The 288,358-nt window shown below is 36.6% G+C and overlaps 2 protein-coding genes across 4 annotated transcripts; one reads left to right on the top strand and one right to left on the bottom strand.

Annotated features, from left to right (window-relative positions):
- Positions 1 to 108,996: 108,996 nt before the first annotated feature.
- ITGA4 (integrin subunit alpha 4) lies at positions 108,997 to 173,428 on the top strand. 2 transcript variants are annotated; one of them, XM_073218594.1, is made up of 28 exons: positions 108,997 to 109,907; positions 110,255 to 110,376; positions 122,649 to 122,755; positions 122,850 to 122,979; positions 124,719 to 124,786; positions 126,059 to 126,188; positions 127,453 to 127,538; positions 128,861 to 128,923; positions 129,015 to 129,152; positions 132,492 to 132,603; positions 137,420 to 137,514; positions 138,690 to 138,780; positions 139,367 to 139,412; positions 139,791 to 139,945; positions 142,527 to 142,681; positions 150,688 to 150,837; positions 152,797 to 152,873; positions 161,306 to 161,456; positions 162,869 to 162,964; positions 163,620 to 163,699; positions 164,066 to 164,155; positions 165,832 to 165,922; positions 168,084 to 168,191; positions 168,993 to 169,118; positions 169,862 to 169,981; positions 171,839 to 171,937; positions 172,263 to 172,382; positions 172,780 to 173,428. In XM_073218594.1, the coding sequence occupies exons 1-28, from the start codon at positions 109,369 to 109,371 to the stop codon at positions 172,873 to 172,875; spliced, it is 3,441 nt and encodes a 1,146-aa protein (XP_073074695.1). In that variant the 5' UTR covers positions 108,997 to 109,368; the 3' UTR covers positions 172,876 to 173,428. The 2 variants fall into 2 exon arrangements, with proteins under 2 accessions (XP_073074695.1, XP_073074696.1); XM_073218595.1 differs by lacking the exon at positions 110,255 to 110,376 and having other exon boundaries at positions 109,559 to 109,907.
- A 1,924-nt stretch (positions 173,429 to 175,352) lies between these two features.
- CERKL (CERK like autophagy regulator) lies at positions 175,353 to 266,555 on the bottom strand. 2 transcript variants are annotated; one of them, XM_017679093.3, is made up of 13 exons: positions 266,218 to 266,555; positions 227,299 to 227,541; positions 203,505 to 203,636; positions 195,588 to 195,651; positions 191,468 to 191,610; positions 186,307 to 186,381; positions 185,336 to 185,513; positions 185,199 to 185,258; positions 184,573 to 184,598; positions 184,369 to 184,477; positions 181,598 to 181,694; positions 176,284 to 176,462; positions 175,353 to 175,465 (listed from the first exon to the last, which is right to left on the bottom strand). In XM_017679093.3, exons 1-13 carry the CDS (start codon positions 266,453 to 266,455, stop codon positions 175,384 to 175,386), a joined length of 1,626 nt encoding a protein of 541 aa, XP_017534582.1. In that variant the 5' UTR covers positions 266,456 to 266,555; the 3' UTR covers positions 175,353 to 175,383. The 2 variants fall into 2 exon arrangements, with proteins under 2 accessions (XP_017534582.1, XP_017534583.1); XM_017679094.3 differs by lacking the exons at positions 175,353 to 175,465; positions 181,598 to 181,694 and having other exon boundaries at positions 176,376 to 176,462.
- Positions 266,556 to 288,358: the final 21,803 nt, after the last annotated feature.

The raw sequence follows: 288,358 nt of genomic DNA, 5'->3' as shown, positions 1-288,358 counted from the left end.
ATGGTTTACTTTGATGTGCAGAAGTTTTTTAGTTTGGTGTAGTCCCACTTGTTCATTTTTGCTTTTGTTGCCTTTGCTTTTGCTGTCATATCCAAAAAATAATTGCCAAGACCAGTGTTAAGGAGTTCACTCCATATGTGGGCCTCATGTAAGGAAATTCCATCGGCTATCAGAATGAGGTTGTCTGAGGACCTGTCCTTTGCACAGTAGACATAACAGCTGGGGCCCAGACATGTATGTACAAGCTCCTTCCTGGGAAACACTGGTGACCTGGAGTAGGCCACAGGATCATGGTGGGGGAGATGTCTGAAGGCTTCCCTGTTTTGCAGGGAGAACTGCAGCAATGCCATAGATGTAGGCTGAGTTAGCAGCCTGACTCTCAGGTACCAGCTTTCAGCGTGTGCAGACGGGCCCTTTTCAAGAACTGCCTAGGAGATGGGTGGGTTTGCCTGTTCCCTCTGTGCTGGGCCCTGTGAGAACAGCCATGGTGAGGGCTTGCTCATCCAGCAATTGCTACTTTGTTTGTTGTAGTCTATGGATCTTACTGACTTTCAGAGTTAGGTGTTTTGAGAACCCATCTTCTCACGGAAGTCTTAAGATTTGGAGGCACTAAGTGTGGGCTCCAAACCCTTCACTCTTCAGGGAGGAGCTGCTAGTTGGAAGTTAGTTCTCTACTGTGTGGTACTGTTCCAGGGTTGGGATTGTGCAAGACTGCGTCTCAGTCTTTTTTTCCCATTTCAGTGTGGGTGTTTTCTCATTCACCCAATGTGTAGGAGTTGCTCAGCTGGTTTCTGGATTTCTCTCGGAGGTAATTGTTCTGTATATGCATATACATTTGGTGTGTTCACGGGGAGAAAGGGAGTTCAGGAGCCTCCTGTGTCACCATCCCAGTCAATGCCCATCCATTCCTTCATTCCTTGCCATTTCCTATCTTATAACCCTGTCTAAAGACCCTGCCATTTCTTTTCTTTTCCTGTTTCTATTTTGCCTTTCTTCCTAAAGGTCTAATGCATTACTATATAATTTATATACAGTAAAATTCTCATTCAGTTCTACAGTTTGATAAGTTTTGACAAATGTAGACAGTTGGGTAACCACTACCACAATTAAGAAACAGAACATTTCTATCACCCCAAAAGATTCTCTCATGTCCCTTTGTTATGGGTGCCATCACCCCTCCCAGCCAGGGGCAATATCTGATCTGTTCCCCGTTCCTACAGTTTTGCCCTTTCCAGATTCTCATATAAATGAAATTTTAAAGTATGTAGTCTTTTCTGACTAGCTTTTTAGTAAACATGATTCACGTGTATTGGTGCATATAGCAGTAGTTTGTTCTTGTTAGTGATGAATAATATGTTGTATTGTGAATATACCACAATTGTTTATCACTTAATAGACATCAGGGTTATTTCCAGTTTTTAGCTATTATGAACAAAAGCTATAAATATTCTCACCCTAGTCTTTGAATGGGCAGATGTTTTCTTCTGAGTAAATATCTAGAAGTGGAATTGCTTGATTATGTGTTAAGTGTATATTGAACTCTGTAAGAAACTGCTGAACTGTTTTCCAAAGATACTGCATACCATTTTGCATTTCCACCAGCAATGTATGTATGTTTTAGTTTCTCTGCATCCTTGTCAGCACTTGGCATTTTCAGTTTTTTAAATGTTAGCTAATATAGTAGATATATAGTAATATCTCATTGTAATTTTAACTAGTAATTAATGATATTGTAATGATTTTAACTAGTATGTAATAATATTTACATGTGTTATTGTGTCACCTGTATTTCTTCTTTTGTGAAGTGTCCAAATCTTTTGTCAGATTATTCAAAAACTGTGATGTTTTTCTTCTGTGTACTGAATTGTAAGAATGTAAACATTCTGAATCAATCCCTTTAAGAGGTAGGTGTTTTGCTAGTAGACTTTGGTTCTGTCTTTTCCTGTGTTTTTTGAAGAGTGGTTTTTAATTTTGGTGAAGTCCAATTTGTTGCTGTCCTAAGAAATCTTCGATTAGCCTGAGATCACAAAGGTTTTCCTCCTATGTTTTCCTCTTGAAGTTTTATAATTTTAGGTGTTTTGCATATGGTATGAGGAAATGCTAGAGATTAATTTTTTGCATAAAAGTTTCATTTTTCTTGTAGGTCCTAGCTCTTCCCACTATACTAGAACCTTTATTGTTATGTAAGAGCAGATAAGGTCTTAATACCTATTCCTATTTATATTACACCAAGCTCATGATTATTTGCTTCTATAGCAGGCATAGGGCAAGACTATCTTTCTCCTAGACATTATAAGTAACTGGTTTTGAAGGTCACAGACTAGTCATCATTATGTAGATGCAATGGGGCTGTGTATGGGCATGCTAAGTCATTGTTATATGATCAACAGACACAAAAGCAAGATTGTGCTGGTGGCACAGAAATAAATTAGATCCAGGTGAAGTGGCCTAGTCCCTTCCCTTGAATACTCATGATAAGTAGATTAAAAATGCTTTCACAATCTTCCCTACAGAAGGTGGTATCCATAGTCCTAGTATTATATTATGTGAGGTTACTCTTTCTTTCCATTTTGTAGAATCCACCTTTATCAGAACTATAAGATGTTAAGTAACAAAAGATGCATAATGACCTTTTAAAAAATATATTTGCTATTTTATTTTTTTTAATGCCAGTGTAGATCATTATGGTATATAAGGAATATAGTCTGATTTGTAGAGTTTTCAAAAAACTGAAAGTGTACTTCCCTTCTGGCTAGAAGTCTGGGTTCTTGGTTCCCCCTCCAACAAACTTTCTATTTTCTGCCTTCCTCCACATGGATTCTACAGATTTGTTTTAAATTGCACCAACGTGCCCAGACATATCTACCCTAGAGAAGTTTCACTCTTTTAACATTCTACCCACCACTAATGTTTCTTTTTCATTTGGGCTTTTAATTTGGATGAATTCAAATTACTATTTATTCTGATAGAAACACTACTAATTACACAAAGCATCTTAATAAAGAATGGAAACACGATTCAGAGAATCCTCCTTGTGGCATTCTAATACCAAGTAGCTTTAAAATAACATTAGGGCACTTTTCTTCCACAGCTATTATCCATGCTATTAAAACTCTTGCTACTCAGTGTTTTTCTAATTTGAGCAAACTTGAGATTCAAGGGTTTATGAAGAGTTCTTGATCCTTCAGATAGATCTTAAATTTGACCAACTAGGAATATTTAAGCAGACATATTGACTTGCTGCTGAGGTTTTAAAATAAGCCACTAAAGTTGTACTAAAACAGAATATGGAAATAATGGAATAAACTTGATTTGCTCGATCCTGACACTCCTCAAGGTTTTTTACTGGATCATAAGCTTTTGTTTACCCTGTTTATATTGCTGTAGTAGATTGAATTAATTGTGTTCATTTTTCTTGCCCCACCTTGTTTTCACACCTTTTGCTACATAGTGTCACAGTTTTCCTATCAAGAGGTGAACTGTTTTGCTCGCCTGTTGATTCTGAATTCAGGCATGTGATTGGCCTCGGCCAATGGGATATCAGTAAATGTGAGGCCAGCAGAGACTTGAAGTTCATTTTCTTGTGCTTCAGCCATTGCTATGAAATAGCAGGCCCAGTGGTCCTAGGATGGAGACAAGAGGCACATGGAGTCAAGCAAGCTGGCCCAGCCAAGACCACCCTGGATTACATTCAGTGACATGATACCCAGCATAGATGGAATGAACCTCACAGACACATAGAGACATTTATTCTTGTGTAATCATTGAGGTTTGTCATTTGTTACACAGGTGTTCTTAGGAAAAAAACCTAACACAATCACCTACCAGATTCAAAATTGTTTGAGGACAGGGCCTTCGTTTTATTAATTTTGTCTAGCACACAGTAGGGGCTTAATCAATGTATATTGGATGGCTTCATGAATAAAGATCAACTGAAAATGATTTTTTTAATTAATTTTTTTGTTATTCAGAGATTATGCTAATAACCTCAACTGAGTGCCTCACAATCTAATAGCAGAGGCCCAGTCAGTGAACTAAGCTGTAATTGACAATCACATTTTCCCCCTGAAGATTTTCAGGGGTAATTTCCATGAGCATCTCCCAATCCCCTTACATGGTTGGTGTTTAATAACTCTTCACAATATCAACCTTTGTTGATAAGGATAAGTAGCATCAATAAATGATCTGAAGACCATAAATGAGCACTGAATGGAAAATAGTTTTACACCCCAGCTCGACATGGGCAGTAGTATTTTATCATGTCAGTTTTAGGCAAGCTGAACAGTGAGCCATTTTAAATCTCATGTCTTCCTGTTTCTTTCCCAAAACATATATGCTTATCCTTTATAAATCTCAGCTTATAAATGAATCTAAATGGCTGCTAAATGAGGAACTGCAGGGAGTATTGCCTCTCTTGAGGAGATTTGCATATTAACATTCATTCATTTCTTTCCCACTCATTTCATAATGCTGAGAGCCCACTCTTCCCTGCAGAATAGCAAGCACTGGACGTGCAGTGGTGACCAAGACAAACATGTTTCTTCCTTCGTGGATCTCATGGTTTGGAGGTAGGAGCAAGTGGGAAGAGAAAGACACTGAGCAAGCGTAGTACAGGCTTGCAAAGAAGTAAAGCATATGATGGAATGTGTGGCCAGAGGTGCTGACCCAGTCCACAGAGGCAGGGAATTCTCCTGTGGAAATGATGTTTATACTGGAAGAGGTTGTAATTGGTCCATGAAGTAAGGGAAAATCATTCTTGAAAGGGGAACTGTTTGTGAAAAGTTCCTGAGCAGAGAGAGATCTTAATTTGTCCTAGGAGCTGAAGACAGTGCAGGATGGCTGGAGTCAAAAGAAAGAGGGCATGAACTCTGATGATGATACTCTGAGTAGTGTTCAATGTTACGTTTGTCAAAAGAGTGTCTAAGAGTAGTATTTGGGTTAACTGGGATGCTCGTTCAAAAGACAGATTCCTGAGCTTTCCCCATTAATATATGGTAAGAATCTCCAGTTAGAGCCTCTGATCTGCATTTGAACAAGTTTACCCAGTACTTCTTAGGTCCCCTAAAATTTTGAGAACCACTGACCTAAATACATAAGTTTCCCAAGGTAAAAGACTAATAAGTATCAAGAGTAGGCAAGGAATATATCTGGGCAGAAAGCAGAATATTCCTGGAGTTCTTGAAGTAATACTGCACAGGCCAGGATCTCCTACTTTTTGGCCAGCAGAGTTGCTGATTCTCTTTGTATGCATAGGAGCATTGGGCCATGCTCAGCAGTAGTCTTGAAAGGTTCTGTTTTGAAAACACACTCAATGTGGAAATATCAAATAATTTTAAAGGAAAATTAGTTCTAATTTATATACGTCAATAAGTCTTGAGAAGCACCTAGAAATATAACAATATATTAATACTGTATATCCAACTTGGTGAACTTGCTCACTGTCCAGTCCTTCTGCCTAACAGCACCCAAATTGTGAAAACAGGCTCTTCTCAGGGATAAGCACACAGTTCTTCTGCCCCTCAATGAATTTTACTCTTAACATAAATCATTTGCGTTTATTCTCAAACCTGTTTATTCGTTGTTTCTCATTGTGTAATGATAAAACTTAATTACATATTCAATAAACAAATAAAATGCAATTGTAAGAAGAATTTTTATTTCTGTGAGCACTAAACTTAATCCTTAGGAAAGTTTTGAAAATTTCTTTAACACTGCTTTCAAATTACATGTTGGTGAAAAACAGAAAATATTGGGAAAAATCAGAAAAACCTAGAGAGATTCTGCTTTGAATTGCTCCATGTGTATCTCTAAGTTCTTATTTCACATTTAAGAAATGAAACAAAAGACCAAAATAAGTAATACTTATTGAAGATACCTATGAATCTGTGCCAAAGATGAACTCAGATCCCTAGCCTGAGGCCCCATACCAAAAAATTATTTTGGCTCTCAATTTTAACTTTACCAAATGAATGGGTAAATTTCTGAAGTTAAATCAGTATGCTAAGATACGTATGTATTGCTTTTTATGATCCCCAGCTTTTGATTAAACAATTGTGAGTTTGATTTCAAAGCTCCCTTATTCTGTGAAGAATATGGCTATTAGTGCTCTAACAAGTTGGAAGGTTGTGTACTGCCCAAGGGCAGGGTGGGTGCTTGACAAACTCAAGCACTCTCAGAATAGCACTGAGATATATATGGTAGTGAAAATCCTTATAGTCTGAAAAGCACTATATATATGTGTGTTGTAATTTTTGGTGACAATTAAACAAGTGTTGTAAAACAAGAATATTTTTATTAAGAAGAAGATTATTTGCTCCTTAGGTTAATTTCTCCAACAATGCATAGCCAGAAGCACATTTATTTCTGTCTGAGATCCCCAGGATTATGAGCTTTTTCAAAAATAGCTTTTCTGAGGGAGTTTCTTGGTCCTTTTTTTACTCTCTGATTGTAGTGGCAAGTTTAGCAAGAACAGAGAACTTCCAAAAAATTATTCTTCCTCTACACTCAACAACCAAGAAAGCCTAATTCAGAGAAGAGGAGCTTCGTTTCTGACGAAACCAGCCTCTCATGTAAGCCCGCCAAGATCTAGGGAAGGAATATCAGCCAGAGGGGCTTGGAATTCAAGAACACCAGTAAGATTAATAGATCCAGACCCAGCTTTTTAGCAAATGTAACTTAAGAACCTTGATGTACATATTGTGTAAGAAGCAGAAGTGCCTCCACTTCCAAGGGGTGAGGGAGAGAAGCTCAAAAACTCTTGAGTTTTGTTCTCTAGGATTTAGTTACTTCCGGTGGTGTACCTTTACTAACTCCCCCATTTCTCATTTATTGGGAAAGAACTCACACAATAAAAATTATTTCAAGGATCCTGAGAAATGGAGCATATGAACAAATAGCAAATGGTTGCTCTTGTTGTTATATTTTTTGTGTGGTTGGTTGTGTTTTATAGCTCTGTATTCATTTATAGGATCCACTAGAGTCTCATCAGGATCTCTATTCTTAACCACCACTACCTAATCAATATATTTATTGGCTATTCTAGATGACAGATGGACATGAGCTAAAATGATGTGTAGGCACATCTTATTTTCAAAATATCCCACAGTAAACGAATAAATGGATGTTCAGAGAATATCAGCAATGCTATAGTTAGGGTTCTAGTGCACATTTTGTTTAGCATTACAAATTGACTGTCTAACAGAATTAGGTAGAGAAAATATATTCCAGATCCATGATGCTTTGTGAATAATTGACTAGCCACACAGGTGCATAAGATTCCAGATGAGATTTTCTTGTTTTTGTGGGGAATATGCATTATTATTATAAGATTGTAGGGGGGAAATATCAGGGATTCCTTGTCATCTTTACAATAGCAAAATGTCATGCATAGTTTATCACATGGCCAAAGTTTTCTAAATACATTGCCACTGTTGTGATATCAATTATGCCACTCTACAGTTTATAGTAATTGCTATGCTTTATAGTACAGTTAATAGTAATTGCTATACTTTACACAAAATTAGTTCAGTTTTCCTCTGTGAATAGGTGCAGACACAGCATGGAGCTCTCAAAGTACTCTGCACTATGTAGCATTTGTCACAATTGTAATAACATGATGACTCGTAAAGATTCATTTGGCGTCTGTCATCCTCCCTAAATTATAAACTGTGAGCAATCAAGATTCATGGCAGAGGTTTAACTCATACAATGTCCCCAGCACAAAGTAGGTGACCAGTGCATATTTTTTGAATTAAAGAACGGATGGACAGAGGGACTTGGGAATTTTACTCTTTTCCTTCACTCATCCTTCTCTTGGCTTCTCTAAGGCTGTTGTGCATAGTGGTGGCCCATGAGGAGACAGAGGAGACTAAGTAGTAAGTACTGCCTCCCTTCCCTCCAAACCTCTGCTCAGTCCATGCTCAATCCCTCCCTTTTTGGCTCTGGGTGTCAGGTATCCTACTGTGGATATATACAGGTGGGGACATAATTTATTCTTAGACTAGCAAACAATTTAATGCATTCCAGAAAATCACTGCCTTCACACACGGCCAAGGTTGTCCTCACACAAACACTAATGTAGCACACATTTAGCCCTTTGCATAAAGAAAATATACTATGGAAAATTATACTATTTCAAGCACATCTTTACCCTTTTGAAATTGACCTCAGAAAAACTGGACACTTCATGAAATTCTCTTTAGGTACTACATGAGATGGTCAGAATATAATTCTAGAAGAGTTTTATATTTTAGTGTTGTTTTATTCTTTACATTAACATAATACCTTGCCAGGTACAGTACAACTATAAAATAAATTATTAGAAATATATATATGTAATATCCTAAGTCTGCAAGTGAGGGAAAAAAGTCAGCTGATGCAGGGATGGCAGCAAAGTGAAATAGATGAAAATGAGCATCGACCACTACTTAAGGAAATGCATGTCAAAAAATCAGGTGGTAATAATTAATATTAAATAGTGTGAAGACAGTAATAAAATCAGTTGATGGAATGTGGGTTCAAAGATTTCTAAAGATTCAAAATACTAAGCAAGTCCTGATAGGATGTGAATGCTGAAATGTTAAATAATGAAGAAAATTTCATGATACTTTATGGTTTGGTGACTTATAGCTAAATAATCTATAAAAGATGGTAGAGGAACAAGAATGTATGCATGGCCAATTACAATTTGGAAGTCAATCATCAAGTATCTGAGTCTTTACCTAGACAGCTCTGCCTCGACTGTTGTACTGATCTTGGAAATGATCCTCCCACTTTCTAATCTCTCCCACCTATTCATTGGGCTCCTTTCCTGACTCTTTGCCACTAAGTCTCTTTTTCTTCATGCATCAAAGCCTGTAAGGCCCCACTGAATGCCAACTCTTCCATGAGGCCTTCTCTGATAACCAGGTTTAAGTGACTATCTCCTTCCTCTAAACCTTATCACGACCTCTGAACTTTCTACTGTGTATTATAGTAACTAATGCACATTTTTACAACTTCCTTACTAGTCTATAAGGTTTGAGGGTGGTATTTCACTTTGACTCTACACTCCATAGACAGTATGATAATACCTGGCACACAGCAGGTACTCAGTTGGTACATGTAGACAGTACATGATTTTCAAGAAAAGTTTTTGTACATGAAATTCCAGAAAGTATCCATCTTTCCCTTTCTTCCCCTTCTCTGCTTTTCTATACTTGGCTCAGAGGCCAGTTCAAGACTTAGCTCCTCCTGGAGCTTCCTGTGACCCTGAGACTCAAAGTGTTCTCTTCTCTGGCACATACCCATCTACTCAACATCTCTACTGTTTGAGTCCCCATGTCAGGCATTCTGAGAGTCATGAGCAGCCTCATGTGGTAGGTCACCATTTTGATGTTTATCAACCCGCTTAATTCAAGTTTGTAAGCTCGAGAACTGGGATCACATTTTTTACATGTTAGCACCTATTGTCATTTTGTACTTACTCTATCTTAGTAGTTATTGTTAGTCCCACCACAGTGTTCACAGCTATTGCTTCTGTTTTGTTCCTGAAGTATCCTCAGCATCTAGAACACTATCCGGTATATCGTAGGCACTCAATAAATATTTGTTGAATGTGGTTGAATAAATGATGGATAAAAGTTGATTTCTAACAACTGAGTGAAAGCTTGACTCTTTGGGCAGCAACTTCCGGAGCTGATTTCTTGGCCATGAGGAGTAGAAAGCGGAGTGCACTCCAGCACGCCTATGCAGCAGAGACAGCTTAGTGCGACTTTTTATATAGGCATGTTCTCCCCGTTCTTCATCTCACTTTATCTTTGGCACATTTCCTTTACAAGCCACAGGCTGGGCCAGAATGGCCTCTATTTCAAAATGTTTAGTCACTTATGATGTAGATGATGGTTCTGAGTTCACGCAGCCAGATGCAGGGGTTAGACACATGAAGGGTTGGCTTTGACACTGGCCTGTGCTTCTCTTCATGCTGTTGGAGCCTTTGCCTTTCAAGGTCCTTCCTTCCACTACTTGCTGAAGGTATAATGAGGAACAAGTCGGAAAATGTTTCCTGTCCTAGTGGAAATTATACTTTTAGAGGAGCTCACGCTTAGAGGAGACTGATTTTTACTAATAAATTAAAATTGGTGTAAATGCAGCAAAGAAGTAGAGCGAACTATGGGAGCTTAAAGGAATTTAGCCTGGTTTGGTGGGAGTGGGACAAGGGTGTTTAGCAGTCTGGAAAGGATTATCTGGGGAAGTGGTGTCAAGGTTAAGTCACAAAGAACTAACAGGAATAAGCAAGAGAAGAGAGGGAGAGAAGTCTTCCTGGAGGAAGGAAATAAACTTCTCTTGAGTGACCACTTCTCTTTTCCCTATAACACCGGTTAATAAGAATAAAAATCCTTTGTATCAAATTACTAGGCTGGCTTAAAGGATGCTTGATTCATTAAGTAAGAAACACCACAGCATATTAATATAAAATGGAATATACATTTTTAAAAGCCTGCATTTTCTTCCATGAATTAAAAATAAAGCACAGCATGTTGAATCCTGGCCATATGACTACACAGGACATCTCTCTTTAATCATGCCCTAATTTGGGGTACAAAAGTGGGTTTTAGATTAAATTCTTTTTTTAAATCTTTAAGATTATTTCAAGATCAAATTAAATGGAAAACTAGTCATTTGCTACATTAGTCATTTGCTACATTGTATATTGCTATACAAAATATTTATTAGCTTTTATCCTCAAGAAAATATACACTGTTAGTCATTTTCATATTGGTGGTTTTAAATCAATTTCTAAATGAATGTCATTTAGAGAAGTTTTTCACAATTTCTGGTTTCTGTGTTGATTGAAGTTCCAATAAATAAAACATAGTAACCTAATATAATCCTTGAAAGTCCCATTAAAGAGCATTAAAATATAAAAACTGGTAGGGAAAGAAGTCTTTACTACAAGTTAATGTAATGGATGTAATTTGGTTGAAAAGAAACAGAATGATTGCAAATTAAAGATTACTATATTCTATGGTAATCCTTCTACAGCTGATATTCAATGTGGCTTTCTAAAGGCAGGGTTATTGGATTTTTATTCATATTATGATTTGGCCCCTTTTCGAAAATGAAACTTTTAAGTACCTCTAATACCATGGAATATATTTTGGACACACACACACACATATATATAATTATTATTACTGTATTTACTCCTAGTGAAAAATATCCTTTGGTCAAAGGGAGTGAAAAGCATCTATAACTGTTATATATGCACTCTTTTTGCCCATAAAATTAAGCAAGTCTAATAGATAGAAATGTATCTAAGGCACAACTGTCCGATTAGTGACATTTTTATTGCAGTAAGATCACAAAGGTTATTTTTATCTCTCTCAACTAAGCTGTCAGGGCAACACTCCCGAATAGAAGGCTGCATTGCTCTTTAGTCCTGTCACTTTTAATAGCATTTATTTTTCACTTCATTCTCTGTAAGTAAGCGAGACTAGGCATGTGACTTTTTAGGTGCCAAGGGGAAAATGAAAAAGCTTGAGTCTTCCTTTACTCTGAGAAAGAACAATCAGATCTAATTCCATGATTTCCCCTTTGGGTTTGTAGATAAGAGAATTATCAACTTTCAGGAAACATCATCTAAGTCACTTCTCTGCTTAAAAATGTAGGATGTCTTATTGCTTATATCAGAGGTTCTCAAATTTTATTAAATATCCGAATTTCCTGGAGGGTTTGTGGAATCAAAGATTAGGGGACCTGCCCAGAGTTTCAAAAGGTCTAGGATAGGGAGCATTAATTGAAACTCCTGACCTAAAGATAAAGACTAAAATTATTATAGTCTAAAAGGCTCATGAGAAACTGGAGATAGCAGAAGTCATTGTGAGCTCTGAAATCAAAATCCTTGGGTTCAGTGCCCTGTGACTTACTCATTTTGTGACCATAACCAAATTATTTCATTTGTAAAATTAGGATAATAATAAGAATCTCTCTCTTATGGTTATTATGAATATTATAAGATAGTATATTATAATATGCTAAAAACAATGCATCTTATCATGGTAAGTGCCAGGTGAATATCAGCTGTTTTTGTTTTCGCTTTTATTATCACCACCTCTCCAATCTCTTCTTGGTTGGATTTCTTAGTTCCGCCACAACAGACTTATTCTAAATCTTCATTAAATTGTGTTTTTTCCTTCCTTGATGTGTCTTCAAGTGTCCAGTTTTCTCAATACAGTTTCTACCCTTTTCTTATATCATTCATATCTTCATCTGGCTAACACATACTTATTCTTGAAGTCTCAGCTTTGGTGTCTTTTCCAAGGAAGGACAGTCCAACCAGTTGTGTATACTTCACCCCTGGAGCGTTGCCATCCATGTACTTGTTATTTGTAACTGTCTTCTCTATATGGACTATCAGCTCATCTGTTCATTGGTGCAGCCCACATGCCCAGTAGTTACTTAATAAGTACTGCTGAATGTGGGAATGAATCATCACTCATGCTGTCTTTTGGGGCTACAGCCTGGGCACAAAGAAAACCTCATGGAGAGATCTTGCTACTTCACTAGAAAAGACTTGGAGATACCAATTTTATTTTTAGTTGTTGTTTTTCCACACTGAGAACAGAACCCAGTGACATTTGATAGCTAGCACCTTTGGTGAAGTTCTGAATATCAATAGGCATATGTCAGGTTACATTGTAGTAATATAGGGATTTCGATTTCTTTTATATGTATATGTGCCACTCTACAATTGTGTAAATCCTAAAAATGGCAAGATTAAGGGCCCTGGGAAGCATACACCAGCACAGTCTTGTTCGTAGAACTGTGATGCGGCTATTTTGCATAACCAACATAGTGCAATAACTAAAAACACAAGCTACAGAAACATAGTACTGCTTTGTAACTGACTTGCTGATGACTTCAGCTAAAATCCTTTACCTTTGTGAAATTAGGTTTTTTCTCTGTAAAATGGGCATAATAATAATTATCACATAATTACAATTGAAATAAAATAGGGACCTTTGTACTTAGGACTTATTTTTAAGACCCAAAGGAGATAGATTTTAGCGATGCATTTCTTTATGAAATGACAATTATGGTTTCCTCCTCACAGAAATTGAGTCAAAAGCTAAGAATATGTATATCACTGCATTGAGCTGATTTTGTGAAAAGAGAAATAATTTCAGCATTTAGAAAGAGTTTCAGCATTTAATGAGGGGGCAAGTGAGAAGGATGACCTCAGAGTGAAAACCAAGTCAGGGAGAATGTATGGAAATCTCCATAAAAGTCACACTCAGAATTGTGTGTGGATCTCTAAGTCTGATATGCATAAAATCACTTAAGAGTTGGATAAATGAAGAGTTTTGGCTGAGTTTGTATGTAACATTCTAGTGTAATATTCTGTAATATTGTTTCCAGATTTACCTATGGTGCTGCACAGCAAGCTGTTGCACAGGGCAATCACCCACCTTACGTCAGCTTTCTACCAATATCCTTTCATAGCACTTTCTGGGCCTCTCTGACCGACTTCTCTCCAGAATGTGCTAGTAACCCTTCCACACAGGACCATCACTGAAATCCCTGTGTCAGTGATAATTGTCCTTGGATGTGATCATCTGCTTCCCCAACTGTTCACCATTCTAGTTGATGGGAACAAATTGAAGAAGCTAAAAAACCTGGAAGACTCAGAATATACGGTTCAACTTCCACTGCCAAATTCATTAATGCAGTCTTCATAGTGCATAGTGTAAATCAGTAGAAGTTCTTGACACTGCCCAGTGATTTAAGAAGGCAACAATATTGACAAGATGGGATTCTAAATAATCGCATCTCTAAAATGCCATTGAGGATGAAGTCTTTCTTTTTTTTTTTTTAAATAAGAGTTTTCTAATAGTCTCAGTAGAGAAGCCTTGACAAATTCTTTCAATTCCAAGAATTAGACCTGTCTTCAGAAGGGAACCTGAAATTACTTAACAGTGGTCCAAACATCAATATAACTTTAGAAGCTTTATATTCTCTCCACTGAAACTCAACACAAAGTGGTCTCCCTAACGGCACAAGTCTGTGATCTTAACGAGAGTCACAAGTTCAGCTTCTTGCTCTTTAAGCCTGGCTAAAAACAAGCCTTTTATCCATTTTGGGTTAATAAGGGGAACGTAAAGGGAATTTAGTTTTCTCTATAAGTTGTAGTTATTGTGAATTCCATCCTCTAGATCACAAAGGAGGTATTAGAGACAGACATTTTCTGCCCTTCAAGTTAAAGTGACTTCTCTTTAAATAAATTAAAATTCTACCACTATATACCTAAGTTCCTTTCCTCTTCCAAATACATTCTATACACAAATTCAAATGGATTAATATTTTATATCTAATTAAAAATAACTGCAAAAGAGTATTACAGCATGTTGCAGTGGGCATATATCAACAGTGTATTTCAACTTGAACTCTAGGGAAGAAAGATCTCAAATTATATGTGTGAATATTCAATAAGTCTATGAATCTTTCAGGCACAGTTTCAGAAACCTTCAGAAAGTTAAGTTTCAGAAAGGAGAATAGATACTAGTATAAATAAGATGCTAAGCAAATAAAATGAAATTCTGGGTTACCCTCAAAACCACAGAATGCTTATGATTCTTTCTTTCAAAAGAACGTAAAAATCTAGTTGAAATTATTCAATTATTTCTGTTATTAGAAATAATATAATTTATTTTCTAAAACTGTTTTTGGAGAAAATGACCTATATTATGCCCAGTGATAATACAAAAACAACTCATCACTTGTTTGGGGAGAAATGAAATTTGTAGTTTTTCCAACTTGTAGCTTGAAATATATATTCAGTTTATAAATTTGGAATAGAATCTATTTAATGCCTAGAAATACCATCAGGAAAGGTAAAAGAAAATAATAGGTTTTAGATAAATAGAACAGAAATCATAGAAAACTAACATTATAGACATTGCAGCCACAAGGATGACTTTGACTTATAAAATACTGTTGAACCTGTTTCTCTTTAGTAGACTTTCAGAAATAAAGGATAGGAAGATTGGGTTTTTTGATCTTTGATTTTGATCTGGACAACAAAGCTGCTTGGCAAAGGCTCCAGAAAAAACAATAGGGTCCATCTTTTTGAAGCACCTGGAAAGGCTTCCAAAAGAATTTAAAAGGAAACCCCACTTTATTCTCTAGGTCCAATATATATGACATTGTGTGTAAACTGACATCAGAACTCAGTTAAAAGCCATCATTTTAATAAAGCTTGGATTCTGATCTATTTCCTAGGATAACAATTCTACCCATATTTCTGGAATTTGTATAATGAAATACAGAAATGAATGCAGTCTGAAAAGAGAGTGGCCATGAATGTCCTATCCAGAGTAGACCAGTAACCCACCCAGAGCTTCACAAAAGGTTGGCATTCAATTGACAAAAATTATGTCTTTGTTTATTCTTACTCACATCAATAGAAAATTTGCCTAAAGACTGGAATGTCTACAGTTGCTTTGCATGCTACATTCCATTAAGGAACACAAACTGTAGATCAAATTCTCTCACTTAGAACATTTCTGCTTTAATTCAGTGGGAGCCCTCTCAAAGTAAAGGATATTTACAATGAAAGATCCTACATCTAACTTATGCTTTCAGCATGTGCTTGTTAGTAAAACTTTTAGTCATGAGATTGTCTATGTTAGATGTTTTATTGTCCTGTACTTACAAGCATAATGATATAGAATTCAGAAATAGATGTCAAGTTGAAGCATCTCATAATATTTAAACAAAGGAATATCGAGTAGCATCATAGCTTAGACCATAGTAGTTATATTTGACTTGATCAATATGTTTTAAGTGTTAGAGTAATATCTGTGCCAGAATAGGAAATAGCAAAAGGCCAAATCCATAGTCTGCATGAGCTACTTGGGTGCTTATTCAACCAGGTATGAAGTAGAAGAAATATCACCTCTTCAAAAGGGGTTTAGAAAGGCATAATAAAAAACAGAACCAAATGATTTATTGTTTTACTGAAGAATTATTGTATAACTGGTATCAATTTGCATAGCTGCAATCATGTCAAACAAAGGCCTTATCCATGGATTTACATTCTGTGGTCGAAACTGAAAAAATAGAATATAAACCACAGACAATTGATTTGATTTGGAGGATAGGGAGAAGGAGAGATGCGCAAACAGTGAATGCTATTAAACAACAACAAAAAAAAACTTCTCAAGTGAGTAGGAGTTTTGCTGTTAGGTGTTCTCATACCACTAGGAAGGGACTCATATTATCATATTTTAATGTTTTGGAAAGGTCTTTGCTTGGTAAGGTTGCCAAGCAACCATAGCCAAGAAACCCTTCCTTTCTCCAACCTTTGATATGGAGTTCCTGAAAACTCCATATCAAATCTGTTGTTTTGAAAGTCATTTTAACCAGATTGTTGTTTAGGTCTTCCGGTGTTTCCCATCTAGTTTCCAGGTGTATGGGGCCTCCCTGTGGAGAGGGGAGTAGCTATGGCTTCTGTACAAGATTTCTACAGAGTGAAGGAAGTAGTGTGGAGGCCAAAGGCTTCATCATGTGGAAGAAAGGAATTATATTACTATAGCCATCGGAACAGGTAGAAAGACACCTACGCTATATGTTTTAATCGTTTCAGTGGGAAGCAGTCAAGATTCCAATAAACCTTAAGAGTACTGTTTATACAACAGATTTAAGTGACCTTGAATGTTTTTTAAACTTCAATTTATCATGAACATACTCATAGTTGGTTCATATTCAGTGCATTAATCATCAACCATATAAAATAAGCTACATGATAAAATTAAATTAAATCTCAATTTACCAAAACATTAACATGCTAACAACTTTGTTAAGTCACAGTGCAAAGACAAAATGAATAAAACACTAGAATCACTATACCAAACAATATAATTGAAGTTAAAATGCCATTTTCTGTGGTTCTTTTTAGAGAAAATAACAAGCTGTTTACTTTAATGCGGTGACATTTGATTTTGTGATTAATTTTAAAATAACAGTGTAAAAACTACAAACTCATTTTAATTTGACAAGCATTTGGTAATTAATTTTCAAACAATGCTATGGGAACCCAGAAAGCACTCTTCCTTTGACATGTATTTTATAATTTATTTTAAAACAATGCTGCACAAATCTGCAATGGCATAATTCATTTGGGAGTTCATTAATTATGCAAATGAGTTGCAATTAACAAATCTGTTCCAAGGATGGCATTTGCATAATAATGAACTTCATGTTTGTGACATTATTTAATAAGATACCTTTGTGCATTTTTAAACAAAACACTCCTGTGAATACTATATGATTAGATGGGTTGAAAATGGACATCTAGTCAATGAGATTCAAAACTGTATCCAGAAAAAATGTTGTTAAAATAAACAGAATTATATATAATTCAAATAATTAATATGGATATTCTTTTTAAAGCACAGGGGTTTTGATTAATCTCAGCTTCCCTAAATAGCATAAGACTTTCATTTACATTTATAAAGACCACTATACAATGTAGACTAAAGCAAGACAAAACAAGCAAAACTATAAACTTCAATTTAACATTTCAAGTGAAGGCAGGTCATACACTACACACAGGAATCTCAAGACACGCACCTCTCACTAGGAAGCAAATATAACACCAAACCAAGAAACCCTTCCTTTCTCAAGGGTTGTGGCAGGATGACCTTGGAATTCAGTTGACATTCATTTATTCAATCAATAGTCATATGCTGAGCATCTACAAAGGGCTAAACTACATTCATTTTAAGGCAAAAATATGATGTATGTCTACCTTCAAGTGGCATGAAGCCCAATTAAAGACAGAGACACATAAACACTAAAATTCAGGGAAAGTTGTCTTATGAGGGCGAGAAACACAAAGTGTTACTTACGGGGGTACAGAGAGTAAGAATAACTCAGTTTGGTGGATTTCAGAAATATCTGACAGATAAAAAAGGGATGAAATATTTTAAAGGACAGGAGGAAGTTCACCAGTGGGTAAGAAATTCAGAGTACTTGAGAAAAGGAAATCATACACACAAAGTCACAAAATAGAGAAAGATGGATATGTGTTTAAGGCAATGATAAGAAAGCCACTGTGACTTGAAGCAAATGATATGGCTGGGGGAATCCACACTCTTGGAGCAAGACTTTCAGGAATCTTAGTGATCCAGTTTGAAATTTAGAAAAACAATGAGAACGGTGTTAACAGCAGATAGGTTTGGAAGGGGGAGAGCTACAAGTAATCTTTTCTGCAGCTAATCAGTAGCAGAGTGTCTTGAATGATCAGTGATGTATGTCCTCAGTATATGGTGGGTTCAGATGGGTTTATGAGCCAAGTATTTGCCATTCCAAATTGACAGGACTTTGTGATGATCATAAGATGTTAAGATTCTATCATATGTCTTCTCTGTTTTTTACTTGTGCTTTTAGTCTTTCCTGTTACATTTCAGTTTTGAACTGCTTGGTGTTCCTTGCTGAGTTTTGTTCCAGAACTCATGGTAGAAAGAAACAAAAGGATATGTTCATGACACTAAAACTTAACATCCCTACTCTAAATCAAGGATATGTTTTGTTTTGTTTTTATTTTATTTAGTTGATTTCCTTTTGTTTGTATTTAGTATAAGGTACTGATTTTCTTTAGCTTCAATTTTTTAAATAAGCTTTTTTTCTCCATGGCGTGCTTCTGCTGCATCCCATAAACACAAAAATACAGAGGTGGGCATTTATTACTTCTTACACATCCAGCATCTATCTATTCTCCATTCTTCCCATTCTTCCTTTTGGGGAACTTTAAGCTCTTGTGTGGAACTCCAGTGAGGTGGTCAAGCTAGATCCTTTCTCTTCTATCCTTTTCACTGGTTTTATTAGGTCTTGAACTAAATTCAGTTAAAAACTCTCTCCACCAGGATTCTGAATATTACTCAGAGTGCTGTAAATGCAGAAGAAATGGGGAAGTTTCATTTCTTTTTGTGGCTGCTAGACAAGGGACCTAATTGTTCTAAATCTGGTTCACTAGTAACCTTTCAAATTCCAAGAACTTCCCCCTATCTTTCTATAGAATTCCCTTTTAGTGTCATTACTGAGGAACTGTAACTGAAGCAATATAGAATCACAAAATGGTAATGTTAATCACCACCCCCCCCCCAAATAGGTTTTCTCTTGGGTCAGAAATAACCAGAACTTCTAAAATGATAAAAGAAAACAATCTAAGGCAAATGCTGCTTTGAACATATGAAGTATAAATAAAGGACTCCAGGTGAGGGTTCTACATTGGCAGTGCTAGTTTTTAATAATGGCATTGATCCCTGGTAACTGTAAGCAGAGGTTGAAAGCCCTTTAGAAGGTTACAGAAATACAGGGAATTCAACTCTGGACTCCCTCCAGCTTCATACCATCTTCCAAACCTAGCTTTATCCCCTGCCTTCAAGAGGAATAGACACACTGTTTGTATTGTGGCAACTTGAAAGTATAAATGGATAACTTGGCCAGAAAATAATGATCTTAATATCAAAAACAGGATATACCCTGGTATCAGCCACAAGACCTTAAACATCAAGGCCATTTTATCAGCCCTGGACAATTAGCTAGCTAAAAATGACTTCCAGCTGTCTCTTAAATATACCAGATTTAAAAGTGTAAAAAGAACAAAAATATTTGTAAAAAAATTATAGCAGTGTAATTGGATTTGCTACAGGAATTAAAGTGGCAATTATGTTTGTTTATATTTGATCTTGGTAGAAATTATATCATTTTATATACAATAGATTTCATAACAAAAACTTCAACCAGGCCCCTGGATATTTTGAAATATTTGGGTACTGGGCATTGTGATGAAATATCATATAGAGAATTATTTAGAAAGAAAAAAGAAAATGTGTGGAACAAAGAAAAAATGTTATTAGGACAGACGGTCCTCATAGAGTTTATATTATATAGCATATGTGGACGGCGAAAGAAAACAGTGTACGGCCCATGTATTTGTCTAATGATGCCATACAAGCTTTGATCAGACTTTGAAACTCTTTTTTCTCTGTTTATGTTTCCCAAATGCTCATAAATGCATCCCTAAATAATCAAGATGCTGCTGATGTCACTCTCTCCGCATGCCCAGAAACAGTGAGGCAGTGACCTTCCTTTTCCCAGGCACGGGTATCAGCCGTAATCTATTCTGAAGGATTTCCTTCTCGCGGCGCTTCTCCCTTTTGCAATGCAGCCGCCAGACGTGGTTAGTCTCGGGGTTAAGCCAGATTGCAGTCTGCAGGCATTTTTACGTTCATATCTAAGAGCTTCATGATACATAATCATTTTCTCTGGTTTGACTTTATCTGCATATGAGGCCAAAAGACATTTTGACTTGACTGTTACTAGATGCAAGTTGATTTAAAAAAAATTGTCTAATGTGCAGCGCCTGGTTATTTATATCAGCAGAGCTCATCGTTAACTGGGGCCCCCGAAATTTGTAGATCTTTCTTCTTCTCCTTCCGTTTTTTTTCTGTATGTAGCCTACCATGTCCTGACTGACACAAAGGATTATCCAGTTTTAATGTGCTTTTTAATGTCTGTATATTTTGATGGTGTTCCATGCCAAATAAATAGAGCAACAATAGCCAAAAATAAAAAACTATGGAGAAAAAACTATGGTTTTCCATGGCATTCTTTTCTTTTCTTTTCTTTTCTTTTCCTTTTCTCTTCTCTTCTCTTCTCTTCTCTTCTCTTCTCTTCTCTTCTCTTCTCTTCTCTTCTCTTCTCTTCTTTTCTTTTCTTTTATTATTAAGGTATCACTGATACACACTGTTATGAAGGTTTCACATGAAAAACATTGTGGTTACTACATTCACCTGTATTACCAAGTCCCCCTCATACCCCATTGCAGTCACTGTCCCTCAGTGCAGTAAAATGCCGCAGTCACTACTTGTCTTCTCTGTGCTACCCTGTCTTCCCTGTGATCCCCCAACACCATGTGTACCAATCATAATAGCCCTCAGTCCCCTTCTCCCTTCCCCACCCCTCCCCTTTGGTAACCACTAGTCCCTTCTTGGAGTCTGTGAATGTGCTGCTGTTTTGTTCCTTCAGTTTTGTTCTATTGTTATAATCCACAAATAAGGGAAATTATTTGGTACTTGTCTTTTAACGTTTCCTTGGCATTCTTAATTCTTTCATCTTAAACAAAATAAGAAGAGCATGCCCTCTTACACTTTACAGTTAGGAGACAAACTAGCTTTGAAGAGCTTTTACTTCAGGGATCTTCATACAGCGTTCCCGGGTTGTTTCAGTATCAGTATGTTTTATTACTGACTGACCCACATAGAATTCTGGAAGACGAATGCTTAGTCGTTGGTTGGTTTTATACTGTAATATTACGCTTTGTCTCTCATTAAGCACCCATTTGCGCCATACTCCCTTACCCACCACCCCAATTAAAACTAGTGATGTTAAGCCTGAGGAGCCATCCTGCAGAGCTGGTGGCCCCTAGGGCTCTGGGATTACATCTCGTGAGACAGGACTAGGGATCAACACACATGCGTTTCAGTCTGTGGAATTTCCACCTTATATCAAAAGGGGTATCAATCGCAAAGCAATACAAGTTGAAAAGATATTATTCTCAGAACAGGAAAATGATCAGGAAATGACTAGTTACTTCAACGAGAAGCAATATAACTTCATAATTAAGACCATAACTTTTGGTCCAGGGTTCAATTCCCAACTCTACCATTTAAAAGTGGCTTCCTAATATATTCATGTTAAAAGCCTATGAAAATATGTGTATGTTTTTATGAAAAAAATATATATGTGCAAAATGAACTTTGGACAGTGTGTGACATAAAGGTTTTATTAAGTGGTGATAATGTCTTTACTAGCATAATGTCCTGTCACATGTAATCCTGCATCTAATGAGAAACTGAAGGTCATACAACCCTACCCAAAAGCAGCAGAACTGAAATAACACTCCTTCTCTTATCACCATTGAATAGATCCATGTAACAGAAAATTCACAATAATACTGACTTTAAGAAAACGAAATTTATTTTTCTCTCACATAGAAGAGATCTAGGGTCAGGCAGTCTAGGCTGGTGTGACAGCAACACAGTCATCAGGAATCCATGAACCTTTTATTTTTTGGCTTCCATTTCATCTTCAGCTTTATCTCATAACTCCAGACGGCAACCAGAGCTCCATTCATCACATCTGCAGTCCAAACATTAGGAAGGAAGAACAAAAAGTTAAATATCCCTTCTGAATCAGGACCCTTTTAAGCAGCCTACCCAGAAGTCTTTTTATCTCATGAGCCTGAATTTAGCCACGGGGCCACACCTAACTGTAAGAGAGGAAGAAAATATGATCTTTAGGTTACTTGCATTTCTAGCCCAAGTAAAAATTTGTTCCTGAAAAAGGAGAGAAAAGATTTTAGATAGCATCTCTCAAACTCTAGTCCTTTGTCACTCTTGATGGGAAGGGTGAAAAATTATATATTTGAGCATAGATTCATAACCTTGAACTACTAATGAGCTAATCCTAGGCTCAAATGTAGGCCTCAGGCTTCCTCTATATGCAAACACTTTACTGACTGAGTTGATCCAGGAGTAAAAGCTTATAAAGGAATATCCATGATATAAAGCAGAGAACCAGAAGACTATCCACTTGATAAATCAATGACCCCTTTGTGCTCATCAGCCATCTCACGATAGGTTTTTTTGTCCATATTGCTCAGAGCATTTGGCCTTGTTGACCTTAATAAGTTGTAAAATAGCTCATTCATCCTAAAGAAAAAAAAGAGATATCCACTGTAGTATATTCCATATATATTTAAAATATAATAATTTTTCCAAAGAATGGGTTTACTCACACAATTATATCATCAGCTTATTGAAAGTATCCATAGACATAAGAAAACATATTAACTCCTGTAGTTGCAAAATAACATCCATAATTTTTCTTACATATTCATGTGCTGAAAACTGAGCTTAGGTCTTCTTAGCTAAATAAACATAACCAAAATATTGCTTTGTTTAGATTTAAACATATAATCTGAAAACAGGCACTTTGATTCTAGCTTTTTCCTAAAGGTGTATGGGATCAGGAAGAAATAGTAAATATTTATTCATTTAATTATCAAGAACAACTTTTAAGATTTTATTTTTTGTTTTTGACCTATGTTAATATCTACAAACTATCTTTTAAGGAGGGATTGATTCAATTTTTTAAATGAGTTGATTTTGACTATCTCAAATTAACAATTATTCAAGGATTATGAATTAAATGTGTTATGTTATGAAAGTGATTTATAAGATGAAAAACAATATACATGCTTTTAGACACTCTGGTTATGATAATATTGGAAAGCATTACATTCATTTTATGGCAACACAATTAGAACTGAAACTGTCAATCTGAATGAAATGAAAACATTAAACAAAACAGCCTATTAGGTTCTTTCTACAAAGAACTCGGAGGAATCATTTTGCTGTTTTTATCTGAAGATCTTAAAGATGGGGAGGGGTAAAAAGTCATCACCCTACAGGGAAAATCAGGTTAAGAGGCAAACATGAACAAAAGATCAATTGACACTGAAGAAAATGACATAAAGAATGAAGAGATTGTGGGTTCAGAAGTCACAGGCTTTCACTGAAGACAAGGGTCTCTGCTTCCCAAGGCTCCAGCACCTTGCGCTTCTCCAACAAAGAACTATTCTTTGGCTGGATCACCATGCCTGTGACCCTCACTTCCTTTCCCTGAAACTTAGTCTGACCTTCTTTTCAAAAGGGAAAGTGTTTAGCTCCCCAGAATTCCTCTCAACCTAGATCTATAGGCTAAAGAATTTCCAGAAAATTTGTTTTGACTTAAGAGTTTTCATATTCTGGAAAAACCCAGTGTTTGCTAAGAGAACCAATTAAAGGCTCAAAATTCAATGAAGAATGATATTGTCAGATGCTTGGAGGCAGGAGGAATACTTTCTGAGTTCTGGGACACCTAACTCCTTACCTTTGATCCATGTAATCAATAAAAATTCAATGTTAACTGAAAAAGTGGAGTTTGATGTTTTGAGTAATAGTAATCAGGGCCTTTCAGATGCTGACTGGGCCAAAATGAAACTTCAAATAAGGAAAGCCATATCCTTTATGTAACAAAGGCTGTTTTCAAAAGCCAGCCAACCAGCACGATTAAACAGACCATCTAGGACAGCTGTACAAGTTTAGCAGGGAAATAATTAGAAATTCCACCCTGCTGCCATTTGATATGAGGTGCCCAGACAAAGTCTCTGGGGCAGTGAAACAAGGGTCGTAACACAATGAGGAAAAAAAAATAGTATGAGTGGAATTAAGATTCTACACTTGCTTCACCAAAGATTTATACTGAAGAAAATCCCAAACCTAAATAAAGTATGACCTGGAATGCTGGACAGCTTTCAGAGATGGGAACATGTGCAAGACTGCCAACTGGGTCATTGTTTCTAAAAACGGTGCGTCCTGAGATGACAGCAGACCTGTTTTTCAGACAACTGGCATTCATTTATGTGACTACCCGGTACTTCCTTCTTTCTTGATGGGTCCAGAATATGTTCTGTTCTGACAAGGCTGGAGAGGCATCCACATGTGTTGCCATTTCATTCAGTAGTGAGTTCAGAAACCTCAGAACTCAGACACTATAAATAACTTCCTGTCATGAGCTCTCTCTATTGGTTCAAAGGACTATTTTATTATTTGTATATTTCAGTTATTTTTCCTCCTGATTACTCCTAAAAAGGAAGTCTTTCTAATTGCATTTGCCTTTGATAGCATCTGTTAGATTTGGTTTTGTTCTCGTTAGATTTGTTGGCTTTATCAGTGATAGTTGGAAATGATTTGGTGTAGAGCTACTCCTTGTTTTCCAAAGACTGATTTCCAGAAAATGTGCATGTTGTCTTCCTCTGTGTCCTTGTAGCGCTCTCGCTACCACACTGAACCCAGCCAGCTGCTCCCTGGATCCCTGTCTGAATGAAAGGCTTTGCCACTTACACCAAGCTAGCAGTTATCCTCTATCATATCTATTTTACCCCCACAGACAATCAATCATCCAATCTTGACAGCTGCAGAAACTTCTTTAAAATCTGCTGTTGCTTCTCCTTTCACCATTTCTCTACCAGGCTATTGAAAGAACTTTCTCACTGGGCTTCCCATAGTGGTGCTACACTCCCTCTTTCCACCCCCTCCCACACTTCTCCTGGCCATCACAGGCAACACCCAGAGAGCTGTTTCTCTGATTAAGGGCTTCTGTTTGTCCCCAGTTGCCTGCAGGACAAAATCCTCAGTGGCTAGTCTGGCACCAAGGCCCCCTTCTTCAGTTTATCTTTCCAGCCTCATCTCCTCACCCCTCATCACTGCTCCTAGCTAGTGATCATCTCACCAGTCTCTCAAAGTCTATGCCCATTTCCTACTCTATAACCTACACACAGAGACCTCCAGCCGTGAAAGCTTTTCCTCACTCTCTACCAGGCCTTTTTCGCCAAGCCCCAGCCCAAATGTCTCTCTACCACAGCACCTTTCCCTGCATTAGCAGGCAGGGTGTGCTGCCCCTTGAAGTCTGTTAAAACCTCTGTTACTGCATGTGCCACATTTTCTTAGGATCACCTTTCCACATGGCTGCCTCTGAACATTCCATGAACTCTGTGACAGCAAAAACTGTGTTTTATTCACCATCTGATCCCCTCCTCTAAGCACAGAACCTGGCACAAAGCAGGAGCTTGGAAAGAATGTATTTACCCAGCAATTCTATAAAGCAGGCCTTCAGATTGCTATCACTTTCAGAAGAGCAAGTCTTCTGTCAGCTTTGAGTCTCTGCTCAGTGCCAGGCACTGTGCTAGATGTACTGGCTCTAACAACTGTGGGGAAAGACTGAGTACCTTTGCAAGCATACCTGGAAACTCAACTAGTTCTATCAGCAATATCCTCTCAGAAAATAAGCACTAGATTCCATATATGTGTACATTATACATACACATATATGAGTGATGTTCCAAATGTGTACCGTTGGATATATTTATCTTACCCTGAAGTCTGTACCCACAGAAAGAGTGTACCAGGGTGGCAAGGAAAAAGACGGAAGCAAGAACAATCAGATGACCTCCAGCAAGCCTAGGTGTGGGTGTGAAGAGAGATTTTAAGCCTCTCCATGCTTATTTCTTCCCAGCCTCACAGGGTGAAACCTAAGTAATGAATTGTAATTTGAAGTGTCTTATTTTTTATTGCCCAACAAGGCACACACCATTGGTACCCATTTTCCAGAGACTACCAATCTCTGTGCTGAGGAACATTGCATTGCTTAAAGAAAAAAAAGTGACTTTAGTGAAAAGCAGGGCAATGGCCAACCAAGAGAGATGATAAACCCATCCCTTACCAGCAGACTGATAATGATCAGTCAGTTGCATGCTATTTCACAGCTGATACCTCTTCCAACAACAAAAAAAAAAAAAAAAGGGAAAAAGGAAAAAAAATGATATTAATTGCAAAAGTTTCACAGATGTCTGCAGCAGTTGACCAGAGCTCCTGGGTTATTGCTTGTCAGACTATTAATGGGTTTGGCTAACCATGACAGTCATTACTTTTCCCCCTCCTGTGAGCTACTTTCTGTGTAATTTATGCATAGGTTTTGCCAAGATTTGACAACTTTCAGGATATTAACATAAAATTAGACTGCAGAGCTGAACAATGGGTGGCTTTAAAATTAGCTGTGGTGAAAACCAATCAAACAGAATTGGCTTTTCCTTTGCATTGCTCCTATGTTTATTATCGTTGTCTGTCTTTCCGCGTATAAGAGTTCACGTTGGCAGTTCTGCAGAGATTACAGATAGGAGGAAGGGCTGAGAGAGGGGTGATGTCCTATGACCTTGGAGAAGGGGTTCTTTGCAACCCAGTCAAGCTCCTGCCAAATAGAACCCCTCACAGAGGCTTAAATGATCTTGTGCTGCTAACATTTCTGAAATTTACCAAAGCACACCCACATTTTGAAGCTCAACTGAGAGAATTTTCCTTTGCCATCTCTCAGTTCCACACAGCTTGCTCTTGAATGCCATTACAGAATGCGATGTGCGTGTTAATAAGCCAGGACATCTGGTAACCAGCTTTTTTCTGATTCATTAACTGACTCTGCTTCTGTGGCCAGGGGGGATGAGAGGAGAAGCTGAAGGTTTTACTCTTAGCAAAAACAGGCACTTGACGTGCGCCTTACTTCTCTGGTCTAGCCTCAACTCTAAACGTCACTTCAAGTTTAGCATTTAGAGGCAGTCAACCTTTGGCGAGCAGTGTCTTGTCCCATATAGAAAACAAATAGTACTTAAATCATTCTATACAATCTGAGAATGCAGGAAAGAGGAAAGGAATTTTAGAAATCTTACGGCCTAAATCCTGTTTTAAAGCAGAAGATGAAGGAAGTGAAGAACTTGGTTAGGATCACATAGGCAGAGTGATGAAGTGGGGGCCAGATTCCAGGGCTCTTGACCCTCAATCCAGTCTTTCGGCTTCAGCGCATTGTTTTCACTAACTTCTGTTTTTCATTTGCCTTACTGTTATTTTTAAGTCACCAAACATTGCTTGATTTTTCTTTTTCAACCTCCTGTTTATATGCCTTTAGAAGACCTAAGCAGACTACAAGTGCTGAATAAGTGATTAGGGACCCATTCAAGCATTTACAAAGGTACTTAGGGATAGTTAATTTAAACTTTTGAAGAATGAACAACTTCAATTCAGTTTGTGAACAACCCTAGGGAATAGAATTAACTAACTAGAAAACAATGAGAAAACTCAAATGGAAGATAGAGCAAGGTAATGAAACCACCCAAAGACCAAGATGTTTAAAATTAAACAAAAAAACAAAAAGCTATTAGCCCATCAGAAAGCTTTTTTTTTCTTTTAAACCTTCTCATTGAAGTAAATCAGGTTCAAATGCCCGAGAGAGTGATTTAAGTAAAAGAAGTCTGACTTGATGGTACATGTTGAGAAATGAAACGGACAATGAAGTTTCCATATGTTGTTTTTATGCAGTAATTAGAAACTGTCACACACCGCTTCATTTTTTCATTTCCTTGGGCTTATTTGCATGTTGGAACTTCCTTTGGAGCAGAATGGAGAGCATCAAGCTGGCACCCACTGACATGAAGGGCCGTGCCTTCGGGTGTCCGCCCACCTCAGCCGCAGAACAAAAGCCAGAGGCAGGTAGTCTCCGGGCGCGGTGCACAGCTAAGCTGCAAACAGTGCAGCTGCCCTGGACACTGTTCACATGGCACCTCACCCTGCCTGGGTCGAAATGCTGACCAAGCCCTCCAATTGGTCATTGTGGAGCATTTTGGCTCCCCTAAACTAATCTCCCTTTTAAAGCACTTTCATTCCATCCCAATTATCTTTCCTTTTCTGTTTGCCTGGGCCGACTTGAAGGCAGGTACCCTGTCTTCCCTATTGCTAGACACAATATGGTTCCCACAGGGCTTTAGCAACTCTAAATAAATAACCTTCTCATGTCGGATCTTTATATTTTCTATCTCTTTTAGAAATATTCAGCATTGCAAAAACCAAAAAACAAAACAGAATAGACTAAGCAGTTTCCATTTAATAATTTATTGTGATTAGGAGATGTAAACTCCAGAAATATTTTGAATGTCAATTGTGTTCTAAATCTACTGTTCTCTACTCCTATGCTGTTACTAGTGAACTGAGAAATACCAGGAAGCTGGATGTAGAAAGAAGCTTATTTGTCTAAGGTGGATCATCTATCTGGACAGCTATTCAACTGAATACTGAAATGACCTGGACCTATAAGAGGAATTGAATTACATAGGCATGATTTGACTTAGGACACAGTAAAAGAATTTCAAAATATCCCAATCCTGACAGAAAGATATTTCTTGAGAGTTTTAAAAATGCCATCTTAATTTATTTGTTTGTTTATTTGTTTAAAAATAAAGATAAGCATCAAGAAAAAATAAAAAGAAACTAATTAATGTCACCTCTAGAGGCCAGCATTATTACTATTTTAATATTTGTCCTTTGACTTGTTTGAGTATGAGCATAGATATATTTATATATAAATTTCTCACAAAGAGACTAGTAATAATGATAATGGTTTATAATACTTTTCTGGCATAACAGATATGAAAATTTTTTCATGAAAAATATTTCTACTATATCGTTTTGATGGCTGCATAGTGTTCTAGCATACAGGTATTCTGTATTTTATTTAGATAATCTCCTTCTTTAATCATCTGGACTGTTTTAAATTTTTTCCTGTTACAGCCACTATGATGATCATTGTTGAATATTCATCTTAGGCATGTCTTTGTTTCCCTGGGATATATTTTCAGAAGTAGAAATGCTTAGTGAAAGGCTATGCCCATTTTAAAGGCTTTTCATACATATTGTCATTTGCCTTCCAGAAAAGTTGTATTAATTTAGAATCCCTCCAGCAGAGCATGAGATGCATGTTTCCTCACCCCCCTGCCAACACTCAGCATTATGGTTCTTTTTAATCTTTGCTAATCTGAGGAGTGAAAAATGATGTCTCTTTGTTGTTTTAATTAATTCATTCTTGAAACCAGCATTTCTGAAGACAGAATGGCACCCACTTGTGCCTGTGCGTGATTGCATATGTCAGTAGTTATACCTAGAATTCATTATTACTCGTTATTTTATGTACTGTCATGGTTTTACAGTAGGTAAAACTAATCTGTTCAGACCCTAAGGAAATTTGATCTCCTCAGAAAATACAGATTTATGTAAACAGAGCAGGAGGCTATCTTCTTCCTTGTGTCTGGTAAAATATAAAAGACAATCAAACTTAGAAACCATATTTTGCTTGGTGTTGAGGGAGAAAGGAGTGAGATGTTTAGCAGATAACAATGTTATTGGTCAGCCCAGTGGATGGCATCCATTGGCTACAGCACAACTGCTAGAGGTGACTGCTTTGGTATCTGTAACATGTTGATGTGTGAAGTGAAAAAATGAATCCTATTCCTCAGGAGAGTCGTGCATATGTCAAGTATATTGTCTCATTAAGCCAATCCATTTATCAACCCACTGAATGCCAATTAAATTGCACAGGATGGTGCAGGTATATGGTGGGCTGTTGGTGCCAAACTTTATTACAGCTGAGCTTTCCTGGCACAGTAGGTTCCACCCAGCAAAATGGCAGGCACATCAAAGCCAAATTAAATGTTCTTGAAATAATGCCTTTAAAGAGGATGAAATGCCACAACCTGGCAGAAGAGAATGTGAAATGTAATGTCAATTCTTAGTGTACTTTTAGTTCCAATGAAGATGTCAAGGCTCAGATCCAGCCAGTGCCAAATGTCTTCACAGCGTGCAAATTAGATCAGTGTAATTTCATCAGGAGAATGATCAGACTCGGCTGTAGTTAGGGCTGAATTCACTGCTTCTGCCGAGGGCTGGGCTGGGAACTATGGGGCCCAGCTGAGCTCACAGTGCCAAACTCAGAATGAGAGTGAACCTGACTGAATGTATTGTTTTCTTGTAAGTCAGTCCCACTCTCAGAAAGATTGCCAAATGAGCCTTTAACATAGATTACAATTTTTTTTGGAAGTTTAAGAAAATCCATTTAGTGCAAATCAAATACTAAGAAAGTGAAATACTAAGCCAGGGAAGTATTATAAGCAGAATAATTTTATGTTTTGATGAAACATGAAATTTGTATGCAAACATAGAGATATTGGTATTAAACACTTAAAGTATTCAAATACCAGGTGTGTTTGGAAATATATGTAACCTAATTCATTAATAAAATGATGAATATTCTTGAGGTATTAGAGATAAATTGCTAATGCAAAATAGAGAATACTAAGTATCTCTAACTAAAAAAGCAGAAGCCCAGTAACAGGGCTGTGACCAATTTTCAGTGTTAAGTCGAGGAGAAATGGGACAGGGTAAATATCATGGGAAAGAAACTCTAAGTAGTCTATCATTTGGAATAGATTGAAATAAACCAATTTCATAATAAGAGGTCACTTATCGTTATGAAATTGTTTGTTATTTTGAAATTTCTTCTTAATGCAGCACTGTTAAATATACTCCCAGAATTTGTTTTTTAGTTTAAAATGGATTTTTCTTTTCCTTTACACATAGAGTTTTCTACCAGAGCAATAGTATCAGGACTCCTCTTTGAATTTGTTGTATCCTCAGTAAAGACAAAGCAGAAATCCCAACCTTGGGTGGTATTCCCAAGGGCAGCTAGAGAATTTTTAGTCCTTCATGTTTATAGAAGTTTTAGTTGACTTTCAGCCTTTTCAAACCATATACATTCTTCTAATGTAATAAATCACATAGCTTAAATTCCTATTTGCATAATATCTTTAAATGTTTATTGTGTGCTTTTTATAAAATAAATTAACAATGGCAACTAATAAGAGGAAAATTATCCATATCCACCATCCAGACATAACAATCCTAATCATTTTATATATTTTTCTAGTCCTGAGTCAGTATACACCTGATTTTTTTTCATATTTGGGTCCTATTATTTACATAGTTTTGTCTCCTGCTTTTAATATGTCATGAGCATTTTTCTGTCATTAAACAGTATTAAATGATTTTTTTAATGCTTCTAAATGCTCCATTGTAGTAACATCCCCTATGATTGCATTTTTATATCAGTATTTATTTATCTTCACAATGAAGATTCTTACAAATAAATCTTTGTCCATATCTAATTAATTTCTTTGGACAGATTATTAAAAAGTAAAACTACAGAGCTAAAGGTATAAATTTTCAAGGTTCTTGTTATTATCATGAACTACTCAAATCTACCTATAAGTTTACAATTTGTAGCCCCAAGAACAATGTCTTTACAAAATCAGATGGATAAAACAATTAATTTTTATATTCCATTGGCCATCTTATGACTTCTACACTTCAGACCTTAAATTTCCTAGAAATGGGTTGAACAATAGTTCAAAACACTGTAAAACTCTATGAAATCTGAGAGTGAGACTATGGCTGCCTTCCTTCTGTTGAATTCACTCCTGGAAGATGTACTATGCACTCTCAGATTCTGGAAAATAATTCAGCTGATTGACACAGTTAACACAGAACATGCTTAAAGTCAACCACAATTACCCAAAGCCTTGAAACTATTTTGACATTCTCCCAGTATATTTATTTAATTGGCATAGACCAACTAATACCTTACTAAAAGCTAGTATTACTTTGAGTTACTTTTCATTTCTGTACATACCTCTTCAGAATTATCTAGACTCTCTACTGTGGAACTTTATTTCATTTCCTGTTTTAGCAAAGAGCACAAGACCCCAGGCTATTTCTGGAGCTTGCCAAGACCCAGATGCCAACCCTTGGAACATTCTAGTAGCAACATCTGGCCTTTCGGTGAGCTCCACAGGCACTTGTGCCCTGAGCTCAGAACTGCATCTGGAGATGCCACAGGGTCAAACAATCTACTGATATTTGGGCTGGTGCTCTCTGAGGAAATATCTGTCTTTCTGCTTACTTTGAAAATGTAGCAGATAGCATTAGAGTTATTTGGAAAAATAATGTTTCTACACAAAGTAATTTGCTTTAAAGTTTTACTTCTTTACTTTAATTGGTAGTGTTGCGTTCCAGCCTAGTTTCCAGCTGTTTATGGATTTTTTCAGGAGTCAGGAGAGCCATTGACTATTTCAGGTCTGGATAAGTTTGGGACAACAGCACCAAATTCATACAGAGTGGCCAGATTTGCACTTAGGAGTGGCTTAAATTATTAATAATTGAAAAAAAAATACCTCTAAGACACTTGCTCAAAAATAGCTTTCCTAGTTTATTGTGTTAAGAATATTTCTTAAGTATATGCAATGCTGTGACCGACTTTTGTAATTGGTTTCCTGTCATTAGATGGCTAAAGATCTGTTTTAATGTTTTTTTCAATCAAGAGATTAAAATCCATGTTTAAACAAAACCAGTGATTTAAAGTTATTGATTTTGCGTAAAGAGTAATCCCAACTATTTCCCTTTTTGAGTATGCAAGATTAGTCAGACACAAAAAATAATGCAATTCAATTGATGTATTACCTCGAACACTTTTCTGTTTTTTCAAGTGAAAAGACAAATATGCATGTATGACTATTTTGCCTAACATGTGGAAAATAAGATCTAATACTACATCAAAAACCTGGACCTCTTCAGATTAATCTTTATCGTAGCATTTTTAGAAATTGCTAGAGTTTTTTCTTCTTATTGAACTCTGTTTTAGCATGACATTACTATGTACTTCATCTTCATTGATTATGAAATATTCAAATTTTCACACTTCCTTTAAAGTATAATTCCTTAGAAGTTTAAAAACAGAACTATGTTTCCATTTGAGAATTTGATGTTTTGTATTTTTTTGAAGAAAACATTATTTATATAACCTTTGAAAGTACTGAATATTAGTGTTTTCTATGATAGGTTCAAATTGTGCACAGGTAGGTATTTTTTCTACAATGAAATCAGAGGAATTTCCTGTTAGATATCAATTGAATATCTACCCCCTGTCAAAAGAAGTAGGAAAAATCCCTGCTACAAGGAATACTTAAATGTGGTTCCCTGTGATACCTACTGATTAAGATTGAGGATCACTGTGGTAGAATATATATATTTCCTAAATAAACCCAAAGCAATGGAAATTTTTGATTGGGAGTAAAATTGTAGCAAATGGTCAGCTGAAGACATTCAGGTTTTTATATTTCTGCAATTTAATTGTAAAGGAGATAATTTCTTTTTTTAACTAAGGACTTTGGAAACAACCAAATTAGCCCAAGTGGGTTAATATATCCTGTTTTATAAAACTGCCAGCTGGAACAAAACTAAAACTAATTTACTGTATGAATCCAACAACTAAGAGAAAAATCCTTCGTTGTACTTGATACCAGGCTCAGACTCAACAATGATGCAGAAACTACTGAACCACCTTTAACTTTGCTCCATTCTCTTAAAACATATCCTTTTTTTCAATTCCTAAATTTGCACTGTCTCATTGGCTTCTTGTCCCTATGGGCAGGGTATAAAATCTTCCAGCCAAGACACCTTAGATAAGAGGACCCAACACAGAGTGATATCAGCTCATGACTTTCTCTTGTCCGTGGCTTCACCGGTCACTATGGCATCAGGGCCAGATTAGCCTTGTTCTACTTATCCTTTATGACTTCGATTTTAATGGTTACTCTGGTCTCTATGTAGTCTGAACAAACTGGGAAACTTATTATTCTTTTGTCCCTACAGGAAAAAAAAATCTTTGGGCTAGAAATCAGCAACCTAAATGAGAGCAGGATAATAATATATCCCTTTGACTCTGTCACAGCTGATCCCTCAGGCCCATAGTTTCCTCTTACTGGAGAACAGTGCTGGCACCAGCTTAGTTTGGCAGTCTCCAGCCAGTGCCTTATGATGAAGCAATAAGCTGCAGCATAGGTATGGATGGAAGGTTGAACAGGGAGGTACAGACAGTGGCATGAGGCTCACTTAACTGAAAGGTGGCTACACTCTGAGAAACAGAGCAATGAAGTTGCAAGTTGAACATGGAACAAAATATTTAGGCCTTGAAATTCTGCTTATAAGGTAGAAATTAAGAAGCAATTATATAACTTTTGTACAGAGAATTTACATTCATGCAATTATAAGCTACCTTTCCAGTTTTATCTTCCCTGTAGTTTTCTTTTCCCAGGTCTTTCTTTATCTCTTACCTCCTTTTACTCTTCTCTTAGAATGCTCTCATCAGGTGCATCAGCAAAACTGTCAGAGTAAGAATTTCTGAAAATTCTCTCTGTAAAAGTTTTTTGAAAACTGGTAGAAAGGGTCAGAATCAACTTTTTCAAAACTTTGGATATTCACTAAAAGATTTCAACTCCTGAAGTGTTTATTCAAGAAAAGCACAGTGATAAGGGCAGTGAGTTTTATGGCATTTTAATTTGCCCTATTCTTATCCTCACTCCAAGGCTCAGTGGTAGCCTTGAAAACTAATCACAGTGAAATCACAGCCCATAATCACAGTGAAAACCAGTGGTCTGGCTGCCATTGGAAGGAGTAGAACACAGTTGGAGCTCCCTCAAAGTCCCATTCCCAGGGAACTGTCATTATTTGACTTCTCTAGTGGTTCTTTAGAAGACGCCACTGTAAAGGTTTCATTTATCTATTTGTTTGTTTGTTTGTTTACAATTATTTTTATTAAGGTATCATTGATGTACACTCCTATGAAGGTTTCACATGAAAAACAATGTTGTTACTACATTCACCCATATTAATGAGTCCCCCCACATACCCCATTGCAGTCACTGTCCATCAGTGTAGTAAGATGTCACAGACTCACTACTTGTCTTCTCTGTGCTACACTGTCTTCCCCATGATCTCACCATACCATGTGTACTAATATAATACCGCTCAGCCCCCTTCTCCCGCCCTTCCAACCTGCCCTCCCCCACCCCTCCCCTTTGGTAACCACTAATCCCTTCTTGGAGTCTGTGAGTCTGCTGCTATTTTGTTCCTTCAGTTTTGCTTCATTGTTATACTCCACAAATGAAGGAAATCATTTGGTATTTGTCTTTCTCGGCTTGACTTATTTCATTGAGCATAATACCCTCCAGCTCCATCCATGTTGTTGAAGATGGTAGGATTTGTTTCTTGTGGCTGAATAATATTCCATTGTGCATATGTGCCACCTCTTCTTTATCTATTCATCTACTGATGGACACTTAGATTGCTCCAATATCTTGGCTATTGTAAATACTGCTGCAAAAAACACACGGGTGCAGATGTCTTTGATTCTGAGAACTTGTTTTCTTTGGATAAATTCCTACGAATGGAATTCCCAGGTCAAATGGTATTTCTATTTTTAGTTTTTTGAGGAACCTCCATATTGCTTTCCACAATGGTTGAACTAGTTTACATTCCTGCCAGCAGTGTAGGAGGGTTCCCCTTTCTCCACATCCTCGCCAGCATTTGTTGTTCCTAGTCTTTCTGATGTTGGCCATCCTAACTGGTGTAAAGTGATATCTCATTGTGGTTTTAATTTGCATTTCCCTGATAATTAGCAATGTGAAGCATCTTTTCATGTGCTTGGTGGCCATCTGAATTTCTTCTTTGGAGAAGTGTCTGTTTATATCCTCTGCCCATTTTTTAATCAGGTTATTTGCTTTTTAGTTATTGAGGCATGTGAGTTCTTTATATATTTTGGATGTTAACCGCTTGTTGGATATGTCATTTACGAATATATTCTCCCTACTGTAGGATGCCTTTTTGTTCTGTTGATGGTGTCCTTTGCTGTACAGAAGCTTTTTAGCTTGATGTAGTTCCATTTGTTCATTTTTGCTTTTGTTTCCCTTGCCTGAGGAGATGTTTTCCGGAAAAAGTTGCTCATGTTTATATTCAAGAGATTTTTGCCCATGTTTTCTTTTAAGAGGTTTATGGTTTCATGACTTACATTCAGGTCTTTAATCCATTTCGAGTTTACTTTTGTGTATAGGGTTAGACAATAATACAGTTTCATTCTTTTGCATGTAGCTATCCAGTTTTGCAAGTGCCAGTTATTGAAGAGCCTGTCATTTCCTCATTGTATGTCCATGGCTCCTTTATCGTATTTTAATTGACCATATATGCTTGGTTTTATATCTGGGCTCTCTAGTCTGTTCCATTGATCTATGCGTCTGTTCTTGTGCTAGTACCAAATTGTCCTGATTACTGTGACTTTGTAGTAGAGTTTGAAGTTGGGGAGCATAATCCCCCCAGTTTTATTCTTCCTTCCCAGGATTCCTTTGGCTATTGGGGGTCTTTGGTGGTTACATATGAATTTTAGAATTATTTGCTCTAGTTCGTTGCAGAATTCCACTGGTATTTTGATAGGGATTACATTGAATCTGTAGATTGCTTTAGGCAGGATGGCCATTTTGACAATACTAATTCTTCCTATCCATAAGCATGGGATGTATTTCCATTTATTGGTATCTTCTTTAATTTCTCTGATGAGTGTCTTGTAGTTTTCAGGTTATAGGTCTTTCACTTCCTTGGTTAGGTTTATTCCTAGGTATTTTATTCTTTTTGATGCAATTGTGTGTTGAATTGTTTTCCTGATTTCTCTTTCTGCTAGTTCATCATTAGTGTATAGGAATGCAACAGATTTCTATGTGTGAATTTTGTATCCCACAACTTTGCTGAATTCAGATATGAGATCTAGTAGTTTTGGAATGGATTCTTTAGGGTTTTTTATGTACAATATCATGTCATCTGAAAACAGTAACAGTTTAACTTCTTCCTTAATAATCTGGATGCCTTTTATTTTTTTGTATTTTCTGATTGCCGTGGCTAGGACCTCCAGTACTATATTGAATAGAAGTGGGGAGAGTGGGCATCCTTGTCTTATTTCCAATCTTAAAGGAAAAGCTCTCAGCTGCTGACTGTTAAGTATGATGTTGGCTGTGGGTTTGTCATAGATGGCCTTTATTATGTTGAGGTACTTACCCTCTATACCCATTTTGTTGAGAGTTTTTATCATGAATGGCTGTAGAATTTTGTCAAATGCTTTTTTAGCATCTATGGAGATGATCATGTGGTTTTTGTCCTTTTTGTTGATGTGGTGGATGACGTTGATGGATTTTCGAATATCGTACCATCCTTGCCTGGAATAAATCCTACTTGATCATGATGGATGATCTTTTTGATGTATTTTAAAATTCGGTTTGCTAATATTTTGTTGAGTGTTTTTACATCTATGCTCATCAGGGATATTGGTCTGTAATTTTTTGACATGTCTTTGCCTGGTTTTGTATTAGAGTGATGCTGGCCTCATAGAATGAGTTTAGAAGTATTCCATCTTTTACTTTTTAGAAAACGTTAAGGAGGATGGATATTAGGTCTTCACTAAATGTGTGATAAAATTCAGCAGTAAAGCCGTCTGTCTATGGTTGTTTTTTTTCCTTAGGTAATTTTTTGATTACCAATTAAATTTCCTTGCTGGTAATTGCTCTGTTCAGATTTTCTGTTTCTTCCTAGGTCAGCCTTGGAAGGTTGTATTTTTCTAGAAATTTTCCATTTCTTCTAGGTTATCCAGTTTGTTAGCATACAATTTTTCATAGTATTCTCTAATAATTCTTTGTATTTCTGCCATGTCTGTAGTGATTTTTCCTTCCTCATTTCTGATTCTGTTTATGTGTGTAGACTTTCTTTCTTTCTTCATAAGTCTGGCTTGGGGTTTATCTATTTTGTTTATTTCCTCAAAGAACCAGCTCCTACTTTCATTGATTCTTTCTATTGTGTTGTTCTTCTTGATTTTGTTTATTTCTGCTCCAATCTTTAGTATGTCCCTCCTTCTACTGACTTTGGGCCTAATTTGTTCTTCTTTTTCTAGTTTCATTAATTGTGAGTTTAGACTGTTCATTTGAGATTGTCCTTTCCTGAGGTAGTCATGTATTGCAACATACTTCCCTCTTAGCATGGCCTTCATTGTGTCCCACAAATTTTGCAGTGTTGAATTATTGTTGTCATTTGGTTCCATATATTTCCTGATCTCTGTTTTTATTTGGTCATTGATCATTACTTATTTAAGAGTATGTTGTTAAGTGTCCATGTGTTTGTGTTTTTTTTTTTTTTGTTTTCTTTGCATAATTTATTTCTAGTTTTATACCTTTATGGTCTGAGAAGTTGATTGGTACAATTTCAATCTTTTTGAATTTACTGAGGCTCTTTTTGTGGCCTAGCATATGATCAATTCTTGAAATTGTTCCATGTGTACTTGAGAAGAATGTGTATCCTGCTGCTTTTGAGTAGAGTATTCTGTAGATGTCTATTAGGTCCATCTGTTCTAATGTGTTGTTCAGTGCCTCTGTCTCCTTCTGTCTGGTTGATCTGTGCTTTGGAGTGAGTAATGTGTTGAAGTCTCCTAAAATGAATGCATTTCATTCTATTTCCACCTTTAATTCTGTTAGTATTTGTTTCACATATGTAGGTGCTCCTGTGCTGGATGAATAGATATTTACAATAGTTATATCCTCCTGTTGAACTGACCTCTTTATCATTATGTAATGGCCTTCTTTGTTTCTTGTGACTTTTTTGTTTTGAAGTCCATTTTGTCTGATACAAGTACTGCAATGCCTGCTTTTTTCTCCCTATTAGTTGCATGAGTTATCTTTATCCAACCCTTCCCTTTTAGTCTTTGTATGTCTTTGGGTTTGAAGTGAGTCTCTTCTAGGCAGCATATAGACAGATCTTGTATTTTTATCCATTCAGTGACTATGTCTTTTGATTGCTGCATTCAGACCATTTACATTTAGGGTGCTTATCTTTAGGTATGTACTTACTGCCATTGTAGGCTTTAGATTTGTGGTTACCAAAGGTTCAAGGGTAGCTTCCTTAGTATCTAACAGTCTAATTTAACTCACTTAATATGCTATTACAAACACAATCTAAAGGTTCTTATTTTTTTCTCCTCATTTTTCTTCTCCTCCATTCTTTATATATTAGGTATCATATTCTAGACTCTTCATCTATTCCTTGACTGACTTTGGGGATAATTGATTTGATTTTGCATCTGCTTAGTAATTAATTTTTCTGTTTTCTTTACTGTGGTTTTATTTCCTTTGGTGACAGCTATTTACCCTTAGGAACACTTTCATCTATACCAGTCCCTCCAAAATACATTGTTGAGATGGTTTGTGGGAGGTAAATTCTCTCAGCTTTTGGTTATCTGGAAATTATTTAATCCCTCCTTCAAATTTAAATGATAATCTTTCCAGGTAGAGTATTCTTGGTTTTTGGCCCTTCTGCTTCATGGCATTAAATATATCATGCCACTCCCTTTTGGCCTGTAAGATTTCTGTTGAGAAGTCTGATGATAGTCTGATGGATTTTCCTTTGTATGTGATCTTTTTTCTCTCTCTGTCTGCTTTTAATATTCTGTCCTTATCCTTGATCTTTGCCATTTTAATTATTATATATCTTGGTGTTGTCTTCCTTGGGTCTCTTGTGTTGGGAGTTCTATGCACCTCCATTGCCTGAGAGACTATCTTCTTCCCCAGATTGGGAAAGTTTTCAGCAGTTACCTCCTCAATGACACTTTCTCTCCCTTTTTCTCTCTCTTCTTCTTCTGTTACCCTTATAATGTGAATATTGTTCTGTTGGATTGGTCACACAGTTCTCTCAATATTCTTTCATTCCTAGAGATCCCTTTTTCTCTCTATTCCTCAGCTTCTTTTTATTCCTGTTCTATAATTTCTATTCCACTTACTGTCTCCTCTACTTTATCTAATCTGCTTTGAAATCCTTCCATTGTATGGTTCATTTCAGATACTGAATTCTTCAACATTTGTATTTCATTCCTGAATTCCTCCCTGAGTTCTTGAATATTTTTCTGTAGCTCCATGAGCATGTTTATGATTTTTAATTTGAAATTTCTTTCAGAAAGATTGATGAGTTCAGTTTCTCTCGGCCCTCTTTTTGGTCTTTGTGGGATTCTGGTTTGAACCAGGTTTCTTTGATATTTCATATTTATAAGTGGTGCCCTCTCATGCCCAGAAGCTCTACTCTCTGGAACTGCTCAGCCCCTGGAGCAATATTGGGGGCTGCATGGGAGCAGTGCTGTACCATTTTGTGAGGTCTGTTCTTTTCTTCAGGTGTAGGCAGTCTGGCACAGCCTCCTTTCCTGTTGCTCTTTCAGGATTAGTTGTATTAACTATATTTTTATATTATATGTGGTTTTAGGAGGAGGCCTCTGTCTCACCTCTCACACTACCATCTTTAATGTCCTCAGGGTTATATTTATTTGACCAGACTTGGAACTCCATCAGTGTGAAAGGTCTTGTCTCTGGGCTTTATTTCAAAATCAATTATAGGAAATTGTCAACATTATGGATGTCTGAGTCATGGATACCAGTTGGAGCAAAACAATTGGCTAACCAGAAGGTTGGAAAATGACCCAAAAAGGCCCTAAGTTCTCACTCTTGGCTGATCTTGATGTTCTGCACAACTTGGTAGTGAAAACTAAGGTAGAGTTCTCCACTACCTGGCTCAGTGATTAAGGCATACCCCAACATGTACATAGAGCCTTTTATCAAAGATGAGAGACTTATTAATTCTAGGTATTTGAGGAAATTCCTGCCAAATCAGTAGCTGACCAATAACCTAACTGAGCAGAGATTTCAGTGGCCAAAAAATGACAAAGACTACAAAGACTTTATAGAATTAGGTCGAGAAAAACACCCAACAAATAATAAACATCAGTAGCAATCAGTCTTGAGGGGGAGATTTTATTTCCATAGTTGCTGCATTATATTATTTAAAATGTAAAGTTTTTGACAAAAATTTATGAAACATGCAAAGAAATAAGAAATTTGGCCCATAACTTGAAAAAAAGCAGTCAACAGAAGATGTCACTGAGGAAGCTCAGATATTAGACTGATTAGACAAGGATTTCAAATCATCTAAGTTCAAAAAACTAAAATAAACCATGTTTAAAGAATTAAGGAAACATATGGGAATGATGTCTCATTTTGAAGGATAGTCTTACTGGATATAGGATTCTTGACTGACATTCTTTTCCTTTCAGTGTTTTGCATATGTCACATCTCAGGTTTCTGGGCTTCATGGTTTCTAATAGGAGATCAAATGCTAATCATATTGGGGATTCCTTGTGTGTGATTCCATATTTTGCTGCTTTAAAGAATCCCTCTTTGTTTTTGTCTTTCAAACATGATGTGTTGAGATGCGAATGTCCTTAATTTTATTGTACTTGTAGTTTGTTAAGGAACTTGGATGTATTGCTTAATATTTTTCATTAGATGTAGGTGGACTCCAGTTGCCATTTCTTCCTTCAAATATTGTTTCAGCTTCCTTCTCTCCTCCTCTGCTGGTACTTCCTTTAGGCAATGTTGATACGCTCAATGATATTCCACAGGTCTCTGGGATTATATTCACTTTATTCTTTTTTTTTTTTCTGTTCTTCAGACCAAATAATCTCAACTGACCTATCTTCACATTTACTGATTCTTCTGCCTGTTCAAATCTGCCATTGAGACTTTCTGGTTAATTTTTTATTTCTGTTAATTGTATTTTTTATGGAAAATATATACTTGGCTTTTTAACAATAATTTCTATCTCTATATTGGTATTCTCTATTTGGGAAAAAAGATGATGGGGAAAATATAAATACATTTGCTACAAGTATAGAGATTGAATTAGTATCCAAAAACATCTCACAAAGTAAACCAGGGCCAGATTACTTCACTAGGTGAAAGATATCACAACATTAAAAAAGAATTAACAGCAGTCCATTGAAAATTCTTCCAAAAAAAAAATAAAGAGAATTCATCAAAACTCATTGTATTACACCAGTGTTGCTAGGATACAAAAATCAAAGACAGCACAAGAAAAGATAACTACAAACCAGTATTATTTATAAATATAAGCCAAAAATATCATTAATACAACACTACCAAACTGAATACAGAAACAGAAAAAATATTAAATACCATGTCCATGCACTATGTAAGGTCGGTTTAACACATGAAAGTCAAACAATATAATATACCATAATAACAGAATACAAGGCAAAACTGTATGATCTTCTCATTAGACACAGAAAAAACATTGGCAAAATCCAATATCCTTTCCTGATAAAAACACCCAACAAAATCAACATAGAAGAGAATGTCCTCAACCTGATAAAGCACATATACAAAAAGCCCCACAACTAACATCATACTTAATGGTGAAGGACTGAAAGCTTTTCTCCCAAAATCAAAAACAAGGTAAGTATATCTCTTCTCATTACTTCTATTCAGTGTTGTGCTATAACTTCTAGCCAGGGCAATTAGGCAAGAATAAGAAATAAAAACACCCATATTGAAAATGAAAAAGCAAAACTCTCTCCTTTGCAGATGACATGGTCTTGTATATATAAAACACTAAGAAATCTACTAAAAGAAATTAAAGTTAATAAATAAGTTTAGTAAGGTTACAGGACAAGACCAATATACAAAAACCAATTCTATGTCTATGTACTAACAATAAATAATCTGAAAATGAAATGCAAAAAGCAATTCTATTTATAATAACATCAAAAGTAAAATACTTAGAAATAAATTTAACAAGAGAAGTGAAAGATTTATACATTGAAAACTACGAAACAGCATTAAATAAAGTTAAAGAAGATTTGAAAAAGTGGAAACATTTCCTATGTTCATGGATTGGGAGACTCCCCCAAATTGATTTCAGATTTAATGTAGTCCCTGTTAAAGTCCCAGTTGTCCTTTTTAAAGAACTTGACAAAATAGAACTGAAATTCCTATGGAAATGTAAGGCACCAAGAATAATTGAAACAATCTTTAAAAAGGAGAATAAAAAAGGAGGCCTCATATGCCCCCATCCTAAAATTTATTATAAAATTATATTAATCTAGATTATGTGAGACTGGCATGAATTTATGTATATAAATCAATAGAATGAAATTGAAAGTCCAGAAATAAACAATATATTTATGATCAAATGATTTTTGACAAGAATGCCATAACAATTCAATGTAGAAAGAATAGTCTTTCAATAAATTATGCTGGAACAATTAGATACCCAGTAAAAAAAAAAAATAGAAATCAGGTCCCTTCTTTATATGATATACAAAAATTAATTCAAAATATGTCATAAACCTAAATACAAGCACTAAAACTACAGGACTCCTAAAATAAACTATAGATGTATATCTTTATGATCTTGGATAAACCAATATTTCTTGCACTAGCTACCAAGGAATAAATAGATAAATTGGACTCCAACACTGAAGGATGTTTCTACATTAAAGGACACTATCAAGAAAGTGAAAAGACAAAACAGACATTGGGTATAGCAATGAATTTTTAGGTACAACACCGAAGATACAATCCTTGAAATAAATAATTGAGAAGCGAAACTTTCTTAAAATAAAATGTCAGTTCTGTGAAAGATAATGTTAAGAGAATGAGAAGACAAACCACTGACTGGGAGAAAATTTTTGTAAAACAAAGTATTTGATAACAGACTGCTTTCAAAAAATATACAAATAACTCTTAAAACTCAATAATAAGAAAACAGAGAACTTGTTTTAAAAAATCAAAGACCTTTACAGTGCCTCAAAAAGCAGGTACACAGTTAGCAAATAAGTGTATGTAAAGATGCTCAGCATCATATGTCATCAGGGAAGTGCAAATTAAAACAACAATGAGATGCTGCTACACACCTATTAAAATGTCCCAAATCTGGAACACTGACGATACCAAATATTGGAGAGGATATAGAGCAATAGGAACTCTCATTCACTGCTGCTGGACTTGCAAAATGATATAGCCATTTTGGAAGAGAGTTTGATGGTTTCTTATAAAATTAAACATAATCTTACCATATGATCCATCAATCATGCTCCTTGGTATGAAAGTAGTTGAAAAGTTATGTCCACATAAAAGCCTATACACAGATGTTTATATCAGCTTTTCCCATAATTGCCATAACTTGGAAGCAGCCAAGATGTTCTTCAGTAAATGAATGGATAAACACACTGTGGTACAGATGATGGAATTTTTTTGCTGCTAGAAGAAATTAAAATACATGGAAGAATCTTAAATATATGTTACTAAGTGAAAGAAGTCAATCTTATATGATTCCAACTATACAGCATTCTGGAAAAGGTAAAAATATGAAGATAGTACCAAGATTAGTAGTTCCCAGGGACTTGAGGGAGGTAGAGATGCATAGGCAGTGCATGAGGACTTTTAGGACAATTTTAAGACATATGTATATATGTATCTAATATCCAGAATATATGAGTTATCACTTAAGTATTTTGTAAAAACCACACAACTAATAAAAGGGGAAAGGATTTGAATAGACATTACTCCAAAGATACACAAATGGCAAATAAGCACATGAAAAGATATCCAACATGATTAGGCATCAAGGAAATACAAACCACAATGAAAAGGAGATACTGCTTCATACCCGCTAGCATGGCAGCAATCAATAAATTGGGCAAGAATAAGTAATATCAAGGGTGTGGAGAAATCAGAATCCTCATAACATTGCTGATGGGAATATAAAATGATGCAGTCACTTTGGAAAACAGTTTGGCAGTTAAGTTGAACATAGACATCTCATTTGATACAGCAATTCCATTTCCAGATATGACAGAGAGAACTGAAAATAAATGTCTAAATGAAATCTGGTACACAAATATTCATAGCAACTTTACTCACTATTGTCAGATAGTAGAAACTATCTAAATGTCCACCATGGATGAATTCACAAAACTGACATAGCCACACAATGGAATATTCTTCAGGCATAAAAATGAAGTACTGATACGTGCTGCAACATGAATGAACCTTGAAAACATCATGCTGAGTGAAAGAAACCAAACACACGGGGCCACATATTATATGATCTCATTTACATGAAAGATCTAGAATTGGCAAACCTAGAGAGACAGAAAGTTAATTAGTGGGGCTGGAGTGGGGACATGAGAAGTGACTGCTATTAGGTTTGGGGTTTCTTTTGCACCTGATGAAGATACTCTAGAATTAGATAGTAATGATGAATGCACAATTCTGTGAATATAGGAAAATGTAACTGATTGGTATATTTTAAAATGGTGAATTTTGTTGCATGTAAACTAGATCTTAATAAATAAATTCCTTACCACACCCATACACCTCTCCCACCCTAATAATTATAGTCACACTTAGTAGTAAGGACCTCATACTATCAGATTCACACTCAGAGGGAAGGGGCATTTTAACTTCCTCTTCACCCATATCAAGCCTTTCATCAGCCCATGTGCTGTGATCCTATTGTACCATTTCCCAGTCCTCAACATTTACACAGACCAAAACCATGTTATTATTGCCACAGATAAACTAAAAGTAAAATAAATTTTTAAAAGGCAATAAAATATGTTGTATGTAAAAAAGACTGTTCCTTAAAAACAGACTGATATGTGACTGCTGCTTTGTGACCCCCTCCAGTTCCCTATGACCTTCAAGAAGGAGTCCACATTCTTCATTATGTCTGACCTGCGAGTCTTCTGCAATTCTAGTCCAACTTCCTAGGATCATACATGCACTCTCTAAACCCAAGTCACATTGAAGCTCTCCCTGTTTTCTGACTATATTAAGATTTTTCATGGTTCAGATCTTTAACTTTTTACTTCCTACTGGGAAGTAGGATGTCTTCACTTCATTTGACTTAGATTTTATGGGTTTCTTTTTTTCAAAGTTCAGATTAATGGCTCAGTGCTTACTATGTGTAACTCAGTCAATGAATAGTAGTTCTGTTTCCTTTAATAAATATGATCTTCATATACTCTGCCAGACACATAATGTCATTCTAAATATAAACTCTGTTAAGAAAAATTATCCAAAATGTAGGAATAAGATGAAGTAGGACTGCATGTGCTTTCAGTGTTATACTGGAGCATTGTCTACGGGACCACTCAAAGATTTATTACCTAGGGGAGTGGAGTGCTGCTATTTGACTGTTAGCTACTGTTTAAGGCCCAGAGTCTGTGAAGTTTCATCTTAATTTACAGATTTTTATTTGATAGAGAAACACATTAATTTTTGCTGGTAGAAAGTTAACCACAAATGTTACATTTTTATTGACTATAGAATATTATGTTGTTTTGAATGTAACCCAGCAATCTTTTTTTTAAAAGTATCATTGATACACAGTCTTACATTGGTTTCAAATGTATAACACAGTGGTTCATCAGGTACCCATATTAGTAAATCCTCACCCCCTCTAGTGTGGTTACTATCTGTCAACATAGAAAGATGTTATAGAGTCACTGACTGTATTTTCCATGCTGTACTGCCATCCTGTAACCAGCTTATATTGTGACTGGGAATATTTGGGTCCCTTTATTCCCCTCCCCTCACCCACTCCAGTCTCTCCCCACTGGCAACCACTAGTCACTTCTCAGTGTCTATGAGGCTACTGCTGCTTTTTCTTTCTGCTTTGCTTCATCTTCTACTCTACAAATAAGTGAAATCATGTGGTATTTGTCTTTCTCCACCTGGCTTATTTCACTGAGCCTAATACCCTTTAGCTCCATTCATGTTGTTGCAAATGGTAGGACTTGTTTTCTTCTTATGGCTGAATAATATTCCATTGTGCATATGTACCACATCTTTGTCCATTCACCGGTTGATGGATACTTAGGTTGTTTCCATATCTTACTCTGACTTCATTTCCTCACTTCCTATGAATTCTCGGGTCCTTGAATACTCTATGAACTAGTTTTATCACTCTACTGGTTCCCTCATTAGGGAGTTTAATAAATATTAGCTTTGTGTTTATTCTATGTTAGTATGCATTATGTTATTCTACATTACATTTCACCATTGTATAGTAAATACTAAATTGTCCAGTTTCAGAAATCTTTCCAAGACTTGTGTTAATTAATTTTTTCAACTCCAAAGGATTTTTCAGAAAAAAAAATCCATATTTAAAGAAAAAAAGAGACATACATTTCAAAACAAAAAGGGGCCTAATTTCTTCTGGTTCAGTGCCTTAAGTATGGATGGTGAGCAGAGAGCCTCACAGACATATGCATCTTTCTGCATCTGTTTCTTCTGATTAATGTAAATTCTGTGTCCTGTTTTCACCCACCGGCCAGTTCTTAAAGAGAGATTTTAATGAAATGGAGAAATAAAGGACTCCAATTCAAATGATGTAATAGCAGATCTGATTAATGGAATCCATGTGAAATTCTTGACATTCATTTGCCTTAATTGAATGCCTAATCATGACTCCCAAATGTTAGGTGTTTTTTTGAATGTGGGCACATAATATGTAGTATGTAAACTTTTGGCCTTTCTTCTTTTTTTGAAGATTTAAATCACTATTATTTGGGGATCTTCTTAAATTGCACTATATCCTTAAACTTCTTTTTACCCAACAAATGTTAAGGAGAATGCTTTTAAATGAAATTAAATCACAAATATTGAAAAATACTGAGATCATAGAATAACCCAAAAAATGCAATTTGAATTTCTGATATGCCATTTATAATTATCACCTAGAAAAAAGTATTAAGCGCAAGTTAATGTGTAGCATAAAAGGAAAAAATATGCTTCAAAAATTATGTACACAAAAGATGGCACTGTGTACATGGGCTTTAGGAAAAGGAAAAGATAGGAAAGGGAGGCTGTCATCAGTTTTATTAAAGCATCATGCTTACAGGATAACTATAAAACCAGACAGACTTCAATTCTTGATATTCTACTCCTTGGCTTATTTCCTTTGGTGCAGTAACTATGAACTTATTCCTGATATATACATATATATTTTAAATTATTCTGTTTTATGAATTAAATGGATTTTCAACTTTTTTTTGTATCATAGTCTCTAAACACCAATGTCATACTTTCTGTGTTTTCCTTTGAGTGTTTTAGGTTTCTTTGGGCTTTTTGGGGAGGGGGGTTTGGTATGTTATTTAAAGACAAAAATCTGAACTAAATAAATGCACTTCAAATGGAAGTTTTAAATTCTTCAAGGACAATACTACTGTTTTTATGCCACAATATAAATAAAGAGTCAAAGAACAATTCTATTTTAAGTGAATTGTTATGGTTTTGATAACTTTTTAGGAAATGGATCTTTGGTTTCTGCTTTAATTTAGAAGCAAGTGATTTTATGTATAAAAGATTTGTATAATTTTTTTGTATAAAGATTTGTATAAAGATTTATGTATAAAATGATTTTATGTATAAAAGATTTTCAGTATGCTTAATTGCGACAGTTGAAGTTTCTCTTATTTCCCTAACGAATTGCTTCCCTATTATGAAGAAATGACTCTCTAAAGAACAATCATTTATTACACCTGAGCCTTCCTGGTCCCAATTGTGCCACATGCTGCTTAATAATTTGCAATGATTTAGGAAGATTGCCATAACCACTCAATTAAACAACAGATTTGGATGCAACCTATAGCATGAGGCTCATCTTTAGTGCACATTTAGAACTGTCTTGTTAATTAGACAGAATCCAGCAACCACTGTGTTCTGAGAGTCCTACAGACAGCAGACAACCTACCCTGAAAGACTAAAAGTAGTCACTTGTTTTCTTTAGTCCAGTGAGGTGGGTGCAACATTGCCGCAGGGTAGAAATGGAGTCATGGGGGAAAAGAAGAACACTAAGACTTAGAAGATTGGATTTCTAATCCTGGCTCTATTACCTTTTAGTTTTTGTTCCTTGGGTAACGGTATTCTCTGAGCTTCAGTTTCCTCCTTTTTATAGGATGAGAACAATGGGTGATAACATCTCAGGCATTTTCCCAATCAATGGCACACCTCTATGTAACTCATGGTAAAGGTAGACAATATTTTGCAAAATGTTACCAAGATATTTACAAAAAGTCTCAGTGGCTTATTTCCATGCAGTATCCTGAAACAATATGAGAAAAAAATAAAAATCAGTCAAACACTGTAAGACAGGGTAACTAATTTAAAACTGTAATTGTCAAAATTTTTAATTACTTTGAAGCTAATGACAGAGAATTGCCAGGCAATGTACTTTAACTAACAGTAGTTTTATGACCTGAATTAACCTTCCCGTGGGGAAAATAGATACATGTCCATATGTCTAGGTAATGGAATCTGAAAGATAAAGGAAATATGAATGAGTCTTGAAGAAAAATTTTATAGAATTCACAGTTATGCCTTGGCCCCTTCCTATATTATTAAGATTTGAAATATGCCCCTATTGGTGAATATGTTAGACTGTGGAAGGAAGGAAAAATGTATTCAATAAACGGTATAGATACAGTCCTCTAAATAAACAAATTCTCCTGCTACGTAATTAAAACAGATTTAGAGTGAACCGTAACTTTTAACTTCTTTCCTTTTACTGTATCATCTCAGTAATAATCTATTAGTGAAATTCAATGTGTAATATTCATTATCATTTCTTTACCTCCACAAGTTTGTTTAAATGAAGTAAATAAGGATTAATTTACATAGACTATAATGTCTAGGGTAATATGACTGTATAATTCTCTTGCATAATACCTAGTATAGTGTAATAGAAATTTGAGATGCTTTGCTATGCTTCCTAGTACAGTGCAAAGATCAGAAATTTTGGAGTTGGCACATATAATTTGTTTTCAAATAATTTCTGACTGATAATGGACAAGCCAGCTAGAATTTCTGAGGTATTTTCCTCATTTGTAAAAATAGGCATAATAATATTATCCAGAGCTCTTTTTGATGTGTAATAATATGACATTTATTTTCAGGGTAGTATCTGTATACATTCTTTCACATAAATTATTATTCTCCCTAGACTTTCTCTAAGAATAAGATGGGTGCTTGATGGTTTGATCAGGAATAGGGAAGGAGAAAGAGGAGGTGGAGCAGGCCAAAGGCAGCATTTTGCAATGTTTCAATATATGATCTCTCACAAGAGGTACAGCTCATTAAAAACAAAAGCACTCATCCCTATCTCACAGCATCTATTAATATTAAATGAGATAATGTCATAAGTGCTTTGAGTTTTTTATTTATAATTTCCAAAATAGAAATACCTTGTTTTACTTATAAAAGATACCTATCATTGTAAGTTCAATGTGTATTTTTCAAGACTTTGCTATCCCTAGATGAAGAGAAAAATTTCCCAAAAGAATAGGATTCTATGTGTAAAATATTTTTAATTCTGATTTTTTACAAAATAATATATGTTGAGGAACTCCTAGGTTAAATACACATTTACTATATATTTTGAATGGTTGACCAATATTCAATTGTGTGAATTCATTACAATTTAAGCAGTTTTCAGTTGTTTGACATCATCTTGCTTGTAAGAGTGAAAAATTGGAAGCTGTACTCAACTTCCTTGTACATAAATACTTGTGCATTTGTCTGAGTGCTTCCTCAAGATAAATTAGTCAGCAGATATGACCGATTTTGGGCTTTGACATATGGTGCTGAAAGCCAGTATATTAGTTACCTGTTATTCCATTTAAAAAATCACCCCACAACTTAATGGCTTGAAATAACAATAACCACTTGTTACCTCCTATGGTTTCTGTAAGTGAGAAATTCACTCAAGGAATGGCATGCCTATACTGTATATCTGGATTTCAGATGGAAGACTAGGCATCTAGGGGTTGCAGTTATCAGATGGCATGGTCATTTGCTCATATTTCTAGTTGTCTGGTGGTTGGTGCTAGTCACTAGCTGGCAGCCTAGCTTCTTCACCTGATGGTGGCTGGGTTTCAAGAGAAAGCATCAAAAGAAAGAGAGCTAGGTGAAACCATCTTGCATTTTATGGCCTAACTTTAGAAGTTACTCACATCACTTCTGCCACATTCTATTAGGTGAAGCAGTTACAAAGGTCATCCTGGTTCAAGGTGTGGGGACAGACATAGACCCCATTCTCTCAATGAAGTAGTGTTGATGTTGCATTTGTAAGAAAAACATGTGGCAGGGGTTATATATTTCTGCTGCTGTCTTTGGAAAACACTATCTGCCCTAGCCAGTGATAGGATTTTTTATATAATCACCAAAGTGACCTCCACATATGTTTTGAGTAATATCTTTGCCTATCTGATGATATGAAAAATGTATTTTAATATTGCTTTTTGTTTTTAATACTTAAATATACGAAGCATTGTTTTCCAAGCTATTTACCATTTATATTTTTCATGATATTTGTTGTTGACATAACCTTTGTGTGCCTATGTATATATTCATTTGTTTAATAGTGATTTACAAAACTTCTTCCTATACTATATTTAGAAATAACCTTTTGTTTTATTGAAAATATTTTTCCTTCTGGGTCCTTTTTTACTGTTTTATTGCACTGTTCATCCTTTATAAACTTTAAAATATGTTTTCTGTCTTACATGCATGCCATGCTTAGAAATATAAAGTTTTACTTAGATGCTAATATGTTTATAAATTATATCAAAATTAATTCCATATAGATTAAACATTTTTCCATTTTTCCAGCTAATCAACTTTGTTGAAATAGACAGTCAAAATAGCAAGCTTTAAAAATAGTAATATTCCAAAAAAAAAAATGGAAAAGGAATCCCATGCTGATTCTGGCCTATTGAATAATCTGCCTGCTCTGTAGGTTGGAAATGCTAAATTTATTGGGGATTAACTCCCATATACTTGAGTCTGTTTATCACCGATCTCTATTACAATTCAATGTCACACTGATCTAATTATTACAGTTAAAAATAGGCATCTTAGTGTCTGGAAAGCTCCCTTTATCTCACAGTGCCTGCAATCTGTGAAGAGCCATTCGATCCTCGGTCCCTGGCTCTACGCCCTCCCCGGTGACCTGGGTCTTCCCATAATGCAACCCACCTATACATCTCTCCAGTCCAGTCCTTTCCTGTGAGCTAAACCTTGACTTTTTTTTCTCCCTAGATCTTCTCTTCCCCATCCTAATAAATAGCATTGTACCAGCTGTTTGGGTAATATAATGAAAGGCAGATTTAATATTGTGGTAGCCAGTCTTTACATCAATGTAGAAATGGTTGACTTTTTCTAATATATTGATTAAAAGAGGAAATGTGACTTTTGGGAGCAAGTTAAATCTACACTGAATCCAGAGTGCTAAAATTGATGCCTTATTTGGCATATGTGAACAGGGGGTGATAAAAAAAACCTTTGGTCCTGAGCAGCATTTGAGGGGTTTATTTTTGTGTTTATAGCAGAGGGTATGGTGTTTTCAGCCTCCTTCTCAAGGCAGTTGTGGTTTCTCACTAGTTTTGCAGGGGGCTAAGCAGTGTTAAGTTTGCCCATAAGCACTTCTACGTTTCACATAAAGAGTATTTTTCTTGAAAATACTTCTATAGTTGTAAATACTTGTAAATAATTAAACATGTAGTGGTGGCTTGAAAAACAAAATATAATAGTCCTGAAGAAGAACATACCAAGTGGTGATGAATTACAGACTTCAATAAGAAGTAATGGTTAATATTAAAAATCACATATTAAAACAAGAGTAAGTTCTATTTTTCACTATTGTTAGATTGTTTAAAATATAGCAAGTGAAGTAAGAATATAAAATCAGGAAAAATGTAAGGAGATTTTGAGAAAACCTGAAAGAATGCTATATATGAAACAAATGGTATAATTGCAATTATTTGGTGCCAGATACTTATTTTGCATGTGGTGAGCATCCCTATATTATCTGGTAAAAACAGAGGGTCATATACAGCAAATAAATTGTGCAAATAGTAATATCCAAAGAAAACAGGAAGGAGCCTTATACTGATTATCCTCCATTTGTCCTTCCAGACTTATTCTCTGCTCTTCTGCTGGTGATCGATGCCCAGCAGGCTGACTTCTGTGGATGCGTCACCTGAGCTCTCTTGCACTCTTACTTCCCATTTGGTTTCACTCAGTGGGAGGGACCAGGAAAATACCAGAGAGCAGGAGGGTGGGAGGAGCGGAAAGGAGGAAGGGGTATGGAAAGCCAAAGAGAGAGCCAGATGGAAAAAGAGAATGTACTCTGGTTGTGAGTACATTCCTCTACCCGCGATCATGGCTCTGTTAGCTGGCCCCAATTTCCACTACTTCGCTCTCAACAGATTCAGCGTCACAGCCCTGCTCTGGCCCCTGCAGCTTTGGGGATGGTAATGGTTTTCCGCAGTTGCTGCCCCAGGGTGCTTCACGGTTCCTTGTTCATCCTTAACCCTGCCACACCTCTGTAAATATTCTCTTCATTAAAATCTCTCCAGTCATCTCACTGAGAGAGCCTTGTTTCCTCTGAGGCCCTTGACTGGTATAAATTCCAACTCTGGTTCTTCAGTTGTATTCATAAAAGGAAAAAGTATAGCTTGTGAACTCTACTATGATCATTCTTACAAAGCTATTAATGATCACTTCCTATGCTAAAATTATTTGAGTCCAATTCCAACTTTTTTTGAGTAGTTTTCCATTAGCCACACACTAGGCAATACTAGGATGATAAAAATAAAAATAAGATAGAGTGCCTACCCCTCAGGAACATCGGCTTATTCAACAGACAATTTATAAACACTTGAAAATTTTCAACGTGATGATGTATGACAGATGTGAAAAAGGGACACTCTCAGACAGTAAATATGATTGAAAGCAAAGAAGAAAATGATTTGGGCTAGCAGGAAAGGCTTTGTTGAGGAGGTGGGACTTTAACTGGACTTTGGAGGATATAAGTATTCTCCTATATAATCTGTCACTAAATGTTCCCTGTCTGTTTCATCACACAAAGAGTAATTTTTTATTTGGATTCCTCTCTCAATATCCTAGAGTCATTTATGCACCACCTGAAGTAATGTCTACACATAACTACTAAATTGTTTCTTGCCTGACCTTCCCTGAGCCAGCATATGCTTTGAGTGGCCTAATGATTCCTTTGCTTATCTGTTTGGTGCAACCTCTGCTCACACTGTTAGGCACTCAAGAAGGTTCACCTGAGAGAGATTCTGGGAACTTTTAGATTACCACATAGGAAGGATTTGCCACAAGTGACTTCAAAAACTTCATGGGGCAAACAATGGCCCAGGTCTGAACTCAGACCTGCTTTTAATTCCTAGCTCCTCCATCTGCTAGTCAGATGATATTAAAAGAAATTATTTAAATTGTCATTTCAATTTCTTATCTTAAAGAACTGTGACTTTCATATCTCCTCGAGGGGTTCATATGGAGTTCTAAATGAAATAATACATAAAGCATTTATTATAGTATTCACCCCATCTTAAGTAATTTCTCATAACAGGCATCTATTTGTATTCTACTACCTTGTTCTTAATATTGCTCTCACTATTCCAAATTATTAGATTATCATTATTTTGCATTGGGTAGTATATGCACACTTTGAAAGAGATCTTAAGGTATAATACCAAGAGTATATCCACATTAGAATTCATGGGGTAAAGCAGAAGATTGACACTGTCAATACTGAACTTCTGATGTGGATAAAAAAAATATGAAGGAAATGAGATATGACAAAAATAGAGATTAAGCCTTAGGATCATAGTGTTCCTGAGGCTAAAACATGAACTATTAGAAAATAAGTATCTGAAGATACAACTTTAAAACTTACTTCAGTTTAAAGGAAAAAGAAAAATAAATGACCAGCTACCACATTCTAGGTGGAACCACATTCTAGGCAAAATCATTGAAAGAGATTCACACCTGGACTACACATAACAAAAATTTTAACCATAAGAATAAAAATAAAAGCCCAGAAATTCTAAAAACAAAGATTTATAATGTAGCAAAAATGAAACAGTTCCAAGATTTCTTCTCTGCAATCCATGTTAGAAGAAAATGGGAAAATGAACAATATCTACAGATTTGAGGAGGAAACTGTAATCCCAAATATTTATACATAGCCAAATTGTCTTTCACGTCTGAGGACAACAGAACTACATTCGCAGATGTTCAAACCATTCAAAGTCTTAGAGAATGTATTGCCTACGTATCCATCTTGAAAAAATTGCTAGATGATGTATTCCAACCAAGCTAGAGATTGCTCAAAATTAACACCTCAAGAATGAAAAACATATGATATAAAATCACTTGCCAGTCTTTCTACCCAAGTTTTACCACAAACAACAATTTTGTAGCTTGCTTTTCTTCACTTACACTTTATCATAAGAGATTTTTTAATTATAATTTTTCACTTATTTCATTTCACAGAGATATTTTTTCATTCTTTTTATGGCTATTTTTAATAGGACCATTGTATGCGGTTACATGGGTGTGCCATACATTATTAAACCAGCTTGCCTCTGATAGACATTGAGGTTGTTTTCAATATTTACTATTTCAAAGAATGATGAAGAGAGAACATTTTGTGTGTGGTGTATACACCTATATACATATATACTGTGTACATATATAAACACACACACACACATATATATATATATATATATCTTACATATGGAACTACATTTGTAAGATAAATTCCCTGATTTGGGATTACTGGATGAAGTATATGCATTTGTGATTTTCATGTGCATTATCAAATTGTACTGTATAGTGTTCATTCAGTTTTTTACTTCTGCCAGCAACGTATGGGAGTGCCATTTCCTCAAAGCCTCATCAACACAGTGTATTATTAAATTTGTATTTTTGCTAGTCTTCTAGGTGAAAATGATACTTCAGTGCAGTTTTAATTTGATTTTATCTTATAAATGAATTTGAGTATATGTTGAAGTACCATTGTTATTTGTCTTTATGTGGACTGAGTGTTCATACCCTTTGTCCATTTTTATAATGAATTGTTACTATTAATTTCTAGAGACTGTATATATTTGGAAGGTTGGCCCTTTATGATACAAGTTGCAAAACTTGTTTTCTGGTTTGCTAGTTTTCTTGGGACTTTTCTTAAGTTTTCAGATATTTAGGTGTTTAACATGCAAGTACAGTTAGTATAGTTACATCTATATCTGTATCTAGAGAGAACACTGGATTCTGAGTCATAGTTTAAAAAGTCTTTCCTTCCCTATGATTATAAAAGAATTCTCCCATTTTTATTCTTTACTATTTATTTACATTTATAGCTTTTATTTAACTAAAATTCATCTTAGTGTCCATGGTGAGGTATGAATCCCATGTATTTTTTTTTCTGGTTTATCCAACATTATTTATTAAAAATTCCATCTTTGACCAACTGATTGCATTGACACTTGTATCAATTATTAAATCCCAATATGTATTTGGGTCCAACTAGTGTTCTCTAGGTAATGAGATTCTGGGTAGTTATTTTTTTTCTTTTAATGTTTTTATGCTTAAAATTTACTGTAACATTTGAATTTTATAATTAGAAAAAAAACATAGTTTTTTTCTCAAAGCCAGCACATCAAAATATGTGCATTCTATAGGATCTTAGCGTGTTTTAAAAATATATAAACAACAAAAATAAAATATTCTAGAATATTAGTAGTGATTCTCTCTACACAGTTTCACTATGGCTTTTTTTCCTTGTTACTACGTATGCACTGAGTATGAGTAACCTTTAAAATTTTTTAAATATGGTTTTGTAGTAAATGCACTATGTCTTTTGTCACACATGGATTTGAAGTTGTCTTCAGTATTTAAAATATTGTATGAATGTTAAATGTGTTACTGTCACTGATGTTCATTAATGTTACTTAGATTTTCAGATCACTCCAAATTTCTTTCACACTCATCAAAAAACATGTTGACTGCCCATTGCATTCAACTAAATAAGCATTTAACTTTTTTAAAAAGTATTGGAAGAAGCATTAAAATATTCCTAAACTTCTGCTTGCAGTAATTTTCAAACTAGAATTTTAATTATAAAAATAGATTATATTAAATTGATACTGCCACTGTACTGATAGCAGTGTCATAATTTGTGACTAATATTTGCTTATCAGGAAATAGCAAGCCTCAAAACAATTTCACTTGGACATATCTATTTATCTGTTTTATAAATATAAGTACTTCAGGATAATTCCCTTTTTTAATAGAAAAAAACTTATCAACATAATTTTTTGATGGATCATACCTTTACATTTTAGGTTTATAAAAAAAGAATATAAATAATTGAGCTTTTATCAATCCTTTTAATCTTTTAAGTTGGTGTTCCCCTGCACGATAGTCTCAAAGGACTCTTTAATAAATAAGCAATGTAGTTTCAAAACACCAGATGAACAATTTAATTACTAGAGTCCTCTCTTTTAAATCAAATTACAAAGTAGAACTAGTCCTTAAGTCAGAATTACAATTTTTTTAAATTTCATTATATTACCTCCCTTCCATTTGATGCTCCTGCTAAGAATCAGCTCCTACTTGAAAAAAAAAATCATAGTTGTAAAGCCTATGTTTATAGAACTCCAACCAATAAGGCATTTTCATAACCTAAGATGACACACCCATTAAGAATAGTGTCCCTGTGATTTTTACCTTGTGTCTGACCACAGAAAGAGATGTAAAGTACAATTATAGCCAGAATTCTCCAGCCCAAATGTGCTTGTTAAGTTTGTTTATCCAGTCATACCACATGCCACACAGCTGTGAACTATTTAGAGATGGTTTACTAGACACTCCTCTGTCTAGGAATTTTTTCTTCCTTTCCGGTTTTCTGCATCGTATCACACTGGGCGTGATTTAATGTGACTATTTTAGGTGGTCTTTGAACCGCTGCTATTTCTAAAGAGTTCTGATGTCTTTGGGGGCGTAGTTTCTGTAAAAGCCAGATTTCCTTGAAAGTGATTCTGATTCAATTAATTAATTAATTAACATACCTAGCATACAAGTTGATACAAACCACCACAGTGATTTTTGTCCAGTCATGGCCTAGAAGCTGGCTGGGGCAGAAACAGGGAGTACGGCACATACAGGGCTATTTTCAGGGAATACATTCTGGTGGGGGAGACTTAAAATCAATAAATAGCCAACCAATTAAAGGAGAACAGTCCAGAAAGAAATGATATGCACATAAAGAAAGACTGGGTGACAACTTTCCTGGAAGACTTTTTTCAGGTCTATTTTCTAAAGAATCTAGAAGAGAGCAATTCGTATCAAGAGGTAGCAAATCTCTATCATGCCCCCACTCCCTTATAGAGACTTTAGAGGGAGAAATAAAGAAGGTAGAATAAAAAAGCGGGGTGGGGGGAGGTGTTGGGAAATGAAAATGACAAAGAAAAGGAAGAGCATGACTGATGACAATAAAAGAGCTATTAAGGTGTCCACAGAAGGAAGTATTCACAAAATGCATCATGTAGCAAATAATGTGTCAGTGGGTCAGAGCACCCTGAAAAAATGTGTCTGGTTCATGGAGCCCCTCTGATGGGGTTATGGAGGAATGCAGACCTGTTCCTCTTCCCCAAACCCATGAACCAAAAGCAACTTAAACACTTAGAAAATAAAAGAACGTCTGTTCTATTGAAAGAGAGGTGTTTGAAAAGTCCCAAACTGAGACAAAAAAAAAAAAAAAATAGAGCCAGAATGATTAGCTCCTTAGTTATTTGGTAGGAATTCTAGTGAAGATTAAAAAACACCATAGTCTGGCCTGTAGTTAAATCCCATACTATATAATTTTAGCAATCATCTGGGAGACAACCAATGGTGGGGCATAATTGTGGAAATGCTGTCCCAGCAGAACACAGTGGGAACAGAATTAATTTTCAGCATGCATACTAAGACCTAATAAGGAACTTCGGTTCATGGTGGGAAAATAATTGGGAAATTTAAAAAATGGTGAATGAGAGTATGTGCGTAAATAGGGAAAATGAGCTGAATTCTCCCTACTCTGTGCTGTCTCTGCTAGCTCTTTGCTCCCTAATTGGGGGGAGCAACATCAAGAGACTCTTCCCAAAAATCCTAGGAGTGACGGTAAGAAGCTGGATTAATATTTCAAAGAACTTTTTAAAGCCTTCTTCTGCTGACATGAAAATAAAGTGTATTAGTATGACAAATACCTAAAATGTATCTCTAAGTTGTTAGGAAAAAAGAATGAAAAAACAACTGTAACGATAACTCTTGTTTACTGAGGACCCAGTTAGGGGCCCAAGAAAACTGTAAGCGGGGGTAGAGCTAAGAGATGACGGCTGCTTTGAGAACCTTTTAGAAGCAGAAAGGGAACAAGGGAAACACTAAGTCATTTAACATGAAGACCTTCAGATCACGTCTCTTGCACCAACCTGCTGTTGGGAGGCACTAAATTTTTCTTGAATACAGAGTCTGTATTCATTGAAAGTCTATAATCTAAATTCCATGGGAGAGAAAAAAAAAGTCTATAACCCTCTCATTGTCAGAAGGTTTAAGTGATTGTAAGTACTTTGTCAGACAGCAGGCACCACGTGCAGGCTCAGCAAAAGACAGAAGTATGAGGTGCACTTTTCGTTAGATCTCAGTGCAGCTCTATGTAATGGAAGTTTCAAAGAAGAGAAAAACAAAGCTGTAGATGAGCAATAGATTTTTCTACCAGTTTCCCAGGCTTCGTCATGGCACTCTTTATCTATTATTAGTTATCTAATGCTATCTAACAAATTATTCCACTTTTAGCATTTTAAAGCAACAGTAAAAAGATACTATGTCACACGGTTACATGGGTCAGACATTCAAGAGTGGCTTAGCTGCAGCGGTTCCAGCCCAGGAGCCTTATGAGGTTGCCGTAGAGATGTCGGATCATTCACATGGCTGTAGACAAGAGGACTCGATTCCCTGCCGGCTGTTAGCAGGAGGCCTCCGTTGTTAAGCACAGGGAACTCTCCATAGGGTGCTTTCATGGCCCAGCAGTTGACTCTCCTCAGAATGAGTGACCAAAGGTCAAAATGAAGCCTCAATGCCTTTTGCCTTAGCCGTGGAAGCCACACTTTCATTTCCACAGTGGCCTGCGACTCTGTGAGCTTCCCGTTTCCATGCTGGCCCTGTTCATTGGGGGAGGGGAGTATACAAAAGGCATGAATGCCAGGAGGTAAAGCCCATGAAACCACCGTGGAGACAAACTACAGTCATTTACACACTGACATCCAAAATTTTGCCTTTTCCACATACCTCTTACACTGCTATTTATTTAGTATTTTCTTCATATTAACTGTTTTACTAATAAACCCATCTGTGAATAGTATCATGGATTTGGTGTGGTCCTTACATTGATTTTAATGTAATAATTTCCAAATAAAAAGATAATTATTAAAACAAACTACGTTTTTTTCTTGTATCTCCTTGGCAACTCAGCATCACAGGTCTCCGTGTGGTGCCCTTTGGAAAGCAGCATTAGCCACAGACTTGAGCTGGTCTTGCTTGAAGGAGATCCTTATAAGTCTAGTGAAAGTCGGGAGGCATTTGTTTCATGTGACATCCTCACACTAAATTCCCTCAGAGACTAAGATAATAGTTCTCAGGAGCAGACTGCAACACTATAACAAAGTCCATTTGCTACAGTGGTTATAACTGTCACTTGCCAGCTATCTTTTGTAATTACTTAAAACAGAAACAGTTTAAAGAATTGAGCCATAAGGGTAAAGCAGATTGTTCTCAGGACATAAAACTAAACTCACCTTATTATGTATTGTTACACTGCTGTCCACTCTCATTACCAAAGGCCATAAAGCAATTTTAACCGCTCCCTGGAATGTCACCAGCAATAAGCATTTTTGCTTTACTGTTCTGTTGAGCTGAATGTAATAGTTATATTTTAGAACTCTTATAGCTGAGAAAGCTAGAAATGCCTTCTGGCTTTTGCAAATTCATTTAAAATATTTTGTTTGGGTAACCTTAGGGTTACCTAAGCATGGTTGGAGATATCATGCCATAATCATTGAATTACATGAGCCACCAGTCCTTTTTCATCATAAAATGCAGTGTTCTGAAACCCCAAGCCTGTTCTGTCCCACACCGGTGACTTTATATCTTCTCTTGGCGGTATATCCATGAGCCATCATTATGCTCTCCTGAGGGTGCTGTATTTACTGCCATTCTTTATGGCCAAAGGTGACAATACGGACAATGTTAAGAGCATGACCAATGGGAAGAATCTCTGTGCTGAGTACACAGAGCATCTCTCATACTAGCTTTTCTTCACCATCCTGTTTCATAAAATGGGGTAACAGTGGAGAGCTGCAAAGCGTATGTGCATCCGCCATGCCTGTGCCATTATTTTCCAGAGTTACTCTTCTTCCTCCATCATTTTCCATTTTTATTAGGAAATATAACTTCTAAGAATAAATGTTTTATAAGTCAAGACTACATATGACCATTCTCTGCTTCATTAAAACTAGGGAGATAAGATCAGCCTGATTATCTTGGAGCCCATTAATACCTGGTCTCTGGTATAGTATATGTGAGTTGAACATTTTCTAGGGTGATTTATGCAGTTATAATTCTCCTCTTCCCTTACAACTAGATAGGAAATGCAGTGCATCTTGATAACCAAAAATTCATTACAGCTAAATTAAATGAAAAGAAATGCATTGTAAGGCTATTAAAAGAGCATTGTGCAGATATCTAAGAAAAGTCCAATGGGTCAGGAGGTCATGCTCAGGAGTTGTTCTCTCTCTCAAACACCATGTGTTTTCAATAGTCCTTGTTTCTTTCTCTGCTTCTCCACTCTGAGATGGCTTCCTCTGCTTGCCACTGGTCCATCACCTCTTACACTGCATAACAATTTCAATGCCAGCCATAATCTAACAAATATTTTTGTGTGTCTCCATTCAAATTAGAGAAAGAGATCTGAATGTTATATTTACTTTCCCTGTATAGATTCTAAGGAAGATGGTATTAACGATAGCTCCCTAGCCCCTTGTTTACTGAATGAGAAGAGAAATACGGAAGTACAAGATTGCAAAAGAAGAGAGATTGTCCTGGAAGAGAGAAGGAAAAGTTAAAAGACAAATGAATTGCCTCTATAGCCAGTAAGACACTTGGTGAGTCATTGAGAAAGACACAAATGTTTAATCTGGACTCATGTTAAGTTCTTCTGTGCATTATGTGATGTAATTCTTTTTGTTTCCCCCTATCTTCTGCAATATCTGTTTTTGCTAACCTTTGTACAGTCAAGATAGCCTTCTGGGGCCTGTAATTTAGTATTGAGTGAAGGTGAGTAGATTTGAGAGCAGAGAGGCTCTGCTCAGCAATGCTCTCAGACCTGTGGGGCAGAAAAGGGACCTGGACTCCTTAGCTTCCCACCTCACTTTCCCATCATTAGCCACATCTACTTTTTCAGCTTTATTTCCAAGATGTCATCTGCATATCCCCAAAGCCCCACTAGGATGGACTGGTTTACAGATTCCCCTTGTTTTTTCATACTTCTGTGACTGCTCATGTTTTTCTACCTCCTCATCAAAAAACCATTTCAGAAATTCCAACAGCTATTCTACATCAAGACCAAACCCAAATGCTGCTTTCTCCAGTCAAAATTAACCTATCTCCTCAACTCTTACAGCACTTAGCTTATAATATCTCTTTCACATTATGCCTTGCACTGAACTTGCTGATTCTATGCACCATCTGCCCTTCTGGAGTGTAAGAACCATCTTACTCACCTTTCAAATTCCCCACATAGTCATGGCACATATGAGCTCGCAGTGAATGTCTCTTGAATTGAGTAAAAGTATAACTCTGGTTGTTTGCATATGCTGTGGTGTGTTCTATCCAGATTTTTATAGTGTAATACTAGAAAATAGTAGGTTAAAGCATGTGTGTTTAACTAAATGTCTTTCCATGATGAACATATGTTGGTTCTTGCTGATAAAGTAATGAGCTTCATCTAGCTGCCACATAGGCTGTCCTGAAAAATAAATGGGAGCATGAACATGCAAAGACTTTGGGAAGTAAATGCATGCTATATAAATAAAAGATACTGTTTATTTCTGTAGTTGTTATATGGAGCTGGACCCCTATAACTCAATGTCTCTTTTTACTGTGGGTAATCATGACAGTTTTGGTTTATCTGAAACTCCAAGTCAGTACTATTCAAATCATAAGCCATGGATCAGTGCCAATCCATGAACTGTTACTGGGCTATAGAGAGATAAATAAAATATTGGGAGTAAGCATTTAAAAACTTACATAGCAATTTGACAGAACAATAGAACTACTGGATATAGCAATAAAAATGTGGCTTATGTCTAGACACCTTTGTTTTATTAATTTCATTTTGCCAATAATTCATTTCCATTGAGGTATAACAGAATTGATCCACAACCGATTGCAATAAAAAATGCCAAATCATCAAAAAAGTTAGCCCTTCAACGTAGATAGACTAAGAAGCACAGCTCTAGGTAATTCTCTCCAGAGCAGATAACATCCACATTGTGTACATAGGAATGTTGGGAAAAATGGTGAACAGACATGGGTAGATATAAAATGCTATTATCAACAAAATATCAACAAAGGTTAACATAAATATCAACAAAAGTTGGAATAAAATAACAGTGAATCGTAGTGGGAAAAAAAGGTGTCTGAAATGTGACAGTTCTGATTCATATTAATTTTGAAGTCTTTCTAAAGCCTTTTGTGCATCTTTAACAATTCTTCATGCAGGCTTCTCTCTCTAGTAAGTGAACTTACATTCTGGAACTTTTAGAGAAAATAACATTCTTTCCTTTTGTTAAATGAATTTAGGGGTTGTGTTTGCTTGAAGAAAATGCACCCATCTGATTAACACTAGCAATACTTCCCCAGTTATCTGTAAGTCCTGTGTATGAAAATTTCCTTGTGGAAGTCAGTAAGTCAGTGTCTTTAAAATACAACCAGGCTTTGGTAATCTTTTGCTTTTTTTCCAATTTGACTCTGACTTTTTATGGAAAGTCTTCTTAACATGGGTCAAGATTATATTTTGAATAGTGTGTGGTTATTACTGTCAGAGTATCTTGTTTTTCCAGATTGCCAAGATAATATATCTTACAGGGGTTTAGAAAATGATCTGTAGATTTATCATACTATAGAAAATATTTGCCAATGTCTTAAAATAGAATACTTGTGAATCATGTTGCAGATTTTGATTTGAACAATCTTGGATTCACTATTTAGATCATAAAATTGGAAGGTAGAGACTGAATTAGATGTCAAGTTTTATGTTGTACCTAATGGATGGGATTGCTCAGAAACTGTTCTTAAAATGCAGGAGGCAGAGTCCTTGACACTACCAATTTGGCAAAACAGAAGGGTTTTCTTAAATTTCATTTATAATGTAATTTTAACTTTCTTTTATTCCATTTCAGTTTTCTTTCCTTCCCCTGCTAGGCAAACCTGGCTCCAGGCTGCTCAGGTGCTACGTGAAATGGGAATCTCAACAAGCCCTGTGTTACGGTCCTCTGGGGTGCATACTCCGTCTCTACCCCTTTCCTCTGACTTTTCAGGCTCAGATTATATTGGCATATTTTGCAACGCAGCCTATATTTCTTCTAGCTTTTTTTTTAAACAACAGCAATTGAAATGTTTTAGGAAGCTGATGATATGCCAATAAAAAGAATATCAGTTTCCTGCTAATCAAATGGCTTCTATAATACATTATCATCTAATTCTGTTCTAAATGATATGTACTTAAAATTACCTCCTAGATAACTGTTTGGGGGTGTGGAAGGAAAGAGTTGGTCTAGGTTACATGCACTAGAAATTCTGAAAGCTTTGTTTTCTTTTGAAATTCTTTAGTTCAGTAAGCATAGACTTAAATCCAAGGTACAGTTTTCTAAAGAATAAGACAGCTTCTTGATTTTTTGCCGTCTTTGCCGTGTGATCTTGCTTTCCTAGGAACCCCTTCATAACTCTTCCCTGAATGTCTTTCTAGTCTGACTTTCCTTAAGACTGTGATCCCAAACCTTGCTGTACCCTTTCTTCAGCCAGGAGTTTAGCTGCAGCTGCTCTAGAACACTCTCTCCACCTGCACACCCTTTGCCCAATGGGAGGACATTTCTAGGTCCCCAGGCCATCAGGCCATCCCTCACCCCTCCTCCCATTCTCCTGCCTCTCCCTCCCTCCCAAAGACAGATCCATCACTTCTGATCCTAGATTTCTCTCCACCTGACGCTTAGATATGATGTTTTGACCTTCCCTTATCTCTGTCCCTGTCCTTATTGAAAATCAGCCTCTGAACACATGGTACCCTGTTCCACCTCCACTATCACCCAGTTCCCCCTTTTCTTTTAAATTCATCTCCACCCCATACCCAGTTCTGGCTTCAAGTGCCTGGTAGGAAATACAGATACCTTTAAATAGTTACCAGTCATCTTGATAACAAAACTAAGGGCCTGAGAGTGATGATTTCAACCATGGCTTGGGTTTCTCTGGCTTCTTCCTAAAGTTCCCTCTTGTCCTTGGTTAAGGTGTGAGTCTTGTTTTGTTGAATATAGTTTTATTAATGACATTACTTTACCTGCACCTGACCACACATGCCAGAACTTAAATAACCTGGAAATTCATGCCCCACCAGAGGCAAGCAGAGTTAGTCAAGCCCAATGTGTCTTACTGCTTGTTGACAAAGTGCTTGGCAGAATACTTCTATCATCGCTGCTGATCAGTTCTTGACTTTTGGAAAGGTACCAAATCAAACTTGAAGACATTATGCTAAGTGAAGTAAGTCAGACAGAGAAAGGCAAATGTCATATGGTCTTACCTATATGTGGAATTTAAAGCAAAAAAAACAAAATTAAACTAAACTATAACCAAGCTCATAGATACAAAGAACATATTGGTTGTTGCCAGAGGTGGGGAGAGAAGAGGCTGGGATGCGCAGAGTGGGCAAAAGAGGTACGGGGGATCAAAAGGTACAAACTTCCAGTTATAAAATAAATAAATCATGGGGATGTAATGCACAGCATGGAGACTCTAGTTAATAATACTGTATTGCATATTTGAAAGTTGCTGAGAGCAGATTTGAAAGTCTTCATCACAGGAAGATTCTGCAACAATGTATGGGGATGGATGTTAACTAGACTTACTGTGGTGGTCATTTCACAATATGTACAAATATCAGGTCATTATGTTGCCCACCGGAAACTAATATGTCAATTATATTAGTTTGTCAGTATCATATATCAATTATGCCTCAACAGAAGTAATAACAAATAAAATTTAAAAGGCATAAGTTCAAACCCCGAAACACCATTTCCCGTGGCGCTCACCACTGTGTGCCGCCGAGCCAAGGTCTGCACCCTGCCCTGAGCCACACCCACCCAGCGGCATCCTGTGTATTTCATTTGGCACCAGCAGCAGCTGCTCCCCACGACAAAGCAGCTGTGCAGGCTGATCAGCCAGGATTTTTCACTTGAATCAGTTTAAACTAAGCACACAAAGATGTGGCAGACACAACTAGACACGTTTTCTAGCCATTTTTTCGAATTCACCGTGTCAGCCTTATGCTGGGAACAGCATGTTTGGTCTCTGCTGGGCATTAGGAAGAAAACCAAAAGCCTCCTGTCACTACTAACACCCTTTTCCACATTAACCCTTCAAATCTCAATGAATTCTCTGGGAACAGATACAACTGACTTCTGCAGGGTCTGGCTCCTGTCTCAAGGGGTGATGCCGTAAGACATTGCATCTTTCTGAACTGAGCATTTGTCAGTTTCAGCACATAATTTCTATTTTCCTCCTATATTTACATCTGTAGCCAAAACGGATCCTTTTCACTTACCAGCGGCTCTCAAAAGAATTGCGTCTTCTGTCTGCCTATCTATCATCTATCTTCCTACACATTTATCTATTTATTTAATATAGGCACCACCTTATCATCTGTGTTTTGAATGATTTCATACCCTTTCTCTTCTACTCACCCTACACCTGTGCATTTGACTCTTCTTTCTTTCTGCCCCATGAGCCTCTCCTGCTCACTTTTACAAGGCTATCCAAGACGCCCATGCCTCACAGCTCCTTCCCTTTTCTGTATGTCCCTGTGCCCCTAGAACACCATAATCCTATTTGAACCTTTCATTTTGTCATCTACTACCACATGTGAGCCTCATTTCTGACTGAATACCATCTCAGAGGTGCTAGTCTGATATAGACCATCTATATGGATCACCTGTATAGATAACCTATACAGATCACAACTGTCAAAGAATGCAGAATTGGATCCTATCCATCTGTCTCATCTTTGGCAGGTGTACCCAGGGAAGGCATTTCAGTATGATCCCAAGGGTCCTTAATGCCTGAGTTTACATTGTGCTTACACGGTGTGGGCCACATTCTAAGTGCTCCATATGTATGCACATTGAACCCTTATAAGATGAGGAGATATGGAGCATTATTATTCCCATTCACAGGTTAAGAAATTGAAGCACTGTCTTTTGACTGTCTTTTAGGAGAAGTGACTTGCTGGTCACAAAACTTGTTAGAGAGAAACCAGGCGTGACCCAGGCAGTTGAGCTCCAAAGCCTGTACTCTTAACTACCATGCCCTGAGACAGTGTTTCCACATCTAATATTTCCATTTTCCATCTCTCCTCCAGCTCCCATGAGTTTCTTCTGCAGTCCCAGGCTTCTCATGTGGTCATATTCTGACAAACAAGGGGAAAATAATGATTTTCCCATGAATTAATGAAATCTTTTGACATCCTTCTTACTCACCATCCTTTGATTTCTTTGTACAAATTGAGCTCAATTCCTTCATCTCCATGGCTTTCCTCCAGAGCCTCGCCTCCAATTCACTTTACCTAAATAGACATTTGTAATCCTCTTTCTGGCATTTTCTATCATGAGGTACAGCTTCAGACAGAGCACTGCTTCCTCTGAGGATGCTTACAGCCCTTATCTGAGCTCCCTGCTCCTAAGAGTCTGGAATGAAATTCCTGATGCTTCTCTCGGGGTCATTCGCTTATCATTACACAAGTCATTTTAAAGCACAGAGGACTATTTGTGATCCTGTACCCTCTCAGTCAGGGCTGGAATTCAAGCACATAAGAAGGCAGACATTTAAGCAGAACAGCTGGAATGGTGGCAAAGGAAGAAGCACAGGAAATGGCATGAATTTAAACTTTTTAATTGACTGAATAAAACATTTCATTTTCAAAAAGAGATCACTTGAACTTGATAATCCAGTAGCCTTATGCTGTGCAAAAGTTACTGGCAAAAAAAATGAATGCCAAGTTATATGATTCCTCCTCATAAAAGATCAGGACCCCTTTTTTCTACTTTCTCTTTGTTTTTATAATGACTCGCGTGAACTCTGGTGGTACTGAAGTTAGCCTTGATTCCTCTTTATCTTCTGCTTCCAATCCATCCACTTAAAAAAAAAAAAGAAAACTTCATTCTCTAGTTTACAAAGCCCAACAAGTCCTGGCCCCTCTTTCTCTGACTCCGCTTCCGTCCCTCACCCACAGGCTTGACCAGCCCTGGTCTGCTTTCTGCTCTCAGCTGGTCTCCTCATACTTCATCCTTGCTTGTCCATAGAAGCCTTTCTGAATGATCTAATCTGAAGTAACTGTCCACTGATTTTTATTACATCCCTTATTTTAATTTTCTATAATGCACTAATTATAGTTATAAGACCTTAAATTGGGAATCTTTACCAGTTTTTGCTGATTTCACCAAACAAGAGGTGAAAAATACTCCAGTATTCTAAAGTGAGGTGCTGGACTGCCTGTACAGGGCTTTTCAAGTACGGGGACAACTTGGTTTTGAAACTCTCGGTTAACCACCAACCTATAGGCAATAAAATGGGTTGGGGGAGTCAAAAGAGATATTGGAGAGCAGAGATTAATGTTGCGGAGGGCATTGAGAGTGTGCTATGAGCTGCTCTCCCAAAATATGTATGCTAAAGTAGACAGGTGGGGGTCTATCCCCCTCTTTTCTGGCTGCTGGAGAGTCTTTGGTAAGACTACTCAGTGATCTTGAACTATGTCCTTTTGAATTATGAGTCACAGAAGCATACCTAGAAGCGCCTAAACACAAAAAGACTATCTGCTCTGACAGGCAAGCAGGAAGAAGAGGCTGAGTCGCAAATGGTCTGGACTCCCAGACTTATCATGACAGAGGGCTCCTGAGTGCTCCCTCTGACCAGAGGATGGTCGCAGGAGAAACCCCCAGTCAGAGCTCATTTAATCCTCCCAGAGAGGGCCATATGTAGGGTAGACATGGTCCTAGATTTTCAGCAACTGACAGATCTAAGTGGCCACCTGGAGAAATATAGATCACCCACCTCATGCAAAGAGCCCTGGAATCATTCATTCCTCTGTTCAATGTAATGGTTACATCACTGTTTGACATTCACCTAGTTTGTTCATGTCCTAACTTTTATACACCTGTCTCCTATGACTAGGGTAAAAATTTGTGAAGATTAAGAACATTTCCTATCTTTCTCTGGTTGCTATAGTATTTGGCATACAGTTGGTATATTTGTAAGTGAATAATTAATAAATATTGATTGAAATAAGTGAAGACTAGGAAAACATAACTTCCACTGTGTTTCCCTAGAGATAAGCATTTTCAGGTACTGTGAAAATCTACCAGCTCTCTAACTATAACCATGAATAAGTAGAAGCCTAAGTTATGAAGACTGATAAAAATAGATGAATTAAAAGTCTAACATTTAATCAACCACTTCATCACTTTCTCCTAAATTATTTTTTGTTTCTGCCTTTTTAAGTGGAGCACCTCATGACAGAGCATGTTCTGTTATCAATATAAAAAGTGTCTTAAGATGTTTTAGGTTTCAACCTATTTAAACAGGTCAAATAATCTTAATTGTCTACTTTATTCTTTTTATTTTTAAATATATCTTGATAAATATAAATAATATATGTAACAGGTAAGCTGAGACCTAAAACAACATTTTGTCACATTGTAAGTGATTATAGAAAATTACCCAAAGGGGTATGACATTTTAGAAAAAAATACTGAATCTTAGCCCCAGAATACATTTCAATTTTTATGAACAACATAAATATCTAGTTTTCCAAAACATATATATGCACAGAAATATCTAGAGCTATATAAACCCATATATATACAAACCTCACATATATATTTTTATGTTAAAATAAGCTGGAATGTATGTGCATTTATGTTCAACTTATGTAATATGGTGTATACACTGCCTTCCCAAAATGAAGATGAGGAATTCATAGAATTTTAAACTAATTTAAATAATAGCATGCATTTCCTAAGCTTTTTTTTCTTTTTCTCTATATTTTTTTATCAAAGAATAGTTGACATACAAAGGTATATTAGTTTCAGGTATACAACATAGTGATTCGACAATTACATAGATTACAAAATGCTCACCAGAATAAGTGCAGTGACCAATTGGCACCATACAAAGTTATTACAATATTGTTGACTACATTCCCTATGCTATGCTTTTCATCCCTGTGATTTATTTATTTTATAATCGTAAGTTTGTTCCTATTTATCCCCTTCATCTATTTTGCCCACTCCCCTGCCCTATGAACAACCACCAGTTTGTTCTCTATGTTTATGAGTCTATTTCTGTTTTGTTTTTGTGTATGTGTTTATGGATTGCATCTTTTTTATCAGTTCATCTATTGATGGACACATAGATTGCTTCTATATCTTGGCTATTATAAATAATGCTGCAATAAACACAGGGGAGCATCTATCTTTTGAATTCATGTTTTTGTTTTCTTCAGATAAATACCCAGAAATGGCATTTCTCTTTATTTTTTGGGGAGAACCGACTTTCTTCCATAGTGGCTATACCAGTTTGCATTCCCAGCAACATTGTACCAGGGTTCCCTTTTCTCCATAGCTTTTCTAACACTTGTTATTTGTTGTCTTTTTGATACTAGCCATTCTGACTGGTTGGGGTGATATCTCATTGTGGTTTTGATTTGCATTTCCCTGATGACTAGTGATATTGAGCATCTTTTAGTGTGTATGTTTGCCATCTTATGTCCTCTTTGGAAAAATGTCTGTTCAAGTGCTCTGCCCATTTTAATTGGATTATTTGGGGGTTTTTGGTATTGAGTGTGTGAGGTCTTTATATATTCTATAAGAACACCTTATCAGACACATCATTTGCAAATATTTTCTCCCATTTAGGAGGTTGCCATTTCATTTTGTGGTTGGCTTCTTTCACTGTGCAGAAGCTTTTTGGTTTGATATAGTCCCACTTGTTTATTTTTACTTTTGAAAAATATCCCTTGGCTAGGGAGACATATCCAGAAAAAAAATGCTAAGGGAAATATCTAAGAGTTTACTGCCTAAGTTTCATTTTAAGAATTTTATGGTCTCTGGTCTGACATTTATGTCTTTCATCCATTTTGAGTTTATTTTTGTATATGATATGAGAAAAGTTTCACTCTTTGGCATGTAACAATCTGTGTTAACTATCCTGGAGAATGTTCCATGTGCACTTGAAAAGAATGTGTATTCTGCTCTTTTTTGGTTGGACTGTTCTGTATATATTTGTAAAGTCCATCTGGTCTAATATGTCATTCAAAGCCACTGTGTTCCTATTTATTTCCTTTCCAGATGATCTATCCATTTATGTTAAGTGGGGTGTTAAAGTCTCCTATTATTATTGTATTACTGTCAATTTCTCCCTTTATGTTTGTTAACATTTGCTTTATGTATTTAGGTGCTCCTATGTTGAGGGCATAGATATTTACAATTTTATATCCTCTTGCTAGGTTGAACCCCTTATCATTCACTGTGTAATACACTTCTTAGTTTCTTGCTAAAGTCTTTGCTTTAAAGTCTATTTTGTCTTATATATGTTGCTAACCCTCCTTTGTTTTTACTCCCATTTACATGGAATGTCTTTTTCCATCCCTTCAAGTTTCAGTGTGTATGTGTTTTTGGTCCAAAGTGAGTCTCTTATAGTCAGCATATAAACAGATCTTGTTTGTTTATCCATTCAGTCACCCTATGTCTTTGGAGCATTGAGACCACTTATATTTATAGTAAGTATTGATAGATATGTTCTTACTGCCATTTTGTTAATTGTTTTCTGATTGATTTTTGTAGTTCTTCTCTTTACCTTTCTTCTCTTGCTCATCCCTTGTGACTGATGACTTTCTCCAGTGTTATGCTTATATTCCTTTCTCTTTATTTTTGTGTATCTATTATAAGTTTTCAGTTTGTGGTCCCCATGAGTTTCATGTATAACATGCTAAGCATATAGCTGTCTATATTAAGTTGATGGTCCCTTAAGTGTGAACATTTTGAAGTCTTGTGAGTATAAGCCATAAACAACCAGACGAAAAGTTTTAAAAGGGTATACTATAACCAGGATAAGGTTATAGTAGACAGAATAAATATTTTTGTTGCTAGAAGAAATCACTTCACATCAAACTTCAAAAATCAAACTACGTATTTAACAACAATAGCTAAATCCTAAAAATAGTTCCAGTATTTCCATGTAAACACCAGACTAGGAACTTCCTCCAGACCAGTGTTTCATCAATTCAGTCAAGAAATAGTTTTTGAGCCATTTCTAGAAAGTGAGTCCTTCAAATTCATTAGTTTATACATGGCCCAGGTTTGTCTTATCAGGCAATTGTAGGAAGCATTTGATAGAGAATCCCAGGGTAGGGGAGTCTGGAAAACCTATTGAGGAGGTGGTGTTTGAGGTGCAGACTGAATGATGAGAAAATATGGGGCAAGTGAATTCTAAGTAGAGGGAATAGCCAAGGTAAAGGCTCCTGAGCACAGTACGAGGTTGCTGCCTTTGAGAAACTGAGCATGCCAATAACGGCACAGCCTTGCCAATGAGGAAAAGCTTGGCCAAAGGGGTTAAAGAGGAAGGCAGGAGCTATGTTGATCAGTTTGGAAGTTTTCTAAACTCAGTGGGCAGCTATTGGATGGTTTTAAGTAGAAGAATGACTATCTGCTAAGCATTTCAAAAAAGATCTATTCAAAAGGACTATTCATCGAAAAATGAGGCTGGAGAACATGCTTCAAAATCACCTGCGATGATTTCTTTAAAACACCATTTCCTAGTCCATATCCTAGATCTTCTGAAATAAGACCCAGACATGTGTACTTCCAACAAGCACCCTAGGGCTGAAATAATAGAGCATCAGACTAGAAGCCCATAAGGGTCTGGCCTATATTTTCTTTACCACTGCATAGTCAGTAGCTAGCATTGAAGTATTGGGGTATTACTTAATTCCTGAAGATTTTGTGAATAATCTTGTTTTAAATAAACAACCAAATCTTTGGTATAAAAATATCAGTATGATTAACTTTTTTTTAATCAGGTGTTTTATAAATCAGTTAGCATAACAAATAAGATTATTACCAGTCCTTACATATTTCACACTTCCCTAAACAAATAAACTACAATTTAAGTTAGTGCTTTAATCATATTCATATATAAAGGTTATATAATGTCTCCTCTAATTTACCTAGATCTGTTCAGAAAATCTGTCATTACAGATTTTTGGTTAAGTAGATAATTGTTACAGGTCATGAAAGATAACAAAGCAGTAATCAAGCTTATATAGTTTTAGTTGCTTAACAGTGTTTGGTCACATCTGTAGTATCCATAATCTGTAATGTTTGAGGGGAGAAACATATTTAAACTCCATAGTTTGAATATCAGCATTTTTCTTCTAATTCTCCTAAAACTCAGCTCATTTACGTAGATGTGGAGAGTTTTTACATTTATAGTGTAGTATTTGTTGGGGATTACAAATATTTTTTTTCTTAGGATCAAAAGATATGCTATGGGATACAATAACAATCTGTAAAACCTTGAAGAAAGTACAAATAATCAAATGTATATGGGTCATCAGAAGGGCAACATAGAACGATTCTTTTCATGAAGTAAATAGGAGTGATATATGAGACAGTGTTATTTATAACAAAAACTACTAAAACTTTTTAAAATTCTTGGGAATAGCATAGACTGGTTTATAAAAAAGTATTTCCAGTATAGATATACATCATTTCCTCATGTAATATATAAAACAGTAAATGTAACTAGATCAGTTACAAACCCAATCTGTGTTGGGCAAATCCCATATCTTACTCACTTTATCTTCAGGGATTAACACATAGTGGACCTTCAATAAATGTTTCATGAATGACTGAATGGTTGTCACAGTTGATTTATATCATGTAATTAATGAGACCAAGTACAAGCTCATTCAGCTGAGCGTATTTATTTTCTTGGCTCCAAGACAACCTGTATTTTTATTTCTAGCCCCAAATCCACTGTATTCTCATTCCATCACCCAAGGTACTCATTGGTCACAAAAGAAACTGGGCAAGAGAATGCTTCCAGTAAAATATAATCCATCACAACTTTTCAATAAATATTAATAGTATCACCTTCAGGTACCAGGACCAGGATAAGTATATTATTATGTATTTCTAGCTCTAGATCTAAATTGATAGAAAGATACACACACAATGGTGTATATATATGTACATTTATGAATGTGTGCATGTCTATGAATTTAAAAGATGTGAATCAATATTATCATTATTATATAAGAACTTTTTATGATTTCATAACAGTTAAGGCTCATTATCATAGGTCTGATACATATGATTGGTTTTTGTGTGTGTTCTAAAGAGATCACACTTAAGAGCTAAATATATTGAAAGTTAATAAAAATAAAAAGCTTTTTTGAAAAAATTATGTTGAAGCTCTTTACACAAACCACTTTATTCCAATTTCTGTCAAAACTTACGTGTTTCCAAGGAAGTACAGTAATTTGTGCATTTTCTATTTTTAAACCATTCATTGTTCTAGTTAAATATTATAGAGTGTGTGCCAATTCCTAAAAGAGTCATGCAGAGAGAGTAGGTGCAATTGTGTTTTATTCAAAATAAATTCATGGTTAAAGCAAATATTTAACAACTGTCAAATACTGGATTGCATGTAGAAAAACTAATCCTGTATAGCTCTGGTAAATTAAAACTTCAAACCAACCTTCCTTCTGTGCTTTATAATTAGAAAACCAAATAAGGAACTTTTCTGGGCAGCCCAGTTTAAGAAATCCACCTGTTTTCTCTTTTTAAAATATGATGTTTAAAGATTTAAATGACTCAGAAAACTGGAATTGGATTGTAAAGAATAATCCTCTCACATCTGAATATTGCTATGTATATTTGTGATATACTGCAATTTGATAAATGTCTTATATGGCATTAGTTATAAATAATACACACTGAAAAAGAATCAAGCTCAGTTTGTGCTATGAAGACATCACCTGAGAAATGTCCACCATCCATGGATCCCCCATCAAGCCTCATGTCTAATGACCTTTATACGAACTGTCTCATGTACATCTCTCAACTTCTTCAGGTAGTCACCTGACATTTCTCTGTCATTCCCTGATTACCTAACAAGTCACCTCCAGCTTCTTTCTGCTGAGTCTAGTACCCACTAGACTCCAAGTGTGATGTGTGCTCAAGGACTGTCTTTGATTCTCACTGCTGCATCCAAGGGATCTAGCAAACATTGTTAGCAACATTGATTAAAGAATGAATGAGGAAGGGAAAAAAAGGATGATGGAGTGGGAAGGCAGAGCAGAGGCCTCCTCTACCACACACACAAAAGAAGCTACAACAGCAAATATAACTAACTCTGAAAATTACCTGAAGACTGCAGAGCAGACCACCTACACATGGTGAAAAAGGAAGCACCACAAGCAGAAAGGTAGAGTGGCAGAGCCAAGATTGATTGGGACCGAAGCCCTTCCCCATCCCTGCCATGGGCAGGAGGGAGGGGAATGGAGCAAGGAGGGCTAAGTGCGTAGGAACTCTGAATGCCTGGCCATGGAGATTTGCTCTGGGAACATGAGTCCACCATTGCCCTGGGCTTTGGTGATTAGTAGGGCTGGGCACTGGGGAAATTTGGGGCACTCTGGGATGCTGAGACTCCTGCCACTTGTGGATGACAGGCACGCTCCACTGGTCCCACCAAGACCCAACATGGAGGTGGCACTTTGGAAGATTTGCCAGTGACAGACTGGCAGAGGAGCAAGAGTTGGACGGAGTTCTCACTGCAGGAGGAAGGTCAGGTGCACAATGCTTCCCCAGCCCTCATAAGCCCAACTCGTTGCGTGCTTGTGGGAGCCCCAGGCACTCCATCCCCCTCACTGGAGGCTCACCACAAAGCATTTCCCTACACACCCACCCACCCAGACTGCTCAGCTCAGCAGTGTTAAGACTTTGCTGCTTGTTAAGTGAAGGGAGACTTTGCTGCCTAGGAGGCAGGGGGAGGCTGTCCCAGCTCTCTCAGCCCAGCTAGAGATGCACCTGTGGAGCCAGCTCCCAGCACTCCTTCCTCCTCACTGCCATAGTGCCCCTGCCTCATCCACCCATTCAGCCCAGCAGCGCTGACATCCCTGCAAGGCAGGCAGAGGGTGTCCCCATCCACAACAATCCCAGTCAGAGTGCCACTGCTCTGCCCATGAAGGGACAGCTGAGTCCAACTGCCATCCCCAGAGTGAGACAGACCACTGCCAGCAGTCAGCCAAGTGGAATTACCCATCGCCCACCAACCGCCAACAGCAACTGGGGCTCCACCACAAAGGAGAACCAGACACTGGAGAACAAGGAGTCTTGAGCCTCTGGGCATCACAGGATGGCTTCTACAGTGATGAAGGATAAATAGAGGGTATTGGAAGCAGCCAGAGAGAGGAAAAAATATTAATTTTAAGGGAAACCTAATCAGGCTACCAGCAGATTTCTACAGCAAAAAATTTACAGGCCAGAAAGAAGTGGCATGAAATACTTAATGTATTGAAACAGAAGGACCTTCAAAAAAGAACATTCTACCCAGCAAAGTTGTCATTCAAAATCGATGGAGTGATTAAGAATTTCCCAGATAAATTAAGTCTGAAGGAATGTACTACCACTAAACTGACATTACAAGATATGCTAAAGGGACATTTGTAGATGGAAATGTTCTTAAACCTAAATATTTTGCACCAAAGAAAATAAACCCATAGTAAATGCAGTAGACCAATCACTTACTAAGCAAATATGAAATTGAAACAAAACAGAAGTAGTAAAACCAACTATACACAAAATCAGTCAAGGGATACACAAAAAAGGCAGATTATAATATCTAATACATAAAGTGTGGAGGAGGAAGAAGAATAAAAAGTAAGTACTTTTAGATTATGTTTAAAATAGAGCATCATCAACTTAATATAGACTGTCATATGTTAGGAAACTATTCATGAACTTTATGGTAACCACAAACCTAAAGCCTAATAGATACACAAAAGATAAAAATATCCAATCACAGCACTAAGGAAAACCATGAAATAACAAGAGAAGAGTATAAGAGAGAAAGAAAGGAACAGAAAAGAATTATGAAAACAATCAGAAAACAATAAAACAGCAATAAGCACATATCTATCAATAATTGCCTTAAATGTACTTGGGTCATATGCACCAATCAAAAGACATAGAATGGCAGAATGGATAAAGAAACAAGACCCCTATCCATATGCTGCCTGCAAGAGACACTTTTCAGACCTAAAGACATACACAGACTGAAAGTGAAGGGATGGACACAGATATTTCACGTAAATAATAGGGAGAAAAAAGCAGGAGTAACAGTACTTACGTGAGACAAAATAGACTTCAAAAAAAGAAAGTAATGAAACAAAGGACATTACATAATGATAAAGGGATAAATCCAACAAGAAAATAAAATGATTATAAACATCTATGCACCCAAAACAGGAACAACTAAATATGTAAAACATATACTAACAAAACTGAAAGAGAAAATAGGCTGCAACATATTCTTTTCAGGGGACTTTAACATGCCACCTACATCAATAGACAGATCAACCAGATAGAAATTAAATAAGGAAACAGAGGTACTGAACAACGTATTAGATGTGATAAATGGACTCAACAGCTATCTATAGAACATTCCACCCAAAAGCAACAGGGTACACATTTTTCTCAAGTGTACATGGACCATGCTCCAGAATAGATCACATACTAAGCCACAAAATGAGCCTCAATAAATTAAAAAAGATTGCAATTGTATCAAGCAATTTCTCAGACCACATGTTACCAAACTAGAAATAAATTACATCAGGAAAACAAGAACACCTACAAATACATGGAGGCTAACCAACACATGCTTCTAAATAATCAATGGATCAATGAACAAATCAAAATAGAAATCATCAGCTCAAAATCTATGGAATGCCACAAAAACAGTTCTAAGAAGGAAATGCATAACAATACAGGTCCACATCAAGAAACAAGAACAATCCCAAATACACAGTCTAAACTTGCAGTTAAAGAAACTAGGAAAAGAAAAACAAATGAAACCCAAAGTCAATAGAAGGAGGAACATAATAAAGATCAGAGACAAAATAAATAAAATAGAGAAGAATAAAAGAATAAAAAAGTCAATGAAACCAATAGCTCATTCTTTGAGAAAATTGATAAAACTCTAGCCAGATTTATCAAGAAAATAAAAGAATACACAAAAAATCAGAAATGAAAAAGGAATAATCACAATGGACACAACAGAAACACAAAGAATTATTAGAAAATTTTATGAAAAATTACGTTAATAAATTGGACAGCCTATAAAAAAAGGACAAATTCCTCGAAAATGCAACCTTCTAGGACTGACCCAGAAAGAATCAGAAAATCTAAACAAACTAATTACCAGCGATGAAATTGAATTGGTAATCAAAAAACTCCCAACAAACAAATGTTCAGGATCAGATGGCTTCATAACTGAATACTAACAAAAATTTAAAGAACAAATACCCATCCTTCTTAAAGAATTCCAAAAAACACAAGAGAAGGAAATACTTCCAAACTCATTCAATGAGGACAGGATTCCTCTAATACCAAACCAAAGACACTGCAAAAAAAGAAATTTTTAGACCAATATCCCTGATGAACATAGATACAGCGTCCTCAACAAAATATTAGCAAACCAAATTGAAAAATGCATCAAAAGGATCATCCATCATGCCCAAATGGGATTTATTCCAGGGATGCAAGTATGGTACAATATTTGTAAATCAATCAATGTGATACACCACACTAACAAAAAAAGGATAAAAACCATATGATCATCTCAATAGATGCTAATAAAGCATTTGACAAAATTCAAAGTCTATTCATGGTAAAAACTATCAACAAAATGGACAAAGAGAGTACATACCTCAACATAATAAAGGCCATATATGACAAACCCACAGCTAACATCATACTCAATGGCAAAAGGCTGAAAGCTTTTCCTCTAAGATATGGAACAAGAAAAGGATGTCCACTCTAACCACTTTTATTCAATATAGTACTGGAGGTCTTAGCCACGACAATCAGATGAGATGAAGAGATAGAAGGCATCTATATTGGTAAAGCAGTTAACTGTTACTATTTGCAGATGATATGATACTGTATATAGAAAACCCTAAAGAATCTACCAAAGAAACTATTAAAACTAGTAACTGGGTTCAGCAAAGTTGCAGGATATAAATTAATACACAGAAAAATGTTGCATTCCTATATACTAACAATGAACTAGCAGAAAGAGAAATCAGAAAAACAATTCTATTTACAATTGTATCAAAAAGAATAAAATACCTAGGAATAAACCAAACCAAGGAGGTGAAAGACCTGTACTCTGAAAACTATAAGACACTCATGAGAGAAATTAAAGAAGAAATAAATAAATGGAAATCTATCCCACGCTCATGGATAGGAAGAATTGGTTTTGTTAAAAAGGCCATCCTACCCAAAGCCATTTACAGATTCAATGCAATGCCGATCAGAATACCAATAGCATTTTTCAATACCAAAGCATTTAGAGCAAATAATCCTAAAATTAATATAGACACACAAAGAGCCCGAATAGCTAAAAGCAATCCTGAGAAAGCAGAACAAAGCTGGGAGTATTATGCTCCCTGACTTCAAGCTCTACTACAAAAGTACAGTAATCAAAACAGTATGGTACTGGCACAAGAACAGACCCATAGATCAAGGGAATGGAATAGAGAGCCCAGATGTAAACCCATGCATATAGCATCAGTTAATATACAATAAAGAGCTATGTATGAGTATTCAGTGGGGAAAAGACAGTCTCCTCAATAACTGGTGTTGGGGAAACTGGACAGCTACATGTAAGAGAATGAAACTGGATCATTATCTAACTCCACACACAAAAGCTAACTCAAAATGGATTAAAGACCTAAATGTAAGACATGAAACCATAAAACTCTTAGAAGAAAACATTGACAAAAATCTCTTGAACATAAGCATGATCAATTTTTTCCTGGACACATCTCCTTGGATAAGGGAAACAAAATAAAAAACTAACAAGTGAGACTACATCGAACAAAAATTTGTACAGCAAAGGACACCATCAACAGAACAAAAAGGCAATCTACAATATGGGATAATCTTAAACAATTTATCTAATAAGGGGTTAACATCCACAATATATAAAGAACTCATATGACTCAACAGCAAAAAAAAAACAACCCAATTAAAAAATGGGCAGAGGACCTGAAAAGACATTTTCCAAAGAAATAGAGATAGCTAACAGGCACACAAAAAGATGCTCCACATTGCTAATTATCAGGGAAGTGCAAATCAAAACCACAGTGAGATACCACTTCACACCAATTAGGATGGCCACTAGTCAAAAGACAAGAAATAACAGTGTTGGCAAAGATGTGGAGAAAAGGGAACCCTTCTACACTGTTGGTGGGAGTGTAAATTGATGCAACCACTGTGGAAAGCAGTATGAAAATTCTCAACAACTAAAAATAGAAATATCATATGACCCAGTAATTCCACTTCTAGGAATTTATCCAAAGAAAAAAAAATCCCTGATTCGAAAAGGTATTTTCACCCCTATGTTTATTGCCATATTATTTACAATAGCCAAGATATGGAAGCAAAAAAATTGCCCATCAGTATATGAATGAATAAAGAAGATGTGGTACATATATGTAATGAAATATTTAACCATGAAACAAAAGAAATTGTGTCTTTTGTGGCAACATGGATGGACCTAGAGGATATTATGCGAAGTGAAATTAGCCATCTGGAGAAAGACAAATAACATTTTATTTCACTTATTTGTGGAATCTAAAAACAGAACAGGGTGAGGATGTAATAGTTAACTGTTGAACTACTACTGTGTTGCATACTTGAAACCACCAGGAGATCATATATTAACTGTACTTCAATAAAAAAATTTTTTTTAAAAAGAATGTATGAAATTGCCTTTGAGGATATGAAAACATTTTGCAGAGTAGGAGCAAAGCATCTAATTGATGGAGTTCAAATGGGTTTTATCATAGATGCAATTACAATTCTGACTGAAGTATTGTTTATTCTGAGGGCAGTGACAAGCCACAGAATATTCTTAAACAACACAGTGATAAATATAAACTCTGTTTTAGAGAGTGTAATTTTCCTATTGTGTGTAGGATAAAGCAAAAGAGAGGAGAATCTGGAAGAGGGGCAAACAATTTTGAAGACTGAACAAATTCAAAAAATTGGTGATACTTTTTTAAATTGCAAGAAAGATACAGCCATGAGAGCTGTTTGGAAAATATAATAAGCAACACTTGGACATTAAGGACAAAGTAGAAGTAGTAAAACATGACTACGATTTTGATCCTGGTAACTAAGGAAAATAGTTCTGTTATTTACCAGAATAGGGAACTTGGAAAGGGGAATTTATTTGAGTAAGACATATAAAAGACTTAGAGACTGTGATGAGGTCATGACAGCTAAGTAGAAATGTTCTGAGAAATGGGATATGGGGTGGCACTGAAGTGTCTCTGTGGTTTCTTAAGGGAGATCACCTATTTCTGACCCTAAAACATGTGTTGTGTCACCAAGAGAGGCACTTTGGGACCAAGTTCCTTTTGTGAGCTGCTGCCTAAATTCTGAGTCCTAGAAAAGACTATTACTGATGGTGGACAGGGAACACAGAAGAGTAAACTGCATCATGTATGTGTAGCCCCTCTCTGATCGGAGGCATAGTTGGAGAGCAGTCAAGAAAATTCCAAATCCTTGCTTTTTCTATTGTAAATTACCACCTTACCAAAACACAGGTCTCTGTTACAGCAGATTTCTCTGCACATGGGCTTTAATGGATGGTTGTTGATTAATGCTTAAAGTGTACAGAGAAGAGTTCTTTATAACTCAAGTATTGGGAGTCCGTATTGGTAGGTCACAGCACAGCGTGTGAATGACCTCAATAGGCTCTCTGCATCTGATGAGGGTGTTATCATCACCTCAAAGAGCACCCACTACAGTGTATTTGGGTCATCTTAAAACAAAGTAAAACTTCCATTTGCAAGTCATTAAACAACTTTATTCTTTCCCTCACAACCATTCAACAGTTTTGTAGGACTAATACCCTTCCTTGCCTTGAAATGTCCATGACTTTTCATTTCTCTGCATTTGCCATGTGTTTAAAGTGATTCTTTTCTCTTATGGGTATTTTCTTGGGCTCTTCTGGGAGTCTCCATCACTAGAAATGTCTCATTTACATCTCTTAACGTCTTCACCCAGTCACCTGACATTTCTCCTTGGTTATCTAGTGTGTCACTTCCAGACTTTTTCCACTGAGGCTTCCTTGACCTTCCAGCAGCCTTGTTGGGAAGAACCTGAAGAAAACACCAACAGCTCTAGGATATGGCCCCCATCTGGGCCTCTGTCTATCCAAGAGCAGCTCTCTCCTCTTTCCCCATGGGTCACTTCAGCCAGCTCCCTGTCCTTGTGAGACTCTCTACCATGTCTCCATAGTTCCAGGAGGTATATTTATGAAACTGTGTGGCTTCCTTGAAGCCCCTCTCACTTGACATGAGGTAAGGCTGTGTCTCCTAACCCTCTCCTAACCAGAAAGATCCCAAGGACTCCAAACAATCTTCCTAGAAACCCCTTCTCCTCTCTTGAGCTTTCCAAGATTTTTTAATTAACTGGAATCAGGTAGTTAGCAAAGAGCAGCAAAAGCTCCTTCATGCACAAGCCATCTGTAGCTGGTTAGCACCTCCAGATGTGAGGTGGGAGTACACTTGTCACTTCCGGTTCAGGCCTCTTGTAAACCCCAACAGGAAGAACCCTTTTAAATGTCCAGTTACCATTGAGATGTCAGTATGTTTTAAATACTAATCAAAATCATAAAACCAATGTTTGGAAGACAAATCTGGGTAAATAAAGCCTAGAAATGGCTAGTGAGGGAGGGAACTATGGCCAGTGGGATACAGACAAAGCTCAAGTGCGCAGGATATGTAAGACTCATCTATGATGCTATTTCCCTAAAAGCTACACTTTCAAATCTGTATTGCACTTCAAAGGGAAAAAGAAACTACAGTCTACATCTCTGAAGCATAATGACAAGAGAAAGAAAGAAGAGTCATATGATTTCACTTCAGAATATTTTCATGTATGTTTAGTGTGAAAAACTAAAGAACAAATGAGGGATGTTTATTCCAACATGTTTATTGGATGTTTATTGGATGTAGAAAAAGACTACAAATTTCTTGTTCAGCTTTTTTTTTTAACTTTCTTTATGTGCATATGGTCTGAGGAGAGACTTCACCTTTTAAAACCTCATTTCAACCTTGACATATGACCTCAGACGGACTCATTTGCTCTTTGGAAATTTTTTAAACTTTACAAAAGTGGCATATGCATGGAATGAATGGTTCCTGAAGAGCCACACTGGTGTGGGTTGAACTGTGTTTCCTCAAAAGATGAGGAGTTGCGTTGCCCAGCGTCTGCAAATGTGAGCTCCTTTGGAAAAAAGATCTCAGAGGTAGTCAAGTTAAGATGTGGTCATATTCAGATAGGGCAGGTCCTAATCCAAAATGACTGGTGTCATAAGAAAAGGAGAATTCTGTGTGAAGACAGGGACACAGGGAGAGTGCCATGTGGCGGCAGAGGCAGAGATGGGGGTGAAGTAGCTACAAGTCGAGGGTCACCAGGGCAGGACACCACCCCCAGAAGCCACAAGAGACAAGGAAGCATTCTAGCCCAACAAAGAAGGAGTGTGGCTCTGCTGACATCTGGGTCTCAGATGTCTAGTATCCAAAACTGAGAGAGAATAAATTCCTGTTGTTTTAAGACACCCAGTTAGTGGTACTTTTCTAGGGCAGCCCTAGGAAACTATTACACAAAGAAATGAACATTTCAGTTGCAAATGCACAAACTGTCATTTTTCTTATGAAATTTGGGTCTCCACCAAATTATTGCCTGAGAAATTTTCTTGGATTGATGGTCTTCTTTTGGAGGAGTGGCATTGCCAGTTTTGGTGCTGATATATAGAAAACTGTTGTAAACAGTTGTCTCAGTTCGGCAACTGGTCTTGGCCTTTTGATTTCCGTACTGGTTCTAAGCCCAAGATTCTAAGCCCCAACCTTCTTTAGTGCTCAGAAAGGGAGACTTGTTTCTCAGCATAAGACTATACCTTATAAAATTATTCGTGGAGATATGAATTTTAAAATGTTTGCTTTTTCCTATTGTAGAAAAAAAGAATTTCAGCTTAGGTAAGTATACTCACAGCAATCACACTTATCCGAAAAGCCTTTCAACTCAGTGATAGTCAAGAATTCTGGGTATGACTCTGACTATAAAAATCTATGAACTAAATAATAATAGTTAACTTTAGAACATCTGTACTCATATCTTTACATGGAGTCATTTATATGTGTTAGTTCCACCAATTTAAAATCAAGGATTCTTTTTTCTAGGGAGATGGAAATATTCTAACGTCAGATTGTGGTGACGGTCTCACAATTTTGAAAATGCATAAAAGTCATTGAATTGTACACTTAAAATGAGAGAATTTTATGGCATACAAATTATGTGTCAAGAAAGGTGCTTAAAAAACAAAGACTCTTCTCCACTAGAAGCAAATACCAATTCTGCAGAAGCCCTTGCAGAATAAGGGTTTAGTAAATGACAATTGGCAGTGGTGTTTACATCGCTCTGGTAACAGTCCAAGCAAAACAAAGATGCCTTGCCTATGCTGTGATTTTATCTTGCTCAAAGATGAATGCAGATAAACCAGGACCCTGTTGGATGAAAGGAATTCCAGAGACAATGGCCCTCCAGAGGATAAGTAAGTGTTTCTCCTGCCATGGATCTAGAGCCTCGGATTAATCTTTTGAAGATTTCAAGGCATTATTTTTATAAGATTTGCACTGCTCCAAACTGTATCCTCCCCATACACACCACATTGATCACGTGAGAAGGATTTAGTCAAGGAAATGGTACTATCTATTGCTTTGGAACCAGAGAAGAGATGTTTAGACATACTGAGGGTTCAAATTTATGACTGACCACTGACCAATTGGCCTGTTTCATAATATATCTGTTCAGCAATGTTTATACACTGAGCAAGTAGGTAGGGGAGGATCTCTCTTGAAGAGACTGTTTTTTCAGGAATTAAAAGACCTCCCATATGTATTCATATGGAGGTGCCCAGCCTTCTACTGTAAAGAACTGAGCTGATCAACAAACTGCAAAGATTTCACAAATGTGCTTAGAAACATCGACACCTCTCTCCACTCGCTTTTTAACTCAGTGCTTTTTCTTTAACAAACAGTTCTCAAGCTACTCGAATTTTAGGAAATCTGAGTGTATTGGATAATCGTGCTCCTCCAGGCCTATTCCATATGCATCTCCATTCTTTTCTGGGTGTTGGCAAGTCAATACCCATAGGCTTCATCGTTTTATGTCCCTGTCCTCTGGCTCTAGTTGGCCTTAGCCACCGGGAGACCCTGGCAGGAGACTGGAGAGTTCAGCAGAAAGAAGCTGGGCACTTTCTCCCGTGGCTGTCAGCAGTTTGGTTCCTCTACAGGAAATTCCCCTGTGGTGTAAAGCTCATCAGCTTCATCTCCCCATCTCTCTGGGACTCAGTAACTACTTCCTTATTTTGTCCTTTGAGTCTAGTGGTGTTACTGGAGCTCCACCACCCCTTTTTTCTACCCATTACCCTGACCTCATACTTTTAACTAGTCCCTTGATTAAATTCTCTTCCTTTACCCTTCCTGAGTCTGCCATCGCTGTCCTAATACACTGAGGCCATTCTTTCCATAGAAAATTTGTTTGCCAGACCCCTCTTTGGGCTTATCTTTGGTGTTTCTTAACCCTTTGAGTACTTGGGGCTCAGTCCAGTGTCAAGTTGTTAAAGATAATATTTTCTTTTTTGTCTTTTGTTTTCTTAGGGTTTTCTTTTTCTTTTTTGTTTGATTTTTATTGAGGTACATCAATAAAATGTACAAATATTAGTGTAAAGTTCAATGAATTTTGACATGTACATACACTCATGCAACCATCACCCACATCAATACATCAAACATTCTCACTTTTTTTCCACTTTACCTGTTTCACTCATCCCCCCACTTCCCTCCCCTTTGGCAACCATCAGTTTGTTCTTTGTGTTTTGTGAGTCTATTTCTGTTTTGTTTGTTGATTTGTTTTTTAGACTCCCTGTATACATGAAATCATATGGTATTTGTCTTTCTCTGTCTGACTTATTTGACTTAGCATAATGCCCTCTAGGTCCATTCTTGTGGTTGCAAATGATGAGATTTCATTCTTTTTTATGGTTGAGTAATATTCCAATATCCCATTGTATATATGTACATGTTCTTCATCTGTTCATCTGTTAATGGACACTTAGATGGACACTTGGTATATTAGATAGTCTTGCTCCCCTAGGCCTATTCCATATGCATCTCCATTCTGTTCTGGGTATTGGAACACAACTCCTATAGGCTTCATCAATTTACATCCTTGACCTCTGTTCTAGTTGGCCTTAGCCAATGGAAAACTCTGGCAGGAGATTCCCAGAACTGAAATTACTGGGTTGTATGGTGCTTTTTGGTTTTTGAGGGACCTCCATACTATTTTGCATAGTGGGTACACTAATTTACATTCCCACTAACAGTGTTGGAGGGTTCCCTTTTCTCCACATTCTCACCAATATTACCAATCTTTAGAGAAATGCAAACCAAAACCACAGTGAGATTATCACCTCACTTGGTCAGAGTGGCTAATATCAATAAGACAAGGAACATAATATTTTCAAGAGGTAAATTAAATTTGGTGTATTTATTTAGGAGACCACAAAATATTTTTCACAAAATTATTACATATAGCTAAGCTTACAGTTTATGGATATAGCACTGCCATTATTCACTCTTTGCAATAACAAAAAAATGCTAATCCAAAAATTATTTCAAAATCCAAAGGCAAGCTTAAGGGAGTTTTTTAGTGACAGAAAAAATCTGCAATTTTGGGTTTCCCTCTATGTTCTCCCCTCACTTACCCCCCTCTGATGTTAATGATCCTCTGGGTTGGGAGGCCAATACACCAAACCTCCCTTGGGCACTTGGCAAGGGAGGCACAAGGCAAAGCACTAAAAAACACCTGTGACCCAAATTTATTAGGAGGAAAGTGTAGAAAAAGTAGCACTGAAAAAGTAGAAGTCTTTATAAACCAGCTGGACCTGGGGTTGCTGTCTAGAGATCCTGCTTTATTGAAAGAAGCAATGATTTGTAGTTTCCTTACTGAAGGTCAAGCTGAGCTGAGCAGGGTGGCCTTTGTTTGTGTGGCAGTCACAGCATTTGCACACTTCTCAAGGGTGCCGCACAGTCCTTCCCAGAGCTAAGCAGGGCACTGTGCATTTGCTTAACAGCCTCTCTCTTCTCCCCTCGTTTCCCTCTCCAAAAGGTGCTGTGAAAAGAGAAGCTGCACCTGGGCCAATTTTGAATAATCACGAAGTTTATATTAGAGAAAACTGTAAAATATACTTTATTTTCTTTGCCCTTTTTTTTTGCACATTTTCACATATTTCTCCACTCACAGAAACTGTGTCATAGCACAAAATGATTTATTCTATGGTGAAGTTTTAGTGAATAGGTAAAGCCCCTAGGTTCTTTGAACTACATTTTTCAATATTGCACAAGAAGACCTTTCAAACACAATAATGAGCTCTCAATTGAAATATTAGGAGCATGATCTTAGAATAACTGGAATTCTTATTATCTATTTTTTCTTAAGATATTTTGATGTTTTTCTGTTTTCATTTTTAAAGGTGATACCTTTGAGGAAATTAATGAGTTAATTTTTCTCAGAAAATTATCAGAAAATTCATTTCTGGAGAGCAGAATCTTTTAGAGTTAAAAAGTTAAACCATTTTTCAGAACAATATAAATATTTTCATCTGCCCATTGTTCAAACACGCTTGTGCTCGTTTTCTTTTCACTGTAGAATAGACAATGGTGCAGGTTATTAGTTAAGCTACTAGATATGATCATTCATAAGATAAACTAGTGTGTCAGTATTTCTAACTAAGGCAATCAGTCAGGAAATTTCTCCTTTCCCTTGATTTATGCTCTGAGTATGTTAGCAAATGTTTTATACATTTTATTATGTGCAATAATTCAACAAGTACATCTAGAACTAATTTCATATGAAATATAAGTAATGCTATATATAAGAATCTGAAATCTAAATGTAGTATACAATATATTAACACTAAGATAGTTATGTTCTACCAAGTAATACTTTTCTTTTTTTTTTTTTGCATTTAGAAAATAAAGGTTTCCTAATCTCCTCCCCAAAAGGATAATTTATAGCAGAATCTATATATGGGTTTGAGCATAAAGCTGAGAAAATTCCTTTTATTGCAATATAGAATCCATCATCAAAACTGTTCCACTGTACACTGATGCTTTCTTGAAAAGAAACTACAAGGTACTTTGAGAAAGTAGAACATAAGATTGTCCATGATTAAAGAAACTTAAAATTGAGAGGCCATATATTTAATTCAGCTAGTGACCATAGACCAATTTATATTGTGGGGTTGTTTTTTTTTCTCTAGAAATAATTCTTATTAAATTGGAGCAGTGTTGGGATTTGTGGATTGATTTTTACAGAATCAGAGAAAATTAAATAATTTTGCAAAAGGGTAGACTGGAGCCTACTCTCTGGTACATAAATGTGTAGTTCAGGATTCCATGGCAGTGAAACACTTCCAAGATCAAGTCAAGAGACTCTGGTGCACCGTACTAAGGCAGTGGGCAGGCCCCACGAGGAGGAGCGTCCTGTTGCCAAAATAAGCTTAAGGGCTGAAGCAAGGCTTTTCAAAACTTTGTTTTTAATAGTAAGAAGTATATTTTTACAGTACATATACACACACATTTATATATATATACAACTGAAACTAAATTTCACAAAATAATACTTATTGGAATTATAGCTGAAGTACTATTTTACAAGTCTATTCTATTCATCCAACTTTTTTATATGTCCACCATGACCCAGTAAGCTATTTCATGTCCCACTAAAGAGGAGCACCCAGCATTTAGAAAAGCCCTGTAAAGCATAAAGAATGATGTGTACAGTGAGCGCCTGTCCTTTCCAAGTCGAGGTAGCCAAAGGAACATGGACTTTGTTTAATCATTACCTTCTACAGATTCTTTCACTTGTTCCTTTACAAAGACTGACTAAGTTGGAAAGCCTAAGGCAGTATTCAGAAACTTGGACCTAATTCATTGAGAAAAGGTGATGGAAACCTCTGTTGAGTTGCACAATCTCACTGGTTAAATGTCTTAAGGCCCAGGGCTAAAGGGCACACAGCACTTGTGTTTATTTTCCCCTAGTGAAAAAGAAGTCATATGAGGTCCTTGTTTAGCGGTGAGGCTTGGGAAGGGGATGGCAGTGCTAGAAAACATAGTCCCTGATGGGTGGTCGGATCACTAGCCTAACTAAGGAACAGGGGAGAATGAACGCGTGAAGAGTCAGCAGCCCCTCCCACAGCTCCTTCCTAGTCAGCCCGGCTTACAGAACCTTTCTGCGTCTCCTGTCCAACAGCAGGCTGTGGTGTGCCCAGGAGGCAGTGGCTAATAAAACACTTTTAATGGTTCAAATTTTACTTGAACATTTCTCATCAGATCATTGACATAACTACAAATGCCTTTTGAAAAATAACCTCATATTAATTTTAATCCAATTTTTCTATTGGCGTGGAATGCTTTACATAGCTAATAGAAAACTTCTGGGACTAAGGCCATAAGTTAAAAGAGAATGTCTTTAATCAATTCCACATTTCCAACCTAACGTCTAATATAAATCTTGCTTCTTGAATTTAATATATACTATAAGAGTTAAGGTATGATAAACAAGCCATAAGCATTAAAAATATTGGCTTGCATGGAAATCAGGCTAAATTTTAAGGTCTGAAAATGTCATTTATGCTCAAAATGTTCTTGCATATAATGAAAATTAATTTGAGTTCTTTGTATGTAAAGCAATACACAGCCCAGGTAAAATTGGTAAATTTATGAATAATCTAGACTTGAATTTTAATGTCTTAGAAGATGCTTGTTAAGGAAAGTTCCTTTATATAGAATTTGACTGTAAAGGAAGGATCAGTTTTGGCCAAGAAGAAAACTGGAGTTCAAAACCCAGTGTGTGGAAAACACCTCAGGTTCTATCTGATTCAGAGGTATAGCTTTGCCCAGTTCAATCTGTGATATTCTCTAGGAATTAATGCCCCATTCCTAAATCTTTATAGGTTCCTTACACTGAAGAGGAAAAGTCTCTGGTTCCAACATCAACGTGATAATATTGCAGATGCCAGAGATGTCAATAGAAGGCTCAGATAGGGGTTTAAATGGAATCAAAGACATAGAACTTCAAGATCAAGCTTTGCAAATGCAATTTTTAGCCTTGGTAACATCCAATTAATTTAGCCTCATCCCTGCGCTTAAATGAGATCAAAGGTGTCAATGTGGTCTTTGCTATTTAGTTTTCATTATAAAGGTCTCCAGATGATTTCTATTAATCCATAATTTTATTTTCAAATATCCCATCATTTTCTCATGTAACTGGCTATAATGGTTTTAACTTTATAGATTTCATTTATTCATTTCACAGATAATTTGCAAGCCTGCTCTGTGGTACATGGTTCTAAGTCCTGAGGAGAGGTGGACAAGATCATCAATTCATATTTTTGTTTCTGTTTTGTTATTTTATGTTTTGCTTTATAAATGACTCTACTGGACTTACATGCACAAATAGATTAACAGCCAATTCTAAACCTAATAGAATTTTCAATCATTAAATGACTTAGCTATCGTGGGTAGGTCTGGACCAATCCGTAGACTAGAAAGGCTGTTTAAAAGGCAGAACAGTGGCAGTAGATGACTTCTTGCATTTTGTGACTCTCCCGGTTATCTGTCCTTACATCTACCCTCAGCCGTAGGTGAGGTATGCCTCTGGATGCTCTACCCTTCAGGGGAGGGAGGAAATGATTGCAGGTCAAGAGGACGGTGATTTCTGCCTAAAGAGGAAAAGGATCCTGGGTGGTGTGGCGGTGCTAAGTGTATTTTAGCAGTGGTTCTCCACCTTGGCTGCATAAGAGAAGATCAACTCATGCTTTAAGATCCTAGTAGAGGCAGCAGAAAACAGATAGGTACAAAAGTATATGACAAAAAAATACATAAGAAAACTAAAACAGGCTTCGTAGAGAGTTTGATCAGGGAGGCTTTTCCTGAGAAGGCGACACATGAGCAGGGAATAAGGGAGCAAGTGATGTGAAAATCTGAAGAATAGTATTTCTGAGCAGAAGACAGAAAGTGTCAGCCAGGATTTAGAAATTATTAAAAATGGCAACTTTGAGGAATAGGAAAAAGACCAGGAAAAGGGCTGGAGTTCATGCTAAATAACACAGAAAGCCATTGGAGAAAAGTTTGAGCAGGGAAGTAACATGATTTGTGTTTTTAAATGATCACTCCATTAGCTATGTGGAAAGTTGATAATAAGGAGATAATAGAGGCAAGAGTAATTTACAGAAATGAGAAAAGGTGGTGGCTTGAGCCAGTTTACATGGCAGAGGTGAATGTAGTTTTTGAAAATCTCCTAGAGGCTTTGTTAGTTGCTGTCTCACCTAAGGGTTTCAGCTCTGAGCAAGTTCACTATGGATTTAGTGGGACCAAGAAATGACAACGGAATGTTTTGAGGGTAAAAAGGCTTATGTCCAGGTTTATTCTCATGGTGGGAGGTTGAACACTAGAATTGCATCTCCACCCAGCAGTCTGCAGGTCCACAATCCACCTCTGTCTCTGCCTCCACCCAGAGCACTGGGCAGAGCTCTTTATATAGTGACTCAGTCAGTAATAGCTCATTGCCTAGGGTGTGGAAGCAGTAGCCTAGCAGCAGGCCAGTTACATCATCAAGCAGTTTAGGGTCAGGTGAGGAGCCTGGCCGTAGGAACTTCCATTTTCCCCACAGTTGCATTCCCAGAGGCCATCCATCCTCATTTTCATTCCTTGCTAATAGGACCCTGATACTACTCTGGTTCACCAGCCCTAGGTGATGAATTGTGATTGGTCTAATGGTATCCTGACCTTCCCACCCCCCTTTGTTAGACATTCACTTGCCCGATACACCTCAGAATATCCTGGTTATCCACAGACTTCAGAGAAAGTCATCTGGAGATACTTCTGTGAGGAATTTTTTTTTATAGATGATAGGTGTCTTGCCAATGGGTTTCAGCCCCAAGCAAGTTCACTATGGATTCAGTGTGACCAAAGAAATTGACAGCAAAACATTCTTTGGGGTGAAAGGGTTATACCCAACTTTATTTCCAGGTGGCAGGTAAGTCAGAGTGAGTCTGCATGCAGCAAGCCAGTCTCTGCTTCTGGGCCCCTCTGTCCACACAGCTGTCCTCTGGGCTTCTCTGCACAGCCGTCCCACACAGTCATCCTCTGGGCCTCTGTCCTCGGTGCTGCCACCACTCTAGCCTCTGCTCTGCTTTCCTGCAGCCTTGCAGTCCTGCCACCATGTCGTGCCCAGAACACTGGGCAGAGCTCTTTTTATAGAGTCAACAGCCATGTATTGCCCACAGGTGTGCAGTGAGCTAGTCAACCATGGCTAGGTGAGAATCCTGGCCACAGGAACTCTCATTTTATCCACAATAGATATTCTGCCCAGCTTTGCCTCAAACCAAAAATTTGATCAATATGGAAAAAAAATTGACAACATGTACTTAATGAACAAATAAATTTGAGAAACACCATGATAGAATGCAATAGGTTTATTCTCAGAATTTTTCAAATATTTATGTGTTTTATGAATGTGCAGGAGAAAGTTAAAGAACCTAGATTTTTCCAAACTTGTGTGGCCATAGAATTCCCATTTGGGGAATAATCTGGTTCACAAAATTAATCTTCTTCAGATCACTATGGTAATGTGGATAAAGTGAAGGTTCCTATGGCCAGGATTCTCACTTGACCCTGGTCAGCTAGCTCACTACAAATGTGTGGGCAATATGTTGTTATTGACTCTATATAAAGGGCTCTGCCCAGTGCTCTGGGTGACACAGTGGCACAGCTGCTGCACAGCTGTAGGAGAGCAGAGACTGGAGTGGTGGCAGCACCGAGGACAGATACTGAGACAGCAGAGGCAGAGAAGCCCAGAGGCAGAGACCGGCTTGCTGCATGCACAGTCACTCTGAGTGGACAGGATTCTAGTGATTGACCTGCCACCATGGGAACATAGTTGGGTATAAACCCTTTCACCTCAAGAATGTTCCACTGTCATGTCTTTGGTCTTGCTGAATCCATAGTGGACTTGTCCAGGGCTGGAACCCATTGACAAGACAGGAAGTATTAGACAAAGGAGTGAATTTCATAGAATCAAACAATATTCTTCAAAATTATGTAATATCTGTGATATGTTAGACAAAGGAGTGAATTTTATAGAATCAAACAATATTCTTCAAAATTATGTAATATCTGTGATGTGCTCAGAGAGCCCACAGATGGCTGCAAACATCTAAAGATTCAAGTGTTAATGTCTTCTGAGATAAAAATAGACCAACTAGGGAGAATCTAGCAAAGTAGATGTTTGATGTTAAGTTTGGGATTCTCAGAAATCATTTATTTTCAAGAATTAGAAGACTCCTTCAAAACAAAGTTTCAATGCAGATACAGCCAAATAATCACTTCCTGAATTTTTTTCCCATATTAAATAGATTCATAATGAGCATGACTTATAGGGAAATAAATTACCCTCCTCCCAAGAAGGAAGGAAAGAAGGAAGAAAAGAGGAAGAAAGAGTGCAGCTAAGAGTCTTCCTTACAAATAATTTATTCTGGTAGTATTAAAAAAACATTTAATTTAAATAGACACTAAACTACACTAGAAATTTTACCATGACAATTTACAGACAGTTAAAGGGAAACCTAGAATTTCTAACTATAATTCATTGAATCTGCTAGTAAAATCATGCTGTGAAATTTTATCTCATCATAAAGAGGATTAATATGGCTTATAACTAAATGTCAAAGTAGATTTTCATTACATAGTCTAATTTAATTTTTCAACCACAAGATGTTGGCAGAAAAGAGTGATTTATACTTAGCTGCTCAGTTCAGATTTTCTTTATTGGTATTTCTGACAGTAGACTTTATACTTTACTGGTGTAACTGTGTAATGAAATTTTACTACTCAAAGTGTGATCAATAGCCTAGCAGTTTTGGCATTACCTGAGAACTTGCAAAATCTTAGATCCCACCCCAGTCCTATTAAATCAGAATTTGCATTTTAACAAGATTTCTAAGTCTTTCACAGGCAAATTGAAGATGGAGAAGCACTGTCTTAAAAGACATTCTCCAGGTGTTTTACTGTCATTAAGTCTTGTTCTACTACTACCTTGTGTGAGCAGCAGTTTTCCTAAGAACCTGACACTTAGAGTTTATGATCAACAATAGACTGAAAATACTGTTCACGTGCAATATGCATACCACACTTTGTGAAGATCTGATGCACTGTATGGAAAATGAAGTTCGTATGGCCGGAATCCTCACCTTACCCTAAACTACTTGATAATGTAATTGGCCTACTGCTAGGTTAATGCTTACACACCTGCTGGTAATGAGCCATTATTGTTGGTGTTACTATATAAAGAGCTCCGCCCACTGCTCTGTCCAGAGGCAGAGAAGGAGACGGGCTTGCTGAATGCCAACTGCTCCAGAAGCAGATGTGATTCCAGCACTCAGCCTGCCACAGTGAGAATAAAGCTTGTGTCTTGCCAATGCAAGTTCGTTATGGATTCAGTGTGACCAAAGAAATGACAGTAGAATGTTTCCTTGGGGTGAAAGGGTTTATTACCTGGCTTGTTCTCCTGGTGGTACGTAGAGCACTAGCCTCTCTGCCTCCGCCCAGGGCACTGGGCCGAGCTCTCTATATAGTGCAATAGTAGCTTATTGCCTAAAGGTGTGGAAGCGGTAGCCTAGCAATAGGCCAGTTACACCATCAGGTGGTTTAACTTCAGTAAGGATCCTGGCCATAGGAACCCCAACTTCCCCATAGCCTGGTACAAACACTCTTACCCCTAACATTCTGTTGTTATTTGGTCTAACCAAATCCAGAGTGAACTTGCCCAGGGGCGGTCCCCCTCAGGCAAGACACATACAAATGTTGAATAAATAAGTAATTTCATATCTATCTCGTCTCACTTTACTAGGGCGCAAATTTAGAAAGCATTTGTGTGTGTAAGAGAGAGAGAGAGAGAGAGAAAGGGAAAGAGAGAAACAGAGTGAGACCATCTTGCCTGAGGGTTTCATCCCCAACCAAGTTCACTGTGGATTCAGTGAGACCAAGAAATGATAGCAGAACATTTTGGGGGTAGAAGAGTTTATACCCAGCCTTATTGTCATGGCAGTAGGTCAAGCACTAGAATCCCATCTTCATCCAGCAGTCTGCAGGTCCATAATCCACCTCCATCTCTGCCTCTGCCCAGAACACTGAGCATGATTCTTCATATAGTGACTCAGTCAACAACAGCTCATTGCCCAGGGTGTGGAAGCAGTAGCCTAGCAGCAGGCCAGTTACATTATCAAGTAGTTTAGGGTCAGGTGAGGATCCTGGCCATAGCAACTTACATTTTCCCCACACCAGCCACCTAAGAACTGAGGATACCATGCTCAATAATTCCTCCCTGCCCTTACTCCATTCCTTTCTCATTAACCCTTTAAGATTCATTTAATTTGGACTCTTGGAATCTCTCTCCTATACTTATACATCAGTCATTTAACTAGACTACCTGTTCTATTTCCTATCACTCTGATCTCTCTAAGCATGTTTTTTACTGCATAGCATATTTTTTTCTGAATATAATAAAAAGTCATACTCCCAGCATGGCATAAGGTTTCCATAATCTAAACCCTACTTACCTCTCTGCATCTCTTCCCATTACTCCCTGATGCCAAATTCCTAAAGTTCCCTAAATGTACTAGTACGTCATGCTGTCTTAGTGTTCCACCACCTTGTTTGGTAAACACCCATTCATACTGAAAGATTCAACTCAGATGGTCTCCCTTCAGAAAAAGCTTTTTCCTGATTCTCAGAATTGACCAGTCCTTTCTTTGTTTCCCACATAGATTATTACAATTTAAAAAAGGGTAGCGCTTTATTCACTTTATGTTAATCTCATGTTTATATTGTGTAATTTCCTTGAGTGTAGGATCCTGCCTTATTTATGTTTGTATTTATAGCACCAAGCACAGTGCCTGGCCTAGGGTAGATGTCAGTAAATATTCACTGAGAGAAAGAATAAATACATAGGCATGGAATGAATTTAAGGAAATCAGGGAACTTGTCTGTAGTTTACCTGCTAATGCCTGAAAGTTGTTTATCATGACAAAGCCAGGTTTAAATGAAATGCCTCTGGTAGATTAGACCCTATTCACCGCATGGGCTGCGGAATGAAAATCAGTTATTCCTGTGATAGGGGCACCTGAGAGGAAGCAGATCTAAGGATATAGGCACTGACAAGAGGTCAGGGAGGTTCCAAAAGGGGCAGATTTCATCTGTTATCAGGCGTCTGAGTTACAAATAAAGGCGAGCATGAAAGAACAAGAAGAATTAGCCGCAAACAAATGCTACTCTCTTCAATTCAGTTACCACACAGGAGACCTTTTGATGTTGCATACAAGTCAGACTATCATCTCACTTCAAGCAATATCCATAGCCTGTGTACACCTCCTATCTTTTTCAAGTTGAGTTCTTTGTTGTGAAAAAATGAGAAATTACCTTAAACTGGTGTCAAAAGCCATATGGAAATCCTGTCTGTGAAAGATGATCAAATGAAGTTACGAAATCTGGGAGACTTTTTTTTAAAGAGTGCTCCTGGCTTGAAAAACAGGCTAGTGCTCCGCCAGTCTGCTTTAGAGGGAGTCTGTCACATGTGGGCTGTGGAAAGGTTTAACCCTACCCGCCTCCTCTCTGCTCCATGGTTTCTATTTTAAAAAGAGCCTAAGGGACTCAAAGTTGCTTAAATACCCATTGGCAGTAACTACTGTGAATACTGACACATTGATCCCAAAACAAGGATTCATTTCAGTAAGCCACTAAAATTTCATTTGATTCAATGAAAATTCTTTTCAATGGAGCTATGAAAACATTTTTGCCCATTCCCTAAACTAATACAAGTTGGAAACTGAATTGGATTTCATAAAGATTTATGAACACTTCCAAAATCACTTAACAGCTGAAAGCCATATAGCGACTTTTTCCATGTCTGAATAAAATGTGAGGCTTGTGGAAGTGACAGTTGTAAAAGAGCAGTGAGATTGGATTTGGATCATTTCCACCAGACCTTGATCTGTCTACTGTAAGGTCCATGGGTCTGCCTCTAGCTCATGTCTGCTGTTCCTCATGAATCATGCAAGCTTACTGAAGCCTTCGAGTACAGCCTTTATAATTTTAATGTATTGGAGTTCAATTAAATGTTAGCATAACCCATTCCTAACTATTAGCAGGAATGTGGATGGGGTAATCATGTCTCAAGAGTGAACAACCTGAAAGTTATTCTGAGTAAGTGCTGAAACAGATGTATTTTTTATATTAATACTGGAATATAGGTAGGCTAGTGGTATAAGAATTATTATTTTTTTAATCTCATAATTAGTATCTGACTTAGATGGATCTAGAATGTTAGTCTGCTTGATTTCCTTCCTGCATTCTCATTTCTATTAACTCACATGCATGGAAAAGCATCAGGCTGGGAAAAGTGGCTTCTCAAAACTCCTTAATGGAGAGAGTGGTTAAGAGTTTGAATTCCCAAGGCTTCCTTAATTTATAAGGGAAAAATTGTGAAACTGAATTCAATTAAGCCAAAATTAAACAAATACATGTTGTCAACATTTAAAAGCAAGATTTCTTGGCCTAATCTCCAAGGATTGCTCAGAGTGGACTCTTTTTCTGATGTCTCTTCAGATACTGAACATCTCTTCACAATACACAGCATAGTCCCTGAGATGTATTGGCGAGAAATAATAAAAAATAGTAAATTTGAAGAGCAGACCAGACCTTGAATTCTATCGCAGCCACTTATTAACCCTGTAAATCTCCCACATACAATCTCCATACCCTTAAGGCACCAAAGCCAGTTCAAGACAAACCATAGAAGCTTCAGCTCTGTTTGTCATGGTTCCCTAGGAACGTTTGGACCTGCATCCATTTTGTTGTAATTTTCCACCTGTTTCCTAAACTTAGCTTTGTCATCTTTCCCCACTTATGCTCTTCAGTGAAACAGATAAACTTTGATTTCTCTGGCTCAAACTTGAGAAAGTTCTTTCTATTTTTGCCCGGTTCTGTTCCCAGACGCCCAAGCCCTGGCATAGACCCTGATGGCTATTGGTCTAGAGGCCTATCCGGTCTCCCTGGGGTGATGTGAGGGGGTCAGGAATGTCGTCACTGGCCTGAGCGAGCCACCTAACACTTTGGGAGACATTGCCTTATCTCTAAAATGAAAGAAATCATTTTACCTTACTCAATATTTTCTTCTGAGGATCAGTAAAGTTAGTGTATGTAAACCTGTTAATATAAAGTTTACTTAAGAAGTCAGGAATAAGCCTTGGTTAGATCGCATTACCTCCTTCCTAACTGGTAAGTTTTCAAGGTAGCAGAGTACTGATCATAATTTTTAGTTGAGATGTTTCTAGGCCAGAACTCTACATGTAGTTAAAATTGTAATCTCAGTACTTTGTACTAGTAATAAAAACATCAACTAGGATTGACCAAACTCACAGAGGATGTGAATTACATGTAACTTATAATACTACTAACTTAAAAAAAAATTCAGCTAGGTTGCAGACCTCTGATATTCATTTTCAGTCACTCTTGTTTGAAGAATCTATAATAATTTTTAATCAGCTGTGGCCAAGGAAATTGTTGCTAGTATGGTCAATGCTGTTTCTTATCTATTCTCTTGAGTTGGTTCCTGTACATCCTTTCCCTCCATGCCCCAGTTTGTGCTAGTATCACATTAAAAAGATGTGGGGTGAAACTTGCTTTTCACTAGTGCAGTTAATCCTAAATACAGAGGCATCTCAATTTTTCACATACACTTACTCAAAGTTTAATCTCCATTAATAGAGGTTCCAGTGTTTTCAAATTATACTACACTATAATTGTCAATTGGGTCTGTGTTATTCCAGCAATGTTCTGTCTTTGCAGCTTTCCTGTCCCTGAGAGCTAATTGTGATCTGTCTAAGTGTCTTTTGACATTTTGTCTCTGAGTTTTGTAGTACTGCTCTTACTTGGTCACTTACTGATGACAAGCATAACTTCAAGCTTAAGCCTCAAATGAAGATCATGTCCCCATTATTTTTGTTTTAGTTTAAAAATGTAGTTTTGGCTACCATGGTGCATTTTGTATAATTTCCTTTGGTACTGTACACTATCCCTAGGTTCTCAAGCTTTGCTGATAATTACTTCCCATCTACTTTAGTGCAGCTTGGAAAATGTACTTTACAAATTGTAAAGATCCATATCAATGCAATTTATATTTTGATAATCTACCAGAAGACCACATATATAAGAGTACAGAGGGAATGAGTCCTGGAGAAGGCAACTGTGAAATACTGGTAAAGGAAAAAACTGTTTCTTTTTTCTACATTGATCACTTCTGACACCAAATGTGTGGGTTTTCCACTTCAAGTAATTCTCCAATTCTCCACCAAAATGAAAGTGTCCTATGATTTAATTCAATCCTGACACTAATTACCCAAAGATAGCACAGACCTCATAGGTTAAGGGCTCACTCCCTCAAAAAAGATGCCAATTGCAAGTCTGGGTCTTCTATATTGCTGACCAACCAGCTAAAGATCAGGTGTTCCCATACCCTCTCTTCAATCATTTGCTAGAATGTCTTACAGAGCTCAGGGAAACACTGTATTTACTGGTTTATTCTAAAGGATACAACTCAGGAAGAGCCAAATGGAAGAGATGCATAGGGCAAGGTGGTATGTGGTGGGGAGATTCGCAGAGCATGGACCCCCATTCTCATGGCTTTCCAACAGTCACCTTTATCCCTCCAGAGCTATTTCAGGAACTGGGGACAAAAAAAGCCAAATAATATAACAAAGATGTTCCTTTTACCTTTATCACTTAGGAAATTACAAGGTTTTAGGGGCTCTGCCAGGAGCTGAGAACACCAAAATATATATTTCTTACTATAACTTAGTAGAACTAGAAAAGAATGTTATCCAACATTTCTGGAAAGAAAAGTTAAACTTTGCTATTTTGCATGTACTTATATAAGCCAGCATGTGATAAGGTAAATGATAGATGACCAATTAAAGATATTGACATTAAGACATATAAATGTTGACATTTACTCACTATTCATTTTTTGTCCTTAGAGTTGCATCATCTTGCCTTCTTAAATAGAATTATCAACTGAATTTAATACCCTTCACCTGCCATGTGTCTATGTGTGGCTTTCTGATTACTGTTTCAGGCTCTGAAAGGACAGAGTTCTCTGGCTGGGTATAGTAATTTAAAACAATAACATATTGGAAATGGAAATAACTTTAGTGAAATGAATCTTTTCATTATAATAACCAAGAAGCTATAAAACTATAAGCGCAGTTCCATAATCAGACTTTAGATCTCCCAAATCCCCATATGGCTTCTAAAATTTGCTTCTAAAAAGCCTGCCAATTCTTATGTGAAACATGAAAAGAGTAAGAAATATCTCTACAGTCCATAAAGAAAATATTTATATTATTACTATGTTGAATTGGTGTTACCATACTTTGGACAATGATAAAAAGATGAGTCTGAAATGGATGTTTTCACTTTTATCCACAATTCTTATGAACAATGTGTGGTTTTAAGACCAAAATAGTTTTTTTAGTTTCTGTAAACAGAGGAAATTTACTTTACTGAGTCAATACATTGTGCAACTGTTATAAACAAAGTTGATTTCAGTGTGCACCAAAAATAGAATACCCAAGCTGCTGTTCTTCCATTGCATAGGCATGAGATAAAACTGAAATTATTTTTGTATTTGTAGTATTATTAATTATATTTTACTAATCCAAATTAAAATTATTTTCCCAAAGTTTCTGAAGGATTGTAAAAAATTCAGGAAACTTCAGTGCATTGAATTATGTTAATCATAACTCATTATTGTCCTTATGAAGCGATATAGCTTCTTTCCGCTGTTTACATTCCTCTTATTTACTGATAATATTTTAGTCTCTGATGTTCTCTTATCTCTTTTATCTTGTCTATAAACACTAATCTCTATGTTCCTCCAGTTTGGTCTGGTTTCAAAAGAAGAAAAGAAAGTTAGATGAATGCAAGATTAAACTAAGTTGATTCCCTTTAGTCTCTCCACAAAATCTTTTGCTACTGTGAAAACATCACTATTACACTATATAATTTGTACTATGATCACAACATATTTTGTAAAGTTGAAATTGTTTTCTGGTTTCAAGTTTGTATGTGCTGTCTAATTAGATTGCCAGCTATTCAAGAATAAAACATCTGCAACTTCTTTTGTGACTTTAAAGTTCTTGGGACTTTTGTACATAAATGCTTGTTGTACGATATAACTTTACCCATGATTAACCAGTTTTACACTGTTCATTCATTAATCACATCCCTTTCCAAAAATGCCAAGGAACTCTGTTTTTCCAAATGAGGTCATGCGTATGATAGGCTTCGAATAAGACACTGTTGAGCAGCACTTTTACATGGACTCTAACCTCTAATAATAGAAGAGAGTGATACTGTAAACTATGTGTGTCTTGCGGTTGTGCTTGGACCAGTTGTTAGATCATTCCAGCGCACAAATCCAATCTTCCAGGTCAGATTACTTATGAGATAAAATGCTGTCACATAGGGGAAATGCTCTGAGGGGAAAATGGTTTTATACCAGGTCCTCTATACACTGTAACAAGAGGAGCAATTGTTTCTTCTTCTTAACTGAAGCATGAAATAGACTTGGTTTAAGAAGTTATAAAGTATCAGTTCCAGGAGTTTTGAAAAGACTGTAAAAGTGAAAATTCTCAAAACTGCCTTTTTACTCCAGAATAAATTCCCGAACACTCTAGCCAGAAGAAAACTGTTCAATTTTTCTGTTATGCACACTATTTTGTGTAGTATTTGATCCTTTCTGGCTTAAATAGTTATTTCTTGAACTGCAAATGTCCCAAACTAAAGGGAACATTTCCAGAGGGAAGGAAAAATAGGCTATGTTTAGGGTGAGTAGAAAGTTACTTTGAGGCCAATGTTGGAAGATATTAAGCCCCAGGCAAGAAATTCTAATTTAATTGGGTTGAGTTCCTGGAGGAGCCATAGGAGTCTCTGAGAGTGGGAAATGTCATATTCATAGTTCTGCTATAAAAAAATTATCTGCTTATAATATGTCAATGGACTGAAAAGTGGTAGGACCAAAAACAGGAAACATTTATTGGTTTTATTTATTGCCTGTGTGCCCTATTGGAATGTACATCTGAAAAGGATAAGGATCCCAAATCTGCTTATCCTATTATGCAGAGATAATAGGCATTCAAAAAATATTTGTCAAATGACTGAATAAATACATACAAGCAAATAGAAATAGAAAATTTCTCTTACTTAGACAACCTTCCACATATGATTCATTGGCCCTGAGTTCAAATTGGCATACATAGTTTATTTTTGTAGGTAGTTTGTTTCTATATAAATTATATTGATGATGATAATGACAAGAAAAGGATGGAGGAGAAAGGGCTACTATTATACAGCATTTATTATGTGCTAAACAGAGCATTAAAAGCTTTACCCACATTTGTTCATTTTCCTCATCCAAGCAGAGAAAACTAAGATCAAAACCCAAGTTTGAGCCACACTAACAAACCACACAAGGTTTTGATTGGCAGCTGTGGCACACAGCGCTGGTGCCCTGCCCCGTAGGCTACCTGAGCAGTCATACAGCTGGGGAGACAGTTTCAGTTTGGCAGCTTCCTAACCTGGGTGCCTGTGTCTCTCATCTCCGCCTTTGGACTCCCCTGGCATGTGGGGGCATCCTTGCCTGCAAACAGGGGCAACCTCAAAATGTGGGGAGGTTAACCCTCTTCCAGCAGAGGATGAGTCCTTGGAAAAATGCCTCAGACTCCTGGGTTTTCCAGAGTGAGGGGTTCTGAGGTGTGTTTCACAGTTTCTCAGCAGGTTTCAGAACTTGAGTAATTGAAAAGAAGCCTTGTTTCAAGTTTCTTTTAAAGCAACCCCGTCATTGATATTTATATTTAAGCATCAGAAAGTTTGGTCTAATAGTATATATCCAGAAAAAGAATCCAAGGTTGTTTTTTGTTGAGAACTTTATTACTGTGAGGTAAAAACCAGCAACCTCCTATTGTCTTAGCTTGGATCCCCCAAGAGCGGACCTTGAGACAAACATGTGGACACAGTCAAGTTATTTGGTGTTGGGGGAAGGGGTGCTCAGAAAGTTGGATTAGAGGAAGGCAGGAAGGGATTGGAAACATTTCTTTATGCATCCCTAAGAGTTTTACACATTACATGATTTATTTTAGTAATTAAAAAATATCTTATAAAGAAAGTAAAACAAACAAAAAACCAAACACTACTGCCAGACATACTTATGAATGTTGCACCAACATCTCACCACACTCTCCCTTTCCTCCCCATTCCAACTCCTCGTTCTTGTTGCTTTTTGTATTCTTTTGCATTAATTGGTACCATTGTCCCAGGCACCTGGCATAAAAATGCCAGTCATGCAGAACTTCTCCATGTTGCCTGCACCTGACAACTCATGTCAGTTTTTCCCAGTCTATTATATCGGTTCTTTCACTGTCCCTGCACTATACCCAAATTTAGATCTCAAGACTGCTTTTATACCTACTCCATTTGTTAGCAGCGGATTCACCATTGCATATGACATTCACATTTGACTAAACTCTCTGGTTCTCTAAGGCTTATCATATCTCTCTTTGAAAATTATAAGCTGCTTGGGAGTAGGACCCACACTGTACACATCTTTGAATCTGCCAAAGGACCTAACACATTGCTTTACATGTAATAACACATGAACATAAACTCACACATGTTCAGATTTCTCTCAGTTTGTGACATTTATGATGAAAAAGTCCAAATCATGTAAAGAGCACTCAAAAAATACTTTCTGAGGACCTGCTCTTTGTCAGGTAGAATATGAAGTGTTAGAGATTTAGTGGTGAGCAACAGTAACAACACAACATGTGTTCTGCTTTGTGTTCTAGAAAGGGAGACAAAATGTAAAAGTATATGTGTATGTAATATATATTATAAGATTATATATATATTACATATATGATTATAAATTAAGGAGCTCTGAAGAGAATGAAGGATCATTTATGGGAGAGCAATATGGTGACCTATTTTAAATGGTGGGCAAAAAACTCTTGTGAGGAGGAAACTCAAGTTGAGACTGAAGAAAGATAAGAATAACAACATGTCAGAGGCTACGTGTCCAGGTAAAGGAACAACATGGGAAAAGTCAGTCCCCTGGGGTGAAAAAGCCTTGATGGACTTAAGGAAACTAAGGAAGGCTTATGTGGCTATAGCAAAGTGATTCAGGGACAAGTGGTCAATAACGAGTGCAAAGTAGACAGAGGCCAGATCATAGAATCCTTGCAGGCCATCCTTAAGTGTGGTTTGTACTAGAAGAGCAATGGGAATTTTATTTAAAGGATTTAAGCAAGGAAGTAGCATGCATGCCTTGATTTAGAATTTAAAAAATTTGCTTGAGTTTCTATGTGGGAAGTTGATGGTGTGGGAAAGGAACAAGTAGGGAGACCAGGTAGTGGATTACTGAATAGCCCAGATGAGATTGTGCACTTGGAAGCAGGTAATAGCAGGGCAGAAGAAGATACACAGATGAGCTTAATTTATATTCTGAAAGTCAAGTTGATAGAACTTAATGGATGAGATGTGGGAAATAGAGCAAGGAATCAAGGATTGGTTTCCAAATTTCTAGTCTGAACAACTGGGCAGATAAATTTCCATTTCCTGGAAAGGAAGAACTTGGGTGGAAGAATTGTTTCAACATGGATGAGGGAACCAGAATTCAATGTTAGGTATTTTATGGGCACAATGGTCACTAGACACCCATGTGGAGACACCAGGTAGCCTGTAAAACATGTGAACCTGGAGCTCAGAAGAGAGGTCCAGGCTAGAGGTGTGAATTAGGGACTTACAGTAGTATTTAGTGGCAGTATTTAGCTGGTATTTAAAGACAAAGGGAATAGGTTATGTCTCCTAAAGAGGGAAGGAAGAATGAGGAGGAAAGGGGGCTCAGAATGGAGCCCCAGAGCTTTCCAACTCTTCCTGTGTGGGAAAGCAGCCAGCAAATGGCACTTAAGTATCAGATAGAAAGAAGAAAAAAAAGCTCACAAAAGGCAGTATCCCAATAAAATAGGCTTTCAAGAAGGAGAAATGCTCACTCTTGATAACAACTTGGTTATCAAGTTGAGTGAGCCCGTATCAGAAGCCTCTCTACTGGGAAGGGCTTCTTACCAAGAATAGAAATCACTTGTATTTTTTCTTTTTCTTTTATTGCAGTCTTTAATGCAGCTCCTGGCACACAGTGGGCACTTGATATCTGTCAATCAAATGACACATATTAATGAATGACTGAATATTATAAGCTCAGGGGAGGGATAGGCATAAGTAATTTTTAAAAGCCCTCATCTTGGTGGGGACTTGATTATGGGGGGAGTCTAGTAACCATAATGTTGCTCATGTAATTATAGATTAGTGATACCAAAATAAAAAATTAATAAATAATAAATAAATAGACCTCATTTTCTTCCCTCTCCATACTCCCCCCCTCTTCTGATTCTCACTTTTACCAATGAAAACATTGATTAGAGAATGTAAAGAAAATGAAAGATCCTATGGCCAGGATTCTCACCTGGTCCTGGTTGGCTAGCTCACTGCACACGTGTGGGCAATTCGTCCTTATTGACTATGTAAAGAGCTCTGCCCAGTGCTCTGGGTGACATGGTGGTATGGCTGCAAGGCTGCAGGAGAGCAGAGATGAGACTGGAGTGGTGGCAGCGCCAAGGACAGAGACTGAGACAGCTGTGGGGATGGAGAGGCCCAGAGGCAGAGACTGGCTTGCTTCCTGCAGACTTGCTCTAAGTAGACAGGATTCTAGTGATTGACCTGCCACTGTGGGAATAAAGTTGGGTATAAACCCTTTCACCCCAAGAATGTTCCATTGTCATTTTTCCGTCTTACTGAATCAAGAGTGAACTTGCCCAGAGATGAAACCCATTGGCAAGACAGATAGCAGTATTTTCAGGCTTTGTCAAAGCAACATTAAATACCCTTTATTTGTACAAGTTTAGGAAAAATAAACTGTTCTCTAAACCTTGGAGGAAAGCAACTGAGAATTAGCATAGTGTGTGAGGTAATAAAGTATGGCTGTCTCTAGGAAGGTGGTGAAATAATCACCAAACCATAACCACAACTATGGAAATAAGATCCTGCCCCGTGAAGTGCTCCACTGGCCAATACTCATCTGAATTATGCTATGAAAAGGATGGTGTTAAGTGAAATTTCCTTATGTATGATTTTGGTGAAAGAAGAGAAAGAAGTAGAGGTTCATGGTGACATACCTGCTTCCCAGGCCTCACCTAGATATTATGTGGCTGCAAACTAGAGGGACTGCTTATTTCAGAATGATGACAATATGAGCAGGTTGTAGCACTGGGCTGAAACCAGCAAATGAATCTAGTCAGGATCAAATACACATTGAATTGAAAAAGAGAGTAGGACCATTCCCTGTGGATCCTGACAGCTACTGTTCTGGAAGCCATTTCATTCCATTTTTCCAACAGATTGATCACACACCATTATTTGCCTTTTACTTTGCTGCAAATAATCAAGAGAGGGCCATTCCTCTTGTTTCGTCTGTTGATGAAAGTGTAAAAAATAATTGTGTTGGATTTGGCTAGGATATCCTATCATTCCACAAACATCTCAAACTCCACCTGTCTAAAACTTAATTCATCAGTGAGTCCCATTTGTATGTATCCCCCACCCCCACACACACACATGCACTTCATTCCTCCAGTGTGCATTCTCCATGAATCTGCAACGCATATCCAGAGCCCAGACTTAACAGGCATCATCCTGACTCCTTCACCCCAGCTCCACATTCGTATTTGCCAATACTATCACCAAGCTCTGTGGGGCTTTATTTCTCAGACATCGCCGGAATATATTTTCTCCTCTATTCTTCCTGCTGCTTTCTAGTTCAGGCCGCCATCACCTCCCTATAGATTATGCCAGAGTCTCCAAAATTAGGTTTTCTGTGTTGAGTCTTTTCTTCACACTTCTGAAACCCACCACTGACAAATTCTTCAATCCCTGATAGCTTCCGGTCAGCCCCAGCAGAGTTAAAAATTCCTAACTGGGTTTAGGAAGTTGGCTCATGATTTGTCCCTGCTCTCCCAGTCAGCCTCTTATCATACTAATCTGTGTGTGGGCAGCTAGATACCCCAGCCAGGACTGCTCACCCAGTTCCTTTACCTGGCCCTGGCTAGCACCATCCCTTGATCCTTCTCTCAAACTGTTTGGCCTAACTCAAACCTCTTTGTCCTCTTAACCTCTCTTTAAGTGTCCTTAAAATATTCAGAACTTCTCTAACTAGTAAAAGTTTGTCTGTCTACACTTGGCTGAGAATGTTCTTGAAGGCTTGTGCTACCTCATTTACTGCGGTATTGTGTGGGTCTAGCAAAATGCCTGTTCCATGAATATGCCGAATAAATGAACAAGTGTTTTAATCACGTGTCTGCTATTACAATTTAAGATTTGCTAGTTCAGTATGTTTTTAATGCACACATACCCTTTGATTAGGGCATTTTTTTCCCTATGCTGTCTCTCTGGTTGTTGCAGGAAAAAAGAAAACCCTGAGGCATATTTGGATTGTATTAGGATGATGAGCATCACTAGTTCAGGTGCGTTGTGCTGTGGGTCTTCAGTGCATTGTCAGAGGCTCATTACGGTGTCCGTCTCTGAACCTTAACCTGGGTCTACACTTCTGATGGCAGGTGTATCCGGTGGCAGCTGGCTAGAAGCATGGGAAGGGGGAGTATCAAGAACCAGACGCAGGAATCCGTTGAGTTAGGCAAGTCACAGTGCTTCCTTAACCCAGCCTCGCTGTTGGACTCTGCCAGAGCCTAAACCGCGGGTGCCACCGAGCCCCAGCCTCTGCTTGTCAGCCCCCTCAAGCGTGCAGCCTGGACTTAAGAGGAAGTGTGTAGGGGAGGAAGGAAGTGGGCATAGAAGGGTGCAGGGCTCTGAGTCTTGTGGTGAATAGCCATAACGTCTTTGTCACCAACATGTTCTAAGGAGCCTTCACGGAGTTCTTTTTGTTTTTCATTGGTGGTCGTCTGGTTAATTTATCCAGGAGTTGCAACAGCTCCCCCAAATCAGACAGAGCCCTTAACTGTCAACGAGGGATGCAGACCGTCCCCTGCCGAAGTCCTGGGGTACTGGTTTGCAGTTGGCCTTTGGACCACGCGGCTCCGCATCCAGGCTTCAACCACTGTTAAAAGGCGAAGTCCCGCGACCCTTGCAGCTCCACTCTCGCAAATCTGCGGGAGCACCGAGCCATCCCGCCCTCCGCGGGCTGGCCGGCCTGGACCTGGACGCCTGTCCTGCGCAGCCGAGGTCCCCCAGCGCCCCCTACAGCCGCGCGCTGGGGGAGATGGCGCCGGGGCCTGCGCCTGACGCCACGCCCGGGACCCACCCAGCACCCAGCGCCCCGGGACAGCGCGAGCACCAGCACCTCCCGGCTGCAGAAACGGGGCGTGGGGCCCAGCGGGCGTGCTGCATCCCAGGCCGCCCCCATCGCTCCGCCCGCGGCGTCCCCACTTCTCCTCCCTCTCTCTGTCCCTCCCTCGCTCGCTCCCTTCCTCCCTCCAGCCCGCCAGCGCCGGACAAGCTGCGCCTCTTCTCTTGGGGCGCTCGTCCCTGCGGCCGCCCGTCGCATCCCGCGAAACTTTGGGACAGTAGCCATTTGGTGTTGAATGTTCCCCTCAGAGAGCGCATGGCTGGGGAAGCGAGGTGCGGGCCGGGTCCCCGAGGGCCCGCCGTCCGGGAGGCGGTGCTTCTGCTCCTGTGTCTGGGGGTCCCGAGCGGGCGCCCCTACAACGTGGACACCGAGAGCGCGCTGCTTTACCAGGGGCCCCCCAACACCCTGTTCGGCTACTCGGTGGTGCTGCACAGCCACGCGGCGAACCGATGGTGAGTGGAGTCAGAGCCAGGCGCTCTCTGCATCTCCCAGCGGCTGGGGAACTGCGCCTAGGGATTCCCTGCCCGGTTCAAACTTTGCTCCCTTTGGCGAAGGCAAAAGGCGAACGCTGAGACCGCCAGCTCGCTGGAGATATGCTCGGGAAACTAACTTATCTTGGGGCAGCAGGGCCCGGGGTGCGTTCTGGCGCCAGGCCCTGGGGCTGCGAGTCGGGGTGGCGGATGGGGTTCGCGGGGTGGTGGGCGGAGGAGGTGGCCGAGCGCCCGCTGCCAGCTGCAGTCTATTGAACCAGTGCGCAGCACGGCTCACGTTGCGCGCACGTGCACATTTCTCGCTTTAGGCTCATAGTGGGGGCGCCCACGGCCAACTGGCTCGCCAATGCTTCAGTGGTCAGTCCCGGAGCGATTTACAGATGCAGGATAGCAAAAAATCCAGACCGGACATGCGAACAACTCCAGCTGGGTGAGTCGGTTATGGGAACAGGAGCGAGTTACCCCGCTGCCCTTCCCCCCCCTCCCGACCCCCCACTTGTGGCCCCCACGGGTAGCACAAATCCTGGAAAAACTCGTGTTGCTCGTTACTTCTAGTTTAAAGCAAATGATTTCCATTCTTAGCTCCACACCATCTCCCCTTAGTGTAAAAGTGGTCCACTTCTTTCTGTCAATATTTTTCTTCCTTTGCTTATGGCAATGATTGCAGTGCCCTGACAAAACTACGTAGAGGAAAGTTTCTTATGATACATTCTCTTCACCTCTTCCTCTCTATCCCCGTGTATAAAACACATTTTAAAGTCTCTCCGCACATTAAAGACAGGATCCAGCTAAGCCAAGACTTAAATTTTATTTCTGTCTTTGACCTATGAGCTTTGCTAAAGACAAACTAAGGGGTAGATCAGGAATAACAGTTGGAACTGATCCCATATCCTGTCATTTAGCCTAAGGGCTTTCTAAAAAAGAAAATGATATAGTTTTACTTAGAATTTGAAATTGAAAGAAAAGAATAAAGAAAAATTGGCGTCTCTACTGTTAATATAATTAAAATCAGGCTTAACACATAATTGTTGATTTCTCCCTCCAAAAACTCTCATGTTCAGTGGATACCTCTATTTGAAGTCATTTCTTAATGCCTCTTCTTAGATTTATTATAAGGTGAAAAACGTGTTCTGATGGGGGAGGGGAGAATGTTCATGTCTCAAAGCCAAAAGCAACTTTGCTTTGAACAGACCTGGGGAAAGAAAGGGGAACTAATATTAATTTAGAGCTATCTTGTTCCAAGCAGTTGGGCACTGCTATATATGTTGTTTAATTTTTTTCCCTCAAAGTGCCACAGGGTCATGCTTGGCATTGTTCCTCTACACATGAGGACTCTGTGACTCAGAGGGTTCCAAGTATTTTTTCTAAAGTTACTCAGCTAGTGAGTGAAAAATGGGACCCAAAGTCAAGGTCAGATCTGCTTGAGTCCAAAGGCTAAGCTCTTTGCTTTCATGTATACATCTTGTATGCAAATAAAATTAAGTCCAATATATTGTCTATGGAGCTGATGAGTCATCATTAAATGGTGAATAAAAGGTTACAGTTGGTACTTTTTTCATATTTATCTTTGCCCTCAGTAACCTTTTGGGATGAGCTAGTTGCTGCATCTTTAACCCCTTTTTCTTTTTATAGTAATTGTTGCTTTTTCTCAAACTGGGAAGCTGATTCCAACATAATGGAATTTTTATTTTCAACTCAGAGAGCATCCATAAAATTCTTAGACTATTCATATAGAATAAGCCTCAGCTTCTCCTTAAGCATCTTCCATTCCCAAAGGCAGACTAGGAAAGATCAGGAAAAGCACATTCACAGATCCATCCATTTAGAATAATTTTTCAATGTGTAATTTTCATTGCATGGAAGAGTTGTGGGATGAAGAATTAGGGAGGGAGCAGGCAACCTTGATCTGCTAATAGAACGTGACAAAGTCTTAAGAGGAAAGAATTTCATTTGTGTTGTCCTGTCACAGCCTGATCCATGACATTATAACTGCTGGTATTAAGCACTTACTTCCTGTCTGGAAGGGCATTGAAACTCTTTTTAGTTGTCTGTGTTTAACTGGAAAAATCATGTCATAAAATTACATGAACTGTAAGATAATAATGCCTGTCCAAACTGAAGGAAAATGAAAATTCTTTGAGCATGTGGAGCATAGGGATTGATGACAAAAGTGTCCTCAGACAAATGTACACATGGTAGATGTGCAACAAACATGAATTAAGTGAAGATTTATTGGACAGATAAATGAATATAGGCAAGTGAAAGTTTGATTGTCATCAACCTTATTGGTGAATAAGAGAATTGATTAGAAATGACAAGCCAGAATGATATTTTTTACTTTAAAATTTGGGGCCAATATAAAAGATGTTTACTGAGATAAAAGGCAAAAAGGATGACAAAATTTCTGGTCAGTCAACTAATTGATGCACTAATAGCTGTAGTAATCTGCATAAGAGTGAAGTTACTTCTCATATAATGTTTTAAACATTCCATCTTCTCTCTCTTATATAAATACACACATTCACACAATCTTCAGATTCTACAGCTTGTAAAGATGCTTCGGTTGTCCCGTCTCAAATGTGGGTGACTAATGTATGGAAAATGCTTAACTCAGCAACCTACTTGGGACAGAATTTCAAAAAATTGATCCATTTACTTATTTTTTATCTCCATTTTTTACTTAAGTCTATATCTGTATGTTCTCTGTTGAGATCAATCAATAGGAACAATGAATAAACAAAAAGTTAAATATATAAATTAAAAGGTAGGAGTTGAAATGAAACAAAAATGTTTTCTTGTTGACACAACCAGAAAATTTTATAAGTGAAGATGGAGCTAAGATTCTATGTTAAGTGTTTTTTCTCACTGAAATAGCTTAACTTGCTTTCAAGGAGGTAAAGCTGAAAGAATTCTTGAAATGATATGCATCCCCTATGCAATTCAAAATACTGTCCACATGGACCAGTCTTTAGGTCTTGGTTAGAATTTCTGACCAAAGTTTAATTCAGATAGACTCCTCTACGCAAAAGAGGAGATCAGTACCCTTCCATTCCCCTCCTCCCTTCTTGGATAATGATGCCATAAACTGTGGCATATTCACTGTAGCCATAATCAGAAGTGAGCAGCAAATGCCCACTTATCTAAAATGTTCAGGGCATGAGATGTTGAGAGTTAGATAGCCCTTTCAGTGACATGAATTAACTGTAGCAAAGGTGCTTTTTTTCTTGCATGCAAATAGGCTTCTTCCAACCCCCTGCCTGCCTGAGAAGGTGTCCTCACTTTCTTGGTCTCTCATCTCACTTACCATGAACCGAAGGAAGGTAATTCCCCCATTAGAAGGGTCTGAGCCCAGACTTGTTCCTGAAGACTCCATGACCCAGGAGGCCATAGTTATTTCCACATGTCCCGTTGCTTTTCCACTCAGGTATTCAGCGACTTTGGTAAGGCTTTTTAAAGGGAAACTTCATCAGTTAGTTGCTAAATTAAGGCATCACAACTAATGATTCTGTAACTGTATTTAATCATGGTCCATCCATGGATTACCAATATTCAAAGAATTAGAATATAAAATACATAAATGAGTATAATGAGTATAAAATTGTGCTAAAATATTGTATTTCTTTGGTTATTCAAAAGATGTTCCAGATCTTTTATTGCTTTGGAGTTACCAAAAATAACATTAAACACCCACTCACACACACTTTCTTACACTTATCTAAGTAACAGATTCTGAAGTTACACAATTACCCTGCCCAACATAGTAGCCAGTAGCCACATGTGGTTATTGAGCACATGAACTGTGGCTAGTTTGTGGTAAGAAGAACTGTAATATAAATTACATTACTGAATTTCAAAGACTTAGTACAAAATGCATGTATATATATAAATCATTAAATTTTTAGGTATTGATTATATATCAAAATAACTATTTTAAACTTAATATTGATTACATATTTAAGTGATAATATCTTGGATGTATTAGGTTAAATAAAATATCTTAAAATTAAACATTTCATATAAAGCTTGTATTATATTTCTATTGGACAGCACTGCTCTAGAGAAACAACTTCCCTACATAAAAGAGCACTAACTTTTTAGCAGGTGTTTTCCCAGTACACATATAAATGAATAAGACTTCTAGTTTTCTTTTCAAGACCAAGTGTTGTATAGTTATTAGACCTTTAAGTCCTTTGTGCCTTTTTCTCTTATTGGAGAGAACAGTAGTCCATCACAAGTTAGTCATTATTCTCTTTCCGATTTCTTTCTGAGAATTATATTATTTTAGCCAACCTCTTGGTTTATATTGTATAACCTATTTGGAAGAGGTTAATCAGCAGTGCATCATTAGATTAATGATTACCTCACTCTCACTTCTGTTTGATTTGCAGGAATTATAGTTTAAAATTAAAAGGCAAACCTTATTGAAACTTCAAATATGTTAGCTTTTCTTTTTCATTTGCTATGCTCTAAATTGTAGTTTGTGAAGCTGAGATTGATATAGACTGGCCATTTTGAAAAATCATTTCTGAAAATAGGTTGTTATGCTAATTATGCAGAAAATCAAGAGAGAGCTTCATTAACAAACTGTCATGTTAAGAGATTCCCAAACTCCATTTCTGAAAGAATGATTTCCACCTAACATGAGAGATGAGATTTTCTAAATGCATTTTATTTTTTGCCTTAAGTGTAATTATCACTGAGTAATATTCCTAATGATTAAAAACAGTAAAAACTCCCTGTGGCAACAGTTGTGGGGCCAGATATGGTGACCCATAGACCCATAGTCCTTGCCTTGGTGGATTTACAAACTACAAATTAAGTTATTACTGGAAAGTATAGTAAGAATTTCTAAGCTAGTTAGTAGAATAAGGTAATGTCTCCCAGAGGAACTGATGATCAAATGGGGAACTGAATAAAAAGCAGGAGTTAGCTAGGTGAAGAGGTTATGGGAAAGGGTGCCAGACAGAGCAAACAGTGTGCATGGAGACCCTGAGGTCTTTGAGAGCACGGCATCTTTAACATAAAAAAAAAAGTGCATACAGTTGGACTCTGGAGTGTGAAGTGGATAGTAGGTTGGAGAGGAAAGCAGGGACTATTTTTTTGTACAACTTTGTAAACTCTCTTCAGTTTGGATGACTTTATCCTAAGGTGATTACAGCTAGAGCATGACATGAACAGATCTGTGTTTTAGACACTTCTAATTGCAGGGAAGTGAATGCTTTGGGGTAAATGGGTCAGTATCAATTATTAATAATGTCAATTCTCCCTAAATCCAAATAAAGTCAAAATTATCAATAATGTCAGTATCAGTGTCAGTATCAATAATGTCAATCTATAAATAATGCCAGCATTAATATATTAGTGTGTCAAGCAGAATTAGTATAGAATTATTAATAGTGTCAATATTAATTTCAATATCAATACTAATAATGTCAATATCTGCTTAACAGGGAAAAGACTAATAAGCAAATTATTATAAGGTAGTATAAGGGTGGTGGTTAACAGTGTGGGCTGAATCCTTCTTTTCCCTGCATATTAGGGGTATAATTGGGCAAGATGCTTAATATCCCTCTGTTTCAGCTTCTCCATTAATAAAATTGGTGTAATGATAATACCTGCTCATAGGGATGTAATGAAAATTTAATGAGTTAATATTTATGTTTACATTTATTAAACATGTGCTTGGTACATAGGAAGCATATAATAAATATTAGTAATTATTGTGAGAGAACATTTTCTCTTTAAATTATACTCAACAAATATATCAGTTGAGGTACATTTTCCTGCTGTAGGTAGTAAAAGACTGTTTAGGTTTTCTGCAGAAATTTGAGTAAGTTGGGGCATAAAGGGCCTGGAGGAGACCCTGAACCTAGAATCAAGCTCACAAGTGACCTGGTTTTTTAGAGTCCTAAAGCCTCGTGATGACCCAGGGTCAACCCAGATTTATAAAACTGCAACTCTGAAAACTTTGCCCTACTTCCTGGGGACATTTACTTCTGTGTTGAACTCTTTCTGAATACAATAAAGTAAAATTAAAAAGTAAAAAAAGTGTATAAAATGAAATGAAACAGACTGAAAGAGCTGGCTTTTTCAGGCCTATGATTATATGAACTGTCTAGGTATTTACATGAGCTCTTTCTCATCTAAACTGAGTATGATTATTAACCATGATCAGATTTTGACTAAAAGTCTGGAAATGTGGCATTTTTGAATGCATGTTATTTTCCAGACAGAAAATACTTAGAGAATAGGTTCTAACTGGGTGGCTATTTTGATATTTTACTCATTTGCCGCTAGATGAGCTGGGGAAAATGGTCTTGGGAGTTTAGTGCTTTCATGTCCTGTATCATCTCTAAAACTTGGGTATCTTTTACTTTTCATTACTCAAAATTATTGTTATTGCATTCATAAACATCACTTTTAGAAACATTACTACCACATGTTATTAGATGTGTGGAGAAAGTACATAGTTCAATACAGAAAATATAGTGGATTTAATAGTAGGGTTTGGTAAGAAAATCTTAAAAGAAGGGGCCACTTGGCCTAAAGAGCTTAGGGTTGCTGATCAGATCTCCGAGCTCTGTGAGCTCCCTCTGCTGGCATAGTCTAAATCAACATAATGTGGGTATACTGGAGAGCAGAAGCATTCATCATTTAATGAACACCTACTAGGTGCCAGGCAGTCTTGTCTACAGATGTATAAATTTTCTGTGTGACCTTTGTATACCTGAGTTGATAGGACTTATAATCTTTCCATATTTGAATTTATTTGTTCACTTTTAATCCCATCTGTTTTCCTAATATTCTGAATTTAGGTAGAGGAAGGAATTAATGTAATTATTTTCCCTGAGTGATTAGTGTTTCTACAAATAAAGGTATCTTGAGTGAATGACTCTTTATAGAACATAGAATAGAGAGATGGTCATTAAGTTTTCAGGATTATTTAAGGAAAAATTAGAGTGGAAAAGTTTGAAACATACAGGACTCATTGAGGACTTGTCTTTCAACAGAATAGAACTTCAACCTTATAAAGTAATTGCTGGAAGTAGGGGCTTTCACTATTTTTCTGAAGCTTGAAATCATGTTATGTGTTTTGAAAGATCAGATAAATGTATATATTGTCTTAATAGCTAGAAAGTCAGATTGAGAGCCCCAGTCAAGTGTCTAAAACGATGGGAAAGCTGCAGCTTGGTGACACACAAGTGAATCCAGTGTGTTGTTGCATTCAAGAGGCGAGACTCTCCTACCCACAACGTCTTTCGCTCAAAGTGCCAAGAAGTCCTAGAAAGAAGGACTTTGAGTCTGATCTTCCCCTGTGGCCCATTCTCAGTGGGAATGCCAAAATACTGTTCCAAATGGAGGGAAAGGGCAGGGCAAGATAGGGACCAAGTGAGTGACATTTTTCTCGAACACTAGAATGGTGACTGTACAGTCTGTGGGCAGATTTGTGATATTTTGCAAACGTTCAGCTGAAAAAAGGTTTAGAAAGTGAAATCAATGTCAGTTAACTCAGACAGCTGAAGTATTATAAAGTTCTGTTGTATATACTGTGGAGTAGTAGGAAGTAACAGAGAGCTTCAGTTGCTGACAGGTGTTTAATTTTTGATTCTAATATTTTCCATTTACCAGCCCCATGGATTCAGGCAAGTTACTTTACTTCTGTGAGACTCAATTTTTTCATCTGTAAAATGGGATTGGTAACAGTCCTCTTCTGCTACTGAGAGACTTAAATGAGTTAATGTGTATGATGAGATCTCATTGACATGAGATGTTTTTATGAAGGAGAATAGACAGCATGACATTTGTGCAGCTTAATCATATGTTTATCTTAATCCTTTAAATAATAATAATGTGAACATCAATGAATGTCTGCCTTCTTTCTCTGTTAGGCTCTGGACCAGGTACTCCCCACAGTCCTGGCAGAAAGCCTCTGAGATAGGCACCTCCTGCGGGCAGCCGATCGGTCTTAAATCATCCCACTCACTATCACACTTTGTAAAGGTCTTCAGACCTGCAAACACTGTTTCCCAGACCATCTGTTACTCTCTCAAAACTTGAGGGAAGAATGTTTTGGAAGAGAAGCAAGGAAGAATAGCTGTGAAAGAGGAAGGCCTCTCCAAGCTTAGACCCCTGAGAGACTGGTGAATATTTTGCAGGCAGACCCTCTAGTAAAGGATTTTCGTGGTGGTATAAACTACTTCAGAATTCCCTCCCTCAGCAAATACGTATTCTGTTCCTGCCTGCTGCATGTAAGGCCCTGTTCTGTGCTGTGGGAAGGCCACAGTCAACAAAACAGTCATTCTGCCCTCGTGGAGGTGACGTCAAGCAGATAGTCTCCCATAGTCTCTGTCATATTTTGGCAATGGGAGCAATGACACTAAAATGGAGATGTGAATAACAACAGTAAAATGGATGGCAAAGAATGTTCCTAATTGGCTTTGTACTGATATCCTTTATAGTTGTCTATCAAAATTACTGCTTGTTCACATTTAAATACACATGTATGTACTGATACGAAGTCAGTAGATGGAAATAAAAAAATGAAAGTAGTAAGCATACATCTTTATATTTTCTTCCCCATATGAAAGCAAAAGGAAAAAGGAAAAATGGGCTTCATTTTTAAAATAAGGAGTATGGTTTTTACATGGTCTTCTCCTTTTAATGTCTCCTAGGAAAATGCATTCAACTGTGCTAAGAATTAGTCATTCTGGTTGTATAAAAGCATGGAAAATTATCACATGTTAATTTCTGCTGACCTCTTTTAAGCCATGTAAAATACTTTTTCAATTAAAAGGCTGATTTAATTTACTAAGAGTTTAGTTATGTATGAGCTGGATTGAAAACCAGATTATAAATCATTTCAGCATAACATTTGGATAAAATATTAAGATGATTTTAGTTTATGATGTTCTGTCAGGGAAAGGCATGAGAATTAGCTTTCTCATGACAGTTTTAATAATCATTATTTCTGAACAAAATAGAAATACTGTATTTCCGTAGGAAGAACACTGCTTGACATTTGATCTCTTATTTCAACAAGTAGCTGAAATCAAGGAGGACACAAAATATCACTATGATTTTGAAAATGGAGTAGTTTCTTTTCAAATATGATATAATACAGGAAAAGGTATAGCCATTTACATTGTCGAGCAGTTGTTTTAGTTGTTCAGAAGCTCAACTGCTCATTACAACTACTTGCGGAGCTTTTCGAACAGTTCTGATATGTGGGTCTTAACCCAGACACATCAGATCTGAGCTGCTGGGAGTGGGGACCAGGTGTCACTATTCATCCACATCCATCCTGATGTCTAGTCAAGGCTGAGAACTGCATGATAAAGGGGTGGACTCAGGAACAAGCAAGTTTAGGGAAAGCTTTGGAGAAAGCCCTGAGCATACACTGATGATGCGAACGTCTTCTCTGCCAAGATTCTGCAAGCACTGCAGAAAACGGTTAAAAGTTCCTAGAAATTAAGACCCAGAACATAGTGGGAACATACAGGCTGTACTTGGAACTGATCCGTCTCATAACCAGGGCTGAAAGGACCTAGTACTGCCGCTGCCGTTGGGTGCTGCCTCTATGGCAGAAGCAGTGTTAGGCAGTGAAAAAGAGAAACCTATGTAAATGTGAGTCTGAGTTTTTGTTCACTTCCTAGAATTTGTTTTTGTTTGTTATGTGGGAGAATAATTGTTTCATAACTGCTGTTTCCATGAATTTTTTTTGCCTGTGCAATGAATCGTCCTTTTGCACATACATTTCAAAGTAAGACAAATCACAAATAGGAGATACTGGGTCAAACCGCAACTGTAAAGCTTTGAACCAGTTTTCATTTATGGAGGCTTCCATTTTCACATGTTTCTGGGCTGTGTGCTGGGGGTGGGGTAATGATGAACAAGATGCAGTACTGGCCACAATGAATTTACTAAGGCTTGGAAGTAGACAGGATAGTTGCAAATAAATAAAGGTAGTTGTATTAGTAAGGGTTCACCAGAGAAACAGAACCAGTAGGATAGGTAGGTAGATCAGATAAATATAAGAGGAGATTCATTATAGGAATCAGTTCCCTCAGTTCTGGTGGCCAAGTAAGTCCCATGATCTGCTATCTGCAGACTTGAAGAGCCAGGGAAGTTGGTGGTGATTCAGGCCCAAGTCCTGAGAGGCAAGTGGGGTTGCGAGGTGGTCTAAGTCCCAGAGGTCTGATGCTCAGATATGGAGAGAAAGATGTTTGAGGGAAGTGACATTGACCAAGTAGGAAGGTGAGTTGTTTGGTTACAATGTGTGTGAACCTAAGTGTGAGACTGAGCACCTGGAGGTGCAAAAAACAGAGGATACACTGTGGAATCATCTGTGGCCCCAGAAAATAGTTTAATAACAAGAGCTTCTCTTTAAATTTACAAATTCACTTTAAATTTACAAATAGAGAGCTCAGCTAAGAAACAGGCAGTAATAATTCATTGTTTTTGTGCACAAAAACTTTTTGACCATTTTCATCAAAGCAATTTACTTGGTATTTTGTTCTCAATTATTATATGCCCACTGTTTTTAAACTTTTGGGTAGCATCTTTTAGGACAGTGAATTTTTTTCTGAATACTGTGATTTCGAAGAAAGTATGTGTTAAATATACCATATTATAATAAAGTAATGTATTTGTGACCTTCCTCTCTTTTGCCTTACTTAACTGACTATAATTTTAGATAGACTTTGGTATTTTCAGAGAAGATATATTTCATTGACATGTCTATTGTGCTAAATAGAAACTTCAACTTTGAGTAGATAAAATTGCCATTTATCATCTATTTTTGTTATTAGGGAAAAAAAGTCACTGGGGGTGGCAATTTTAGTGAAAAATTAAATTGAAAATTTCATCACAATGAAAATTAGAATTTGTCATTCTGTCTTCAATTATGTTGGCATCGTGTAGCTACAATAACATGTTAGACCTTACCATCCCCCACCTCCACCCCGCCACACACATTGTCCTTCCCTCTTCCTCTGACCCCCTCTCTCTCTCTCTCTCTCTCTCTCTCTCTCCTCCCCTCCTTTCCCTCTTTCTATATTAATTTTAAAATGGAGACCTATGTTTCTACCTGAACAATCTTTTATCAAGATTTGGGCTGCAGCAAGATTTCCTTTCCACTCCAAGCAGGCTTTGTTAATCAACCCTAGCATGCTTTTTCCAGACCTTTCCTTATTTGTCTTGTTTTTAGTCCAGTGCTCCACACAGCCAGGGTGGGAGACATCATTACCCTACAAAAAATCTATCCAGCAAAGCATCGTCCATGTCCTGTTGTAACAGCGCCAGCCCATGAGGGTCATCTGAGGTGGTCAGGCCCTCACCTGGGCCTTCTGGCTCAGAGTCTCCAGGGAAGGGGCTGGGAAACCCTCCCATTCAGTCATGTCACCTTCAACAGCTTTTACTGTCTGAACAACTAATCTGAGAACAAATAGATGTATCCACAAACAAATTCCTATACTCCTTACAAAATCCTTCCTGCCCAGGAGATTAACTGCAAATAATTTCACCTTCAAAATATTAGACTTATTTATGTAGGTATTGTGAGTTTGCCCAAGAAGCTTTTTCTAGGGGTCAAGGTTATAGCAGTAGAAAGAATGCTTAATGATTTAGAAGATGGTCACTCTAAATGTATGAAAACTTGATACCAGTGACTTGTGTTCAAACTGAGTAAACAAACTGGAGTCCCATATGTCTATTCCAATTATGCAGATGTATTTACCTGCCCATGGCATTAAGCTCTGGCAGAATGAAACTGTCACATGGCAACTCAAGAGGGTGACAAGGCAGCAAAAGAAATCTTAGGATGCTGCATCTTATTATCCCTCCAAATCACTTATTTGAAATCACTTTAATATAGAATCCCTACTATAAAGCAGTCACTCTAACTAAAGAAAAATATTATCACTGGGAAGAACACTTTTTCTTACACAGTTTAGAGCTCTTACACGGCACTTTCCACGAGTAATATTTTACTTGACTGTTTGGCTACTCATGCATTTGTTATAATGCCTACTGAATTTTTTTATTTACTATTAAAATAATCGGTTTTTCAAGTCCTTTCTTTTTTGGAAACAGTCACAATCCACTAAATGGAAGCCATAGGGCAGTTTGTTTTAAATGCTAGGCATTAGTATGCTAATTATCACCACTACTTTCTACAGGCTCAGGGGTCACCTTCCAGCTTCAGCCACCCATTCAGGCTGTTTAAATAGAAGACTGTTGTTGTCTTTTATTCTTACTGTCTCAATACAAGAAATGCCTTAAAAAATGCTCTGGTAATGTTGCCTATAACGCTAGATAAATGATCAGAAGTTGCAAATGCGTTGCCAGGCGTTACAGGCTGCAGCTGTTTTTGCATAACCTGTGTTGGCTTGAACTGGTCTTCCCCTCCTAGCCATGTTGGCTAGCTATTTCCTACACTAAGGTCACCTCTTGGTGGTGTTACCAGTTGGAGGTCATTTCTGTAACCAAATTCACCTTGTGAGAGAGCAGTTATGTTGACAGAATAACACAGTTACCCCCACATTATGCACTGAATGTAAGATAATAGAGAAGCAGAGGAGGAGGAGGATATGCCACACATGTCTGGAGGAAAAGCCTTGGGAATAAGCATGTGTGTTTATCTGCTCTCAAGAATAACATGGTTTTCAAGATAACTGATGATAAACTTATTTTCAAATGCTGTAGGTAGCCCTAGTGGAGAACCTTGTGGAAAGACTTGCTTGGAAGAAAGAGACAATCAGTGGCTGGGGGTCACGCTTTCCAGACAGCCAGGAGAAAACGGATCTGTTGTGGTAGGTTATTGGAATCGGTCCACTGATAACATCATGAAATCAGGTATTCTGGGTGTGACTTACATCATGTGCTCTACTTTTATGTTTTATTCAGACTTGTGGACATAGATGGAAAAATATATTTTATATAAAGAATGAAAATAAGCTCCCCACAGGAGTTTGCTATGGAATGCCCTCTGATTTACGAACAGAATTAAGTAAAAGAATAGCTCCATGTTACCAAGGTAAGGCATGATTTTGATATTAACTAGACCAAGAGAGACAAGTGAATGCTATAAAAAAAGTTTTTCTCTCAGTTTTGGATGCGGGGAGATCATTGAAATAGCTTTGTTGTTTTTAACTAAAAGTATTCTTTCTTTTTTTACTCAATTACAATAGTATTACCTTTAGAAATGTACTTTGTGTTTTTAGGAATAGAAATTCTACAGTTTCTCTCATTTGAAGAATTTAGGAAACTAGTTTTAACTACATACTTTTGCATAAAATATATTTTCAATTCAGTATAAGTAAGTCTAATGCTCAGTAAATATAGGACAGTTGAAATCATGAAATTAGATTAAAAATCTGATCAGAAAGAAGAAAACTGCTTAGATTTCTTGCTTTACATTTAGCTTCTAAGAATATTCAGAAAGATTCAAGTTAAGTGTAAATAAATCTTTCCCACTCACTATATCTTTTTTTTTAATTCAAATGTTTTCCTTGAAACAGCAAGAGTTTGAAAGATTTTCCCATGAAATTCTAGGTCATGGGCAGCATTAATACAGGCTGAGCTAGTACATAAATAAACCACTGAAGTGACCAAAATTAAGGGTGTCTACAGAGCATTAAAAATGATATCTGCACCAGAGCTGAAATGCTAAAAATGTTTTTGGAAAACTCAGAATTAAATATAAATGCATTCCAGTTTTCAATTTTTCTAATCAAAATGATTACTGCTGTGTCTAAAGACAATTTCTTAACTGACAAAATTTTGACCAAGTATGCAAATTCAGTTATTGATTCTGTTAATATTGGGGTCTTTCCTCTGGCATTTGATGCTGTGGAAAAGCTGATTGATGCATATGCCTTCTTTGCCTTTGGATGTCAAGAAGATAAATGAAATTGAATTTGAAATTTGAATATGAAATTCTCAATTGCAGTAAAACTCAGTCTAGATTTCTGAGTGTTCATTATCCTCTTTCCTTTTTTTATGGTTTATGGTTTATATTTTAAACCATTTATGGTTTATATTTTAAAACATTTTCACAGTAGAGTCTTTATTTTTGCTCAGATATACCTAGTCTTATTCTACAAAAAAAAATAAATAAATTCGAGATAGCAGACTTAAGACACTTAAAATTATAGGGAAAATTACTAAATTTTTTTTTAATGGGATCAGGAAAGATATAAAAAGGAGTGGAAAATTACAAGGAGTAGGAATTATAAGTGATTTAGCAATTTATTTAACTTTTCTGTTAGCTAAGCCAAAAGAAGGATGTAGTTCTGATTCTTATTTTCATAGATGTTTACTTATATCCATTCTTTCGGAGAGGCAAAGCCTTATCACCTTAGTAAGTTCCAAAAACATCCATTCATGGGGGCTTTGTTATAAGAGCTTCTCCATCTCTACATGGATCTTGACTCTGTTATTTTCAGCTGGGCATAATCTAGGAAGCCTATTTTAAATGGAAACCTAGAATGGAAGCCACAGATCCTACCTTGTGTTAGTTTTGAATCATACTTCATATACCCATGAAAAAGAGGTAGGGTAGATATTTTTATTACTATTTCATAGAAATATTTTGAAGATTAATATGGAAGATATTTGTGATCTTAAATGTTATCAAAGTTACTATAATTTTTAAAATGTGATAGTTTAAATATAGACCTTAAAAGGTATATTTGTAAGGATTAATAACAAGATTATGCAGATTTTGTCTTTGTTTTGAAATGAAATCCTGAATTGTTTTCTACTTCATTTTAGATTATGTGAGAAAATTTGGAGAAAATTTTGCATCATGTCAAGCTGGAATATCTAGTTTTTATACAGAGGTAATAAAAAATAGCTGCTTTGAATGTTTACATACAGAATTCTAGTTCTGAAGACCTAGAAGACTGATGTTATTCTTTACAGTAAAAATAGTACAACATCTGAATAATATGTCTCTTAAATTTCAGAGTATTACAATGTTTTCACCTCAATATATATATTTTGAAAAAATACGAACATTTAAATGGTTGTTACACACAAGATCAACTGAAAGTCTATACTAAAGAAAATTACTTGTATCAAGATTTAATAGAAAGCAAAAGCAGCTATAGTTGTTTGTTTTGTTAACTTAGACATTGAAGATACCTATCCAACTGTATTATTTTAATTGCTAGTTGAGTGGGAAACAAAGCATACAAATCCATATTTTTCATTAAATTTATAAGAATTGGAAGATTTAAAAACTTAGTATCATCTTAAATCAGATACATTCTCAAACTGTATTATTCACTAACACTCCAGGATATTCAGTGAAAGGTCATGGTTGTAGTCTACCCCAAATCTCCCTGTTTCTCTTAAAAGCCCATTATGAATTTATGAATGTTTTCTGAATCTATATAGACAGATTGCATCAAGCATTGGGTTAATAATTTCTGTAAATATTACCTGCTATATATAAAAAAAAATCCTTCCTTAGTTTATATTTAAACTGACTTTTATTTAATTTCAGGATTGTTCAGGATATTTAGAAATAAATATGTTTGACTGCTGAAAGTTTTCATATTTCACCAAATGTCTGCTCACTCCAGCCTTCCGCTATTCGTTTTTCCTAAATTCTTACTTATCATCAAATGTGTCCCAAATTCCACTGGGCATATAATTTTTCTAAACTAACATTATTAAGGAAACTGGTCAATGGCTTTTTGCAAATTGAAATAAATTGAGTCCACTTTTTACTCTTTGCCAATGCCTGATCATCTTCATAATAAGCACTAATGAATAATTACCCAGCTATGATTTACTTTGATGGAAATCACATTTTCTTCTGAAAGCTTACCCTCACATTCAGTGATCCAACCTTCGATTTTTAAGTCCCCTGATTCAGTGTGAAGCCAGAGTTTTACTTTTCTGAAATTCTACTTTCAGGGGAAAATCCAATAACTACCTTTTCTTTTTTTTTCTAATAAGTTTTTAAATTCATAAAATGCTCAGGTTTTAGAATTTTACTATAAAAGTGTATTCTTGTCACTATTTACTTAAGAAGTATATCTGCAGGGGGTTTTGGGTGTGAGATTAAACATTTAAATGATGATTAAACTGTTTTTTTCTTACAGGATTTAATTGTGATGGGAGCCCCAGGATCATCTTACTGGACTGGCTCTCTTTTTGTCTACAATATAACTACGAATAAATACAAGGCTTTTTTAGACAAACACAATCAAGTAAAATTTGGAAGTTATTTAGGTACTATAAAAATTTCTAATCTAAAATACGTCTGCCTTACAAATACTAGTAATTATAAATAAGGGAAAATGTATCTTCAAAAGATCAAAATGGCTAGTAGTAAAAACACAGTTCAGAAACTCTCTTTAAGGACGTAATGTATAAAACTTTAATTAACCTAATATTTTACATATAAAACTATAAAATCAACTTAGAATTCTTAGACTCTTTATAGTTAAACACTTGTAATCTTATATTTTTATGCAGTCAATTTATTATAAAGGCGGCATCTGTTGAGTGCTTACCGTGCTAGGAACTTCTGTAAGCACTCTACGTGAATAAACTCATTTAATCAGGTATGATTAGGTCTAGTTTCTTAAAGGGCCAACTGAAAATCAGCGGGACTGCCAACAGCAATAAAGACAATGGGTAACACGAGGCATACGGGTCTAAAAACAGCTTGTTGACTGACCTTCACCTTATAAGTTCTTAGAATCTTTCCCAGAGTTTAACTATTTTAATCTTCCTCTGCCTCCTCAGAGCACTTTATATTTCTACAGAAACACAAGATTTTCTTGGCATTAATTCCTCTATTATAGTACAAGGAATGCTTTTCCTGTAGTTTCTTAGAAAATACAGATTTGTTTAAACCATATGTGCCTCAAATGTGAGCAGCCTATACTCAAAAATAATAATAATTTAAAAAGGCAGTATTATTCTCATTCACACAGAAAGAATTCATTTTCAAAGAGAGGCCAATTCATTTACAATTCAACATTTACTTGTTTATGGTTGAAGGGTATCTTAAAGTTATAAGAAATGTACCTTAGTATTATGCCTTTTATCACAGAATATTTTATCTTTTGTGGCATCCCATAATTTTATCATAATAGGAAGATTCCATGGCAAGAAAGTTGAGGTTTAGGAAGATTTTCCTTAAATTTAAAATCTTATATATACTCTACAATATGTTGTAATCCTAGAAGCTAGCTTGTCCTGATAATACCCAGAGACTTTTTAACAAAATAAAAATGTAAAGGCACTATCTTCAATTTTGAGCACTTAGAAATATAAGCCATGTAGCTAATTTTGTAACATACCAATTATTGCTTAAAGCACATAATAAAATGAACAATTTTGAGTATTGCTATGCTAAATATTCTTAAAACTGTTTAGTGTAGCCTTTCTGCATTCAGTATCATTTAATTTTATAAGTGGATTTATGATAATATGTTACCTGTTGCAGATGATATTCTCATATTTTTCTCCATTTTTTTTTTTGAAGGCTACTCAGTTGGAGCTGGTCATTTCCGGAGTCCGCATACTACTGAAGTAGTTGGAGGAGCCCCTCAACATGAACAGATTGGTAAAGTAAGATTTACATTTTTGTACTTATTTCTTTGCAAAGGGTTAAATAAATGGCATGAGAATGAGATTTTAAAGAATCTATGGAATGAGAACTAGAAATGATGAACAATAAGCTCTATGTGGTGGAATTGATGAAAGTTGTATGGTTTTGAGATATAATTTAGCAAAAAAGCTTAAAGGAAAATTATATAAGTCAACTGAGTTTTCTTTATGAATAAACTGTTCTTGAGATAGAATCATTTCAAGATGTCTAGGGAATATATTTACTGGTTAACAAGTACAGTAGAAGGAAAATTCTAGAAAGAGTAATATGTTAGTTCTGGTTCTAGTTTGTGTTACATTGTTGTGTGACTGTTTCTAAATTTTTCTGAGCCTTGCTTTGAGTAGGGAGGCAGACAATGCCTTCTGAGCCCTCTAAGGGATCAATAAGATAATTATTGAAAAGGTAGTTTTGCAAGGACAGCATGGTAATGTCAACATGGTTCCCTAAACCTTTTGTATCACTATGAAAAGGATTTTTAAAAATATATGAGCAATTACCAGTTTTGAAAATTGATGTTTTGATCAAATAACAAACCTTTTTATTTATTTATTTTTAATTTTTAATTTTTTATTTTTTGAGAGGGCATCTCTCATATTTATTGATCAAATGGTTGTTAACAGTTAACAACAATAAAACTCTGTACAGGGGACCCAATGCACAATCACTAATCCACCCCAAGTCCAATTCTCATCAGTCTCGGATCCTCCGAAGCACAACGAACAAGTCCTTACATGGTGAACAAATTCTTACATAGTGAATAAGTTCTTACATGGTGAACAGTACAAGGGCAGTCGTCACAGAAACTTTCGGTTTTGATCACGCATTATGAACTATAAACAATCAGTCCAAATATGAATATTCATTTGATTTTTATACTTGACTTATATGTGAATCCCACATTTCTCCCTTATTATTATTATTATTTTTTTAATAAAATGCTGAAATGGTAGGTAGATGCAAGATAAAGGTAGAAAACATAGTTTAGTGCTGTAAGAAAGCAAACGTAGATGATCAGGTGTGTGCCTATAAGCTAAGTATTAATCCAAGCTAGACAAGGGCAACAAAACATCCTCGGATGCGGAAGATTTCTCTCAAAACAGAGGGGGTGAGGTTCTAAGCCTCACCTCTGTTGATCCCCAATTTCTCACCTGATAGCCCCCCTGCGACTGTGCCTGTCTTAGGTTGTTCCTCCCTTGAGGAATCTTACCCATCTCTGGCTAAATGACAAACCTTTTTATTGTGATAGCAATCTAACCTTTTCAAATTATTTTCCTAATTGCAGGCATATATATTCAGCATTGATGCCAAAGAACTAAATATCTTACATGAAATGAAAGGTAAAAAGGTAATATGTCTCTACCTTTGGTATCACTAAGGGGCTTTGTGAGCAACACTGCTTTCTTCTCAATGACTGGATCTGGTTTGCTTTGGGGCAGCTCGGCTCTTATTTTGGATCTTCTGTCTGTGCCGTGGACCTCAATGCAGATGGCTTCTCAGACCTGCTGGTGGGAGCCCCCATGCACAGCATCGTCAGGGAGGAGGGCAGAGTGTTTGTGTACATCAACTCCGGCTCGGTAAGTCTGATGGCCCGTCAGCTGCCAAGCTGCTTATGGGATGACAGACACTAAAGCTCTTGTTACACGGAGTTCTGAGCCTATAGATTCTTAGGCTTGTTTAACTACCAAAAGTAAAAATTTTGGTTTTGTACTGATGCTCTGAAAGTACAGTAGTAGAATATGATGATGAATGTGCAGCTGTCTTGTTTTGCTACTCCAGGAGTAGGTGATCAGTCTCCTGGAGTTTCTCTATTTACAGGTTTTATGTGTTCATTCAAGTAGCTGAAGTTACTTTCAGTTTTATTATGTCACAAATCTAATTTGAAAGAATGATTTTTATATCTCTCTCAAAATGTGGATTTTTTATTTGAAGGTTCTATAGCAAATATCTTTATATAATTTGAAAATAATAAAATATTAGAAGTAGATGATAAAGGTATGAAATGTTTTCAATTTCTTGATTTTAAGACAGTTGGAAACAAGATGTGTTTTGATGAAATGTTAATTTGCACAAATCATGTACTATTTTCATGTTAAGAATATAGAATTGGCATAGTTTATTCCAAAGTGGATATAGTTGTTGTAGAAATATGTAATTACTACTGTGGTTGAGTTTTAAATTGGGGGGGATATTTTGGAGTAGAAATTGACCACTTGACAGTTCATTTTGAAGAGTTTTTCTGGCCTTATCTTGCCAGACTATCTTCTTGGCATTAAAACAATGAACTGATAGGGCCTAACTGGAATCTTCTTGTCTTGATCCTTTGATTGAAGAGCAAGAACAGATTTGTGAAGAAATTCATTTCTTAAAGAACAGTATTTTTGGTCAGAATTCAGTGATGTAAAATCTGTTTCAAGAAAGAATGTGTAATCCTACTTAAATGGTTTCAGAGCATTTAATAAGTTCTTACATTAAGCATCATATTAAACTCTTTACAACTTAAGGAAGAAAATATTTAGTCTCATAAAGCTGAGAGATTCTTAAAGTTCCAAATATAGAGCAGGAAAAAGTTATGAACTGGGATTTCCTATACTGTGCTTAAACCTAAATTTAATAGTAAAGGCATATCATCTGCAAAGTGACCATTCATATCTCATTAATGGTGATGTCAGGCATTACATTTTCTTGCATAGATATTTCACATTTCCCTGTCTATCAGTGGGTTTTTTTATACTACCTATACTGTCATTCTGTGTATTTCTCTTTCCCTTCTCTTTAGAAGTAAAGTTTTTGAAAACAGTTTAAAAAGTAGCATACACATCTAAAATGAGGCAGTACAGGACCATTTTTTTTCTCAGTTGAAATCAGAAGGAACCCCAATATGAAAATGATACAGTTGAAGCTCTTTTGCTTAAAGGTCATAGAGGAGCCCTACCCACTAGGTGACTTTTTGTTCTTCCCTTTCTCCTACCCTGAGGCACCACTTGAATACTGGGGTTAATTTCAAAATTGACTTCACCTTTTAACACTTCTGACATAGGTTACTCCTTTATTCTTTTCTATCTTCCTATTAACTCTTTAAGATAGCATTAACTGCTACCTGGAATTATATATTTATTGGTTTGGTTCACTATTGTCTGTTTTTCTACTGGAGTGTAGACACTGTGTGGAAAGGATTGTCTGTTTTATTTACTGCTGTTCCCTCAGGGTTTGAAAGAGCCCTGGACAAATAGGTGCTCAGCAATTTTTACAAATGAATTCATGAAAGAATGATGCTTAATGAATCTAGTTTCCATCTACTTCTAAAATAGCTTACAAGGGTCCACAGCAAAATCTTGGTCACCATTCTCTGTGACTGGAAAACACTTAAAGCGGAGTGATTTCCACTTTTTCAAACTCATTGTCCCCACCCCACCCCCTGGAACTTCAGTGCCATTCTATTGTCTTGGGTCTGCACCTTCTTGTCCTCCCTGGAATCCCTTCTCCCTTCTGTTCTTTAAATTGGGGGTTTCCCTTGGAGCCAAACTCTTGTATCCCTTACTCTTTTGATTGAATCGTCCACTGTTTTTGGTGCCAGCGATTGCCTCTGAAGAGAGGATTCCCAAACTTAGTTCATCTAAAAATATTAAGCAAATGACATTTAGTGAGTATCAGAACTGTAACAAGAAACATGAAAGAGCTGAGAATAATCTCAGTCCTGACCTCCAGGATATCAGAATCTAGAAAACACACAAACACAAGTGAGTGCAATGGTAAATTGTAGATTGTTAGTATATACAGAACCAAAGCTGTTCTCTTTGGCTCAAGAAGGTTTCACATAAGAAGTATTACTTTAGCAAGGCAAGTATAGGAATTTTTTAGTTGGAAAATATAAGGTGAAGGACACTTCACAAAGGGTAGAATATGTGTGTGCTTCAGGAATGATGAATAGACTTGTTTGGGAAGAGGAAAGCATCTATGATGAGCAGTGCATAGACTGGATTTTTTCCTGCCAGGAAGTAACATTATCAGAATTTGAAAAGAAGTCTCTTGGCTTTCACTCTAACAGCTCTTTACTGCAACATTATTTAATGTTTTCTCATAATAACTCATTTTCCAACTTCAGAGATAGCAGTAGATCTGTCCCTGTTCCACTGCTGCTAGAATACGGTCCCACAGGGCAGCTTCAGTTGTGTCAACTCCTCAGCTCAGAAACCTCTGGTAGCTTCTGTTGTTTTTCTAAATTAAGAGTAAAACTCCCTCAGCATCAAAGTCCCATATAATGAGATTCCAATCTGACATTTTTTTGTCTCATTCATAATACACACCATTCATAAGAGCCAAACTCTTTGGACTCTGTATTTTGCTGATCATTTTCTCTGTATATGAGATCGTGCCTGTCCTTCAGTAGCCATCTTGAGTACCTTCTCCTTTATGAAATCTCTCCTGGCTTTCAATTGGATATTCTCTCCTTGCTTCTCAATATTGCAGAGCAGTCTTCTAAGGCATTAACATACTTGTGCTGAGCCTTCCGTGTATCTGTGGGATTCTCAAGAAGGGTAGCATGGCTCATACACAAAATGTTTTGTCCCCTGTCACCCATTCACTCTTCGCATAGTTCATTGACTTTAGTAGGAACTTGATAAATATTTGCTAAATTGATTATCAGAATGATTTATTGAATTTTCAAAGCCAGGTATCACAAGTTTGGCATTTTTTATGTCCTCTGAGCTCTAATCAGACTATTATAATATGGGTTGACATACTTGATAAATATTTATTGAATTGAACGGGGATGTGTGTACTAAAGCTCAGTCTATAATTTGTTCAACTTATTTGAAGCATTAGGAAAAAATCCATATCCAATGACAACAGTTAATCATGAGTACCGTTGTCAGGGGTGCTATAGTGATACCTTCCCCCCCCTTTCTATCCAGGGAGCAGTAATGAATGAAATGGAAACAGAACTTGTTGGGAGTGACAAATACGCTGCGAGATTTGGAGAATCTATAGTTAATCTTGGCGACATTGATAATGATGGCTTTGAAGGTAATTAAAATTATCTGATTTCTGCCTTTTCAATAATACATGGAAGAGAATATGGTTGGCATTTTATGTTTTTTCCTTTCTATAGAAAATGGGGCCAGCAAGTTATGCTAATTTGTTTTTGCTTCTTTTTTTTTAGTGTTCTACCTGACTTCTCAGTTGTAAGCTATTGATTCTTACTGTTGTTAACCACAGGATGGTATTCAAAATATGTTTTTCATTGTTTGTAAGGCAGCATTGGTTATAAGCTGTATTATGTGCCCCTAAAAACTAGCTATTAAATTGTAATATCCACCATTTCTCTTTTTAAGATAGATCCTGATTTCAGAAATGTTAAAATGTTGTGGGGCAGTGGGGAGTTTTTCATAGACTCTGGACTTAGCCATCAGTCCAGCAAACACACTGACAAAGCTGCAGAGCTGGAGCAGAGTTCTGGAAGCCCACTTCAGTGCCAGGCACTCCTCATTCAGCTAATACATTGAAGGAGGATTTGGGTATCCCAGAAGAATGTCACGAGGAGTGGTGAGGGAGCAACTGGCAGGCTCAGGGACAGTGGCTATTTACCAACTGACATGGAAGCATTTCAAGAATGGAGTGGATGGTACTGTCATAACTGTGCTTATTGGCTGGTTATCAGCCCTGCTGCTGAAATACATTTTTCTACCAGCCTCCCCTCTTAAATTTTCCTTTTTAAATCTAGTGTCGAGTGAATCAAGTCTGCTAAAACTGTGCATAACATGAATTGAGAGGAGAGTGCAATTCCTAAATTCAACAAATGAGATCGGGCAGTCTTTCTCTGTCTTGACTTAGTCACTTAATATAATGCCCTCAGAGTCCATTCATGTTGTCATAAGTGACAGGATTTCTTTCTTTTGTTATGGCTGAATAGCATTTTTGTTTTACTCATGAGTAGGCATTTTCTACGTTTTGGTACTAGCAAGACTCATGTTTTTTTTGCTTTCTCACAGGTGTCTTTAATTCCATTGTATAGTATCTGAGACAGCAGGCATCTACATTGCATTTTTCTTTATGTATTTCTGTATTACTTTTCCCCATCTTCTATTTTATTTTGTTCTCGGGTAGATGGATGAAATTACTTTGTGTTATGGCAGAGTGTGTGGAATTATAAGAAAGGGGATGAAAATCCCACCTGCTCGGTTTTCTTCTACCTCCAGTCTTAGATGCAAATCAGACTTAATATCCTTCAGCTATGCACAATTTTCTGGTACTTTGCATTGCAGACCTAAGTTATTCTTACTTTGATCATGACATTGTTTTATTCTTCAAAAGGAAGAAACTCTGGCTATATTTCCTGTGTCCTTAGAATGCAAAGCAAGCAGTTTTCTAAGGAGAAAACCAATCAGTTTGGCAATGGTCCAGCATAAAAATCTCAACAAAAGTATGAGAAAGTAATGGTGTAGGTAGGTGGATAGGTAGGTAAATAGACTGACTTATGTGATTGGCATGACTGACTGACAGACAGATAGCATTTTGGGTTTCATCCATAAGATAAATTGGTAAAACCACTTATTTTTGGTTTAGGTTTTCTCACCTTGAGCCTTATTACTTGACTTCTGGACTATATGTTTGAATAATTTTTTAGTGAAACCATAATAAAATTCTATGATTGTAAATTATAAGCTGTATCATGTGCCCCTGAGCTAAATATTGATATAATATTGAATCATATAACTGAGCATTTCTGTGATACAGAACAGGAAAGGGGCTCAAGGAGAGGAAAACACTCAATGTAATCTCTATTGTTAATGATTTTGTAGAGCGTGGTGGTGGAATAGCACAGACTCTGGCCCGCCAGGTTAAAATGCCAGCTTCGCCACTTCCTGGCTCTGTGACCTCAAGCAAGTTACAGTCTGTGCCAGTTTCCTCATCAGCAAGCTGAGATAAAAAAAAGTATTTGATATAGTTCTTGTAAGTTACTTGAGTTAGTATGTATAAGCCTCTAGCACAGTGCCTGCATTGTAAACATTACATGTATTAGCTGATGTTAAGATTATTATGATTATACTAATGATGATTGTTATGATTGGTACTAACAGTGAAATAAAACATTCAGATGAAAAGTAAAAATAATTGTCTAGTATGAATGTGTTCTGTATGTTGTATACCAAATTGAGTTGTATAAGCATGGAAAGACATTTTATTATTTATTGATAGTATATATTTTCTTCATTTCATAATGATAGCTAGAACTTCAGCATATTTCATTACATATCCAAATATAATCCTAGGAAGTAAGGATTTGTTTGGAACTATGTGAAATATATAAGACATGACATAGAAGATGGCTGAACATTGAATATACCCTAATGTCTCCCTCTTGGGATCACATTGTTCTGGGTCTCTCTAATATTTCAGCAGAAAAGGCTTATCTGTATTGTTTCATGTTCACTTGAATAACTTGTGCCTTAAAGCACCAATGCTAATAATTGATACTGCAAGAATTTTTGTATAGGAACAACTTGATAACTCAGACCTGCAATCTCTCTTCGTATGTTATCATCATAGAATTATAGTTACCAAAGACTTAGCCGCAATGGTTGAAGTATAAATTCAGTCCTGATTAATGACATTGCTAACTGGTTTTGTCTTCAGGGGCTATAGGATGCTTCTCTCCCATTCTTTCCCTTTATAACCCTCTTCCTCTCCTCTTCTTCCTCTTTTTCCTGCTCTTTCCCGCTCTGTTCCTTTGTGTATGTAGACTGCACATGCATGGCTCCAGCTATCCCAAAGCAGTCGCCCTCCCTCCCGTGTGCTGTGCTGCCCTTCGCTCCCTCACTATTGCACAGGCTGTTTCCTGTGTCTGCTTTCTTTGCCCATCTGGCTATGACCTAGCAATACTTTTTTTTAATTGAAGTATAGTTGGTAGACCATGCTATATAGGTTTCTGGTATTCAATATAGTGATTCAGCAATTATATAATTACAATATGCTCACTATGATAAGCATAGTTGCCATCTGTCACCCTACAAAGTTCTTACAATATTATTGACTATATTCCCTATGCTATGCTTTTCATCCCCTGACTTACTTATTTTATAATCAGAAGTTAGTCCCTCTTTATGCCCTTTACCGTTTCACCCATTTCCCTCCCCTTTGGCAACCACCAGTTTGTTCTCTGTGAGTCTATTTCTGGTTCATTTGTTTGTTCATTTGTTTTGTTTTAGATCCCACATACAAGTGAAATCATGGTATTTGACTTTGTTTGACTTATTTCTCTAAGTGAGCATAATACCCTCTAGGTCCATCCATGTTGTTGCAAATAGCAAGATTTCATTCTTTGTTATGGCTGAGTGATATTCCATCGAGTCAATGTACCATATCTTCTTTATCCATTCATCTGTTGATGAGCTCTTAGGTTGTTTTCACATCTTGGCTGTTGTAAATAATGCTGCAACTTTAATCTCATCCTGAGCATCTTTTATGAGGAGCTCACTCTAATTTCTACCACCTTCTCCTTGCATGTTATTTGGGTTTTACTTGCTGTTCTTCCTCACTAGACTATCAGTTCCTTTTTTTTGTGGTTCTGCCTTGTATTGCCAGCTCCTGGAAAGTGCCCAGAATACAGTAGATGCTCAGTAGCTGTCCACTAAATATATAAGTGAACGTGTGTATTTGTATATGAAAATTTAAGATAATTTTCACAAGTCAAAAGAGAGTAATCTTAGTATGTCTAAACAAAGTAAGTATAAAACAAATTTCAGATGAAAATGGAAAAAGAATTTGCATTTTGAAAATTGTACAAAGTTTGACATAGAATTATATAACAAAGACTTTTTAATCATGATGGAATAGCAATCAAAAATTAAAACTGTAGTTGTTAAAAAGGTTTTGGACCTGATAAATATTAATAAATAACAATATTATGAAAGCAAACTTTCTGTATTTTGAGTTTCTATTAAAGTAGTAAGAAAATATTGCATATGAATTAATGTATGCATGCACCAAATAAATATAATGCTTGGTAAAAATTATGAAATGCTCTTGCAACAATAGAATATTATTTTTCTATGTGCTGTATATTTGTAGCACTTAAGCATTCATAGTTTCTATTTTTCTCATTTTCTTATATCAGTTGATCTTTCTTTTTTTCTCCTGATACCGTAATCTGATGTGAATATCAAAGTCATTAAGGTGCTGCAGTGATTATTTTACAGAACAAATTCACTTTCTGAAATCTAGTTCGTGTGTATGTATGCCTGTGTGTGTATACAGATATCCTTTACAAATACCTTAATCACTTTCATTGGAACAGGAATTAATTTAGAAGTCATTTTGCAAATAAACTAAAGCCCAGGGCTCAACATAAAGGATTCTTGTGGTTATAGTATTCATAGATGATAATAACTTGTTATGTGCTAGGCACTGCTCTAAGCACTTTACATGAGTTATGTCCTTCTCACCTGCTGAGAGCAGGTTTTCTTATGATCCCATGCTGTAGGTGAGGGAAGAAAGACACAAAGTGGTTAGGAAATGCGTCTGGCCTAGCACAGCTGGGCACAAGGGAGTGCTGGGGTCAGGCCTTGGCAGTCTGACTGTAGAACCCGTGCCCTTAACCATTCTGTTTAGACTGCCTCTCAGACCCATTTGCTCTGCTTCTTTCATGCACAGACTATTTTGCACAATCCTGTTCTTTGTTATGATGATAACAGTATTTTGTAGTTATTTTTTGTCTAGTGAGAAAATTGTTAGTTCTTTCATAACAAGTTTTTCTTATGTGACATGGATACAGGAGCACAAAGGTCAGTCAGAGTTGCATTCTCTGTATCAAGAATTTATTTTCTGTCTAAATTCTGAATAGATGTTGCTATTGGAGCTCCACAAGAAGACGACTTGCGAGGCGCTATTTATATTTACAATGGCAGAGCAGATGGAGTATCATCAGCATTTTCACAGGTAAAACACTCTTCTGTTTTCAAAAGCATTAATAACAAAAGCTTTCTGGAACTTCTTGGGCTAAAATGGACTTATTTTTCTTAATTTTTTCTTTCAAATATTTAATATTCTAATTTACGAGTTCCTTATGATAATGGTAGGTAGTCTCATTGACAACTCTTCGAAGCCTTTTTTTTTTAATGGGTAAGAAAGAGCTCTGGTTCACCTCCATTCTATTTTGTCTTTAACCTATTAAAGACTTTTCTCTGCATTTCACCAGATTTACGTCCTGAAGTAATACACTATCCCCAATAAGCCTATTTGGATTTGATTAACCATGTCTTGCATTGTGGCTAAAGCTCCGTATTTTGTGGATATCACACAGGGACAGCAAACACAGATACTCTGTATTCCTTGCAGGTCAGAGGAGTAAGACAAGAATACTTTAATAAACGTCCCTGATTTAACTGATCTCACTTTAATATTTAGACAAATCAGGACATTTCAGTACATGGAAACACTACATACACATACAGAGAAGAAAAGATTTTCCAAAGATACTTTTTTGGAAGTATTAGCTAATATGATTATTTTGTTTGGGTGAAACAGACAAATAGTTCTATATATTTAGCATGAAAGATAAAGTCTAGTAAAAAATATGTATTTTTCTTAGAAGATAGCAGCCTGATACTTACTAATCCATACTGAACATGAAATTAGATACAGGGAATAGGACCCACATGCCTGACTTGTGTCCTCTTCACATGCTAGGATGCAATCTGGCTTAAGAGGGTGGCTTTCATCATAAGCTTGAGGTTCTGCTAAGTGATTACAGTTGTTTTATTTTCCATATTACTTGTTTGGTTATTCATGTTGGCCAGGGAAATAAATATAGAGCCTGAAAGAAACTGGGGAGAGGGTGTCATGACTATTTTAGAAGGTCTATAGTATATAATTTTCTCTTTGCTCACAGAGTAAAGAAATGCATTTTTTCTAGTCAAAAAATAGATGTCACCCATCCACTTCAAGCTGGGAACTTTTGTTTCTCTTGGATACAAGTATTTGACTTAACTAAATGAATTTTGTTAATAAATGTGCCAAGGAGTAAGAAGGCTCATTATTTAATTAAATTATAGCTTTCCTGTAATATTAGGTGTTCAAAAACTGCTTCCCACTCAACTTACCTATTTTTTCAGAGAATTGAAGGACTCCAAATCAGCAAATCATTAAGTATGTTTGGACAGTCTATCTCTGGACAAATTGATGCAGATAATAATGGATATGTAGGTAAGTATAAAATTGAAATAAGCTCTACTGTGATGTTGCTTTATTGCAAAGTTAGAAGTAAAACAGGTGTGGAGGAGTTCTGATTTTCTGGTGATATTTTTCCCTTCATTTTTAAAGGTTTTTTTTTTTAAATTCAAGGATGGGTCAGAAATGATCCAATAATTCATGAGTTACACTGTTACTTACATTTTATTCCTTGTTCTTGAAAAAAAAAATTAAAAGCACCCATGAAAATAAATCAAACATATGATGACGAAAGATTTTTTTGTATTGTACTTTGAAAGGAGATTTCTGGGTGAATGTTTCTAGTCTAAAAATTGATTTTTGTTTTAGTAGCTTATCTTTATACCATAAGTTTTTATCATAACGTTTGTTTATATCGTAACGGGAAGAATTTCATTGTAAATGAATAGATTCAAACAAATGTGGAATTAATCTTAAGATGTAAGCATATTTTTTCTAATTAATTTTCTATAAATAGTGTTTTGATATAGTCAAACAGTGATATGTAGTTCAGTATTTAAGGCTGAAAAAAATTCTATTTGACTAACAATCATCATTAATCTGTGTTGTTTTTATCCTCCAGATATAGTGGTTGGTGCTTTTCGGTCCAATTCTGCTGTATTGCTAAGGTAAGATTGATACAATTCACTGCTTAGTGACAATTGGGCTGAATTGTAAATGATTGAAGGCAATTTTTAAAATCAGCAGTAATTATGATTAACATTTTTAGTATTCTGAACTTTAATTATTGGACTTTATGATACTTTTCCTTCCTTACATAAAATATAATTAAATAAACCATCAGACAAAAATCAATATTTTTAGAAAATTGAATGAAAAGTTCTCTTGATTGATGCCTGGAAATGTAACTGAGTTTGTATGCATGTACTCTTAATAAGCAGTTTCATGAAATTACTTGGTCAGTGGAAACTGACAAAACAAACACAAATTTTTCTTAAGGAAAAACAATACTGTAATTAATATTGCTAATTTTATTTTCTTCTTAGGACAAGACCTGTAGTGATTGTTGAAGCTTCTTTAAACCATCCTGAGTCAGTAAATAGAACAAATTTTGGCTGTATTGAAAATGGATTGCCATCTGTGTGTATGGATCTAACCGTCTGTTTCTCATATAAGGGCAAGGAGGTTCCAGGTTATATTGGTAAGGGTGCCCTTACAGAATTAATGCCTGAGAGAGTGTGTACTCCAGTCATTAGTCTCACGATCATCTTTTGAACCCCCACTGTGTTTCACCATATTGCTGAACACACCTTTCTTTTCCTTCTTCTGGATTCTCACATTGTTCTAACTAATGAGTTGGATGCATTAAGAAGCTATAGCTGTACAGGGATTATAGCAAGAAGTAAAGCAAGAAGGGCCACTTGCTATACTCTTTAAGGTGAACTAACTGAGCTTGATCTGTAAGATCTCATTCAAGTAGAAAGAACATTACCACAGCTCTTCCTCTGAAACCTGGCTCCTTAGAATGTAGAACTGGCTTATGTTGGAAATCCTGGAAGGGAAAAGATTCCTTTCTTCATATTCTATCTTGTTGGAGTGATTGAAGAAGCATACCTCAAATCTAGCCCCTGATGGTGATTTCTGTACATTACACACGTCTTAAGGATTTTCTATGAGTATCAGATCCTGAGAGTCATACCAATTTCCCTATACAGGGGTAACTCTCAGTTATCTGCTCTGGAGAAAGTAGCATTGATGTGGCTCATCCAGAATTGTGGCTCATTCCAAACCACATGTATGTGACTTCATGAGTATTACATTTTTTCTAGAAGATTAATGTTCTTAATTATGCTAATATTTAAGCTAATACTTAAGAGTAACTACTAATGAACCCAGGCCATGGTAGGGGAGAAGCATACCTGGGTTTATCATTTGGACATTAATAATTCACAAAGTTCATGAGCCCCACAAGACCTATCAAGTGTTGATTGTACATATGACCTTACAGGTTCTCATCATCTCATATCATGAAGGTCAGCAAATAATTATTAACCAAACTATGCGTATGTGACAGAAGTCTCAGCTTGAATTAGTCTGTAATGGGAAGTACAGAATGAGAATGGTATCTCTACCTTAGGTCCGACTAATGTTGAATAGCGCTCTGCCAAAGTCCTAACTAGACCAGCACCGATAGGGTGGGGGGCAGATCCTTCATCTGGTTACAGGTGGGAGAAGGGGCAGTTTCAGAGCATGACCTCAGTCACACAGTAACACAGACAAGCTGATGGATTTTGTGAAAAAAAGTTAAGTAGGTATGACTATTTCCCTTTATGTAAAATCAATGCTTGTACTACCAATTCCATTGTGACCAGATATTTCTAAAAATGGCTGAAATAAATATATGGAACTCATAAATAATCACAGCATGGTTACAGAAACGTGCTTTATAGTTGTCATAAAATGACTCCTTGGGTGAAATAATTCACATGGTAAGCATGTTTAATAAAACCAAGACATTTTGCCTCTTACTGTGAGTGGATTTTATTCACCCTTTTTTCATTTACTTTTTGTCTGAATTTGGGGTGATGAATTTGTAGATGGCCATTTCAATGGCAGCTCCATCTCTGAGGCATTGAATCTCAGTTATTGTAATTTTGAAGCCAATTGATATGGACTTTATTTATTCTGTAAATAAAAAAATGTTAAAAGATTTATCTGAAATTTGTAGTAATATAGGTTTTGTACTTATATTTCCTTGTAGGAAGTAGACAAAATCTTTCCAGAAAAGCACATTACTCCTAACATGTCAGTGAACACCTCAGGAATTAAATAATTTAAAATATCAATTATGAGTTATTGTTCCTACATAATGAGTGACACCTCAGCACACTATTAGATGTAGATTGTTTTGCAAAAAAAAAACCTTTTGGTTAAAAAATAGGTGATACTTTCTTGTAAAATCAGGCTTGGAATTTTTTTATTGTTATTTGTAAATTTCCTCATGTTTTTGCTTATTGAAGGTCTTCTTTAGCAGACGGTTATTTACTATGTCAGATTTGATATAAGTTCTTGACAGACTGCCAAAATATTTACTGAGAGAATGCCTTTATTTCTTTATTTTTGCACAAATCAACTCTGGAGGCTAAAGGAGAAACCAATAAAAACATGGAGGGACTAATCAGGGCTTAAGTCTGGAAAAGAAGATGTCTTTGAGTAAAGTGTTTTTATAGATTTGACCTTTGAATCTTGTTTGCCTTAAAAACCCAAGAAACCAAAAGAAAAATAGCAATCTCTCAATTGGAAAAAAATGGAAATAAATATGAAATTAGTTGTGTAATTACAGAAGATAAAATTATACCAAGTGACATATTTGAGCACTGTAATCTCCCTGTACTTCCTTAACTAGACTTGGATGTTCTAAGGACAAAAAGGACTCCCAAGAAATCTGAAACTTTACTCAGAACTTTTATTAATAGTAACAATTTGGGTGTTGTAGTTTTTAAATGTTTATATATAGGAGGATTAAGCAGACAACTAAGGATATTAAATCTGTTAAAAATAGAAACCTAGAGACAATTTATAAACTTACTTATAAAAACCATTTTTGAAATTTGTATTTTTCAATTGTTTATAGTTCAGGTTAACTTTAAAAGGCTATTTAATGAAGACAATTTAAGATATTTCCAGTATTTCATATAACTTTGACTATTACCACTTCAATAATGAATAAATGCTTTTAGTAATTACTTATATTAATTGCAATTCTCTATGCAATTTTGCAGTTTTGTTTTATAACCTGAGTCTAGATGTGAACCGGAAGATAGAGTCTCCATCGAGATTTTACTTTTCCTCTAATGGAACATCTGATGTGATCACCAGAAACATAAAGGTGTCAAGCAAAGCAGCTAACTGTAGAACACATCAAGCCTTTATGCGGGTAATGTAAACTAGTTTTTATTAATGAGTATGTAAACTTTAATATTATCAATACAGTAAAAAAGTTTATTGCATTGCTAACTTTGTATAAAACATAGTTTAAAGCAGGTGTTATTGTCTCCTGAACTAGCTGACCAGTTGTTCCAGAGTCAAAATGTTAGACAATCCTGTGACCTGGATTCAAAGTCCAGTTTTTGCATCTTCTTAATTTCACATTATCATCACATTTTACTGGGTCACTATTTTTAAAGGTTTGCCTTTTCCTTTTTACAATTGAGTTTACCTATCCCTGTTTGTACCCTTGCCTAGAGATGTAGATATTGAGCAGCTCTGCTGAGCTTCAGATCTATTCTGTAGCAGGTTTAATTTTTTGCTGGGGGGCTGGCAGGGGTCACAGGGAAGTTGCTTTGTTTTTCATGCGGCTCTAATAAAGCAGACTCCAACATGCCTGCTCTTGGAGTACGTCTCTGTCTCTGGGCCAGCATTGTGAGTGATGTCAGTGGGAACTCACACAGTTGTGCTGCTGGGGGGATCATCTGTGGGCCAGGACAAGGACTCTCATGATGGCTTGGGGTATGTTCTGCCAAACACAGCTGATTTCATGTTTCTTTTATTAAAACGCTCATTCCCAAACTGATCATCAGATTCCTCACATTGGTCAGGTTTTATCATATGAAGCAGTGCCAGGCCTTTTTCATTAGGGAATGGTGTACTTCATCAGAAAAATCTATTGTCACAAAAATGCCAAACTATTCCCAGGAGCCCTTTCTGGGATCTCAAATAGGAGCTTCAGCTTAGAACTTAATTTTCCCTTACATACTCATTCCAAGCAAATGCAAACAAGCATCAAGACTCCAACACTATTAAATGCTAAGAGCAATAATCCCTCTGCTATTGCCTCATTTCCCCTAACGGTTTTTATTGTCATATTAGAATAAAGCTGGTAGGTGGTTGAGAGCCAAGAGTATAGAACGATATTACTGTAACCATCATTTATGTGGTAGGGATTAAAGAGGGGCTTTTTTTAATCCTATATAGTTGTGATTTTATGTACATTAGTCAGTTTTAGAGACTAACTTTGAGACCGTTTTAAAGGCAATAAAAGGGCCAACATTATATATTCACAAAGAAAGATCCTGTATTGAGTTTGTATAAATGGCACCAAATTGAACTATTGATTTATTTAGTTTCTTGGCATTGTTCCTATGAGTAAGAGTTCATCAAAATTGTACAGTTTCTTTGGAATAAATGTGTAAGAGGTGTGACAGTTTAACAGCGGATTCTGGTTTCTGTTTGTGGCACGTATACTTGTGGTGTCACCGTTGTACTGATGGCAGCGGGTTACAGCCATTGTCTTTGGGCCACATTGTCAATGTCAGATAAAAGCACTTCACTCTGGGATAGGTGTATTAGTAGGAACTTTTGAAAAAGGTTTTTTATTGCCTCCAGTATTTTTTTCCTTTCTTAAATTACCTTGCTTTTGTTCAGGACAACTTGAACTTACATATAGAAAGGGAAAAGGCTACTCCAACCCTCTCACTTGCAACAAATCCATGGTGGACGTAAGACCCACAGAAGCAGCTGCCCCGTCCTTGAGTTCTATCAGAGAGCTTTAGCTGTTATTTAGGAAGCTATGGAAATAGAGTGAGTACATTTTCCAGCCCCACCAGCACGGTAGCCTGAGGCATTTGGAAATGTTAACACTGCTATGCCTCTACAGTCTGACAGCAGCCCATATTCTTCTACCTTCTTAATAGTAGTAGAAAAAAAGAGGGACAGTGGTCGGGATGCCTGAATTGTTCCTTTGTCCCATAAAACATGTCCAATATCAGGAGTATAAATACACATATGCGTTTTACCTACATGTCCCTTATTATGAAATGAGGTGACATTTATTATGTGCTCAGCCCCACAGCCCCTACCTCTCAGAGGACTCCGTAATAGAGGTTGACCTCTCTTAGTTGGCATGCTTTGACATGATCTGACTTAGTTGAGCACGCTTTCCTTGTATAGTTGTTCCTATTGGCTACCTTCATTTATCCATCTATTCAATTCAATACATGGAGAACCTACATTGCATCAGGTTCTGTTTGAGACACTTCTATAGATCAATGAATGAAACATAGAAAGATTGCTACCTTCTAAAGCTAATAATCTAGTGGGGTGAGACAATAACATGATAAAAGTATAAATTTTATGGTATTTTAGAAGATACAGGTGATGGGAAAAGGGCAGAGTACAGGAAATTATGGCGTGCTGGCGAAGGAATGAAGGACGCAACTTTAAATGGTGGTCAGAGTAGACTTCACTCAGAAGGTCACACTTGAGCAAAGAGTTAGAGGAAGCGAGGAAGTTACCCATGCAGATGTCTAGGACGGTGGTTCTCAACTTCAGCATGTAATGGCATCACCTGGAGGGCTTGTTAAAACAGACATTGTTGGGCCCCACCTAGAGTTCCTTGAAATTCAGTAGATCTTCAGTAAGGCCTGGGAATTTGCATTTCTACAAACTTCCCAGGTGGCACTGATGGTGGGAGCTTGGGAACCATTGTTTGAGAACCCCTGATCCAGGAGAAGAACATTACAGAAAGGAGTGCTGGGTAAAATGCCTCAAGATAAGAGTGTGCCTGGCTGCTTAGGGAACAACAGGGAGGCAAGAATGGCTGGAAATGTGAGGTAGGGAGAGAGTAGCAGAACTAGTGTCAGATCGTATAGCAGCTGTGACTTTCTCTGAGTGACATGAGGATCTTTCCTGGAGTGTTGTGCAGACAAGTGACATGATCTGACTTAGCAATAAAAAGGAATACTCTAGCTGCTGTGATAAGACTAGACAGCAGGGGACCAAGAGTGAAACAGGAAGAGGATGCTGCAGTAACCCAGATGAGAGATGATGGCTCCCAAGAAGGTGGTGGCAGTGGATATGGTGAGAAGTAGTTGAAGACAGATCCTACACAATTTTGCCAGAAGATGAAATGTCTGGCATTTGAGAAAGAAAAGCTCCAAGATGGCTTTTGCCCAAGTAACTGATATAAGGGAAACGTTTAATTTTTCATACCTTACATATTTTATCTATTGAAGTTCTCTATTAAACATCACTTTTCCATCTATGAAAATGATTCCACATCCACATATTTGAGTGAATCTTTGTCTTTGCTGTATTTAGACACACAACTTTATTAGATCTTAATGACTCCCTAGGACAAGGTCTTAGGACAGGGATAATTTTGAGGCTGTTTTGACTTAGGAAAACCTGATCAACAGTTGGCAGCAGTTTTTAGAAATGTTGGAGCAGCCATGGTAGTGAGACTCCCTTTAAGGTTTTTACAGATGATATTTCTTGGTTAATCTTGATGGAGTCTCTGCATCAAAATATTCACGGGTGTTTGAAAAAGGAAGAGGGGTGCTACATTGGGACAACAAATAAAGTAACAAGATCCCTCCCTGCTTGCAGCATTTCCAATAAAAAGCTGAAATTTCTGGCCTAGTTATCAGACCAGGAGTGCATGACCCAGTGATACACTGAGATTCAGTGAGTTCAGAAGAAGTCAACCTGCCTACCTGTATAGTAGACTAATTCATTCTTTTTTTTCCCTTTGATTAATTATGCTTTTCTTTCCTCTGATTTATCAAATTTCTAGATTTTGGATTTATAAATAAAACAATTTTGTTTTGTTACATAAGTCTTTAGTGACTCCTACAAAACCCTTTTCAATAATGACTTCAGGAAAATGAATGTGTATTTGATTAGTAAATACCTTTTACTTGTAGTTTATATACTTATATTGTTAAGCTATATAAATACATAGTTCAATGAAGTGCCATTGGCTCCAAAGTACTTATGTTTTAACCATAGCACACTATGGACTGATCCATATCTGTATACATTTCTACTGAAAGTCAAAGTGCAAGCAAACCATGTGTTTATACTGGTACTGTGGTATTCTAGAAGCAGATCGATTATTCCAGCATGTGTGGATTCTCTGTTAGATTGAAAGATTGAATCCAGGATATTATATTTTGCATGTTTGCATTCTTCTTAGTGCCAACACAACTCATTACATAAGGCAGAAAATCAATAAATATTTTTAAAATTTATGTATGATGTGTTCTGGGTGCTATTTAAGGAATTCCATAGGGGAAAATCTCAGAATGTTCTATTGGTGTAATGGTTAGAGCACCTGTCTTGAGGGTTTTGTCTTTTCTCAGGGAGTTGTGGTGCCAGATGTTTGAGTTTTCCACCTCCTGATTCAAGCTTACTAGATAAAGTGATTATGATCACAGGTGATGGGACTGGCTTAGATTCCAATCTACACCTCAGTCTTCCCTTCTCCCTCCCCAACCCATTCCCTACATTGGCACTAGAGGAGTATTTCAAAAACATGAATCTGATCATATTCCTTGCTTAAAATTCCTCTGTGTAAGAACCTCCTCCTCCCCTTTCAAGTACAGATTAAGTGGTCCTCCTTCTGTGCTTGTGTATGCATGTATCAGAATGTTCATCCCCCATACCATACATGTAAATTCATGGGTTATAGTCTATGATGTAAGTAGTGACTTTATTTTGTATCCCCAGAGCCTTCCTTGTGCACTGTAGATCCATGAATAAAATCTCAAAATGTTTATACCTCAACATCATTTTTCATTCAATAATATTTTGTAAATATTTCTGGCTCTACCCTTTAAAAATTCTTTCACTACATAAACACAATAGGAGGACACAGGCCTACAACTCAGTTCTCAAGTTGGCCATAAACACAGATTTCTATGAAGGTCAAAAAAGAAGGCAGACTTTGTATAATTTCACACATATGCTGATTTGCATCCTGTGGGTTGCCCTGTTTTATGTAATTGTCCATAAAAATGTGTCAAGGAATCTTCATTATTTTTAGTATATATATAGCACATGCCCATCTAAATTAAAAATATTCAACAAATCTACTTTTTCCCCTCCCACATAATTAGTTACTTCAAGACATTTTTTATATTATAGCTTTTGTCCTTAGGTAGAGCTGTTAAAGTTAAGTAAGTGTGAATATCTGTCAAATACCATTCTTGAAAGAGTGCACGTACATTTTATATATTGTGAGAAAAGCATAATTAATAGTTAATTAGGATAATGAAAGTAATATGCACCAGATGTAGAGAAGACCTTGTGGAAAATTAGTATGAATTAGATAACATGTGATATGGTCAAAGCAAGCTTGTTGAGAAGAATTAAAACAGTGGACATGTGGAGGGACAATCAGTGGCTGTCTAGCTCCTATATCTAGGGAATAATTTAATCAGGTTTGCTATTGTAATACTCATGGCTCAAGCTGTTCCATTTTCACAAGTTGATAACTTGGGATTTGGGCCTTGAATTACCGCATTCCTTTATGGTCAAGGTTTTGTGTTCAGATGATCACTTATCAAGTAATTCAATAAAATCTTCTCCATGTATAAGAATGGAAAAGTAATGAGAGATCTTGAGAACTCTGATTCATGTTCTAAATCTTCCACTTAATTAGTACAAGTCTAATATTGGTTATGTAATTCATTGTCTATTTAATGTTCATTGGTTGTTTATAAGTTTTATTTTCTTTTTCTTATTCCTTCCAAATATTCACCAGAATTTCCTATAAGAAATATTCAGTAATTCCTTGGTTGGCTTATCTAGCTACATTTTGAAGCAACATACACATGATAATTGTAAGGTGTAACATCTGTTGAAACCTTAATAAGTGCCAAGCACATCATGCCATTGAAGCCTCACAATGTAGGTATCATCACCACCATTATTATCATTATTCCCATATTCAGATAGGGTAATTGAGCCATACATTTACTTGCCCAAGGTTACATAGATAGTAAGTGGTGGACCTGAGATTTGAATTCCAGTACTCTACCTCCAGACCACTTGCTTTTAACCACGCTATACATATATTGGTAATATTATAAATGGGAAGAAAAAATTCATCCTTTTTTTATAATTACATAAAGACACAGAGTAAATGTAGTCTTTTATGTGATGTCATCCTTATTAATTCATTGACTTTTATGAAAAGTTGCTATACATGTAGTAGCATAGCAATAACCTATATGATAGGTTATTTTTTCCTAGCCATTAGCAATTACTAATTGATGAGTTTTGGAAATAATCCATTTTTATTTAGTTTTGGACAGTAATATTTAAGCCATATTCAAAACCTGAAATATCTATAGATAAATAGAAAACTGATCCTACAATGTCACTCACTGGGAGGTCTGTCAATTATAATGCTAGGGATCTACTTAGAAACTCACCTAGCATAAATATAAACCTCAGTTAGGGCTTAAGGTAATGATCATGTCTTAGCCTTGGTGAAAATAACTGAATCTCTTTGGGGGCAAAAAGGGACTCTGTTGAATCTTTTTTTTAATCTTCAAACTGTAGATTGAAACAGGCACACGAAAAGTAGAGTCAAACTGTGATGTAAAGCTCCCACATCAAAATGTGTGACCAATTCTTCAAATATTTCCCAAATGTATTAACAATTCTAATACCAGAAAAAACCCTGCACAGTTCCTGTGTAGATAGAATATAGCTCCTGATTGTTAACTACACCTCAAATCCTGAAATCGTTTTCTACTTTTAATTTTTGTTGTGTATAAGATACTTGTTTTATTAATTTGTAATAAACATCTTATTTCATGTAATGTAACTAAATTATCACCTGAATTCTGTTGTAAGTCCTCATGGATTACTTTATTAGTTAAATCTTATTTGCCCACCCTCTTAGATAAGGAGAAAAAGGAGTCTGTTTTGTTCCATACACTTTGAAAATCAGTCATTTCTTTCTAGGCAGGGCATGGGTAAGAACTTCCTAAGAGATACCATGTTTTATGTCTTCCATGACTTCTGTATTTTTTCATCAACCTGAGATTCTGGAGCACCTTTGCTGTCTAGGAAAGCACTTCCTTAATTGAATGCCAAATGCTTCAGAGGGTTCTTTCTTGTCAGTGATTTTACTGTTGTACATATGTATGTTAGCAAATAATTTAGATAGTGATGTGGTATATTCCTTTTTGATGAAAAAGGTAGTGAATAATCAAATGAAGGGATAATAAAATAATCTTCAAGTTCATGAGAAAATATTTTTATAAGAAAAACAATTCTTACATGTAGAAATAAAGAGTAAAATACATGAATTGATGATCAGTGTGATCAGCTCCAGAGCTGTTTCTTTGAGGCAGAAGACAATACATTTTAAAAATCTAATCATTCATAAGGACATTTTTGACCACATGAACATAAAATTAGTGCTGTGAAAAAATTAGTAAGGTATTAAATTTAAAAGAATGTCACATAGAGCAGCATGGCTTCTGAATGGGTTTTAGTTACTGTATAATCAATAAATAAATTCAAGATATGTTTCTTTGTGAAATGTAAAAGCACAATAAACCTAGAAAAAATATACCAAATAATAACAAAAGGATTAAATATAAAAAACAAGTGACTTTCCTATATACCATTCATAATCTGTAGAAACTGTAATGGGAAGAGTTTCAAGAATAGCAACAAAAAGGCTTTTGCATAATAAATACGAAATCAAATGAATCATATTGAACTAAAGTGTTAGAAAAAAACCTGAACAAATTGAGAGATCATATTTCTGTAAGTCTGTAGGGAAATATTAAATAGAAAAAAATGTTGACTAGTAGTTTTGAAGTGACTCACAGAGGTTATAATGGAAAATGCTTGTGTTGTAATGTAAAGTTATGAAAAATATGCATTGCAAACAGTATGAAAGAAAATATGTCCAAATGTACATCATTGTAACTGTTATTGGATGGTTATAGTTTTTCATTTTTATACTCTTCACATTTTTTGTAAATCATTTAGTTTAAGGTAAGGATTTTGTTTGCTACCTTGTGTTGTGTTTGGCTTACACAGGAAAGGACCAACTTTGTGTATATATATATATATATATTTTTTTTAATTTATATACTTATTTCTATTATTAATTTATGTGGTTTTAAATTTCCTTAGAAAGATGTACGGGACATCCTCACCCCAATTCAGATCGAAGCTACTTACCACCTTGGGCATCATGTCATCAATAAACGAAGCACAGAGGAATTTCCACCACTTCAGCCAATTCTTCAGCAGAAGAAAGAAAAAGACGTAATCAAAAAAACTGTAAGAATATTTTCCTTTATTCAAAACATTATGTGACATATACCTGAAGAACTTTTTTTAATATCACATAATCCTGAAGAGACTATCTCTCTGACTTTAAAAAAAAATTTATGAATTTTTTTCTATGTAACAAGAGATTTATGGCATGTCTTATTTTCCATTTTACTTTATTTTTTATATTCCCTTTAAGATATTGAACTATTTTTTTAAATGCATTTAGTCATAGCAGTGGCTTCCCATATACATAAAATGTTAATTTTCTTTCCCCAATGCCTTGCCAGTGAAGAAAATAGATTACTAGAGAACCCTCATAATGGAAGTGAGTTGCATTCATGAGGTGGTTATTCAGTGTCATATGTGTTCAGTTTCTCTTTCTCATTTTCTGTCTCCTCTTCCTTCTTGTCCACCCCTCACTCACCCTACCCACGGATTCGTTTGTGTCACGTTAATTAAATTCCCTTGCTAGGCTTTACACATTTATTAACATACATATTTCTGTTATACAATGATTTTTCCTTTTCAATTCAACTGTATGCTTTTCAGTGACATCCCAGGATCAATCGCATTTTGAGATGAATTCTGCATCCTAACCACTGAGCTGCTTTTTCTAATTTATCCCAAAACATCTCAGCTTCATTGACAGTGTGTTTATTCCCAGAAGTCCAGTTGTTCAGACCTTTACTATCCAACACAAAGACATAGTCAACAGAGTGTTTGGGGCGTGATAAAAGCATTCATTACAATGCTTGCGAATGGCGCACAGACTGTAAAAGACGATAGGGACATTTAAAGGTCTCGTTTGTATTCTGTCCAGACAAAATTGCCTCTAAGCCACTTTAAGATATTTGAGCTTACAGTCACCACTTTCTAGTCCAGAAAACTAGATCAAATGAGGGTAATAACTGAAGAACAAGTTTTCTGTATACCCTTAGGTGAAAAAATTCATGAAAGTCAGTTTTTTCATTCTTCTTTAGAACTTCAGTTGTCTATATCAACTATTTTTAAATGTCTTTAATAATGAAAATCTCAATATTGTAAGTAAACAAGGCAAACCTTAGCGATTTGCAGATATATTAGAATAATCTACATTTTGGTTCTTACAATGCACCTGCTTTACAAATACAAGTCATAAAAAAAATTGTATTTACCTAATCATTTAGAGAAAGATTTACACTTTCCTTCTGCTTCCCCAGGTAGAGGCAGTTTGAGGTCTCACATGCTATTGGATAACATTCTAATCCTCGCCCATCTCATGCGCCCAGTTCCTTCTCTGGCGCTCTAGATTTCTCTCTTTCTGCATCTCTCTCTTGTTCACCTATTCCTCTCAGCTCCCTTTCTTTTTATTTCTCTCCATTTTTTCTTTGTCCAGTTTATATCTCCAGTCTTCCCATATATACCTTGTAGTATCTCTGGGTTCTATCAAAATGCTGAGTTAAATAAATTCTGGAACCTTTATAATAGATAATCATTTAATTTTGTTCAGGGTGTCCTCTCAAAGTAAAAGTTGTAAATTTCTACATTCAGTTATTTTAATACAAAATCACTGCCCTGTCCTCTGTGAAAAGTAAGTAACTTGATTATGCATAAAAAGTGGGATCAAACTAGCACCAAAAAATTGAGAAGAACTTGGCGAAGAACATCTTGGTTGCACAGGTTTTAAACAATTTGATTAAACTTTATTTTTTTCACAACTGCTATGAAAGAAAAAAAATCATTTTTTCCACTTCACAAATTTAAATTTATGGAATTGGACATTCTCTTAGCCCTGCAGTTACTTGTCACTTGAACCTACCAACTAATTTTCAGATTGAACTCTTCAAAAGGAATAAAATAAGGAGTTATCAATTTGATTTATTAATTTCATTTTTCTCATTTACCACAGATGTCGTCTTTAAAACACATGGAAACATATCTCCTGATTGAACTAAAATAAAAAATACTGTCATATTTTATTTCCAGATAAACTTTGCAAGATTCTGTGCCCATGAAAACTGTTCTGCTGATTTACAGGTTTCTGCAAAAATTGGGTTTTTGAAGTAAGTAAAGTTTACTCTGTTACTCATCAAGATGGGGTAATAGGTGTACACATGTGGGTTCTAAAGAGAAAAGGACTAAGAACTAACCCTTGAGGCTTAACATTTAAAGAACTGGAGAAGAACAACATTTTACTGACAGAGATTAAGTGATCTTTACATTATTTACAATAAATATATACTCAAAGATTACCACTTTTTGAAAGAATGAGAATATGGTTTTATGGAGCATATTTTAATATTTTGGGATCATTCATAAGATATTTCAGGACCTAATTGCACCTTGGGTTATTATTATAATTGTAGGTATGTCTTATACATTTGTACTTACCTGTTGATAGAATTTCAGTGACAAAATAAGCTCATTTAAAAAAAAAATTTTTATCATCCACAAACTGTTTACATAATTCAAACTAATTTACAAAACAAAGAAATCCCCAAATATAGAAATGACACATTTGAAAGAGAATAAGCTAACTTGCTGTTCTAAGTTTATAGAAGGGGAAACAGTGAAAAGAAAATGTAGGTGACATGCTTTGAATTGTTCCTACCTAGCGCATGGTGAAAGCCAGATAAATGTTGGTTGCTGTTATTATTTGGTGAAGGGAGATAAACCATTATAACTTTGTGTCATGTCTAAATTCCCTATAATGAAATTGTTGTGCATATCAGAGGGAAGATGTGAAAATGAAGACCAGAGAGAGAAAGAATCCACACTTGAAACTGAGGGATGACTGTGCATGGCAAGTGGGATAGGAGGCATGGGTTGGCAGTTTATTAGATGGCACTTCAAATTTAAAGTGATAATATTTATTGTAGTCTAAATATGAAGTCCATTATGATTTTAAATGGTGGTCAGCAGAGTGTGGGTTAGTTTTTCTCAAGGTGTGGTCTTTGAGTCACCTTCATGAGAATCACCTGGAACGCTTGATAGAAGTGTAGGTTCCTAGACTCCAACCATCCAAACCAAAATCTTTGGGGACCAGGCCAGAAATTCATTATAATAGGACATTTTATAGTATTAATGTTCATTAATAGGGCTATGTGTGGGTTTTATCCAATTAAAACCTGGGACCCATGCTATGATAGTTATGAGTTTCAGATTTGAAGTCAAACTAACTTGGTTCAATTTATCTACCATTTACTAGCTGAATGACCCTTTTGAGAAACTTCTTAACCTCTGTAAACCTCTTCCCTCAATGATAAGGAAGTAAAATAGTACCTACTCTGTAAGATTGTTTTAAAGATAAAATGCAATAATGAAGGCCAAGTGTGTTACACAAACCATGGTACACGTGAAATTGTACTAAAAGTTATTTTTGATAAAATTGTGGTTGATATGCTTAAAGACCATGATTTTTAAAAAAATTTTAGTTTGGCCATAAAATGAAATACTGCCAATGAATTCTAAACATTTTCTGCATAATGTACTAGGTATTGTTTCTTTATGTCCCAAGAATGCTGCTGACTATGACTGGCCAGTAGTTTGCATTTTTATGAGGTTTGAAGTGGCATTAGTGCCAGTGTTATTGTATAAGCCCCACATCTGTTGTATCAATTAGGAAGGGTACAGGCTATTTCTATTAGATAAATGATGACTTATTTGGAGAGTTTTCATGTGAAAACTTCTAGTTTTTAGGCCCACCATAAAGGGTTCTGACAAACTGCTTTGCGTTACAATAAATCATACTCTGTCAGACACAAATGTTCCTCTCCCGCATAGGACACCTCTCTCCCTTCTCAGGAATAGCAGGCAAGTGTGACCGTACACTCTACGCATTCTCCCTGCTAGAATGCCCCCAGCCCTAATGGTATTTATGTGCCTCGGAGCTACACACCTGCTTCAGGTTGAAGCATTTACTCAGTAAAAGAACATGAGTTTCTAAAGACTGTATTAGGAGACTGCTGACAGCAAACAAAACTCCTCCTATGCCCTGTCTCATGTTCTCATTAAGTTGAGGCTTCCTCATGAATGTCTAAATTCTCTGGACAATAAACCCCATTCAGACAGATTTACATTGCAAAATGAAGATTAAAAAATATGACTTCATAAAAATTACAAATACTATAACCATCATATAGGCAGTTGAGAATCAAGTCTTTCATGGAGCTGACTGATGTAAATAAGACTCTTTCTCTTTCATGCCTCAGTCATGCTTCCAGGGTAAGGGCTGGAGGCTTTCCCTGAACAAGTGCTTTCATACCAGTTAAGAATGCTTTTAACTACAGGTTACCTAATGGTGACTTAAATGATGAAGGTATTAAAAAATTTTTGCATAATAAACAATCTGGAGGAGGTGGTTGCAAGCTTAGTAAGCAGCTACCCAAATCGGGACATTCATGGTTAACTTTACAACTCTCTTGACTTTTCCTTCATGGCAAACAGATGGCCAGCACCAATATTCCCAAGAAAAAAAGGGACAAGAACAAAATTCTGTGTCCTCTTGAGCCTGCCTTCCCAGGAAAGGAAGTGCCTTAGCAGCCTTCTTACTCCGATTAGCCAGGCCTTGTTCTATGTTCAACCCCTATGATGGTTGAAGGAGGAGTAATCATGATCACAGTAGATCAACCATAATTCATTCCCCGGACCTGAACTCGGGACTTACCTTCTGCAATACCAAGAGATACTGCCGGAATGATACAGGGCTCTGTTAGCAGCTAAGAAGAGGAATCACTGTTGGGTAGACAGCAGTGTGCAATGTCTGCCACTATGCTGGTTGCCCCCCAAAGAGCAATTCTAACAAAATTGTCCATTTTTAAAATGGAGGAATAGGCATACATGCCTGACTGATCTCCAAGTTGGGGAAAGTGGATTCTATGCTATGCTTTATAAACTAAAACATGCTAATTACTAGTTCAGTCTTCCAATCTGTGTTCTTCTGCAGTACTCCAGACATTAGTGGGTTTGCCTTTATTTAATAAAACTTTCTTAAATATCAGTTAACTGATATATTCTAGCAGGTGAGAATTTTCCAATGTTTTCTTTTTTCTTGAAGTCAGTAGTAAAGAAAAAAGAGGACAAATTTTACACAGGTCTGTAAGCCACTTACCACAGTAAGGTTTTTTGTCAAATAAATGACGCATACACCTTGATACAGGTACATAGCAGTTTACATTTTATTTTGTTCTAGCAGCTTGATTAAAAACATGTTAGCTATGAAACACTAATTCATCTTATCAAGGCAAAGCACATTCATTATACCAAAACCTAAGGAGTATTTCTTGCAAAAATAAAACAATATTGCTCACTCAAAAACATGCAGCCTGGTGCTGAAATACATCATATTTCTGTTTTTCCTCTTTCACTTATTAAGTTATGATTCTGTATGTACACAGTACCTTGATTTGTTTGAATTATGTGGTTTCTAGGCTGCTTTGTAAATTTCAAGTCTGCATCATGCACGTTTTAATGGAGACTGAACTACAATTCCCAGGGAAAGCTCTCGTTCAGCCTTGTCGCACTTCCAGATGTGCACCTGGTCCTTTATTATGTCTCACATAAAAAGCTGGTGGGTTTCTTTCCAATGGCACCTTGTTAATGAATCAAGATACAGTAAGATGTCTATCAAAAAAAAAGTAGAATCATAAATATGGTAATGTGGCAAAATAACCTAAAAATGGGAGATAAACCAGGGGTCTGGCTGCTGAAATGTGAACACTGTGTTTCTCTTTAATCCGCTGCTGTCTTGGAACCTCGCTGTTTATGCAGTGCTTCCACCTTCTGTTGCTTGTGTAAGTGCCAACTTCTTTCCCAAAGGTGTTCAGTGACTAATGCTTTGGTTACAAGCCAGAATATTTTATAAATGTCTATTTCTAGGCAGCTCCTCTACAAGTCTTAATTAAACTTTAATGTCAAGCTGAAGTTTACTTTTAGAATCTCTTAGGTTCCTTTACTTAAAACGTGATTGTAAAACAGTAGGGGGAACACAGGATAGCCATGTCCCACACACTTCCTCTCTGCCGTTTAACACAGTGGCACCAAGCAGACACCTACTTACATAACACAAAGGTTTACAGCACAAGAATGAGTAAATCATAGCCATTCCCTAAAAGGCTGGGAGAAGGAGCACGCTATCATTGAGTCAGATTCTTCTGCCCTGCAGTGATGACCACGGTTTAGAATGACTGCATTGGTAGTTATTACACATCCTTCCGGAAATATCCAACTTCTCAGACCCAGGGACCAGAAGCTAGAGATGTTACGTATATACATTTTTCATTCCTTTCTCTTTCATGTGCCCAGTACCAACCAAGGAATTATGCGGTCTGGGGGGAATGTTTTCTCTAATGTTGCATCCTGTGCTGTCTGAAATAACAAAGCCTATTTTATCATCAGAATAATACATACTTTAAATAGAGCAATATTATGTTGTATGTTTACTTTTAAACTAATTATACTCATTGATCAGATTGCTCTGTGGCAGGGCCAGCAAACTTTTTCCATGAAGGGACAGACAGTAAATATTTTAGGCTTTGTTGGACAGATCTGTCTCAACTACTCAACTCTGCTGTCGTAATATAGAAGTGGCCACAATGGAATGAGTATGGCTGTGTTCCAATAAACCTTTATTTACAAAACCAGGCAGGGGTCCAAATTTGGCCTTGAAGCAGCAGTGTTTGAACCCCTACTCTATTATATGCTTGCTTTTTATATGACAATTCTGTAGTGTGTCTTTATTTTTTGTTATTTAAATATAGTTAGTTATAGTATATTTTGTTATTTAAAGATAATTTGTTAGTATAATCTAGGGTGGCTGACAAAATTAGCTAGATTTAGAGATTTTTCATAGATTAGTTCTGGGTTAACAAATCATAAGGGTCTGCTCATAGAGCGATTAAACAGACCAACAGACTGACTAACCCAACAGAATTATATATTCACCAAAAGACTATAATAGCTACATCCTGTAATTGCCAAAATTCCCAATGATAGTTGAATTGATAAATAAAATACAATCTGTTGACAAGATGGAATATATACATCAGTGAGAATGAACAATTTGTTACTACATGTATCAACATAAATTAATCTTTTCTTTGAATAAAGAAAGCCTGATAGCCAAAGATTACATAATCTGTGATTTCATTTATATGAAATATAAAACTAGGCAACACCAGTCTATACTAATGAAAGCAAAATGGTGGGTGGGGGCAGTAACTGGCAGAAAGGGGACATGCTTATTTCTGTGATGCTGATAATGTTTTTCTGGATGTTTTCATTCATGTGTGCAGTTTGTAAAAATTCACTGAGCTGTATGGTTAGGATGTGTGCATTTTCCTATATGTTCTGCTTGATAAGTAAATTTAAAATAGAAAAAAAAATCAGGATAAGAGGAGTAGAACGTTTAGATGTTAAGTGAACCATCCATTTCTTAGAGTTATATTATTACAGGTATGAAATTTAGGGAGAAGTGTCCAAAATTATTTAATTTTGTTTGTACATTCTGAGGTTTATAAGGATAATTTACTTCTCAATAACTATACTCTTTCCAGTATTGATGTTGCCATTAATTCATTGGTCAATTTATTAGTTGTATTGTCACTAAAATGTTAAGTTGTGTGGGTGGGGTATACATCACACGAATGTGGTAGTAGTAAATGTTTCTTTTCTAAGGAAACATTTGAAATTTGTACACCATCACAGAACAAACAGATAAACATGGCTGTAATTGGATAAAACTTAGAAGGATAAGTTCATGAACCTTCCACAGTTACTTATCCAATGATTTCCCTAAGTTTTTGGATATTTCTTTAATGTTACCCAACTCTTTAATGTTTGATACACTTCCATACTATGTACATTTTTTGAACACTATTGTGTTGCTAGGCTCTAAGTAAACAGTGATCATCATGACCTAGAACCTTCTCTGCAGGGGAACTTTTTCTAGCAGTGAGAAAATCCGGACAAAGTGAAAATACTGCCTTTTAGGGATGCCTGTGAACTTCGCAAGAGGGAGAAGCTGCCTTTGTTAGGGGCATTGCAGCGCTGAGTGAAGTAGGGGTTAGCTGTGGGGATCAGCTGGAAGAACTTCTAAGAATTCTAAGCATTGACACTTCAGCTGAGTCTTGAACAAGGGCAAGTTAACCAGATGCATAAAGAAGAAAGTGACCCTCTCTGGCAGTGTGAAATGGGGTTGGGGAAGGAGGACTTGAGAAATCAGTTTAGGGTGTAACCCCCATAAACTCAGGTTCAGTCATGAAATTTTCCTTTATTTAAAAAAAGAAATTAAAAATCTTTATTTAGTTCGACCTAAATAATTGGAATAGCAGGAAAGCAAGACAAACGTACCTTTGTTACTGCCTAGGCAAAAGTACTTCCCTGCCCTGTTTTTCAGAGCCCTTAATTCAGAACTTTTTCCCTATGTATTTATAATATTTACAGATCTGTCACTGCCATATAAGCTCTACAAAGATGGAAATTTCAAAAAAAAAACCTTTTAGGGAGTAATGAACATAGTGATTTATTACACAGGAGCTTTCAGTTAAAGTCAGTCATTCCTGCATCCTCACATGATGCTGAGAAGCATAAATTTTGAAACTTATTCTTAAACTCTGTCCTTGAGCACTTGGTTTTATTTATTTGTTTGTTTGTTTGTTTGACTGACTTTTTTTTATTAAAGTATCATTGATATACACTTTTATGAAGGTTTCACAAGAAAAACAATGTGGTTATTACATTCACCCTTATTATTGAGTTCCCCCAATACCCCATTACTGTCCATCAGTGTAGTAAGATGTCACAGAGTCCCTATTTGTCTTCTCTGAGCTACAGTCTTCCCCGTGACCCCCTCCACACCATGTGCGCCAATCATGATACCCCAAAATTCCCTTCTCCCTCCCTCCCCACCTGCCCTCCCCAACCCCTCTCCTTTGGTAACTGCCAGTCGTTTCTTGGAGTGTGAGTCTGGTGCTATTTTGTTCGTTCAGTTTTGCTTCGTTGTTATACTCCACAGATGAGTGAAATCATTTGGTACTTGTCTTTCTCTGCTTGGCTTATTTCACTGAGCATAATACCCTCTAGCTCCACCCATGTTGTTGCAAATGGTAGGGTTTGTTTTCTTCTTATGGCTGAATAATATTCCATTGTGTATATGTACCACATCTTCTTTATCCATTCATCTACTGATGGACACTTAGGTTGCTTCCATTTCTTGGCTATTGTAAATAGTGCTGTGATAAACATAGGCAGAGCACCCTTTGTTTTAATTCACAAATAACTATTAAATGCCTACTCTGTGTTTAGCATATATTTCCACAGTTCAAACAGTAGTCGTCTGTACAGATATTAATTAGAATGATACAATACAAGAACTACTAAAGAAATTTTCTAAACTCTGCAGTGCTAGATGGAAGTTTACCTTACGTATTGTTACAATTATTCTCAACTGACACTTTGCTTTGGGTCACATTCTTCTCTGGTTGAACTAATTTTTCTTAATTTTAAATTATTTGGTATCTAAGAATACCTATCTTTGAGTAAAGCTTATGGAATCATAACATTCTGTGCCTGAAGTTTTCTTTGAGCTCCTCTAACCCTCCAGTGGGGAAAGAGGATGGGCTGTGTAGGTATTTACCATGAGACCTGAGAACATTCTAACTGTGGTCCTTTGAATAAATTTCTTAAGTCCTTCATGTGTAAATGTGTGGTTCTGAGGATTTCATGGAATGTGCGTGAGCCAAATAAATCTTACTGAATAGGAGTTATTATTACAGATGGGTGACTGAGGCTTAAAAATGCTAAATGGCCTCCCCACAGAGGAATTGGGGCCAGGGCCGGAGCTTGAACTCATTCATACGTCAGGATTTGCAGCGGTTTTCTCTGTTCAGGTCACACGATGGTGAAGCATTTCTACAATCCTATTTTTAATTTGGTCTGGTTATCAGTAGGGGTGAACAGCCTGCCTTAAGAAATTAATTGTAGTCTGGATGATTTTAGTGGTATCCACTTCCTGGGCAGAGCAGTCCTTTCCCAGGGCATGCTTCCACCAAAGCATCCTCTATTTTGGTGGGAAGAGCAACTATGTCCTCCTTTTGTCTCAGGTACCCTCATTTACCCCTTTGGTCTGAGCAGCAGATAGTTCAGTGTCTCTTCAAGGATAGAGAAATAAAAGGGGAGGGAGGAAGCTTTTCTATGAGAAAAATATTGTGAAGTAATTGAGGAAAATGTGTTAAAATTACAGAAGTTAAACAAAAGAAATTAAGTAGAAAGCAGGCTAGCTTAATTATAACTAAAAAAAACATTTATTGGGTAATAGCTGACTGAATTTATCTGAAACATGAGAACCTGAATTATTTTTGACATGTATTTGCATCTGCTTGCATGGTGTCATCGTCCATGGTTGTTTTTCCAAATTAATATTTAATGTTCATGATAAATAAATGAGATTGAATTTTTATTTGCCAAACAAGAACTAATTAATATTATTAATTTTTAGGCCACATGAAAATAAGACCTATCTTGCTGTTGGACGTATGAAGACATTAATGTTGAATGTGTCCCTGTTTAATGCTGGAGATGATGCATATGAAACAACTCTGCATATCAAACTACCTGCTGGTCTTTACTTCATTAAGATCTTAGATCTGGTAAGAAATGAGAACCCCAATAGCATGACACTACAGGATATTTTACTTAATTTTTTAAAAAAGTAAATGGTATAATTCCCTTCATCAGTTTGAGGCCTAAGTATTCAGGGTTATTATATTCAGACTTACTGCTGGGGCTTCCAGTGATATGGGTGCCCTTCCACGGCCCTTCCCCTTTCCTGATCAAAATGCCAAATTCCTTGGGATCTGACTGAGATCAAGAGTCAACGTCCTACTTCCAAATGCCACTGCGTGAGTGAAACGGTTGACCCGTCACCCAGGAAGCCGCTCGCGGTCCTTGCTGTCCTCCCCGATCTGCGCCCACCAGGCTCTGGGATGCCGTTCCTCTTGGGAGGGGGGCCTGCCCGAGCAGTGTTAGTCTTCCTTGCACTCGCAGACTGACTGTTCTGCATTTTAAGTTCACATACTCAGTCTGGTTTCTGAAGAAACGAATTCCTCACTGTCGGTGTCGGTGTCGGTGTCGGCCAGACCGCAGCAGGTTCTCTTTTCCTTCAAGAGTTTGAAGCACCCAGCTTGCGCCTCACTCAGTCATGAACACTTAAACCCATCAGCGAACTATTAAGAAGTTAAAATTTCAAAGAGAAAAGCCTCATTTGCTTTCTCATTTGTTGCTGATCTTATCCCTTAGCAAATTTACTCATCTCCTATCCAGAAACCATCTCTTCACACCAAGGGCATTTAGAGAGGCCTTTGACCTCACACAAATATCTGTTTCCCCCTCTTCCTAGAGCATTGGGAGCTATTTGCAATAGTAAGAGGGAAAACTCAAATATTCAAGAAACTATACATCTATGTATATACTATATATCTGTATATAGATGTATTTGGCATAATATATTGACGTATATGAAAGTGTATTTTCATGAATATTTGAATATATATATATTAGAATATTTCACACATATTGTGATTACAGTTATTGTGATTAAATACATTTGTCACATTCTCACATCCCAGACAGAAGAGAGCTAATGAAATAGGGACGTTAGGAATTCCTTCATGAATTTTCAAGGAACTGAACCTTGATTTGAATAGGAAACACACCAACTTTGATGAAAGCTACAGGCCCACAAATTATCCTGTGGAGAATTTACATGAATATTAAACTTACATATATATATATATAGAGAGAGAGAGAGAGAGAGAAATAAATAGAAATAGAAATTATATAAATTGTGTGTGTGTGTGTGCGCGCGCACACACACACACACACACACATATATACACATTTATATAATTTCTATTTGTTTATCCAAAATGTAAACAGAAAATAGTCTTCCAGGAAAGTAGATTCTTCAGGGTTGATTTTCTTTTCAAAAGCCATCTTTAAATCATTCACAGACTTCTTGTTACCTTCCTACCTAAACCAGTTGTTTCATTTTTCCTTTTAGGAAGAGAAACAAATAAACTGTGAAGTAACAGACAGCTCTGGCATAGTAAAACTTGACTGCAATGTTGGTTATATATATGTAGATCATTTATCAAGGGTAAGCATTTAGCATTTATAATTTTTGTTTACTGACATGAATATAAAATATTTTCTGTCTTTGCTATGTTTATGCTGCATACAAAACATGATTTATTATTTTTCTTTTGCTTAGGGTTTCTAAGTAATGAAATGAAACCAAAACCAGCTGGGCTTGAGGTCTTTGAGATTGTGTTTATATTCTTGGCAATGTTCACTGTAAAAAGAAGGAGGGGGGGCACATATATATGTCAAAATAGGCATGTGAACGTGTCAATCAGAACTGTGCTCCCCCATCTCACCCTTCCCCAGCACTCCCCCCACCCCAGCCCAGGGGGGTCATATCTGCCAGGCATGTTACCTCTGCTATACAAAAAAGGTGTTTCTGGCAAGAGTCCTCACTCAAGTTGTTAAAGCATCTCTAATTTTGTCAGTCTGGACCTGCCTGTCTTTGTCTCTGAATGTCACTTGTGGAAATGCTGGTGCTTTAAAATTGCCACAAACCCAGTAGCTTCCCTGTACCTCATTGTCCAAGTGAGGGGTAGCCTATGTTTCTAAAACATAATTTAAAATCTGCATTGTACAGAATATAAACTTTAAGAAAAGTTAAAATTCAGATTATAAAAATGTATTTTAGATTATTTTTAAAAATTGGCTTTCCCTATCTGTGTTTACAGATCAATATTAGCTTTCTCCTGGATGTGAGCTCATTCAACAGAGCAGAAGAGGATCTCAATATCACAGTGCACGCTGCCTGGTATATTTTATTGTGAAAAAAATAACTGTGCTAAAGGACATGGACACTAACTTTGGCAGGGGGTAGACTTAGGGGAACCGTGAAGTTGTGTTCCATTGTCTGCAGGAGAAAACTTCTCTTAAGTGATCTAAGAACCAACAAAATAACCTCTAACCAGATAAATGCAAATAACAGTGTAAATAATGAGAGCAAATTTCTGCCAACCCTGTCATAAACATTTCTTACTACCACATCCACTTTTATTTTATGCCCATTCCCCAAAACCTCCAAGTATATTATATATACATAGTATGTAATTAGGTCTTTCTGAAGATGGTTTTTATGCTTGATGGATTCTAACAGGGTATTTTCTGTTTGCTTCTGTAGTGCAAATGAAGGGGAAATGGACAACCTGAAGCATAACAAACTAACTGTAACAATACCTCTCAAATATGAAGTCATGCTAGCTGTTCATGGGTAGGTAGATACTGAGGCCCTTACTGTAAAGTTGAGCGCTGATTCTAAATTCCATTGTTTCTTGTATTATGGGTTAAACCATATTTTAAAAGTTTTTTAGAGAAGATCCTGTGCTGTTTCTGTCCCTCAACAATGAGCTCGGTGTTGCAGTCATTGCTTAGCTGTTCATTACCTTAATCACTCTATAATCATCACTGAGACCACATGAAACAGTGCCCCGCTAGAGGACATTTCTTACCAGAAGAGGCCGGTAAGGCTCTAGCAGGCCACGTCCAGCCTTTCAATTTTATTTTGTGTGGGCCAGGGGCCCATAGTTGGGCAGTGGGCAGTTCACCTCATCGTGCTCAGTGGCCAGGGCAATTGTGAAGTTAAGAGATGTATGAATTTCGCCAAATCACCACTGTCCTAAACCTGCATCTTATGTATGTGGCAGGTGGATTGAGTTACGAGTGAGCGGCTGTGAGGTGTCCCTTGTTTTTATACCCATGAATTATGGAATTCCTCACCCATGGCCCCGGAGCCAGCACTTATTGGGTCCTCATGATTTTAGTAATTGTTTAAATGGCTCCTCCTCTGAATCAACAAGGAGATGTGTGGGGAAAGAATTAAAGGAGTATTAAGAAAACCTTTAGTGGTTTTACTGGAGGTTCTTCAGAGTATTATGTTTGAATTCACATTTTTAAAGCAATAGAAGATTGAGATACTGAACAAATTGATGAGCTGTTCTTGCTCCTCTAAATATAAACCAGCCACAGTCATTTTTAACCACCCATAAAGATGGCATGTAATTATATAAAAATAGTGCCTGAAATGGATGGAACTGAGTAGAGAAAAACAAGCAGGGGATAAAGGCAGCCACTCGAGAGTGGGGAGGACCTAGGGAGTCAGTGGGAAGCAAAGAAAAGCTGATTGCATGTTTCCTGATTTTGAATGCTTATCTCACCTCCCTTCCTTGATTTTCTGATCATGAATATTCTATTTTTTTTTTTCCATTTCCACATCTTGTTCTTTTGGGTAAGGAATGCTCTGTGACTATAAAACTGCCTAAATCTACTTTTGAACATCTCTCTTTCCTGTGTAACGAATCTAATTTGTATTACCTCTTATTAGCTGCCAAATTTGAGCAACTTGTGGGATTTCTCTAGAAAAATATTTCTTAAAGTTCATTACTTACCATACATATATCTAATCACAGGTAAAAGAGTGACAACCTTGTATTAGCAGAAAACTTACCATGCTTATTGGTATTTGAATTGTTCCCAGGCTTGAGGGTCATTACACTTGGCCAGTGGGAATTGGTGTATTGGAAGCTAGATGGCTGTACAGGCGGATATTGGAGCTGTCGGGAAAACTTAAGAATTTATCTCATATTTGTTAAATTTACATGAATCATTTGAGAAATGGTCAGCAGATGAACAGGCAGTGCTAGGAAGGCAAGCAAAGGATATTGGTGGGAAGACATTGCACCCAAGCCAGAGCACATGACTTTTCTAATTTTATTGCATTTTCACTAAAATTCTTATCTCACCAAGAAACCAAAATTATTCCATGGTACTCAGGAGGTACTTGTAATCTGGATTATAGCATATTTAAGAGATATGACTGTAAAGAAAGACTTTTTATAGTGCCCTATTTGAATAAGACACTTAAATAAAATTTGAATTTGCTTCTATCAGGTTTGTAAACCCAACTTCATTTGTATACGGACCAGGGGATGAAAATGAGCCCGAAACGTGCATAGCAGAGAAAATGAACTTCACTTTCCATGTAAGAAAAGTTGTGTGTGTTGATATTTGCAACAAAATGAAGGAATGTTACTGATGCTCCAGGGGACATCACACACCTGTGATGTCCCTCAGCCTCACTCAGGGTGACGGTAGCTGGCTGGGGGTGGGCAGGGTGGGCAGCAGGCACTCATGCCTTTTCCTCCTGGGCCCCTTCTCGTTTTCACCATTTGTCGTGGCCCTGTTACTAATGCCCACAATTCCTTATGGAACCGGTAGGAAAGGACAAGTAGGGACAGAGGTAATTCCTGAGGTAGACAAAGTTATGGAGGAACTGAATCAGCTAGAGTCATATACAGGTATCAGGATAGGCCACGAGAAGGCCTCTTTCGGTATAAATCCGTGAAATCTCTTCTTGGTTCAAGCATTCTACAATTCCCAACATTACCCAGTGTAGGAAGCTCTTGCCTCCTGCATCTCTATTTAAGGTCTGCTTGGTCAGCCTTTCATAGTAATACACCATTTATTAAATAATCTTTTTTGAAAAACAAAGAGCATTATCATAAGCTAGAAGTATTAGCATGCTTACATAGAGCTAAAATACATTAATTTTTTTTACTGTCAAACTCAAATTTTTGGTGCTTGGTGGATGTTGATGATGAGTATTGGAAATAATGTCCATAAAAATGTTTTTGAACCGAAACACTGCTCAAACATTCTTGATGCTATATAACAATCTGTAGAATGTTAGTAAGTCTGAATTAGGTACATTATGATATTTTGTAAGGCATGCTTTTCAAAATGTGTATCAGAACTACTTGAGGTACTTATGCAAAATAAAAATTCCTGGGATTTGCTCCATATCTGTGAACAAAGAATGACCTTGGAAACCTACTGAATCTATTAATACTCAAGCTTCTGTTACAGTACTAGTATTATACTAGTATATACTAGTATACACAATACTAGTATATACACTAGTGTTGAAAAATTTAGCCCTTTACTTTGAGGTCCCAAGAAATGCTCCTGTCAGAGCCCAGTGGGGGTTTTTGTTCCAATAAATGAGAACAGAAACTGACCTGGACTCTTAGAGGGCCTATTTATGAATTTGCAATTAGCACTTACCAAGTGTTTTTGGTTAACTTACAATGGAGTGATACTGTGCGAACAAGGATGAAGAGTATTGTAGGTCAGACTGGCCACTGCTGGCATCAGGAAGACCTTGTCTGGGTCTGGGCCCTGCTGGGTACCCTTTGCTGACTGCCTTTTGCACCTGCCCTGTGCTTCCATGGCCTAGCAATTAACTTCCTATTCCAAAGCCAAGGACATTCTCTTTCTTCATTTATGTCATGTGCATTCAAAAAATTATTCTAAGTCTGTGAATCATGTTATTTCATTCAGCTATTGTGGCACATCTCTTTTCTGACTTACTATATTAGTTTTATAGTTTATTTCTCAGCAGGCAATATTTTGGCCCATTTTCCTTCTTCAGGGATCTTCATTCCTCAAATTTATTAACAGTAATGAAATATCATCCCCTTATGCATTATTATTGAAAGCCTGTTTTACTATCTCTAAACCCCAATAACTTACCCCTTTCTAATTTTCTGAGTGCCTCAGCATTACAATTAATCTGAATTAAAATGTGTTTTTATTCACTTATTGCCCATGACTAGCTTCTCAGCACAGGGTGATTATGTGGTAACAATTTAGGATTTAGAATTAGAATATATCTGGGTTGTGGTCCCAATACTTGTCACTTTTTAACTTTCATCTTGAGCGCGTAATTAACCCCTCTTGGCATTTTTCTCAGCTGATGTATAATGAAATGTCGGCCCACTTCATAGGACAGATATGAGGACCAATTGATCTGGCTTTTTAGATGCACAATGTACCATACAAATGTATATTATTGGTATGTTTTTCTTTAGACTATTTCTGCAATAAGCCATCAGCCTTCATATTTAGGTCGAATCAAAATCAAACAGAGAGGGTTAGGAATAATAACTAGTTAAACTATTAACAAACCTTGCAAAATTCTATGGATATTCTGTCTACCTTTGTTGTGCAGCCAGCAACTACAAACCTTCATGATCATAAATTTCACATGAAACATATGGGTTCACCTAAAAGTTTGTTGATATCTCTACTTACACTTATGAAAAGTATTTTAAAGGTGTTTAAAAATGTTTTCTTCTTATCAGGTCATCAACACTGGCTATAGCATGGCTCCAAATGTTAGTATGGAAATAATGGTACCAAATTCTTTTATCCCCCAAACCGAGAAGCTGTTCAACATTTTGGATGTCCAGGTAAAAATGCATTCCTTCCTTCATTATAATTAATACTGCTAAAATGGAGATTTATGTGAAGTTATTTCAGTCACCCTTACTCAAAGCTACGAATGCACCATGCATTTTTGAGTACAACACTTTAAATATCGTACATGGCAGTAGAACTATAGGATTACAGCAGAACCTCTGCTGTACCATCTTCAGTACGTTTTCTTTGTGACATGGACCTATGGAGGTAATTTCATTGGTAGAATTCTCTGTAAAGCTTGGGACCACTGTTGAAAAATCAGTATCTCAGCCTTTTTTTAAGAAATAATATCCAAATAACTACTTAAGAACCAGTGTTGATGATTCCATCAGAACTTCTTTGACCTTCCCAGTTTCAAGATAAGCTATCAACCATAAATCTACGAAGTAGGTCTAAGATGTAATTTTTAAGAATCTCACTTGAATTCCAGATTTAGATGGCAGGACATGCTGTTGTAACACATTATTCTTTTGTTTTGTTATCTAAAAGCCAAAGGAATGTTTGACTGCAAACCAGTGTTCACACGTCTGTTTCACGTTGCCCTATTTTTTGTAAGGTTAAGCCCATTTGATCTGTTTAGGACCTATATCCAACCCTCTGAAATTAGCTGGGTTTTTGCCACAGAGATTTCATTTTTCCCAAATAAATCTGTCAAAAAATATTTTCACAATTTCACAAGTATTGGATATCTTTAGGAGAAGTTAAGCAACTGGAACTTTTAAAACCATGTAGCTTGTATTGTTCTTTCTAATATTGAATGATTAGATTTTTCTCTCTTCCTGTCCTTAAAGACTACTGCTGGAGTATGTCACTTTACACCTTACCAAAGAAAGTGTGCATCAGAGCAGCAAAAAGGTGCAGTGGAGACCCTGAAAGACATATTGAAGTTCTTGTCAAAGACTGATAAGAGGCTACTGGTAAGCTCCAACTTTTCAGGTTTTAAATTTTGCTTTCCCATATACAGAACTAAAACACTTAAAACCCAGAACCAATGGGTTTGAGCTGTCATTTGAGTGTAAGAGAGAAACGGGTTCAGGTGATATTCTTATGTGTGAATAACAAGCATGATTGGGAAATTGAGACAGACCCAGGATTACATATATAGCATACAGTTATATTATTTATCTAACTCATACCCATTTTGTGCCAACCCAACATTGTTCCAGACCTTTAGGAGGTCAGTTGAGCAGCATTTGTGGCATGAGGTTAATTTTCATTCTTTTGATTTTGGTGAATTGATGAAACAAAAAAATTGAGCTATCTTATCTCTCAAATAATCAAAGTTTTACAATGAACATAGAACATGTAATTTAGCAAGACTCTGGTTAGCAGTCTTTTAATTCTATCCCAGAAAGTTAAGCTCATAAAAAGGTGAACACATGTTCCAGTTCAGATACTTTGTTTTTATTATAATTATTATAATATTACAAAACAAACTTTTGTTTCTTTTAAACAAATACTTAAAAACCAATTTTATTTAAAGCAAGATAATTTGTGAATGCCAGTAATGAAAGTAAAGCTTCAATTCCATGTTTATAGCAAGATAATCTTTATAAATACCATTTAGGGGAGCAGGTTTTTTCATTCCATGTAAGATATTTTAGCCATGTATTTTTTAAATGTTGAAATTTTAATGTATCTCTTTTGTATTCTTTTCAAGTTCTGCATAAAAGCTGATCCACATTGTTTGAAATTCTTATGCAATTTTGGGAAAATGGAAAATGGGAAAGAAGCTAGTGTTCACCTGCAGCTGGAAGGCCGGACATCCATTTTAGAAATGGCAAGTCTAAAATATAGTGACAACTTTGTGGATAAGTTCATAGAGTAACTCTACCATCTTATATATAGGTAGGATGGCATGTATGGAGACATTCAGCAAATTAAGAAGGTATAAATGAAAGTAAAATTGGAAGTGAACCTCAAACTGTTTCCATTCATCACTTTAACTGAAAACATTGTCTAAATGATATGACTTTAATAACTAAACAGATAAATTAGGGACTGTAAAAGGGGCTACAGAATAATAGGTTTATTTTAGAAAGAAGTCCAACTGCTTATGAATCTTGATTAAACCAAAGAAATTGGCTACCTTCACATTTCATATAACTTTAAGGTACTTTCCAAACTACTTTACACTTAAAAATCCAGTACTTTTTTAAGTAAAGAAGTAAAATTAAGGCTTTGATAAAGTCAAACTAAAATACCAAAGTTTATCAACAATAAAATACAAACACACTTTTACAAGGGTGAGCTTGGAAAGGTTGATTTAAAAAGTTAAATACACCTCAGACTTCTTCCTAGAAAGGAGTATGCATATTTATAAGAAATATTTTGAGATAAATTGATTTTTTCTGAAGTTCTAAGGTTTCATTATCTGATAAATATGGGTAATATCCCTTTTGCAAGGGTGTGGCAGGTTAAATGAGATGATTTTTATAAAGCATTTAGTATATGGCCCATACGAAGCCAAAGGAAATGGCAGCTATTCTGTGAAGAGGAATATCTGAAATTACCACATGGTGGTCAAGAGAAAGATGCCCTAGACAGAGAAACAGATGTCTGTTTTAATTCTAGTTTGTGCTAAAATCTAAGTCATGGAACCATCAACAAGTTAAACTTTTGGAATTTGCCCTCTCATATTCCTGAGGTCCAGGTTTCACCACAGCGAGCACTGCTGGCATTTTGGGGCAGATAACCCTTTGTCACCTGGCACAGTGCCATGTGCTGTAGGCCATTTAGCAGCCTTGCTGGCCTCTACCCACTGGATACTCATAACACCACCTCCCTGACTGTCCTCTAGGGGCAAAGTCATCCTTGTTGGAAACCATTTGTTTAATAAAGTAGGTGACTTACTTTCAGCCCTACATGTTGTCTCCAAAATGTTAAATGAGCTTTACACAGTAATTTTAACTTCCGAGGATCATAGACCTTCTTAAGAACCTAACTAAAAAATAGATTTTCATCTACCTTAGTGTATGCACATATGAAAAAACTCAATTTTCATATAATTTCAAAAGCTTCTTGGAGTCTCTGGAGCCCATCCACAGATCCCCGAGGTTTATGAAGTCTGCATTATGAAGTCCTTGCATTACAGTCCTTGTGTTAGATTATAAAACTCTCAGTTCACCCACTGATTTTGTATTTGGAGGCTATACTTATTTGTACCAGATCTTCCCATTATGATATTAGGTAGACTGTGTGTTTTTGATCAGAGCAGTAAGATGACACTATTAGAAAGAAATAAAAAGAAACCCAAATAAAAATACTTGAAGCAGTGTTTTTCAGGTAAAAAAAAGTGTTGTTTGGAGGTAAAAATTCAAAACTACCAAATGATAAATGTTAAGTATTACAAATATTTAACTCAAGTTATCTGCAAAGTGGCCATGTTTAAGAAAAAGGTTTCAATGAAAGGATGCCATATAATTAATACCAAGATCATGCATTTGAAACCAGAGGAAGCATTGCCTTACAATTAACTGTAAATGGTGAAGGAAATAAGGAAAGATAAATTGCGAAAACCTCTAGAGAGTAGGTAAGGAAATTATTTATATTAATATATATATAAATATATATATATATAGTCTTCATGAAATAACATTATAAATCAGGCTTTAATGATTTTTCTTTTATTAAACAGGATGACACTTCAGCTCTCAAGTTTGAAATAAGAGCAACAGCTTTTTCAGAGCCAAATCCAAAAGTTATTGAACTTAACAGGGATGAGAATGTTGCACATGTAAGATTACCTTTTTAACTGAAACATTAAGATTGCAGGGAAAAAGCATTGCTAGGGTGTTGAGTCAGGAGAATAGTTTACTGAGAGTTGGCATTTTCCACAACTTGGTGGGGGGTGGGTGGGAAATGACAGACAGCTCTTTGAGGAGGTGAATTTGGTAGGATAAATTGGAGGAAGAACCATGGCTAAAGCCCATCCTCCTTATCAGCTACCGTTTCCTGGGGTTAAAGCCACAAGAGAATGGGATGGATTGTTCTAAATGCTACTGGAGATTGGGGAGGAGCTTCAGGGGATACAGGTTTTAAACTGATGCTTCTTTATGTAGGTTCTGCTTGAAGGACTACATCATCAAAAACCCAAACGTCATTTCACTATAGTGATTATTACAAGTAGCTTGTTACTCGGACTTATTTTACTTCTACTGATTTCCTATGTTATGTGGAAGGTAAGTCTTTGATAATTACCAGTGTTAAGCCACTTAAAATGCCATTCTTGTGACCTCCCCAAGTTATTAGATTTAATATTTCATTATGTTTGTTGTTAAGTAAATATGTAGTACAGATTTCACTTTTCCTAAATATTCAAGCTATAACCCTAGCATTGAAAGATGTTCTTTTTAAAAAAGCATTTAGAAAATACTGTGCATTATGTTGAATGTGAATTTTGGAGAGTGTACATGCATCACTGAGAGGTCCTGTAGTAAAAGAAAAAAAGATTCTTTAATCCAATATTTAGCAATCTAATTTTTATTGATTACAGAGGACAGTTTAATATTGTCATTGACTATTTATTGATATAAGTGTAATAACTATACACTAGTAATTATGAAATGCTATTTTCAGGCTGGCTTCTTTAAAAGACAGTACAAATCTATCCTACAAGAAGAAAACAAAAGAGACAGTTGGAGTTATGTTAACAGTAAAAGCGATGATGATTAAAGACTTCTTTCCAATTAAGAGAACTAACAACAGACTCAGGTTATACTAAAGACATTGTTTACAAGAAACTACTAATTTTGCTGAGACTTCTTCCACTTGTGACCTTGTGGCATGTTATGTATTAATGCGAATGAAAAATCCAAGTAATATTCAAAAACCCAAGCAATGTCTTCGAGAGAAAACCTGCAAAGGTAATATTTAATATATCCAAAGGTAATCTTTCAGCTCTTAAATGGATAGAAAAACACTAAAGCATTCAATTCATTCAAGATAAGTAATCCCTCGAAGATATCTTGCAATGTAAATGCAACAGAATTAAATCATCATATTGCAGAGGTAAACAACTCGACTGGAGAAGTCTTGGGCTTGAAATATCATTCCTTTAAGAGAACTATTTGTCATATGTGCTTGCTTCAGTAAAATTAATTCCACTGAATAGGTAATGATTCATTTCTGAGATCTGTTTGAAAAATTCTGCTAAATATTTTTAAAGAACATAATTCAAAGAGCTGTTCGCAAATTTTCTAATGAATAAAAGGGAACCATTATTTTAGAGCAGATCTTTAAAGACACTTATTTGTAGTATATGTAATGTGGGCTGATGAACAAACTTCATACTGAACTTACACAGTGGTTTGAGCTTAATGGAATGACTTCTGGATAATTATATAGGTATGGATTTTTTTCTTTCTGTATATATTACACAAGTTTTTTAAAGTATATACGTTTACAGAGGTACAAATTCACTAGTCCTCACATAACAATTTTATCAAGGGTACCCAGGAGTAATTTTTTTAAATCCATCTTTAGTCAAATTTTTTGTTTATAAAACAACAGTATTTAAAATTCTAATTTATATTCTGAGACAGAATGTTGCACTTTAGCTGATATTTGAAATATAAGTACACTGATGTATGTAAAATATGAAACCTGTACCTCACTAATGATTTTTTTTTAACTCAAGGCTCTGCAGAGACAGGGGCTGGTATTTCTTTCATACAGATAGATAGTATGTAAAATATTGGCTATCAAGTCGAGCAAATTCACAAATACTTACATTTGAAACGAGTAAACTAATGTGTTCTTATAGGTCTATAAGAACATTCTCTTCACTGAAATGAAGAAACAAAATTCACAGATTTAAATGTGCATTTCAAAATACAGATTTATATCCGGAGACTATAAATGTGACATGAGAATTTCCATGATATAGGGTTTAGTGATAAGGTTTTGGTTTTTAAGTTTTTGCTTGATGCTATAGTTACTTTCTAGATTTTAACTGCCTTTTCATTTGCAAATACAATCACTTTTTATAATATTTATTCATGCATATGAACTACATGCTGATAACTGCAGAATATAATTTCATCTGCAGTGTCCTATGTTTGTCTTTACATATAAGAAGGTTGTGGCCAAATTTTGAAAATCTGTTATGAAAAGTGATCCCATAGATAAATTAGAGTTATTTTTATAAAAGTCCCTGCCAACAGCTATCTTCCTCAGACTGCCTAATTCCTGTAAATCATCCATTCACAAACCTGCAGTCTGGGATTGGTGGCTGGAGAGGAGGGAATGTATGGAGATTTGTGAAGGGATTTGAGCAGCAAACCCACATCACAATGACCACAAAACCTCCTGACCTCAGTGTGCACCAAGAGAAATTAAATTTAGATAGCATTTTTAAAGAACACTGTTGAGAGCAAAAGAGTTTTATGTTTTTTTCATTACATAAAGCCAAGTGATTCTTTCAAAACACTGTCTGTGATCACTGGAAAAGCAAATGCCAGTTTAGAATTGCTTTCTTAAGGATGATCCCCGAGGAAATTTAAATTTGTTTCTTTCCTAGTCAAAACAACATCATTTCAGGTATTATTGGGTACACTGAAAACAACGTGCCAATTGCCAGATAACATAACTCTCAGGAGCAAGAGGAACACAGCTCCCCTCTAGGCCAGATTCTGACCAACTATTTCACATAGTAAACTAAAATTTGTAACAAACCTAAAGGAAATCAAAGTTTTTGTCTTTCAGAAAATATTCACAAAATTGATACCATAAATTTTAAAAACATGGATTTTTTTGGCAAGCACTATAGTATTGGAGAGATTTTGGGAATAAGTTTTTATATCATTAACCGTGTAATTTAGGAAAATCAGGGCATTCCTGCATGGTTTGTAGCAGGCTATTTTTAGAATTAAAATTTAAGATCAGAATTGATGTTCTCAAATCCTGAAAAATGATAGAATCCAAAGTATTTCACTTTGGAATTATTGAGCTTACATATTGATAAAATTTAAACATTATGATATATGAAATGTTTCCAAAACAATAATTTAAATTGTTTTTTAGTATGTTTCATATTTTGCTTTTTCTTGGTTCTAAAAATAGCAATTTTATAGCAAAAATAGAAACCTTAATTTCTTTAAAAATAAGAATTTTTTCCTATTACGATATTTGTTTAAAGCATGACCATATTCCTTCATATTAAAATTCTAGTTCATATACTTTTTATAAACAATTACATGTTACTTTGGAATCATTCATTTCTTCCATGCCTCCTCCATAAAGATTGATAAGTCTTGGGTGCAATCTGTAAAGAATATTATAATATGTATAATTATTTCATCAACCTTTCAGTCTCTTTTTCACACATACACCTGTTGAGTATGGTGCATAGTACCAAATACAAATGTAATGACAGCCAATAATATACATTCATGGTAGAGCTGCAGTCTACAAAAAACTTGGGGTGTGGCTGACAGTTCAGCACCCCTGATGACTGTAAAGCCCTATCAATTGTGTCTATAGGAAGCTCATGTCTGCTGAGGTACCCAGGGTCCCTCTACACACCACCTCTTCCCCTTGAGAAACTTAAAATGAGTTTGTATGTTTCTAAGCTTGTTTATGCCAGTTGCTCTTGTTACTTAATGAAAATACTATGTAAAATTATTCCTATGTAAAGTAATTTGAATGCTTTGGAAAGACTTGATAAAAGCAAACTGCTGAACACAGTGTTATATTATAATATTAGGTACGAGTGAAAGGAAATTTGAAAAGACTGAGGGATGATAACAATCTGCTACTCAGATGTATTCACAAGGTTTAAGATCTTTATCTATTTTTAAAACTTCAAAATAGAAATTATAGACATGTTATCTGTCTGATTTATGAAGAGTGGTAATTCAGACATGCCAACGTAAAGACTCATAACCAAAGAAAATGCTTTGGTTCTACATAAATGTAAACATAGTTTATTTATTAAAATTCTACATGTATCTTTTTATGCTTCCCTGATTTACTAATTAGAAATATCTAGCTAGTTGATATTTGGCAACAAGAGGCTTCAATTATGCTGTTAGTTTTGCTTCTGTTGGTGGACATAGAAGGCAGGGAAACAATTAGACTTACCTAACATGGACGTCTGATGTAACTTCCATTAAATCACCATCTACATTCCAAGGAAAACTGCTTTTTGAAGCAGTTTCATGTGGTCCGTCCTCCTCCTCTGGATTATGTCCACTGTTACAGTTCTTTGGGTGAACCTTTACTTCTTCCACAGTGTAAGTCTCAACAAATGGAAAATTGAACTAAATAAAACAAATGCAAATAATCATGGTACTTGTTTTATCTCTAACTGCTAAAGCAAATTAACAAAGTCTCTGTGCTCTCTCTTGCAAATAAACATCAAGTGTGCTGATGTTTTTATAGCTTTGAAACTCTTGATGGTGTCTAGGGGTCCTCAATTTCGTAGGAAGAAGTTACCCCTTCTTTAAAGATTTCTTAGATCATTCAGATTTACTAGCTGGCAAACTTGTTTTATGAACTAGTATGTTTATGAAATTGTATACAGTACTGATATCATCAAATTTCCAATGAAAGATTGAGTGTTTAATACTGGCCTGTTGAAAGAAAAGATTTAGATAATCTACTGACTTGATTATTATTTTTTCAGCTAGTTTAGCTGAGGTAAAGCAAACTCTAACATAAGTTTCACACTTAGAATTTAATTGAGAAGAACCTAGGGCTAAAACTTACAAAAGTGAGGAGGTTACTCCAGTGTGACTTTCACAGATGTTTACCTATCTCCTCTCATTTTAAAGAGGAACACAAATTGTAAGATAATTGTGTTTGCTTACTGACTACTCTAGAATGATGCAAAATAACCTTAAAATTTCAATTTTTCTTGTTTGCCTAAGGAAACAACAATGAAAATACATTATGTATTTTCTGAAATAACTCAGCTAAATAACTTTTTAATAGAAATGTACAATAACTACTCATGTATTTCAGTTTGCAGATAAATGTCATGAGTTGTATTCCTAGCATCTATGTATTTTCCTCCTTCTTTCACATATAAACATCAATGAAGCACAGATTTTTAAAAATTGGCAGAAAACTAATATATTCCCGAATACCCTTACTTTACATATGTAAAAAGCAAGGTCCAACAGACTTTACAGTCTATACTGTGTAATGCACTGGGTTACACAGTGAATTATGTGGTGGTGGGGTTACATGTTGGTATCAGCTGTTCTGAATGAGGTATATAGAGTTATAGGTCCCCAGGCAGCTTTCTGTGGAAGATATGGGATCATCTTTCATAATAATAGTAATAATTTGTACATAATCGTTCATTTTGAAAATAATGTTTTAAATGAGTCATTGGTAACTGACTATTATAGGTTAAATTGCTTCTAGATATATGAAGATATCTAGAAATCCTGACTCAGTACCTGTGAATGCCACCTTTTTTGGAAAGAGTGTCTTTGCAGGTGGAACCAAGTTAAGGCGAGGACATTAGGGTGGGCCTTCCTCCAGCACAACTGGTGTTCTGGTCAAAGACCGGAGTGACACAGCTGCAAACCAAGGAATGCCAGGAACCAATGGCCGCCACCAGTGAGTCTGTTATCTTAAATCATCAGCTCTCATGTGCATACTTCACAAAATGAAGCTCCATGAAAAGCTATTACCAGTGGAGCCACAGACATTGTTAGATGGGACTTTAGGGGGCCAAGAGCTTAATATCATATGTGAGAGTGTGTTTAGGATATGAGGAAGAGAAACACACAGTTAACACTGTGATGCATCTAAGTGTCATAATGGTGCAAGCGCAGAGTTAAATGAGAAAAATGAGACGAGGCAGACAGGCTGAGGATGTCGGGGAGCTTCTCAGTTGAGCTGTCTTAAAGAAAACAGAAGAGGTAGCCTGGATGAGAAGGGAAGAAGGTCTGAAAAGAGGGAACGTTTGCAAAGGTAGAGATGCATCATAGTCAAACAAAAAAAATTAAGCATACTGTGATACTTATAATAGTACTGGTATTTTGGCATTTATTTTGAAAAATATATAAATTCCTGTATTTGATTTTTAAAAATAGACATATGGTTATATGGGCTGAATTGTGTCTACTTCTCCCATAAATTCACATGTTGAAGTCCTAAAGCCCCCTGTACCTCAGAATGTAACCATATTTGGAGGTAAGGTCTTTAAAGGGGTGATAAAGTTAAAATGAGTTTTGTTTTTTTTTAGATAGGCTCTAATCCAAATAATTGGTATCCTTTTATAAATAGGAAATAGGGACACACGCAGCACAAGCACAGAGGAAAAACTAAGTCAGGACCCAGCCAGAAGGCAGCCATGTGCCTCGGGAGAAACCAAACTTGCCAACACCATCTTGAACGCTGAGCCTCCAGAATTGTTTAGAAATGAGTTTCTGTTGTTTAGGCCAACCTCTGGGGTATCGTTATGACACCCTGAGAAGTCTAATACAATGACCAAAACACAGGCATATGGCGGAGAATGGCAAGAGGCTGCGACACAGCACGAGCTATACTACGAGCCACGTACTCCATCCTGAAGAAGTTAGATGTCATCCTGACGACATTGAGGAAGACACTGAAGAATTAAAGAGTGCAAAAAGAGTGCTTTAGAAAAGTCCCTCTAGAAAGAAGTGTGGGAGACAAGACTAGAGAAAAGAAGACCAGAGGCTATTTTAAGCAGGAAGGGATTAAGGTTTGTACTCAGGTGAGACAGACATCTCAGGAACATTTAAGAGAACAAGTAGACTGCTTGGTGGACAGGATGTGAGGAACGAGGGAGTGACTGGAATGCAGAGTACCTGGAGGGTGGGCAGAGGTGGGCGCCACTGCCCTGTGTCAGGGAACATGGAAGGGCCACCTCTGGGGGAAGAGGCATTAAGGTGAGCTGTGGACATGCTGGATTCAACATGCCTGTGGGTTTTATAGCCTCAGCACATGGAAAGGCACAGTGGTCCTGCAGATCAGAAGAGAAGACAGTACTCTTGGAAGTGTGCAAAGCTCAGATAGTGTTTCAAACCATGGGGGACAATGAGATCAACCTGGAGACAGTGTTATGAGAAGACAGAAAGGCTGCAAACAGATCCCTGGACTCACATTTAAGGGTTTTGTAAACTCTGTACCCAAAATGATGATCAAAGTCAATGTAGAAATGAATGGATAGGCAAAAAGGAGGCCAGCAATGGGATGGAGTTGAAAGGACTTGACAGGTAATTTTGACCTTCTATCTATTTTACACAGAAATAGGGAAGGCAAGATGAGTCACCCCACAAAAACTGTTAATATTTATGAACATTCAATTCAACTGGTAAAGATGGTTCAGAGACTTATATTATTGCTGTTCTTAGGCTGAAGTGCTGCACTTTCCTTCCTGGATACCAGAACTGCTACTAAGACAGTAGATTATATAATCTTACATTTATCTGATTACTATAATATTACATAATTTACATAAATTTACATTTTTTAAAATGTCACCATGAAGAAGAGACTACACACACATACCATATGTATATGTGCCTACAATTTAACAAATGTATCAAATTAACATTGCTTGAAAGCAGTCACCTTGGGAGTCAATCTAATTGTTCTTGATATATACATTATGCAAAACATTATAGAATTTCTTTGTAAAAATTACAGAGCAATAGCATAGACTTTAATTTGGGGAAAGAGCTAAGTCAATCAGTTAAACCTAATGAACGCCCCCATCCCCCTCATCCCCATAAGCAATAGTTTTTGTATCAAAAGCAAGATATGATTGACCTGGTAGAGTATGTGGGGAAAATAGGTTATATCTTACATAACAATATTTATGAAAGCAAGTATTTTCCTATAGGTACAGACCTAGATTCACTACTATGTATTTTTATCATTAAGCATCTATTACTTTTAAAATCAGAAGAAAGCTATTTTCATATTGAAAAAAAGTCTGCAAAAATTACCCTTTAGGCAATTCTGTGAGAGAACATCATAAATAAGTTATCCAATAGATGCCTCCTAAAATAAATATAGAGCTTCTCTGGCTAAGCACCTTAAGGTTAATACTCATTTAAGTTCTCATTTATTCAGTAGAAAAAGATGAGGAAAAGTTTATACCAAGGTAATGAAACTGATTCTCTCTTGGAATATAGAATTCTGAGTGATTTTTGTATTGTTTCTATTTTCTGAGTAGGAAAAATTAAACAATGAACATGTAACAATAAACATGTTTTTGAATTAAGAAAAATAGTAAACTTGCAAACAAAATTAGTACCATCTGAAAAGGCCAGCATTTCTTTGAAAAGCAGTAAATCACTGTATTTACCAAAACACACATACATAAAGTTATTACTCAGGCTCACAATCCACATTGTAGCTGCTTTTGTCTACTTTGTTTCCTTACAGATTTCTGTTTAAGGAAAGTGGAACTATATCTAATTTTTATGATATAATTTCCTGAACACTTTGGTTCCCTGCTCAATAAACTCTGATCAAATAGTAGCAGGCAGAAGAGAACAGAAACTTCATGAGGACTGCCTAAGAAAGTTTCAAATTTTAAAGAGGCAAAAATGTAAGCCTTGCAATAGTAAACTATGTAAACAAGATACAACTGCTGGCCAATGGCTGGATTTACTCTTCTTCTCCTATTTGTTTTCTGCCAACTGTATCCGGGCAGAGTTTTATACCTTAAGATGGTGTGAGACTACAGATTTAGAAGGTACTTCAAGCCTGTGTACTTCAAGACTCACAATTTCAGAAAGTCACATATTTCTGGATCAGTTTCATAGTAACTGGGCCAAAATATCTGCCAAAAGAATATGGCTCATAATAGTTAGTGCTTCTCTTTAAAACAAATCCTTTACGTGGAATACAACTCTATCTACCTACCTATCTACATAAATACCACCAAACACTGTAGTTTTGTATAAAATAAATAATGTCTGTATGGAAGTGCTATTTTCAAATATATATCTGCAAATCTATTTCAGTCAAAGAATGTAGGCAGATCTGTAAACAAATGGCAGGAAAATCTAAACGTCGTAAGTTAGAGAAAGTCTGCTGCCATAAAATCAATAAAGCTAAAAATCTCAAATTTTACTACTTTTCTTTTTGAAGAACAGCCAAGTAGGTAATTTTATCCTTAACTTATTTCACATCTCAATATAACACTACATTTTGTATTTTCTCTGCACATACACACATAAAATATATATATGTGCCAACCAGTAACTCAAGAAAGGCCAGTCTATATTAATACTGGTGGGTATTTTTCAAAATTTTAAGAAAACACAAATTGAAAAAGATAAATGTATTAAGAAAAAGCATTCTTATGAAGCAGGACTTGATATGCACTCTTTCAGCACCTCTTTCTCTCTCTCTGTGATTGATAGCTTTGCATATAAATAACAAAAAGAGTTTACTATACCTGATTTTTAACACTAGCATATCTTTTCAGGTGTTTTATAAATTCTGGTCGAGAAGTATTTTGTACAATTATAAGAGCCATACTTCCATTATTTAATCTGAAACAAAATATTTGTGTTTGACATTAAGAACTTTTCTGATTGCATCAGAAATTACTCTACCATTCCTTCTAACAGATACAATGTTTATGACAAGTTTTACACAATATTGATAAATCATGATTATATTTACCTAAAATTCTTAAATAATATCTTGCTGTGTTATTTCTTAAATGATACAACCTTTCAAATTAGTTTTATTAAACAACTGATTTCCTTCTCAGTAACCTCTTACATTAAGGGCTTTTGAAAAACAAGTTATCATTCATTCATTCACATTATCAAGACATAATTTAAAATCCAGTGTATTTCCTTAGGGATTCAAAATGTGAAAGCATGTACATTTTTAAAAGATGTATTGTAAAATAGTTAATAAATAAAAACAGTATAACAAATCATTCAATGCTTTCTAAAATCTGAAGTGTGATTTAAATATTTGTTTATGGACAGGTCTAAGTGACATAGGAAACTAAATAAATCGAAGTGGCCCTTGGGTAAATGAAACGGAATGAACAAATGCTGCCACACATGTTCAGTTGAGCGACTCAGCATTTTAATCTTGCATAACTGTTTAGCTCATATAAGAGATTGCAAATTTAGAGATGTGATTTAGTGCCAGAAAAGCTACTCACATCCAGCTTTAGAAGGCAGTTTGCAGAAATATGTGCAAATGACTTGTAGCCCAATTTCAGTGCAAATATAAAGTTATTCCGAGAATAACAACAATGACATTTAAAAAAGGGCTCTTAAAATCTTACAGAAACTCAGGTTAGAGCTCTTCAGGGACCTTGGAAATTATACATTCTTTCACTTGATTTATGCACAAAGGAGAGAAGACCCCAAGTTTAAATTATCTGTTCAAAGACACAAAGAGAAAAAATGATCGCTGGAACCACAGCTCTTAATTTCCATGGTCCAGTGCTCCTTACCCATCATGTTACCTCTTCCCAATTTATTTCTCTGGGAAATGAACAGTAGTACCAAAATGTTCAGAGTAATGTCTTGTGTATCCTTTATTTTTAAAAATTGCTTATTACTCATTCATATGAATAACATGGTATATGTCTACTTTTAAACACTTACTAGTAATTAATATACTCTATGTGTCTGGCACCGTTCTAAATGTTTCACATATATATGCATTTAATATTAGAATATGAAAATATTAGTTCCTATCAGCAATTTGCACTGAGGTATTGTGAAGTAAATTATACTTTATCGTGGAAAAAAAATAACAAAGCTGAGAGTTGCATCTCCTGTGTGTTTATCTTGAATCATTCAGAAGATAAATCTCCAACTATCTCTGGTCAGCCAAGGCCCAGTGTAAGGACCATTCCCAAATGGCATGTTTGATAATAACCCACAAAATAAATCTCTGACAAGTCACCCTTCTCTGAAAAATTCATCAATACTGATTAAACCTGGAGAGTAAGCAGTGGAATTCCAGGCAAGCTGAAGAATGTATGGAGTGGCTTTCATGAATCAACCATCCCCAGAAGAGCAGGCTACCTCCCATGAAGGTCCTTAAGGAAAAGTAAGAGTAGAGATGGAGTAGGGTTAGATAAGCATTGCCTCAAGTCCTGTGGAGCACTGTCCCTTTAGTTAGCTAGCCATGTCTTCACTTGTAGTGGAGGAAATTCCAACAGGGAGGCACACCACTACCTAGGGTTTCTAAGGGTGTGGAAGGAAACAATCAGACTCAATTTTTCAATCACACAAATTTCAAAATGCTCTCACTTTTCAGCACTAAAGTAATGAGAACCCTGACATCTGGATTTTTAATGTCAAAGTTTGCAGTTTCTTTCTTCTCTAACTTTGGACATTTCCCTTTATTACCTTTATAGCAATTGCCAAGGAAAGAAATTAAAATCAATCCCTTTTGTTAGCTGTTAATCATTTGGGTTAAATATTTGTAGGGAAGATGAAACCAGTCATTGAAATATTATAAATTGCCAAAATACTTAAGTCATTCTTTTATTCCCCTTCCGGGGAAAATCTAGATTTGACTCTGATTACAAAATATTCAAGATCCTTTTTTTCTGTGCTCTAGGCAAATACTAGAAAAATATTTTCAGACCAAAAATGGATAACCTGAAAAATAATGTGCAAGAGATGGAATATCTGTATCTTGTGGATAAAATAATATGTAAAATGTCTCATGAAAATCCAGGCAGTAGACTCATATGTACTGCTAGTCATATTAAATATAACTCAAATGTTTCTTTTGAATAAAGATATCAAATATATCAACACTATCATATATATATGCTTATAAATGTTTTACATGATTATATTTATGTCTGCACTAAAATTGGAAAGCAGACACTTATTAAGACATTATATCAGAATTAAACATAATGTTCTCAATAATTGGTAAATAAACAAAGCAAGCAAAATAGGCATAAAATAACATAAGAAAATCATGTCAGTAAAATATAAGGACCATTATTTTAGCCTCAGTGATATTTAAAAGAAAGTGATTGTCTTGTAATTTTCCAGTTTAACAACTGTTCTCAGTCTACTCTCATGACAAATCCTTTAGAATCCCTAATAATATACAGTCAGAGACTACCTCTTGCTAATATGCTATCTAGCCAAGAGTCAACAAGATATTCTGAAAGAAAAATTTGGTTTACAGATAAGTATCAATGATTCAATAAAAACACTTACTAACCTGGTATTAGGTGCCAGGCCTCTTGGTGCCACTGAACACTGGCAAGGGATCGCCATGATGCTCACATTCAGGAACTGACCCTGGGTCATTTGCCACTGGCCACTACAGTCTAAAGGTAATGGAAGTGATTGGTTACTTTCCCTCACCAGAGCAAAATGTCCACAGAGCCTGGTTCAGTTCACAAGGAGGTACTTTTGAACTCACCAGATCTGGGAGATCCGCGCACCTTCCTAAAAGTAAGAACACAGAACAAAGAAACAAGAACACATCACACAAAAAATAACATCTATTCAATTGAGAAAATTGGTGAATCCAACATTACATATATTAAATGTTTTCTTAGAAAACAGTATAAAACTACGTGAACAATTCTATTACTGAATTATAATGTGTTGATTGATTTAAAAGTAGTAACATAGGTGACAATGACTTTCAATTTTTTTTTTTTAAGACTAGAGCACTTCTTTTGCATGGCTTTGAGTAATACTTGTATTCCACCCTAGACAAAAATTTTCATGAGGACTCTAAAAAATAATTTGGTTTTTGGCTCATTATTGTATCCAAAGTGCCTGGCATATAACAGACACTCAATAAACAGCTGTTGAATATATGAATGAATGAGTAGCTGGTGAATGGAATGAATGGTTGTTTATGAGGGCAGATGCCAAATTACATGGCCTTCGAGAATCTGTAGGACTCCACAATTCTATGTTCTTGACTAGTTTGTTAGAAAAACAAAGATCACAAGTCTAATAAACAGTTTATATCAAGCTGTTTTATGCTTTGAAGAAAAATATAAATTTCTATATTACTTTGGACTTTTTACCTACCCTTCTCGTAAATCCTGAGAGCTGATAGATGGTAAAAATGATATTTCACAGTCCTCTGGCCTAAAACATAATGAAATTTGTTATTAACAGTCATTGACTCTGGCATACAAAATTTTGGATTTAAGAAAAAGACTTACTTAAGTTTTGCCAGTGCCTTAATTACAGCGAAATCCCTCCGTTGGTTAGGGGACATCCATCGATGTTTTTCTGCCAGAGCCAAAGTTCTTCCACCAAAGCCAAACATGGCTGAGAACCCAAAGCGAAGAAGCTTGCCAGTGGTGCTGAAGGTACAGACATCAACTGGTTGTATGTGCCCTTGAATATGACATTGAATGTTAGTCATATTCAACTGACTGCATATAGAACTGAGTGCAGACTGGCCAGTTGTCAAAAGGGTAGACAGAGAAGAGCATATTTATTTACTTATAGAAGAAGATCACGAGCTACTTTATACCACAATGCATATCCTTCCTTTCTCTTCATATCCCTTCACCTACAATGATTGCAATCACCATCTGTAACTTTTTCAGGTATTAAGGGAAGAAACACAAAGCAGAAAATTTTGCAGCTTATTGATTGCTCTTTCTTATTAAAAAAATGGTCAAGGCAGTGAAGTTGAAGTACACATACAAAGTAAACTTAGATTTACAACAGTTTTGCATTGCATTTACCTGAGCCTATATGCTTCCATCACTTGGGATAATAAAAGGTCTAGTGGTTGTGCAATGGCTGAAAAAATTTTTCTTGTGTTTTTTTTCTTTTAATAACATTATCTTAGCCCTAGAATCTTGGTATAGTCAAAAATGCACAGGCTTTATTTATCTAGTTCTAAAATTGTAATCTTGAGCATCATTATGATGTTTTTCTCTATTAAGATTATAATAAAACTTCATTTGCTGCTCTTTATAGCACCTATATTCTGAAGACAGGCAGTTCAAATAGTGAAACTTTGCCTAATTGACTTTGGTTTTTCAGTCAAACATTTCTCTACTTTGAGAGACAAAGAACCTATTTTCTCTTAAAAAGTCTGATAGAAATGAAATAGCCTTCATTATATAAATATAAAGACTTCCTTATAAAACACGAACTTACTTGAAAGAATTCTTACCCAATATAATGTGCAAAGTTGCAGTTACCACGTGAGAGATTCCGTGAAGAGAATGTGCCAGTATGTTAGTAGATCCTGCCAAACCAATTTGAAAATATGTACAGTTAATGTAGCATATATTTTAAATTAACCATTTGCTCTTACTTTATAGGGATGTCACTATGTAATGCTCTTATGAAAAACTAGTGGAAGTTTGTAAGTTTTCATTCAAAGCTTAGATGCTGAATTATTGTTCAATCTTTAAATGAGTTAAATAGAATATAGTTTATAGTATCTACTTGCTCACAGCCTTTTCCATCATCCATGTCTTTTTTATCCCCAAAATACTAGCTAAATCAAAGTCCACTTGATTCATCTTTAATAAATGGGCTCCTAACTTCTATACCCAAGTGAGCACCAGCAGCTGAAGGGTAGCTCTGGACATCAGAAACAAATTCATAAATACCTAAATAATTTAAATCCAAATAATTACTAAGAAAAAAATTTCACTATAAAGTACAAAAGACATACTTCATAGACATCTAATAAATTTTAGAAATAAGCTCTCATCCAAAAAGGGATTCCCTTTTATTATTTAGATGAAGAAAATATTTAATTCCATGGTATTTGCTAAGGTATGAAAATCTGCATTGATTAGATTTCTGATTTTCATAATCATTAAAATCATGTAAGATCCACATGAACTTTTCCCACCAGCCTATAGTCAGAAAAAGCTCCTCAGGTTAAGCCCCTATAACATTCATGTGTCTCTGAGCTCTTAGGATAAAGACTTGCTTCCAAAGGGGAATATACCAACTAGTTCCTGCTCTAAAAGGGTTTAAAATTAAGATGATACACTTTTTCTTGAGTTAAAGAATAGGAGAAAGAAACCCAGTAATAGCAGAGACCTTTGAAAGCAAGGGTGTGTTACATACTACAGCTCTTACAGCAAAGGTTAGCCTGGCTTTGTTCATCAGGAACATTCCTGTGTGGTCGCACATTTTCTCTTCAATTTGTATCACTTTGAACTGATGTTGCTTGGGTTGCTCAGTTGGAGAAGATGAGGCACTCAGACACTATCAACCAAGACTGTCTTAAAATAATAATAATCATAAGGGACCTATCTAAGCACTAATGATTTTCAGACCCCCAGTAATACTATGCAAATAAAAGTCCACCTTCAAAGAAAAGCTTTCAGCTTCTTACTGTTAAGTATAATATTGGCTGTGGGTTTGTCATATATGGCCTTTATTATGTTAAGGTACTTGCCCTCTGTACCCATTTTGTTGAGAGTTTTTATCACGAATGACTTGAATTTTGTTGAATGCTTTTTCAGCATTTATGAAGATTATCGTGTGGTTTTTGTCCTTCTTTTTGGGAGCTTATTAAAATGTTGACTCTCAGGCCCCACTCCAGACTTACTGAGACTGTATTTTATGAGATCCTCAGGATATGCATGTAACACTAACTTGGAGAAACACTCTTCGAGAATGTATGGTCCTGGGATAAGCAGCATCGCTGGGAGCTTTTAAAAAGGCCAATTTGTGGGTTCACCAACAACCCATGGCATCAGAACATCTTGGAGTTTGAGGCCCAGGTGTCCATGGTTTAGTAAATTCTCTAGATTGATTTTATACACTCTGAATTTTGAGAACAAGTAGTACAGAAACCTGTTACTCAGTGGGTCTTTTATCAAGAAGTCAATTACCTAGGTCTTTCCACTTACCCTTTGACCCCCTACAGCCTGCCCTTTGTCCACTTGATTGCTAATTAGTCTGGAGTGGGTGGGGGAAAAAAGAGGAAACAAATCAATCTATTTTGCTTCCCAATCAGATTTATGGTAAAGGTTTTAGAGGAGGCCACATAATTAGAGTGAGATATTTAGGACTATCAATGGATTACAGTACTCCATGAAACACATTTCCTCCATTACTATGGTTAATTAGGAGTAGACCATAAAAGCATTCCTCTAGAAAGGCTATTAAAAAACATAATATAATGGTGTCATGTGCAATAGCGAATGACACATATCATGACTCAAGAAAATACAATCCGTTTACTCCCTGTGAGTTTTAAGTATGCTAAACATGCCCGAGCACAAATCACTTTTTTTATTATTATATTTCCTCGGGGTTTGCAGTGTGGCAAGTTTGCTTTCATTCTGTAGAATTTAGCAGGGAGGATGGGCGTTGCCAGAAGTGGGATGATGATCTCAGTCATCTACTCTTGGTTAATCTGTACCTTAGCCCTTAAGAACGGTTTTTTTACAGTCCGAATTAAAAAGGAAAATCAATGACGAAAATGGAAGTAAAATTGTAAAACTATAGACTGCTCTATATTTTTGTTTGGATTAACTAAAATAGCAATTTCCAGGAAAAAAAAAAGTGATCCATCTGCAAAGATGTCTGCAGTGCCATAAGAGCCGCGCTGCTCACATCAAAAACAACTAGGTAAGTCTCGCATTCTCACAAAAGCTATAAATGTTCTACCTCAAGGTAAATATGTTAATTTGCCTGTTATCTTTCTAAATGCTACCAGCAACTTGGTTCATCACCACCTCCCCAGACCTGTTAAAATGTGCCAAATACAGAATAAGAGTAGAAGTAGCAGTTCATGTAAAGCAGGACTGATGGAGGTACCAGGCAGAAACTACAGAGGCAAGAAGAAAAAATGAAAAAAATTGTCCTTGGAAGTGTAAGCACTTCTGCAGAACAGTTAACTTAATTAACCAGACACCATGAATATTCATAAGGCCATTAATGTCTCCCACATCCAAACAGATAAATGTGATGTAATGACTTCCTAGCCAAGCATATCTAAAATTCTCATGAAAACTGCACCTACACTTTGGTTCTTTGCCTGAAATATCATAGAAATTAACAGTCCCCTGGCAATATTTTATTCTTCTCAAATTAATTGGAAAGCATGAATTTACTTATGTGAACTCTATAGGAATATATGGTTCACAGCCATCAGTATGTGGATTGAGCCTTGTTTTACAACAACTGGATTGCTTTTTTATTTTTATGTCCTCTCGGGCTTTTCTATTCTCCCCCCACCCCTTTAATCGGAATCTCTCTATATAGTTCCTCAGCACCAGTTCCCATAGCAACAAACACCATTGCTAATGGCCAGGAGTTCAAATACAGGCTTCCCCACATCTGATCCATTTGAGTCTGACCATAATTCAGCAGCTTAGTCTGTTGGCTCGGTGGAGTAATTTACTGAACACTCTCCCTCTGGGTGTCTCTCTTCCAGGAGGCAAGTGGCTTCAAAGACACTGTCTTCTGAGTTCGCTTGGAAACTTCCTGCCCAGCTCCTGTCCCCATTCTCTAGCAAAGCCCTGACTAGGCATGGAGTCCCCACGTTAAATGCAGCCCACACGTGACTTCCTCCAGTTTATAGCATCCATAAGCTAGAACTCCTGCACAGTGTCGAGAATTTTGGCAATAGGCTGTGTCTTCTAAACAATAACAGTATTCAAATGGCATTTCTACATATCCACTGCATATAGAAAATGCTTTCAAAATCAGAGATACTTAAAAGGTATAATGACAATAATCAATGCTATACCTTTATAATGAGTTATAAGCATAACCACCAGTTTTTCTAGTGAACTCTTCACTTTATGTCAAATGCATACCTGTGGGGACACCTATCTTTCCACTAATGAGTCATGACAGTCAGTGAGTGACCTCAGGAGTGTAAGTACCAATAATGAAGAGAAACAGTGACTTAATAAGCACATGCGCTTTGCACCCAAGGAAATCTTGAAAAAGTTCTACCATTATAGACAGAGCTACAAAAACGATACAAAAAGGTCCAAGTGGGCTGGCCCTTAATGCATATTTTTTCCATTTCAAGTTGATGTTATTTTGTTCTCTTCTACTTAAAGACCAACACAGGTTTTTCTCTATATGCTCTACAATTACCAGGATATATTCAAACGTCACTCTCCTTTTAAACTGTTTTTATGAGCGACTTTATACTCAAACGCGGCAGTTGTATATGTTTTATTCTTTGTCAACAGAAATCCGTACTAAAGGCATCTGGTTATCAAATGGACAGCATGTTGACTTTTTTTCAACCATGTGCATTACTTTCTATTTTCATAGGGAAGAATGATTGTTTCTGCTTTTCTTGTAGAGATCATAATGTGTGATGTTTTAAATGAAAAGAATCACTTTCCTTGACTATTTATTTAAATAAGGACTTGGGAGGAGTGACCCACAGAACAAACTTGTGAGACTGTTCTCCTCTTTTCTGGGTCCCTGTCTTGCTCCTCTATTCTCCCCAGCCCTGCCCTCCACTCTCCCCTGCTCCGTTCCCCTAACTGTGAAACCTCCCAAACAGGCTCCAAGCGTGCTTTTCCCTTCATCTAAACTTCCCATGTTCCCTACTGTTTATCAAATACAGTTCAGACTACTTCCTGTGGCAATCAGGAGACACCATGAGTTGGACTTATTCTGACATCATTATCACCCAACAAATGGCCCATTTTCTATTCCTCAGCACTCCTGGGTTTTGCCTTGGCATTTATTATTTTTACAGCCAAGAAAATAATTCATTCTCATCTTTTCAGGCCAGAATCTACCCATTTTTAGGCTTAATGCAAGTAGCATTTACTCCATGGCATCTTTATATTCATTCACTTAAACTTTATTGAGTGTTCACTGTGCCATGTTCCGTTCTAGTCTTAGCAGCTAGAGATACAGCAGTCAGAAAAAGTCTTTTTTGGCATTCTCAAGGTTATTTGCTTATATTTTGATTATGGGAGCTATCACCTTTTACCACATAAAATTGTAAGCAGCTTGACTAGAGTGGCCCTGTTTTAAAATTTCCTATCTGGTACTGTGTGATCATTAGACCTTTCTTTGGGAAGGTAGAGTAATAATCCCATTTATTCATAGCTTAACTATGTGTTAAACCCTCCACATATCTAATTTAACACTACAGTAACTGCTAATGAAGTACATATTATGTGTGTTATCACTCTTTTATGGATTAGAAAAGTGAGGCTCAAAGAGATTAAATAACTTGTCCAAAGTCTCACATTTGCTAGTGGAGATGCCAGCCTTGGGCTTTCCCTGTGCATGTAACTCTGAATTACACTGTGTAGGTTAGGAAGTAAAATGGAAAGGCAGGAGGTTTCCATTTAGCAAAGCCATGGCCACTCCCTTACCTGCTGGTATTACACCAAGTGGAAGCTGTGCTGGGACAGGAGCCAGGATGCTGTCTGTTTCCATTCCAGCATTCTTCTGGGCTCTAAGAAGCAAAGCATGGGCTACTTCACTGGCAGATCCATCTCCACCAACAGAAACAACACTAGAAAACAAGAAATTAAAAGAATGCAACTTCAAAATAACTGGTAATAATTTAGGAAATCTAGACTTCAAAATATTAGTCATGCACATATGCATGATAACACACACCTTCGAACATTTTAGTATGTGTTGATGAATAAAGAGACACTAGCATTGTACTAGTAAAATTTACTGCAAAAATAAAATACCTAGATGATACCTCATAGACAAAATATTTTTAAATGGGTTAAGAAGCATTAAAACATTTGAATATGTTCATTCACATCTGACCTGCATTTTGCTTTGTTAATATCCAAAAGCATATTATTCTCATTTTGTTTATGTTAATCATAGTCATGTGCAATTCATTTAACTAACACAAACCAAGGTCATAAAATCCCAGTTTTCAATATAGCTCTAAAAAGACAAACAGCAATAAAAATCATGTAAAATATGAAGGTTTAATTTAAGGAACTGCTAATTATCATTAGTATATGAATGCAGTAATTGCAGACCTGAAATGGTTTTCATCTACTGGACATTAATGCTCTATGGCACTTCTAAAATTAGTATTACTACCCTTTGACCCTACTCAATACTGCTAAAACCTTTTTACGACCTCGTGGGTGTTTCTGTATTTGTCTATCAACCAATATCATCTCTGCAATTTTTAGTATATTATTGGATTTTTTTATTTAAAATTTTTCTTTTTTGAAAAGAGATCCTTTTATTTTTTAACCTTACTAATAACAGATATGGTAAATGTGATAAGATCTCAATGTTAGTTATATGTCTAGATTATTGTGAGTCCTACTAATGGTAACAAAAGAAAAAAACTGAAATTCAAATTCAAATAAAAAATAGTTTAAAATAAAATAGGAAAATATTAGTATATTCCTAATTATATAAAGCTATATATTAGCTCAACCATATTCATTTACAAATTCCACTGTTCCTGTTTCAAGTCTGATATCACTCTTTGCACCTACTACTACTATTTTTGTTGCCTTTACAAAACTTCCTACTCATACCCTATATAAATAAAGGGTAATATTGAAGGTAATAAAGGGTAATATGCTCACAGAAGCTTTAGCAATGGATCTCGAGTGTTTACAAGGACACACCGGCGTTGTGTACCAGCTGTCGTGAGTACTGATACCCTGCTCCTGTTGGCTTTAGAAATATGCCACAATATGGCTTCACAGAAACATGTAACTCATTTTAAAAACTCCAGAATCTTAGCAAATAACATTTCTTAAGCAGTATTCAACAAATCATTTTGCTTTACTCAATAAAACACAGAATCTTTTTTGGAGCTTAACCTCTCTGGTGTGTGTTTACAAATTTTTGGTGATTTGCTAATCACTCCCTCCACTAGAGTCAGGCAGAGATGCTTTGGGTCCAAGTTCTTAAAGGAATGTGAGCCCTCTCTCATCAAAATACTATGGACTCTTGGGGTTACCTTACCCCATCCTTGAGTCTTTTGTATATATTTCTCAAAAGGGTTCCTCTGGCCACTTTTGAACAGGTTCAGGAGAAGGGAAGTCACAAACGGAGTGCATTCCATTTTCAAACATTCTACTTGTTTGAGAATTGTTCTTTTTTACTGAAGTGTAATTGACATATAACATTATATTAGTTTCAAGTATATAACACAATGACTTGGTGTTTTTATAAATTTTGAAGTGATCACCACACTAAGTCTAATTACCATCTACTCTCATACAGAGTTCCAAAAAACACTTTTTTTTCTTCTCATGAGAATTTTCAAGATCTTCTCTTAGCAACTTTCAATATACTTTATCGTACTGACTATAGTCACTGTGCCATACATTATATACTATGTCTCCTTACTATTTATTTTGTAATCTCAAGTTTGTACCTCTTGATCCCCTTCACTCATTTCCCCCTCCCCTCTGGCAACCACCAATCTTGCTATTTCAACAACATGGGTGACCTTAAGGGTATTATGCTGAGTGAAATAAGTCATAGAAAGACAAATACCGTATGATTTCCCTTATATGTGGAATGTAAAAGAGAAAACGAATAAACAAAACATGACAAAACTCACAGATACAGAGAATTATTCTTTTGAAGTGCCTGAAGAAACTGTTTCTATTGTTCTTCTTATGTGCCTCTCTATGTAAGCAGAGCAGTTTGAAATTCCCACTTTATTAAGATAGTTATCCAACCACATATTGGCTCCTACTGGAAAAGCTGGGTCCACAAAAGATAAATGGGCTGTTTAAAGGATCTTAGAAGATAGATGACTTTCAATAGAAGTTTTAAATTATTGAAGTCTTAAATAAGTCAGCATCCTGCAGAGTTTAGAAACTGCTAAGTTACTAAAACTTAATTCATATAATGGTTAGGCCAAACTATTTGGTTAAAAAACTGTGGGTAGTATCTACAGGATCTATATATCTTTTAGTGCCACAATGCAAAATAACAACACCTGCTAACACCTGCCATGTGAAGAAAACTAGAATTAAGCATATTCAGGTAAAGAGGAAAGTAATACTATGCTGCATTTGAGCAACAATCTTTCACAATTCTGCAAAGTTCTTCTTGAACCTTATATAATTACCAGTGGAACTTATTTATAGATACCACATTTGGTGGACCATTTCACAATGCTGATCAGCAAGACAAGATCTAATACCTATCATATCTGGTATCCTCATTATTTATATAACCATATTTTGAAGCAAGGACTTATTCACAATGCAGCCATACTTACATACTCACAAGCTGTGTTTCAGGACTATGCAGCATATTAAGGTAGGTAGCTAGTGGGCATGACTGACCCCAATTACTTTTCTTAAACTGTATACTTGCAAGAGGATTTCCTAAATGTAGTGTATTAACCAATCTGTCTAGTTCTAAGCATAAGGCCCTGAAGTAATCTCTTACCTCATACTTTTCAGCCTCAATATTTTTATAATATTGCCTTCTAGATTTATTCCTCTTAGTTAAATTCCTTTTTGAGAAATCATGTTTTTTGCCCAGCTTTATTCTCCACCCACTAACATTTTTCCCCACCAAAAAATATGGAGCATTTTTGAAAAACCATGCTAATGTCTGCTAATGTCCCATTTTTCATTGCATCACTGTCCTCCTTAAAACATGTTAATAGTTCTGTGTGTTGAAAGACCCAATTGCCCTTCCTGATATTGAGTCTTATTGCCCCTCTCACCCATTACCATGTGACACAAATGATTCATATACTTACCACCTTTTAGAACTCTGAAATAGCCACCCTTGCAAAAAATTCTCCCCCAGAAGAATACGTTTCTGTCTTAGACAACAGTCCAGCACTTTAGCAAACTGACTCACCTAATTTCAAAGAAGGGCTACTAAAGTATATGTCACTTGTCTTGTTTCTAATGTTTGCATGCCAGTGAACAATTTCTACACACTCCAGCCATGTATTGCAAATGGTTTCTGATGCCTACTGTGAATAACATACTTATTTGGTAGCAACTAAATTGTAAGAGATAATTAAAATTAGCATCTTTTATTTGTGCTGCAAATAATAAATTTCTCTTTATAAAATATTTACCCTTAATCAGTCACAGCCAAATAAACCAGTAGGTAGCTATTAACACTACCTATAAATTTACAAAAGAGGATCACAGTAGAGTTATGCCATATGACAAGTATAATAGCTTCCATCAATGCTTTCTAGATACTCACACAATTAAAGCTAAGAATTAAGGACTATAGATGCAAATCTATGCACATTAGGTAAATATAAGGTGAATTCCCAGTACTTAGAATTAGATTTCTTCTTTTGCTTTCCCATGGCTGACCATGAGAGGTGGATGACCATGCCATATTATCATTATTATCATTCATTCTTATTATACAGATATGAATGAAATAGAGCCCAATTACATAGATCACAAATACTAAAAATTATAGGCCCCAAGTGGCTAAACACTAATGAAAATAATAGTATATGCTATATGACAAAGATAGATTGGTAAGAGAACTTACCCATCAAATCCCTGTAGTTGACATTCCTTTAGCAGTGACAGCGCATGCCCTTCGTATTCCGTGACTATTAAAATAAAAACACACACACACACCAAAGTGAAAGTTTTAAACAATGTTCTTTTTAACTTGAGTTGGCAAAATAATATGATAAACATATGGTCAGGTCATAAACCAACACTTATTCTTGAATATTTATATTTTAATCATGGGTAAGAGGATTAAGTGTTACTTGCCTGATGTGTTTTATAGCTTTATGTAAAAGAGGGTCAAATAGTTGTTCCAACTACATAAGTCATGGGGATATCCCACACATAGCAGTTAGATCATTTATCTTGGTGCCTGTCTGTTTAGTCCCACACATTTCCTTTAAATCAGAAGCCTAAGAGCAGCAGTATTTTGAAAATAAGGCATATTAGCTGGCATCCAACACTCAATGTTAAATCACTTTGGCAACCTTACATGAATAAATTAGTCAAAAGGTTAGTGTAAGATTTACATACTAGAAGAATGTGTATCTGGAACTGCTAGACTAAAAAGAGGAGCTGGATGTGAAAATATGAAGCCAAGCCAACACCAGTGATAACTGATCCAAAGCCGAGGAGGCGGGTGGCACAGGCCCACCCGAGCTGGATCCTCTAAGGAAAAGAATCTGTCAGTCCCTATCGCTGTCTCTACAGTCACAACGCCCTATGCAGTATTGCAAATGCCAGTGAAGACAGGATAAACTGGCACACTGCAGATGGCACCAAGCATCCCAACCACATTTAGCATTTTCTAGGGAAGCTCTGCCAGAAGAGACAGCCCAGATGTAACCACCCATCAAAGATTTCTGCTGACTGACATGACATTGCAGATGGATTTTTTGTGTAAGAATGTGCATCATTATATGCAAGATTACATTAATCTTTCATGCCTGTCTGTCCCTGGTGCCAGCATGGTTCAAGCTTTTCCTCCAATGTTTTTAGGTATTGTTAAGAATTATTAGTCGTGGTGTCTAGAAAAATCATCCTCTGTCCAGCAGCATTACATTGTAATGCTCCCATAGCTTATTCAAATGCCTTTAGCATTCACATAAATAAACATTCTCTATATTAAATTCTACCCAGAAGAAAGCTACAAGAAAACTAAATTTAAATATTAATACATTTGGACAGGTATGAATGATTGTGTTGATCATTCATCTATAACCTCAGAAAATAGTTTTACCCTTAAAATACAAAATAATAAAATGTCTTGCATACACACATTAAAAATAACTAAGACTATTTATGTTGAGAATCAGTTTATCAAGTCTGGCTTTTATGCCAAAGCTTACTTTTTGTAAAGCTTTTCAAATCCAATACAAAATTACCTTTAAAATTATGTTATGGCTGAATACTTTTTATTAGGGAAAAATTTGAAATAATAGTCTAATTTTTCCTTTGATCTTGCAGGTGGAATTTGTATATACTAATGCAAATTAACTAAGGAGAGTAAGTTTTTTTTAATTAAATGACATTGTAAAAGTTAAATAAAATCATTGATCTGGAGCAAAGAGATAGAAAAGACTAAAAAATCCCAATGACAATGTTTTAGGACAATGAATAAAATAAATAAAGTCCTTGACCTCAGGACACTTACATTCTGGAAACAAATATACTCTAATTTAGAAAATGAATGTACAATGTAAAGTAGTAATAAATGATAGTAAAGAAAAGATAGGGAAAAAGGACAGAGAGTAATCTAGACTACTGTTTAGATAAAATAGAAGGAATCAAAATATGTATTTAGATAGGACATTATGGGCTCTGAAATCAGAAAGAGACAGATTCAAATTATCCTACTCCACATAAACATAGAGTAAACTGCTGGTTTCAAATCCAGTTTCAAAAGAAAGTTACAAGCTCTTTCTTTCATCACCTACTTTCCTTTTCCAATGAGATTGACAACCTATGGCCCTTTTATAGAGGAAATTTGGAGTCCCTATTGTGTATTCATCTTTGAACACAGAGTTCTCACTGCTGGGATCCCCCACGCCATAACCTTCAGTTTAAATATTACTTCCTCAAAAAGACAATACTGGAGAAAGGTGATGTCTCAAGATTGATCTTGAATGTTGATGAGGAAATGGGCTGAAGTAAAATCAGACAAGATTTGATTGGACTTAAGGAAATGTTTCTAGGTCTGGTGATAAAAATTCTCTAATAGGATAAGATACTGAGATGTCATTTTCTTTCCTGTACTGTATAGTATACTTCAGGCTTATTAAGCTCAAAATGGAATCTGCAATTTACAACTTCAAATGCATTGCCTCTCAAATATATCATTCTTTCGGTGTTCTGAAATCCACTTCTCATATGCCTGAGACAGGAAAATGACTTTTTCCTTGATTATCCCTCTCCTTTACTCTCCTCGACCACTCTATGGCCAATTCCAGCTGTTTCTGTCTCTAATTATGCTGCAGCATCCTAACATTCCTCAAACCAGTGCCCAAGATCTATACACCACCATCTTTAATGTGTATACTACAACAGCCTTTCTCCAGTCTCTCTCCAATCTTTATCCCCCATTAGCCAGAATGGTCTTTCTCAAACACATATTTAATCATATCACTTCCCTACATAACCTCCTCTGATGACTTTTCACTGTGCCCTGAGATAAAGTTCCAACTCCCTAACTGACAAATGAGTACAGGAAATGGGATCAGCCATATACATCCACAATTATTTAAGGAGTAATAAAAAGAGCCTAATACCCAGAATTCTCTTTCTCTCCAGCTGGATATGATGCATGGATATTTACCATCCAGAGTTTTATGAAAATGCAGGTAACTTTGTATGAAAGTAATGACTCAGTCTACAAGTATCTTCTGTGACTCAGTTTTATCAAGTTGCTTAGCTTTCTGCTGGTTGAAATCAGGAATCACAAGTGGCGTTACCAAGGAGAGAAGGCATTAAGTAGAGACATGAAGAGCCAAAGAGAAACAATTCAAAAAGGAAATTTGGTAAGAGTGTTGAAAGTTAAATGTCTGATCCTAGAAGGAGGAAAAAGAAAGAGACAAGGAACTCCACTTTCTTGACAGTTCTGGCCAGGGCAGATAGGAGGTAAAAATTATCTGTTAGCTAGGCACTCCCACCAGCCCTGAGCTGGCAGAGATCAAGGATACATTCAGAAAAGTGTCTTTGACCAAGATAATGATGAGTGGCTTCGCTTTGTTAATACAAAGATCAACTGAAGGAGATGAAATTGCCTATCATGAACAAGAGAGATCAAGGGCAGGCATAGTATCTCTTTTCAATATCTCATGACATACACAAGATGGGACACATTTATTTTTATTACTACAAAAATAACATCAACTCTAAAAATTATAAGGAAGCAAACATCAGCTCACAAGTTCTCTATGCAGTTCACCCCCTGCACAAAGGCACTGGCCAACGGGTGGGTTTGCAATCCAGCCAGTATAGTTACTCAACGTGCTATGTGACCTTTGGCTCAGTCAGCCCAGAAGAGAAGGTACCTTCTTGTAAGTCGAAAGAGGTACCTTTGTCTAATACGCCCAAAGGCACAGAGCCTCTGAACTCACTATAATAATGTCTATCAGCATTGTCCAGCACACACCGACTCAACCACAGGGGCCCAAGTCAAGACTGTGTGGTCATCCAAGGGAAGTTCCACACCCCTGCACTCCGCCACCTAGGGGAGTTGAACTAGATGGCCTCTAAAGTTCCTTCCAGTTTGATTTCTCTGCTGCCTTGACTTTTTCACTTTGTTTTCTATGAATTATCCTATGAATGTACAGTCTCTTAAAATTCCTCTAACACGTGTAAGTAATATAATTCCTAAAGTCTGTTCTGTTTTAGAAAGAAGAGAAAGAAAAAGTATCATATGCCAGCATGGGCTTACCACCCATGCTCTTCCTTCATTCGTATACCAACAAGTTATTAGGAAAACAAGGAACTCATTTCTTTTGTGGTTCTTCCAGAAGTTTATCTGATACCATTATTAGATAAGATGCTGCACTGGTAGTGGTAGCACAGGGAAGATGCAGTTTTTGTTCAATTATTTCAAAAGATGCTGATCTATACTCAGAAGTAGTTAGGGTTTCATCACTAAAAAATGAAAGGAGTATATTCTTACTAATGTGGTGAGACTTTTTTTTTAACTGAAAGTTTGTATCTTTTGACATCCACCAATGGCACCCACCTTCCACCCACTACCTCTTGAAACCACTTATCTGTTCTCTGTATCTATTAGTTCAGCTGGGTTTTTTTTTTATTTTTTTAAGATTCTACATATAGGTGAGATCATATAGTATTTGTATTTTTCTGACTTGTTTCACTTAGCATAATACCATTCAGGTCCACCTTTGCTGCAAATGGCAGGGCTTCTCTTTTATGACTGAATAGTATTCCACATGTGTATGTACCACATTTTCTTTATCCATTCATCCACTGATAAGCACTTAGGTTGCTTCCATGTCATGACTATTGTAAATAAGGCAGCAGTGAACATGGGGGTGCAGATATCTTTTCAAGTTAACATTTTTGTTTTCTTTGGGTAAACACACAGAAGTGGAATTGCTAGATCATACAGTAGTTCTATTTTTACATTTTTGAAGATCCTTCATACTGTTTTCCATAGTGGTGGCACCAGTTTACAATCCCACCAGCAGTGCACCAGGATTTCCTTTTCTCCACAGCCTCAGCAGTGCTTGTTATTTCTTGTCTTTTTCAGAACAGCCATTCTAACAGGTGTGAGATGATATCCATCATGGTTTTGATTTGCATTTGCCTGATAATGATTGATGTTGAGCACCTTTTCATGTGCCTGGCCATTTGTATGTCTTCTTTGGGAAAATGTCTATTCAGACCATCTTTCCATTTTTAATCAGATTATTTTTTCACTAGTCATTTTTAAAAGAAATTTATGTAAAAAAATTGCTTTATAGCTAGAAAATTAGCTATAATTTTTCACATTCTGCCTCACATATATAGAATTACCTCCTAGTGAACTCATCGTCCTATAGAATGTATTATGCAATTTATATGCCACTGGGATTCAATAATGTATATATGTTAAAACAATAGTGACACTGGACATGCATAAAATATGTCTTCTTTCTGTTTTGCTTTCACATAAGATATTTTTATTTCAAAGTGTGAACTGAATTTTAGTATTGCATTATTTATGAAACTGAATTGTACAGCATTATGACCAACTTTGTATATCACCTTATAATATACAAGGTAGTTTCAAATATATTATATGATTCAGACTATAAACTGTACTGTCAGATAGAAAGAAAGATTCTAAGACTTTTCAAGTATCCACATGTTTATTCAGCTACACAAAATAGAAAACATTTTTTATATAACTATTTAGCCAATATACATATTAAAATGGTTTTATAAGCAAATGGTGCAATTCTATTATTTTGCCTGTAGGAGGAGCATTAGGCAGCTAATAATAAGTCATTTTGCACAAATATGTAAGTAAACTTTAAATTTGCTTTATGTAATATTATTTTATTTTATGTTAAACTAAATATAATACTCAATATTTCCAAATTTAGAAAAAAGTTTCTAGAACATAACATTTTTCTCTCTAATAATATTGTTTTAAGAAGGAGAGCACATTCCTATCTTTATCTCTCCGTTAGTTCAGGCCTCATGTACCAGCTTTCCTTCCTCCAATCTCCCTCTTCCTTTCTAATCTTTATTCTGATGGCAGAATCATTTTTGCTAAGCCAGAATACAACACTATGATAAAAAATGTATACCAACTCAGTCGGGGTCAATGCATGATGAGTCCACTCAGCACTCCTGACTGTAGCAGAAAGATCCAGCCATAATCTGGACTCAAACTTTCTCTAGTGAACATTGTTGGGAGCCTTCCCAGAAGCCATTTTGCCTTTTTTTCTCCTCAATAGAACCCAAGTTCCATTCAGGTATCCTCAGCCCTTAAGAAAAAGAGGTCCTACCCTCAGCCCATAGGAAGTATTGTGATGGTTAAGAAAGCGATTGCTCTGGATTGGATTACATAATATATTAGGACAAATTGAACGGAAGAAATTTTAATCCTCATTCAGGATTAAAGCATGTTAGGTCTCCCTCATACACAGTCCTCAAATACCACTCGTTTGAATAAAGAAGATTCCAGTTCAGTGCCAACCATTGTATGATGATGGAAAGGCCCAGATTAAGATAAGTCTAAACTGAGGAAGGCAGAGGGAAGTTATGAAAGAACTCCCAAGATTTTAAGGTGCAATCCCCCCACACACATACGCACTTTATCTACCTGCTAGTTTGCCTTCATTCCCTTACTCTTCTTCTGCTGCGTATGCAGAGAAAGCCTTTTTTTTTTTTTTTTGCCTTCTCTGGCTCTCCATAACTATTCAGTTCAAATACTCTTGACTCTTCTGATCAAAATTAGTATCACCCCCTGAGACACCATAGTCCTTTTGTATGTCCCATTTATTTGACATACCTATTTGAATCCCTAATAAACTACTGGCCACTCGAGAGCAGGTATCAGTATACCTTATTCATCTTACACTCTGTACAGTGTTTACAAAGCAGTCAAGAGTTCCTTGAACTGAATTCGATATTTACGAATTACCACATAAAACTGTTCTAGACATTAATTCTATGAAACGAAATCATTAATGACTTTGCCAATAAGTGTATTCAATTTCAACTTTTAACTGTCTTATCCTAATGTGAATCTCAAAGCTTTCCTTTTGCCAGTGTTTGAAAATCCTCAGTGGAAAAGAGTGATAGCTCTGAATTATTTCTTTTCTGTATAAATCACTTCTAAGTAGGCCAAAGGCCACAGAGATAAAAGTTTAATTCTTCCACTGCAATTTTACTTTAATTCAGAAATTCCTCATGAGTTTATTAGGGTAGTTTCTGTGGAACCTCTATTGTAGTAGATGCCGTTTGGGGTAGCTGACTTTTGACCATCCTACAAAGACTGCTTGTTTTTAAGGAACTTCCTCCTATACCCCAGTCCATCAGCTCTTTGTGAAACCCATATCCCTTGGTTATCATTGAGCAGATCCAGGTCGCTCTCAGTCCCTCCTCCAGGATTTTATACTTGGCACTAGGAGAGTCCAAGGAGACGAGATTCTGGCCTTGTCTCCTGAGTTGGCTTATTATGCAATATTCTTCATCAATTAAAATTTGCTATAAACTTGCACTGTGTGTTAGTGAAGCTACATAGAAATAAAATCAGGAAACCTGAGGTGTGATTCTTGGTAGCATCATATCTTCTTGGTCTGCCCCCCATGGGAAAAATAACAGTCTCAAGCAAACAAAGGAATTTGGTCAGCAAATTGAAAAAGTTGAAAAGGATTTTACTAATCTTTCTATTAACTTTAACATAGCAAATTTCCATTTACCTGGACATAAACCTAAGCTCCTTTCTTACTTTGGACATGAATTTAAGCTTCTGGCTTCTCTAAATGCATCTAAAACCAGCAGTTAAGTGCTTAGTTATGACCTAACCAGCAGGGGTCAGAGTCAGAACAAAAACTAGCTAATGAAGGATTCCGCGGAAAGACCTCAAACATTTAAGAGAGCAAAAAATCAGTGGCTTTTCAAACTTCAGAAGTAATGTATAAATAGCAAACATCTCAATGAAGATACTAAAAAGTGTGCAGCTCCATTTAAAATGATACCTAACAATTTTTAATGTCTGAAAAGTGGTCTAAAGAAAAAATACTGGTATATCCTAACAAATATAATACGATAAAAAGAAACAATGTGATTAAACATCAAACCCAGAGAGCAGGCTGCAGGTTATAGGAGCACATAAAAAGCTTTAGATATTACAAGTAGCTTCCTTGATTTGGATTAAGAACAAATTCAAGTTATCTTGCTTCCTTAAGTATGATTTTTTTTTTAATGTCAAAATTACATTCTCAACATGACTTACTTGTTACATCAGTCTTTATTCCTGCAATCTTCAACAGTGGTTCAACCTTCCCATAATAGACCTGGGTAGCTTCTTTTTTGTGGCTTTGGGGGTTTAAAAGTACTTTCAGTGATTTTGGTCTGTTTGAAAACCCTAAGGGAAAAACATAAAGACAAAGTTACAAAGTCTCTGACAGCATTTTTTTATTTCCCTTTAAAACCATACAATAAATCTAGTTAGACAGGATGTTATAAACCTATTCGAAGAGTAAATTTTTACTTGAAATTCTTATGAGTTTCCCTGAATGTGGCATGATTTTAAAACACTTACGTCTGCTGTCAATGAAATAGGCATATGCCTCTTAAACCATGTTATAACAAACCATTTAATTTATGAAGGAAGATGGGAATGAAAGCAACTTCATGAGTATTAGGCAATGATTAGGTATATTTACCATATTACAGATAATTTATCAAATGCTGCCTCACCAATTGTTCGGGTTGTGGAGGAAGCAGTTGGCTGTAACCAATAGAAAGGCCCATTTCCTCTCCGTAGATAAATATGCTCATTACTGGAATTGGGCCCTCCAGTGATCCCAGGGCGGCCCAAGCCTGACCTGTGGATGAGCCCAGGGTGGAGGAGAGTACCAGGGCCGGGGTCAGGCCAGCACTCAGAGCGATGCACGCTGGGGCCTCAGAAAGGGTTAGGCTGGAGTTCAAGCCTGAAAAGCTGCCAGGGGAGAAAGGACTCTTCCTCTGGGAATTGGGAAAGCAACGCCTCTCAGCGGGGATCCGGTGATAGTGCTGCCTCACAGTTGGGGCTGAGATTTGATACTACAATTTTCCAGGCTTGCAAGATGCTTATCACTTAGAACCCAGTTGGAGCAGGTGCAAAGCAAATTTTCTGTTGTTATGAAGGTGCAAGAGGGACAGAGGAGCCAAAAGAAAGCTGGCGACCTTTTCTTTCACGGTAAACTGCTCTCGCAGGGCCACGTTTCAACGTTACAAAGGCATCCGTTACTAACATCCGTTTTTAACAAAACCATGACTAAAGCCAAATGAAAAATGTCCATTACACCAAAGTCAGTTATATGTGCCTCAAGTAGACCCAATATCTCATTTCCATCATATTTGAAATAAAAACATCTTTCAACAGCGCATACTATTTTTGACTTCAGGGAGAGTAATTGGATAGGAAAAGACCAGACTGTGAGGAACTCTTTCCATTCTCAGAAACTGCCCCTGGGCTCCCTGTGGGTCAGAGGCCTCTGTCAGTCCATCATCCGTTGTTGGAACCTCAAAACCATGACAATTCCTTCCTCCTTTGTTTCAGTTTCTGCATTCAGCTGGTAGCTATTTGCTTCCACGCCTTCGGCCCCTCCTGGCAGTCACCTCATCTCAGGTTCTTGGAGGCCACTGCTGGGGCCCTTGCTGTTCTTCTCCTTCCACAGTGCCCTCAGGCATCCCAGCTCTGAGCAGCCCTGGCAGCGGCCCTTCAGAGGACATGCTGAGCCCCACAACCAACTCTAGCCTGTCTTCTCTCCTTGCTCTCTCACACACGTTCAAGAAACATTTGTTGGGCGTTTGTGCTAAATACTGGGAAGAGGGGCAAAGCAATTAAGATGTGGTTCATGGTTCATGTTTAAAGGAGGAAGATAGATCCACACACAGCAACAGCACAAAACAGGACAGACTTGTTAACGGAGAGGCTTGAACTGTCCTGGGAGTTTGAGAGTGGTTAATTCTTTTTTTGGATGTGGAAAGACTTCGTGGAGAACAGAGGCTTTGAGTAGGGCTTCCTGCTGGTGCTGTGTTCACTTCTTAGAATTCCCTACTTTCCTCACACCTTATTCTACTCCTTAGCAAAACAGCAGGTGTGGTGCAGAAGGAGTTCTAAGTGGTGAGACCAGCTCCAGCAAATGTATGAAGCTAAGTAAGTGCATCTGTCTCCAAGCCCAGGGCAAATTACCTTTGAAACTGAAATCAGTCAAGGGAAGAATAAAGTGGGAGAAACACATTTATTGCTTACAAGCAGTCGTCCACTTGTGCTCCCCGTGTCTCTCATGACCCGGCTGCAAAAAAGGGACCCCACCTAACCTCTCCAGTCCAGATATGCCCTCACTCCCCCTTGTAATTACCTATTGATTTGGAGATGGACTACTTCTCTCCACCCCTTGGAAACACCTATGGATAGGAGATGTACTAAGACTGGGTGAGAGATTCTGGAAATACTGCACTTTTACCCACACTTGCCAAATACGAGGTATGCAGGTGTTGCTTTATTCTGATGATTTTTCCTTTCCATTCCACCTTATCACTATTTCTATGAAAATTCTACCACTTTTCAAAGCACACTTCAAATGCCACATCCTAGCTGAAGCCTTTCCTGATCACCAACAGAATTCATCTCTCTGGCTTCTTGCTGTTACTTTCCTCTGTGCCTCTATTCACCACTTTTTATATCATATATATTTTAAAAAACTGATAAAAGACACAATATTCTCAGGACTCCCACTGGCCAAAGCTGGAGCAATATGAAATGGAATAAAGACAGCAATGTACCACACTACAGGTAGAAGGAAAAACTTTGTCTAAAGTAGAATGATGACTAATAAATATGGAAGAAATTACAGAGTTAGAAAATCACTATTTTCAACCATCATTATAAGAATGGATTCAGCAAGAATCAGCAATCGGTGGTAAAATCATCAGTGACAGTTGGGGGACAAAATATTTACTTATTCCTAAACACCATCTCTCCTATTGTTCTTATTACAAAGGGTAAAAAGGACATTTACAGTGGGGAAAACTTAGTCAAGTGCTCGAAGTTAACCACACCCTTAAGGGTAGAGACAGACATATATGCCTTGTGATATCTCATGGCATGTGACTGATACACAGCACTGAAGGACAGGCCACTTACGCTGTCTTCTCACCCAAGAGCACAATGTGAATCTAACACGACAAACCCAAGTTGAGAGACATTCTCAAAGTAACTGCCTTACACTCTTCAAAAATGTCAAGACCATGAAAGACAAAAGCTCAGACCTGTTCCAGATTACAGGAGACTAAAGAGATGACAAATGCAATGTGTGTTTCTGGATAAGGTTAAAAAGTAAAAGAAAAAACTGCCATAAAAGTCAGAACTGCTGTCCTTTAATCAGGAAGGGCTGAACAGATAAATCTAGAGCTCACGTTTATTAAAATACATGAACAAGAAATCTGTTCTAAACCCCAGAGTCCAAGGGTCAGATTAAATATCCAAATTAAGTTTACCTTACCTGGTAAATTTATTGGAAGACCCAGCTTCATTTCTCAAGCAGGGGCAGTCCCAGCAAGGAACTAAAAGGCAATTCCCAAATGTTACCATAAAAACCAATTTTTATTCCCCCCTCTTCCTACATGTCATGACTGTAGAGAGAAATCTGTGGAAATGAGAAACAGTCATTTGGGGCTTGTGAGTAAAGCACATTGTAGTTGAAGGCTTACAGACTTTAAACATACATATATGTATAAAAGTGTCTGCTGTATGTCTCATCTAACTTTTGTGACAAAATTCCCTTAAGGCAGGAAAGGGGCTAAAATTATTTTTAAAAATTTTCCAAAAAGATTTAAGCAAAATAATTTTATTCTTAAGCCTCAGTTAACAATAATAGCAATGGAAATTAAACAAATTAATCAAAATGTAACATTCCTTAAACATTCTGATAAAATTGAGGTCTTTTTAAACATATCAACATGGCAAATTCTTCACCAGAGCAAGTATTCATTTTCTCATTTCTCTTTTCCTTAGGTGTACTTAATATGATGATTTTGAAACTAGAGTCTAAGCGTATAGAAATTAGGTAGTAATTTGATACCAAATTAGAGATCAGAAAGGGGATTTCTACTGAGTAAAGTAGGATTTCTTTTTAATGTTAATTAGGTGGAATAAAGAGATACAATTAAAGAGTCTCCAATCTTCTCCCCTCCCATGGGCTCTCTTCAAGCCTCCCTCTACTCCGTTTAGTTCCTTGGACCACCATGCTCCCTCTACCACAGTGCTCTTGCACCTGCTGTCCCTTTTATCTGCCTCCACTTCCTTCCCATAGCCTTAGGATGATGGCAGTGCAGATGATGAAGGGTCTTAGGCAGTCACATGGTATGAAAGAGATAAGAATTGTTTGCAACAGTTGGAGTTAGAAAGTAGGGGAGTGGGGAGTGGGATCTAGTCGCCAAGCACACAAGCTCTAATAACTTATCTTCCCTTCAAGCCAGTGTCAAAGTTGAGGGATGAGCTATGCTGCCAGGAGCTCGAAGAGCTCCAAAGCCCCTTTTCGTCTCAGTAGACCAGCCAATGTTAGAATCTAAACCCAGGTCTGTCTGGGGGCATGAGGTAATACTGTTCACCAAGTGACCTCAGTGCAAATGTTCTGTATTTGAGAACCACATGCTTAATTGCCTTCTGTACAGATTAAAACATACCCATAGTATAAAATTCACAATTTCCTTAATAGTCAGTTCTCCTTCTATGGGATAACTACTGGCATCACTTTGAGTATCTTAGAAATAGTCTATGCATATATGAAAATGCACATATATGTTCTGTGCCTTTGTGTGTGTAGATACAGTATCTCTATCCACTATTCTGTATCTTACTTTTTCCCCTTACTGTATTTTGGAGATGATTCCATAGCACTACATAGGCGCCATCCCATTTTATTCAAAGCTGCCTAGTATTTCTTTGCATGGATGAACTTCAATTTAATTAACTAGTCCCCTGGTTATAGATATTTAGGTTATTTACAATCTTCCTTTACTGGAAAAATTGCTGAAATTAATATCATTTTGCATCTTTTTGCATATAACTGCAGCGCATACTTCTGGAAATAAAATCACTGGGTCAAAGGATATCAAAGGGTATATACCCTTGAAAGTGTATCACATATTGCCAAATTACTCACATTAGAAACAATTCAGAGTTGTGACCAAAAAAAATGTAGATACTAAAGTAATTGGTCTTAAATCTTGGCTTTTTCATTTACTAACTGTGTGTGACTTTGGGTTATTTCTCTAACTTCTTTTTCTTCAATTTTTTCATCTGTAATATGGGGATAAGCATTTCCTCTGAAAGGTAATTTTGATGATTAAAAGTAAGAAAATATAAGGTGCTTAGAAAAGTGTATGACACATAGTAAGTATTCAGTTAGTTTACCTATTATTATTACTACCAATTTATATTCCATCGGGAACTTAGTCTGTTTTTTTACACCCTTATAAACCCAAGATGTTTTCAAATTTGTTGATCTTCAGCAATCCAAGAGAAATCGTTTCTCATTCTAATTTCAATATATGTTTCTTATTATGTGCCTAAGAGATACTTTTTCATTTTGCCATAAATTGTCAGTTTATATCACTAGCCAATTATTTATTTGTATTACCTTTGCTAATTGTAGTAGGGCTTCATACAGTAAGAAAATTAACCATTTGTTTGTTATGTGAATTTCAAATACTTTTCTTAGTACCCGCAATGAAATTTATCATTTCTTTTGTGGCCCTATACTTTTTTCGTATTTAAAAAGTTCCTTTTTGTGAAAAAAATCTGTATTTTACTTCTAATAATTTCGTGGTTCAATTTAGTATTTTTATTTAATCCTATCTGAAATTAATTTTGATAGAAGGTATAAAATTGGGATTTGTCTACTTTTTTCCAGATGGCTAGCCACTTATCGTAACATGATTGATTGGCTAATTCTACCTTCTCCAACAGATTTCAAATGCCACCTTTAGCTATATTAAATCTTTTAATGTGTTGGATCTCTTCTGAAACATCCGGTCTGAGCTCTACTGATCTATTCAAATGTCAGTATTACAATGTTTTAAATATAGTTTTATAACATGACCAATAGCTGATAAGTTTGGTCTCCCTCCTTCCTTATTACTCTTAAGAATTTTTATGCCCACTTTTGCTTATTTTTATACATGATCTTTAAAATCAGTTTGTCCAGTATTAAAAAATCGCATGGTATTTTATTGGGATTGAATTAAACACAAATTATCTTAAGGACAATAACACTTCTATGATATTCAGTCTTTCTGTACAGAAACATGATATGTTTTTCCATTTCAAGTCTCCTGTGTCCCTCAGTATCATGTTAAACATTTTACAGCTAAATGCTGAACAATTCTAAGTTTTCATCTTTTCTGTTGCTATCAATATGTTCTTAATCCCATCTCCTAACTGGCTATTGACTGCATATATCAAAAAATTAATTTTTGCACTTAACATTTGTAAGATGCAGGAAGCAAAATAATTTTGAGTGGGTCATCGGAAATGAACGTAAAAGATGCACTTCTACCTTCACTCTTTGGTTCGTAGATCCATACATTGTTTATGAAACTAAAAACTACTTTAATATCACAAAATTTTGTCTCCCATGTAGAATACAATGCAATACAATGGGAAACATGATAAGCCCAGTCAATAAACCCAGCCTGCTCTATCTTACAAAAACAAATCTAAAGTCTGGCCACTTCTCACCACCTCTCCTCTTACCTGATTTTAGTCACCATCTTGTCCTGGATTATACCAATTTCTACTTAATTGGTTTGCTTTGATCCTTTTACCCATTCACATAAGTCTCCTCTCTATTTAACAGCCAGAATATTCATTTATAAGTTACATCATGTCACTTCCTTGATTAAAACTCTGAAATGGCCCCCATTTTCCTCAGAGTAAAAGCCAAAAACCATACAAAGCTTGCAAGACCCTTCATGCCCTATTCCCAGCCACCTCTGTGACCTCACTTCCCACCGTTTTACTCCCTGCTGACTCCATTCCCTGCATGACTTTCTTACTTAACTTTTTGCACTTACTTCTCCCTCTGCTTGGAACATTTCCCCTCATATATCACTATGGCTCCCATTCCCTGTTACTTTCCACTCTCTTCTAGAACCTCACAACCAAGGAAGCCTCCCTCTTATCATAGCAAATACTTCCATCCCATCGCTTGGTAGTACCTGTCACCATTTGACATCACAGAAATATATTTGATAGTTTTTGACTCCCCATTCTTCTGAATTAAATGTTTGTGTCCCCCCTCCACCAAATTCAAATGTTGACATTCTAATCCCCAGTGTGAGGTATCAGGACGAGGGGCCTTTGGGATGTTATTAGGCTGTGAGAGTGGAGCCCTCATGAATAGGATTAGTGCTCCTAGAAAAGAGACCCCCGAGGGCTTTCTAGCTCTCTTTCTGCCTTATGAAGACACAATTAGAAGAGGATTCTCACCAGAACCTGACCATGCCTGCACCTTAATCTTGACCTTCCAGTCTCCAGGAACATAAAAAACAAATTTCTGTTGTTTATAATCCACCCAGTCTATGGTACTTTGTCATAATAGCCCAAACAGACGAAGACACACCCCCAACCACTGGAATATATACTACTTGGGGTCAAGGACTTTGTGGCTCTGGCCTCTGCTATATTACCAGTTCCTACAATATTATCTGGCACACAGTAGATGTCCAATAAATACATCTACTGCATTACTATTCTTTTAAAAATAAGCCTAAAATTGAAGAAAAGACAAATTGTAAAACTGCAATTCCATTGGTATTAAAGAAGACAGATGACCAACACTGCAAAACACTTAAGCAAAAAGTTTTTGTTTAAATTGCTATGATATAAAATAAGTCCAGAAATGTATTCACTTAATTCCTTAAGAAGAAAAAAGGTAAGACAAATACTTAATAAAGACCCAAAGATTTTTCAAAAGTAGGTTTTGCAACAGATATTCTTTGAAAGAAACATTTAGCATGGAAAAGCAATTCAGTCCCCATCTCATACTTACTCTCTACATCTACAAACTTAAAACCAGTAGAAGAATTATGAAGAGCTTATGAAAGCTTTTCCAGATTCAATTTTATAGTGGCAATGAAAATAAATACAGAATCTTCTGTTCAGAATCTAAAATGAACCACTTTGCCTTCCAAAAACAAATCATCAGCTATAAGAATTATCAGAAAGCAGACGGAAAAGAGGCAGCCTTCAGTCCACAGGGCACTAGCTGGTTTTGAAAAGCAACTTCAATTGTTTCATCCTACGCGTGGAGTGCCACTCTCATCCCCCTCAAGGCTCTTGAACTTCGTCAGCTCACAAGAGAAAAGTAAAGTAGGTGGCCGAGGGGACAGCACCAGGGAGTGCAGACGAAGCCAAGACAAAAGTCACCAGTGAAGAATGCCACAGGACTTGGCCAACCTATCTTCCATGAAAAGAACTATCACAGTAAGAAAAGCATTTGGACACTTTGAAAATTAGGTTAAGAAGGTAAGTAAAAGGAGAAAGTTCTTTAAATGCTAAGATATTTGCTGGTATTTAAGTAAAAGGGAGAGAGTTTTTCTTCGTGACAGGACATGTACATCCTAGCCCTCTTGACAAAACAACGAACATTTCCATGCAATACAGAACTAGAGCACACTGTAAAGATAGATGTAAAATGCCTAGCTACCAAGAACTCTACGAAAAACATTTCTAGAATGCAGCAACCCAAAGCATCAGGCAGTCATGGCCTTGCTCTTCTCTCATCCATTCATAACAAACTGTTCAATATGAAAGCTCTGTTAAGGCACATAAATCCTCAGAACTCCTTGGAAAAAAATGAATTTCAAAGTGATCATGACCATTTATTCTTATTTTCACAATAGGATAAGCATCCCCCAAATAGATAATCCAAGATTAAAATAGAGATATGCTTTAACATTAATATGCAAATGCCTTGGTTCTCAGTCCTTTGGTAACCTCTCAATTCATACTCTAGAGTATAGACCTTCTTAGCATGCCAGTTAGCAATGAACCAGCAGTGTGAAACAGAATGGCCAACTGTTCCCTCTGTTAGTAACAAATGTGCTAATATGTACTAGTTTAAACTTGATCTATCAGTGAGTCAATGAACCATGAAGGGTGGGGGTTAATCAGGGTGTTCTCCAAACAAAGGCTCACAAGAACGGCAGGGACGCCACCCCCAGACTCACATCTGTGCTGTTTTGAGTGCAGCGTGATGGAAATGGCATGGTGTTCATCAAAGTTAAGAGCCCAGAACCTTGTCATAGTCTTGTGTATACTCACAACCATTTTATACAGAAAAACAACCAAATTGTTGCACATGTAAAACCCAAATACAGAAAATAAAGACCTCAGTTAACCACAATCCTCATGAGCTATTAATATTAAACTATGCCCAGTTAATGTGTAACAGTGGTGGTAAAAGCCTTTCACACGTAAGATTTGACAACTTCCCAGCAGAGCTTAGAGTTGAAGATATTTTATAATAGGTGATTTATATTAAAATGCATCAATTTACTATCAGCCAAAGCTTAACTGAGGCACATCTTTATACATACAGATGAAAGTAATCTCAATGCATAGTCTAAACAAGCCCAATAACTTCTAAACTCACATGTAGCTCACCAATGTGAACATTTCTCTATTTCTAACAACTGAAACAGCCTGAATAGCAATTAGTAGAAAGAATCACCTGCTGCCAGGAATAATCACGTCAATATTTAAGTATTTAAATAATGACAGAGACAAGACTACATAGGGAAAAGTGAAAGGAAAGGCAAGCAAAGGAAAAGAAAATTAACCTATTTATTATTTACCAGATTTTTATGATAATCCTGATTAAATGAATTTTTATTCATTTTGGAAGGTGCTATAGAGTAAACCTATACAGTGGTATTGTAATTAATATATCACTTTTCCCAATCAATATCCAGACTGCAAAGAAATATGTGTTACTGGCTTCAGGAAAGTTTTCCCCCCTGTTCTACTTAGAAGTCAATCATGGAATTAGTTAAAATAATTGGCACTTAAATATGATAAATTTTATAAAAGAATTCAATTTGATGAAATAACTGTACATTTAATCTTCCACAAACTATGAAATCATGAAGATGTTAGAGAATAATTTCATGAACATCTTTTAAATCAACAATCTTATCAGTTAGAAAGCTTTCTCAAAGTATCCTCTCTGGATCATATAAAAGTAATTAGGTATGACTTTAAAGGGAATTTTTAGTTATCTGTAGGGCCTCAAAAAATAATCACAAAATTTTTAGTATTACAAGAACATATGTTCTATTGTACAGATGAAGATTCTTAAAAAAGCTTATGTACTATAGTATATGTTATCAAAAGTCTGAACTGAGCAGTAGTTAAAGTAGTAAAAACAAATTTTATTCAGAATAATTGCAATAGGAGGAAAGAGACCTTAGTATAGAAACCAGGCTCATTTCAGAATAGAGCACGAACAACTGGAAATTTCTATCAAGGAGCAGGGTAGGTACCAGTGAATGTCAAGTTACTCAGAGAAAACATTAGAAGTAAAGGGGATTGTGGCTAAATCCACTTAACTGGATTCTTGCTGGAGACAGGCCAGGTTGTTAAGATGTCCCTGGGGGGATGTGGAGCTTAAGGAACCTGATCAGATACTGAGGGTGGTCAGATATGGGGACTGGGGGATTCTAGTTAAACTGACTTAGCAGGGTGCTTGCTAAAAATGGATTTTATAAGGAAGTACACAGATGGGCCTAGGAAAAGGTTCAGGAGGCTGATACTTATATAAAATTAACCCTATGTTTACATGATAATGATAATATGCATTCCCCAAAGCCTAACAACTCAGTGTAAGAAGACTGAGAAGAAATTCTGAGGGACATTCTCCATCAAAATGATACTGATGGGGTTTCCCATTTTGGAAGATGATAACAGCTATCTGAAATCAAATTTTGCCACAAAGATTCTGGTCTGATAAGTCCGTTCTTCCTAAGTTTATTTATAAATGTGATGTTTTCTCAATAAAAGTACCAATTTTTTTTCAGCCAAGTTAATACTAAAGTATATATCTAAAAAAATGACCTGCAAAAATAGGTAGGAAACACTGGGGACAAAAGGATGTATAAGAAGAAGTAACCCGACCGAATACTGAAACATCCTACAAAGCCTCTAAATAAACACTGCCACATGAATAGGTAGGTCAATGGACTAGAACAGAAAGCCCAGAAATAGACCCAACTGCGTGTGGAAATTTAGTATATGATAAAAATGGTACCTCAAAACTCTGGGACATAGACTTTTTTAGTAAATGGTGTTAGGACAACTGGATAACTATTTGGACAAAAGATATGGCCCATTATTTATACACAAAATCAACCACAAATGGACTGGAGATCTAAAACTAAACTATACAAGTATTAGAAAAAAATGTGATTGATTTTTCTCTATAATCTGGGTATAGAGCTTTCTACTATGATTCAAATACCAGATATAATAAAGAAAAGAGTGACAAATTTAACTACATATAAATTTTAAAATAAAAACTTCTAGTGGAAAAAATCACTAAAGAAAAGTTAAGAGACAAATTTTATATCAGGAGAAAAATATTTGCTACATATATCACAGAAAAGGGTTAGTACCCTTAATATAAAAAGAACTTTAAAAATTGAGGGGGATAAAAGATCAAAAGTATTATAGAAAAGTAGGCAAATAATCTGAATATAATTCATTTAAAAAGTATATTAAAAATAGCCCTTTGATATATGAAAAGATTTTCAACTTATATTAACACTTAACAAATGCAAATCCAAACTATATTGACACACCATTTCTCACTTAAAACACCTGAAAAATTCTAAAGTATGCAAGTAATCAATTGGTGAGCTATGAGGAAACAGTCACTATCATACATTGCTGATAAACATGAAAAATGGCACATATTTTATGGAAGAAAACTTAGTACTATCTAACAAAATAACACATGCATTATTCCTTAACCCAGAAGTCCACATCTATAAAGCTACCCTCAAGATATAACATATACAAAATTATCACAGTATTTGTGAATGCAGATATTAGCAACAATCAAAATGCCCAAACATGGAAACTATTGAATAAAATAGGGTACAGACCACACATGGAGTCTTATACAGCTATAAAAAAAACAAAAACAAAGCAATGAGCTAATATGAAGTGATTACAGAAGAGTTTATATTGTATGTTATTTTTTATGTAAGAAATAAAAGTTTTTTTTTAAATCCATATATCTGGTATTTTACAAAAAGAAAGATAAGATAAACCAGAAACCAATGAAAGTGGTTACCTATAAGAGGAATGACATGGAAGGGATGCTGGAAAGTGTATTTTTTTCTTTTAGAAACACGTTTATGCTCTGCACATTCAAAAAATATAATTAAATCAATGGAGATAATGGAGGGTAAAAAACAATGAAACTGAATACAAACAGAAACAATTTCAAACAAGTGACATAATTATTATGAAGAGGAAAAGACTAATCCATATGACTTTTGAATACAGTACTTGAAATATATACCCTCAGTCTAGGGGGCCAAAAAAAAACCAGCCAAGAAACCTTGAACTCACTTTAGCAGGTTTGTTTTTCATTGTGCATGGTTGCAGCTATTCTGAAATGTTTTGTGTATATAAAATGAGTGAGCAAATGGACAAATATGTTGCCATTGAGAGTAAGAGTTCTTACTATGGAAGAAGGGAGATAATGGAAAGGAGAGAAACCAGGAAACTGGATTGGGATTAGAGGTATCAGTATGAAGTTCTGATTTCTAATCAGTATTTCCTAGCTCTGTCTGCGATGAGAGCCTAGAAATTACAACAGCCTAAGAGCAATGTGCACACCTAGCACCCATATTTTGGTTTCCTAATACCATTCCCCACCAAAAGGAACCACAACTCCTTAGAGAAATGGCTTATTCCAGGGAAGGTACAAAATAAGCTGGAATATCCTATTGTCCCAAAAAGTAGAGAAATGCTCCTACATTGATGGAATCAGGTTGAAAGAACATAGGAGCCAGCTTTAAGGGCTCCTAAAAACTTCTTTACCTCTATACCTCATAAGAAACTCAGTTTGTATTAAAAGGAAGCTGCTTATCTTCCTCCCTTAAACCCGCTCCTTTATTTCAGTTCCAGGCATGCACATCTACCAAGGCAAGAAATAAGAGTCCCTAAGAGTCTGTATCTATCTCTTTCTGACTTCATGACCAAAACAAATGTTTTCTCTCATCTCCTGGGTCTGACAGATCTAGAACTGCCAGATCAACTTCAATCATTACTTATAGATACAGGAGTCAACTCCAAGAAAATGTTCGCAATTGGGTAACATTATCATGAGCAGAGTTTACTGTTTTAACTAAAAGTTAAATCCTGCATATCTGAGAACCAACCAGCTTGCAAACATGAAGAACAGATTACATATGCATTAACTGTAAACAACTATTTTGTTGGCATCCATCACTTTTTGAGTTTTTATATAATTGATGCCCAATTATGTGAGCAGCTAGGAAAGTAGTTGTAAAGACAGCAGGATCTGATCAATATACCAAAGATAGAAGCTAATAGACTTCAATTAAAAAATAGATTAAAATTAGATTCCCTTTGAAGAAACATTACAGACTATGGGATATGTCATCTGTTAGTGTCAGGATAGTATGAGATCCAGGAATATGGACAGTGGAGCCCAAGTGCCCATGTTTGAATCCCAGTTCCACAACTTTGCAGTTATGTGAGCTTGTGTGAATTCTCTACTCCTCTGTCTCCTTTTACCCATCTGAAAAAAATGGTAATAATAATAGTACTTGTCTCAGGGATGTTGTGACAACTAACATCAGTTGGTACATGTGAAACAGTATAATCATGGCATACCAAGGAATCGTGATGATGACGATAATGATGAATTCTATTAGGGATTAACCGTTCCTCTTCCCAACCCTCTGATGATGCTTAAACACATTCTTGCAAGACTAAAGGGTTTGGGACTGTGAATTCTAAAGAAGCTTAATAAAAACTTGAAGAGTTGTTCGGTTAAGGGTTACCCTTTTTTTTGAGTGCCTGCTGTTTGTCACACTATGTATTGTTTAAGTATTGCAATAACCTAGTAACATTATCAACTTTATTTTACAAATAGGAGGACAAAGGCTCAAAGATATGAAGTACACGTACACAGTACACAGCGAGGTAAGTGGCAAAGCCAGGAACCAAAGCCAGATTACCCCCAATAAAAATCCTATCAGCCACAATGACTCATTCATAAACCCAGCAATAATGGATTTCCATTCATTTAAGTAAAAGGAGGATGAAAAAAGAACCCAGCTGTGCTGTCTCCGGGTGATCATCCTTTCAGCACACCTGGTCGATTAAGGCTGAGTCACCCCATTACTGACAGATTTACTAGGATCTGTAATGAGCAATTTAAGACATTTCAAAACAATAAATTGTGGAGTTTGAACTTGAAAGACTATGTATGGCAAAATGGAAGTCTTTATTTTTGATAGGACATTCAGAAGTGTCTAAGGAACACTTTCTTTTTAGGAAGAAAATGACTGGTAAAAGTCGGGGATTTATTCCACCGGACTGTTTTGAGCTTCCAGTCTTGCTGCTCCAAACTTGGGCAATAGGAAAGACCTGTCCGCTAAGATTTCAGAGGGACCGGCTTCCTTGGCTCATATGGGGCTTTCAGGATTAGCTGGCTCTCCCAGCTAATCAATTCCATCCATTTCTTACCTTCCAGAATTCTTCAACCTGTGTAGCCTACTGATGCTCTGCCTTTGCAGTGCTTCCAAACTTTTTTTTATGTGCTCGACAATAATATATTTAGTTCCAAATATGCAGCTCAGTGAGCTATAATTCACCTTTCAAAAAAGCAGCAATACTCCTTTACAATATATATTAAGGTTTTAAATCTTTCTGTTGGGAGGCAGTGTAGTACAGTGAAAAGCAGATGAATTTGAATTTGAAAAGCCTGGGTCTGAATCTTATTCCATCGCTTTATAACTGTCTGACCCAGGGCAAGTCAATGGGTCTCTCAGAGTTTCATCTCCTTCGTATCTATGGGAATTCTTTAAAAATCTGGAGTGCAAAGTGCTGTGATAAACATTAAAGGAGCTGGTTTATGGTAAAATCAGCTAGGACAATGCCTAACCCATGCCAGACAAGCAATATATTCAGTGTGCTTCACTAGATTTCCTGAGCTAGGCACTATGGAAGTGTTAGAAATAAAATAACAACAAACATTTATGGAATATTTAGTGTATGGAAAGCCCTATTTCACATGCTTAAAAAAATCAGTTCTCAAAAAAATTTATGGGCCTTATAAGGTATCATCTACATAAGCCAACAATTAGAATGTAAGCAATCAATACGTTCTATCAAAGATACAAGTGCTACCAAACCAAAAACAAGTGCCTGATTATGTTGTGTGGTGCTGCTTTGAAGAGCAATGGCTGGCTTCAGGTCTTAAATTGCATACTGGACTCCACTGGGTAAACAAGACATGAGGTGCACTCTAAACAGGGGAAAGTCCCTTCCTCTACCACTTACTCAGCAACTGGGAAGGTATTGAGGTACCAGAGGACACAGCCTGGCATGAGATGCTGCAGGGGGCCCATGAAGCCAGCCACACAGAAGGCTTTATCTTTGCTATCTTTTCTCTTTTCTTTGGAAAAACAAGTTTATAGCTAGTAGAAAGAGAAAATGCATTTTTCAAAGTACATAGCTTTCAACATAATTTTTCAAAGAATATGATCTTAAAAATAGATGTTTTCTCTTTAATGACAAATGAGAAAACAGGGTTGATGTGAAAATGTGATGGCAGTGCTTCAACATGAAGTCATTGTAAATATTCATCTATCTGCCTCAAATAGCAGCAGATATATTCATACAAGATTATAATAAAATTCCTGTAGTTGCATATAATATCTATATAAATACCACACAATTTCATTACCATTAATGATAGTCTAATGAATGCCGGGGGGTGCTTAATAATTTGTCACTTACTATGAAATATTATGTATTTCCTACTTAGGCATACTGTGAGATACCACTTTAGTACTTTTTTACTTCATTTGTTTCCAGTGAAAAAGTTGTTAAATGACAATCCATTACACTCTCATTTAAGGAGTCATCCAACTTTTAATCTCTCCTGTAGGCTTACAACATTTGGGATTTGCTTAGGAATTCAACTAAACATAAAGTATATAAATCAGCCACAAACCAGTATGTTTATATGTGTTTCTAAAATGCCTTGAGGGCAATAAAAAGAACTGCCTCCATTTTTTTCATAGTGCATGCCCAATTCATTCCAAGGCATTTGAGAAATCTCTGTTAACAATGGCAACAGTTATAATGTGTTGTTTTTCTTAAGAACTGAGAAATGCACTTTGTTACAACCGAATTCTAATATCGAGGGTTAGCTTTAGAACTCCAAGAATCTAAAGTTCTGAATCCTAATTTGGTAAAAGAACATTCAACTATGAAGGAATATTCTTCAAACAAAATGATGCAGCTCTTTCTTTATAACAAAAATGAAATCTTGTTTTCAGGATGTAGTAAATGTAGTATACTTCAGAAGGATTGTAGAGCACGCCACTGACCTGGTAGGCAGTAACACTTCAGTAAAGGGTTCCTGCTCCATTCAGACAGGTATGGATTTCTTCCCACCTCCTCTAACATGCACTAGCTGTTTAATCTCAGATTAGCAAAATTTTAAACCATTTTAAGCATTAGTTTTCTCATGTATACACTGAGATGATGAGTGTAATGAAAAATAATAAGCTACTTAATTCTACAGTTTGCTACCATGCATCATTTTAATTCCTCAAACCTCACAGCAAAGCTCATAAGTACTGTTATTCTCTTCTTTACAATGAGGACTTATTTGTAGTTCTTCATGCTATTATTATGAGGATTTAATGAGATAATAAAAATTACAAAATGGTATATAGTAAATGCTTAATAAATATCAGTTATCAAGATTTAAGGTTTTAAAATAATGACTTTCCTATATTCATATAAAGGAAAAGATGTTAACTGATTTTTCTAACAGCATGAAAACAATGCAACATTTTACTGGAAAACTTAGAAAAATCCTTATTTAGCTATTTGCATATAATCACATGATAAAACGTGACAAAGAATACTTAAAACTTTTTCTCCAAAGAAATTTCATTATAGAAAAGACATAAAAGACTTATCTAGCAAAAGATTTTGAAATGTATCAGAAAAAGGCTTGAGAATGAATATACCTCTTAAGCCCTATTCTCAAGATACTCTGTCAATGATTGAAGCAGGAGAGGGATTTTCGTCTATAAAATACCAATTGATTGTTTTTAAATATAATTTTAATCAATTACATTCAAAATATATCCCTCCCTTAAGACAAAAATACTGCAGAGGCCAGTGAGAAACCCTTGGATAGATGGTCTGTGTCATTCATTCCAAGAATAAATAGCATGAAGTTCCTAAAGAACTAATTCTAGCTTGCCTTCAATGGTTGTTAAGTTAGAGCTGATTCTAGTAAGAAATGAAATTTGAAGGGGCAAGAGAAACTTCTGGTATGCCTTTGTCAGTCCATGCTAGGCTCCTGTGAACTAGCCCCAAGGTAATAGTCTTGGAAAATAAGTGATAACCTTACATGACTCAGGGTATCGGTTAACTTTTAAGAATATTTAACATAACAAGGATATAGACTATACCTTTAATTAATCCCTGCAAAGGTACCTGTGGTACATGTGAAGTACAGAGTTTTATATATGTTAATTAAATCAAACTTGTGTTGTTGAAATCTTTGACATCTGCGGTTCTTGGCACTGGCAACACATAAGATCACTGAAGGAACTTCTCATAGCTGGGTCCCTAGAGATCTATGCAATCAGAACCTCTCAGTTCTCAGACTCCAGTACAGCAAAGTTCTAAGGAAGATGGCTTTTTTAAAAATGAAATTCACACATATCTTGTGGCAAAAGCTCTCTTTTTTTATTGCACTCTATTCTTTTATGCTTCCAATTCTGTTTGGTCATTTCAAATGCATCCCATATCCTCTACCTGTTCTATCCTGTGAAGCTCTTGGGGACCCACTGCTGCAGTTCGTGATACACACGGACTCTTCTTCATGGTCACTTCTCACACTGCCATCGCTGGACTGGAAACGGTTCCATATGTCCAACTGGCACTCTCTGGGTTCAACATAAATAGTTTTTCCTATTTTTTGTTAAACAAATTTTGCATGATAATGATGTTTCCATACATTTATATATTCTATTACAAATCTGATGAAATTGGAGGCTTGGTTTTAGAAGACTTTCTTTTTAAGGTGTTAATATCCTTTGAAGTAGTGCTGCTTGTCATTAAAAATTTAATAGAAGCTAGTTTAATTTCACTATTTTCATCTGAATATCCAGTTAAGGAAGTTCAAGAGGGGAATAAAAGCCCAAAACCTTGAAGTAAACTTTGTAAACTCAATTTGAATCTTTGACACAATATATTCTTACTTGCAAATTGATGTGTAAGCCATCTTATAAAGTTGTAGAAAGGAAAATACATTTAAATATATATTGAATAAGTAACTTCTTTGGAAGATAAAAATTACATGAATAGTCCCAGATAGTTCAAATTCTGTGGTTGCCATAGTGAGTGCATATTTGAGTAGCTAAAAGACATCATGAAGTCTCTGCCCAGAGGTGAGCAAAAAAGGCACAACAGGTTAAAACATACTAATAGATTATTATCGCTAAGGATGACTAAATCAGAGATGTTCAAATCGCTTTCTTCTGGAAGCTTTCTCCAAAGCCTTACTCAGTACTACTAGATATAAAACCTATCAGTAAGGAGCTATACTTGCTCAAAAGTGAGGGACAGGTGCAAATTTTCACCCAGTAGGGAAGTTCTGGGGATGAGGAGGTGACGATCCCAACCCAGTATGAAACCACTACAGGAAGCAGACATCCCATGATCATTGTGGGACAGAGTAGTTCAAATGGGATTGGACTTTGAGGTTGTAAATGAGATAAAACATATTTAATCAGTTCCTACATTATTTTAATACATTGTGAAAGTTAAAACATTCACAAGTGACAAATACAGTTTTAATGTACAACTCAACTAAGCTTATAAAAAATCTTAAATTGCTCTTTCAGGGTTTCAAAAGAGAAACTATTTCAGACACACTGTCCTTGTAGAAAATAACTTGTCCCTAAGGAAACAAGTGTCGCCAACTCAAATAGTGTATAACCATCTGAAGCTATCATACTTTTGACATAGAATTGTTCATTTTTAAATAATTATAATGATGCTTTCCAATTTATTTTTCCTTGTAAGTACAATATTTGACAGCATATCCAAGTACAATTTCACATTATTCTGTTCTCCTGTTAAGAAAAATTTTGCCTGATTCATGGTAATAATTAGTAATGTAGCTTGGATAAAAAAAACCCAAAGACACTCCACCATGATTCTCTTATACCAGAAAATAATTAAACAAAATCAATGTTTTAAAAAGCCCTGGTTTTTGCTATCAAGGAAAGCATCTATGAAGACCAACATTATGACATGGAAGACAGATTTGATAGCCAGTGAGAAACAAGGAAAAATGATTCTTCTTAGGAATGAAAACAAGTATTTAAATAATTTTTCCATTTTCTTTATTTTTTCATAGCAGAAAACTGAGTGAGACTGGTGGAGTAGAGAGCGGGCTAAATTACAAGGGCAAAATGCATTATGTAAATATGGCTCATTTTTATTTGCCTACTTCATGAAATTAGCATTTAGAAGTGAAAAATATGGTATCAGAAGTAACTCAACCAAATGTGTGCTTAAAATGCCTTTGCTAAATTGTCTCTGGGTAATTATTAAATATTCCAAATGAATTAGCAGACCTAAATGTGACAACACAATTCAACAGTCCATTGCTAGAAGAGGTTTTTTGTTATTCTTTTTACCATTCCTTTCATATTTTTGCTCTGGCTTTTGTCTTCTCTTCCTATTTTAAAATATGAGGATCCCCCAAGATTCTGTATGTAGGCCTCTGCTTTTCTTTTCTAACTCTACTATTTCCTTGCAAACTTTCATCTTTCCCATCTTATCAGCCTTTCTTCACCTCTTCATGTATTCCTCTCATGATGCCAGCCTGTTAAAAATCTCCAGAGGATATTGAAATATATCCCAAATGTGTCCAGAATAGAACATGTTTCCTTCAGATTAACCAGCACTCGGATTTCACCATATCTGTTGATGTTGTTACCATTCTCAAAGTTATTTGGGCATTAGGCTCTTTGCTTTTGTTTTTTATTTCCTTCTCCACTTCCACAGCCTTCTGTTAAGTCCTCCACTGGAGATCAACCAGCTCTACTCCTGTAAAATCTTTCAGTTGTGAGCGGTCCTGAGCTTCACCGGAGGAGTACTTTGTTTTGTCTTCCTGGGTAGGGCACCTGTCAGAAAGCCTGTGAGTGTGCTTTAAAGTAGAGGTTATAGTTTCTAGAGAAAAGGTTGGTTTAGGGTCTAAAGAAGTTTGTAATTCACCACTTCTAGGAAACCCAAATATGCAGAATAAAATAGAATTGAATAAAAACATATCTGGGGTCTACATGTTATTATTTGAAGGTTGTGCATATTTATCTTTGTACCATAGGTATTTAAAAGAAGCAGAAAAGACTATCGAATGCCTTTCATCACAATAACTACATGTTAGGCTTATCAGTGACTATATAACAGCCTTAATTACATTTTCAAAAGATTTGAACTCTCGAATCAATGACCAATAGTTATAATCCTTATTTGTCTGTTCATATGTTCTTTGGTGGCCTTTAACACAATCGTAATACAAATTTTCTTGTCCATTTCCCAGGGCAAGAGTGTTCTATATACAGGATTACAACCATTCATTTTTGTATTCCCAGGACTTTGCACAGTGCCTAATACAAAACATGTGTTAGATGAATTAACCTACATTGCTTATCAGTTAATAAAGTTATGGTGACTTTTCTATTACTAAGAATAAAAAAGATACTGTGCTCAACTGTGTTAAAAAATTGGACTCCAAAGGACTTCTTTTCAAATTAAAAAAAAACAGTTCTAAGATGCCTTTTTATATTTACAAACTCATTTTAATCTGGTCACTCTTTGCCAACGTCTGAGTCTTCAAGGATCTGAGTTGCCCTCTTCTTCCTGGTGGTTCCAGTTTGTTCTTTCCTCAAAAATTCATCACAGCGTATTCAATGCTCCAGTTCAAAATATAAATGTGCACATTTAAACTCAATTGCCAAATATACTTAAATTATGATTGTTAGACTAAAGGACCAACTATTTTGGAGATTTCTAACATCTTCTTCACGTTTGTCTTAGAAGAAAGAAAGGAAAAACAAGTAAAAGGCTAGCAGAGAAACGATTCATTTGCTGATTCAAGACAACATTCAAAATAAATCAATGCAGAGTTATGTTCTTCAGTCTGCTCATTTTGCTACAGAATCAGTTAAAAGCAAGGTATTTGGACTTAAACGCAGAGATGTCTACTATTCAAGCATAGCATTTATATTTTTGTAATGTAGACGTATGTATCACCCTCGAACTGAAGCCTCCTTCAAACACAAATTCCTGGGGTGGCGACTTGAAAAATACTTTTGGAAGGATAAGCACCTTAATGAACGCGTGGGTTACAAGGATTTGCATGTGAAATGAACATCAAACAAAGAAGTCAGAAGACAGTAACCTTACTCAAGAAGCGGGGGCCTTTGGTAGGGAGCATTGCAGCCTTGACTGTGCACTTGTACGTGAGGGAACAGACCCAGAACCGCTGCTGCGGGGATGTGGGTGAGGAGCAGTGTTTCTTCCTACAGGACCCTGCTGAGCCCACGCTGGCAAGACAGAGCAGCCTGTCAGTCCCTCAGACCACCTTGGTTAGGTTCCTTCAGTTTTCCTGGGTGGCTTCAACCCTGTTTTGTTTGGTTGCACTGGTTGATTTCAAAAGTCAATCTATTTGCTATGATCAGCAAAATCACTCTGTTCTCCAGGACCATGCCTGAGAATATGACCTTATATATTTTACTACCTCTTATCTAAATCAAAGGTACAAAAAAAGTAACATTCCCAGAGAGTGGTAGCCCAAAAGATATGTAGTTTTTCACCTTTGTAATTTGCCTGGATTTTAATCCTAGATCAAACCAAACTACAATTCAATAAGCTGAAAAGATATTTAACAGTGTTTTTGTTTTGTGTTGTGTATATTATGTGTCTTTTTCTTTTCTTCTCTTTTTTTTTTTTTGAGAGGGCCCTAATCCCTCTACTCCTGTAAAATTGCTTTTACTAAATTGAGCTTTGTTGTGATGTCCTCTGCTTACTGTTGGTTTTATGGGTGAAATATATTGAGGAAGTTGCCTCTCCCGTCACTCAGCCAGCCCTTCATAAGCCCCCTGGGAGATTTCCTCAGATTCTCACTGGAAGGAAGAACTCTGCCTATCCTAATCAAATGACTCATTTCTATTTTATAGACCATGCAATCTCGTGAGTCTTGCCCATGTAAGGAAATTGAATTCAATTTAACCTAATTTTTTCATTTTTATTTCAGCTGTTTATCTCTTCTCACATGAATTTAAAGTAAAACACTGTAAAAGACCCACTATTAAGGTAGAATGCTCTTAGTTAAATATATATATATTCTCTGTCTCCAGAGAGATGAAGTAAACTACAGCCTCTATAGCTTCCTGCCTTCTTGAATCAAGTCTCCTTGAAGTTCCCAAGGGGGCTAACAAGAAAGGATGGGGTCACTTAGTACCAGGGTGTCCTACTTTTAATAGGTCACTTCAGCTCATCTATCTGGATATCCTCATCAGTTGGTCACCCTTGGCCAATTTGGGCCCTCAGTCTTAATCAATATTGCCCAGTCTGAAACCTTTCTGACACCACCACATGCCTTCTCTTTGTCTGGCACCCATCTCTGCCCTGTGTCATCTTACCCAAAACTGTGTCCTTACCTGCACCAGCTGCCTCTACCCTGATCAACCCAGTAAACAGGAAGAAATGGGCTCAAAAGAAACCAAGCAAGATCTATGGGGAAAAAAAGTAATCCTGAAACTCAATTTGATTTTATTTTAACTGGATTCTTTCTAGAAATCCAGATTGCATTGTATCTGTTTTCCTGCATTTTATTTAGTTTGTAAAATGTAAATGCCACTTAAAAATATCAGATACACTGAATTAATTAAGAGATAATATTTTAGTAAGTATATTCTTTGTTCTCTGGACATTTACCTTTAGAAAAAAATCTACCATGAAATAGACAACTAAAATGTTATCTTCAAAAAACTGTTATTTTCAAGCTACCCAGCACATGTATGTATTTGCCGTCAATGTTTAGATGGAAGGAAAATAAGTTCTAATATCAGCTGGAGATTGTAAATAAAAAATAGACATGCTTTCAAAAACAACTTTCAGATAAACTAAATTACTTAAGAACTGTGTTATTTCAGATTATCAAAGTTTCTTCATGGATGTGGTCATTCAAGAGTTACTTTCTAACTCATTCTATGAGGTCAGTATTAACCTGATACCAAAACCAGAAAAAGATACAAGAGAAAAAAAAAAAGATATACATCTCTTATGAACATTGATGTAAAAATTCTCAAAAAAATACCAGCAGACCAAATTCAATAACATATTAAAAGGACTAAATACAATGACCAACTGGGATTTATTCCTGGAATGCAAGAATGATTCAACATACAAAAATCAATGTAACATACCACTTGAACAGAATGAAGGAAAAAGCCATATGATCATTTCAATTGGTGTAGAAAAAGCATATGACAAAATTCAACACCATGCATGTCATGATAAAAAAAAAAAGTTCAACAAACTAGGAAGAGAAGCAAACTACCTCAATATAATCAAGGGTTACTGTAGTCATAAATATCATGTTTAGATTAATAATCTACACCAAGGAAACTAGACTCATTAAAAAATTCTCATAAAGAATACTTACCTGCCAAAACTTTCTTGAATTGTCTAAACCATATGTCACAGTGGTCTTCGCTTAAATTAATAAGATCAAGTGTAGAATCCTTTAATTTATTTTGCTCCTTTTTCAAACATATGAAGAGAGTGATTCCTAATAAAGTTCCATTTCTCTGTTGTTTAGTAGAACAACGCCGTTTCAGTTTGACAGAAAATATGTCCTTGAGTTCAACGAGTTCTTCTTTACACAGAAAATCATACTTAGGATCACCTGAAAAGAAATTAAATTTTCCAGTCAAAACCACTGTGTCCATATCTTATATGTAAGCACAACAAATAGCAAAAACCCAGAAATCATTTGTAATTTTACTGACTGTGCTTTATGTCAATCCCTGTATGAGCTGGGGAGGAAAGAAAAGAATTGGGTCTATTTTACCAGGAATTGAAAAAGTAGAAAAATGGAAGAGAATCCCTGCTACACAAGGCTTAAGACATTCAGAATCTGAGGGTATTGAATGTATGAAGAATTCCAAGAAAATAAACAAAGCAACATTTCAGTAACAACAATTAGTATCATGTGAGAGCCTTCTTGGTACTAATGGGGACAAAGTAACAGAAAGAATAGAATTCACTAGAAGTGAGTAAATGACAGGTTATTGAAGGCAACTTGTAAAGGAAAGGAACTGAACATTCCAGATAAACTAACACCTGCAAAAAAGGAAGCAGAGTAAGATTACTATGAATAGAAAACATGATGAATTCCTGCCAATCTAGAAGGAAAGTGACCCCTGAATATTGCCACTTTTTTTTTTTGAATGGCATGAAATTTTACTGGTTATATTTAACCACAGGTCCAAAAATATTTGCTGTGGGAAAGGATCATTTCAATGGACTTTCAAAGTAGGAGTGCTTTATGCTTTTAAAAAAAATACTTCCAAAACCTCCTCTCTGGCCAACATGGACTCCCAGGGACTGGTTTTACATTCTGCCTGAATCAACTAAAAGATCACACAAGACAGGAAACATCAGCTTTCAGACATCAGCACAGGACAGTGGTTCCTTAAAAAGAGTAAACAAAGGAGCCATATGATTGCTCCAGCCTGCTGTGTGGATGGGGCTTCCAGGCCACAGGGCAGGTGGGGAACCCTGGCGTAGCCTGACTGTCCTGAATTGGGGACAAATCGGAATACAGGAAAGCCGATGTAACTGGAGTTCACTGGACAAATTCCCATAGAGGAACGAGTTGCACAGAAAGAGCATCCTGTACTTGTGCAGAGATCTCCCTTGAACCTTCAGCTGAGTATGGAATTGGCATGTGTGCAAGGCCAGGGAAAGAACTACCTGAAAGATCAGAGAGAGCAATGCTCAGAGATCACACAGGCATTCCTACCAGCCAAAGTGGGAAAATATTGAAATTCTTGGGACATTGGGGAGAATACTTAAAAGTGTATCGTCTAATTAGTGAGCTAAAGACTGCTCTGATTCCATCTAAGGAAGCAAGCCTTAAAGGATTAAAGTGTTCCAAGTAACTTAACTACATCCTAGAACAAAGCACAAGAATATTTATATGAATCCAAAAATATCCAGCAACTCTATAAAACTCAAAATATCTTTTATTCATTTGAAAATCACTATGAATGTAAAAAGCAGAAAAATATGATCCCTATAGGAGAAAAACAAGTCAATAAAAACAAATGCAGAAATACGAGGCTAAGCCAGCCACAGAAAGCAGGAGCCCCCTCTCAGCTTCCTTCACCCTTAAGCAGGCATGATCTTTCAGACCCGAACAAGGCCTTTCAGGTGCTGTAAGAAGTTTCTTCTCTGCATTCTCAAGGAGTGTTTGGGCTTCTCCCAAACATCCTGCAAGAAATAGCCCAATTGCTCACAACACATACCACCAAAGGAAGGAAGAAACCAACCCTTTTCTCCTGTTAATGATGGTGAGCTAAGGTAAACCCAAATTCAGTTGTTCAGGCCTATTGTGTTCTCAGAAAACCCTGGCATCAGGTCTGCATATAGGCCACTCCTCTTGTTGCCCAGTGACCTAAAAATCAATACCCTCAAAGTATCGGTTCAGTGAGAAACATTTTTATATTTTAGAAAACCAAACAATCATCACTGTTACTACAATCATCACTTAATCAATAGACTGAAAGTACTATGCAAGCCAAAAGGTTCCATGTGCCTTAATGAACTGAGCGATTCACCCCACTCTTTTTCTGTAATGGATTAGCCTACATCGCCAAGACTGACTTTTCTCCAAACTCTTTGGTCTCAGAACCTCTTTACATTCTTGGAGACTGAGGACCCCAACTAATTTTTATCTGTATCTATCAATATTTATTGTATTAGGTATTAAAACCAAGACTTCTTAAAATACAAGAATACAAAGTGTGCTCTCCAGCGGGGCAAGGATGTCACCATATATCTCACAGGCTCTGGAAAATGCCACGGTATCCATGGAAGAATATGACAGTGAAAATAGCAAATCGTTCTTAGCATTATTATGAAAACAGCTTTGACCTCACTAACTTCCTGAAAGGGTCCTAGACCACACTTAGTAATGCTGCTTTAGCATATTTTAGACTGTTTATTTCCTTTGATCATATAATGAAATTATGTCCCTTTATAGACTTAACTTTTCAATTAACTACAATTCTTGTCTTTCCACTTGAATACTTCAAATTGTTACAGACTGACAGAATTCCTCCAATCAGCTTCTGTTACAACCTGCAGATGTCACTGAAAATAGTCTTTCTTTCTTCTAACATCATAGCATTTCATCTGGATTCCTCAAGGAGCCCTAGTTCCTTTCCCTAATTTAAGGGAAGAAATTAGAAACTAAAAGGTGGACAGTGTGTCTTATATACAAGGAAACCAAGCTCTTTAACACTAAATCATCAGTAATATACTTGTACCTTGTACCTGGGGAGCTTATTACAAGTTATTTTCACTTGTTGAGCAGGTAGGCCTATGCCCAGGGTCTCTAGAACACTTGGGAGGGACCAGGGAGATCTTACATGCTTCTTCTACCATCAAGAATGACAGGAGGTAGGCTCATCAAAGGTCCTGACAAATCCTCAATCTATGGATGTAATAGACTCTATGGTAAATGGTGCCCCAGAAGTGTAACAAAGCTTGCCTTCCATATAGGCACGCTACTGGGTGTCTGCTTCATATAGCTGAATGTGTAGAGGTAAGTTGTATCACTTACCTACTTTAAAGGAATTTGTATCTTTGATTATATCTGTGGGTACTTTTTGAAAATTCATTTAGACAGTAAAGTTGAATATATTTTCATTCATTTATTTTTCATTTGTATTTCTTAAAACAGTTGCCTCTCACGTGCATTTCTCTATTTCTGTTTGACTGCTTATCTATTTCTTACTTTTGTAGGAGTCTTTCACATATTCTTGAAATTAGTCCTTTATTATATATGTATATGTTTCAAATAACTTCCAGGCTCATCTTATAATATTGGTTATTACCATGTGTCTCATAATATTTTTATGTAGTCAAACACACAACAAATAAGAACTGGAAGGAAGAAAGGAAATAAGGAAGAAAACAAAGAATCATTGAGGGAAATAAAAAAATTGAAAGAATGAAATAAACTCCTCTTTTTACTTGAAGTCCTGTATTATAGTCTAACTTCTTTACCATGTATATGCTTTACTTTGGCAGGAAACAATTCAATGACTATTCCAATTTAAACCCTCTTATAAACTGCAAATTAAAGATACTAAGCCAACAGCCAAGATCAAGCTTAGTAGTGAAAACCAGAAGAATTATATTATTATACCTATTATCTATTATCACTCTTACTATTTCCAATTATTCTGGATGTTCTGGCCAATAATACACATAAGAAAAATAAGGCAAAAATTGGTGATGAAAGGGATAGAGGGAGAACTGAAACTATAATTATTTATAGATGATATATTTACAAAATCCCCAAGAACCAACTTAAAATCATTAGAATGAATAAGGATACCTAGTAAGGAAGCCAGTTACAAATATATTAATACTTAGGAAGAAGCATAATGGAGCAAAGCCAATTAGTATATTATACCTAGGAACAAATTTAACAAAATAGTCCTGGACTTGTATGGGACAGACAAATAAATGAAGACAAACCAAGTTCCAGGATTATACATTTTCTATGCCAGTATTCTCATTACTAATAACTACTTAGAAAGCAATCCCAGTGAAAATCTCAATGGTATTTTCTTTGATATAAGGGTCAAGGAACCTAATCAAATGATTTGTAAATTTTCTTAGCGTAAATGTAATACATTGATGAAGAAATGCTTTAATGAGGGAGAGTACATGCCCAATCAGATATAATATTTTATAAAACTATAATAATTAAAATATCTAGGAATAGATAAATGTATGGACCAAAGACACTATACATTTAAAAAGTCACTAATGTGATAATGTGGCATCTAAGCCATTATGAACTATTTCCCATTTCTGCAGGAAATATTTCAATATTTTTCACTGAAACGGGAAACATTAAGCAAAAGGTGATTTAGAACTGGTTAATCTTTTGAAAAAGAAAAAAATAGAGCTCTCTCTCATAATATATACCAATGTTTCAAGATCAGAAACAACTTTATGTAACCATAAATTAGTAAAGCCCTAAGCATGACACTAAAGGCAGACATACAGAGACTGAAGTATTTAACATAAAAATTATTTAATGCCTCTAAAGTTCTAAAGACCAATAATTAAAAATCGCAAGCCAAGGGTAACTGAGCAAAAATATTTGCAACGCATGATAGTTAAATAATCTATTTAATCAAGAAAGAAACACATAAGTAGAAAAGTACATAAAAGACCCAGGCAGGCATTTCACACAAGAAGAAATGCAAATTGACCAATAAACATATGAGAAAGTTCAATCTAATTAGTAATCAAAGAAATGCAAATTAAAACAACAAGATACCATTTTTGCCTTTTAGATTGGCACAAGATCAAAAATAATGTTCAATGCTTGTGGGAATGCAAAATGGTAATTGCTGGAGAACAAGCTGGGAATATGTATCAAAGATTTTAAAATGTTAATTGCAGTAGTATTTATAATAGCAAGAATATCTGAAGCAATATTCACGTTCTTCAACAGAATGGTTGAATCATACATAGTCTTCTGCTCATAAAGAGCAAGTTAGATCTCTGTGTTCTTATCTGGAAAGACATTCACATTAAGAGTTATGGATAAGTGAAATAAAAGCAAATTATAAAGCAATTTGAGGATTTGATCTCTTTCATTGAAAGGAGAGGAAAAAAACCCTGAGTAGAAAGATCCTTCAATATTGGTTATACCATTGATTATACCATTGGTTAAAACATTAAAAATATTGGTTAAAAGAAATATGATGTAGGGAGTATGAAATTAATTTTTTTATAATCCTCCATAATTTTCCCTTTCTGTAATGATTACAATTTTACAATTTTTTAAAATGTAGAACAAGAAAAATACTTTAAAATACAGATGGTTTTGATCCAGCAATTTACTTCAAGCAATTTACCCTAAGAGAACAAATAATATGCACAGTTTAGCCAAAAGAATGCTCATCCAAGCATTATTGGAGCGAAACTTGGAAACCACCTACATGTATATTAGAATATTGGTTCTATAAAATGTATTCTGTAAGTAACATATAAAGTATATTCAGTCATTAAAGTGTAGAAATATGACTAGAAGAGTCAAAAAATGTATTTCATTATAGTGCATATATTTATTGAATATATAATATATATTTAATATATTTCATATGCATATGCATATGAAAACTTGGAAGGATATTGAGATTATGATTTAGTTTCTGTACTTGAATTTCTAATTTTTCTACAGTGAAAATATTTCTGTAATTGAGGAAGATTGTTTCCATTGCTCATCCTAAAAGTTTCTGATCATGTTACTTGTTTTAATTTTTTTAAATCCATTCCCTAAAGAGAAAAGCTAATATTTAATGAGCATGTGCTAAAAGCCAGACATTGCACTTTACTTGTAGTATCTCATTTAATCCTCACAACAACCCTATAATGTAGATCTTTTTTCCCAAAAGAGAAGACATTTGGGATAGTTTAAGTAACTTGTCCATGGTCATATACCTGGTAGGGGGCATATCCAAGATTTAAATCCAAGCACTGTAACTAAGGGACTAACCTAAGGACCTTCTTTAGTAAACACACTCTCATCTGACCCCCTGGGTCTGTGTTTAAATCTAGTCAAATTTAAAGCAGTAGGCAGACCACTGTTCTGTCTTGAACTAGTCATTGGAAATATAACAAGACCACAGATGTGTTAACTGAGTAGTATTTCATGAGACTGAGGTGGAAGGTTAGATTGTAACAATCAGGAGCTCTCAGAGTGGAAAGTATGAAAGTCCAGTAACTCTCTGCTGGGCATTTCCTGCTTTCCTTGCTCAGGCTTCCAATGTCTTTTCCCACATTTGCCCACAGATTCAGATTTGTGGTTTTCACATGAAACGTCTTTTTGCCAATGTGACAAGAGACTAGGAGGAAGACCTACAGATTTAACAAACACGTTGTTTTTATTTGAAGGAAAAATAAGGATAACTGACCTGAGATTCTAGACTTTTAAAACCACTTTCTAACAACAGGCAAATGTTCTTCAGCATTTTTTTTTCAGCAGTTCTATAAATCTCTCAGGTGCCAATTTCCTCCACAGATATTCTATTATTTTTTTCTACAGTGTTAATCATTTACATTATGAGTAACTCTGCCTAGTTCCCTCGAATCATAGAATTCACTTGATTGGGAATAAACCTGTTTCTTAGCACATAAAGATGTGTATATTACTAGTTGTCATTATGGAAAATTGTTTTTTTCATTCTGAATATGGTTTTCACAAATAAAACTTAGAATTCAATTATAATTCGTGAACTTGAATTTAAAATGTTTTTAAACTGTTAGAACTATTATCTAATCAGTCATCGGGTTAGGCAATGCGTTTCCGTTTCCATTTTGAAGTTCTTAAGATAGGAGCAATGGACAGGCTGTACACTGGTTTCTGGACTTAAAAGAGAACTAAGGCCAAAGATCCCTCAGGCTTCTGATGGAAAACCCACGGGCTAACCTTGAGTGAACGTTGAAGGTTCTAGAGATCAACTGATAGGATAAACTAAAAATCTGAGGTCATTATTTCTCCCCAACCTCCATTCCAAAACACTTACTCTTTGGGACACACTTAGAATACACAAATATTTGTGAGAAACAAGACTCCAGAGGAGAAAAACCAAACCAATTTGAGAGAGATGACTGTTTTTTTGGGGGGAGGGCGTCTAAAAATTGAACACTTATCAACAAACCTTCCAGTATAAATGACTCCATGTCAATCAGAAAAAGACTGCTTTTTATATATAATTTATACATTTTTAAATACTGAGAAAAACATAGGTCTTATATTTCTGTTTAAATTTTCATCAAAACTGTTGCTTCAATCCCTATAGCAGCTACCTCTGTTAAAGGACTACCAGTTTCTGCCACAGATAAAGCCACATTCCATTTATATCCTAGCACATGCAGACAGTATGTTAAAAGAGGAGTTAAAAAAATGAAATACTTTGGGGCAGGTATTTTAAATATAACCTTAATTTTACCTTCAAGCATACCTTTATTGGTAAAAAATATGAAGTAAACTTTATCCATAAATTGGTAGTTGATAACAGTAGATAAAAATATGGAAATCAACTATAGGTACTTTTTTTAGGATATGAGAATTAAAACCTTACAGCTGATATATATGTTTTCTTTGTGGCATGTGGTTTATTATTTGAAATCTATTGGTTCATTAGTATCATACTGATTATAGCTGGTTGTTTCAGAACATTAACTGTCCTCTCACATTACTTACAGAGATATTGGGGACCATCTGTTCTTGTAAGGGATTTAAGTATATGTCTATTGGATATCATGCTATTTATTTAATTCAGCACCCACTTCCTATTATCGTATTTTCTTGGGGGGAAAAGTCAATTTAATTACACAGAATAAAGATAACTTCTCCTAGCAGGTTACCCTGTCACCATGAGAGCAAAGCAGGACCTGCCTAAAGTAGGTTACAGTGGTTAACAAGAAGAGTAAAACCAACGACACTTAAGAATATTTAGCAAAGGTTTAACAGAAATAGAACAGTGAATGGCACTTTTAAAAATATTACTGTAAGCCTAGGGCTTGTCTAAATCAATCTTGGCACATCTGTCTGATGCAGACCGTAAACAGGATTAGAGCTGGATTTATCTGCTTGGCGCTAATTGTGCTCACAGTTTCTGCACATGTCCACTCTTTAAAATACTGCTTGAAAAACAAGCCTGCCTGATAGATAGCTCCAACCACATAGTGCATACACACACTTACGGTATATTAGATGGTTAAGCAATGTGATGTCTAACATTTTTTTTTTTTGGCTCTTCAGAATTACTTATCTAATCCCCTAATTAAAAATACAAAATTCTGTTTGAATACACCACATACTGAGATAAATCTGTGAAGCAAGGGACCAATAAATTTGAATACACTTTAATTGTAAGAAGAAAACACAATTTAATTGTTAATAATCAGGTTAAAACCAGGGTTTAAACAAACAGGGCTGTTCCCACAGTTTACTGAAAAACCATCACACTGCATGACTATCTTCAAGAATTACATCATTTGTTAGAACAGCTTAACTTCCTAAACACATACACATATCGAGAGTGACAAGAAATAGCACTTTTATCTAGTAAAAGAATTATAGAGGAAAATTTATTTACAGAAAGAAATGGAAATTACCATTCCAATACACAAAAGTCACATTTTTATAACAATAAATGAAAAATTATCTTTTTTTATAGATATCTATTTTCTCACAATCTCTATCTTAATTTTTTCACCCCTAGTTAGTTATTCCTGTAAGGTGTAAATAGCTTAGCTATTTCTCTTAAGAATTTAAGCACTTAAAGCTGTATAGGTATTCTTGCATGAAGTCTAAAATGAACTAGTCAAAAAGCTTAAATATTATTCTTTGGAGACTTTTTTTTTAGGAGAGCAAGGTACAGGCTTTTATTTAGAAATAAAGTGAGAGAACAGAGCTCCTGGCTCACGCCAGGAGGGGACAAGAGAGCCCCTCTTTGGAGATTTGAACTAGAAAATAAACATGTAATTCTTTATTCAAAACAACACTTAATGCCTATAATACAAAGTGATATTAAAAATTTTAAATTAGTCTATGTTTAAGCATAAATAAATAAAATTGATTTTTTTTAAATAGCTAAATTAAAAATTCAGGCTGACTTCCAATCATAAACAGTCTTCTGTTCTAAAGCTTTTTTCTTGACACATAATTTATTTATGTTCCAAACATCTTGGCAAGCTCTTAAAAATCAGTTTTTTCCCCTAAGTCTCTACTACTAATAAGAGGCATATCTATACTTACACTGTTGTTTTATACAGATAATAATCAGGAGAAATTGACAAGCTAAGTCAATCATTTAAATACTTAAACCAAAACATTTTCTTCAGTAATTTTCAATGTATAGTCTCAGAGGGTGTATGGAGCCAAAATGATTTTTATAATAATACTAGATGTCTGCCTTTTTCATCATGTGAACATTTGTACTGATGGTGTGAAGGCAACAGTGGAAGACTCCTGGTGTCAGAATGAATCAAGGTAGTGACACCAAATTCTCCTAATAACTGTTGCATTCTTCACCACCTCAAACTCAGTTAAAAAAAAAAAAAAGTCATTTTCACTCAACTGTCCTTGATGAAATAGGAACACTTCAATTTTTTAAAATCTCTGCCCTTGAGTACATTTCTTTTTAATAATATGTGTGATGACATGGACAAGGCACTTCTACAAATGAAAGTGACGGCTCTCTCCATGAAGAGCATGCACCCCATTTGAGTTACAGCTGAATCAGCTGGCTCTGGAGGAAGACTATTTGTACTTCAAAGATCGACTGACAGACTACGGTATTCAGACATGAGTATTTGGCAAACATTTTCCGAGAAATGAGCAAATTGAGCCACTCAATAAAAACAACTGTGAATGTTTGCTATCAATGGTAAAATTCAAGCTTTCAAGCAAAAATTAGAATTTTGTAAAACTTGGATTTGCCAAATGAACTTGAGAACTTCCCAATACTTAAAGAATTTTATGATGAGAGTGGTGGTGATATTAATGTATCTGATAATTTTAATTGTAGTACAGTAAAATGTGTCAACATTTGGGAGCTCTGTATAACTCAGTACACCAAATTTTCCAAATAGCCAATGCAGAATGTTATAAAATCATGAATGAGTAAAAGCAAAAAACAGACCAATAAATTTTCAAAAAGCAGACTACGAAAGCTTCGTTGATAGGTTTTCAGATTCTATATTGTAACTACCCTCTAAGAAATTAGCATTAAGTTTTACTGTAGCATCAAAGGACATCCAGAATTATCTAAAAACATTATTAAAATACTTTAGCTTTTCCATATATACAGCTGTATGAAACTTGATATTCCTTACATACTTTACCCAAAACAACATATTCATGATAGATTGAATGCAGAAGCAGTCTTGGAAAACAGTTATTTTAATAAAAATATTTGTTAAAATGTATTAAACTTACTATTTTTAATTAGTTAAAAAGTATTTTTAAATGTCCAATTTCTAATACAGTAAGTATCAATGGGTATAACTTTTATAAGCAAAAGCTCTTTGTGTTTTTCAATAATGTAAGAGTATAAGGGGGTCCCAAGACCAAAATGCTCAGGAACCGGTGGCCTACAGCACTGTGAACATAGGCCTGACCTTAAGAAAATGCAGGCTAGAGATAGCATGATCCACACATTTTATTTTTTCTCACCTTGAATCAAATAACTATAAGACTTCATTACTGTTTTTAGATTATGCCAGGAGTGTCTATTACATTGAAGCCTAGTAAAACAATTCCAAATTTTATATTCTTTCATATTCATATTTCATATTCCACAGTATGACTTTATCATGCAATGCGATTGGGTTTCATCATTTTCACTTCAGCAAGAACAGTAATGTGCTACTTCTAGTGGAACTATATTTTGATATTTGGGGACTTATCCTTGATATTACTATCTACTTATATATTTGCCTCTGTCATTTTATTTGTCCTCTTTCACCTGAATTCCTTAGGAAAAACATTTATAAATGGAGGAGTCTCTGAGAATGGCACTAGCATAAAATACGGCCTTAATTTATTTATCTTTACCTTATAATCTAACCTTTTTTGGCATTATCAGTTCAAGTACATATATCAGTTCATATATATCATGCCATATGAACTTCGTGCAGATTTTCCCCATGAACCTCAGAAGTATGGTAACTGGCATTCCTTTTTTCTAGTTTCTCAGCAATCACTTCCACAGTATCTTCATCCGCCTCCTCTTGTCAATCTTTGTATCCCAGCACCTAGCTAGCTTAATGCTTTAATCACAGGCTAGGCTTCCAATAAAAGCTTGTTACTGACTGTATTTACCTTCAATCAGATACTATCTTAGTCATCCTGTATGCATTTCAACCTCTGAACCTTTGCTCCCTTATTTCCCAGCAAATGGAAGACTTTCTTGACTAGTCTTTTCAAACATTAACCATCTGTCAAAGCATGGTAAGCCCCACCTCCAAGAAGCAGCCTTCATTTCCCTGTCCCTCTGAACTCCACAGCCCAGGACTACTCAGTTGAGGTTTTGTCACAGAGCAGAAGTTTGTGACTTAACTGGAGGGTGAAGGCACAAAGGTCTTTCAAAGACTTTTAAGAACTTAAGTTATATATATGTTTTCTTCCATACTGATTAAAGAATGATGATGGCAGAGGGGATAAAGATGAGAATGTGAATGTTCAGGGTAAGCACAAGTTTACTTCTGTAACATATTTAAGCACCTACTATATTCCAGGCATTTCTGTGTATATTAAAATGCCAATATTAATGTAACAATCTTTGTGGAATACTGTTTCTGTGAGAACAAAGTTTACAGAGTTCATTGTTCATGGCCCACAACTTGCTGGACTGTGGAAATACAGTCTAAGCCAGTGTCTAAGAACAACACCCAAGTCTCTGCCTCCTGCTTGGTAAGGGCCCTTTTTCTTTGGAGTGCCTCAAGGATAGTCACACCAACTTTGCTTTCACCTCTGCCATTGCTATCAGTCAATGCCCTGTCTGTGCAGGTCAGATCCCCCACCCCCTCAGAGCGGTCACAGTGATTATATCACCTAGCCCTCAAGATAAGCTAAAGGGTTTTGCTTTTGAGACACTAAAAGGCTCAGTTTTATACTATTCCCATTTAGTTTTACCCTCAAAACTGTCATTATTTGCTCCTAAGAAGGCATGAAACATTTCAAAATAACTACTCAAGATCCAGGGTATTTGAACTTAGCACACAAAGGTCTGTGTTGTTGGAAGGGAAAAGAATCATTACTTGAGACTAGGGAAATATAGAAATTTTTACTCTGTAAAGACTGGTCCTTTTTACTCCTGTAAAGACTGGTGAAGATAAAGTACCAGAAAAGGAGTTTATCTGAGCAACCAAGGCAGCTAAGAACAGAATGTCTTGATCCTGACCATCCAGGATTGGACTGGAAGAGAGTCACCTAGTCAGTCTCTAAGACCCCTGAACTTACCATTAGTCCACCTTCCTGATGCCAGAAACGGCACACCTGTGGTCAGTCACTGTTCGTAGAGGGGAAGTAATGAAGGAGGATAAAGACCAACTGCCAAAAACTACAAACGCTGAACATACAATAGTAAACTTAGAAAAAATATGTGTATATTGACAATAGGCAAGATAAGGAAACAACCTAAGTATCCATCAGTGAATGAATAAAGGAAATGTGGCACACACATGCATGTATACTCACACACACACACACAGTGGAATATTATTTAGCCATAAAAAGAAGTAAATTTTGCCATTTGCAACAAAATGGATCGACCTTGAGGGCATTATACCAAGTGACATGTCAGTCAGAGGGAGACAAATACCATATGATCTCACTCATATGTGGAATTTAGAAAGACAAAAAACAGCTCATAGACACAGAGAATGGATTGGTAGTTGCCAGGGGTAGAAGTTTAGCAAAATGGGTAAAATTCAAAAGATACAGACTTCCGGTTGTAAAATAAGTCATGGAGATACAATGTACAACATGGTGACTATAGTTAATAATACTGTATTGCACATTTGAAAGCTGCTAAGACTAAATCTTAAAAGTTCTCATCACAAGAAAAAAATTTTGTTGCTATGGTGATGGATGTTAACTAAACTTATCATGGTGACCATTTTACAATATATACAAATATTATATCATGGTTAAACATCTGAAAATAACCTATTATATGTCAATGAAACCTTAATACCAAAAAACCTAATACACATAATTTGAGATGTTCTAAAAATAACTGTAAGCCATTATTCATTTGATGAGGATTTGCAGGCCTACACTTAGTAGAGACAAGGGAAAAGTGATAATTTTAATATAACTTATGATTTTATTAAAAATCCAACTTAACATCCAAGATAAAGTTCACATTTATTTTTAATATGCTAGTCACATGCGCTATATGGGTCTTTATTTCATTTCCACTTGAAAACATATACTTGAAAAAAAAACACATTTGGTTCCTTTTTTGTTTTTGACATTTAGAAACCAAGTAAATTGAGCATGAATTGATTCACTAAGAAACAAAAATTGCAATGAGATTACCTATAAAATATATTCAAATTTCCTAACTTTCTAATTGTTCAGTAGGACTTAGGCAAATGTAAAAAAAAAGATTGTCTTAAATATACATAAACACTATAAATTATGCTAGTCAATTAATACCTTTAGGCTACTCTACACACAAAATAGAATCCTCTAGCTACATATTTGAGGTAAAACATTAAAACCCATGGAGCAGAAATTAGAGGATGTTAATTTTTTTTCTTGAAAAAGCCTTAAATTGATTCAATAAGTCTGATAAAAATAAGCTCAATGTTGGACCTTGGTATACATGGTACCTGTTACAAATGTGTTCACAACTAAGAAGAGTTTTTAGTCTCTTCTCCATGCCTTTCATTATACAATGTCTACTGCATAGTTAGTACTGTGATAAACAACCAAAATTAAAGGTGAAGGTAAGAAAGTGTTACCTGATTGGGCAAAAATTTTAAAGAACACTTAAACATTCTAGATCAAGTATATTATATATTTAGCTACACTATATAACATGTAATCAAAGCAAAACAGCTTGTAGGATTATAGCAAACCATCTTCTCCACTGTGCTGTAATACTCCTGTCAGGTTTTTTTTTTTAGAAAGATAAATTTGATATCAATACGATGTGACACAACTGCATCGAACCTTAATTTCACTCACAGTAAGAAGTCACAGGATTAAATAACACTGTGCAGTCTTTTAGAAAAGTTTATTGCTTCCAGATGGATTCAAGTTTCCTTTCAGCCCTGATTACATCTAATATGCACAGGGTGCCAACATTATAAAGGACAGTCAAAAATATCATTTATATAGATGGCAAGGGGCAAGGTCGGGGAACTTCGGCTCCTAAATAGGTTGTGCTAGTCAGGTCTTGTCTATTTTTAAGAAATTGTAAGAGACACTTAATAAAAAACAAAGGCCAGACTATGTCTTGAATGATGGTTATTCCATAGAAAAACACTAATTTACAGCACAGTATCCATAAAATGACTCCTAGCTCAAGCTGCACGCTCTCTGCCCCCATGTAGGGTTGTGCCATGTGTCACACTGCATGAGGCTTGCTACCAAGATGTCCACCTGTGCCTCTGTGACAGAAGAGGCATCCATGTTTATTTTGTTTACCAGCACTGTTGAATACAAGCCATTGTGGTCAGATATAAAGACCTCAAAAATATTGACTACCTAAAAGTATGTTTGCTAAGTTTAAGGCTGCAAGTAAATCACTGCTTGTATTTAAAATACCACTCTGTGTGAAGTATAACTATCATAATAAATAAAATCCTTTCCATAAAACCAAAAGAAATCTCTCCATTAAAAAATAAAATTACATCTGCTCTATCTAGCCTATGAGAGAAAAGTACTAAAACTTCATGATTAAAGAAAGATTTCAATCTGTAGGACAAGAGCCAACTTTTTAAAATACAGTAAAATTAACATTTCCACTTTCTCATTTTCTTAAATTTAATTTTTCAAATGTTCTTAAAAAGTTATATAAGTTACACATTTGGTTGAATATAAATGTTAAACAATTTATTATGTATCCTTCAAAAACAGATTGGCAATTTAAATATAGTTATGGCCTCAGAGCTCAAAAGAAGATAAATGATTCATTTCTGGAAGTACATAAAACCTTTTTTGCTGAAGAACCTTTGTGACAAGTGGTACTTCAATGATTTCTACTCATGCCTAACTTTCTCCCATGGATACCTAACCAAAACTAAGACAGATATCATTATGGCACTTTATTACTCTCTCTTTCTTTAGAAACTAGTTTCTTTGTGTAAAGGGTATAAATAAATGTTAAAATCTCCAGTGATTTTTTGCACTATCTTTTATTTTCAAGAAATTTTATAGGTAATATACTTAAAATGAATATGCATATTTTTTTAAATTTAAGTAGATTAAAATAGTGGCAATGTCCTTGATCAAAAATGCTCAAAAGTAGGGCCATCAGAAAAGGGTTAAATTATACTAAAGCACAATTTAAAGTTACCTGCCAAATCAATAACAGATCAATGAAACAGAGGCTAACCAATCAGGCCACCAGAACTAAAGTAGGTAATGGGTTTTGGGTCAGCAGATGACTCATCCATTAAGTATTTTTGATATTTCAAATAATAACACATGTTTAACTGTCGCTAATCAAATAGCACTCCGTTTAGACAATGGTTAACTATTCTTAACTGGTCACACTGTCTTCTAAGTAACACATATTTGAGTGAAAAACAATTTCCACCTCATTGCTTCTTTCAGTAGTTCTTAACTGGACACCTACCATATACCAGACTTGCTCTTCAGAGACAAAACTTTTCGATAGAGATCTTCTCTAATAACCCAATAAATAATCATAGACTAAAAATCAGGAAAAAAAAGAAAAAAGTAAGCCATGTGGGTACAGGTACAGAATATCTCATCAACAATTCCCAAATCCCCAGTGCTCTGAAGATGGTACATTTTTTCTTAAATTATATGGCAGCAAAACCTGAGCTGACCTCATTTTGCAGAAAATTGGACCTGAACTGACAATGAGATTTTCAGTCTTTATCTCACTTAGCATGGATATTTCTTAATGTTTCATTCGGAAATACTATTTGATTATGGCACACTACCCAAGACTAGTTGTGAGTATTACATACACATATAATATATGATGAGTATTAGCTTTCTACAGTAAACATCTGAATTATAGTACACAGCTATTTCCATGGGTTTCTGGGTAAAGGGAAAAATGTAAGGCCTTATAATCAGAGAATATTTGATGTATTCTAGGAAGAGAAAGATGTGGCTGGAGCTAGTGAGAAAGGGGGTGAGGAGTAAGACATGGGAATACAATGGTAGGAAGAAGGTAGACTGTGTAGGGGTATGTAGACGCTAGTAAGGATTTTGGATTTTAGCCTGAATAAGATGTGAATTCACTGGAAGTCTTTTGAGTAGAAGAATGATGTTATCTGACATATAGTTTAAAAGCAATATGCTAACTGCTACATAGAAAATAGACAGAGGGCGGGGAAGTTTAGAAATGGAAAGACTAGTAAGGAGGCTTATAAATCAAGTGATTATTGATGGTATCATACCAAGGTGGTAGTAATAATGCTGCTCAACTTTTGGATATAGTTCAAAAGAAGAGGTAACAGGATTTGTTGATGGATTGGATGTACAGAAAGAGTAGAATCTAGCAGGTCTCCTGGGATTTTTGGCTTGGGCAATGAAGTCTCCATGTGCTGGGATGGGAAAGTCAATAGGAAGTATACAGTTGGAAGCTGCAAGAGAGAATATGAAGTTTATTTTAGAACACAATAAGTTTGAGAAATCTGTTTGACATCTAAGTTGACATTTAAGTATGCAGCTAAGGTTTGCAAATCTGGAATTCTGAGGAGTTTGGACTGGAGATATACATTTGAAGGTTATCAGTATTTTGATAGTATTTGAAGACAAAAACTAGAGGAGATTGCACTAGAGAGTGGAAACACTGAGAGGTCAGAGGGTAAACATGGGAAAATGAGGATAGCCAAGAGAAAAGACTGAGAAGGAGCAGACCAGTGGGGTGGGAGGAGAACCAAGAGTGACATCCTAGAAGGTGAGTAAAGAAAGTTGCTTCAAGGAGCACAGTGTGATGAACTGACAGATTTGTTCACAGGTCAAGTCAGATGAGTGACCTTGACAAGTGAGCTGTGGAGTGATGGGAATCAAAATGGTAGAAGATTCAAGAAAGAATGAGAACTAAGTGGAGACAGAATGTTCAATAAGTCAAGCTAGACTAATAAGTTGGGAGTGGGGAGCAAAGAAATGGAATCAAGCCCTCTACATGGATTACCTCAATTATTCCTCATACGAGTTCTGTGCTATAGAAATTATCTCACTTTACAGATGAAGATGTGGAAATTAAGATGAGCAGTATGCCGATGGTTTTAATGAAACTGCTAGAATTTGATTCCAAGCATATCTGATTATCAAAGCTCATACTCTTACATTACTATTCAGTTTCCTATGAATTTGCCATACAAAATAAATATTGAGAAAACAGCATAGTCTCGCCAGTGGGAATATGGCGTGGGAACTAGGAAGCCTTAATTTTAGCTGTAGTTCTGTCACCAGTCTTGAGGATTGGTGCCTCAACTTATGAGCTTGCTAGCTCATTCCTAACATAAGGGGATTGGAATAGATTCATCCATTCATTCAACAAATATTTATTAAGCCCTTATTTGCTATACACTATTCTAAATATTTAACAATGGTGAGAAAAGCAGGAACTTACCCATTAATAAGGAAGATGACAAGTATTCAATCTAATGTAACATTTCTTTTAGCTCTAAAATGCTATAATGGCTGTATAATAAACATTAATAGACACAAAATTTGATTTTTGGCTAGTGCACAAATGTTTAGATTTATCATCTCACTGAAACTGCACAGCACTATAAGCTGGGTGCTATTATTACACCCCATTTTACAGATGGGGTGGGAAGAAATAAGCAAAGAGCTTAAATAGCTTACTCCACAGTCACACACAAAGGGGCAAAGCTCAGATTCTGACAGATAGTATGATGCCAGAAATCATGCTCTCAGTAGTATAGAAAGTTACTATTATGTCTCATTTTACTGGTGTTTAACTCTCTTCTGTTATTTTACTTTCTTTGATGGGTCTCTGAATATTCAAAATGGGAAATAGGAGTAAGGGAAACAGAAAAGAAGAACAATGAAAGAGAAACTGCAGAAGTAAAAGTGAATAGCAATATAAAGACAAAAATCAAGGAAATCAAGGTAGTGGAGTAACATGAACAAAAAAGAAGCCTGAGAAACTACCCAAGGGAAAGAGAATGACAGCCTCTGAGGTGGTGGCTCAGGTCACTGAGCCCCCAGGTACCACATGCTTAACTGCACAGGACAACAAATGGGCCTGTTCAGCCATGACTCCTTCTATTCTCTCTGAAATTGTTCAAACATACTCATTTCTTAACTCTACTGAGAATCAACACTTCTAATGAGCCTAACAAAGTAAATATGCTCCCAAAAACATTTCAGAAAATAGTTCTAAATCTTTTTTCACACCTTGTGGTACAACTATCCTTGCTCCTGAAAGCAGTTGTTGAGGGTAAGTGGTGAAATCCCAACAGAAATCTGAGGAGAAAGCAGGCAGAGATGAGTTGCCTGGTCTTACTACCACTGAGATCACCCTCTGATTTTCAGCAGAGAGCCATATCTGGCTCCTCCCTCTACATCAGGGACCTCTGCCAGGACCAGGTGCACAAGGACCCTCACTGGCTGGGAGCCATTTATTTTCCCTAGCTCTGAACAGGGAATGGTGATCGTGTAGCTGGGTTTTTCATTCTGAAGAACTATTCTTACAGCTAGCATTTCCCCTTGTATTCTAAAGATTATCTGGTGATCACATTACCTTATAAATTGTATAGACGAAATGTATCTTCCATCAATGATCTATTTAGTTTCAATATCTGTAGAGTGCCTATATATAGAGTCCCTGCTCTCTTCCAGGTGTTTTCTGACCTAAATATTGAGGATTTAAGGATGATTAGATATGGTTCTTTCCCTGTCACAGTTCAGCACATTGGGGAATGGATGCACACTGGCTAACTAGCCATCATGTGCAACTTTGCCAGATTACTCACAAAAGGCCACTGGGATGCATCAGAGATTTTAAGAAATAACCACCCAATCTGGTTCTCTATCTTTCATTCTAGCTTTCCACCCAGAGTACCTTTTCAACATAGATTCAGATTTATTCATGTGTTCCATGGATCTCTTTTTAAAAGTAATCCCAAATTAAAAGATGAAATTAGGACTAAATTTCTCTGAGAAACATGCTTTTATTTATATTTTCTTTCACAAATTCTCTACATTAGCTGAATTTCCACATTGACTACAACTTAGACAATCAGAAAAAAAAAATCCATTTCAATTCTGTAGTTTTTACATTGCCTGAAATTCTCTATTCCAACTGTTTCTTTCCTTCCTTAACTCCTATTTAGCAGCTAAGAATAACTGTCTAGAGAACAAAATATGTATTCAGAAGCTCAGTATTTCTCAAGTTCTCAGTAGGTAAAAAGTTGATACTAATAAAACATTTTACATATTTGCCAAGTTACCATACTATACACAAATATTCCATTAATGTGCCTCCCACCATACAAGGCAACAGCTAGGTTTTAGTATAAACAGCATGCTCCAGAAACAGAGGGCATGGAAATCAGGATGAAATGCCTACTGGGCCAACCCTGTATCAGACACTCCATCCCATTTAACTATAAGTTATCTTCAGGGTATGCTGAGAATTAAAGAAGACAGGCATCCCTGTTTCTCAGCTTTAGTGAAGATCAAACAGATCCTCAGAGAGGTGAAGGTGCTTATCAATTACAGATATGAATGGCAGAGCCTTAATTGTAACCTAAGACTGGACTTTAAAGCTCATACAGGTTTTCTCTGTTCTATAAGCTGGAAAGACTTATAAAGACCCACCCTATAATTAATTGTATTATTGTGTGCTTTATAATCAGCTTTGAGACAATATGGTTTCTTCCATATCATGGATTCATGTTTCAGCATATCTTTTGCTGTCTCTGAAACTCCAAGTTAAAAGCTACACTTCAGATTCTATTAAGAAAAAGGCACCAAAGAGAAGCAACAGATAAGTGATTAAAACCATGGCCTCTGAAGAAAGGGATTGGGATTCAGGCTCCATTATTACCTGTGTGACTCTGGGGAAGTTACTACTTAAAGTCTCCTTTTTAGTTTCCTCATCCAAGAATAGGGGTGATCATGGCCCCTACTCTGAGAATTACTGTGAAGATTCTAAGCTCCTATGTATGATGCTCGTAAGTCCTGCCACGCACAAAGTGCTACACAAGTGTCTGCTCCTGTTACCTGAAGTAACTCAGCAAACCACTTGCAGTCAGTCACCACACCACATCTGAACTAGATAAGCCAGACAGTGGCATCTATGATAGAATGGTGACAGGCAGGAATGATCTGAGCAGGCCTCAGTCTCACATTTAGGATACAAAAATGCTCTGGACTTGTTTCAAATGCGTAAAAGTGGTTCCTATTAATAGGGGGCATCCTGAGCATTGATCCTAACGTGGACTAGGAAACCTCCCTTGGTCCAAGGGTGGTCTAAGAAATTTCTGGAGTAGGTTAGAAGGAGAAAAGTAGGAATTGAGGGAGTATAGAAAATAACAGAGAGATAAAATAAGAGATACTAAGAGGAAAAAATTACCGGAAGTTGGCTTATATGCCACTACCACTCGCACTCATCTTAGTTAGGCACAAATATTTTTCCAGATATTTGGGGAAATGTATCAAGTTCGGTTTGCATTCATCCTGAAAGGTTTATGTGCCCTGCTGTCAATCCGAAGTCCCTCATCAGTTTCACCCCGGGGGTGGGACAACAATGGTTTTGACACCTGATGATCATGTAGCATGCAACAGAAATTTGATCGCCATCACCTGGTTTCATCATCTTGTGGTTTTTCTTGGATCCTGGATTTTGTTACAGAAATACACAGACCACTGAGGAGGAAAACCTTCGTGCACCCTACAACTGGAAGGAAACAGTGTGCAGCTCTGCCCTGAATACTGAGACACTAGACATGAGAGCACATCAGCCCTGAAATGTGCCTGTCTCCTTATTCACCATTTCAGCTTCTTAACAGATGTGAAGACTATGCCATAGCCAGAGTTTACCGGTGAAGGAGTTGCTAAGAATTTGAGACCAGGTAATAGCATACCTATAAGATCGTCAACAACAAAAACACATGCTAATCACCTAAGATACAGAAAGTAAGATCCATGCATAATTATTTCAGAAAATTCTCAAAGTTTAAGTCTTGTCCATGATTCGTGTTCAAAATCATTTTTGTAAAAAAACAAAAAAAAAAGTAAACAGCTCTACGTTTAGATGATCACAGTACTAACTGGCTCTTTGGATCTTGACTATTGACAAACTCTTATTTAAAAAGCTTCAGCCTCGAAAAACCAATACCATTAACTTTAGAAATTTTTGTAAGGAACTCCACAAGTGCTGAGACAGTGAGTCTCAAACTGACCTCCAAATAATTATAGACCTTCCATGGCATGACCCCAAGGAGCTCTGCTTTACTTTCTCTCGCAGGGGAAGGGAGGGAGGGGGCTTTAAGAGGCCCTAGGAATGAAGAGACCAAAATTACAGAAAGCACTGCTTTAGTATGGCTGTTGGTTCAAATAACTATGGATCTCACAGTGCCTACTTTGTTTGAGAGTTACTTGGGTGCTTCAAGATCAGGGATCAGTTCATTTGCTGAAAATGCCCTATTTTTAGTGGACATAATTGAAAAAAAAAAAACAAAGATAGTAGCCTACAGAGACATGGTCAAAAGTTTCAGTTTCAGTATGTTAGGATTTGGAATCTTGGAACCCTTTTCCAAAAATTTGTTGAAACAATTTTATAAAAAAAAGGACATTGAGGACTTCTGCTATTCTTTAAGGGGATAATGAGCTAAAATTGACAGAAGTTCCTTTTCCTTTTAATGTATTGTAGAGTTACGTTATTTTTCCAACACATGCAATGCAGTTACCACCTACACAAGATTATTATAATCTAGCCCAGGTAATTATTGCTGAGATCAGCGATTTAATGCCCTTTGTTTGCCAAATTTTTGTTTTCCCAAGAACCAATCCCACTCTATAAAGATGGGTTTCCAGGATACATATAATTATGCTGGATATAACATCTGTTGCTCTGCATGTTCAGAGTCTTACCAAACCAAGGTAAGGACATGCTTCTGTGAGGACTTTAGCTAGAGTGGCTGAATTATTAAAAGCTTAAATACTCAGAAGAAATTTTTTTTAAGCAGCATTCATCAAAAGTAAAAGCTCACTCTAATTTAAATATTTTCCATATAGAATTTCAGTCCTTGTTTAGATAAATTTTAATATGGCTATGTGTTTTTAATATCATTATTCAATCCTGAGAATTATATTTACTAGGATTTCATATAGGAATCCTAGTGACTTTTCTATTTCAGTTATCTGTCAGAAGCTGTCACTCAAAAAAAAAAAGCAACCTGTAATCAGTATAGAGGAGAAAATAATACTGGTGACCTCTTTTCTGTATTTCATTCTTTAATAGCACAGTGGATTTAGATGACAGGACAGGGCTGCACTTTTAAATGTAGGTCAGTATTTTGACTGCATGACAAACGTGAATTGTTCAGACTTAAATAAAGCAGAGCAATATTGACCAAAATCATTTCTCTGTGTGGCCTTTTAAGGCTGTCCCTACAATCTGACAGTCTTAAGAACTTCCCATCATGCACTATTTATTGGCAAGATTTATTTGGAAGATACAGTCATAAGTGAACATTGATTTTGGTATAAAACCTGAAATAAACCCTTAATAGGGGGGAAAAAAATCAGACACATTCATCTCTCACCAAACATTTGTACATAGACAAAAAGTTAAAGTAGTAAGTTCATCGTGCTTTAAGAAAACTTTAGAAGGACAAGCAAATTCATGATACTGTTAGTGATATAAAATGTATCACTGCCTTTTGAGAGCTTCTATTGCTGTTATTATATAACTAAGAGACAGCTCTTAGGGCTGCGTTTAGACTGATTAGATTGCCCAAGTTCACAGAGATTCAGAATGAAAGAAGCCTACTTAAAATGTAAAAAAAAAAATCTTTCCAAACCATTTTAATAGATTTTAGCTCCCTTGACTCTCCTAACAATTCTTTTTTCTTAACATTACATGTAATTTGAAAGTAAAACCAGCACTTCTTCAAGCTCCCAGCCCCAGGAGGACCCGGCACAGCTTTGCCTAGGAAGTTAAAGGTGAAGACTGACCCAGGATTGAATAGAGAAACAAGTCAGTTTGGAAAGGTTCATCAAAGCCAGAAATGACCAACTAGAAAAACGGCCCTTCATCTACCTCTACACCCCGCTTCCTCTGTCCCCTGCTAATGCTGCTCCAGACACAGCCTCCTCCCCCAACACAGAGCTCAAGTTCTGATTTAAGTGGCTGAAGGAAGGGCTTGAGAAGGTTCCATCTGGAGGAAGACTTTGCCTCAAGCAAAACACCCCCCTTCTCACCACTCACTCTAATGCTTGTCCTCTCCCCGGCTCACACAGGATTTAAGAGTCTCAAGTATGGAAAAAGTGAAACAGATTATTCTAGGAATTTTTCTAAAAGTAACAAAAGTGCTAACATTTACACTTTGCTTTTCCTCGTATCATTTTAACCCTAACTATTTTTAAACCATCTTTGGATTTTACAATACCACTTCAGGAAAACATTTATCTGAAATAAGAAATATATAGTACTAAACTGAGTATTTTGAGGGCAGGGTTAAATAAAATTATGCAAATAATGAATATATATATTTTAATAATTTATTTTGCAAAGATCAATATACCATTTAAAAAAATGTTTCCATAGCTTCTGTTGTTCATAACCAGTGTCAGTATCTTTGCCTTTTCCACTACTAAGTTCCAGGCCTTATTTTCTATATTATCCATAAACTTTGAGAGGCATTATTAAAATTCACTGGTTAAGAGAACTATTAATCTGGAAATATGTATTATCCTAAAACACCATTAGATTTATTCTCATATATTGGGATCAGGGAAACAAAGAAAAGAAATCCAATTATTTAAAACAGTAATCCCTTAACACTGGGATTTTATTTTAATTATAAAGAGTGTGTCTTATTAAAAACAAAACAAAGCCTTGTCCTTTAAGGGAGAAATCCCATGTTTCTCTAGTGAACATGCATGCAAGATTTCCTAAAGAATGCTTCAACAAATTAAATTTGCTATTCTTCAATTTCCCATGATATAACTGACTTCTTAAAAAGAACAGCAAGTAAACAATTATGGACCCACCTGTTCATGATTATCTTACCAGTCACCATACTAGTTAATGGAAATATATTTCATTCTGTTCCCCCATTCCACCCCACCATAATAGTACAAAATTCCCTCTACTAAAAACTAAATGTAGGCTGTAATAAGTATTAAAATGAGAATTGCTAACTGATTTATTTTTATACTTCAAACATGACTCCAGATATACCCAGTATTTGAAAACCCTTTCATGAATGTCCCCCCCCATTGCTGTGGCTCCTCCAGGGCCTTGGGTAGAGTCAGGGGCACACAAGGTTGGGAAGCTATGACTGGAAGTAAATGACCCGCCCTACAAGAGGCAAGGAAAGTCACTGGGGGCTTCCCTCAGTTGATCCTAACCCCATCATACACAAAGGGAGACTAAACCACAATTGGGGGAAATTAGACTCCCCTTAGGGTCCAGCCCATGAGCCCACTTACGTGGCTGAGTGTTAGACACAGAAGGCTGAGGGAAATCCCTCTTTCCCAAGGGACACTGAGGCCCCTGCATCTCCTGTTTCACGCCTAAAAAGAAAAAAGCTACTTAGGTACTCTACACAGCCTCACTCAGGTTTTATCCCTGAAACTAAAGCTTCCAGAAATCCTGTCACCCCTCACAGGACTGCTTTTGGCATAGAAGGTGCACAGATACTGCCAAGGCCAAAGCCAAACCGCAGCAGGTCCAGCACCTAAGGTAACTGGCAAGGGCCTCAGCTCAGTTTCAGCCAAGCGATGGCAAGCAGGAGACAGAAGGTAGTCCTGATGACATAAGTCACCCGAGGGACAGAGGGAGATGAAGAGCAGCAAAGTGACTGAATGAGCACAAAGATGTGAGCGGTGACATGCTCAGAGTCTGAAGGAGTTCAACAGCTGACGCACAGAAACCAGAGGAGTAGAAAATAAAAGTAAGCTGTTCTAGTTATTATCAACAACATGGGTATATACTGTGATAAGGACTTATGTATATTTATTGGGTTTCGATTTGGTGTTAAGTGTGGAGGTAATAGAAAAAATTTATAGGTAATTCCCTCTAATAAAATAAGGGGAGGTGGAAAAAATCTACACACTGGAAAACATGGACAAATATTGCTATCCAAAGAAAGTTTCGTTTTTCATTTTGTTAATGTCCTAGGTTTGTTTAAGTACCATAAATACATGGCCATATTGCTTTCTTTAAGTAAATTCCTACGTTTAAAAAAAGAATTAGAGGAAACAAAGAGAAAAACAGAAAAGAAAACACCAGAAAATGAAAATCTGTGAGCACTGATTCTTAGCCAAGGTCATACCAAAATGAGTAAAAGAAGGTATCCCACTTATAATAAAATCAATGTCTTATGTTCTCTAGAATTTATCCAGTCTCCTACAGCAATGATCTCACAACTTCATAGAAACCATTTTCTTTTCCTCTGTCTGCCTTGACATGCCCATTGATGATACTAAGGATTAGCAATCACTGCTGTCCACATACGAACTGAAGATAGACCACAACTACTATGCACGTTTGTAAAATTCAAAGACTAATTTCAAAACCATCTGAAAGCAATTTTGAAACCTAAAGTATTTATTAATAGGGTACTTTCTATTAAAAGTATTAATGAAAAAATATTTCAAAGTGGAATCATGAAAAGATACTTTTAAAATAATGTGCACAGGTAGCTCAATTTCTTTCTAAACTATGCCATCAATCTAACTCAAAATGTTCTTAATATCAATGGCATAAAAACCAGAAAATCAGCATAATCTAATGAAATACTGTAGATTCACATTTAAAAGTGCCTGATAGGTCAAATTCTAAAAAAGAAACAGTAGATACCACCACAAAACTAGCAGATGTTTCTTGAGGTAATTTCTAAAAAAAACATAAGCATATGTTAAAGAAATCTGACACTATCACAGAATCAGTTGGTGTCTAAATAATAGCAGCTCCTTATGGCAATATGGTAATATCCGTATCAAATGCACAACACATTATGTCGCAACAGTATGTGCAGACAAAAGAGCATCAGGGGCAGCAATAATGGCCAGTGCTTTCATTAAGGTGAAAAAATAAAATTAGAAGGTTATATCCAGGGCATTAATATTGTTTAACAGTAAATTGACCAAGATAGACAGTATGTTGAATTTTCAGAGTTTGCATTTAACTGACTTTGAGACTTTAAAAACAGACTTTTAATCAAATTAGGACACAAGTTTTTATAGGGGTCTCCAACACAGGTTTTCTGATTTCTTCAGTCTATGCAAGAAAAATGGTGAAGACAGTTGTTGTTTTCAAAGCTAATGTTAATACTTGCTTAGTTTAGAATATGAACAAGAATTTGTCAGTACAAATCAATGGCTTCAACCTGGTATCTACCCTAAGTAGTTAAGCAATAAATAACTGCTGAATGATTATTTTAATCTAAAGTACATAATTTCAGAAGTATATATTAACTTCAACCTCAGAAGTCTGAGATCTTCTAGAATATTTCTTTGGAATTAGTGATATCACCTGAAAATATACACAACAAATGCTAGGTCTTTGAAGGTCTTTGAAAAGTCAAAGCCAAAAGGCATTCCATAGTCCTCCAGACTAATTCTTGAGATTCACAGAATGCTCCAGAAAGTTAAATTTGAAAAAGCACTCAGAATTGTAATGCACACATTTGTCCATACAGAAGAATTGAAGCAGCATGAGTCTGGCATGTACCTAACAAAGTGTTTAAGTACCAAGAAGATGGGAATAAAATTAGGTTCACCCATGAGATGTTTCCATGACACTAAACCAGTAACAAAGTAGGTTTGGTCCCAGTGCAAAACATTCAAACAATCTGGAAAATGATACATTCATTTTTCACTCAAGAGCTAAGATAAACAGTTTTCCTCAAATATGAAAAATGCTAATTCTTAGAAATGCAATGTGATTTTTAGAGAAAATTTTCTACTTTTAAAATAAGAGATTATAAATCAAATTCCATGACAAAAATGTGTATACACTTAGTTTATTCTAAGTAGCTAAATGAAATATCAAAAGTAAGTGGACTATGAGTGGAAATTTAAAAATGCATTACATTCGCAAAATTTTTACTATACTGAGTTTTTGTCTGTATAATGGAAACCATAACAAACCATATACTATCTTCCCTTTACACGTTCAGTGCATGAATAAATACATAAAATTAAGAAAGCTAGTACTAACAGTTGCTCAGTTTTGTTGACCATATTCTTCTTGCATAATGGATATTAGAAAGTACTTTGAACTATGTATTTGTGACATTTAGCAAACTTCAGAAGTTTAATTTGAAATAAATATTATTTATATTAGCAAAAAAGTTTTATGAAATGAATTTTTTCTTAGTTTAAAATGATAAACAGTTCTTTCCAAATATAGAAATTGACATATTTAAAATTTCACTGACCCTTTATATTTTGAAAATACCTAAATATTATTGCTGCATAAAGATCATTAACTTTACTTACCAATATTTAATGGATGTTTTCTGCAAATAGCTTTAAACTTTCTTTTTTTTTTTTTAAGTAGCCTAACCTCAAAGCAACAGGACACAGAAAAGGAGAGCCTGAGGCTTATGAGAACACAGATCTTAAGCTTAAAAGGGTTCAACTGACAGTCCTTCAGGAACAATTTTCTCCAGCTTATGCACTTTTCAAGCCCTCAATTTCCCCTCTGTTTAGACATCTTACTAGCCACTGGTATATTTGATGCTTGGTAGAACACATTTCGAGTAAGGTGCTTCTCATTTTGCTCATATGAGAATAATTTTAGCAGTGTCCACTATCCATTCCTTTGCCCAAACTAAAAATCTCAGCATCACCATTGTTTCCTCCCTTTCTCTCAAGCCTCACATCCTCCAAATTCTGCCTTGGACAGTATCTCTTCATAGAGCCTCACCACTCAATCTCCCTGCCTCCTGGAGCTTCTGGCATCGTAGAGCCCATTTCTAGTCCAGCCTGCCCCTGTATAATCCTTTTAAAACCTTAACTCACTGTAAAAAGACATCCTTGATAACCTCTGACACTTGGCCTTTACCACCCTTACTCAACCCCCAGGTTAAGAAACCACCTTCCCGGAGTGATATTCAAGGCCCTCTACAAACTACTGACTTATCACAAAAGGGCACTGGTATCTCCCCCCAAGAACGCTACTCTCCCCACAGACTCTGATCTTATTTTCCCAAAAGACCAAAGCATTCTATCCTGAGATATCTTCTTCCAAATTATTATTTTCCTAGAATGGTTTCCATATGCCTCTATGTTGCCAACTCCTAGTCGTGCTTCAAGGCCTACAGTTAAGTTCACCCTCACACCATTCTGCAGCTTTCCCTGACTTCCCTCTCTTCCCACCCTAACAAAATTATTTTCTCTTTTAGCTACATTTCCATGGTCATTTTTAATGCCCTGTAATCCTTCAATGGCACATAAATTAGATCAGTTATTTTACTGGTAAGTCTCCCTGAAGATTGTGAACACTTTTGAAGCAGAAATTGTGTCAAATTGACTATAGCCCCCCCTGGAGCCTATCAGAGAACAGAGCACATAAGTGCTCCCCAATGTTAAGAGGAATAAGCTAAAAACATGAACAATTTAATGAGAGAAAAAAAGTTAAAACTCTGCTGAGATTACAGTTTCTCATCTATCAGATTGGTTAAAAACGTTTGATAACATACTATTTTGGAGACACTGCATGGAAATAGGCACCCTCATTTAATGATGCCAGAGAAGCACAACAGCATGATTCTTTTGAGGGACTTAGGACATAAGGAGCAAAATCACATAGGCAGGCAGTGGGTAGACAGGAAACCTGCACTGTCCACTCAATTTTGCTGTGAACCTAAAATTGCTCTAAAACAATTTTACAAATTCTATAGGAATTTGAGTCAACTACACTACTTCTAAGAATCTATTCCAAAAACATATATTGGCAAACAAAATACAAAGAGGCACATAAGGTTTTTCATTATTTCACTATTTGCAACAGTGAAAATGACTAGAAGTCCAAATCCTTCAACAGAGAGCTGGTTCAACAAACTCTAGTACACAATGAATTAGTATGCAGATATAAAAGGAAATGAGAACTCTTACTATATTTATATACATAGCATATATGTATGTGTGTATATATATATATATATATATATATATATATATATATATGAGCCTCATGAGGTGATATGCCAGGTATAATGTTAATTTAAGAAGTCAAAGTAGAAAAAAGCATATATGGTATGTGACCATGCATTTAAGCAAGTGGGAAGGGGTGGGATAAGAGTAGAATATATGTATATGTTTGCCTATACTTAAAAAATAAGACAATAACCCAAACCTTACAAATAAGCTTACCTATAATAGGAATGAAGGAAAAGGGTAGAAAGGACACAGGTTAAAGTTATACTTTCCAGAACATAGCTTGGTTAGAATTGACCTTGGAATCCTATAAATATTTTCCATAAACACAGAACAAAAATCAGATTTTAAAAAAGCAATGATCTAAAAGCAAAATGAAATCAGTTCTGCAAGTTGAAGATGTAACTTCACAGAAAGGAACTGTCTTTAAAACACAGTAACCTGACTACACAGAGCATTTGTAATGTTCTAAGTGCTATTTTCTCTAGGAGCAACAAGAACAACAAAAAAACAGAATAATCTTAAATGGCTCTCTATAATTTTATGTTGGTGCTGTTATTCTGTGATGTATATCTTGCAGGAAAAAGCAAATGACTAACGATAGTGTTGCAGTTTGGAATCAGGATGTTGAGGGTAGGAGGAAAGACACAAAAGCAAAAACATTTTAGTCCTGAATTTGAAGTGTCAGCATAATTCAATAATGCATTTTCTGTTTCAAGGGGGAAAAAACCTTCCTAGCTCTATTTCCTAAACAACCTAAGAAACAGGAGCATATAAGGGGAGTGTCAGCAATGAGCACACCTGCTACTCAAAGAGTGGCTTCTAATACCACTACCCAATAAGAGAAACGAGGCTTCCTTGGTGATAGCACGGATGCCACCTCTGAGGCACAAAACGTTCAAGGAGAACCTGGAGTATCTTGCCACTCTGCAAAGCAAGAAAGCTATCAGAGACAGCTGAGAGAATGTCAAAATGACACAGAAGACAACTTGACAAGGTTCCCATTCGTCCAAAAATCCAGAATTGGGACAATTTGAGTATTAATAAGAATAGCCACTGCTGTGAATTAAAATGTATGTAATATGTTTAAATACCTGAGTTCATAATGCTAATATAAACCTCATTTCACTGTGCTCACTGTGGCTGCTGTGACCTCTTGGGAAAAACTCATCCTCTTGCCGCAAGGGGTTCAGTTAGATGACAGCCTACAGCTATTAGCAGCATCAGGATCCATGTCGACTTTGGAGATGAGATCTCACACTCCTCCCAGGCAGCCCCCAGCCCATGACAGAACAGGGCTGAGATTTGGCCATTCTGCCCAAGGCCGGGCTCCTGGTGGGCAGTCTGTTCTCCCAGGCTCTCACCACAGGGAAGCAAAGCCATCATCAGATACACATAGTGGGCACAGGCTTTCCCTGCCCCTGTTCCGGCCCCACTCTACAGGTGTCGGATTGGCCTCACGTTCTGAAGGTCATCCTTCCCAGTCTTCTTCCTACCCCTTGTATCTTTCAGGCATTTGTCCCCAGTAAACTTCTCATATTCCTATGGGAAACTATAGTCCAGACAACCTGGTCTATTCAGAAAATAAATTGCAAGGAAGAAAACAAGAGGGAGAAGAATCTGTGAATAAGGAGATATAAAAGACATAGCAACCACCTGCAAAATTCACCAAATTTCAATGTTGATTTATACTTTTTTTTATTAATTTTATTTTGGTATCATTAATCTACAATTACATGATGGACATTATGTTTACTGGGCTCCCCCCTTCACCAAGTCCCCCGACATCCCCATTCACAGTCACTGTCCATCAACATAGTAAGATGCTGTAAAATCACTACTTGTCTTCTCTGTGTTGCACAGCCCTCCCCGTGCCCCCCCCCCACACTATACATGCTAAAAAAAGAAAGAGAGAACCAATCTAGGGAATATGAACAATGACTGGATGTTTAAGGATATAGAGGATACTTTTAAATTGGAATAGTATTGTGATTATAATGTATACTTTTTTTAAAGTCCTTATCTGTTAAAGATTTATGCTGAGTTGTTTATAGATGCAATTATATAATGATGAGAAACTGCTTCCAGTTATTCCAGAGAAAGAAAGCAAATGACTAGGACATAGATGAAAAAAGAGTGGCTGAAAAACTGTTTAAACTCAATAATATGTTGCACAGGTACTCTCCCCTCACTGGGTTTTACATGGAGGCTTACTGAAGTATTTTTTCTATGTTTGATGTTTTCCATATTAAGAATATTGGGTTTAAAAATAACTTTAAAAACTCCCATTTCTCTTTCCCACTTTCATCACTCAGGCATGGAAGTGGCCAGAGAAATGGAATACAGTGGAATATGGTGGAACTGCCTGAACGGCCTAGAAGTCAGATGCTATTGCTGTATTAAAGAACTTTCATTTTGGACCACAGTGACTAATTCAGACAGCAGACAGACTCCTGAAGGCACTGGGGGGATTCCTTCTTGCTTGTGTGGGGCAGCAGCATAAGCTCCTGGGTACAGTGTGGGCTCTGAAGTCAGACTGCTTGCATTTGAATCCCAGCAGTTCCATTGCTAGCATGACCCTGGGTGAGTTATTTGTCATCTCTGGACCCTAGGGACAAAACTCCTATCTAGACTACACGGTCTTCATGGGAAGATTAAACAAGATAAGATACTTAGCATGTGACTTGGCAGAATAAACCCCAATAAATGTTCACTATTTTCAGTCAAACACCGGACACTGTTGTATAGAAACAGTAGTTTCCAGAACAATGTTTCTGATGAAAATCTTGGAAGGTACATAGGAATTCCCTGATGCCAGATGGTACATTATTTTAGACTTATCTTTAGGCTTACCATAAATCCATAGCACATACCTGCCTGCCTACTCGCTGCCTCTGGGTTCAGTCCCTGATGACACTAAGGGCCTTCAACTTCTGGTTCACTTGCCAGAAGTTAGCATAAGGTTTAATTTCCTTTGAACTCCATTTCTCTCCCTCCTTTCACCACATACTGATTTTGGGAAACACAAGAACATACTATAAAGAGCCATTTCTCCTAACGGTTCCTTCTTTTTGCTTACACCACACACACACACACACACACACACACAGAACTCACTTGCTCAGCATACACTATGCCCCTTGCTGGCACAGTACTTCTAAAACTTGGGCAGGAATACAGTCCATGGAATGACTATGCTGAAGATTTTGATGATGTTTATAGATTTGTTAATATTTGAAATGCAATTGGAAATGCAAGCCCGCTAATAGACTAGGTGGGATAAGCAATAAGGTTCAGAATAAGTATTCCAGTACGGAGATCACAGTGAACTATACCTACTGCATCCCTAGCCCTTTAAACAGGGATGGTCCACTTTCCCATATAATAGCACATAAATGCCCAGTCTAGGCAATTGCATCCTCCAACCTATTTGTTGATCCTGTACCTACTGCTGTGGCTTTCAGATTCTTTAGCTTCACCTTGTTTAGACTTCTTCAGTTCACTCTGGGTCCCCCTGCTTTGAACAATCCCATCTGGGTCACCCTCTGGTTTACTGACCTCAATCAGCCATCTGACTTTCTATAGGGCCTTGACTTCAGTGCAAGTACTGTTCCCACTCTGAGGAGGATATTTCTGTGCCAGTTTCAGCCACAAAGACACCCCCCCACAGGGGGAAGGGCTGGGGGAAGGGGTACGCAAAACAGATCGGTTTTGAAAAGTCCTTGCCTTTAGATGATGCCACAAGGTTGAGGAACAACGTTAGTATGCAGTTATTTTAGATATATTATTCTTATAGTAAAAGACAGATTAAGTTTGCCAAATTTCAGTTTAAATAATGAATCACAATGACCATGAGGAATACAATTTTATGTGCAAGACTTCAACTTTCCTGTCAGCTAATTAACTCACAAAAAATAACAGCGTTTTTGTTGTGCTCACGAAATATGTTACAGGGCTTTGCCACTTCGCCATTGCTGGACTCAGTTGCTTTACCTTTAAATCAGCAACTCGGGATGCATGATTATACCAGTTCTACATTAAGATTAATTATTTGGAAAGTGTCCCTTCCTATAAAGATTAAAACCAACATCTGAAAATAAAGAGACTTAACTTTTTCAACTCTCCATGAGTTAGAGCTGTGTTGTCCCATGTTATCACCACAAACTGCATGTGGCTATTAAATGTAAATTAATTAAAATGGAATAAAATTAAAAATGAAGTTCCTCAAGTCACATTTAGGTGCTACATTTCAGGTGCTCAAGAGCTACATGTGGCTGATGGCAATAGTATTGGACAGAGCATTCCGTCATCACAAAAAGTTAACTCAACAGTCATGCTTTGGAGATCTACTCTATATTTGTTTTCCTATACTGACCAGCTTACTTTAATAAAAAGCTACTATTTATACAAGCTTTATGCAATATTTATCTAGTGGGTTAAAAGACCTATCAAAGCATTTTAAAACTTCATAAGTAGTACATACTGTTATTTGGTGAGCTTGATTTTTCACACCCAGCTTTTTAAAACCCTTTCAAATTTGACAGCTTAGGAACATACTAACAATTTTTAAAATATTTTCTTAATATGTAGATTGATGAATCAAAGCATCATGTTTTACTGAGTAATTAGTCCTTCAATAATTCACATAATAAGGTCATTTTGGGGTTTAACCTCGGCTTCCATTATCTCTGACCACACAGTCCACTGACAGATGTCTCACTTTGGATGTACACAACAGAAAACTGGGATCTGTTTCACATACATCTGTTCCCAAACAGCTTAGGTAGATTAATACTTAGAATGTAGCCAGCTCTGCTAAGTCCTGAATAACCACTAACTCTTGTTTTAAAATTGTTTTTTCTACTCATTTCTACATTCTTCCACATTACCTTTCACATTGCTAAATTTCCAGCAAATAAATCTTCATGTAAACAAAGCACAAGAAAATCATTTTAACTTTCTTCCAAAAGAAACACTTTCAAGACCTTATTGTGAGCCCAGCTTTCTCACATTTTCTGGTTACTGCTCTAATCAGCTGAGCTCAGTGTTGTGGTAGAAATACCCCTTTGAAAAAACAGAACATGAAACTGTCTAACCTGGAATGGTTAGAGAATTGAAATAGAGAATTGAAAGCCATAATTAAGATTTGAAACCCTCATATTGTTTTTAAAAGTATTTAAAACAGATTCTAATGCTAATCAACATAAAATCCTCACTCTGAAATTTTATTAGAGGGAAAAATAAATGAAATAGAAGGAAAAACTAGTCTTTTTGTCCATCATGAAAAAATCTGCTTATGACCAGCTTTGACCAACAATTTTCTATCAGAAAATGCTTTCTTCCTTTCTAAAGACATGGCCTGTGCTGAGGTGATTGCTCACCTCTCATCCTTGTGCCCTAAAACCAGGGGAGGGGAGCAAGGGGCCCTACTTCCCATGCAGTTCTTCTAATTAGAAATTCATTAGGGCTGGAAAGCTGCTGTAAAACACATCGCCTATACACACACCAGATGGTTGACCCTGCTGATCATTCACACTACTTACACTTATTAAGATGTCCTAACACCTGAAGTCTATAAAAATAGGTGTTTTTTTTTAAACTGCAATTTCAGAGAGTTGATGGTTCTTAGAGATCATATCATAGAAATGTCGCATTTTGCAGGTGAATGACCTGTGGTTCAGTGGGCTTAAATGATTTACCCAAAGTCTGTCAGTTGCAGAGATAAGATCTCAGGGCCTTTGGTGACCTCTCCTGAAACCTTTCCTATGCCACAGATGGGAGTAAATTACAGACTACTAGAGTAGGGAGTCTATAAAAGATCCCATAGTGCTTGTCATACTTCAAGGTGCCGTCCATTACTAAATGATGAAGTTCCCAAGGTGACATAGCAGAGAGAGACTTATGGGCATTCAGTATTCCTGTCGTGGAGATCCCCAAGCTGATTGTTATTTAATGTACCCAAATTTGATCTTAATACAGTCTAATCCTACCCATTACCAACTCCCTTCCCCAACCCCCCAGCAGTAGCTTTTCCTTAAAAGGAACACATCATAAACCAATCACAGTGCAGAAAGCAGATCATGCCTTGGGGAGTCACAAAAACAATGCAGCTTCAGCTTCAACCTAGCATTTCAAATAGATGCTTACACTTGGTAAGCGTACTTCCTAGAAGTTTGTCCTTGGTTGAGATTAAGAATAATGCCAACAGGCATCAGTGATGCTTTTTAAAATATTGAATTCTGAAAATATTTGTGATCCAGTAACAGCACAAACTAAGGACTAAGTTTAAAATATGCAAACTTGCATATGCAAAAAGTATGCATCTGCCCATGTCCCCTTTCTGAGCACTCTTCTCAACTTTAGACACCTTATACTCAGCCCCCATACTGGGGGCTATCCACACTGTGACGTTACCCGTCATCTGCTCTGCCTAGACAAAGTCCCATAACTCAGACTTAACCCAACCTTTCTCATTTGGCCTCAAAAAACTCAACTGATCCCTTTCCCATTTCTTCAGGGTTTTGCTCCTTCCTAGGGCACCACTAACTTAGTAATTACTCACGAATGATTCTACAAGTGGACATTTGAGATTCCAGGAGTAAGATCATTAGGTACCACTACAGGTAATAAAGATGTTTTCTGAACAGATGATGCCCTTTTGTACACAAAGTTTACATTATAGTGGTGGCATCTGGTCATCTATGCCCTGGTCAGTGCTTTCTAATCTGCCACTGAGCAAAATGAAACCTTCTGGCCATGCCATTCACAGTGAAGAAGTAGGCCAACATTAGCTCAAGAATCTTTTTTAAAAAGAGATCTTATGCTTTAACAAAAGGGGAGGGGATACTTTCTTACATGTGATAAGAAGTCTCTTAAATTGTAGAGTAGTAATTATCAAGGTTCTCTTTCTGAAGAACTAAAACACATATCACTATAAACTTGCCAAAACCCACAGAATGAACAAGACCACCAAGAACCCACAGAACACCAAGAGCAAACCCCAATGTAAACTATGGACTCTGAGTGATAATGTGTCAATTTAGGTTCATCAGTTGGAACAACTGTACCACTCCGATGGGGAATGTTGATAACTGGGGAGGCTGTTCATGCATGGAGAGGGTAGAGGGCATATGGGAAATCTCTGTGCCTTCTCCTCAGTTTTGCTGTGTTCCTCAAACTGCTCTAAAAACTAGTCTTTTTTTTTTAAATTTACTAAGGCACTATGATGTTTAAAAAGTGAATTGTCTTGCAAACATCTCATAAGCCTGATCTAATAATGTCCAGTGACCCCCTCCCCAACCCCACCTTTTCCTGGAAAAGCCAGTCACTGCCCAACTAGCAATGGACATGGTCTCCCCAACCACATCCTCCCACACCATGTTGTCTCTGGTACAGTAACCTTGATGTATTTTTGGGGGATCAGTTTCATTTGTCTTTCAACACTCATATCTAAGCCAATTTCACATTCAGGAGTATTTCTCACATTTAAACATCTCTCTTAATATCTCCTTTTCTTTTCTCACTCATTATTTTACTAAGTAAAACATCTCTTGGTTTCTTCTACAGCTTGCTATGCTGCTAGACTTCTGTGCCTCCAATTTTAGGGGCCCAAAGTGATTTGCACAGCAGGTGTTACTAACAAAGGAAAAGTGGTACACCTAGATGAAGGACAAGAAAAACAAAGGCTTTAGGGCAAAATTAAAGAATCAGTAGTCACTACTTCTAGAATTATACTTGTAACCATCAGAATGTCTTCTAACATCATCAGGAATGCTAAATAAGCTGTCCTTTCCCCAATCACCACTCAATATAAAACAGCATTTCTTTTTTTGTGCCATTACTTGCCTTTTTGTGTACTGACATTGCAACACTGATTAGTATGACCTCTCATTGTGTGTCTCTAAGTTCTGTGGCATTTCAGCTTCATTGTAGTGTAAATCAGCTAAGCTGGCTCTTGTAGGATAGTCTAAACTCCAGCATACATCTCTATATCACCAAAATTCAGACTCAAACAGTTCTATGTCCCTTTCCCTAGCTTTAAACTCAAAGTTTCAAGAGGATATTCCACCTTGGTTTTCAAATACCTGAAAACGTTTGAATTAAAATCAAAGGTAGTTTTAAGAGAGCAAGCATGGCATACGTAACAGCAGAATTCACATTCAACCAGTGCTGGCTGGGTCCCTGAGTAATCAGATTCTTATTAAATTTTTGCACATGATATTTTAAAAGTGACTTTCTATTTTTTAACATAAATAGCACATTGTGTCTTGTTTCCCAACAGGACAAGCCATTTTTCTAAATTTCATAAGCTTGTATTTAGCCAGAAGAGATTGTACCACATCCCAAGGTTTCTCCCTAAATCATCTCTAGACTAAAACTTGAAATAGTTCTATTGTAAAGTGCGGAATTATAACACTCTAAAGTTTTAAGTCAATAAAAGGCAAATTCATTTAGGGGCACTATAATTAGCAATCACAATACAGACAGGTCACAGGAAGGCAGAATAGCATGGAGAAGACAAGTAGTGACTCTAGCATCTTACTACTCTGATGGACAGTGACTACAATGGGGTTGTTGGGGGGCTTCATATGGGTGAATGTTGAAACCACAATGCAGTTCATGTGAAACCTTCATAAAAATATTGTATATCAATGATACTTTAATAAAAAAGTGAGAAAAAAATAAAAGGCAAATTCAAGTAAACAACATAGTGATTGCAAAGTCAAAATTTCTATACTGAGCCTGAAGAAGACTTGATTCTAGACACTGGCAAAGAATGTGAGGAATGGAAAAGTCCAAGAGACTCTAAAACTTTGGGATTAAACTTTCAGAAGTCAGCACACTGAGGTTTGGATTCGAACCCACGAGTAGGTGCACTCTAAAAAACTTCATACTTTCAGTATGTCGGCAGAAGTTGATGGATTTAGAAGGGAAGAGAAGTTGACCTTGCCGAGTTTAGAGAACACGGCCCATTTGGGGCTCAATTCCTGTTCCTGCATCCCAGAAGCTGGGTGTGACGTTGGCCCGGGGCTGTGCCGGGCACCGGGAGGAGGGAGAGGGAGGCCCGGGGATGGCCCGGGCTCTCCCCAGCCAGGGAGGAGGAGGCGGGTTCCTCGGCATGCGGGCAGAGGAGGAGCCTGGGGAGGGCGGAGAGCAGGCGCCGGATGGAGGGTGTGAGGCGGTAGACGGGGAGGAGGCGCCAGGACCGTCCCCGGGACCACTCACCCGCGGGGCTCTCGGGCTGGATGGGCCTCCACCTCAGGGCCCGCTCACTCAGAACCACGTCGCAGCTGCCCCTCCCGATCTCGAAGATGCCCCGCAGCAGAGTCCGGTCGGCCGCTGCCTCCGGCTGCGGCAGGGACGCCCACAGCGCGGAAGGCGCAGCAGCCGCCTCCAAGGGCGCCTCTTCCTCCCGGCCGCCCTCCAGGGCGCTCACACGGCTGCCTCGCCTCCCTCGCGGCATGGCGTGGCTGCAGGCTGTGTCCAAGCCACGGGTCCGCGGAGGCCTTTTAGGAGAAGGAAGACACCGCCGCCGCCCGGACTCCAGCCGCGTCGGGCGCTGCCACAGCAACGGCGCGCAGGGCAGAGGCCCAGGAGGGAGGCGAGGAGGGAGGCGGGGAGGGCGGGCGGGGCGGCGCTGATCCGGGCCGGCACCTGGGCCCGCCGGCCTCCAGTCCCCGCCACTCACTGCGGAAAGACCCCGTCCAGGCAGAGGAGTGACTCCCTGCGCCTAGTCACTACTGTTTCATGGGATAGCGCTTCGCGTTACTCACAGTTGCATAAAGCTGCACTTCTCAAACTTGGACTTAGGTACTCACCCCCTGGGCATCTTGTTAAAAATGCAGGTTATTGTTGCAGGTCTGGGATGAGGCCCTAAATACTGTATTTCTCGGAAGCTCCCAGATGAAACTGACTCCAGTGCCGCTGGTGCGCTGAACACACTTTGAGTCGCAAGGGGATGCGCCTCTGTTGTCCACCTGCTTTTCGTGGGCTCTCCTGGAGAGCGGAGCTCCTGCTTTATACCCATGCCTGCACGCCCGCAGGACTTAGCGGTCCTTGCGCAGCTGGTGTAGAGAGCTCACTTCCCAAAAGCCCTGAGAAATAGCGAAAGACAAATTCTCCTTTGACAAACTTAGTATTAAAGGCACCTTCTGCTGTAATTAGTATTGAGGGTCCTACTGTGAGGATTCCCCAGGAGATCTCCTCTTGTCAGTCTTTGCCTGGATCTGGCACTCCCTGGAGAGAGCTGACAAGCAGCAGGGTTTGTTCTCCTCAAGGCTGCTGCTGTGATGGAGTGTTACCTGGAAACGGAGAGAACCCTGGAGCATCCGTCCTTCATTTTCTGCTGATAGCCGAGATTCATAAAATTAGCTGAAATTGTTAATATGAAAAGCAGAGAGTCTGGAGGCCAGTGGCCTCAGTCACGGCTGCACATTTTAACTCCCTGGGGAGTTTTTGTTTTTGTATTTTTTCTAAATCCAGATGCCCTGGCTACCGCCACAGACAATTAAATTGGAATCTCTGGTGACGGGACCTTGACTTCAGGAGTTTTAAGCTCCCCATGTGATTCCAATAATCAGCCAGGGCTGAGAATCACTATTCTAGCAGTGCATTAACAGGGAGCTGAAAACCTGTGATGGTGAAACAGGAAGAAAGTTCTTGGGGAGAGGGGTAGGAGGTAAACTGGCAGGCTTTTATAAGGTCAAAATAATTGCACTGAGAAAAATTTGGGGGTGAGAGAGTTAAAGAGGAAATTAAATTCATGAAGTTGTGAGTCTAGTTCTAGTTCCAGTGTGCTGGCGCTTAACCACTGACTGCAGATAGGCAGCCAGCCACTCTGTCCTTGTCCCTGGTCACACTGCAAAGACAGAAGAGCTAATGGTAGCAGCAGTGTCTCAAGCCTTCATGCTCAAACTGGATTTCAGAAAACCAGGGAGCCTGTAGACCTAGCCAAATCCCTTTCAGACATAAAGTGCCTGTGAGCCAGTAAAGCTAGGGCTCTGTAGGGAAGTTGGGGCTCCTATGGCCAGGATGCCTCCCTGAACTTAAACCACCTGATGATGTAACTGGCCTGTTGCTGGGCTACCGCTTCCACACCTTTAGGCAATAAGCTATTATTGCATTATATAGAGAGCTCCGCCCAGTGCTCTCGGTGGGGGCAGAGATGCTAGTGCTTGACCTTCCACTGGGAGAACAAGCGGGTAATAAACCCTTTCACCCCAGAGAACGTTTTGCTGTCAATTTCTTTGGTCACATTGAATCCATAGCGAACTTGCCCGGAGCTGAAACCCATTGGCAAGACAGGCTCTTACTCTTTAATGCTCTGAAAACAAATAGCTAAGCTTCCAGGCAAAGTGGGGAAAAGCCTCAGCTCTATCTGAGGGCAGGGAGCTGTTTCTTGGAGCCAAAGCGCACCTGCTGCCCGGATGCACACCGCCTCAGGTGGCCCTGTGCAGCAGCCTAGTGAGGAGGGCTGGTGCCCTCCGCAGAACACCGTAGTTTCAGAGTCAGCAGCTTGTAGTCACAGCTGTCAGGCAGTCAACACAATTAGAGCTCATTGGCATTTTAAAAGCTCACCGAGAGCCAGGGCAGATAGGCCAACGAGGGGCTACTTCTTAGGACCTTTGCGAGGGGCAAGTTGCCATTTTTCAAGCTTCAGTCAGGCAGGACAGTCAAAAACATCAGCTTTTCCCTTTTTAAGGATGAAAGTAATGGCTGGGCTCCACTCTTTCCCTTTGATGAGCTAGCCTCTTCCTGGGCTTTAGGTTCCAGTGCCCACCCAGGGTTATATCCTCAGACTCTATCTAAATTGGCATCACTGCCACGGTTTTACATACTATCAGGACTCCTCGAGATGTCACCAGCCCCAACTAACTTCAGAAACTGTGTCCAGCTGCCTACCAGATATCACTATTTGGCTATTCAATAATCATCTAAAACGTAACATATCTAAAAACCAAACTCATGATTTTCCATCAAAACCTAGTCCCCACAATGTTCCGATTCTCAGTAAAACGTGTCCTCAAAACCCTTGATGTCATCCTTGTTTCCTCTCTTTTTCTCATGCCTCACATCCGAGCCACTGATAAATCCTGTCAATCCCATCTGCAAAATAACTCCTTTAGTCTCCTTTCATCCTAGGCTGCACCCCCGTGCTCTTACCTGGTCAACTGGACAGCAACAGCAGCTTTCCAACCCAATTCTTTGCTTTTCTTCTTCCCCCGTATTACCTCCTCCAAACCAGTCCATTTTCAACCTAGCAGTGGCACAGCTCCTTTTAAAAGTAACAGATCATATCACTTCCTGTTCATGACCTCACATCACTCTTGTAATAAACTCAAAAGGCTTAGCAAGTCTACAAGTCCCTACATAACCTGACCCCCAGCTACCTCTCCAAGGTCACCTACCAGCACTTCGCCACTTGCTCACTCATACAAACCTTCTTACCAGTTCTCAGGACATTTGCTTGCTGTTCCCCTCTAGCTGGAATGCTTTCCAGCCAGCCAACCACATGGCTCCCTCCTTCACTTCATTCACTTTTCTGCTTGAAGATTGCTTGTCTAAGAGGCCATGGCTGAGCATCCTCCAGCAGGTACCATCCTGTAACCAGGTGTATGTTTTCTCACTGCTGCTGTAACCAATCACCATGAACTTACTGAGTTAGAATGACACAAATGTATTATCATCTTACATTCCTGGAAGTCAGAAGTCCAAACTCAGTTTCACTGGACTAAAATTAAGGCATCAACAAGCCTACACTCCCCCTGGATGCTTTGGGTGAAAATTCAAATCCTTGCCTTTTCTAGCTTCTAGAGGTTGCCTGTATTTCTTGGTTCATGGCCCCTTCTTCATTTTCAAAGCCAGGAGTACAACATCTTCTCTCTGCTTTCATCCTTACATCTTCTGTAACTCTCTGACCCTCATCCCTCCTTCTTATAAGGACCTTTGTGATTACATTGGGCCCTCCCAGATAGTCCTTAGCTATATCTGCAAAGTTCCCTTTGCTATGTAAGATAACATACTCACAGATTCTGAGAATTAGGGCATGGACATCTTCAGGCCATCAGGTAATCTGTCTACCATAGCTTTCTTTATTTTTCTTTTTCAAGTCCCTGATTATTACCTCTTATTCCATATTTACTTATTTGTTCATTATCTAGATTTGCCATTGAATGAATTAATGTACTTAGTAACAGTGCTGGAATATAAGAAATACTTAATAAATGTGGTTATTAAAATACAATCACCTTGATGGCAGGGAATTGTCTTGTTCTCCATTGAATTCTCAAAATCTCACACAGTGCCTAGCACATAGTAAGTGCTCAAGAAATATCTGAAAGAATGAATAAACTCCTTTAACATTTATCTGTAACAATAATGCCAAAGCTCCCTAATTATTATTTCCCCCTAGTTCCTGAGGATCAGTTATCCTATGATACATATATGTAATACACTAATGTATGAAAATTGTGCTTCAAAAACTTTCTGGAAGCTTCTTGAACATTGCTTTTCCTGCTTTGGCTGAAGCTTGGTTATTTGTTCTCAGAGCATTAGACAGTAAGAGTCCTAAAATGAGAAGGCACATAGTTGCTTTATGTTGGAAGGCAGTTGGCTAGGTCTAGAAACAGTCTCCATCCCTGGGGTAAGAAAACCATGTTTGAGAAGAAGACCTTAAATAGCTCTCTGCTATTGTTAACATTGTTTTCAGGAGGTTATTAAGTGTCTGGGATTTGTAGGCCTGATGGGACAGCCTCCTGAAGTCAGAACCTTCTCAGTTCCACAATGGAGGCAGGTGAAATTACAGACAACAGAGACATTCAGAACTACTGCATCAAGGACAGGGCACAAGGAACTCTAGTGCCTGAGCTTTGGCCAGTGGGTAATCCTTTGTCACTCCCTTTGATCTCCGAAAGTGTCCGCTGGCTTCAAAGTTTGGAGTTTGTATAACAAATCATTGAGTGCCTATGTTATCAAATTACCATCGCATAGTTCTTTTTCGAACTCTAGTTTACTTTACAGAATGATTTTTGTTAACAGCTGGTCAGGGCAGGTAGATCAAAATCCAAACTTCCGTCGTGACCTGTGAGACCCCATGGAATCCTATTCCTGCCCACACGTTTAAATCTCATCTCCTATCATTTTCCTTTCATTCTCACCTACGTCCGACCACACTGGCCTTTCCAATCCTCACATCAATCAAGTCCCTCCTCTTTCAGGACCTCTCCTATTGTTGCTTACTCTGCCTGGAACAAATTTTACCCTGGCATAGTTTCACATGGTCCCAGACAAGCTTCATGTCATCCTCTCAGAGGGTCTTCCCTGGCTTGTAAATCAGAAGTTGACCCCTACTCAATGTTATTTTCTTCATTGCACTTCCCACTCCTCACAAGTATATAAGTGACTTGTTTATTTATTTCTTGTGTCTCCCCTCTCTCCCATCAGATGGGTACCTCAGTGAGGGCAGTGACCTGGTCTGCTTGTTTATGGCTCTCTCTCATGTCAAAAACATTGTCTTTGAGCATAACAGGTGTTCAATAAATATGTTCATTGAATGCATCAATGAATAAATTAACTTTTAAATTAGTTCCTATGCTAATTTCTGATATTATTGAACACATTATGTCTCATGGGTGAGAAAAAATCATGGAATATTTAATTTCTCCATGTCAACATGTATTTCAGATGTAGTGAGCTTTAGGGTGCATCTCTCAGTCATTTCTGATGCTAAACGGGCATGTTGTCAATGTGTCAAGGGGACTGCTCTGTCTCATGCTGAGTGAAGATTTTTTTAGAATGTTCCTGCTACTCCAGCTCCTGCTGCCTGAAAAGGTAGAAGGCCATATGTCCCTACAGGAAATAAAGAAAATAGAAACAATTTCTAGGATCCAGCCAAGTCAGAATATCACATTTTCTTCATGTGCCAGTTTTTTGTGCTGACATTGAAACTCTGTTTAAAAGGAATTGCTCTGCTGTATTCTAGGCTCCATCGCACTCAACTATGTGATGGCAATGACCGCATGATCTCCAGCTTCTCAATAAGAAGTAATAATAAATAATCCAGGAAAGAAGAGGCCACTCTTCCCTTTCCCTCAAGTTTTCAAAGCTCTTTTTCTTTCTACACTTTTTTTTTATTAAGGCATTATTGATATACACTCTTATGAAGGTTTCACATGAAAAACAATGTGGTTACTACATTCACCCATATTATCAAGTCTCCCCCATATGCCATTGCAGTCACTGCCCATCAGTGCAGTAAGTACACCTTAGATTTTAAGAAATAAAACTTGGCAACATGCTTCACATTCTATCTTCATTCAGAGAGGTGGTGACAATTTCTATATAGAAGATCTGAGACCATTAGGGTGGTGGCTCTCAGACTGCCCTACTGCCACAGTGAGACTGCAAGCTGATTTCCAGCCAATCCTAATGGGCCACCTTTAGAGATTAAACAATTGAACCAAATCTTGTTATTTTTTGACTGAATCACATCAACTATATATGATCTGATCAGCTTATAAAACAAAACTTGATTTGTTTGTTGACATATGTTAACATATATTGCCTGTGTTACACATATAAACTAGTAACATAACAGAAAAAAAAAAGTTAAACAGCTAATAATTTTGCAACTCTTCCTAAAAATAGAATTAAATTCTATTATGATGTGGTTCTGTATATCCAGATTATAAATTACCCAGATCAAAACATGTCCTGAAAATGCCTGCTAAACTGTGAATTCTTGTTTTTTTTTAAATAGCATAATATTTTTATTAGTTAACTGGCAGGCACACCTCTACATACTTTTTCCCCTACATTTTTATGGCTCTGTATTCTTTTTTTTTATTGAGGTATTATTGATATACACTCTTATGAAGGTTTCACATGAAAAAACAATGTGCTTAACACATTTACCCATATTATCATGCCCCCCCATACCCCAGTGTAGTCACTGTACATCAGTGTAGTAAGATGCCGCAGAGTCACTATTTGCCTTCTCTGTGCTAGACTGTCTTTCCCATGATCCACCCTACACCATGTGTGCCAATCATAATACCTCTCAGTTCCCTTCTCCCTTCCTCCCCACCCACGCTGCCCGACCCGTCCCCTTTGGTACCCATGAGTCCCTTCTTGGAGTCTGTGGCTTTGCTGCTGTTTTGTTCCATCAGTTTTGCTTCATTGTTATACTCCACAAATGAAGGAAATGATTTGGTACTTGTCTTTCTCTGCCTGGCTTATCTGACTGAACATAACATCGGCCAGCTCTACCCATGTTGTTGCAAATGGTAGGATTTGTTTCTTTCTTATGGCTGAATAGTATTCCATTGGGTATATGTACCACCTCTTCTTTATCCATTCATCTACTGATGGCCACTTAGGTTGCTTCCATATCTTGACTATTGTAAAAAGTGCTGCAATAAACATAGGGGTGCATATGTCTTTTTGAGTCTGAGAAGTTGTATTCTTTGAGTAAATTCCAAGGAGTAGAATTCCCAGGTCAAATGGTATTTCTATTTTTAGTTTTTGAATAACCTCCACATTGCTTTCTGCAATGGTTGAACTAGCTTACATTCCCATCAGCAGTGTAGGAAGGTTCCCCTTTTGCCACATCCTCACCAGCATTTGTTGTTCTTAGTCTTTTCGATAACGGCCATCCTTACTGGTGTGAGGTGATATCTCATTGTGGTTTTTATTTGCATTTCCCTGATAATTAGTGATGTAGAGCATCTTTTCATGTCCCTGTCAGCCATCTGAATTTTTTCTTTGGAGAATTGTCTGTTCATATCCTCTACCCATATTTAATTGGGTTATTTGCTTTTTGGGTGTTGAGCCATGTGAGTTCTTTAATATTTTGGATGTTAACCCCTTGTCGGATACGTCATTTACAAATATATTCTCCCATACTCTAGGATGCCTTTTGCTCTGTTGATGGTGTCCTTTCCTGTACAGAAGCTTTTCACTTTGATGTAGTCCCATGTGTTAATTTTTGCTTTTGTTTTCCTTGCTCAAGGAGATGCATTCAAAAAAAAAGTTGCTCATGTTTATCTTCAGGAGATTTATGGTTTCATGATTTACATTCAGGTCTTTGATAAATTTCAAGTTTACTTTTCTGTAGGAGGATAAACAATAATCCAGTTTGTTTCTCTTGCAAGTAGCTGTCCAGTTTTGCCAACACCAGTTGTGAAGAGGCTGTCATTCCCGATTGGATCTCCATGGCTCCTTTATCATATATTAATTGACCATACATGCTTTGGTTTATATCTGGGCTCTCAAGTCTGTTTCATTGGTCTTTGGGTCTGTTCCTATGGCAGTGCCAAATTGTTTTGATTACTGTGGCTTTATAGTAGAGCTTGAACTCGGGGAGTGTAATCCCCCCAGCTTTATTCTTCTGTCTCAGGATTGCTTTGCCTATTCGGGGTCTTTTGTGGTTCCATATGAATTTTAGAATGATTTGCTCTAGTTCATTGAAGAATGCTGTTAGTATTTTGAAAGGAATTGTATTGAATCTGTAGATTGCTTTAGGAAGGATGGCCATTTTGACAATATTAATTCTTCCTGTCCATGAGCATGGGATGTGTTTCCGTTTATTGGTATCTTCTTTAATTTATCTCATGAGTGTCTTGTAGTTTTCATGGTATAGGTCTTTCACTTCCTTGGTTAGGTTTATTCCTAGGTATTTTATTCTTTTTGATGTAATTGTGAATGGAATTGTTTTCCTGATTTCTCTTTCTGCTAGTTCATCATTAGTGTATAGGAATGCAACAGATTTCTGTGTATTAATTTTGTATCCTACAACTTTGCTGAATTCAGATATTAGGTCTAGTAGTTTCGGAGTAGATGCTTTAGGGTTTTTTATGTACAACATCATGTCATTTGCAAACAGTGACAGTTTAACTTCTTCTTTACCAATCTGGATGCCTTTTATTTCTTTGTGTTGTCTAATTGCTGTGGCGAGGAGCTCCAGAAATATGTTGAATAAAAGTGGGGAGAGTGGGTAGCCTTGTCTTGTTCCTGATATTAAAGGAAAGGATTTCAGCTTTTTGCTGTTAAGTATGATATTGGCTGTGGGTTTGTCACATATGGCCTTTACTGTGTTGAGCTACTTACCCTCTATACCCATTTTATTGAGAGTTTTTATCATAAATAGATGTTGAATTTTGTTGAATGCTTTTTCAGCATCTATGGAGATCATGTGGTTTTTGTCCTTCTTTTTGTTGATGTTGTGGATGATGTTGATGGTTTTTCTAAAATTGTACCATTCTTGCATCACTGCATTAAATCCCACTTGATCATGATGGGTGATCTTTTTGATGTATTTTTGAATTCGGTTTGCTAATATTTTGTTGAGTATTTTTGCATCTATGTTTATCAGGGATATTGGTCTGTAGTTTTCTCTGTGGTGTTTGCCTGGTTTTGGTATTAGAGTGATGCTGGCCTCATAGAATGAGTTTGGAAGTATTCCCTCCTCTTCCACTTTTTGGAAAACTTTAAGGAGAATGGGTATTAGGTCTTTACTAAATGTTTGATAAAATTTAGCAGTGAAGCATCTGGTACAGGATTTTTGTTATTAGGTAATTTTTTGATTACCAATTCAATTTCATTGCTAATAATTGGTCTTTTCAGGTTTTGATTTTTCTGGGTCAGCATTGAAAGGTTGTATTTTTCTAGAAAGTTGTCCATTTCTTCTTGGTTATCCAGTTTGTTAGCATATAATTTTTCATAGTATTCTCTAATAAGTCTTTGTATTTCTGTGGTGTCCATAGTGATTTTTCCTTTCTTATTTTTTATTTTGTTCATGAGTGTAGACACTCTTTTTTTCTTGATAAGTCTGACTAGGGGGATATCTATTTTGTTTATTTTCTCAAAGAACCAGCTTCTGCTTTCATTGATTCTTTGTATTGTTTTATTCTTCTCAATTTTACTTATTTCTGCTCCAATCTTTACTATGTCCCTTCTTCTACTGACTTTGGGCCTCATTTGTTCTTCTTTTTCTAGTTTCATTAATTGTGAGTTTAGACTGTTCATAAGGGATTGTTCTTCTTTCCTGAGGAAGGCTTGTATTGCAATATACTTCCCTCTTAGCATGGCCTTCACTGCATTCCACAGACTTTGCAGTGTTGAATTATTGTTGTTATTTGTCTCCATATATTGCTTGATCTCTGTTTTGTTTTTATTTGGTCATTGACCCATTGGTTATTTAGGAGCATATTGTGAAGCCTCCATGTGTTTGTAGGCTTTTTTTCATTTTCTTTGAGTAATTCATTTCTAGTTTCATACCTTTGTACTCTGAGAAGCGGGTTGGTACAATTCAATCTTTTTGAATTTACTGAGGCTCTTTTGTGGCCTAGTATATGATCTATTCTTGAAAATGTTCCATGTGCACTTAAGAAGAATGTCTATTCTGCTGCTTTTGGGTATAGAGTTCTGTAGATATCTGTTAGGTCCATCTGTTCCAATGTGTTGTTCAATGCCTCTGCCTCCTTATTTATTTTCTGTCTGATTGATCTGTCCTTTGGAGTGAGTGGGGTTTTGAGGTCTCCTAGAATGAATGCATTGCATTCTATTTCCCCTTTAATTCTTTAGTATTTGTTTCACATATGTAGGTGCTCCGGTGTTGGGTACATAGATATTTATAATGATTATATCTTCTTGTTGGATTGACCCCTTTATCATTATGTAATGTCCTTCTTTCTCTCTTGTGACTTTCTTTGTTTTGAAGTCTATTTTGTCTGATATAAGTACTGCAACACCTGCTTTTTTCTCCCTATTAGTTGCATGAAATATCTTTTTCCATCCCTGTACTTTTAGTCTGTGTATGTCTTTGGGTTTGAAGTGAGTCTCTTGTAGGCAGCATATAGTTGGGTCTTGTTTATTTATTCAGTCAGTGACTCTATGTCTTTTGATTGGTGCATTCAGACCATTTACATTTAGGGTTATTATCAATAGCTTTGTACTTATTGCCATTGCAGGCTTTAGATTCATGGTTACCAAAGGTTCAAGTGTAACTTCCTTACTATCTAAGAGTCTAACTTATCTCTCTTTGTATGCTATTCAAACACAATGTAAAGGTTCTTTTTTCCCCCTCTTTTTCTTCCTTCTCCATTCTTTATATATTAGGTATCTTATTCTGTACTCTTTTTTATCCCTTTTTATTACCTCTGGTGACAGCTATTTAACCTTGGGAACACTTCCATCTGTAGCAGTCCCTCCAAAATACACTGTAGAGATGGTTTGTGGGAAGTAAATTCTCTCAGTTTTTGCTTATCTGGAAATTGATCAATCCCTCCTTCAAATTTAAAGGAGAATCTTCCTGGATAGAGTATTCTTTGTTGGAGGCCCTTCTGCTTCATTGCATTAAGTATATCATGCCACTCCTTCTGGCCTGTAAGGTTTCTGCTAAGAAGTCTGATGATAGCCTGGTGGATTTTCCTTTGTGTGTGATCCTTTTTCTCTCTCTCTGGCTGCTTTTAATAGTCTGTCCTTATTCTTGATCTTTGCCATTTTAATTATTATATGTCTTGGTGTTGTCCTCCTTGGGTCCCTTATGTTAGGAGATCTGTGCACCTCCATGGCCTGAGAGACTATCTCCTTCCCCAGATTGGGGAATTTTTCATCAATTGCCTCCTCAAAGACACTTTCTATTCCTTTTTCTCTCTTCTTCTTCTTCTAATACCCCTATATTATGAATATTGTTTCATTTGGATTGATCACAGTTCTCTCAATATTCTTTCATACCTAGAGATCTTTTTTTCTCTCTGTGCCTCAGCATCCTTGTATTCCTCTTCTCTAATTTCTATTTCATTTATCATCTCCTTCCCCATATCTAATCTGGTTTTAACACCCTCCATTGTATGCCTCAACAATTGGATTTCCATCCTAAATTCATTCTTGAGTTCTTGAATATTTTTCTGTACCTCCAGGAGCAGGTTTATAATTTTTATTTTGAAATCTCTTTCAGGAAGATTAGTTCAGTCTCACTCAACCCTTTTTCTGGTGTTATTGAGATTTTGCTTTGAACCAGGTTCCTTTGACATTTTATATTAGTATGTGGCACCCTCTAGTGCCCAGAAGCTCTACTCTCTGGAGCTGCTCAGCCTCTGGATCTATGTCAGGGGTCACAAGAGAGTGATGCTGGTGCCTGATGGGAGGAAATAGCTGTTTCCTGCTTCCCAGCTGTTATGCCTGTCTCCACTGCCAGAATCAGTGGGCTGAACACACAGGTTTATGCCTCTGTGCTTTGTATTTGTAACATCTGTAGGTGGGTCTTCCCTCTGTCTGGCCTGATGCCAGGGCAGGGTTTGCCCATTTGCAAACCAGGCTCGGGCTTGTCAGGAAGGAAGGCACAGCAGGCTGTGTATCACAGTGGGAGGCCTTGGAGCATGTAGCCAGTCAGGGAGATGGAGCCTGAAAGTTCCCAACCTGCTGGGCAGAGGGCACCTGGACAATTTTGTCTACCTGTTCTTTCTCCTGAGCAGTAAGTTCTGTGCAATCCTTACCCCTTTAGCACCCCTCTCACTGTTAGGAAATCTCTCAGACTGCCCACCTTTCTTTTGTACCAGAGCAGCCAGATATGGATCCCTATTTTCCACAAGCAGCTGGAATCTCAGTCTCTCCAGGTATTCTGCCAGTGTCAGCTTTCCAACTCCCCTAATCACTGGAGCACCATGCAATGTAGGTTTGTTCTCCCAGAGCAGATCTCTGGAGTCAGGTATTCAGCAGTCCCAGGCCTCCACTCCCTCCCCACTATGTTTCTCTTCCTCCCACCAGTGAGCTGGTATGGGGCAAGTGCTTGAGTCTGCTGGGTCTCAGTTTTGGTATGTTACCCTGTTCTTTGATGTCTATTCCTTTCTCCAGGCATATGCAGTTTGGCACAGCCTTCTTTCCTGTTGCTCTTTCAGGATTAGTTGTATTAATTATATTTTTATATTATATGTGGTTTTAAGAGGAGGCATCTGTCTCACCTCTCATGCTGCCATCTTTAATCCCTCAAAGCTCTTTTTGAGGTAGATACTGATACTCATAAATTTGAAGCAAATAATCTGAAATGTATTCTTACCAAATAGAGAACTTGAAACGTTCTCACAGTGACTGCTAGCAGTGTAGAGTCTTAAATTAGGTATAAACAGATATACAAATAGGGTATTTAAATTACAAATCCATCCTCATTTTCTATAGCTCACACTTCATAGTTGTGAAAAGGCTTATACAGAGGAGGCAATGTCCCTTCTCACTATTGGGAATAGCTCACTGCTAACAGAATAAACAAAACAGCACTGAGAAATATGAGGGATTGGTTGAGGTGGGTTGTGATGATGCAGTGAGGGTTAAAGGGGTATAAAAATTCTCAATCATAATATAAGTTGGCCACAGGGATAGTAATGCAGAATGGAGAATATAGTCAATGATTCTCTAGCATCTTTCTATGATGATAGGTAGTAACTGCACTAGAGGGGGTGAGGATTTAATAATATGGGTAACTGTTGAATCATAGTGTTGTATATTTGAAACCAATATAAGATTGTATATCAATGATATTTCAATAAAAATTTTAAAATTAAAATAAAAGAAAACAGCTCACTGCTTTCAGGTCTTTTTCCCACAGGCATCAAAGAGTTTGATACTGGGTCCACTCCCTTTGACTCTGATATCATTTTCTGTCACCATGTTGGGTACTTTGGTGCTCTCTATAATAGATTAGCCCCAAATTTTCTTTACAGTCCCATCCCAACAATCTCCTCCATTGCAGTCTCCCATTCTTATACTCTGGACCATGTAGACTTCTTGAATAGTTAAATTCAAAAAGCACTCTTTCTGAACACAAACTCTTGCTCTTTTCAAACTTCAGTGTGCTTAAGAATCTTTAGTTGGTTTTAAATGAGCATTCCCAGTCTGCACCCTGACTGATACTCTGAGATTCTGAAATAATACCTGAACTATTCACAGGAACATGTGTTTTAAACAAATATACTGGTTTATTTCCTGTGTTTTAGACAATACAGATAACACAATTGGTGAGTAGTTCTTTCTTCTTCGTCCTGCTCCTTGCCACAGCTCTTTTACCACAGGCTTGTCTATTTGTCTATCATATGCAAGTAACAGAATACCCAGCTAAAAGCGATTTTGAAATAAGATTTTATGTCTCACATGAACAGAGGTCCAGAGTCAGGCTGTTCCTGGGTTGGTCACTAAGAAATCAGGGGCTTTCCAACTTTTTGCTTTACTGTCTCCAGGTACCAACAAGGATTATACTTGTCTCCCAGATGGCTGTGGGGGCCCTAAGTATCATATCCTCTCCCCAAAATGTCCAAAAGCAAGAGTGGAAGCATCAAGGATAGTTTCTCCTGTTCATTTCTATTTTATCAGGGAAGAAAATGTTTTCCAAAATCCCATTTGGCAGATTTTATCTCAGGTTCCAGTGACAAGAAATGGGCAATATGCTTAGATTTAGGTTCCAGGGAGACTGGGAAAAGCTGAAGATGACCGTTGATTAGGCAATTAACAGTGTCACATCTTCTTTTTCTTCTAGGCTATATAATTTATGTATAACAAACAACCTCCAAACTTATTGACTTAAAGCGATGCATTTTTTTCCTTGTGATTCTATGAGTTGGCTGACTAGTTCTTCTGCTACATGGGGTATCAGCTGGATGTACCTGCATTTAGCTGGGACTGAAACATCTAAGACAGCTTCAGTCACATATGTGGCATTACAGGTAGAATGGATGGAATGACTGGAGACTACCTAGGCTTATCTTTTTCCATTTGGTTCCTCATCATTTAGTAGTCTTGCCTCAGTTTTTAAAAATGAGGTTGAATCCCAAGAGAACAAAAGCATAAGCTTTCAGGTGTTTTAAAGCCTTAGTCTGGAATTGATATAGCATCACATTTGCCACTTGCTGTTTAGTCAAAACCAGTCACAAAAGAAAAGGGAAATAGAGTCAATCACTTGAAGTGAGGAGCAGCAGCTACATTAAAAACAGGTGTACATATGAGGGCAGAAGGACTTGTTGACAGTCACCTTTGCAAAGAGTCTCACACAGTCCTACTCTGGCCAGAGTGGTTGGCATCTCTCCCACATGCAAATTTCAGTCACTCGCTTTCAAAAGTCCCCGAAGTCTCATCCAATTATGGAATTAGATACAAGTCCAAAATCTCATGAATACAATTCTTTGGGTGTGATCCTTTTATTCTGGGAAACTATGAACTAAAAATACAGGTTATCTACTCACACCCATCAATATGCAATGAGGAAACAAGTAGAGGATAACCACAATAGATGCTCCCATTCAAAAAGGGAAAGAAACAGAAAGCACATCAGTCACTGGTCACAGCAATTCTGAAATTCAAGCAGGCATATGTTGTTAACTCTGCAGACTCTGAGAAAGAGAATGTTCCCTATCTTGCATCCATTTCTGCAGCCTTGGAGTGTCTCCTTAACTCACTGCTCTCAGCAGCTATTAGCTCCAGCCTCTGGGCTTTTGGTTCTGCCCTCCACATACCGCTCTGCTTTCCCACAAGAAATGGTCCGTGATGGCAACTAAGTAGTTCTTCAGCATTTTTTCTATCCATAAAATTTTTGAGATCCAAAGACTCCTTTTAGTTTTGAATATAACTCCTTTAAAAAGTTTGTAAGCTTTCTTTAGGTCATTCACTTACATGTATCATATATATGATAGGTGATATAGGTGTGAAGGTATTTATACATGACAGATTAGATAGATAGATAGACAGACATATATCACATTACACAAAAGCCATTCCTGCAAATCTCTTTGAGACCAGCCCTTCTTTTTTAGATTTCCAAGTCAGGGTATTGGGGTGGAATGCTCCTAATGTTCATAGAAATTATTTTTTCCAGGTAAACTATGACTTCCAGTCACTCTCTTGATTGGGGCTTGACCTGAGGGGATGTTTAGCTGGAAACAGACTACATTTAATCTTGCTTTGAGGCCACTTCTTGGTCTTAGAATATTTTTTTAGCCAGTATCTGTCCTGGGCTTTCTATAGTTCCTCTATGCTTACTCATCACTCATAAAACCCTAAAAGAAGCTATCAGTACACACAATATTCTGCCAATAATCTCCTTAGATCCACAAATTCATTAGGTAATTTTTCTATCTTCCAAGTAACTGTGGAATTGCTGGAGTCCATCTTTGCCCATCTACTGGACAAATTCACTCTCTGCTCTCCTGGGCCCCATGGTGCACCACTTCAACTCCTCTCTTGTGCACCTTCATATCTTTTATCCAAATGCAATAAAACCTGCAACTGTCTTCTGTTTCTTCTCTGGAGGATAAGTTTGAGAGACTTCTTCTGAGCATATGAACTGAGGCTATTACAAACTACTAGTGTATCATTGTCTCCAAACTTTGCTTGGCCCTAAGCCCTGCTATACTAGTATTGATTGTCTGGATGGAGCTTCCTCTCCTTATTTCCAGAGAGGCTATTCTAAACCTTCAGTTTTCTCCTTCAATCCTTGTTCACTTAGAGGATCATCAGTATTCCACCTTCACATAAAAGAACCTGGTAAGAATGAACTCTTATTACTCTCTTACCCTTACTCCTAAAGTTCTCTTTCTCTACCCTGACTCTTGTATCTAGAAAGGAGTATCTCTCCTGCCCAAAGGAGTTGCCTATGCTCCAGATCTTCTACCTTCTGCTCTGCCCAGTAACTCCTATCAACCATACCCATATCTTACTCATATTTTATTTAACTTCATCTTCACTATATCCGTGGTTATCTCCATTTCAATGTATTAAAATGACCAAACAACAACAAAAATCACAGTCTCTCTTGTATCAGGCCCAACTGATATGTCTTATGTGTCTTAAGTCAAACTGTCTTAAAAAAAATAAACCCTAATTGTTAACTTAAGAAGAGAAGTGATCCAGTGGCTCAAATAATAAAATGCAAGAACCAGTTCCTCTCCCTTTCTTCAGTCTGCTTTCTATAGTGTAACCCTCATCCTTTGCTCCATGTGTGTACACCCCACCCATGCTCCACTGCAGTCAGTGTCCATCAGTGTAGTAAGATGCCACAAGTCACTAGTTGCCTCCTCTGTGCTACACTGTCAGGAAGTTTCTCTTTTCCAGAAGTCACAGAAAACTTTATTGCATATTATTTCACCTTAATTAAGTTAACACTTTTATCAGTCAGCAGAGGCAGAGTTATGATGTGGTTTAAAAGAAGTCAGTGGCTTAAAACAATAAAGTTTATTTCTTGCATTTATATGAGTAAGAGTGACAAGGAAATTAAAAGAGAGCAAGCACAAGGGACCAAAGTACCAACTGTCCAAAAACAACAGAATATTAAAAACAAGATAGTATCCGAGATCTACATAACTAAAACGTCTGATAATTGAATACCTTCAGAATAGTCACTAACTTGTATTTTGAGCAACCAAACAGTCAACGAATGAGATATGTAGTCCTATATAATCTTGGTTGGAACTTTAACCAGTCCCCAGGGGGTTTTCAGTTCACAAGGAAAGTACTGGTATAAGACTCTATATAACCTATAACAGATAGAACCTTTAGAAGTCATGGTACTTAATTCAGTTGGACTATAATAATTTTTTTAGTTTGTGTAATTTTACACATCATGGAATTGTGTGTTAAATGAGTGGTTCTGAAACAAGAGAAAATGCTGTGTTTGTTTTCCAAAGGTCTATTTATTAGAATACATACTGCCCCACATATAGAATAAATATGGCGTATTTCACAAAGAGATAATAAATAAATAAATAAATAAATAATAGTTTATGTGTTGCACTTTTTATAAAATTCTGGGATAAGTCTTTTACACAAAATCACCTTTAGTTTATTGGGTGGGTCCATTCATACCTCACTAGATACCAGTTTAAATCAGAAGAATAAAAACCAGTAAAGTGTTTATATAATCTAAATGCTTACTAAATAGCTATTATTTGTCAACTTGTTCAAATCAAATGTGGTACTAACTAAAATATGCTGGAAGTATATATCATTTCACTGAAAGTTCATAGTAATATTTTTTAAAGAATTTACATGAACCTCCTATATTTATATAATATAACATATGAATTAATTGTAGACTTTAGTATATATATTCATTTCCTAAGACTGCTATAACAAGTTACCACTAACTGGATGGCTTAAAATAATGTATTATGCACAGTTTTGGAGACCAAAAGTCTAAAATCAAGGTGTCCTTTTTGGGAACTTAGAGGTAAAATCTGTTCCATGTCTCTTTTGCTAGCTTTTGGTGGTTGCTGACAATTCTTGCAGAGACTTGACATAGCAACATGTCACTACAGTTTCTGCCTTTTCTATCTACACCTTCACCCTCTCTTGAGTGCTGTGTGCCTGCATGTTTGTATGTTCTGTCCTCTGCTAATAAAGATATCAACCCTGTTCTTATAAGGATGACTCTAATCCAATATGGTCTTATCTTAATTTATGTCTTACATCTTATTTCCAAATAAGATCACATTCTGAGATGCTAGGTAGATATGAATTTTGGGAAGTGGTAGCAGGGCATTATTCAACCCAAAAAAGCATAGATTTTTTTCCTTTACAATGTATTTTAAGTAAGGTAAATGTATTATTAGTTTACTAGGCAAAAATGAAAACTTGGGAAGAAAAATATATCTCTACTTAATATTTTAACATGCTAGTCAGAGTCAAGGAAATATTAAAAACATATCTAAAACTCTCATGTTGGGATTTAAAAATATCTAAATAAGTAGACTTGCCTCTATTTACTAAGAAATTATTTTAGTAAAGTAATATTTTAATGAATACTTCTACTTAGATTCTGGTTATAATTTACATGCATTGTTACTATTGCTTATTGTATATTGAATCATTAGATAGAATAAAGATTATTCAGTTTTCTAACAAGTGATAACAAGTGATGTTATTCCAAGTCACCCTTTTAGAAAACTATATTATCTTCTTTATTCATGGATTTGAACCTTGCTTGATCATGTATCTGCAACATAACACAGACTGTAAGTTCATAATTCCCTGCCATGAGTAAACAAACACTACAACTGTTAGTGACACCAATGGTAAGGAATTAACAGGTATCTTAAGCACTGTAATATCCCTTTATTGACGTCAGCGAAATTGGGGATGATCTCCTGACTGACATCATTGAGAGAGAACTAAAGAAACATTACTGATGTGCTAAGTTTACATGATGAACATTTTGCAGTAGAAATTATAGGTTAGGTAATTCAGCAGCATTTATCTTAACCACTAACATATATTGTGTATAAATATGACTATTAGAGCAAACATTATTCTTCTGTTTTCAATTATTTTATACTAAATCACCTTCAAAAAATAGTGATCCTTCCAATTTTTCTGTTCCCTAAGCAGCTCTGCTAACAATTCGTGTATCATGCTAAATGGAGTACCTGTATTGCTGAAAATAATAACTCTATGTTCTTCTTTAATTGTATTATATTGACAAAGAATATCATATTCCCCATAAACTTACCACTTTTCTAATTGATAATTTAGAGGAAGATAAATTTAACTAATAGCTGCTGTGACTATAGAGCACTCTCTTTTATACTGTGGATTTCTATTTCTGTGCTATCATTTACTACTAGGGTACCTATTTTTACTTTTTAGTTTGTTGAATGCTACTCAAATTCTCAAACTCATTGCTGAACTACGAAGTCATTAAGAGTTAGATTCTGATCTGTTGTAATAAACGCTTCAGCCGTGATAAGGAAGCCTGGAACAATTTTACACCAAACTAACTACAGAGCAAAGGCCAGTTGCTGAAAGAATAATGAACAAAAAGTAAAAACTAGCATGCATTCAAGTTCTTAATGAATATTTAAAAAATGGCAGAGTCTGGAAAGAGCTTATAATATTTTAGTTCCTCTTTTACTCCAATTTCAATTCACATTTGACCAACTGATATCAATAAAAAGAAAAAAACTGATAATCATGATTACTGATCCTCAACATGAGTTAGGGGAGGGGTGTTGGATACCATGCTGTGTCATAAGAAATTAGTGTCACTTGTTCTCTTTATAAAATTAGTGCTAATAACTTTCATTGGGCTGAGAATATCTGTGGTCCTCTCTGCTCTCCGACTTAATTTGTAGCATGGTGGTTAAGTCAGCAGGCTTTGGCATCAGATTCGTTTGGTATGTTAACATCGATTGAGGATGTCCTAGGTCTTCTCAAACCCAGAGAAATAGCAGTGAGCAGGAGACAACGTTCCTGCTCTTGTGAAGCCCACATTCTACTTGAGAAGGTAGATAATTTTAAAATAATCTAAAAAAATGGATATGCAAGATAACAACAAGTAGATAAATACTCTGAAAAAAGGGAAGGGCAATATGATAGTGATTTTGGTGGGGTTGAAGGTGGTTGCTACTTTAGATGGGGATCAGGAACGGCTTCTCATAGGGAGTGACATTTGAACTAGAACCTTACTGAAGAAAAGAAGCCAGCATTATAAGTACCTGGGCATCCCAGTTTCCTGCAGTTTCTCCATCTGTAAAATAAGGCACAGGGCTGCTTTGATGATGAAATGTGTGAATGAAGGAAAAGTACTTAGCAACAGAGAAGGCATGTGAGGCCATCTTCCTGGCTGTCTATCCTTAAGACATCAAAGCCTAAAATAAAGCAAGGTTAGCTTTTAATCTTGTTAATAGTGAAATAAGATACCAAATTTACTCATCAATGTGAAATTAAGTGTATTCTATCATCCCTAGATGTCATTTCACAAGCAGATCCATCCCTTGGATTGCTCCTTACCTGGGGATTTATAAAGATGGTGATTGTCGCTATCCATATACTTCTAAATTAGCTGAGCAAATAGCACAATAATGTTTGGATGATCAAATCCACATTTAATGTATCTGAAGATTTAATCCAGTTTACCATAATACTCTGAGTTTGAGATATTTTAAAATTAACAATTTAAGCAGAATACCCCAGAGGCTGTGGCCTTGTCTTGTCCATGCCACTGGTTTGCTTACACAGCTAATTCCATCAGAGCCACTGAACCAAGTAGTAGTGTGTGTGAAGAGTCTGAGTCAATTGCCAGCACAGAACTCTTCCTGATATGGAAAGGCAGATAATCTCAACTTTTGAGTGCATACAGTGCAGATTTCTAGTTGAATAGTTTTTGACAATAGTGTCCTCTAAATCATAATGCCTGGCCAGGAGCCAGTGATTATGCCACCATACAAATCACTGTGCATCTGATGCCAGAACGCCTGTGTGCAACGGTAACAACAAGAGTTCTCAGTCCTGGTGTTCCACAAGATGTTGCATTGGCTCTAAATCTCTTACTCTTTATCAGAGGCTAGAATTAGAGATTTTATTTAGATAGTTTTCAGGAAATAAGTGGTGGTAGAGGGAGAGGAAAAGGGTAGAGAGGAGGTTTTAGTGCAGTTCAAGAACAGCTTTCTATTATTTTACAATTCTCATTAGGACAAAATCAGCCCATGTTATGAAATCTAGTTTTATTAATTGTTTAATAGGTAATTTCACTTTAAATCTCTTGTTTAATTATAAAACTAAAACAGCTTGGTTCAAACTGTTAGCTAATGATCCATATATCATTTTAGTAATTGCTAGTTTCTTTCAGAAATGCATTAATTTTGTAAGAGTTACAGACTTTCAAATGTGAAAACACAGGGAGTTTTTTTTAAGATTAATAAGTAAGAAAATTTATAATTTTTTTCAAATGTTTTCTTACTATAATATTATAAATCTAAAATTAGTAGAACATTCTTAAGATATTATAATCATCCATTTTAATTTGCATGCAGTTGTCTTCTCCTTTAGGTTTAGAGTAGATAGATCATATTAAATAAATTCAGTTGCTGATGTAAATGAAATCTAGGTTGTGCTGTGTTCTGTTTGGTAGGAACTATGCACCAGTTAAAGTGTTTAGCTAAATTTTATTTCCCACTGTGAAATTGCCTGTGGATTTAAAATATCAGCTTTTTCTGGAAAGAACTCTCCAGGACATTATCACATTAAATGAGTAGATCTAAACATTTATTTGATAGTAATAGTAATTGCTCAAGATGAAGGAACACTCAGAACCCTAAATATTACTCATCACAAGCAAAACACGACCACTAGGACTATTTTTCCCAAATAAGTCAAAGTTGCCAGTGTCCCTTCTTTTTGTTTGCTTTTCACTTAATAAAACATTTTCTTTTCTTATGAGCTAGATACAGGCATTAGCCAGTTATAAAAACTGCAAGAGATTCTTTTAAATATGCATGGCAATTCAAAAAGAAAAGAAAAGGATCATTGAAAAGGTTTCTTGTGGTTTGAAAATGTCTTCCAAATATTCATTAAACATTTAAGTGAGTAAATTTGTAGAATATGTTTCTGACAT

Source organism: Manis javanica, chromosome 12 (assembly GCF_040802235.1).
Source record: "Manis javanica isolate MJ-LG chromosome 12, MJ_LKY, whole genome shotgun sequence".
NCBI lineage: Eukaryota > Metazoa > Chordata > Mammalia > Pholidota > Manidae > Manis > Manis javanica.
The sequence above is the reverse complement of the archived record's forward strand: the minus strand, read 5'-3'. Positions and strand labels throughout refer to the sequence as shown.

Excerpts from the sequence above, each read along its gene's own strand:
- ITGA4 (XM_073218594.1), top strand. The coding sequence starts at position 109,369 with ATGGCGCCGGGGCCTGCGCCTGACGCCACGCCCGGGACCCACCCAGCA. Across the intron at positions 137,515-138,689 it reads TATCATCAGCATTTTCACAG|AGAATTGAAGGACTCCAAAT; the intron begins GTAAAACACTCT and ends CTATTTTTTCAG. Across the intron at positions 138,781-139,366 it reads AGATAATAATGGATATGTAG|ATATAGTGGTTGGTGCTTTT; the intron begins GTAAGTATAAAA and ends TTTATCCTCCAG.
- CERKL (XM_017679093.3), bottom strand. The coding sequence starts at position 266,455 with ATGCCGCGAGGGAGGCGAGGCAGCCGTGTGAGCGCCCTGGAGGGCGGC. Across the intron at positions 191,611-195,587 it reads CAACTACAGGGATTTGATGG|TGTTGTTTCTGTTGGTGGAG; the intron begins GTAAGTTCTCTT and ends CTTGTTTTCTAG. Across the intron at positions 176,463-181,597 it reads ATGCTAGTGTTAAAAATCAG|TTCAATTTTCCATTTGTTGA; the intron begins GTATAGTAAACT and ends TGTTTTATTTAG.